Below are 288,358 nucleotides of genomic sequence, written 5' to 3' on the forward strand. Positions count from 1 at the left end.
CCAATTCGGGACTATTCTAGGGCTAGTCTCCCTCTTCGGGCCCGTGCCTGGATATACAAAAAATGTGTATATAATCAGATGGTACAATGATTGTACTTTCATGTAAAGTAGATATGCACCCAAATGCGCACAATAACATACACCACAACATGATTCAATATGTAAGCTCAATGTGGTCTAGATGGTTTAACTCTCAAAGTATTTTCTATTAGTGTAATGCGTATGTGAGAGTGTCAAACAAACAATCTTTGTATCACAAGATATGTTCAATATAATAGTTCACACAAAGGTACTGCTAGATAATATGTATATTTCAATAAACAGGTTTCCTCAATCATATGATGCTCCAATAATGTATATATTTGGTTTGCGAAAGATATTCAATCTTTGTATTCAGCAAAGGATATGTGAGTTGATGAATATTGCAACAAAGATCACTATCACAAACACAGATATCTTTTCACAAATATACCAATATAAATCACACAAGATATTTGAGTGTGTTTTGAAAATGATTTTGCAACCCAAAGACAAATACAAGCTTCCTAAGACATTGCAACACAAGTGCAATACTCAGAAGCTTAAACAAGTTTTCTTAGGATAGGCTTATTATCAAAAGCCCCCCTAAGACTCCTTAGGTTTGGCTCTCATGAAAATCGTGTCAAACAAATACAACCAAGAGAGCAAACCTTCCCAAACACAAACTCAACCCACTTACAAACGATGTAGGCGATAATAGAAGGTAAGCTTGAGTGATTTGAGTAAGAAAATAAGTAGCATAGGGTTTATATTTTTTAGAGAATTCTTCCCTAATCAAGATGGCTAATCACCCTTAATTTTCTCAAATAAACTCATATATATAGACATGGGAGAAAATATGACCGTTGGGGACCTATTAGGTATTATTAGGAAAGTTTAATGATGTTTAAGGCATTTTAACCCTGTTTAAAAAATATTAACTGTAGTAAAAAATCAGGGCAACCCGAGAGGTCTAGTCGACCAGAAATGTTTTGGTCGACCAAGTCTCATATGCTTCGGTTGACCAGGGGACTTTTGAACTGAAGGCTCGGTCGACCAGGAGAGGGCGATTCCTCAATTTTTAGAGGTTCGGTCGACCAGGGCAATTTGAACTGCCTGGTTCGGTCGACCAGATCACTGAGAATTCTCCTGAGGACCCTTTGATCGACCAGGTAGTTGGAGAACAAAAGTGGTCGGTCGACCAGATGGTCAAACTTTTGACCCAAGGAGGTTTCAGTCGTCTAGGGCCTTTTGAACTACCTGGTTCGATGGACCAAGTGGTCAAAAAGTTGACTAAAAAGGGTTTCGGTCAACCAGGGCTTTTTGAAATATTCTAGTTTGGTCAACCAGGTGGTCAAACTTTTGACCCAGGAGGTTTCGGTCGACCAGGGTGTTTTCAACTAACTTGGCTGGTCGACCGAAAGTGCACCATGTGTGCATTTCGGTCCAATTTTGAAGCATACAAACTCTAATGAAGTGCCTAACAGACATATGTGTAAATGTGTGTGTCCTAAGGTCACTTAGGGTCCAATTTGAAGACACCGAAAAAGTCTGGTGTCGGTCGACCGAAGGGTACACCCTAAGGTCTTTCTAAGGTCCTTTCTTATTCATGGTTTGTTTGAGCTTACGTAGGAAATCATACACGTGATGTGTGTGAGCTTATTACAAACCAAATACCTACTTACTATTATAGACCAATATAAATATATTACAATGCTGAATAAAAATTGGTCTTCAAGCTTTTCTTGCTTTGTCTACATCTTGATCTTAACATTCTTAGTTCCTGCACAAAAACTCAAACACTCATTAGATACAATGAGTATTTGTCATAATCAAAACTGGGCATGACTAATAAGGTCAACAAGATTGAATTTGGATTGTTCAAAGTGATAGCTTTATCGTAATCCCAAGACCGGGGGAGGGGGTGAATTGGTATTTCCAAATTTAATGCCCTAGGTCAATCCCCTAACAAAAGTATTACACAACCCTAAGGTCAATCTAGTGTAGATAAATTAAATCAATTTAACTATACAGCGGAAATTAAATTATACAATTAAAATAACCAAGCATGCACGAGAAAGCTACAAAAAAAGACGACACCCAAAAATGTTATCGAGGTTCGGCAAAATGCCTATGTCCCCACCTTGGCTAACAAGCACAAGGATTACCACTATAAAGCTTACTTTACGGGTGGAGCGGCACCTAAACAACCAGGTCAATTAGCACAACGCTGACCTCAACCTTTACAACCAATCCTTATCGCGCTGGATTATTGCCTCATTAGGCCATACCTAGAATACAACAAATTTCTCAAACAAATTTGCGTACAACAAGTATGCTTCTTATCTAAGCAAATCAAGTACCAATCTAATTAATACACCACCGAATGATATGATAAAGTAAGCTTAATAAGGTGTAAGTGTCTACTCTCAAATATTTATGCAAATATTGCAATCAGTGTGTGAGAGTGTAAATGAAAGGATCCTCATGTCAAAATAATATTATTTATCACAATGCAGCAATGAAGATCACAAGCACACCTTAAATATCTCAACAAGTGTTTTTATCAAAATAGAAACCTCAAGAGATATTCAGATTTAATTTATAAAAATGACTTGATCTTTGTGTTCAAGATGATAATATCAATCAAAGGATATTGCTACAAAGACCTTTAGCACATAAGCAAATATCTCAACAAGTGTTTTTCTCAAAATATAAACCTCAAGAGATATTTAGATATTGTTTATAAAAATGATTTGATCTTTGTGTTCAAGATGATAATATCAATCAAAGGATATTCCTACAAAGACATTTAGCACATAAGCAAATATCTCAACAAATATTTTTCTCAAAGTAAACCACAAGAGATATTTGAAAATGATTTGAGAATTAGTTTTAGCAACCAAAATACAATGTGAACTCCTTGAGTTATTGTAATGAAAATGCAACACTCAAAAGCTCAAATGAAGTTTTCCTAAGGAATACTTATCAATGAAGTCTCCTAGGAAGAGCTTAAAGCTTTGCTCTCAAAGAAAATAATATCAATCAACCAAGCAAGAGAGAGCAATAGCTTAATGATAAGAATACTCAAGCACACACTTACAAAGAAATTTTAGTAATAAGAAATAGCAAGAGTGAGTGTAGGAGGCTTTAAAATGAGTATATGAGATTTTTGAATTTTATAGAATTTTTACTAATCAAGATTTCTAATCAATGACTAATCTTTTCAAATGAGGGGGTATATATAGTATTCCCCAAAATTATAACCGTTCAGGATATATTAGTCTTTTTAGAAAAAGTTTAACTGAGGTTAATAATTTGTTAAAGGTGTTTTAACCTCGGTAAATATCGCCAACCCGAGAGCACCGGTCGACCGAACTTAAGGCTCGGTTGACTAAGTAACATAGTTCCGTCGATCACTGAAAAATTGAACTTAGAGTTCGATCAACCGTATTGAGGGTCTTAAAGGTGATTTTCCAATTTTGCGTTGTTTGGTCGACTAGGTGAAATTTGTACTCAATGGTTCGGTTGACCATGGCATTGAGATTTCCCACATGGGGGTTCAGTCGACTAGGTCGTTGCCCATATATTTCTGGTCGGTCAATCGAGGGGTCAAACCATTGACCCGGTGGGAGTTCGATTGACCAAGCTGCATGAACTTGGCAAGGTTCGGTCAACCGTGCTATTGTCATAACGTTGACCTTTGACTGGTTCGGTTGACCAAATGCTTTTATACATTCCGGTTTGGTTGACTGAACATGCATTTTTAATGCATTTCAGTTCTAATGCCCTTATACATTAACCCTATTCATATAAGCACATTTGTTTATGCATGCATGTGGGTCCTAAGGTCATTCTAGGTCTTTTGGAGTTTACCTATCATATCATGCATGTAATACATTTGATTATTACAGACCATTTTTCTCCTAATTACTATTATAAACCCACATTACATAAAATAAATTTAAAATACAACACAAATATGGTCTTCAGGGTCTTCAAGTTCTACTTCATGTGCCATCATTTTGATTTTTCAATTATATACCTGCACATATCCTTAGATAGTCGTCAAATATAACAAGTATTTGTCATTATCAAAATCGGGTGTGACCTATAAGGTCAACATTCTCCCCCTTTTTGATGATGACAAATACACCATGCAAAAACTGGGTATAGCCTTAGAAGGCTCCCCCTAACAATATGCATTATGTAAAAGTTTGTCAATGCAAATAATTTTTTTTAAGTGCAACCCAATTTTTGCCTCTTATCCATCTCCCCCTTTTGGCAACAGTAAAAAGGGTTATGAAAGTAATAGCCTTAGGCAATGGGTCATTAGTATATAAGATAAGTTTGGGAATTTTAAAAATTTTGGCAGCATGCCATTTGAACATAGGACATTTCCTAAAAAAAGTCTTGTATAAAAATAACCTATTTTGAGTTTTTAAGATCTAACAGTTTATCTATAACTACTCAACTCAAACAATTCCAGTATGATCAGTACATAAAACATAAATACAATCATCATCATGGAGTAGATATGAGAATTGTGCATTGCAAAACATAACAAATTTCATAAAGTACAAGTCAATGAAAAATACCAATTGTTATATTTATTGTTAAACTTTGAAATTATTAGAAAGCTCTCCCTAATTTTATGCAAACTATGAAATATCTAGGAAGCATCTCTACTATGCATGAGACCTAGTTCACGTCTAATTTGAATGAACCTATCATCTGGAAGTGATTTAGTGAAAATGTCCGCCCACTACTCACTAGTGCATACAAAATCAAGAGCCACATCCCCTTTCTGCACATGATCGTGAAGGAAATGATGTCTAATCTCAATGTGTTTAGTTCAAGAATGTGAGATAGGGTTCTTTGAAATATTGATTGCACTAGTATTATCACATTTAATCGGTACTATATCATAGTGCAACCCAAAATCCATAAGTTGTTGTTTCATATAAAGAGTTTGAGGACAAAAACTTCCAGCCATAATATATTATGCTTCAGCTGTGGATAAGGCAATTGAGTTTTGTTTCTTAGAGAACCAAGAAACGAGAAATTGTTATGAATAGTGAAAAGTGTCACTAGTGCTCTTCCTATCAACCTTACTATCGGCAAAGTCAGTATCAGTATAACTAACAATCTCAAAAGTTGTATGCTTAGAATACCATAATACTAACTCTACAGTTCCAACTAGATACCTAAGGATTCGTTTAACTGCTAATAGATGAGATTCCTTAAGAGCAGCCTGAAACCTAGCACACATGCACACACTAAACATAATATCAGGTCGACTAGTAGTAAGATATAGGAGACTCCCAATCATGCCATGATATAATTTTACATCAATAGAGATTCCTTGTTCATCTTTATCAAGCTTAGTGGAAGAACTCATAGGAGTACCAAGAATTTTACCGTCTTCCATGTTAAATTTCTTTAACAAATCCCTAATATATTTGGATTGACATATAAAAGTTCCATATTTAGTTTGTTTAATTTGCAGCCCTAAAAAGAAACTAAGCTCACCCATCATGCTCATTTCAAATTCTCTTTGCATGCATTTGGAAAACTCATTACACAACTCATCATTGGTTGCTCCAAAAATGATATCGTCAACATAAATTTGAACTAGGAGCATATCATCATTTTTTGATTTGATGAAAAGTGTAGTGTCAATCTTACCACGGGTAAACCCATTTTCTAGCAGAAAAACCTAAGTCTCTCATACCAAGCTCTTGGAGCTTGTTTCAATCCATACAAGGCCTTAGACAACTGGTATACATGATCTAGATATTTATGATTTTCAAAACCGGGTGGTTGTTCTACATACACTTCCTCATTAATATAACCATTTAGAAAAGTGCTTTTAACATCAATTTTGAAATAATTTAAAGTTTTTAAAAGCGGCATAAGCAAGTAACATACGAATGACTTCCATCTTAGCAACAGGAGCATAGGTTTCATCAAAATCAATTCCCTTTTCCTAATTATAACCCTGGGCAACTAGTCTAGTCTTATTCCTAGTTACTACCCGATTATCATCTTTCTTATTTCTATATACCCATTTGGTTCCTATAATTGTACGATCATTAGGCCTAGGAACTAGGGTCCACACTTTGCTTCTTTAAAATTGATTGAGTTCTTCTTACATGGATATCACCCAAAACTCATCCTCTATTGCTTCTTTAATATTTTCAAGTTTTTCTTGGGATAAGAAAGTAGAATGTCTCACTAGGTTCTTCAAAGAAGATCTTGTGGCTACACCACAGAAAGGTTCACCTATGATTTGATCTATAGGATGTTTCCTAATGAATTTCCAATCCCTAGGCAACTCCTAAATTTCATTGTCATTGTTATTATATTAAAATGATTTATCATTAATTTCTAAATTTTCACTTGTGTTGTTTTCAATGGATAACTTGTCTAAGCATTTTCTAATGTCAATGTCATCTTCATCATCTTTCTTAGAAAATGGATTAGATTCATTAAATACAACATGAATAGATTCAATGACTATTTAAGTTCTTTTATTGAAAACTCTATATGCTTTACTATTAAGAGAATAATCTAGGAAAATTCCTTTATTAGACTTATAATCAAATTTTCCTAGATGTTCATTATCCCTAAGCACAAATAATTTACAACCAAAAACATAAAAGTATGAAATATTAGGTCTATGGTTGTTCCACAATTCATAAGGGATTTTATTAAGTGAAGGTCTAATCAACACCCTATTCATGATATAACATGCAGTACTTATGACCTTAGCCCAAAAATATTTAGGTAGCTTATGTTCATTCAGCATAGTTCTACCCATTTCTTGTAATGACCTATTTTTTATTTCTTCCACACCATTTTGTTGAGGGGTCCTAGGTGCAGAAAAGTTATGTGATATATCCTATAGGTCACAATAATTTTCTATCACATCATTTTTAAATTTAGTGTCTCTATCACTTCTTATGTAAGTTATCTTATAGCTTTTTTCATTTTAAATTCTTCTACAAAGCTTAGTAAATTGTTCACATGATTCATTTTTATGTGAGAGAAATAGCACCCATGTGAACCTAGAATAGTCATCAACAATGACAAAAACATATGATTTTCCACCAAGACTTTGCACTGAATTAGGACCAAACAAATCTAAGTGAAGCATTTCAAGTGGTCTAGAGGTAGAAATAAATTTCTTTTTCTTAAAACTAGATTTTGTTTGCTTACCCATTTGATATGCATCACAGATTTTATCTTTCACAAATGGTGTCTTAGGCAATCCTTTCACTAAATCTTTTCTTACTAATTTTGACTACAAGTCCATGTTAGCGTGTCCTAAGCGCCTATGCCGTAGCCAACTAGCTTCATTTATTGTAGAAAAATAGGTTACTTGTTGTGAAGCTAAATTTTCAAAAATAGTAGTGTAAACATTTTCATGACGATCTGCAGTGAAAAGAATTTTATGATCTGATTTATTTTCAACTATGCATTTATCATTTTCAAATGAAACCTTATATCCTTTATGACACAATTGACTTATGCTCAATAAATTATGCTTCAAGCCATCAACTAATAGAACATTATTAATAACCAAGGAAGGATCCTACCAACCTTACCTATGCCAATCATGCGTCCCTTTGCATTGTCGCCAAAAATGACATACCCTCCATCCTTGGGAATGATTGACGCAAATTTTGTCTTGTTGTTGGTCATGTGTCGTGAGCACCCGCTATCCAGGTTCCACTTGTCCTTGGAGGAGGAGGATCTCAAGCACACTTGCAAGATCGACTAAGTGACTGACAATGGTCCCCAAATTATGTTGGGTCCTCGGGGGTTAGTGACTGGATCACCCTTAACTACCCACACCTTTCTAATTTTCACATGCTTATTCCTAAGTGGACAACCAAACTGAATATGGCCAATTTGTTTGCATTTAAAATATTTCATTCTACATTTAGGATCTTTAGGTGGGATTTGAGATTTTGATTCACGTGTGAAGTATCCCAAGTAAAGATTAGGTTGTTTAACATTTTCAATACCATTAAAACCTAGACCCTTTTTACTTAGAGAATTTCTTTGGACACCAAGTAGTTTTTCAAAATTGCGTTGGCCCTCAGTGAATTCAAAAAACAATTTTGGAGCTATCCTCCAATTTTCTCTCAAGCTCAACAATAGTCACATATTTTTCTTTCAAAATCGAAGCATGAGAGGTTTTTGCAATTCCAAACAATTTTGACCAATTTTCCCATTTCTTTTTCAAATCATCATTTTCTATGGTCATTATATTCAATAGTTTAGATATACGAATATATAATTCTCTAAACGTAGGCATGCAATAAGAAACACTATCATCATCAGAAGAGTAGTATGAAGATAAAGAACATGAAGATGATACCTCATCGTCTCGTGCCATTAGGCACACATTAGCGACCTCAAAGTCGCTCCCATCAATGTCAGAATCGTTGCTGTTCTGTTTATCCCATGAAGTGCTAGCCTTTATAGCTTTCTTCTTTTTCCTAACTTCATTTTTCAGCAGGGGACAGTCTAACTTGATATGCATGATTTTATTGCAGTTATAGTATGTAGGAGCATTTGACTTCTCCTTTATTTTACTTAACTCTCCCTTATCAGATGCAGGCTTCCTATATCTTTTGTATGGCTTTCTATTCTTCCTGAAGAATCTGCTAAATTTTCTAGTTAACATGACCATATCATCCTCAGAATCAAATTCGCTGCATTCACTAGATGTATTAGTTGAAGTTTTCAATGCAGTCATTTTCTTTACTCTATTACGTTCATTATGTCTCTTATTTATAGCTAGTTTATAGGTGATCGGTGAACCTATCAATTTATCTAATGTCATGGCCTTAAGGTCTCTACCCTCTAAAATAGCCATACCCTTTGCTTCCCAAACAAGAGGCAAACCTCTAAGGATTTTCCTGATCATATCATATATAGGATAGGTCTTTCCTAATGCATGCAGTGAGTTTATAATGTGTGTGAATCTAGTGTACATGCTCTGAATGGACTCACCTACATTAATCTTAAAAGCCTCATATTCACTAGTCAACATATCTATCTTGCTATCTTTAACATCCCTAGTACCTTCATATGTGACTTCTAATTTATCCAAAATTTCTTTTGCAGTAGAACATGCCATTACTCCATTAAACTCATTCACATCAAGATCACAATACAAGTTATTCATAGTTGTGGCATTTAAGCTAACAACTTTCATATCATCATCATTATATTCTTCCTTTTTTTTTGGAACTTTGGTCTCACCCTCTGTTTTCATGGGAACATAATTTCCCTTAGAGAAAATCCTCCACACCTTCTAATCTATATTTTGAAGGTAGATGTGCATCCTCTGTTTCCAGAATGTGTAATTAACACTACAGAAAATCGGAGGTCATGTGGAAGATAGTTTCTCAAGGAAAGGGGTCACGGTGCTATGAGTCATCTAAGTTCTTTTACAAATGAACCATTAAGTCTATGCAACCTAGCTCTGATACCAATTGTTAGATTTACCATAATCCCAAGAGGGGAGGGGGGTGAATTGGTATTTTCAAATTTAATGCCCTAGGTTAATCCCCTAATAGCACTATTACACAACCCTAAGGTCAATTTAGTGCAGATAAGTTAAATCAATTTAACTATACAATGGAAATTAAATTGCACAATTAAATTAACCAAGCATGCACACGAAAGCTATAAAGAAAGATGACGCCCAGAAATGCTATCAAGGTTCGAAAAAATGCCTATGTCCCCGCCTTAGCTAACAAGCACAAGGATTACAATTATAAGACTCACTTTACGGGTGGAGCGGCACCTAAAGAACCAGGTCAATTAGCACAGGACTGACCTCAACCTTTACAACCAATTCTTACCTGGTTGGATTATCGCCCCCTCAGGCCACATCTGGAATACAATAAATTTCTCAAAGAAATTTGCGTACAACAAGTATGCTTCTTATCTAAGCAGATTATGTACCAATCTAATCAATACATCACCGAATGATATGATAAAGTAAGTCCAATGTGGTCTAAGTGTCTACTCTCAAATATTTATGCAAATATTGCAATCAGTGCGTGAGTGTAAATGATAGGATTTTTGTGTCAAAATAATATTCTTAATCACAATGCATCAATGAAGATCACAAGCACACCTTAAATATCTCAACAAGAGTTTTTCTCAAAATATAAACCTCAAGAGATATTCAGATTTAGTTTATAAAAATGATTTTATCTTTGTGTTCAAGATGATAATATAAATCAAAGGATATTGCTACAAATACCTTTAGCACATAAGCAAATATCTCAACTGTAGCGACCCAGAAAATAATGGTATATAAATAATAAAAAGAGAGAGAAATGGAATCAGTAACAGAAGGAGGCAGTAGACTTCATCGATGAATATCGGGATTCATCGGCGAATGTCTTTAGGATCTCATTGACAAGGTCCCGTTTCGTTGACGAGAAAATACCGAGAGACGGATTTGGGCTACTTTGAATTTCATCAACGAAGGGTAGGGTTCATCGACGAATTTACTGAAGAACTCATCGACGAGGTGACGTGTCTCATCGACAAATTTGGCCCTATAAATAGTGAAAAATTAGATTTTTATCACAACTCAGTGTCTCTCTCTTTCTCTCTCTCCTATGGACTCTCTCCCTTCTCTCTTCGATTTCTGCCCCGCTGGTCACCGGATCGACGATCTGAAGCCACCACGACACTCCTAGCAAAGTTCTCTGCAAGTCTACTAGAGTGGATCATTGGTGAAACGAAGTTGGAATTCATTCCAAATCTAGGGTAAGGTCTTTTATTCAGTTTTTGGCTTCTTGGCAGTTTTAGAAAATGATGTAGGCCAAGAAATATTGATGTTTTGTTCTGGGATTTATGGTTTTCAGGGTATTGAGTGGAGGACCCTGTAGGTGTTGGACCCGTTATAATAGGGGATTTTTAGTAGAAAACAGGTAAGGGAAATATGCTATGCTAGGTTATATGAATATGTTTTCAGTATGAAATTATTAATGTTCCACCAAAGTATTGTTTATAGCAGAGATTTATACAGTTTATCAAATATGATTAATATATTTTAAAATTATTGTGGCTTGAGAATATAGATATAGTATAGAAACATGCTTTACAGTATTTTCAGAGATGTGTTTTACAGAATATATAGATAGTGAATGTATTTTACAGTAATTACAGAATACCATGATTATACAGTTGATATAGATATAGTTTACAGTACCATGACATATAGTTTTACAGTTTATTACAGAAACACAGTTGATATAGATATAGTTTTCTACAACGTCATGGTTTATACAGTTATTATAGAATCATGGTAAAATAGATAGTTGTGTATATAGAGACGTATTATATAGTATCAGACACTGTCGGACCATACAGTTTACAGAGTACGGTACCGTAGCTATATACAATTTATAGAGTGCAACCACTTATTCAGATAATACGTGATATAAAGGTCGATGGCATAGAGCCCACGAGTGGACAGGCTCCCCATCAGATATGGGTTGAGGAGGGCTGATCAGACTATGGAGTATAGTGATTTATTCCTGGTTGGCTAGCCAGTGTAAATCACGCCTACGAGTCGCACAACCCTGTCATGAGGGGTTAAATCATGACACGCAGTTATCCACAGGGAAGTTTACAGTTATTATTATGTTTATAGCTTTATAGAAATAGAAAAGATATACATATACTAGCAGTATTTTGAATAAAAACCTAAAGTGCAGAAATGTCAAGCAACAGGTAAAAGATGAAGATTATATTTCTAGTATTATGCTTTACAGATTTAGTGATACATGACTATATAGTAATAGATTTTCTCAGTGTTGTAGCTCAATTGCCACACACTAGTAATAGCATATTTTGTCTTACTGAGCGTTGGCTCATCCCAATGTTGAATCATTTTTCAAGTGATCCAGGTAGGCAAGCAGACCAGGCTAGCAGATAGAGGGGCTTCAGTATTGCCCTATCAGAGAGAGAGTGAGTATATTTTGGGAATATGTTTGTATACCCCTCACCGGTTGAGGATATTGGGGGAATAGTGATATGTGTATATTTTGGGAAACATGTTAGCACTCTGGTATTGTATTGTATATAATTATATATGGATATGTTTATTTGATTTCCGCTTCTTTTTGCTAAGGTTAATGATTGGGTTCAATCCAGTATAGTATCAAAGCATGTTAAATATCATAGTTAAAAAAAAAAAAAGAACCCAATTAAATAGCAGGTCGTTACATCAACAAGTGTTTTTCTCAAAATATAAACCTCAAGAGATATTCAGATTTAGTTTATAAAAATGATTTGATCTTTGTGTTCAAGATGATAATATCAATCAAAGGATATTACTACAAAGACCTTCAACACATAAGCAAATATCTCAACAAATATTTTTCTCAAAGTAAACCACAAGAGATATTTGAAAATGATTTGAGAAGTATTTTTAGAAACCAAAATACAATGTGAACTCCTTGAGTCATTGCAATGAAAATGCAGCTCTTAAAAGCTCAAATGAAGTTTTTATAAGGAAGACTTATCAATAAAGTCTCCTAGGAAAAGCTTAAAACTTTGCTCTCAAAGAAAATTATCTCAATCAACCAAGCAAGAGAGAGCAATAGCTTAATGATAAGAACACTCAAGCACACACTTACAAAGATATTTTAGCAATAAGAAATAGTAAGAGTGAGTGTAGGAGGCTTCAAAATGAGTATATGAGATTTTTGAATTTTAGAAAATTTTTGCTAATCAAGATTGCTAATCAATGACTAATCTTTTCAAATGAGGGGGTATATATAGAGTTCCTTAAAATTATAACCATTCAGGACATATTAGTCTTTTTAAAAAAAGTTTAACTATGGTCAATAATTTTTAAAGGTGTTTTAACCTTGGTAAATATCGCCAATCTGAGAGCACTGTTCGACTGAACTTAAGGCTTGGTTGACCAAGTAACATAGTTCGGTCGACCGTATTGAGGTTCTTAAAGGTGATTTTCCAATTTCGTGCGGTTTGGTCCACCAGGTGAAATTTGTACTCAATGGTTCGGTTGATCGTGGCATTAAGATTTATGACGTGGGGGGTCAGTCGACTAGGACGTTTCCCATATATTTCTGGTCAGTCGACCGAGGGGTCAAACTATTGACTCAGTGGGAGTTCGATCAACCAAGCTGCATGAACTTGGCAAGGTTTGGTCAACCGTGCTATGGTCAAAACATTGACCTCTGACTAGTTCGGTCAAACAAATGCTTTTATACATTCCGATTTGGTCGACTAAACATGCATTTTTAATGCATTTTGGTTCTAATCCCCTTATACATATAAGAACATTTGTTTATGCATGCATGTGGGTCCTAAGGTCATTCTAGGTCTTTTTGAGCTTACCTATCATATGATGCATGTAATGCATTTGATTATTATGGACCATTTTTCTCCTAGTTACTATTACAGGCCCACATTACATAAAATGAATTTAAAATACAACACAAATATGGTCTTCAGGGGCTTCAAACTCTACTTCATGTGCCATCATTTTGATTTTCCAATTATATACCTGCACATATCCTTAGATAGCCGTCAAATATAACAAGTATTTGTCATTATCAAAACCGGGTGTGACCTATAAGGTCAACACAAAGGATTGTTGACTAAACTTGTAAGGATTGTTGATCAATATTATCATGTTTATGTGATTGCTGAAAATCAATTTGCTGGGTTAATACTTAAACTAAGGAATTTGTGAAACAAAGTTATAAGAAATTTTAAAAATCCAATTCATCCCCCCCTTGGGGGTATGCCTAAATTCTCATCTATCAACCTTCACAAGCACATTTTCCATAACTCCCCTCAGTCTCTTGATTGACCTATTGGCTAACTACAGCATGAGTGTAGTTGCCTTTACCTCTCTTAGTCCAAGTAACTTATAAAGCAAGTATGGTAACAAATTCACACTATTGCCCAAGTCCAGCAAGGCTCTAGCAATCCAGGATTCACCAATCATGATGAAAATTATAGGAGAACCCAAATCTCTATACTTTGGAGGAGTCTCACGTTGAATGATTGCATTGACTTGTTCCGTTAAAAAGGCTTTCTTCTTCATATTCAATTATTTCTTCACTATATATATTTCTTTCAGAAACTTGGCATAAGAAGGAGTTTGTTGAATGGTCTCCAGTAGTGGAATATTAATTTTTACTTATTTGAACACCTCCAAAATCTCTTTTTGCTACTTACTATTGGTAGTCAACAATAATATCTGGGGGTATGGTGCTGCAGGGTCATACTCCTTCCTTAAATCCTCAATTTTTTAACATAAAGGCTCAATCTCTTTTTGTTGATCCCCACCTTGGTCAACATGTGCTTTAGGTGCCTCACATTCATCCTCTTAAGGCTTCCGAACATTGATCAGTCTTAGAATCATTTTTAGCTGATGGCCTTAGGACACCCTACTCAATTTGCTTACCACTCTTAAGTGTGATAACAACTTTCACTGGTTTAACATCTTCATTCTTAACTGAATGCACCTGTGACTTCTTGTACACTTGTGAGTTGGGTTTAGCTTGAGCTAGAAATTTACCCTTTTGCAAAGTGTTCAGAGTGGTCATCATTTTACTAAGTGTGCCTTTTATTTCACTGATAGCCTGAGAATTATGAGTGTTAGTTGCATTTTTGGCTTGCCATAAATTGCTGAAAATTGGCAGCCATCTGAGCAATTATATCATGCAGTGATTTTTTTGGAGGTTGAAAAAGCTACTGATATTGAGCCATGGGAAATTGCTAAAAATTACTCCAAGGAGTTACATTTGGCTAACTTGATTGTCCTTGATCATTTCTACATGAAAAATTAGGGTGATTCTGCTATGTTGGCGTATAAGTATTTAACATTGGTAGATTTTGAGGTCGATCCACCTAACTTACATTATGAGGTTGCTCTATACCATTCTCTTGATACATCGGCAAAACGGGACATTCCAAAGTTTTATGACTTGTATTAGCACATAGAGCACACACTTCCCTAGCTTTATTTACTTCCTTCACTTTTTTCAACTCCATAACATCCAACCTTCTAGTGATAGCAGCTAGATGTGCCTGAACATCAATGTAATCTTTAAGTTCATATCTCGTCCATCAATTATTGCTCTCAATGGTTGAGGAACAATTTGTTTCTTGTCAACTCTTGTAATCCACTGCTCGTTATTGAAGAAATCTCTAGTACACATTGTATGAACAAATTAATTCGATTTAGGGGTCAAAGTAGTGTAGAAATAATTCACCAATTGCTATGACTTGAACCCATGATGAGGAAATATACTTACAAGATTTTTAAATCTTTCTCAGCTTGCATGAAAGGTCTCATCAGCTCTCTGCATGAATTGACTGATTTTTTCCTATAAATATTAAGTTCTTTGTAACGAAAAAAACTTGTGCAGAAACGTTTTTTGCATGTTAGGCCAGCTAGCAATAGAATTTGGCCTAATAGAATTAAACCACATCTTAGGCTTGTCTTTCAACTAAAAAGGAAAAATATGTAATCTAATCAACTCATTAGTGACAACCCTATTCATGAATGTAGAGCAAGCAAGTTCAAAATAAGTTAAGTGCTGATATGGAATTTCAGATTCCATTCCATAAAATTGAGGTATCACAGACATCATACCATGCTTGATATTAAAATTCTGTCCATTATCAGTCAATATGATACAAGATGGTTGTGTGGTTCGTGTGGGCTGTAAGTAGTCCTTAAGTGTCCTAGGAGCTTGTTCAACTATGATATCAATAGAAAAAGGATTTTCTCCATTGGTCTTAGAACCAAAATTAAGGCTAGAATCCAATTCAATACTCGACACACTACTACATGGACTATGATTAACGTGATACAACTTATTTGTGTCATCCCTAGCCCATGACATCAAACATAAGTGCCAAAAATATAAAATGATTCAAAACAATTAAGGTAGAATAAAGTGCAATAACAAAAAAATAAAGAAAATAATAATGAAAACAAGTAGGCGAACAATATAAAGATGAGTCACAAGGCAAGAATATCATACCCACAATGAGTGCAACATGAAATCAAACACATAAATCTAAAGAAAGGAATCAAAAGAAAAGATAATTAAAAATTTGAATTAAGCTAACCATACCTCGGTGATGGCGCCAAAAACTTGATTCAATCTTTAAAAGTTTAGAGAATGACTCTCAAGTATAAGAGTTTCACCAAGTAATATTAGGGGAGCCACTAAGTCATTTCCTCAAGGAACGGTTTGCTTGAATCCCAAATTTAACTACTACAAAAAATAAAAGGTAGTTATTGAAATTAGGATAGCTTCTCAAGAGGGGGGGGGGTTGAATTGGATTTTTAAAAATATATTAATTTTGATACTTTGTTTTTCAACAATCACAATAAGTAAATACAAAATCAATTCAACCACAACCAATCAACAAGATAATCAAAATCTTGATCTTTGTATCAATAGCCTTATAATAAAATGTAAAGCACGCTCAATTTATGTAAGCCATGTGTTTATTACAAACTCACAATTCTTCTTAGTGTTTAGTTTTAAACAAACTTTCAGATTAATAAGGTTAGGATGATCAACCAACGTAGTGCCTTTCGGTTTCCGTAATCAATGTTGATCAAGCCAAAACAAATTATCCTCCGGTCTATTTAACAATCATACACTAAGAATTAACAATTTAAAGCATACACGCAGGTTGTAAGGATTGCTGAAAAATAAAGAGTAAGGAAGAAAAGAGAGACACAAGGTTTTACGAGGTTCAACTTATACCCAGCCTACGTCCTCGCCTTTGGCAAACCACCAAAGGATTCATTAGCTTAGTTTCGTTAACAGGTGGAACAATACCGATTACAATCACTCCTTCCACTAGGCTAGAGCCTACCTCTCCAAATGATATTCCCTCATTTGGTCCAACGATTCTCATCTATAAGCAAGAACCAAGATGAAGAAGAGTTTGTGTACAAGAAGATACTCTCACGGCAGAGTAGGTTAGTACAACATTCAGCACAAGTATACTTCAAAGTAAATCAAATATAAAAGGATTGAAGCTCAATACTGATTTTAGATCATCAAATATCTTCCAAATATTGAAAGATTCAGACTTTGAAGGCTTTACTTTGAAGTTTGTACTAGCAGTAACTCAGTAGTTGAAGATGGATGAACACAAGAGAATTTGAGAGCTTTTTAGAGAACTTTGATTGCTGGAAATTTCTTGGTGTATAAAATCTTTGAAGTTTGTGGCTATTTATAGAAGTTTAAGAGTAATTCCTTGTCCCCCCAAGTTTACTTGAAGTAATCCCCAAGTTTTTCAAAATAGTAGTGCCAAAAAAAATAAAAAATAAAAAATCTTCCCGTTGGAAGTTTTTAAGCCAACTTTCGAGTGGCAGTCGCCTGTCATAGAAGAAACTTACAACACAAAATATTGACAGTCGCCTATCATAACCTAGGCAGTCGCCTAGCATGACCACTTAGGCGCCTGGCTAAGTTTAGGAAGTCGCCTAGAATCCTACTGCCTCTTTAAAAATTCTTCATTTAATTGGGGTAGCCGCCTGCCACATGAAGGCAATTGCTTGGCCCTTCTGTTTTAAAAAAAGCTTTTCTTTTAAAAACTCTTCTTTTCTTTGATTTGAAAAACACACTTTAGGGTTTTTCTAAAAATATATTTCTAAGATTCTTTTGATTTTATGAGAGCTTCAATTCAGTTTATATTTGAAATTAACTTGAAGTACTTACATACAAATATTCTTAAAACTTTATTCCTTTGATCTTCAAGTAAGTCCTTGTTCTTCTATCATTTTTGAGTTTCTGATATTTTCTTTGAGATTTCATCAAGTTATCTTTAATCCTCGTGCTCTTCAAGATCTTTTTTGATCCATAAACTTTATCATCCTTTTGAGTTTTGTCACTACCTTTAAGCTTTGCCTTTTTCCTGAAAAACTTTCACTTAAACCATATTTAAACACATCATGATTTGTTATCGTCAAAATAAGAATTGTAAGCCTTGTTAGGCCAACAATCTTGCCCTTTTTGATGATGACAAATCGAGAGCAAAAATAATAAGAGATAATACTCATGGCTCCCCCTTTTAACAAGCATGATATATTTCAACAAGCATGATATATTCATAGTCATATATGTAATGAATTCATGTTACTTGTAAAACGATCATACCCATATATATCCATTCATACAAGATAATCCATACATATTCATAGTTTTACAAACCATAGCATATTAACATTTTTCATTTTTGCACTCCCTTATCTCAAACATCTCCCCTTTTGGACATTAATAAAAAAGGAGAAGAGAGTAATACAAAAAAAAAAAAAAAAACATAGTGAAGTGCTGCAATACATATTACTGATAGACTTTACAAACAGAAAAAACATTCTATCCAGTGAAGCACTAATACATAAAAGTGGTAAATAGCACATAGATAAAACACATCAATCGGAGGCTTCCATAGACCCACTTGTATCTTCTTCTTCTTCTTGTTCACCAGATTTTTTAGTAGATTCATCATCACTCGATGGAGCAGAGCTGATATCCATAGGAAATTTTCCTTTAAAAGAGTTAGCCAAATGTTTTTCAATCTTGTCAACATGCTAAACAAGGCTGGAACAATGAGTTTCCATAGTAGAAACCTTCTCCCTTTGTGTACCAAGTCCAGAATGCATTCCGTCACTGAAGGTCATATAGTGATTAAAAAATGGAACGAACGAAGAAGGAGTTTCTGGATTAAGCTGCACTGAAGGAGCTGGCATGGAAGGCTGAGGAGGTGGTGCAGATGAGATGTGACAATGTCCCTTGTGAAACCACCGTTGAGGAGAGTTCTTATATCCCATACGCTTAAAAATAGTTTCATAAAAGATATTGTAATGAGTTTTTCTAGTGAAGTTAAATGATGGTGTAAGAACATTAAAATGAGCAAATACCATATTTAACATCCCTGCATATGGTAGAATGACATGAGGGGAATCAACTTTCATAATAATCCATTTGATAAGTAAACTCGGAAGATCCAACTTTATTCCTTTAAGAATACACCATATAAAAAAACAAACTAAGAATGAAATATGATCATGAGAACTGGAACGTGGTAGGATATTATACGTAATAAGTTTGTATAGGATTAAAGCTTGGAGATTGAGCTGTTTGTAAAGAGGTGGATGCCCAAAGGAGATAGGTGTATCAGTTATAACAAGGGGTAAAAATTCCTCTAGAGTAAATCCTTGGAACATTATCCATTGTTTCTCAACAATGTGAACCTCAAAATCTCCTGGCATGACTCGAAGAATTTTCCCAAAGATATGGGAGTAAGATGAATATTTTGCCCAAGAAGATTTTTTTTTATCCCATTTTCAAACCGTTCCATATTTGCATAGAAAATCCGAACCACGTTTGGATAGTATCCTTTTGCTTGATATGTAATAAACCGATCCGGCCCAATTTCCTTAAAAAGTTCCATAATTTCAAGAAAATCTGAATTGAAGAATGTAACATCAAGGACTTTACTTAGAATGGGTTCAACTGAAGCAATTTGATTCCTATAGAGTTGCTTAGCATGTGGAGTTACTAACCATTTCTCTACTTCATCATTGTTGATCCTTGTTGAAGAGGAAGAACCCTTGTTACCAGTCGATTTTATCAGTGGCATGTTTGTATTGAAGAGGAAAGTTGATAAACCCTAGGTTATATTCGTGATTTGATGTGGAGGAAAGGTTTGATGCTCAGTTTCAGGCTGATTTGGAAGAGGAGTTTGTGTGAAAAAGAGTAGGAAAGAGGATTTTTGGAGAGAGAGAAGAAGGAGCAGGCGCCTAAAGGAAGTTAAAAAGACATAAAATAGGGTTTTAAACCCTACCCTCTGTGAGGCAATCGCCTGCTAGGATGAGGTAGGTGCCTGTCAATAAAGAAACTTGAAAGTCAGTAGCCTGGTAGCTGCCTGCCAAGCAGAAAAATTTTTAGTTTGCTTCCCGAATATGCATCATTCCCAATTCTCTTATAATGAATATGAATCGCTCTTCGGAGAGTGGTTCTGTGAATATATCTACTAATTGGTCATTTGTATTAACAAATTCTAGCATTATGTCTTCGTTTTGCACATAATCTCTCAAGAAGTGATGTCTTATGTCAATATGTTTTGTCCTTGAGTGAGATACCAGATTTTTTGAAATATTTATGGCACTTGTGTTGTCATATTTTATTGGAATAGTTTGATATTGAATTTTAAAATCTTTTAGTTGTTGTTTGATATACAATGTTTGGACACAGCAACTCTAGCTGCTATGTATTCTGCTTCTAATGTGGATAATACTACAGAGTTTTTTTTCTTTGAATAACATGAGACTAAAGAGTGTCCTAGAAAATGACACGTTCCACTTTTGCTTTTTCTATCTATCTTGCATCCAGCAAAGTCTACATCGGAATAGCTTATCATTTCAAATTCAGTTCCCTTTGGATACCATAAACCTAGTTCAAGTGTGCCTAGTAGATATCGAAGGATTCTTTTGACCTGTTGATTGGTGTGATTCCTTAGGAGCTGATTGGAACCTAGAACATATGCATATGCTAAACATAATATCCGGTGTACTTGCTGTTAAGTAAAGTAAATTTCCTATCATGCCTCGGTAATGCTTAGTATCCATTTGTTTCCCTTTTTCATCCTTGTCAAGACTAGTTGAAGTGCTCATAGGTGTTCCTATAGGTTTACTTTCTTCCATATCAAACTTCTTTAACATGTCTTTAATATTTTAGTTTGATTTATGAAAGTTCCATTTTTTGCTTGTTTGATTTGTAATCCTAGAAAGTAATTTAACTCTCCCATCATGCTCATCTCAAACTCTTTTTGCATAGACTTAGCAAATTCATTACACAAATCCTCATGAGTTGCTCCAAAAATATAATATCATCAACATAAATTTGTACTATAAGCGTGTCTTTGTTTTTGGCTTTTATAAATAAAGTACTATTTATCTTTCCTCTTGAAAAATTGTTTGGAATTAAGAACTTGCTTAGCCTTTCATACCAAGCTCTAGGTGCTTGTTTCAATCCATATAAAGCTTTAATTAACTTAAATACATGATCTGGATTTTTTGAATTTTGAAAACCAAGAGGTTGTTTTACATATACTTCTTCATTTATATATCCATTTAAGAAAACACCTTTTACATCCATTTGGTATAATTTGAAGTCTTTATAGGCTGCATAAGCTAAGAGCATCCTAATTGCTTCCATTCTTGCTACGAGGGCAAAGGTTTCATCATAATCGATACCTTCTTCTTGATTATAACGTTGTGCTACTAACCTAACTTTATTTCTTATAACTATCCCATGTTCATCCTTTTTATTTCTAAACACCCATTTAGTTCCTATGATTGATTTGTCTTTGGGTTTAGGTATAAGTTCCCACACTTGATTTCTTTCAAATTGATTTAATTCCTCTTGCATAGCTATAATCCAAGAGTCATCTTTTAAGGCTTTTTCAATATTCTTGGGTTCATCTTGAGATAAAAAGGCATAATGGTTGTAAATATTTTTCAATGAGGCTCGAGTGGTTGTTCCTTTTGAAGTTTCTCCAAGTATTTGTTCTTTTGGATGACTTTTAGCATATTTCTATTCTTTAGGTAGTTCTAGATTTTCTACAACGTTTTTATTTGAGGTTTCATTATTATTTTCTTCTTTTATTTCAAGATCTTCTTCTTTTTATGAAATATCTTCTTTTTCATCATTCTTAATTTTATTTTCATAATTGTTTGAATCATCAAATGTTATGTGTATTGATTCAATGATAATAAGAGTTCTTCTATTATAAACCCTATAGGCTTTACTATTTGTAGAGTAGCCTAAAAAGATACCTTCATCGAATTTGCATCAAACTTTCCTAAATCATCTTTAGTGTTACAGATAAAGCATTTGCATCCAAATACATGAAAGTAAGAGATATTAGGTTTTCTTCCTTTCCATAGTTCATATGGTGTTTTGTCTATACTTGATCTTATAGATACCCTATTTACAATATAGCATGCTGTATTTACAACTTCAGTTCAAAAGTATTTAGGTAGATTATTTTCGTTTATCATTGTTCTTGCCATTTCTTGTAGGGTTCTATTTTTTCTTTCTACAACTCCATTTTGTTGTGGAGTTCTAGGTGCTGAGAAATTATGATTTATTCCATATTCATTACAAAATTTATCAACCTCTTTGTTTCTAAACTCCCTACCTTGATCACTTCTAAAACTTGTTACATTATAGCCCTTTTCATTTTGTAATTTCTTACATAAGGTGATTAGCATGTCACAAGCTTCATCTTTATTTGTTAGGAATAATACCCAAGTGAATCTTGAATAATCATCCACTATTACAAAAGCATATTGTTTTCCTCCTAGGCTTAAGTTTCTAGTTGGACCAAATAAGTCTAGGTGTAATAGTTCTAGGGGTCTTTTAGTAGATATATACTTTTTCTTTTTAAAGCTTGTTTTAACTTGCTTTCCCTTTTGGAATGCGTCATACATATTGTCTTTTATGAATTTGGTATTTGGTAATCCTTTTACAAAAATTTTCTTTGATAATTTGGATAATAATCCTTGCTAGCATGTCCTAACTTTCTATGCCATAGCCAACTTATTTCATTCATGGCTGCCAAACAAGTTACATTTTTATTTAATAGATTCTCAAGGTTTATACAATAAACATTATTTATCCTAAGAGCTATAAACAAGATTTTATTTTCTTTGGGATTCTGAATAAGACATTTTTCTTTCTTAAAGGTTATTTCAAACCCTTTGTCACTCAATTGGCTAATGCTTAAAAGATTGTGTTTTAAACCTTCTACTAATAATACATTATCAATAGTAATAGAAGATTCTTTACCTATTCTCCTAATGCAAATAATCTTACCTTTGGCATTATTGCCGAAGGTGACATATCCTCCGTTTTTTTGTTTTAGAGAGAAAAACTTGGTCTTATCACTAGTCATGTGTCTTGAACACCCGCTATCCAAGTACCACTTGTCCGTTGATGATGTTGTCTTAAAACATACCTATAATGTAGGATTCATTGTGTTAGTCTTTGGAACACAAATCCTTTTAACTTTCTTTGTTTTGTTGTTAGTTCCATTATTAACTTTCCATTCTCCTTGTATTTTAACGTACTTCCTTTTTAGTGGGCAATCAAACATTACGTGACCTTTAGTCTTGCACATATAGCAAGTAGTGTATTCATGTTTGTTGTTTGAGGAAGTGCTAGTATAGTACTTGGCTTCCTTGACAAAGTATCCCATGTATAATTTATTATTATTTTTGTTTGTTTTACCATTATAACCTATTCCTTCTTTATTCCCATGTAGCCTTTGCTGTCCAAACATTTTTTTCAAAATTATTTTTACCTTTTGTAAAATTATATATAATTTTTTCTTTGTCTTCCACTAGTTTCTTTAGTTCATTTATTTCTAGATCCTTTCTATTCAAGTTTTCTTTATGAGTTTTGCCTAATTTTTGAGTTACTTTACTTACTTCTTCCTCTAACTTCTCAATACAAGAATCTTTTTCTTTTTCAATGGTTTTGAATGATTCAAGTTGCTTCAATAGTTCTTTATTTTGATCCTTCAGGGTTATATTTCTTTGGAAAATTTTTATGAATCTTTTATGTAAGGAAAATAATTCAGCTTGTAATTCTTTGTATGAGGGCATACTATCACATGACTCATCACAAGATTCATTGCAAGATTCTGTTGAAGAGTTGTATGAATTTACCTCTTCATCATTTGCCATGAAGTATACATTTGTCATCTCTTGTCAACTTGATTCGTTTTCCGTTTCGCTGGAGCTTGAGTCATCCTAAGTAGCCTTCATAGCTTCCTTCTTTTTCTTCTTATCTTTCTTGAGCAATGGGCAGTCTGGTTTGATATGTCCTAGTTTCTTACAATGATAGCATATAGGAGGTTCACTTTTACTTTTATTTTCTTTTCTACTTGATTCTCCTTTTTCAGTTTTCCTTTTGTTGAACTTCTTAGGAAATATTTTATTCCTTTTATAAAACTTTCCTAGTCTCTTAGTGATGAATGCTAATTCATCTTGATCTAAGTCACTTGTTTCACTTTCTTCTTCACTTGAGTTATGGCTTGATGCTTTTAGTGCAATAGATTTCTTATGCTTTGGTTCAAGATTTCTTTCTTTTAGATTCATTTCATAGGTAAGGAGTGAACCTATGAGTTCATTTAAGGACGTGGTCTTAAGGTTTTTCTTCCTTCGGTAATTGTTGTAGCCTTAGGTTTCCATATGGAGGGAAGACCTCTCAAAATTTTCCTAATCATTTCATAGGTGGTATAAGTTTTTCCTAAGGCACTTAAGGAAATAATTATGTGGATGAATCTTGTGTACATACTTGATATAGATTCATCTGAATTCATCTTGAATGCTTCATATTCACTTGTTAACATGTTTATCCTATTGTCCCTAACATCAATAGTTCCTTCATATGTAACTTCTAATTTATCCCATATTTCTTTAGTTGTTTTAAAAGCCATGACCCTATTAAATTCGTTAGCGTCTAAAGCACAATACAGAGCATTTATAGCACTCGAGTTTATTTGAAACATTTTATAATCTGAATCGATCATATCCTTTTTCTCTCTTGAAATATGTTTTACATCTACTATCTTGGTGGGAATAAGGTCTCTATCCATAACTACTTCCTATGCTTTCCAATCCATGTGTTGGAGGTAGATTTGCATTCTCTTTTTCCAAAAGGTATAGTTGTGTCCACAAAAGATTGGTGGACGAGTTGAGGATTGGCCCTCTCCAAAAGGAGCTACTCCTATTTTAGCCATTTAGATCTTTTTATAGCTTCTTATTAGGAATTTGCTATAACTAGGCTCTGATACCAATTGAAATTAGGATAGCTTCTCAAGGAGGGGGGGAGGGGTGAATTGGATTTTTAAAAATATATTAATTTTAATACTTTGTTTTTCAACAATCACAATAAGTAAATACAAAATCAATTCAACTACAACCAATCAACAAGATAACCAAAATCTTGATCTTTGTATCAATAGCCCTGTGATAAATTGTAAAGCATGCCGAATTTATGTAAGCCCTGTATTTATTCCAAACTCACAATTCTTCTTAGTGTTTAGTTTTTAAACAAACTTTCAGATTAATGAGGTTAGGATGATCAACCAACGTAGTCCCTTTTGGTTTCTAAAATCAATGCTGATCAAGCCAAAACAAATCATCCTCCGGTCTATTTAACAACCATACCCTCAGAATTAACAATTTAAAGCATACACGTTGGTTGTAAGGATTGCTGAAAAATAAAGAGTAAGGAAGAAAAGAGAGACACAAGGTTTTACGAGGTTTGGCTTATACCCAGCCTACGTCCTCACCTTTGGCAAACCACCAAAGGATTCACTAGTTCAGTTCCGTTGACGGATGGAGCAATACCGATTACAATCACTCCTTCCACTAGGCTAGAGCCTGCCTCTCCAAACAATATCTCTCGTTTGGTCCAACAATTCTATAACCTTGAATCGTTTATGAACAAGAACCAAGATGAAGAAGAGTTTGTATACAAGAAAATATTCTCACAGCAGAGTAGGTTAGTACAACATTCAGCACAAGTATGCTTCAAAGTAAATCAAATATAAAAGGATTGAAGCTCAATACTGATTTTAGATCACCAAATATCTTCCAAATATTGAAAGATTCAAACTTTGAAAGCTTTACTTCAATGTTTGTACTGGTAGTAACTCAGTAGTTGAAGATGAATGAACACAAAAGAATTTGAGAGCTTTTTAGAGAACTTTGATTGTTGGAAATTTCTTGGTGTATAAAATCTTTGAAGTTTGGGGCTATTTATAGAAGTTTAAGAGTAATTCCTTGTCCCCCAAGTTTCCTTGAAGTAATCCCCAAGTTTTTCAAAATAGTAGTGCAAAAAAAAAAACATTTAAAAAATCTTCTCATTGGAAGTTTTTAAGCCAACGTTCGAGTGACAATCGCCTGCCACGACCTGACAGTTGCCTGTCATAGAAGAAACTTATAACACAGAACACTGGCAGTCATCTGCTAGAACCCAGGCATTCACCTGGCATGACCACCCAGGCGCCTGGCTATGTTCAGGAAGTCGCCTGGCACCCTACTGCCTCTTTGAAAATTCTTCATTTAATTTGGGCAGTTGCCTGGCCCTTCTGTTTAATTTTTTTTTTTTTTTTAAACCCTTCTTTTCTTTGATTTGAAAAACACACTTTAGGGTTTTTATAAAAATATATTTCTAAGATTCTTTTGATTTTATGAGAAATTGAATTCAATTTATATTTAAAATTAACTTGAAGTACTTACATACAAATATTCTTAAAACTTTATTCCTTTGATCTTCAAGCAAGTCATTGTTCTTCTATCATCTTTGAGTTTCTAATCTTTTCTTTGAGCTTTCATCATGTTATCTTTAATCCTCATGCTCTTCAAGATATTTTTTGATCCATAAACTTTATCATCCTTTTGAACTTTGTTACTACCTTTAAGTTTTGCCTTTTTCTTGAAAAACTTTCACTTAAATCATATTAAACACATCATGATTTGTCATCATCAAAATAAGACTTGTAAGCCTTGTTAGGCCAACAATTATATCTAATTACTATTTACAATACCATTCACAATGAAAATGGGCTCTTGGGCATAACCAAAAAATGGTTTGTTCTTCTTTTGTGTGAAGTGGTAAAATGAATACTAAGTAAGCTAAAGAAAATTTAAATGTAGGCATTTATTGAGCTCAATTCAAAATTGGAAAACAGATATGTAACAAATTAGAATATATGCTCTAATGCACCTTGGCACTAACATTACTCTTTTCCATAAATTGGAAGAGTTTGCGGATGTGTGTTGAATGAATTGCGGTTATCTTTGCTCAAGGAGCTAAACCATGATCATCAACATCTTCTAATCCAACTATTCCCAACAATAAACAAAAAATCATAATGATTATGCTCTAAGGGGCATTTTTTTAAACACCTTGTGCATAACTTGTGACCAAGCTAGTTTCCATTCTCTTGTGATTCAAAACCGCCCAACAATATTACTCGGGGTAGAATTTGCAATAAAGAACAAGTGCAAAAGAATAAAAACAAAAGGTCTTGAACAATTTTCAGCAGAATCCACAATCATAAATCTAAAGATAACACAAAGAACTGTAGGAATCTAAGCTATCAAAGTAACATTGGAAAATATAACAGAACACAAAGTGGGTTCGGATTCAGCGAGCATTTCTTTACTTTCGAACCCAAAACAAAACCAAAAATGGAAGGATGGAGATGCAAGGAAGCTTTGGGCACTACTATTCGGTTGGGAGCAGTCTATGAACAAGTGGCTCGGGTGCAGCTGACTACGAACAAGAAGATCAGATGCTTCTGTCTACAAACAAGAAGAGGGCTCGGGCGCTACTGTTCTTTGGTTCCGAACCCAAAATAGAAGCAAAATGGAAGATCGAAGATACAAGAAGGGCTTGGGTGCTGAGAGTTAGGCTGGGAGCAGTTTGCGAACAACAAAGGCCCCCAATTCTGCTCCTCCCATTTCCTTTTCTCATCTTAGCTGATATTCCCTCCGACCATTTAGGCACATGCTTCCCTGATTTTCTTTTCTCCCCCCCAGTTGAGATTGCCTCCAGCCGTTTAGGGCATATCAGCAGTTGATCTCCAATTTCCTTGAAATCTTCTAAGGAACTGCTACTAGCTGTACTTGGATAGCTGCTTTTAGGGACTTGAAGTAATTTTTTGTGCCACTTTAATGTGAAGAGAAAAATGAAATGGTAAAACTATATTTTTTGAAAATAAGTTAAAATGATACTGTCAATAAGCATTAAACTGTGTTTCAAGATCACACAAGAGCAAAGATTTTTATAACTAGTTCAAGCTCCAAGAGAATATACAATAAAGTAAAAACACAGTTGTTTCTTAAAACCAAAATTTAAACATGCTTTTTCTCTTCACAACCTAATTTAATCAATTACTACTAGTGAGCAAAACTTTGATTGATGTGAATTAACGTGCAAAATGATTGCAATATTATAGCTCCATCAAGGTCTTATAAAAGAGTTTGTGTTGCTAGTTCTTCTATTTTTTGTTGTTTGAGTACATTAATTATTTTGTGGATTACTTTTTGTTTTCCACTCCTTTTGTGTTGATTTTAGTGGACTTCTAAACACAATAATCACAAATTGTACACGAGTTTTATACCCAAACTCCTACCTACTAAGATTAGGAAATGGATGAAGTCGTGAGCCCTCCATGAGGCTTTGTCCTTTACATAGGTCTTATTAAAAAAATCCCTTACTCACATTGAAACCTTTTTGCTTAAAGCCTATAATGGATAAGGATTGGGGGCTTTGCTAGCTAATGTTAGCAACTGTAAAGGCAGCCTAAGAACCTTTAGAACTTTAAGATAGAGCTTGTACTTTGCACTAGTATCCTTATATCCATCTTACCATAGGATAAAAACTTTAAAGTGACCTTGTGCATCATCTAACCCTATCTTGCTAGGACACTAGGAGCTACCTAATGTTTGCTAACTCTTGAGCTTGTTACAATTTGAGGTCATATGTTGACTTAACTGGATGAGTCACATAGTAGATTTAGTAATGAAACCCTTATTTTCAGTTTCATAAAGTAAAAGTAGTGTAATCCTTATGGGATAAAGCCCTCAGATAGACCACAAATTCAAGGACTCAAATGATAATGCAACCTCTTAAGGGAAACAATTCCCTTTTTTGTAGTTTTGGTTGTTGGATGTGAATATCTATACTAATTATGATTTTGATTCTTATATATTCTCAATGTTTTTTTCCTCTTATTTTTAGGCCAGATTCCATGCTCAATGAAGGATCAATCAATTGCAAGTAATCCCACTGTTACTCAATCCAAGAAAACGAAGAATACACATGAAGTGTAGTAGGGTGGGGGATCTTCTAATAAGAGGATTGAGGCCTCAGAAAAGACCATGGATAATTTCTTAACATTGGTGAAAGGAAAAGCCATACAAGACCATACTTCCTTGGCCTCAATAGAAAATCAATAGGAGATCTACCTTTAAATCTCCCTACACCTTAGCAATCAACTAAAGAAGACTAGATATGAGACACATTTTCAGTAAATGACCAAATGACCTTCCTTGACGGGCAACTAAGGTTAATTTATGGCATCTAAGACTATGGGAGAAGTGAACTTGAAGAATTTTGCTTATTTATAGATTTGGATATGATGACCAAATTCAAGTTGCTAGAATTTGACAAATTTAGTGGGATTGGGTGCTTGAAGACACATGTGTAGATGTACACAAGAAAGATGATGATGCATGAGAAGAGCCATAAGTTGGTAATCTATGTCCTCTATGAAAGACTCTCCATTCATACATATCCCTAGACAAGAGTAAGGTACAAAGGTGGAGGTATTAGGTAGATGCCTTTCTAAAGAAACACTGGTTCAATGCGGATATAGCTCCTAACCAAGCTCAACTATTAAATATAGAAAAGAAGAAAATAAAAAATTTCCAAGAGTATGATCAACATTTGAGACCAATTACAGTTTAGGTGCAACCTTCTCTCTTAAATAAGAATATGGTAGAAACCTTTATTGAGACTCTATAGGGAATTTAATTTAATAGATTTGTGGGACATAGCATATCCAACTTTGCAAACATAGTGGCTGTTGGGGGAAAAAAGTAGAAAATGGTTTGAAATTTGGAAAGATGGTGGATTACATGGTAGCACAATGGGAACAAGCTATGAATAAAAAATGTCCTCTCTTAGAAATGAAATTAAAGAAGGGGGATTCAATATGATAACACAAAAAGTAGGAATTCAAGGACAGAGCCTTGAGCAATAAGCCTTTACCTAGCTAATCTACCTGTAGTATGCTTATTCAGTCCCACCATATCCTCCACTTATGTACCAACCACATCCTTCCACTCCTTATCCGTTAGTAAAAAAAATCAAGGATCAATTTGATTTTGCTAGTGATTACGCGTTGAAACTGCGTAATTGGACGTCTTAACCTGGGCTTTACGGCTTATATTTTTAATTAAATGTCCAATTATGTCTAATATTTTAACAAAGTGTCGAATTTAGTATTCTTGAGTTTCATTGCACAATTTATGAATTTTTGGTAATTTTTTGTCACAGGAAAAGTCTCGGGAGCCAATACCGACACCTATTCGTATTTTGTACATAACTTTTCTATCCGAGCTCCGATCAAGACGATTCAAATTTTTGGAGAAACAAGAAAGGATTATCTACAACTTTAATCTTTTGAGTTTTGTGAGAAACAGGCTCCAGGAAGGTCAAAAGAGACTGTGTTCGTGAAGAACAAAAACTAAAAATATATAAATATATATGTATATATTTGTGTTGATGTGACTCGGCCATGCATGGCTGGGTCGGGTTGGAGTAGCCGGGTCTAGATTTTTTTTTTTTTTTCCCCTTCAAATTCTCCTCTTCTTTTTTGTATTGGGGGGGCTTCTGCTCACTCTCTTCTCTTCCCCTCTTCTCCCTTACCTTTCTTCCTTCTGTTTTGTTTTTTCTTCCCAGCCAACCGGTCGTGAGCTAGCGGCTATGACTCCCCAGCTGCCACTCTCCAGCCCATCCTCCAGATTCCCCTCTGTTCCACACCAGAAAGCCGCCCGAGCACCCAGCCCCTGCAGCAACACCAACCCTAGCCTCTCCCCTTCCCTGCTGCACAGCTTCGGCCACCACAACAGAAGCACCCGAGCTCCACAACACCATCTGCAGCAGCCGTGGTAGCCAACTCCAACACAGGCAACCCTGTTCTAGTAGACAAACAGCCGTCCCCTTGGCCAACCAGCCATACAGCAGCTGCCACTCCAACCTCCATGGCCTCCTCCAGCTGTTCCTTCCCTACTCTCTCTCTCTTTTATTCTTTACTCTTTCTTTTATTATTACTAATTAAACAGTTAAATATTCTTAACTTTTTGTTTGAGTTTATTGGAATTTTTAGATTTCGAATATTATTTAGGGTGTTTTATTATTATTGAAGTTTAATTGTTTTTTTTATATTCTCTTTCGGTTAAATATTTTTCCATAGATTAGTTTAATGTTCCAAGTTATTTAATTAATTTAGTTAGGGTCAGTTTCGTCAAAGTTCATATTTTTCAGTTTTGTTAAAGTTCGTATTTTTATTTTTCGGTATCATTCAAAGTTTAGATTTTTGATGTGTTTGCATTTTTGTTCGAGTTCTTGGTTTGAATTATTGATCCATATTAAAGGTTTGATTTTTTTAGTGTGAGTGTGTGTGTTTGATTGAGTTTCCATTGCATGTTTTAATTCCTTATTTGTAGTTGCCATCTTTAATAATGCGTGTTTAGGTATTTCCTTAAGTAGACTAGGATTTCCATACTTGTTTTTTTTATTGCAAGCATGAGTGGCTAAGTTCGGTAACTCGGGGTGTGGGTCGATGTCGTTTGCATTCCATGGTTTATTAGTTATCCTATGATATCATTGTTAAACTTTTATTTGGTTAAAACCAAAAATTTAAGGTATCGTTGATAAATCGCTAGCTCTTATTTCTTGTTTTGTTGTTGACGTTAGGCACATCAAAACCTTGATTTAATTTAAGATTTTCATCAACTAATTTACACGACATTCGGTTGATGCTTAATGAGAGTTTATATTTTCTTCCGTTTGGATGTGGCAAACTTACTCAAGCTTAGTAATAAAATTTCATTTTATTAATGCCTTGATTGGATTAACAAGAAGAGGAGTAAGGCCTAGGGAATTAGTAAATGATGGAAGCAAGCAGACTTTGACCCGTAACCCGAGTGTTTGGTAAAACTGTTTCAGTTAATCTGTTTAGTTTTGGTTGCGTTATTAGTTTTACATTTTTGGAAAATTGATAAAATTTTAGTTTCATTTTGATAGTTTACTCAAGTTTCTCTCTCTTTGTTTACTGTTTTTAAAATCATAAAAGACCAAAAATATTTTCAACTCACATTTTACAGCAACAGGATTTCACTAAACTTTCGCAAATACTTTGATACTCAGTGGCCCCTGTGGAATACGATCCTGGACTCATCCTTGATACAACTTAACACTTCTTCACTTGGAAGCACAACTCAGAACGAGTCAGCTAGTCTTACCAAACCCACCAAACCAATTAGAGAATTTAAGACCTTACCTCTCTTATTGGCGGGGTTATGTTGAGAACTAGTTACTAAATGCATAATTGTTCTTGTCCCTCCAAAGCTTGGTTCTCCCATAAAGGGAAACAATTCTAATGCAAATTTTGCATTCCATATGAATTTCCCTAGACATGCCACTAATAATCGCACCATACTAAAGCATAAGATACAAGATATTAATTGATGCTAACATGTTGAGGCTCCAAATAGGTAAGGAGGGAGAAAATTTGAATGTTAAGATTAGTTTGCAACCAAATAATGAGGGTTCTTCTGTGAATAATATAGAGATTGCATAGTTATATCAATGATGAAAGTTTTATACAATTACCTTTACTGTGTTGCACCTTTATTGTTGTCATAATTGCCCAATTTCTTCCTTGATCTTTGAAGAAAACTGTGATTTTTCAACTATGAACTATTTTATCACTAGTGGCTTAGCTTGTGGTTCTCGGCGAATTTTTTTTTTTTAATAAGTAAGCATTTGTATTTCTTTTTACAATTGAATGAGTTGGATGTTTTTCCTTCTCATTTGAATACAAGAATGCCTTTATTATTATTTGTTTGCTTATCTTGTGGAATTGTACCCTATGGTTATTCTTTTTGTTGACATATATTTCTTTTCCATGGTCCTCTTTTTTGTATGATTGTCACTCATCACCTAGTGAGATAACATTGATTGCAATAATAGAACCTCAAACCACCCATGGAGGGCTGAAAGAATTTGAATTTCTAGAAAAGCTATTCGACATATATGGTTGGAGAAGAAAATGGTGTCTCATTAATGGCACACCCTAAGATTTCAAGAATTAGATAGACGGTATTTTCATAAGATGACTTTATAAAGCCATTTTTAGTATACAGTAAGTAAAAAATTCATGCATGGGCGTCTAAATTTTATTAGACAAATTATTGGATCTTATTGCTTAAAAAATGTAAATCTATGATGGATGATCATGTTTGGAAACTAAATTATCCTACATAAACCTCCTTAAAATCTGGCATCCTTTGCTGGCTAATCGAGCCTTTGTGATAATAGTTTCAGTGTTATGTTGAGATTATATTGTTACTTTTTACTTGTAGTCCAAATCATGACTAGGAAGGATGAGGTCCATGATGATAAAAGGCCATTTTTCATCTGTCCTTACATTGAAACATCCTATTGCTTGCCCTTTTTAAGCTTAAAATATTCCTTTAAGAAAACCTACCCAACATTGGGGCATTTTTTATTCAAAAGTTCTCCAACACTAGGGCAGTTTGTTAGCTTGATGACGAAAAAGGAAATCAGAAAAAAAAAAAAATGAAAAAAGGAGAGTGACAAAAAAAAGGCTATAAGAAGAATTGACCAAAAGCAAAAGAATAATAAAAGGTCAAAAATAAAATATAGGAGAAAATAGGCCAAATGATAAAAGTTGAGAAAGTGAAAGAAAAAATGATCCTTGACCATTTGAGTATCCCCAAAATATATTTTGAGCTCATGACACCTTTTTTTTGGGGTTCTACCCCGACCCCCAGCCTCATTATAACTAGATACAAAGTCCTCTTAGATTGGATTCATCATCTTTTCCTAGTTAAATTCAAAACAAACAACATCAAGATTTGATCCCATACCGGATATGTAGGCAATGTGGTACTTAACAACAGGTCTAGTCCAAACCATAAGCATCTAGGAGCATTGGAGCACATGAACATTGGTGAGTTTTAAGCTTATCATTTCATCACTTTTAAGAGTTTTGCAACTCGTGGGCACATTTCGTCCGATTAAAATTCCATCCGTCTATAGATTTATGTTTTTCTATAGTAGATTTATTATGCTTATTATAGGATCAAGTTTTGGAATCAAATCTATGTATAGACCATTGTGTATGCATGAGTCAACAACAACAACAACAACACCAATCAAGCCTTAAGTCCAGGTGGGGTCGGCTATATGAATCCTTTTCCGCCAATTTATGTGATCATGTACCATTTATTTTGATAGATTCAAGGATATTAAATCTTTACTTACTATCTCCTTCCAAGTCATTTTAGGTCTACCCTTACTCCTCCTACTGCCCCCTACAGTAAATAACTTACTCTTCCTCACTTGCATATCATGTGGCCTACGTTGCAAGTGTCCATGCCATCCAAATCATACCTCCCTTATATTATCTTCTATAGGAGCTACACCTAACTTACCACAAATATGTTCATTCCTTAATTTATCTTTCAATGTTATACTACTCATCCATCCAAGCATTCTCATCTCGACAAATTTTACTTTTTTGGATATTTTGTTTCTTCGTCGCCCAACATTCTGATCCACATAGTATAGTTGATCTTATAGTTGTCCTGTAAAACTTCCCTTTCTATTTTAAGGATAATCTATGATCACAAAGCACACTTGAAGTATTTCTTTATTTTACCCAACCTTCTTTAACTCTATGCATTACATCATATTCAATTTCTCCTTTAGTTTGCTTAATAGATCCAAGGTATCAAAATCTACAAGTGCTATTTATTTCTTCATCATCAAGTTTAACTTTGTCTCCAATATTCCTCCTACCATTACTAAAAATAACATTTCATATATTCTATCTTATTTCTACTTATTTTAAAGCCTCTAGATTCTAAAGTTTCTCTACCTAATTCTAACTTAGCCTTTACTCCGCCCCTAGTTTCATCAATCAATAAAATATCATTTGCAAACAACATATACCATAGATCCTCCTTTTAAATACTCTTAGTCAGTTGATCCATCACTAAAGCAAAAAGATAAGGGCTCAAAGCTGATCCTTGATGTACACGTATGGTGATTGGAAATTCTCTAGTTTTTTCATCTATAGTACTGACACTAGTCATTACTACATTGTATATATCCTTAATGATATCAATATACCTACTACATACACCTTTTCCTTTTTTTTTTTTTCCTTCTAAAACCCACCATAGAACATCCCTAAGTATCCTATCATATGCTTTCTCTGGGTCAATAAATACCATATGCAAGTCCCTCTACTTTTCTCTAAACTTTTTCATTAATCTTTTTTAAGATATATAGCTTATGTGGTATATCTCTTAAAGATAAAACCAAACTGATTTTCTGAGACCGCAGTTTCTAACCTTAATCTTTGTTCAACTACCCTTTCCCATAATTTCATCGTATGACTCATAAGTTTAATTCCATGATAGTTATTAGTTACAATTTTGAATATCTCTTTTATTTTTGTATATAGGTATTAAAGTGTTTTTCTTCCATTCATTTGGCCATTTCTTAGTTTTTATAATTGAATTAAATAAATTAGTTAACCATATAATTTTGTTATCACCTAATCATTTCCAAACTTCAATTGGGATGTTATTCTGTCCTATAGCTTTCCCATTTTTCATCTTTTTCAATGCAAACTTAACTTCGTTAACTCTAATTTTGTGAATAAATCTCTTATATTTTTTAGTTTTTTCCTCATTTTACAATTCTAAATTTAAGCCTTCTATTTGGTTTTCATTAAACAACTTACTAAAATAACTTGATCATTTTTCTTTAATGTCTTTGTCCTTAACCAAGACAATATCATCCTCACTTTTTATAGATTTTGCATTTCCTAAGTCCTTACTCTTCATTTCTCTAACTTTAGCAAGTTTAAATATATCTCTTTCCCCTTCTTTTGTATTTAATCTATCATACAAACTATTAAATAATTTGTGTTTAGCTTCACTAATGGCCTTTTTTGCATCTTTTCTAGCCTCTTTATGGCTTTTTGTACATCTTTATCCCACCACCAACTTTCTTTGCTATTCGAGAATCTTCCCCTTGATTCACCTAAAATCTCTTTTACTATCTTTTTAATAAAGCTAACTAATCTACTCCAAAGAGTATTTGTATCTATCCCATCCTCTATAGTCCAATCTCCATCTTTGATTATTTTATCTTTAAATTTTATTATATTTTCTCCTTTTAGGTTCCACCACCTAGTTCTCTTACAGTAGTTTATTTTATCATTTTTCTCCCATTTTTTAATACATATATCTAACACTAAGACTATGTTTTGTGGTTAGACTTTCACCTAGAATAACTTCACAATCCTTACATGATAAACAATCTACTCTCCTAATTAAAAAAAATCTATTTGACTTCTATTTTATCCACCTTTAAAGGTTATTAAGTGTTATTCTCTCTTCTTAAAGCAAGTATTTATTATACTAAAATCACGACATAGCAAAGTCTAAGATCATCTCTCCAGACTCATTTTTGTCTCCATATCCATATCCTCTATGTATCCTCACTTAACTTCTATTATCCCTTCCAACGTGTCCTTTTAGATCTCCTCCTATAAATATTTTCTCAGTCATTGGTATGCCTTGTATAATACTGTCCATATCTTTCCAAATTTATCTCTTAAGATTTTATACTAAGCAGACTTGAGGAGCATAAGTACTAATGATATTTATTATCTCTTGTCCTAATACCATATCGATTTTTATAATTCTATCCCCTAGTCTGTTTACATCAACAACGCTACCTTTTAAGTTTTTGCCTATAATAATTTTTAGTCCATTTTTATGTATTTTTTTTTCAGTGTACTTAATTTTATATCATGATTTATCAGTTTCTTTAGCTTTCTCCTCCACCCACTTAGTTTCTTAAAGGAAAATTATATTAATTCTTCTTCTAATCATTGTGTTCACAATTTCTATAATTTTCCTCGTAAGTGTCCCTATATACCAAGTTGCTAATCTAATCCTAATTTCCTAAACTAACTTCTTTACCTGCCCATGTCCAGAATGATACAAGAACCCTCAAATATTTTGTTGACCTTATAGGTCACACTCGGTTTTGATAATGACAAATACTCAAGTATTTGATGGCTTTTAAGTGTATGTGCAGGTTCATTTTAGCAAATCAGGTAATAGCACATGAAAGCATGAAGATCCTGAAGATTAGTTTCAAGTTGTAAATTCATTTTATGTAATATGGGTCTGTAATAGTAAGTAGGACATAAGGTTAGTAATAATTACCTGCATGTCATGCATATAGTGAGCTCAGTAAGACCCTAGTAAGACCTTAGGACCCAACACTCATGCAAAAATATCATTCATAATCAGGTGTGTTAAAAGGAATTGAATTGAACATGATAAGCATAAAATGAGTGAGTTCGGACGATCGAACCACTGGAGTTCAAAACTCCTCGGGCGCTCGAACTGCTGAAAAGTCAGCAGTTTGACTTGAGGTTTGGGCTACCGAACCAAGAATGAACGCATGGTCCTTGGGTGACCGAACCCTTAAGGGACTTCGCACCAACTTGGGCTGCCGATCTTCATAGTTCAAATCAGGCCTCGGGCAACCGAACTTGTTAGTTCGGTTAATCGAACATAGCACCGGGCACCCGAATCGTGCGCCAATGTTTTTGACTTTGGTTCAGCCAACCAAATCCAAACTTGGGCACCCAAACTATTTGAAATAATTTTTTTAGCTAAGTTTGTTTGAGTGACCGAACTTATGTTCAGCCACCCGAATCTTCATGAGTTACTTAAGTTTTAGCGAGGTTAAAAAGCCTAAAGCTAGGTTAATTTTTTTAAAACATTTTTAACCTTTTTCTAATAATACCCTATAGGTCCTAAACAATTATATTTTTACCTTGGTCTATGAATATGAGTTCATTTGTGTGGATTAAGAGTGATTAGAAAAATCATTAAGTGAAATATCCCCCTTACTTTCAAAAGCTCATATTGCCCAAATACTCTCAAAAATCATTCCCTTGATACATCCTAATATTGTGAGAGCTTATTGAGTGTACTTGTGATTACTAGATATTACTAATACTCCCACTATTCTTGTTTGATTGTTTGAGTTATTCTTGGGGAGTTTTAGTTAAGTTTATCCCACAAATTTCACTATTATAAATCTTGTGTTGGGATAAACTAACAAGCTTTAGGATATTTGCATTGTTATTGCAAGTGTCATATAGCTTTGTTTTTGTTGTGCAAAAATATTTCTTACAAGCTAAAACATTTGTAAACTACTCTTGCAAATATTTCATTGAAGTAAATTTTTTGAGTTAGTTTGAGTATTTGATTTGCATCTTTGAAACCTTGATTTGTTATTGAGATTTATATAATTTGTTTCAAAGATATAACTTGTTTAGAACATTCTTTAACATTCTGGTGATAATATCTTGTTGAGTGTTGTTTGCACAAATATTCACATCACCGAGCTTACATATTTTGTACTGTTGATGTGCTTGTGATTGATTACGTTTGGTACACATCTGCTTTACTGAGAAGCATAGTCATTATACCTTGTCATATTGTGAAAATACTGTTGTATTCTAAGCGTGGCCTGAGGGGGCAGTAATCCAGCCCGATAAGGATTGTTTGTAAAGGTTGAGGTCAGCCCTGTGCTAATTGACCTGATTGTTTAGGTGCCACTCCACTCGTCAAGTGAGCCTTATAGTGGTAATCTTTGTGCTTGTTAGCCAAGGTGGGGATATAGGCAGTTTGTTGAACCTCAATAACATTTCTGGGTGTCATCTCTTATTTACTGCTTTCTAGTGCATGCTTGGTTAAATTTATTGTGCAATTTAATTTTCCCTGCATATTTAAATTGATTTAATTTATCTGCATTAGATTGACCATTAGATTGTTTAATACTGTTGTTAGGGGATTAACCTATGGCATGAATTTTTGAAAATACCAATTCACACCCCCTCTTGGGTTCACAGTAAAGCTAACATATTTGACACTGTACTCGGGCGCTGACACAATGTGTCGCTTCAGGGCGACGACCTAGCGAACCCTCGCTCACTTTTCTCTATACCTGGGTGGTACAACTGCAACGCATCACTCGTAGGGCATGCCTTAGTAAATATTTGGTAAGGATTCATATCATAGTGACCCAACAATAATTTTATGCTGGTTGTCAGCTTCCCAACACAACCCTCCTACTTTACTTAGGTTTGAGACTAGGTGTGTGTGAAAAAAAATTAGGACATTAATGCATCACACATGGAATTGCATGCATGAGTCAACTCTTGGTGATAAAAAAAAAAAATGGTGCTGAGAGGGAATATAGTCATTCAAGAAGAAAAAAGAAGACAAAAAGAATAAAAAAAGAAAAAAGAAAAAGTGAGGGCAACAACTTGCACCATAAAATTGGTGCTTTTTTATTTTAAGGTTGATAAAATCAACTCAAGCATACCAGAGATTCTTCATATTGAAACAACTTCAGTTGAGGATCGACAATACAAATATTGGGCCATTTTGTTTTTTCATGTATATCTAGCTTAAAAAGCATGGTAGTGATCTCTGACTACTTTCACTCCTTACTATAGGATTGAGAAAAGGTGATTGGTATTCATATAATGGTATAACAAGGGAAATTGGTTTGAGTTATGATTCATACTAAGGTTCCACTAAACACTCACAGTCTAGCACAACATGAGGCCTCTGCATTTCATGACCATGGGTATTTCTAGAGTTAAAACAATGACTGATGACTTTCTTGGGTAAGTATTACACTTCTCTATTTTAAGAATTATTGTTCTAACACTTGCACTAGACATCATTGTTATTTTGATAGGGATAATTCAGTTCAAGATTATAAATATTTAAGGTATATTCCTCTTACCTTATTGTAGAAGTTAATTTGGAGTTATCAAATCTCTGAGGTCTATTCATCTTTCTTGTAAGAATAAATTCGTTGGAGGTCATTAATCCTTGAGTTTTATACTCTTATCTTGCAAAACTTAGTTTAAATTCACGAAGGTCCTTCTTTCTTTTAGAAGTAAGTCAATTTGTGGTTATCAAATCCTTGAGGTTAATCCTCTTATATTTTGAATAAAAAAGTCGATTTGGAGTGATTTTATCTCTAAAGGCTATTATATTTCTTTTAATGATAAGTTAGCTCAAGGCCATCACCCTTTAGGTCTATATCCCACCTTTCAAGTAGACAAGCCAATTCGAGGTTATTAAACCTTTAAGGTCTTTCCCCTTTCCCCTCAAGTGCAAAATTCAGTCCAAGGTAATCCAATCTTTGAGGTCTATTATCCATTTTTTTTGTTGGTAAGTTAGTTCAAGGTCGTCAAACCCTTGAGGTCTATCTTCTTACCTTTCCTTTCAAGTGGCCAATATAATATAAGGTTGTCAAACTTGGAGGTATACCTTTTACATTTCAGATAGGAAAGTTAGTTTGAGGTCATAAAACCCTTGAAGGTCCATTTTCTTATATTTCCAATGGACAAGTTAATTTGAGGTCACCAAACCTTTAAGGTCTAGCATTCTTACCTTTTCAAATAGATAAGTTAGTTTGAGGTGATTAAACCCTTGATGTCTACCTTCTTACTTTTTAAGTGGATATTCTAGTTTGAGGTCTTTGAAACTTTTTAGGTTTGTCATCTTTCATTGGTTAAGTTAGTTCGAGTTATCTAATCCCTAGGGTCTGTCATTTTTCTTTCATTGAACAAGTCATTTCAGGGTCTTCAAACCTCTAACATCCATACTATTTTCTTTCAAAGTTCAAGTTATTTAGGAGTCATCTAATCTCCAAGGTCTATCTTCTTTTCTTTCTAAAACAAGTTAATTTTGGGTCATTAAATCCATGGGGATCATCCTTATACTTCATAGAAACTTGGTGTCATTGCTTCTTAGTTTGACAGTTTTGGGTTCCTAGTCTAGGAGGGCAATTCAATCATCCTCCCCTCTTTGGTTCTAATAAAAATGGACATCTCTATCTTTTCCTAATGCATTTAATAAAAGACATTAGCCAAAAAGGGAAAGTTGTTGATGCCTGTTTTTGATTGAGTCTTTTTTTAACTTGTTAAAACTGCAAATCTTGTTTTTAATTCCATAATTGAGCAAGTTAAAGACATTAATTAACATTTATCATTGTTTTTGTTGGTCTTTTTTTAGTAAGGATAGGGTTTGGGTTTCCAAACACCTCTAGAGAACAAGGAATTGATTTTCCTTACCCTTAATGGCACTTTAGCTAGCAAATGGGAAGTTTTAGTCAAACCATAACTCTTTTATTACAAATAAGAGGCTTAAGGAGAGGCTTTGGGGGTTGAGAGAGGGGGGGGGGGGGGAGCCAACATTGGAAGCATATGGAAGGCCAAAAGAGGAGTTTACGGTGAAGCTTGAAGGGGCTTACACATTCACACAAGGGAGAAAAGCTTCGAAAACATATGTTCCCAAGAGTGGAGAAAAGAAGAAAAAAATGAGGAAAGGGGATAATCAAAGTTAAACCACCATGCAAGGTACGATTTTCGTACTCCTTTTTCATTACTTGCTTTGATTACTTCTACCATGGATTAGCATGTATTTGTGATAAAAGTGAGTTTTTGAAATAAAAAGCGTACAACATGCTTGCATCCTTTGAATATATCATGATTACCTTGGGTATTTTCATGTTTTCTCATTCTTGCTGTCACGGTCCGCCTCTTTTCACACCGTTGTGAAGGGTCGTGCGGCACTAGCTAAAGCACTCTTGCTTAACTTGCCAGCCTATCATTTACCAACAGTCATCCACAAAGTACTTTCATTAACATTCATTCAGATAGTAGCGGAAATAATAATCAATTCATGAAAGTCGTGGCAACCAAGTAGTAAACATTGAAGCAAACGTAATTCATTAACAAATCCTCCGTTGACATGTTATACTTAGCGAGGGAGGCAAGTAGGCTAAGCACGTTGACAATTGGTAGTGAGTTTTACAATGACTGATGAACACTCACCCTCCCCTAAAGAGGTTTTTATGTAATTATCATCCTGGCATTAGGAAACATCAAAGTGACTGAGGAGTCATACTGCCTTATTTGGCTTACATAGACTCTACTAGTAGAAAATAACCCTACACTAGTATTTACATGATGGAAACCCATCCAAAGCACATGAGATAAGCATTCATAGGCAAGCATAATGCCTTGAACAAGCTTAGTTCGTGACATTCTCCCCCACTTATGCGGTCGACGGCCTCGTAGACTTTTGGCGATAGGTACACTTCAACTTTGTCCACGAATGGCTTCAAATCTTCCACTGAAATCCAGCTAATTTCTTTGTAATTAAGGCATTTCCACTCCACTAGGAACTTCTTCCGCTTCTTCCTTGAGGATATGAACTTTCTGTCTGCAAGGATCTCTTCAACATCATGTCTGTCAAGTTGCACTGTCTTCAACTCTGCGCTGTTTGATTGACTTCTGCTTAGGCCATTAGTGTTGGCATTGAATGGCTTAAGGCGGTTGACATGAAATTGCGGTCTTCTCTCCTGATCTGCCCAATTCTTGTTCTGCTTAGAAGCTTTCTCCAGATAGGCTTGGGCAAACTCTACATTCTGTCTCCCTTCACTGGTGAAGATGTAAGCCCTAGGACTCTTTCGTCTGTACGGCTCGCCCACTGTGTGAGGTAATAGCGGCAGCTAGCCTGTAACAAGCTCAAAAGGGCTCTTGTTGGTTGTTGAGCGCCTCTGGGCGTTGCCATAGAATGGAGCCACACCAAGTAGTTGCATGCCATTCTTCTAGTTGTCGTTGACAAAATGGCACAAGTACTTATCTAGCAGCTCTCTGAATCTCTTCATCTATCCGTATGTCTGTCGGTGAGAACTCGAAGAGATGTCAATATGTGACCTGAATATCTGGAAAAACTCTGTCAAGAAGTTGTCAGTGAACATTAAATCTTGGTCACAAATAATAGCTTGGGGAACACCTCAATGTTTCACAACAATCACAAGGAACAATTGTGTCATCTCCTTTGCCGAACAGTACTTTGGTGCAGCCATGAAAGTACCATACTTCTTCCGCTCCCCTTTATCTTGTTGGCAAGTGAGACAAGTTTTGGTATAATCAACCACATCATCCCATGTGTGCAGCCAATAATACCTCCCCAGTAGTCCTGTTATTGGAGTCATTCTCCGCGAATACCCCTCAACGAACTTTCTGCAGTATCTAGTAAGGCCAAGAAAGGAATACAACTCCTTCACTGTCATGGGGATCTTCCATTCTTGAATCATCCTTACCTTCTCCACACCCCTCCGGATACGACCTAGTTCAACCACTTGACCAAGGAGTTTGTTGCTCCGCTGAGCGAAAGAGAAATTCTCCTTCTCCAAATCCAGATTGTTTCCCCTCAGCTTGTCGAACACCTTCCATAAATGCTCTTCATGTTTCCTCTGAAACGACATCGATGCTCCCAACGGCGTTTTGAAAGGGCGAACACATCCCGCTTCCACTTCATCAAACTGTTTCCCCAACTCTACTATCTCAAGAGGCGCAATCCAACATGGGCCTTTAGCAGGTGGTTTCACTCCTGATAACAACTCGATCTCTTGCTCCACAGTCCGTCATGAAGGCAAATTTTGAGGCAGCTTATCCGGCAACACCTCCTTATCCTCATCCAACACCGCTTGGATGGTCGTAGGCTCCAACTCTTGGCCTACTTCTTTGTCTAGCACCACCATGACTAGACGTGTCTGCTCACCCTTACCTAATCCTTCATTGAGTTGTACGGCTGAAAGGGACTTCTCGTCGTCTCCTTTCGTTGCAACGACTTGCACCATGCAAGAGTGATCTCCCATCAGACATAGGGAACCAGCCAAAGGCATCAGCACTGCTCTCGTCCCCATTAGGAGCTCCATTCCTAGAATGACTGGATAGTCATCCAATGGCACCGCTGTGAAATTCGCATGACCTTCCCACTGTCCAAGCTTTATAGCCACTTGCTTGGCTACTCCCAGAGTAGGCTGGGCTATAGAGTTAACTGCTTTCATGCATCCTGTATCCTTCACTAAGGATAAGTTGAGTCTCCTTGCTTCCAACTGCGAAACAAAATTATAAGTAGCTCCCGTATCCACCATAGCGCGAGTACTCTTCCCATTTATCCTCAAGTCCACAAACATTAACCCTTTTGCTCGTGTAACTTTCGGTGTTTTTGCCTGCTTTTCCAATGCGTTCACCAGCCGCATTGAACCCACCCTTGGGGCATCATCCTCTTCCCTATCGTCTTCCACTGCTTGTTCTACAATGGAAACCTGCAAGGCATTAAGTGATGCTTTGTGAGGATATTCAAAAACTTTATGAGGACCTCGACTTAAGAAACACTCAATTTTACTCTTCCCCTTTCCATTGGGTGTGTTGAATCCTTGAGACGACGAAACTTCCTCTGAGGTTGATGATTTAGAGTCGGCTCCCCCACTCTTGGGTTTGCCATTCTTAAAAGACTTTCCACTGTTTCCCTCTCCGCCAAACCGTTTGGACAAAGCGGTTTCATCACCAGCGTAGTCTGTCAAGCGTTCTGCAGCCGCTCGTGCAGTTGACAAGTCTTGAACCCTTTGTCTATGAAGTTCAGTTCTTGCCCACGGTTTCATCCCCTCAAGAAAATAGAACAACTTGTCCTTCTCTGACATATCCCGAATATCCAACATTAAAGTAGAAAATTGTTTCACATATTCGTTGATTGACCCCGTCTGCTTGAGATCTCTCAGTTTTCTCCTTGCATTATACTCAACGTTCTTAGGAAAGAATTGGGCCTTAAGCTCTCTCCTCAAGTCTGCCCAACCATCAATTACACAGTTTCCATTTTCAATTTCTCTGTACTTGGTACGCCACCACAGTTTGGCATCACCAACCAAGTACATGGTCGCAGTATCCTCCTTTGCCTGTTCTGAGGCCATCCTCACAATGCGAAAGTACTGCTCCACATCAAACAAGAAGTTCTCTAACTCCTTGGCATCTCGGGCACCCCCATACGTCCTGGGTTCTGAAACCTTGGTTTTGCTAACTCCCAGAGTGTTGGAGTTCCCCATAGCAAGAACCATCACATTCATCTTTGCATCCAGATCTACCATTCGGGCTTGCAAAGTTTCCACAGTGTGGCGAAGTCCTCTGACATGTTGCCTATTAAACCTGCTTGACGTTTTTGTGATCCCATCACTTCATCAACAAGTTCTCTTATCTGGGCCACCTCCGCGGCCATAGTGTTGGTTGTTTCCTCAACTTGTGCTTCGAGCACGCTGATCCTCTCAGCATTGTTTGGTGTCATGGTCACTTATCAAAGCTTCCCAAATCTAACAACGAAGGCAATCAAATTCACGTAGCAACTTAACCTTGGGCTCTCACCAAGTGTCACCGACTTGGCTCTGATACCAAATGTCACGGTCCGCCCCTTTTCACACTGTTGTGAAGGGCCGTGCAGCACTAGCTAAAGCACTCTCGCTTAACTAGCTAGCCTATCATTTACCAATATTCATCCACAAAGCACTTTCATTAACATTCATTCAGATAGCAGCGGAAATAATAATAAATTCATGAAATCCGTGGCAACTAAGCAGTAAACATTGAAGCAAACGTAATTCATTAACAAATCCTCTGTTAACATGTTGTACTTAGCGAGGGAGGCAAGTAGGCTAAGCACGTTGACAATTGCTAGTGAGTTTTACAATGACTGATGAACACTCACCCTCCCGTAAAGAGGTTTTTATGTAATTATTATCCTGGCACTAGGATTTACATGATGGAAACCCATCCAAAGCATACGAGATAAGCAGTCACAGGCAAGCATAATGCCCTAAACAAGCTTAGCTCGTGACACTTGCTCATGTTAGTTTGATAGTACTTGCTCCATGTTATCTAGTGCCAACATTTTATTTGATAAAAATGAATCTCTGAAAAAAATAAGAGTGCATCTTTTCTCTTTAAATAATAGGTTTGCATGCTTGTAGTAGTGTAGGAGATTACCTATGGCTTGTTTAATTTGAACACTAGGATTGAGGCTAATTAATTTCATTTTTAGGTTGTAAAAGTTGCTGCGATCTAGTGTAGAAGGATTCAAAACGAGCGCAACAAGCATAGAGAGCAGGGAGTTAGAAATAAAGGTGGAGAGAGAGAGAGAGAGAGAAAAAAGTATTAAATCAAGTTTTTCTTAACAAAAAAAAAGACGGGGCCGGAGTTCTGGGAACTCTGGTAAGGCTGGTGGTCTAGAAGAAAGGGGAAAGTGGCCAAGGATGACTTGGGTGGAGACCATGGCTACCATGAAAGCATGAGCTAAAAAAAAGGAATAAGAAAAAAAAATTAAGGAAAAGAAAGGGGTAGCTCGCCAATGGCCTAAGGCTGTCGGAGTGTGACAAGGCTGGTTAGGTCTTCACCGACGTGAAGCGGTGAACAAGGGATAGCGCAGGACCACTGCTGCAGGCTCAGCAGCATGGCGACTAGGGTTTTGTGGCGTAACACTGTGAGGAAGATGCGCCCCCTCATGTTTTTTAAGTTCATGGTGAACTGGCCGGCCTTTTATTCTGAACGGTCGACTGGTATAAATGTTATTTTATTTTATTATTTCTTTGTTTTAAATGGTTTTACAATAAAATAAAAATCATGAAAATTAGTAAAAACAAAAAAATGTTTATTTATTTGGGATTTCATTTAACTATTTTTTATTTTTATTTTATATTATTAGTTATTACTTAGGGTAAGTGTTATTATTATTGCCACTATTATCATCATCATCATCATCATCATCATTATTATTATTATTATTATTATTATTTATTAATACCCAAGTTTTTAATAAGTTATTTTAATTTTTTAAATTTTATTAATTAGTAGTTTTTAATTTCACGTATTTACAAAAAATGCTAAACAAATATTTAAGAAAATGTAAATAAACCACTAAAAATTCCAAAAAAAATATAATTTTTTTTTAAAATTTTTGAAATATATGAGAGTTTTAGATTTTTATTTGAATAAAAAGAAAATCCTTTCTTCTTACCCCACTTTACCTAGATTTCATGAATGTATATGTACTTTGCTTGCAATTTTATCTTGTGACATACGATATTCACTTTGGCTGTAAATTGGAGGTTTAACTGTTTTATTAGTATTATCATAGAAGTTACGGCATCTTTATGTTACCCTTTATGATTTCACCTTGACTTGTGATGACAAGAGAATCTCATCATATGCCATTTTTCTCTGTTCCCTCCCCAAGTATAGTGGAAGTGTTCCTCCTTAAGCCTTATGGACGAATGGAAGCAGGTGTTTACACCAATGAGATTGAAGAATGAGGGGCAAACATGGAATTTATTCTTTATTTTTAAAACCTTAATTATCCAAAATGACCTAACAAAATTTATTCAAATTCATTTTTTTCTTGGATAATGATGACACCTGAGTTGTCTTTTTCAAAACTTTTTGTTTTCAAAGATTCTCATTTAAAAAATTTTCCTTTTTTTTTGTGGATTTTAAATCAAATCAAATAATATCGTTCAGATCATATTTCTTTTTAGTTTGACTACAAATTAAATATTTCCATTACTTTATTCCAAAACAGTCATTTTTCAAATTCAGCCATTTTAGATCCATCGATTTCAATCAAATCAAGTCTTATCTCTCTCTTTCTATATATATATATATATATATATATATATATATGTATGTATGTATGTATGTATGTATGTTTTTCAATTTATATATATATATATATATGTATATATATATATATGTATGTATGTATGTATGTACGTATGTTTTTCAATTTAGGGTTTCCTAAGGCTATCCCTTTTCCAATAAGAGTATATTGAAGTTTCTTATCTTATTGTGTGGACTCTTAGGCAATGATCTTTCATTGGAGGACCAAAAACAGGATTCTTTCTTCCTTATTTTTCTTTTTGTTTAACACACACACACACACACACACACACACACACACATTTAGTGGCAACTATTCCTAGAATGAGTTTCAATAAGAGTGATGGTTGATTGATTTTCCTTAGAATGGTCGATTAATCACCTTGTTTATGCACAAGTATACTCTTAAACCCATTTTTATGATTTTTTAGATTTATTGGGTTTTTTCTTATTTTTTCCCCCTTAAAAGAAAATAAGATGGTGACTCCTCTTTCCAATCATGCGTATCTCATTAGTTAGAGTCTTTTATTTTGTTATGTTATCTTGTTTGATGATTGGCATGCAACTCCCCTTTGTCAGCACTCCCAAATAGAATTGGGTGTCAACACCATCACAATGTTGTAGTGTCTTTAACTAAATTAATTGTTAATATACTATTATAACTCGGTATGACATTGTCTTGCTGTCTAAGCTTGCTAAAACTTAGTCAATTATTTGATTATTTGGGGGAGCTATTTGAGATGCATATGTTTAGAAATCGAATGTTACAAAATATGTTGTTGATCTAATGGTTCTAAGGCAATAAGATTATGTGCGAAGGTTCACTATAAAGTCTATGTATATCCTAGACTTGAGCCTTGATGTTAGGATGGTGTGCATCTTAACCAAGATTGGAAATTAAAAATTAACATATCACTCTCCAAAGTCAACATAAAAAGAATTTATGATCCAATAGTTTGGGTTGATAAATATCTTTAGGCCCCATAGAGACAAATCCCAACAAGAGCTATACAAGACATGACGACAACATGATGAGAAAGATAAGTTAAAAGATCAAGCCTTGATATCTAGGTTAAAAAAGAGGAGAAGTAAAGACTCAAAGGAACACTTAGATGAGTATGCTCTCTATCTTTGCCAAGTTAAATATTAATTTTGAAATAGATTAAGAGTGATGATCAGGTTCAATGATCAAGGAAAATAGCGACATCTAAAGTCAAAAGTTATTGGCAAGTTATTGTTACCATTGTGATTTACCTTTCTCGATAAATTAATTATTTAGATAAATGTGCAGTAATTGCATTTACAATGCTTATTTATTATTAATTAATATGGTGTTAAGGATAAAGTGTGAAAAATGGTGTAGAAGGATTTAGAACTTGTTAGGTTGGGGAGCTAGAGGGAGCATAGCATAAAAAGTGGAGGAGAAGAAAGAGAAATAAAGCAAACTGAATAAGCCATATCTAGTCTTCTATTGCCTCCTCCTTGTAATCCTTATTAACTTAAGCATTGGAGGATTTTCTTTTATTTTTTAGACGCAATCTCTAGTCATCTCATTTCCTTATCTTTTTTGGAAGATCTAATCTAGAGAGGCCCAGTATTGACCACCGTAATAAAAGTGTTCTTTTGTCTTGGCAAGCCCTCCCAACAAGAGAAGCAAGCATTCTTGGTACCTTTTTGGCATGTCTTCTCACATGGTGACAGTTGTAGACTATGCAAGACTACATGAAGTTACTAGCAGAAAATATGCATGTACTACTAGAGCATGAATTTCTTGATTAGGGTAGAAGTGGCTTGTAGTCTACAAGGTCACAAGCTTACAAAGGAAGAAAGCAACTGAGACACAAAGGAGCTTGGTCTTCTTAGGCAACATAGAAGTATAAAGGCAGATAAGCAATCCATATAAGAATAAAAATGAATGTAGATCAATGAATGTAATGGGATGTTGAAAGAGAGAGAGACGAAAAAAGAAGAAGGAACAAACCAATACAAAATTGAAGAAGAAGATGGAAGAAACTACTTCCTCGAAGGAGATACTAGACAAAACACTACATACAAGATTTCAGTTTCTGATTATATAATCTTATAACTATACTCTAGACCTTATATACCTCTCTAAAACCTTTCGAGCTCATTTAATGGTGTCCCACAAGGCATCGAACACCATCATATACTGAGCCTTCATAGTGACCCTAATAAAATATGCTCAACCATGGTACTTAAGCTTGAAATTAGGGTTAGTCTCTACTTACAAAGAATTCAATATCTAGTTTATGAAGCATTTTGTAAGTAAGAAGACATTATTGAGACTCATAAAAATATTCCAAAATCATAGTGAGTCCTTTAGGGAATACCTTAAGAACTTCAATCTTTTAGGCATAGAAATTGTTGGATTTGGAGCAGGGGGTAGCAATAGTTACACTTATGTACAAACTAACCTACTCCAAGTTCAACTCTACACTCTTGAAGAAGTTGTTGGAGACTTTGACAAAGTCACTAAAGAAGAAAGAAGGATATTATAATAGAGAGGAGGTCGAGCATGCATTTATAAGATATCAAACAAGGAAAAGACAAGAAAATGAAGGAAAGAGCTAGAGATGACCAAAAGCTAACCAAGAAGAAGAAGAAGTGAAAAGACAACAAATAGTTATGTAGAGGTCATTGAGTTTTGGAGAAACTTTTTTAACATTTCATCTCCTTAATACATATTGGGGATGGATCCTTATGCAAATTCAAAATAATTCAAAGATACACTACCCTTGCTCAGTAAGGCTAACAATGCAGAGGGATGCTCAAATAAATATTGCTAGTTTTGCCAATGCTATGGGCATGACAAATGGGACTATTAGTTTTTGATGAGCATAATTGAGCTCCTCATTTTGTGCAGACCATGAGACTAAATCAAGACAAAGAATGGGTGGAAAACCAAGTAGTTGGGGTTATCCACATGATTTTTGGAGATCTTAGTCTAGGGGTTTAGATGGGAAGACTTCGGTTTAGAATTTGTTAAACCTAATGTATAGAAAGAAGTTCACGAAAAAACTAGCCAACCCTATAATCTACTTCTTAAACAAGGACCTCAGAGGTTCGTAGTAACCCTATGATAATGTCCTAGTGGTCATGCAAACCATAAACAACTATGAGGTAAAGAGAGTTATCATTATTGAAATTTTTCGCATATATGCTATCTTAGTTAACATTCTTGAATATGAAAGTCATGGATCACTTCAAGCTTGTGAAAACACCTTTAATAAGCTTTATAGGAGAAATGATCCAACCCTAGGGTACAATTTATCTTCTAGTTTCCATAGAGATCAAATCTTACAAGGTCACAATGGTGGACAGTTTAGTTGCCATGACCTCATAACTTATGGTATAATCTTTTGAAGACCTTGTTTGAACCATATAAAGAATGTGACCTCTACCTATCATTTGATGATGAAGTTCCTAATTGCAAACGAGGAGGGGTAACTCTAAGGAGACTAGGCCATGGTGCATTTATGTTATTTCATGACCATAAAGGAAAAAACAACTCAAGAGGAGAACATATTATTTAAGGTTGTTGTAATATGCGGTTTATATGTTGAGTGGAATGCATGTACAAAGATAAAACACAATAGAAAATTGTAAAGCTGGTTTGCAAAAGGAAACTGATGAAAGTTTTTTTAAATCATCAATGGTTTTGTCCAGGTGCAGAGAAATAGTCGATGAATTTCTTCTATTACATTGACTGTTTAGTCTCAGCTTCAAACTGTCAACGGTATGTCTAAAATCGTGATGGTTTTGCTCGATTACTCAACGTTGACTTTCAAATTTTGAATTGAGTGGTTGTATAGGTTGGGTTTCAAGGGTAAAACCTCTGAAAGGGTTATATATACATGTTGTATATTGTAATCCATATGTCTTTTGATAGAAGATAGTGAAAAATAACTACTATTTGCTCCTGATGATGTAGGCATTGCCAAACCACATAATTCTTCGTATCATTATTTTACCGTTTTCATATAATTTGCGTGATTATGTTTTTCAATATATTTTGTTGTTGGTTGCTACGTTGTAAGATCGTTTGTTTCCATTGTGCATTCATTTGCAAATAAATTGGTGTAGACACCCTAATTTTTACCATGTTGTTTCAAAGGCCCTAAGTCAAAATCTAGATGGTTGGGATTGTGTTGATTGATTAACTGTTCCTAAGTTCCTGAGTTGATAGATTGCAATGGGTTTACTTGACCATGTTCATAATTGTTCCCAACCATTGAATTCATGAAAATTTAAATGGGTTTAGGAATGATTAAAAATCATTGGTGTTGCTAAAATCAATTGGTCAATTAAACTCTTTAAATTCTTTTGTTCCATACATAAGAAAGAGCTTGGATGTGCATGAAAAGATATATTTTATTAAAGGAGGGGCACGTGCCCATGGTGTTGAAGTACAGAGGGATGTCACAAAATGCAGTGCAAAAACATATAGCAAAAGATACAAAAAAAAAAAAAAAAAGTGCACATATAGGAAATTACAACTTAAAAATTACACAAAAATAAAAATACAAAGAAAATGCAGCAATACAAAGGAAATACTGAAAGAAATATAGGGAAACAGAAATTCAAGATGAAATCCTCAGTCGCTAGCTCGAATAGCTCGAAGCATCCTCAAAGTCTCCTATTCCCAAAAAAGGAAAATCAACAAGTTAGTTATTAAATTAAATTTAGAAAAAATAAAAAGATAAAAAAATACATGAGCTCAGAGAATTGTAGAACGGCCAAATATTATCTGCCTGGGAATAAAGGAGCAGGTTCTTGAAATGGATTTTCCCGCTGGAACAGATTGAGTGCCAAAATGCACTGCCTAGACTCCCTATAAATAGGGAGTCTTGCACAGACTTGAAGGGGGAGGGGCAATTAGATAGATAAAGGGCTCACATAGAGAGGATAGAGAAATTAGCAATGAGAAATCGGGAGAAAAAAAGGCAGAGCATTAGAGAGGAAAAGGGGGAAGAAGGAGCATTATAGAGAAATCAGCAGAGCAAAAGTTAGGAGAGAGAGCATTAGAGAGAAATTGGGGGAGAGGAAAGATAGAGAATTTAGAAATCGGAGGGGGAAAATATGAGAAATCAAAAGGTAGGATAGGAGGAGAGAAGAGTAATTAGCAAAGTAGAAGAACATAGCAATTTAGCACAGAGAGTAGTCAAAGCAATTAGCACAAAGAGCAGTCAGAGAAATTAGCGCAAACAGACAAAAGTAGAGAAGGCGCTTCATAGTACCCTCTCATCCAAAACCCAGAAGCAGAGCTCAAAAGTTCATCCTGAACAGAAACCCACAAACCTATTGAAAACAAAGGTGTAGTCCCAAGAGGGGGGGTGAATTGGGTTTTAAAATTTTTCTTTTAAATCTTTTTAGGAATTCTTAACTTATTGTTGATTTTTCAAACTTTCAAAAAAAAAACTTATTTCTTCATTTAATCCATAGCCACACAAACATTCATTCATTCAAGTAATCAATCAACCAAACCAATAAACCACAATTTGAAAGCAAACAACCAAACCAAGATTAAAATATACAGCACTTTGGGTAATGTAAGAACTTAAGATGGTTGTTTGTTTATATAAGCCCTATGGATATAAATTTGAACCAAGCCCTATGGTGAATGATAATTTATGCTTGCTAATATAAAGCCCCATACTAATGGATTTGCTTCTTCAATATGATGTGCAATATAAAATCCAATAGTACTCTTTCCAAAAGCCTAGACTTTAAATAAACTTTTAGTTAAAGAGTCTTTGGGGTGTTGACCAAACAACGTACTCCCTTGTGGTTTCGACAAAGTATTGATCAACCAACGTACTCCCTTTACATTTCCACTAGCCCAAAAACAATTTATACTTCAGTTTACATAATTTCCAAACTTTCTAGTATAAATGATTAAGAATTTAAATCATCCATGCAATTTATATGTGCTGAAAATAAAGAGTAAGGGAAAGAGATAGTGAGATTGGGATTTTTACAAGGTTCGGCTTATGCCTAGCCTATGTCCTTGCATTTGTAAAATCACCAAAGTATTCACTAAAATCGGTTCCTTTGTCAGGTGGAACAACACCATTTACACACACCTTCAGTAGGCCAGAGCCCGCCTCTCCAAACGATGTACCCTCGTTCGATCACTCCGTCAATTAGGCTAGAGCCCGCCTCTCTAAGCAATATCCCCACGCTTAGCCAATGATCCAAATAACCTTGAACTATCTATATCTACAAGATACAAATCAAATAGACATACAAAGAATGCTCTCAAATAGAGCTGATTAGTACAACGATTTAGCACTAGAATATACTTCAAACTAAATAACAATATGGAATATAACTTGAAGTTCAAGGGAGTATATTACCGATTAATTCTTTCAATGATTGAAATATTTAGAATTCATGGCACAAGATTGGTGATTGAATGTTAGCAATACTGAGTTGAATTCATGCACAGGATATGAGCAAGAAAGCCTTTCAAAGATGAGAGCAATTGAGAGAGTTTTAAAGCTAAATTTGATTCTTGGTTATTCAATGATCTTGAGGCTTATTTATAGACTTAAAAAAGTATGTAACTTGATCCCCAAGTGACTTGGAGTATTCCCCAAGTTTTCACAAAGTTTGAGCCCCAAGCTATCTCATTTAAAAAATTTATCCGTTATAAAAATTTAAAAACTTCCGCGTGATAGTCGATTGTCCCTTTTTGGACAGTCGCTTGTCTAGTTAATTTAAAGGGGCAGTAGGGTGTCAGTCGCCTAACTAAACACATACAGATGCCTCAAATTTCACTGGAAGTCGCCTATAAGAACATGGACAGGCGACTGTCAAGCTGTCAACTTCAAGAACCCTTTAGTCTTTTGGTCATAACTTTTTCTGTGCAGCTTCAAATTTAACGAGCTTGGTGTCAAACAAAAGCTAAGAGAAAATCCCAAAGCTTGCATGTTGAACAAATTTTAAAATAAGGAGGTTTTGATAGATAAAAATGCACCTCAATGCGGATTTATAAAAATTAGCAGCATTTGGAAAATCCTCTTTTTGGTTCTTTTTATTCCAAAAATGATTCTAACCTTTTTAAAACAATTTTTATTCCAATTATGTTAAAAGGTATCTAGGTCGAAGAAATTAACCTAAGAATTTCATGCATCCATATTGAAATTATTTAAAGTACTTACATGAAATTTTCTATAAACTCTTTCAAATTTTCAATTTTTGAATTCCTTGAGATCTTTATACTTGCTTCATCTCTCTTTGAGCTTTCATCAAGTTCTCTTTAATCCTCATGCTCTCATGATCTTCAAGCTTTTTCTTTGAATCTATTTTTGAATCCATGCTTTAAGCTTTATATTGATCATCCTTCTTTGAAATATAAGCTTTCATGAATTCTTTAACCTTGCATTCATCATTGAGTCCTGAAAAGACATCACTAAACAAAGCATGTTAAGTTCTACTTGTTTGTAAGCATCAAAATAGGATGTTTAAGCCTTGTAAGACTAACAATCTCCCCCTTTTTGATGATGACAAACAAAAAACAAAAATTGGAGTGAGCCTTAAAAAGACTCCCCCTTTCAATAAGCATCATCTTAACAATATTCGCAAGATCAATATTAATTTCAAAACTCTTTTACAATAATGGTCATCACTTCATTTTACAATCGTGCTCATCACTTTATTCAAGTTCAAGTTTATCAATCAATATCAAGTACTTCTGCTCCTTTGATATATATTATGTTCATGCTCAATTTTTGTAATATTATGCTCAATTTTTGATTAAAACTTCTCTCCCTCTTGACATCAATCAAAAAGAGAAAAATGATTAAGTTCAAATAAAATCATATTCTGAGCATATCATCAAACAAGCATATCAAACATATGTACATACTCAATTTATTATTTTTCAATATAGCATGTGTAGTGTGTTTTAATAGTCATGTATATTAGTTGTAACATCTTTACTAACAACTTTTTCCCCCTTTGACATTATTCAAGATACCAATTGTTGATTTTATGATACCAATTAAAAATTTAATCCATGATATCAATTTAAAATTTTATTAATTCATGATACCAATTGATTAATAGGGAAAACGATCATAATATAATCAATAAGTCATAACACTCCCCCTAAATTCAATACATTCAGTTTTGTTACCAATTTTGCTTCTTTTTCTTCTTCTTTTTTCATCCCATGTTTCGAAACATTGATTCACATCATGTATCAAATATCAATATCATGCTAATATCATCAACATCATTCCATGCTCATAGATATAATCATACTTGTCATGCTAAAAAAAGAATTGAACTTTTAGATTGTAATACCAAGTGAGCTTTTAAATTTTCATATCAATTAAAATATTCATGGATACCAAAGTACTTTATAGATACTAAAGCCATTATCACATTATGCATAGCTCATGGATACCAATATAACTATTATATCTTTCATAGCTTGTCAATATAAAGAGTAGTAAGTTTTTCCACGTGATTCATCAATAGCATGCATGGTCAAGAATTAATCTCATATCAAAATTCATGCTTAAGCTCAATAATCTCATGCTCAAATTTTCAACATAGTGAGTCATAAATTTTCAAGATAAGTCAAGTTAAGTTATACACATGTAGCATATATCATATCATATAGTCATGTAAGCATGTAACATATAGGCTTTCATTCTCAAATATCTTTTTCTTAATCAAGGTACTTATGTAATAAGTCTAATTTGATATTTTCTTAATATTTTCTTAAGTTAAGCCTTGTAAAAAAATCATCTTATGATTTTGACCAACAATATTATTTGTGTTTGTTATAATAAGCTCTTAAACTCATCTTTAAGTTTTTCTATTTTAACTAGTTCATTTGTTGATCATGAATTAAGTTACTTTCTCAATTTTAAAGGGGAATGACTTAATCCATGGAGTTTTTCATTTATGAACTAGTCTTTCATCTTGGTACCCATACTTTCTTGGGTCTGGTTTGTTTAATAAAGGATGCTTCCTTAATTTTCCTTACTTGTTTAGTTTTCACACCCTTTCTCTTAAATGGACATTCAAACTTTATATGTCCCTTTTTCTTACATTGATAGCACATGGTGTTAGTGTAGGCATTAGAAGATGTGCTAGCATAATCTTTGGATGCTTTTGAAAAATAACCCATGTAAAGATTCTTTTTCTTTTTATTTTCAACCCCATTAAATTCAATGCGTTCTTTGTCTAAGGTCATCCTTTGTGAGCCTATCATTTTGTTAAAGTTTTCCTTTCCTTTTGTGAAGTTGTAAATGATCTTTTCTTTATCTTTAATTTCATTTTTGAGATCATTTATCTCAATATCTTTCTTGTCATCAACCTTTTTTTAGTAATTTCTCTAATTCTTGAGATAGGTTTCTAATTTTATCCTCTAATTCAGAAATATATATGTCTTTCTCATATTCCATGGAGGATGGGGATTGAAGGTCTTCTATCATCTTTTCATTCTTAATTTCTAATTTCTTGGTTTTCAAGTCTTTTTCTTTTTTAGCAAGATTTTTAGCTTCTAATTCTTCTATTGCAGCATCATACTTATTTTCTATTTTCTTGAGTTTTGAATCTTTATCATTTTTAGCATATTTACTTGATTCTACCTCTTTCCTTATTCCATCGATCTTGTTTTTCAATGATGTGTTTTGTTTAGTTACTTTGATTAGCATCTTATGTACTTTGAATAAATCATTTTGTAATTCTTCATAAGATAACATACACTCATCATTGGATTCATTTGATGAATCACTACAAGAATTATTTAAGGATTTGGATGAGGAGCTTTCCTCATCGTCCCAAGCCATAAAGCAAGCATAAGCAACCTCTTGGTCACTTGATTCACATTCCGAACTACTTGTACTATCCCAAGTAGTAGCTTTCATGGCCTTTTTCTTTTTCTTCTTAGACTCTTTCTTTAGTAATGGACATTCAGTTTTATATGTCCAACTTTGTTGCAATTATAGCATGTAGGATTTTTATTTTTGGATTTATTTTTGCTAATTTCTTCTTCTTCTGATTCGGAATCTTGGTTTCTTCTTTTGAATTTTTTTTTCCTTCTAAGTATTTTTGCAAGTTTCTTAGATATGAAGGCTAGTTTATCTTCATCCATTTCTTCTTCACTACTAGAGTTTTCTTTTGAGACTTTGAAGGCTATTGATTCTTGGGCTTTGGTTTTTCCACTCCTTTCATTCATTGTCATTTCATATATGAGGAGAGAACCTATAAGTTTATCTAAAGAAGTATTTTTCAAATTTCTTCCTTCGGTTATTACAGTAGCTTTTGATTCCCATATAGGTAGCAGCTCTCTACAAATTTTTCTAATCATCTCATAGGTAGTGTAGGTTTTTCCTAATCCATTTAGGGAATTTATTATGTGAGTGAACCTAGTGTACATATTAGTTATGGATTCATCCGGGTTCATCCTAAAAGCTTTATATTCACTTGTAAGCATATCAATCTTATTATCCCTAACATCTATAGTGCCTTCGTAAGTGACTTCTATCTTGTCCCATATTTCCTTAGCCGTTTTGTAAGTCATTACTCTATTAAATTCATTAGCCTAAAGCACAATATAAAGCATTCATGGCACTAGAATTAACTTGCAGCATCTTATGATCTAAGTTTGTCATATCAATTTTCTCCCTAAGAACTTGTTTTCCGTCTACTAGTTTGAAGGGAAATAGGTCACCATCTGTGACAACCTCCCAAGCTTTTCAATTAATAGTTTGAAGATATATTCTCATACGATGTTCCTAAAAATTATAGTTCAAACCACAAAAGATGGGTGGCCAGGTTCAGGATTGACCCTCTCCGAAGGGAGCTACTCCTATGTGTGTCATTAGATCTTTCTATAACTACTTGTTAGCATTTGTTATAACCCCGCTCTAATACCAATTGAAAACAAAGGTGTAGTCCCAAGAGGGGGGTGAATTGGGTTTTAAAAATTTTCTTTTAAATCTTTTTAGGAATTCTTAACTTATTGTTGATTCTTCAAACTTTCAGCAAAAACTTATTTCTTTATTTAATCCACAACCACACAAACATTCAGTCATTCAAGTAATTAATCAACCAAACCAATCAACCATAATTGGAAAGCAAACAACCAAACCTAGATTAAAATATACAACACTTTGGGTAATGTAAGAACTTAAGATGGTTGTTTGTTTATATAAGCCCTATGGATATAAATTTGAACCAAGCCTTGTAGTGAATGATAATTTATGCTTGCTGATATAAAGCGCCGTATTAATGAATTTGCTTTTCAATATGATGTGCAATATAAAATCCAACACTCTTTTCAAAAGCTTAGACTTTAAATAAACTTTTATTTAAAGAGTTTTTTTTAAACTTTTATTTAAAGAGTCTTTGGGGTGTTGACCAAACAACATAATCCCCTGTGGTTTCCGCAAAGTATTGGACAACCAACGTACTCTTTTTCGGTTTCTGCAAGCCCAAAAACAATTTATACTTCAGTTTACTTAATTTCCAAACTTCATAGTATAAATGATTAAGAATTTAAATCATCCACGCAATTTATTTGTGTTAAAAATAAAGAGTAAGGGAAAGAGAGAGTGAGATCGGGATTCACTAAAATCGGTTCCTCGCCTTTGGAAAATCACCAAAGGATTCACTAAAATCGGTTCCTTTTCCGGGCACAACAACACCATTTACACACACTCCTTCAGTAGGCTAAAGCCCGCCTCTCCAAATGATGTACCCTCATTCGGTCACTCCTTCAATTAGGTTAGAGCCCTCCTCTCTAAGTGATATCCCCACGCTTGGACAAGGATCCAAATAACCTTGAATGATTTGTATCTACAAGATACAAATCAAATAGATGTACAAACAATGCTCTCAAATAGAGTTTATTAGTACAACAATTCAGCACTATAATATACTTCAAAGTAAATAATAATATGGAATATAGGTTGAAGCTCAAGGGAGTATATCACCAATTTCTTTCAATGATTGAAAGATTTAGAATATGTGGCACAAGATTGGTGATTGAATGTCAGCAATACTCAGTTGAATTCATGCACAAGATATGAGCAAGAGAGCCTTTCAATGATGAGAGCAATTAAGAGAGTTTTAAAATTGAATTTGATTCTTGGTTCTTAATTCAATGATCTTAAGGCTTATTTATAGACTTGAAAAAGTATGTAACTTGATCCCCAAGTGACTTGGAGTATTCCCCAAGTTTGCACAAAGTTTGAGCCCCAAGCTATCTCATTTAAAAAATTTATCTATTATAAAATTTAAAAACTTCCGTGTGATAATTGATTGTCCCTTTTTGGGCAGTCGCCTGTCTAGTTAATTTAAAGGGGAAGTACGGTGTCAGTCGTCGGACTAAACACGGATAGACGCCTCAAATTTCACTGGAAGTCGCCTGTAAGAACATGGACAGGCGACTATCAAGCTATCAACTTTGAGCACCCTTCAGTCTTTTGATCATAATGTTTTCTATGTAACTCCAAATTTGACTAGCTTGGTATCAAAAGAAAGCTAAGAGAAAATCCCACAACTTTTATGTTGAACAAAATGTTAAAATAAGGCGGTTTTGATAGATAAAAATGCACCTCAATGTGGATGTACAAAAATTAACAGCATTTGGAAAAACCTTTTTTTGGTGCTTTTCATTCCAAAAATGATTCTAACATTTTTTAAACAATTTTTGACCTTATGAAAATATTTTCCAATTATGTTAAATGTATTGAGGTCCAAGAAATTAACCTAAGAGTTTCATGCATCCATATTGAAATTATTTGAAGTACTCATGTGAAATTTCCTATAAACTTTTTCAAATTTTAAATTCTTGAATTCCTTGAGGTATTTATACTTGCTTCATCTCTCATTGAGCCTTCATCAAGTTCTATTTAATCCTCATGCGCTCATGATTTTCAAGCTTTATCTTTGAATCTATTTTTGAATCCATGCTTTAAGCTTCATATTGATCATCCTTCTTTGAAATATAAGATTTCATGAATTCTCTAACCTTGCATTCATCATTGAGTCTTGAAAAGACATCACTAAACAAAGCATGTTAAGTTCTACTTGTTTGTTAGCATCAAACTAGGATGTTTAAGCCTTGTAAGGCCAACACCTACCCACAGAAGAAGAAGGACAGAGGAGTGGATGATTACAAGTAAATCCAACTCCCCTTCCCTATTCTAATTGACGAAATATTGAACTGTGGAGAAATTATGAATGCAGGTATCAACATCAAAGCTTCAAGTTTGCACTTAAACGTAAACTGAACCCCAAGCATCCCAAACCAACTCCTTGAACCTGAGTTGAAAGCAGGAACCCGAACCCAAACTTGGGCTCGAATCCCTTGACTCGAACCCAAACTTGGGTTTGAACCACTGAGACCGAACCGAACCGAACCGAACCGAAAGCCTAAACCCCTGTCTGCTTTAAAAAAAACAACCCATACCCATTTATTTTAAAACCTAGCCCACCAACCCCTCTCTTAAGCCCAAGACCCACTTTCAATTTTCAAACTGGGCCTGGATCTTTTTTTTTTAAATAATAATTAAAAAAAATAAAGCCCAACATTCATTTGAAAAAAATAGCTTAGGCCCACTTTGTTTTTTCTTAAAAAGGGCCACAGGTCCCTACCTTTTTTTTTTTTTTTTTTTTAACAACCAACCCAAGCCCATTTTTAAAATGTAACTCAAGCCCATCTTTGAAAACCAACCCAAGCCCATCTTTAAAAACCAACCCATGCCCATTTTCAAAATCCAACTCGAGCCCATTTTTTTTTTTTTTTAAAAAAAACTTGAGCTCATTTTTAAAATCCAACCCATTCCCATCTTTAAAAAACAATGTGAGCCCATCTTTAAAAAACCAACCCATGCCCATTTCATTTTAGAATCAAGCCCATCCCTTGTAAAAATGACCAAACTAAGCCCAATTCAAAACCTTATTCCAAACCATTTTTAGAAAGCAAACTCTGAGCCCACTCGGACCAAACCGAGTCCACACAGCCTCCCATGGGTTGACTCGTGAGAGTCAACCCAATACCAACTCACTGGGTTAAGACGTGTTAACTCGTCTTCAACCCGAAACCCTAACCCTAATAGATATGAACACTAGCCTTCCGAAACCCTAGATTCAAAGCAATATAAAGCTCATATGCAACAATGGAATACATCGACAAATCACATGCACAAAAGAAGAAGAAGAAGAAGAAGAAGAAGAAGAAGAAGAAGAAGAAGAGAGGTGGTAGGGAGAAATACTCATTCATTGTTGTCTTCAAGAGTTAAGTGGACCCTCGCCTGTGAGCTTTGCGTTGAGCTTCACCATCCGAATACCCTCTGGCGTCTTAGGGTTTGCCTTTGAGGGGGTGAACAAAGCCGGGGCTACAACCTTTCAAAAACTGAGAGGAAGAACTCATAGGGATATTAGGTCTGTCTAGCCTTTGAGGTTCTTAGAGAAAAGGAAAGAGAGATTCTGAGAGAAAAGAGGGATTTCGGGAGAAAGTTTTAGAGAGAGGTTGATGAGGTCAGAGAATGATTTAGGGTTCAAGTCTTTCGAAGATCATAGAGAGAGAACTAAGGCTTTCAGGGGGGTTACTCAAGAGCTTGAGAAGAGATATTTTCAGAGGAAAAGAGAGTGAGAAGTCAGGGTTCCTAGAAGCTAAGAGCTCGCAAGGGAAGTTGAGAGAGGGGTGATTAGGGTTTTAGTGTTCGTTCGGAGAAAGAGAGAATGAGCCTCTGAGAGAGAGATAGAGTTGGGGCTTCGTGTAAAGCTTTTGAGAGGTTGAAGCAATGAAGAAGACAAAGAGTGAGAGGGAGTGTCAGGGAGTTTAAGAGAGGATATAGAAAGTGAGTTGTAGAAACCCTAGGGTTTCATTTGCAAAAAAGGAAAAGAGAGGAAAAGGAAGAGAGAAGAAAGAGGACAGAGCTTCAAGAGCTGAGAGAGACAAAATAAATAGAAACATAAATTTTTGGTTTTCGTATTCTTGACTTCAGGACCACAATGAGGCGACACATGGCTCACTCTCCTCCACTTCCTTTGAGCCCTATGCCGCTCTCCTATTCGTCGTCTGATTTGTGTTTTTTGGAGACGGTTTTGATCAAGCCACATCACGGGTCTGAGTGCACACTCTAATCCTAGCTGTCTGATCCACATCTCCCCATGACAGCCAAGATCGAACCACGTCACCAATCCACACCCATATGCGCTCATTCATACGACCACCAACACATGGCACACTCAGCCTCCACACCTTCTCATTAAGCATGGCCCCCTCATGGTGGTCTGATCAATACTTTTACACAATGGACAAGATGTGGCCACATGGACAATCTAGGTCGCATGGAACATACCCATTCAGCCATCAACACGTGGCGTGGTCTTGAACTAGTTGACCCCTTTGACCCGAACTGATTCCCACAAACCGGTGGACTCATTAAACTGACCTTGAACAGTTTTTTTTTTTTTCTCTTTTATATATTCTTTTTATTATGTTACTTATTTACAAACAAACTAAAGAAAAATTACAAAAAATTTAGAAAAACTAGAGGAAAATTATAAAAATATTTTTGACTTGGTTCTCTTTATTTTCCTTAATTATTTTTTCATAGTATGTTATTTAACTATCTAAAAATTTTGGAAAATATGGAAAAACTACAAAAAAAAAAAAAAAAATTCATAAAAATTATGGAGAAATTAGAAAAATATTTTTAAGGTCAAAAATTTGTTTTTGCAAACTTTTCATCCTGAATGAGTTCAAAAAACTGCCAGGAACTTCAAAAAATATATATCATTTAATACTTAAAAAAATCCTATAAAATTTCAAAAAATCTGGGAGTTTATTTTTGTAAATATTTTCTCGATTTTCATTCCCTTTGACTTCAAAAAAAGGGTGCAGGCTTTTTAAGCCTTACGTGCCTTAGTTCTAAGGAAATATTTATATTGTACATTATGTAAATACTTGTGTGATCTATTTATTCACATGTACATTTTGTAATTTTTTAAATGGGAGTAAAACAAAAGGCTATTGAATTAAATTAGTAAGAATCGTTCTTAGAACGGGTGTGTAGGGGGTGCTAATACCTTCTCCTCGTATAAACGAACTCCCGATCCCGATCATGATAACGCAGACCTATTCTACCCTTCATTGGGGCGTAATCACGTGTTCTAACCCCACTCAAAAACGTTAGTGGCAGCTCCATCACACCATTTTTTCTGAAAATTCAAAATCATTTTTATTTCGCCCACCCCGGGGCACCCTCACTTCGCGAGGACATCGCAACAGCTTGGCGACTCCGCTGGAGACTTTAAGAGTCGAGCTAGTAATTAATTGTTAATTATCCTAAATTCAAATTTAATAACCCTTTAATTACTCCCTTCCATGTTGTTAATGTTGCATACTTGTGAATATTTGAATGCTTTTTTGTACATGTTGTGAATAGTATAATATGATTGCTTGTATGATTGCTTGCATTTCAAATGTTGTATTATATTTGGATATTGCATATGGGGAATATAGGAGCAAGCCAAACTTAAATTCAGACACTTTCACAAGCCTTCTACCCAGGCTTCACTCTTTAGGAACAGAAAGGAGCATAGTACTGTTAGCCCTCATGAGATGTTGTCTTTGGGGGTACGCGAACCACTCCGCTTAACTTGAACTCTATCCAAGCCCATTTGGCAAGGATAGGGGACATTTTGGGACCCTTTTATTAATAGGGATTAGAGCCTATCAACACATACTTGTCCACAGGAGTCCATCCCTAGGATAAAGCCTCGAGAAAATCCTATAAAGTAGGTGCATCTACCTTGGGTTAGGATAGGATCCTCATTTTTCTCCACGTGATTTAATCCAGTCCTTTGTATATATGTTTTTGCAATATGTTGTGACATACATTCTACATCCGTAGTAGACATCCATATCACTTGGCAAAGATTTTGGAAAAACCCAATTTATGCATGAAAGACTTAAATTTTATCTCCCAAGATACCCTTGCAAAGGGAAAATGGATCAGTCCAAAGATCATTAGTTGATGAGGTTTCTCCTAGAATTCTAGCCAAATGGTTATTTAGGTTGCATTTTATTTCATGCATTTATGCATAATTTCATGCTTAGCCATGCATGAGAATTCATCTCTAATGGGTTAGTAATCGCATTCCAATTGCCTGTAAAGCCCATACGCCAAGGTGGTAGAAGCAAGGTCCGAGATTCCAACATTGAGCAAAGAAAAAACAATCTATCCACATCCTTTTAATTCCAGAAAAAAGTTAGAATCATGTGGTAGTAGTTAGAAAGCCGCATAAGATTTCTTGAGCAAAGTCATGAGAATATCCGGCAAGATGTTTAGGAGGTTAAGGATCAAATGGATAAGTTACTGGAGATGGCCACCTCTTCAAGCAAAACTACGTAATCTCCAAAACATGCAGTTGAAAGCGAACCTTTGTTTCAACCACGATCTACACTTGTTAATGAGCATCTATCATCACAACTAGTGAAGCTGTTAGCTGGCCTAGCCCCAAGCTTGCACACATTTATCCTGAAGACTCAAAACCTGGGATTCCAACCAAAAAGAAATGTCCAAGCACCGTCAGTCATCAATCTTGGTATCCAAGAAGGGGAAATAGCTGAAGAAATGAATAAAGAACAAACCCCTAGTTCATAAATGAATCATGAAAATGAAATAGGGGAAAAACAGTTGCAAGCTATGGGGGAAGCAAACATGTTTGATTCGGTGGATGCTTTTAATCCTTGTTTAGTGCCAAATTTGATTGTACCCCTGAAAATCAACATCCTGAATTTTGAGAAGTTTGGTGGGTTTGAATGTATGTTAGCTTATTTAGGGATGTACTTCCAGAAGATGGCTGCACATTACGACAATGATAATATGCTCATCCACTATTTCCAATATAGTTTAACTAGGGAAGCTCTAAGATGGTGTAGTCGAGTAAATATTCACACATGGAAGGATTTAGATCGTGTTTTAATTACTCAGTATAGATGTGATATAGCTCCAGACAAGTGGACTTTACACAATATGGAGAAGAAGACGAGCGAATACCCTTATCAAGGGAAAAATATGACAACACAGAGTTATCATATAGTTGAAAATGGAAGAGCAATTTATCCATTTGACAACTTTTTCAAAGATCCATGTGCTGACCACGTTATCACCAGGAAGTAGGTTAAAGAAGTAGTCAATATGAGAAATGTGAAGTATACAGGGTCAGAACAAAGCTCTTCAAAATGGGTCAACAAAAATAAAAACAAAGAAGCCTAGATGATTTAGTGACATTATTATCAGGGAGGCTGGCATCAGGGGCCTAGAAGCAATTTTTTTTAACGTGATAGCAGGTGTGGGCACAAGGCCCTAGATTATTTTTTTCAGGTCTATGTTTGCCCAGCCGAATGTGGCACATGATAGAGGTGTCCAAAGGAATGGAAAAAAGATATACTCTATTGCAATGTTGTATTTAGAGCTATTCCCCCAATTGATAGAAAGAAACCTCATCTTGACCATCCCTGAACTCATCGTATGACATCCCTTGTAGAGACCTAGGAAATAATGACCATTTAATAATTAAGAGAGAGGAAAATAGGTGGAAGGAAAAAGGAAATTCAAAAAGGGAATTAAGTAGGATTCGTCGACAAACCCTCTTGTCTCGTCAACGAAGTCTTTATTGGGTTCGTTGTGCACCACGTGTCTCATCGAAAGAAAAATACCGAGAAGGGTTATATCAAAGCCTGAAGTTCATCGACGAAGGTTATGAGTTTGTCGACGAACTCCCTTCCCCACTCATCAACAAAGTGACATGTCTCGTTAATGAGGCCACACTCTATAAATATACCAAATTTGGGTTTTTAACAAGAATTCACATGCAAACCCCCCCTCTCTCTCTCTCTCTAGAATTCATCCCTCTCACATTCTCTCTAGAATTCTGGCTTTGATTCTTGGCAGTATGATGATTGAAAGTCGCCGCATTACTCCTGAGAAGATTCTCTACAATACTACCAGATCAGAATTTTGATTTGGAGTGTTTGGGCACCATCCCAAAATATGGGTAAGTTAGTTATTTTAAGTTTTATAAGTTATTGCATATTTCTAGAATGAAGAGAATGTGTTGGATGGTGTTATACTAGCATATGTTGATTTTCTAGGAAATGTGAATTTCAAGGTGTTGAGTTAGGAACATACACATGAGTAGGTTTGTTAGATTTATGGGCTTCTCAATAAGCCAAGTAATGGGATAAATTAAGTCAACATTTTTCATGAAATTATTTATTAATAAATAACATTTATTTTCAGAAATTATATATATATATATATATATATAAGTGTTTGAAAATACTGTTGTTAAACAATAAAATAGAATTAATACATTTTTATCAGAAAATATTATTTCAGATAAGATTTTATGTTTAAAGTATTATTCATATTTGTGTGGCATGAGTATGAATTTTCATGAAAACTAGGTTATATCATAATAATATGATTTTTCCATAATAAGCATGTTATGATAGTTTTTAGAAAAACCATGAAAACAATACTTAAACTATGGTTTAGAATATTTTGTTGAGCAGTGCAGAAAATTTATATTCAATATGTTATGATATGGCCAGCGTAGATGCCATGATTTATACGTTATGATATGACCAGCACAGATGTCGTGATTTATATGCTATGATATGGCCAATGTAGATGTCGTGATTTACAATCGGCGTAAATGCTGTAATTATGTATATTATGTCAAAATCCATGAAAATATGATCGTTTCAGATATTACTCAGAAATACAAAACAACTATGTATCAGTAATATGAAATATAATACATGTTATCAAAACCAGGATGACATAGTTTAGTCTTTCAGAGCACGGTATCGTGCTATACGTATAAGTTCAAGTTTATGTTAGTGCTACCACACATCTCAGATAGAGTGTGGGAGATGGCAGTCGATGTGGCTTCAATGTAGTGCAGGTGTTCCCTTAGTTTTCCGGAACAGGTGGGACAAGTCCATCGTACTTACAAACTTACGTTTGACTTGGCGTGGTCGTCCAGCCATTGCTAAGTCTCGCCTTCGGGCTGCACAACTCTGTCATGTGGGGGTTAAGACATGCCATCAGCTAGCTATCAATCTTAAGTATTATTTCAGTATTGTACAGTTATAGATGATTTTTTACATGAATATAGAAATTAGTACGATATTTATTACAATATTTATGATGATATAATGAATCATGTTTTGCTCAGAGTTTATACAACCAGTTTATATCATATATGCATATTATATATAGTTCATGTTTAAGCACAATAATACTCATGATTGCCGTAAACTGATATTATTTTATCTCCCTTACTGAGAGGTGTTTCACTCCAGCATTACAAACATTTCATGAAATCTCGATAGAATGGTGGATAGAGCTCCGCAGCAGTAGAGGTTGACCGAACTACCCTGTTAGTAGGGTAAGTAGTTGTACTAGGATCAACTTGGTTTTTGGGGTTATGACCCTAGGGTACCTTTTTGGTCCTTTTGTCGATGTTTGTATATATATATATATATATATATATATATATATATATATATATATATATATATATATACATATGACATATTTAGTAGGTTTCTGGTATTGTGACCGTTGTTGTATGACATGAATGTAATTTATGTTTTTCGCTGTTTAGGTATGAGAGATGCAAGATAGGTATATCCTCGGCACCCATGAGTCCGAGTTGATTATGATCATATTAGTTTAGTATAATATCAGAGTTATTATGAATGTTGTTATATAGGGAAAAAATATATGGTAAAATAGGCAAGTCGTTACATCCCCTTCCGCAATGGTACGACCCATATGCTCGATCCGCATATCACGCTAATTTCCCTTGCCACACCATTGACTACTGCTAGGTGTTTAAACACAAAGTACAATCATTGAAAAATGCTAAATGGTTGGAATTTGACAACAAAGAGCTCGAGATACATGGTAATTCGTTGCCTAATCACAACAGGGGCATGGTTAATGCCATTAGATTGGAAGATTGACTAGAATTCAATTAGAGAAAATGGCGAAAAATGGGTCATGTGCTAAGAGGGAAGCTTCCATGAGTCCCTTTTGTTTTAATCATTTTGAAGTTGAATGAAATAAAAATGCATCTCAATCTCATCCCATCACATCTTTCTCAGATTGTCACCCTTTTATAAATTTTTTTTTTCTTTTGTGCAAGTAATATAGGGAATAATTTTTCCAGTACAAAGGAATTTATTCAATGGGGCATATATATATATATATATATATATATATATATATATATATATATATATAGAAGGAGGGATGGGAAAGCCTCCAAGCTAAAGTTTACTAAGGACCCCACTACAAGATATTGTCAAGGAGCCTTTTTGATAATGAAGAATTTTTATTTTTTTTAATAGAAATGACTTATCAAGTTTTACATTTGCTCGATGAAATTGATGAACAATGTCTCTTGTATTTGTTATCTACACTTTGATTGGTGTCTTAAAAGTAGGATGACTATATTCTAATCAAATGAAGGGTAACCATCTTTGGTTGACTAGTTTCCTATAGAAAACTAAACATTGATGTACCATTTGCCAACCCATTTGATCATGAATGTTAAACTAGTTTTTTCTTAAAAGTCAGCTCACCTGAAATTTAAACTGGGTTTGGGTCTCCTAGTGTTTGACAAGTCATTTGAGGCAATGGTTACTACCAAAAGGACGACAGACCATTTTTCTACTACCAAGAAAAAAATTAAAAGAAAAAACCCCCTTGCTAGCCTTGTTAACGTTGAAACATTCAATTCTTGATTCAACCATCAAAGGATCACACCCCACATTGGGGCAGTTTCGAAAAAAAAAAAAAAAGATTAGTCCCAATTGAAGTCCCAATGAAAATGATGCTCAAAGTTCGTTCATAAAAGGAAAAGCAAAAAGCACAACAAAATAAGAAGAAAAAGAAAATGAAAAGAAGAAAGGGACATGCTTCAAATGTGATCCTTGACCAACGACTACCCTTTATAAGTTCAACAACATTTTAGCCTTATTGTGCCCTTTTCTTCTCTGACCTGTACCCCCAGTATGCATTACGGTCCAAATGAAAGTCCTAACTAGATTGGTACATTGTTGTCACTAATGATTTTTTGACTCAATGTTAAGTTAGAACTACGTAATGACTTGATCCTGAAAAAGGTACATAGGCAACTTGTTAGAATAACAAGTTTGGTCAATATCTAGCAAATGCTTTGCGACTAATTGGGGTAGAGAAGGTCATTTGGGGAAGGGGTTTTTTAGCCTTAGTTTCCTTGTTCTTGTTGAAACCTAACTCCTTAAGCATACATTTCTTCCCGTGTCTGAAAGTCCACCCTGAGATTGGAATATTGATCAGACTATTTAATGAGACACTAGTTCTAACTTAAGATAGAAAGCTTGAAATAAGCAAGAAAGAATCTCTGAGTGGTGATGTAGTGGAGGAATTATGGTAAGAATGTTGATATAAAAGAAAAAATAAAAATGAAAAAGGAGGGTTTGCCCATTGATGCGATTCTCTGAGCTAGTAGCAAAGCTATAAAGTATTGGTAAAGTTGTTTCCTATTAAACAAGTATAGAAAGACAAGTAAAAGCAAGCAACTTTGAGCATTCCAATCATAATATTAAGTTGTCTGATAGCATATTTACTTAAATTTCTATCCAAAGAAGGTCATTTTTGTGAAAATGCAAGTAGGATAGGACCAGTCACAAATGAGTTTACTGAGGCAAATGTCAAGTTGAGTTTCAGGGGAATAGATTAAGAGGCATTCATGCCAACTTGGAACTCAAAATATGGCCAAGACTAGAGTTTGGTTTGTTGATTACAGGCATGCTGGAGAAAGAAAAGTTTTCACATCATCATGCACTTCATGCATTACATAAAAAAGAAAAGAAAACATGTAGACATATCCTTATGCCATACAGCGTGCATACATGTCATGCACGTTATACATATCCCTGCAGTCAGCATACATGCACGTCATACATATCCTCGCATTCCAACATGCATACATATAGCAACATGCATACATAACATAGCATCATTTTGTCATACTTGTCTTATTGTATATGCTTTCTCATCCTCGTCCAGATAAGTCCATATACTGGGGCACTGACCTAGTTTGCGTTCTCTACTCTAAAATTGGGTCACTGACCTAGGTCCAAATCGAGTTATCTATTATAAAACTGGAGAACTAACCTAGGCCCAATTTGCACTATCTACTATGAAACTGGGGCACTGACCTAGACCCAAATTGACTCATTTAATATGAAACAGGGGCACTGACCCAAGTCTAAATCAAGTCAACTACTCTGAAGTTGGGGCACTGACCCATCTCCAAATTATGTATGCCACCTTAAAACTGGGGCATCAATCTTCAAGTTCAAATATTAAGAATGTCAACTATGAAATAGGGGCACTCGCCTTCAGATTCCAAATTGTGCTACCTACTAGGACATTAGTTTACCCCCATCCTAATTATCCATCAACCCTTCGTGGGTCTTTTCATGTCAACCCTTTGCGAGTCCTGCTCAAAATCACCCCTTCGTGGATCCCTTCAAAATCAACCCTGCATAGGTCATATTCAAGTCAACCCTTTGTAGGTTCCTTCAAAATAACCCCTCCGTGGGTCCAGTCAAAATCAACCACCCAATTAGAAATGTTTTGGCTATCTTGGAGGCATGTGGTTTGTTTCCAAATCCAAGTAGTCATATTCCAATTAGAAATGCTCTAGCTATCTTAGAGGCATATGACTTTGTTCCCAAACCCAAGTAGTCATCTTCCATTTAGAAATGCTCCGACTATCTTGGAGGCATGTGGTTTTTTTCCCAAATCCGAGGAGTCATCTTCCCAATCAAAAAATACTCTGGCCATCTTTGAGGCATGTGGCTTTATTCCCAAATTCAAGTGATCATATTCCCAATCAGAAAATACTCTGGCCATCTTGGAGGTATGTAGCTTTGTTCCCAAATCTGAGTGGTCATCTTCACTTTAGAAAATGCTCTGGCTATCTTGGAGGCATGTGGTTTTGTTCCCAAATCTGAGTAGTTGCCTTCCAAATAGAAATACTCTGGCTATCTTGGAGGCATGTGGCTTTGTTACTAAATCCGAGTAGTCACCTTCCAATTAGAAATACTCTGGCTATCTTGGAGGCATATGGCTTTGTTCCCGAATGCGAGTAGTCATCTTCCAATTAAAAATGTTCTGGCTATCTAGGAGGCATATGGCTTTGTTCCCAAATTTGAGTAGTCGTCTTCCAATCAAAAAATCTCTGTCTATCTTGGAGGCATGTGGCTTTGTTCCTAAATCCAAGTAGTTAACTTCCAATTAGAAATGCTCCAGCTATCTTGGAGGCATATGGCTTTATTCCCAAATCCGAGTAGTCATCTTCCCAATCTAAAAATACGTCGGCTATCTTGGAGGCATGGGGCTATGTTCCCAAATCCAAGTAGTCATCTTCTAATTAGAAATACTCTGGCTATCTTGGAGGCATATGGCTTTGTTCCCAAATCTAATTTTTCATCTTCCAATTAAAAATGCTTTGGCTATCTTGGAGGCACATGGCTTTGTTCCCAAATCCGAATAGTCATCTTCCCAATTAGGAAATACTTATGCTATCTTGGAGGCATGTGGCTTTGTTCCCAAATTCGAGTTGTCATCTTCCAATTAGAAATGATTTGAATATCTTCGAGGCATGCGGCTTTGTTCCTAAATCAGAGCAGTCATCTTCCCAATTAGAAAACGCTCTGGCTATCTTGGGGGCACGTGGCTTTGTTCCCAAATCCGAATAGTCATCTTCCCAATCAGGAAATACTTCAGCTATCTAGGAGGCATGTGGCTTTGTTCCAAAATCCGAGTAGTCATCATCCAATTAGAAATGCTCCAGCTATATTGGAGGCATGTGGTTGTGTTCTTAAATCTGAGTAGTTATTAGAAGTGCTTCAGCTATCTTGGAGGCATGTGGCTTTGTTCCCAAATCCAAGTAGTCATCTTTCAATTAGAAATGCTCTGGCTATCTTGGAGGCATATGGCTTTGTTCCCAAATATGAGTAGTCATCTTCCCAATCAGAAAATACTCTAGCTATCTTGGAGGCATGTGGTTTTATTCCCAAATCCAAGTAGTTATCTTGCAATCAGTAAATACTTTTGCTATCTTGGACGCATGGGGCGTTGTTCCCAAATATGAGTAATCATCTTCCAATTACAAATGCTTCGGCTATCTTGGAGGCATGTGGCTTTGTTCCCAAATTCGAGTAGTCATATTCCAATTAGAAAATGCTCTGGCTATCTTGGAAACATGTGGCTTTGTTCCCAAATTCGAATAGTCAGCTTCCCGTTAGAAATTCTACGGCTATCTTGGAGGCGTGTGGTTTTGTTCCAAAATCTGAGTAGTCATCTTCCAATTAGAAAATGCACTGGCTATGTTGGAGGCATGTGGTTTTGTTCCCAAATTCAATTAGTCATCTTCACATTATAAAATTTTTTATCTTGGAGGCATATGGCTTTGTTCCCAAATCCGAGTTAGTCAACTGAGCAATCATCTTCAAACCTTTGGGTTTTTTTCGGGTTAACCCATCATAGGTCTGTTATCCTCAACCCTTTGTGGGTCCCTACTAACCACTAACTTCTTCTAACCACTAATGGCCCAAGAGACTTACTGAAATAAGGTGTTCCATCCCAATGACCAAAATTCTAGCCATTTCAAAGCATATGCTCTAATCTGGTAAAAATAGGCGTCTTTTATCTTTATAGTCATATTGCTACAAAATAACAGAGGAATAACCTCCACTGTCATTTTCAAGCAACAATGACTACAAAGAGGGGTAGCTATAGACATCCTAATTTTTACCAGGTTGTTTTAGAGGCCCTAAGTCAAAATTTTGAAAGTTGGGATTGTGCTAATTGATTAACTGTTCCTAAGTTCCTGAGTTGATAGATTGCAATGGGTTTACTTGACCATGTTCATAATTGTTCCCAACCATTCATTTCATGAAAATTTAAATGGGTTTAGGAATCATTAAAAATCATTGGTATGTTAAAATGAGTTGGTCAATTAAAATTTTTAAATCCTTTTGTTCCATACATGAGAGGGAGCTTGGACGTGCATGAAAAGATATATTTTATTAAAAAATAGGCACATGCCCATGGTAGTATAAAGGGATGTTGCAAAATGTAGTGCAAATACATATAGTGGAAGATACAAAAAATGTGCACATACAGGAAATTACAACTAAAAAAACAGGAAAATAAAAATACAAAGAAAATGCAACAAAAAATGCAACAATACAAAGGAAATACTGAAAAAAATATAGGGAAAAAGAAAATCAAGATCCAATCCTCGATCACCAGCTGGAATAGCTCGAAGCATCCTTGAAGTCTCCTATTCACAAAAAAGGATATTCAACATTCATAAAAAATAAATAAATAAAAAAAGACATGTGCGCAAAGAATTGCAGAATGGCAAAATACTCATTGCCCGAGAATAAAGGAGCTAGTTGTTGGAATGGATTTTCCCACTAGAATTGATTACGTGCCAAAATGCACTGCCTAGACTCCCTATGAATAGGGAGTCTCACACAGACCTAAAGGGAGGGCAATTAGAAAGAGAAAAGGCTCACATAGAGAGGATAGAGAAATTAGCAGAGAGAAACCGGGAGAAAAGAGGGTAGAGCATTAGAGAGGAAAATGGAGAAGAAGGAGCATTTTAAAGAAATCTGCAAAGCAAAAGTTAGGAGAGTGAGCATTAGAGAGAAATTGGGGGAGAGGAAAGATAGAGAAATTAGCAATCAAAGGGGGAAAATATGAGAAATCAGAAGGTATAAAAGGAGGAGAGAAGAGCAATTAGCAAAGCAAAAGGACAGAGCAATTTAGCACAGAGAGTAGTCAGTGCAATTAGCACAGAGAGCAGTCAGAGTAATTAGCACAGACAGATAGAAACTGGGAAGGTGCTCCATAGTGCCCTTTGATCTAGAACCCAGAAATAGAGCTCAGAAGTTCATTTTGAATAGAAACCCACAGACCTACCCATAGGAGAAGAAGATTGGAGGAGTGGAAGATTGCAGGTAAATCCGACTCCCCTTCCCTATTCTAATTCAGAAATATTGAACTGTGGAGAAATTATGAATGCATGAATGCATGTATCCACATCTAAGCTTCAAGGTTGCACTTGAACTTGAACTGAATGCTGAGCATCCCAAACCAACTCCCTGATCCTGAGTTGAAAGTAGGAACCCAAACTTGAACTTGGACTTTAATCCCCTAATCCAAACTCGAACTTGGGTTCGAACAAATAAGATAGAACAGAATTGAACTAGAAGTCCAAGCCCCACTCTATTGTAAAAAAAAAAAAAAAAAAATCCCATACCCATTTATTTGAAAACCTGGCCAACCAACCTCTCTCTTAAACCTAAGGCCCACTTTCAATTTTCAAACCAAGTCTGAGATTGTATTTTTTAAAAAAAAAAAATACAAAGCCCAAAATTCATTTGAAAAAAATAGCCCAGCCCACTTCGGTTTTTCTTTAAAAAGGCCCCAAGCCCTTACCTTTTTTTAACAACCAACCCAAGCCCATTTTTAAAATCTAACCCAAGCCCATCTTTAAAAATCAACCCTAGCCCATTTTTAAACACCAACCCAAGCCCAATTTAAAAATCCATTATGAGCCTATTTTTAAAATAAAAAATAAAAAAAAAAACAACCCAAGCTCTTTTTTAAAATCCAACCCAAGCCCATCCTTAAAAAACAATAGAATCAAGCCCATCCCTTGTAAAACTGACGAAAAGCCCACAAAAAAAATTTTAACCAAGCCGAGTTCAAAACCTAATTCCAAAAAAATTTTAGAAAGCAAACTCTGAGCCCACTAAGCCCATTTAGCCCACTCGAACCAAATCGAGTCATGAGTAAACCCGAAACCAACTCACCGGGTTAACACGAGTTAACTCATCTTCAACCCAAAACCATAACCCCAACAAATTTGAACCCTAACCTTCCGAAACCCTAGATTCAAACCAGTATAGACCTCATATGCAACAATGGAATACACAGACAAATCATACACACACACACACACACACACAAAATAAGAAGTGGTAAGGAGAAATATTCATCTGTCGTTGTCTTCAAGAGTTAAGTGGGCCCCCACCCTTGAGCTTTGCATTGAGCCTCACCATCTGGATACACTCTGGCATCTCAAGGTTCACCTTTGAGGAGGCAAACGAAGCCGAGGATGCAACCTTTTGAAAAATAAGAGGAAGAACTCAAAGGGAGATCATGTATGTCTGGTCTTTAAGGTTCTCAGAGAAAAGGAAAGAGAGATTCTATGAGAAATAAGGGATTTTGGGAGAAAGTTTTAGAGAGAGGTTGAGGTAAGAGAGTGATTTAAGGTTCAGATCTTTCGAAGATCAGAGAGAGAGAGAGAGAGAGAGAGAGAGAGAGAGAGAGAGAGAACTAAGGCTTTTATGGGGTTACTCGAGAGCATAAGAAGAGAGATTTTCAAAGGAAGAGAGAGTGAGAAGTCAGGGTTCCTTGAAGCCAAGATCTCGCAAGGGACACTGAGAGAGGGGTGATTAGGGTTTGTTTAAAAAAAAAAGAGAAGGAGACTCTGTGTGTGTGTGTGTGTGTGTTTGTGTGTGTGTGTGTGTGTGTGAGAGAGAGAGAGAGAGAGAGAGAGAGAGAGAGAGAGAGAGAGAAAGAGTTGGGGCTTCGAGTGAAGCTTCTGATAGGTTGAAGCACCTAAGAAGACAAAGAGTGAGAGGGAGTGTCGGGGATTTTGAGAGAGATGACAGAAATTGAGTTGCAAAAACCCTAGGGTTTCAATTATAGAGAGGGAAGAGAAAATAGAGGGAAGAAATAAGAAAGAGGAGAGAGAGAGATAGAGAGAGAGACAAACTGAACAAAAATAAAAATTTTGGGTTTTTGTATTCTTGACTTTAAGAGCACTAGGAGGTGACACGTGGCTTGCTCTCCTCCACTCCCTTTGAGCCCTACGCAGCCTTCCTATTCACTGTTTGATCTATGTTTTCTGGAGACGGTCTTGATCAAGCCACGTCATGAGTTTGAGTGCACCCTAATCCTAGCCGTCTGATTTGTGTCTCCTCACAACGGCCAAGATCAAACCACGTCACCAATCCATGCCCGTATATGCTCATCCATACGACCACCGACACATGGCACACTCAACCTCCACACCTTCTCGTTGAGCATGGCCCCCTCATGGCCATCCGATTAGCACTTTTACACAACGGACGAGATATGGACATGTGGATAATCCAGGTCGCGTGGAACCGAACCATTCGGTAATCAACATATGGTGTGGCCTTGAACTGGTTGACCTTGGACCAGTTGACACCTATGGTCCGAATCGGTTCCCACAAACCGGTGGACTCATTGAACTGGTCTTGAACCATTTTTTTTTATTATTTCCTTTATTTATTCTTTTTATTATGTTACTTATTTACTTACAAATTAATAAAAAAATTGCAAAAAATTTAGAAAAATCAAATCAAAATTATAAAAATATTTTTGACTTGGTTCTCTTTATTTTCCTCAATTATTTTTTTCATGGTATGTTATTTAATTGTTTAAAAATTCAGGAAAATATGGGAAAATGACAAAAAAGTTCAAAAAATTTAGAGAAAGATTAGTAAAATATTTTTGAGGTCAAAAGTTTGTTTTTTTGCAAACGTTTCACACAAATTTTCCACGGGGATGTCGCAACAATTGGTATCACAACATTAGGTTATAATGGTTGTTGACTTTTTGAGTTCGATTACTATTTTGATACTAACAAAGCACAAGTGTAGAGACCTAAAAATATAATAAATGAAAATGATAAAGGAAAAATCGAAAAGGGAAAGGAAAGAGAAAGAAAAAGAAGGGGAAAATAAATTTGAAAAGGTGCATTAGTAGGGACTCATCGACGAACCCATGGTCTTCATTGATGAACATCCTTCTAGGTCTCATTGATGAAGTACATGTGTCTCGCCAACGAGAAGATACCGGGAGTAGATATTTTCAGGTCATTAAGGGTTCGTCAATGAACCCACTATCATGATCGACGAATGTCCTTCTATGGATCGACGACGAGTCTATTCTTCATCAATGAATGCCCTTCTGTGGTTCGTCGACAAGCACACGTGTCTCATCGGCGAAGCCACATGGCCAGCAGTCTATGTATGTGTGTGTGTGTGTGTGTGTGTGTGTGTGTGTGTGTGAGTGTGTTAAAAATCATATTTTTTATCGAGAAACTCTTCTCTCTTCTCTCTCTCTCTCTCTAGGTTCAGCTAGCCCACCTTCTCTCTTCGATTCCAACTCCGTTTTAGCCTGTTTTGATGACCAAGAACCACTATGGTGATCTAGGGGTGATTATCTGCAAGTTGACTAGAGTGGATTGTTGATTTGGAGTCCTTGGTCACCATCCCAAAATCAGGCTAAGTGAGTTGTTTTAGGGTTTAAATGATTATTTGGGATTTGTGGACCTAGGAAATGTGTTAAATGATAAATATTTTGGGGTTGAGTTAATTAAATCGGAAAAAATGTAATTTCAGGGTTTTGAGCTTCAAATGCTATGGGGCATGGATTTAGGGTTGTCAGCAAGCTTCTCTGTAAGCCAGGTAAGGAGATAGACTAAGTCGGATATTTTCAAAAAAATTATTATTGAATATATAGTATCTAATTTAGAAATTGATATATAGATGATTAGTATAGTTTTTGGGAATACTGATGTTGAACTGAGAAAACCCTAGAAACAGATCTAATAATATTTTTTTAACAAAATATACTTTTTCCAAACAGATAGCATGATATATAGTAGCACTTACTCGTGTGGCATGTATATTTTACAGCATTAATAATTTGTTAGAATATTTTATGATTCCATAGAACAAGCATGATTTGATAACAGTTTATTTAAGAAAAACTATAAACAGTACAGAAATTATATTTTCAATATATTATGATATTCAGTCGGCGCAGATGTCGTCATTTTTCAGTCGGCTCAGATGCCGTGATATTTCAGTTGGCCTAGATGCCGTAATATTTTAGCAAGCGCAGATGCCGTGAACAAATTTATATGAATATAACAGTTTAATCAAAAATATTATTATGTCAAATTTTACACAGAATCATGAGATAGTATATATAGTATTTATGGAATTTACTATATGATAGTAGAATCTTGATGGCTCAGTTTAGTTTCATAGCACGGTATCGTAACTATCAGTTTAGGTAGTGCTACCACACTCTCAGATAGAGTGTGGGAGTTGGATAGTTGATTGAGCCTAGAGTAGAGTAGTGTGTGTTGACCTTATAGGTCACACCCAATTTTGATAATGACAAATGCTTAGGTATTTGATGGTTGTCAAGTGTATATGCAGGCCTACATGAGCATCTCAAGGAATGACACTTGAAGCAATATGAAGACCCTGAAGATTTTAATTTGTATTGCAAATTCAATTATTGTAATATGGGTATGTAATAGTAACCTAGGATATGGTCTATATTTTCTTACCTGCATATCATACATATAGGATATATGGTAAGCTTAGTAAGACCATAGTATGACTCTAGGTCCCAACACTCACACATATGTCATACAAAATACAAGGGTGTTGAAAATATGCTTAAATTGAATATTATTAGGGAAATTGAGAGAGCTCGAGTGACCGAACCCCAGGAGTTCAAAACTCCTTAGGTGCTCGAACCGTTGAGAAGTCAACAGTTGACGTAAGCTCTTGGGCGACTGAACATATTTGTGCACACTGTCCACGGGCACCTGAACCCTTCGAAAGGGACATTCCACCAACTCAGGCGACCAAGCTATTTAGTTCAAATTGAGTCCTGGGCGACCGAATACACGAGTTCGGGCTATCGAACATATGACCGGGCACCCGAATTTTTGAACAGAGGCTACTGACTTTTGTTTGGGTTTTTGAAGCATGACACGGGGGACCGAACCTATTTAAATAACTTTTATTACTATGTTTATTCGGGCGACCGAACCACAGTTTAGCCACCCAAACCTCAGCCGGTTAAAATTAATTTAACCACGATAAAAATGAGTTAAGTTGGGTTACGTATGTTTAAACTATTTTAAACTTTTTTAATAATTCCTAACAAGTCCCAAACGGTTATATTTTTTACCTTGCCTATATATATAGGCTCATTTGTGAGAATTAGTAAGAATTAGCAATTTAATTAGCCAAAAAATCCTCTCTTTTCAAAATACACTCTTTGTCCAAATGCTCTCAAATCTTCACTTCCTTGATATATTTTGAGATTGTAAGAGCATATTTATAGTGCTTGTGATTGCTACACCTTGCTAGAAACTCCCATTTGATTGATTGATTGTGATATTATTTTGGGGCAGTTTAGTTTAAGTTTATCCCACTGATTTTGATATTAAAAATCTTGTGTTGGGATAAACTAAGTAAGGTTAGGATATTTGCATTGTTATTGCAAGTGTCCAATAGCTTTGATTTTTGTGTGCAAAGATTGTTCAACAAGCAAAATATTTTCAAACTAGTATTGTGCTTATTTCATTGAGGAAAATCTTCTTGAACTAGTTTGATTATCTAATTCATATCTTTGGAATATTGATTTGCTACTAAACTGTGCTTCGCTTAAATTCCAAGATATTGCTTGTATTGAACACTCTTGAGCATCTCACTGATTATACCATATCGAGTGTTGATAGCACAACTATTTGCATCATTGAGCTTACACTATATCCATATTTTGATGTGTATGTGACTACACATATTAGGTACATATCTGCTTTATATGAAAGCATAATCATTGTACAATTTGATTGAAAGAATACTGCTGTATTTCTAGGCGTGGCTTGACGGGGCGGTAATCCAACCCGGTAAGGATTGTGTAAAGGTTGAGGTCAACCCTGTGCTAATTGACTTGGTTGTTTAGGTGCTACTCCACCCATTTAAGTGAGCATTATAGTGGTAATCCTTGTGCTTATTAACCAAGGCGGGGACGTAGGCAATTTGCTGAACCTCGATAAAATTTCTGCATATTACTTCTCTTTATTGCTTTCTGGTGCATGCTTAGTTAATTAAATTGCGTTATTTAATTTCTGGTACATATTACAATTGATTTACTTTACTCGCACTAGATTGACTTTAGGGTTGTGAATATACTGCTGTTAGGATACTGACCTAGGGCATTAATTTTAAAAATACCAATTCACCCCTCCCTCTTGGGATCAAGGTAAACCTAATAGCGTGCCCCCCTAGATGTCCGGACCAGGTTGGGCATGCCAATCGTACTTACAGACTTATCAGTTTTGGCTTAGCATGGTAGGCTATCCATTGCTAAGTCCCGCCTACGGGCCACACAACCTAATCATGTGGGGTTAATACATGACATCAGCTACCTATCCATCTAGGGTATGATTTCAATATTATACAAATATAGCAGATGATTTATATGTATACAGTAATCTAGTATGACATAGTATGTTATATGAAAATAAGATTTCAGATATAATAAATGATTTATATGTATATAGAAATCTAGTATGACACGGTATGTTATATGGTAATATGATTTATTCAGATTTATATAGAATAGTTTTACCTAGTTTTTTAAATGCAGTTAAATTATGTATAAATTTTCCTTAGTTATTAGATACCATTTAACATGTATGATATATGTTATAATACAAAATAGTCATGTTGCCACACACCAATATTAGTCCATCTCCCTTACTAAGAAGTGTCTCGTCTTAGCAATACAAAAATTTCAGGAAACCTAGACAGACGAATAGAGCGAGCTCCGATTAGGATGGATTTTTGGGGTCTGACCCTAGGATAATTATTGTCCTTTTTGGGATGTATATGTGTATTTTTTGTTATAGTAAAACTCATGTATTGTACATAAGGTTAAGGATATTTTGATTTCCATTGGATAGTTGTCATGTATGAATAAATAGGTGTATCCTTGGTTCCCTTGGGGTCCGGGTTGATTTTGTTTATGCTTTACGGTATCAAAGTTATTATTATTATTATTATTATTATTATTATTATTATTATTATTATTATCATTATTATTATATTATGTTGGAAAAACATATATATATATATATATATATATATATAGTAGTATTTTGGGGTCATTACAGTTTGGTATCAGAGCCTAGGTTGCTAGGTTCTGTAGACTTTAGTGTACAGCGGAAACTATAGCAAAGTATAAGAATAGATTTTGAAGATGATAGGGAATGGGTAGATCAAGATTTTAGTAAGTCAATATTGGAAAATTAAAATGAGAATTTAGGGTTTTATTCTGTAGTCTAGAAGTAGGATTTCCGTAGTGGTTTCTGTGACTTTCTTGGGGTGACAATTTCAGGAAAGCTATAGTAAATTATTCCCGAGTTGTGTTTCTAAATTGCAAAACTGAATCTTAAATTGAGAAAGAGGACGTCAAGTTAATTGATGATATGAGATTATAGTTAAATAAATATATTAGTTATGCTACGAAGATAGGGCCCTTAGATTATGTTTATTTTCTTTTCAAGATGGACCCTGGGGGTACCAGTGCTCATGTTAGTGGTAATGATGGTGCATGGCCCTCTAGTATGGGTGGTAGTGATTCAGACGCATTCCTGAGCAGTGCAACTCAACAGTTTATGGCTGAAATTGCACGGAGCTCTAGGGAGCAGGGAGGCCCATCAACAGGTCAAGGATGCACTACAGAGCAGTTCACCAAAATGAAGCCTCCAACTTTTTCAAGGGGTACGAACCTGATTACAGTAGAGAACTGGATACAGGAAATGGAAAAGACACAGACTGTACTACACTGCACCAATGAGCAAAGAGTATTATATGCCACCTTCTGACTGACAGAGGAGGCTGAGCGATGGTGGTTGGCTATGAGAATTCTGAAGGAGTAGAGACCGATACCTATAGCTATGACCTAGAGTCGATTTAAGGAGTTGTTCTTTAATCTATAATTTCCCTACCACCACTAAAGAAGCAAAAGTGGAGGAGTTCTTGAACCTGACCTAGGGACATTTGACAATCCAGCAGTATGCAGAAAAATTTATTGAACTACCCCGTTTTGCCCCGTACATTGTTCCTGATAAGGCAAAGAAGGCAAGAAAATTTGGGAGAGACTTGAGGTAAGAAATTTATGAACATGTGATAGTTTTAAAGGTGTAGGATTTCTCAAAGTTGGTAGACAAAGCTACCATAGCAGAGGTGAGCGGGTAGAGGGGTGCTGAGGTGTAGAGCTAGAGAAAGAGATCCACACCTCCTGGATTTCAAGTGGGTTCTAGCCGGGGCTTATGGAGGAGAGATGGATATAGTAGAGGATAGAGGCAGGAGACAGGGAGCCGTGAGTTTCAAGGCGAGCAAAAACATCCAGTTTTTCCTATATATGGTAAGAGACACATGGGAGAGTGCTAAGCAGGGAAAAATGTCTACTACCGGCGTGGTAGACCAGGTCCTTTGGCATGAGATTGTCTTGCGTAGCATGCACTGCTCTCGCTCCCAGACCATTTCAGGGAAACATCTAGGCGCCCCTGAGGAGACTAGCAGAGAAATACTGCGTAGGTGTGGGTCTATGTATGATACCAGGAGATGTTAAGGCTGCTAGCTATGTGTTGACAAGTACATTTAATACACTTTTAATTAAAGTTGTTGTTTTATTTGATTGAGGGCCCATACACTCATTTGTGTCTGTGGGGTACGTCAAGTTATGTGGGGTAGAAACATAGATGTTAGTCACCGAATTAGCAGTAGCTACACTGATAAGATTAGTAGTGAGGCATCGAAAGGTAATTAGAGGCTATCGAGTAGATATTCATAGGAAACTATTACCAGCTGATCTAATAGTGTTAGATATGCATGGATTTGATATGATTTTGGGAATGGATAGATTAGTTGCGAATTATGCTAGCATCAATTGTCATAAAAAAAGGTGATATTCAGAACTCTTGGGGAGAAGGTGTTCAGATTTATGGGGTCACGCGTGTGTTCCTCACCACAATTAGTGTCAGCTATTCAAGCAAGGAGGCTACTCCTAGATGGATGTCAGGGGTAAATAGCCTGCGTAAAGGAAGTGATAGAGAACGAATTGAAGCCTACTGATATTCCAATGGTGAAGGAATTTTCAGATGTTTTTCCAAAAGGAACTACTTGGATTTCCTCCTGACCGTGAGATTGACTTTGCTATTGATTTACTTTTTGGGATAGCACCAATTTCTAAAGCCTCCTACATAATGGCTCCAGCAAAGTTGAGAGGGTTAAAAGATCAGTCGCATGAATTGTTAGATAAAGGTTTTATAAGACCTAGTGTATCTCCCCGGGGAGCGCTAGTTTTGTTTGTGAAGAAGAAAGATGGGACTATGAGGATGTGTATAGACTAAGAAGAAATAAATAAAGTAACAGTTAAGAATAAGTATCCTTTTCCCCGTATAGATGGCTTGTTCAATCAACTCCAGGGTACACAGGTTTATTCTAAGATTGATTTATGATCTGGGTAGCATCAAGTAAAGGCTAAGGCTAAGGCCACTATGAGTTTTTGGTCATGCCATTCAGATAGATGAATGCTCCTGTAGTATTTACGGATCTGATGAACAGATTCTTTCATCAATACTTGGACCAGTTCGTAGTGGTTTTCATAGATGATATACTGGTCTATTCGAGGAGTTTCGAGGAGCATGAGATGCATTTAAGGTTGGTACTCCAGATGCTCACAAAAAGGAGACTGTATGCTTAATTTAAGAAGTCTGAATTCTGGTTAGAGAAAGTTGCTTTTCTTGGGCATGTAGTATCCAAGGATGGAATCTCAGTAGATTCCAGTAAGATAGAGGTAGTGGTGAATTGGGTAAGACCAAGAAATGTTTAGTAGATCAGAAACTTCATGGGACTGGCAGGATATTATTGTCGATTTGTAGAGGACTTCTCTAGGCTATCAGGGCCTCTCACACGACTAACCAAAAAGAATGCTAAGTTTGAATGGAATGATGATTATGAGCAAAGCTTCCAAGAATTGAAGCAGTGGCTCGTCACTACACTAGTATTGACTATTCCATTAGTAAATGATGAATTTATAATCTACAGTGATGCATCTTTGAAGGGATTTGGATGTGTTCTAATGCATTTAGGGGAGAGTTGTAGCATATGCCTCCCAACAGTTGAAAGAATATCAAAAGAATTATCGTACACACGATTTATAGTTGGCCATAGTGGTGTACACATTTGAAATCTGGAGGCATTATGTGTATGGTGGGAGGTGCTGATCATAAAAGTTTAAAGTACTTCTTCACATAGAAGGATTTGAATATGAGACAGAGGAGACGGCTTAAGCTGATTAAAGACTACGATTGTACCATTAGTTACCACCCATGGAAGGCTCATGTGGTAGTTGATGCGTTGAGTCGTAAATCAGGGACCACATCTATATCAGCGATAGTAATTGCACATTAGATCAGAATGGATTTGGAAAACTTGGGGTGAAGCTTATAGAGAGTAATCATCAAGCGTTCATTGCTAATCTGGTGGTGCAACCCACATTGCTGGAAAGGATTAATGTAGTAACCAGAGAAAAAAATTAAAATTAAGATTAATTATTGATTAATTAATTAATTATTAAATTAATTAAATAAATATAAAGGAATAGTGTGTAGAAAAAATTGAAATAAAGATATATGTTAAGTTATATATGTACATATATATATATATATATATGTACATATATATATATATATATGTAAAGTTATTATATATGTGCAAAATGGATTTCAATTCCTTCAACTTCTGAAAGAATTCTCTGTGCCTCTCAATTTCTCTTAGGCTCTCTCATGTCATTCTCTCTCTCCTCCATTTCTTCTTCCCTCTTTCCTCAATTTCTCGACAAATATTCTGCCGATTGAAAATTGGAGAATACCATTGGGCTCTATTCTCTACCACTGACATTTCTACCAGAGTGGATTTGTTGTAGATGCGACGTAGGCATATCTTCTAGGGTAAGGCAAATTCTCACTCTTACATCAATCTTTCTTAAATTTTTAGTCAAATTGACGATTAGGAACCACCACAGGATTCCTAAACAATTCTCTACAAATTTAGCGGAGCAAAATTTTGGTTAATGGTTTTGAGTCATAGCTCCAAAATCAGGGTAAGGTTGTATTTTTGGGTTTTAATGATTATTTGAGGGAAATAAGTTAAGGAATGTTAGTAAGAAGTGTTACAGAATTGAGATGATTGCTTTGGAATTTTTGGATACAGGGGATTTTGCACGAACGCCATAAGAGCAGTGTAGGGTCCCTACAAGTTTATTTTTGAGGGTTAGGTAATTGGGAATAAAATTATATCAATACTTTATTAAGTTGAATTTATTATTTACATGTATATGAAATCTAGTATCTATTTATATGATTTTTAGAACAACCTGAGTATTGGAAAATGATAATTTTCTTTAAGGTTTATATTTGGGATAATTGCATATGATATTAAAACTATATAGCATGAGAACAATTTTTCCTAATAAATTGAATATGAATTACTCTGGTATTTGGGCATACATATAGGGATGTTTGAATAATTATGGCATGATGAATGAATTGTTATGTTTGAATTCCTATGTGGAAAAGTATGATGATGTTGGATTCTTGTGTGGAAATGCATTGTGATATTGGATTCCTATGTGGAAATGCATTAATGCGTCTGTGTGAATTACCTAGTGTGGTTATTCATATGCATCATAATAGAAAGTTGGCATGAGGAGGTTATTATATTACCTAGATATAAATCATGATATGACATTGGTAGATCGAGGAGTTCGTCATATTATCATTTATATGGGGTAGGACATTGGAAGGTCGAAGGAACTTGTTCTACTAATGTACTATGGGTAGGTCATGGGAATTGGATACTGGTGAATAGTGGTGCCTATATGGGCCACATGTTGCGTAAGCCAGAGTGGTGCCTGTGTGGGCCATGCTATATCTTGTGTGGATGATGGCGCTTGTGTGAACCATGTTATGTATCTTGTGTGGATGGTGGTGCCTGTGTGGGCCATGTTATGTTCCCTGCGTGGATAGTGGTGCCTGTGTGGGCCACGTACTAATATGTATGTAGTTGCTCTGTATGGGCCACGTACTGAGGACATTAAAAGACAAAGTATGAGATGCATGATTCTTGTGTGGATGTATTGTGTGCATGTGAATTTAATTATAGCATAATAATAATGGTATAGCATATTGTGAATGCATGTGTGTGCATGTAATGAGGTAAACATACCGCCGAGGACTTGTTGAGAAAAGCGAGTGCTCTAATAAATAGTTTCTTGGTATTAGTGCAAAGGGATGTTACTTGTATGGGCGGGTAATCATCTCGATCCTTGGAAACCTTCACCTTTAAAAATAAAAATAAAGATGTGTATACTGGCGGTGAGTTAATTCTTTGCTTGAGAGCTTACTGAGTAAGGTGAGTGCTCTGGTAGGTATCTTTTAGGCACTAGAGTAGAGGAAAGCTACTTGTATGGACGGGTAATCTTCCCTATCCTCGGGGACTTTCACCTGCATAAAAATTATGTACTTGCGCATATTAGATGTGTGTATGATATCAGATGCCAGTGATGTTATTAATGATGCGTTTTCTCAGCTGTTATTGATATTATATAGGAAACAATTTATTTTGATATATATATATATATATTAAAACTCATTTGCCGCATACTGTTATAATTTACTTCCACCCTTACTGAGAAGTGTCTTACCTTAGTGGATCATCAACTTTTTAGGTTCTTCTATAGATCGGGCTTGAAGGCCTAGGTTGGGACTGTTTTGGCAATTTTCTTTTTGGGGTATTGTGAGATACTAGTGTGTATATATATATATATACAGATATATTTGTGCAAGGTTATGTTTTAAATGCTGGTTGTAAATACGGATATCTAGATGTTGTAGTGTTCATTTTTTGGGATGTTATATAGAACTCTGGAATTTATTTGAGGTCATTTATTTATTTCTCGCTATGTGTATGTTAATTATGGTATTAGAGATGGAGGATTGAATAGCATGGCACTCGGGTCCCACCTGGCAGGTTTGGGGCATCACAATTAAAGCTACTCAGGTAAAAGATGTGGAGTAAATGAAGATTGTGGATAAGGTGCATAGTCAAGGAGCAAAGTTTAGTATTTCAGATGATGGAGCTTTGAGGTTTCGTACCAAACTTTGTGTGCCTACATATGCTGATATTGAACAAATCATTTTGGAAAAGGCGCACTGTTCCCTATATACAATACATCCAAGAAGTACGAAAATGTATAGGGATTGGAGATTATCCTTTTGATGGAGCAATATGAAAAGAGAGATTGCTGAATATGTAGGGCTGTGTTTGATATGCCATCAGGTGAAGACTGAGCATCAGATACTTGCAGGGCCATTGCAACCATTTCACATTCTCGAATGGAAGTGGGAACATATTACTATGCATTTCGTATTGGGGTTACCACCAGCACAGCATAGACATGATGCCATCTAGGTAGTCGCTGATAGACTACTGAAGACTTCCCATTTTCTTCCCACTAGAGTAAATTACTCCATGGGTAGATTAGCAGAGCTTTATGTACAAGAAATAGTCAGACTGCATAGAGTGCTTGTGTCCATCGTTTCTGATCGAGATAAATGTTTCACGTCTCAATTTCAAAAAAGCTTATAGAGAGTTTTGGGGTCCTAGTTGGCTTTTAGCATGGCTTTTCATCCTCAGACCGATGAAAAAACTGAGAGAACCATTCAAATATTGGAGGATATGTTACGTGCTTGTGTGTTAGATTTTAGAGGTAGCAGGATTCAATACCTACCATTAGTGGATTTTTCTTACAACAACAGCTACCAGGCCAGTATTGGGATGGCCCCATATGAGGCATTGTATGGATGGAAGTGTTAATCTTCATTATATTGGGATGAAATTGGAGAGAAGCAAATAATGGGGCTGAAGATGGTACAACGGGCTTCTGAGAAAATTAAGCTTATCTAGGAGAGAATTAAGACAACTCAAAGCCGACAGAAAGCCTATGTAGATATCCATTAACACATGCTAGAATTGGAATTGAGTGATAATTTGTTCTTAAAGATTGTGCCGATGAAAGGAGTAATATGATTCAGGAAGAAGGGTAAGCTTAGCCCAAGGTTAATTGGGCCATTTGAGATATTGGAAAGAGTTGACCCAGTTGCCTACAGGTTAGCGTTACCCCTAGGGCTATCCAGAATCCACGATGTATTTCATATGTCCATGTTGAAGAAATACATCCCAGATTTATCCCACATAATAAGTTATGAAACATTGGAGATCGGTGAGACCTTATCTTATGAAAAAATACCAGTTAGATCTTAGATTATAAAGAGTAGGAATTACGTACCAAGAAAATCCCACTAGTGAAAGTGCTCTGGAGAAATCATGTAGTTAAGGAAGCTTCATGGGAATTAAAGGAGGAAATACGTCATAAGTACCCGCATCTGTTTTAGTGGGATTCAGCATCAGCCAGAGGAAGGAAATGTCCAGGTAAGAAATCATGTAAATAGGTAGGATTTTGTGCAGGTTAATCAAGTGTATGTAATAGTTTTCTATTTTGATTGGTTTTGGGAGAGTTTTGTTTGGTTATTGTAATCTCCTAGGACCGCAAATGTAACCAAGGTATTCCTCTGCCATAAGTGAGGGTAATTAATAAAATTACAATGAGTTTTTCCTTAGAAAGTGATACATGTGAGAAATAGCAAATTTCGAGGACGAAATTTTTATAAAGAGGGGAGGATGTAGAGACCCAGAAATATAATAAATGAAAATGATAAATGAAAAATGGAAAGGGTGAAGGAAAGATAAAGAAAAAGAAGGGGAAAATAAATTTAAAAAGGGGCATCAGCAAAGACTCGTCAACGAATCCATGGTCTTCGTTGACGAACGTCCTTCTAGGTTTCGTCGATGAAGTACACATGTCTCGTCATCGAGAAGATACCGACAATAGAAATTTTCATGCCATTAAGGGTTCATCGATGAACCAACTATCTTGGTGGACGAATGTACTTCTATGGATCGTCGACGAACTTATTCTTCATCAACAAACGCCCTTCTATGGTTCATCAACGAGTACACGTGTCTCATCGACGAAGCCACATGGCTAGTAGTCTATATATATGTTAAAAATCAGATTTTTCAATGAGAAACTCTTCTCTCTTCTCTCTTCTCTCTCTCTCTCTCTCTCTCTCTCTCTCTCTCTCTCTCTCTCTCTCTCTCTCTCTCTCTCTGCCTCTCTCTTTAGGTTCAACCAGCACACCTTCTCTCTTCGATTCCGGCTTCATTTTAGCTCCTTCTAACGATTAGGAACCACCATGATGATCTAGGGGCAATTCTCTGCAAGTTAGCCAAAGTAGATTATTGATTTGGAGTCCTTGAGCACCATCCCAAAATTAGGGTAAGTGAGTTATTTTAGGGTTTAAACGATTATTTGGGATTTGTGGACTAGGAAATGTGTTAAATGATAAATATTTTGGGGGTTAAGTTGATTGAACTAAGGAAAATGTAATTTCAGGGTTTTGAACTTCGAACACCATGGGGCGTGGATTTAGGGTTGTCAGCAAGTTTCTCAGTAAGCCAAGTAAGGCGATAGACTAGGTCAAATATTTTCAAAAAATTTATTATTGAATACATAGTATCTCATTTAGAAATTTATATATAGATGATTAGTATAGTTTTTGGGAATACTAATGTTGAACTGAGAAAATCCTATAAATAGATCTAATAATATTTCTCAACAAAATATGCTTTTTCAAGACAGAAAGCATGATATATATATATATATATAGTAGCACTCGCTCGAGTCGCATAAGTATATATTTTACAGCATTAATAACTTGTCAAAATATTTTATGATTCCACAAAACAAGCATGATTTGATAACAATTTATTTATATAAAAATTATAAACAATATAGAAATTATATTTTCAGTATATTATGATATTCAACTCGCAGAGATGTTGTGATTATTCAGTTGGCACAAATGCCGTGATTATTCAACTGACGTAGATGTCGTGATTATTTAGCTAGCCCAGATGCCGTGATATTTCAGTTGGCCCAGATGCCATAATACTTTAGCCAATGCAGATGCTGTGAACAGATTTATATGAATATAACAATTTAATCAGAAATATTATTATGTTGAATTTTACATAGAATCATGAACCAATATATGCAGTAATTATGGAATTTACTATATGATAGCAGAACTCAGATGGCTTAGTTTAGTTTCAGAGCACAGTACCATAGCTATCAGTTCATGTAGTGCTGCCACACATCTCAGATAGAGTGCGGGAGTTGGATAGTCGATTGAGCCCAGAGTAGAGTAGTGTGGCCCCCTGGAAGTCCATACTAGGCTGGGCAAGCCAATCGTACTTATAGACTTGTTAGTTTTGGCTTAGCATGGTAGGCCAACCATTGCTAGGTTCCGCCTATGGGCCACACAACCTAGTCATGTGGGGTTAATACATGACATCAGCTACCTATCCATCTAGGATATGATTTCAATATTATACAGATATAGAAGATGATTTATATGTATATAGAAATCTAGTATGACATAGTATGTTATATGGAAATATGATTTATTCAGATTTACACAGAATAGTTTTACCTGGTTTATTAAATGCAGTTAAATTATGTACATATTTTCCTTTCTTATCAGATACAATTTAACATGTACGGTAAATGTTATAATACTAAATATTGATATTAGTCTATCTCCCTTACTGAGAGGTGTCTCACCCCAGCAATACAAAAATTTCAAGAAACCTAGACAGATGAGCGGAGCAAGCTTTGAGATAGAGAAGGCTATTAGTACTACCTTGGCTGAAGGGTATGTAGTTGGTTTGAGATCAGGATGGATTTTTGGGGTTTGACCCTAAGATAATTACAGTCATTTTTGGGATGTATATGTGTATTTTTAGCTATAGTAAAACTCTACTATTGTACATAAAGTTAATGATATTTTAATTTCCACTACATAGTTGTCATGTCTGAATAAATAGGTGTATCCCCAGTTCCCTTGGGGTCTGGGTTGATTTTGTTTATGCTTTACGGTATCAGAGTTATTATTATTATTATTATTATTATTATTATTATTATTATTATTATTATATGGGAAAAACAATATATATATATATATATATATATATATATATTGGGGTTGTTACAACAAGTATCTTATGTGTGTACTTAGCATGTGAACAAGGTTATAATTTAGATCAGACGTGAGGGAAAAGGAAAAATAGAAGCCCGAGGGACTTAAAGAACATATCGTCCGGTGTATTCCATGAAGATTTAAAGAGAAAAGAAGAGAAGATATGTTTTATTTAATTTGTAATGCATTTAGAATTTGTTTATAATAATGCATGTTTTGCATGATATGATGCTAAGCTCAAATTGATGACCATAGACAGACCATAGGGAACCTAATCTTTCATGAAAATTATTTTTTTAAAATTCTTAAATCATATAAAGGTTTTTAAAATATTTTTAAATCAAATTTGGGCTAAAATTTTTTTTTACAAAGAGCCCGACCAACTGGCCACTTGCAGCCTTTAATAGCCCCAGCCAATCAACCCTTTCTTTTAGGCAGTTTATAAAGTGTTGACCCTATGGGTAATACCCTATTTTGATTATGACAAATACTCAGGTATTTGATGATTGCCAAGTTGATGTGCAGGTTTATCTTGGCAGTATCCTATGATGGCACTTGGAGACCCGGAGGAAAACGAAGACTCTAAAGACCCTTGATATAATTGATTTGTTGTAATTTATATTCGGGTCTGTAATATTTAAGAAGGAAAGGTCTGTAATAGTAAATAGGTCTTTGGTTTGAAATAAGCTCACACACATCACATGCATGATAATGCGTAAGCTCAAACAAACCATGAATGACAATGGACCTTAGAATGACCTTAGGGTGTGTCGACCGACACCGAACTTTTTTGGTGTATTCAAAATTGGATTCAAGTGACCTTAGGACACACACATGTACACATATGATTGTTAGGCACTTGAATAGGGCTTGTTTGTTTCAAAATGGGACTGAAATGCACACATGATGCACTTTCGGTCGACCAGCCAAGCCAGTTCATTTTGGCCTGGTCGACCGAAACCGGTCCGGGTCAACTGTTGACCAAGGCCCTGGTCGACCGAGCCCCTACAATTCATTTGACCTCGGTCAACCAAACCATCCCTGGGTCAACGGTTTGACCAAGGCCCAGTTGATCGAACTTCATAGTTCATTTCTTGTCGATTGACCGAACCATCTGGGAGTCAACATTTTGACCTCCTGATCTACCGACCACTTTTGTACTCCAACTACCTGGTCGACTGGAGGGTCCTCGGGAGAATTCCCAGTGGTATGGTCAACCGAGCCCTTCAGTTCAAAAAGGCCCGGTCAACCGAACCTCGGAGTTTGGAAAAATTGTCTAGCCCAGTTGACCGACCATTTAGTTCATTTTTCCCTTGGTCGACCGAACCTAGGAAAACTGCCCTTGACACATATATACGGTCGACCGACCATTCAGTTCAAGAGTTCCCTGGTCAATCGAGCCGTTTGAGTCCTAGTCGACCGAACCATTTCTGGTCGATCGGACCTCTCGGGTTGCCCTGATTTTTTACCGCAGTTAACAATTTTTAAACAGGGTTAAAATGTAAACGTCATTAAACTTTTCTAATAATACCCTAAAGGTCCCCAACGGTCTTATTTCCTTCCATGGCTATATATATGTGTTCATTTGCAAAGATTAAGCGGGATTAGCCACTTTGATTAGGGAAAATTCTCTGAAATATCAAAACCCTATAATACTAATTTCCAAGCTCCACACACTCAATCTTACCTTCCCGTATTGTCTACATCATTTGTAAGTTGATTTTTGAGTATTTATATTGATTGGTTTGCTCTCCTATCTTTGGATTGTTTGACTTATTTTTTGAGAGCTAAACCTTAAGTATTCTTAGGGTACTTTATTAATAAGTCTCTCCTAAGAAGACTTATATAGAACTTCTGAGTATTGCATATTCATTGCAATGTATTAAGAAGTTTGTATTTGTATTTTGGTTGCAAAAACATTCTTAAATATCTACTATGTTTTTATCTTGAAAATATTTGATGAGATATTTGCTTATGTGATAAAGTCTTTGTTGCAATACTCGTTAACTCATATATCCTTTTCTGAATACAAAGATTGAATATCTTTTTGCAAATTAAACTTATACATTGCTAGAGCTTCATATACATATATATATATTGAGAAAACTTGTTGATTGAAATATATGAAGTTTGGATAATATCTTTGTTTGAACACTTAGATCGAACATCCTGTGATACAAAGATCATTTAGGTTTGCACTCTCACGCACTCATTACAATGATAGTAAATCTATTTGAGAGTTGACATCTTAGACCACATTGAGCTTACATATTATATCATATTGTGGTGTATGTGATATTGCGCGTATCTGGGTACAGATCTGCTTTACTTGAAAGCTTATTCATTGTACCATTTGATTGTATTTTAAATACTGTTGTATTTCCAGGCACGGGTCTGAAGAGGGAGACTAGCCCTGGAATAGTCCCGGATTGGCTTAGACCCGGTTAGGAAAGCTAGGTGCGTCGTCCTGTTAAGGCGTGTAGGTTGAAGTCAGCCCTTATAATTGACCTGGTGTAGGTTGAGGTCAGCCCTGTGTTAATTTGACCTGGTTGTAAACGGTGCCGCTCCACCGTTAAGTGAGTTATTAGTGGAATCCTCTAGCTTGCGAGCTTGAGGCGAGGACGTAGGCATAGTTGGCCGAACCCCGATAACATATCTTGTGTTCACTTACATTTCCACACTTTATATTTACAGCACATGTATGTTATGGGTGAATGATGCATATGACTTAATTGCCACATAATATTTATCTACGCATTTGGAAATTGCATAAACAAGCCCTAGGTTGTGCATATACTGTTGTAGGATAGATTAACTTAGGAGAAAAAGTTTTAAATTCCAATTCACCCCCCCCCCTCTTGGGAATACACCAATTCTAACATAAAGGCTTAGTCGACTGGCCTTAAAAGAACTAGAGAAGCCCAACCGATTGACCTTTGTATTTTGCTAAGTTTTTTAAAGCTCGACCAACTGGCTATTTTAGGCTTAGAAAGCCTCAACCAACTTGACAAATAAACTAGCAAACCAATCTATGAGCCCAGTCGACCGAACCACTGAAGACTTGGAAAATTGCCTAAGGTCGATCAACCAAGACCTTTCCCAATCGATCGAACCTCTCGAGTTAGCCAATTTTTCAGCACAAAAATGCCATTACTTTTTTATTAAACAAATTTAATAATTCCCTCCATGTCCCAAACGGTCATATTTTTTAGTAGCTTTTGATTATCTTCAAAATCCTCTTAAAATTTTTGGGTTTTATTCTTACACATACAAGAAACCATACTCTCTTTCTCTCATTCCTTTGAAGAATCCTTTTGAAAGATAGCATTGATTTTTACTCAGCTCCTTCATTTGCAAATACTATTGCTCTTGGGGATAGTTGAAGTAGCATTCATTTGGGAATTTACTTTCATATCAAAAGCGTTTACTCTTACTTTAATCCTTTATTTTGAAAATCATATGTAGAGATTAAAGTTTGAGTTTCTCCACATATTTTTCTTGATAAATATTTTTGGAGATACCTTATATACCTTGTGAATCTTTTTGCACATCCATTGCAAGATGCAAAATCTCATATTGTTTTTATTACAAAAATACTTTTGAGCAAAAACCCTAGCTTCTCCTATTTTGATTTTGAAAATCATTTTTGGAGAAAATCTTTGCGTGAGTCAAAAGAACCTTGTGTTGGTGTATATGTGTGCATTGCCCACCTCACACAAGTTAATTGGCACACTTACCTGACGTATGGTTCAGATGAGATCGAAGCGATAAACTACAATGGTACTACAAAGATAGAAGACATTCCCCTCTGAGACAAGGGGTTTCGAGGGCAGCACCCCCAGTGGGGAGTGTAGGAGGCAACACCCCCTGAGATGGTGTGGCCTGTCTAGTGTGAACGGTGGGCATGGTATGTCAAAGACGGCCACTAATGTCAAAACGGCCACTAATGTCAAAGTCGACCACTAATGTCAAAGTCGGCCATGGTAGGTGAGCTACCACCACCTACCATGGTAGCCGAACCACCCATGTGCTTCTTCCATGAATCAGAGGCTATAAATAAGACCCCCCCCCATTGGAGTAACACACGCATCTTAACTGCAAGATTGTGTCCTCTTTTGTTTTTTTATTTGTTGTCCTTTCGCCATTGAGGCCCATTTAGTGAGTGCATGGTTGGACAGATTGTTGTAATAAAACTTTGTGTTATCTCTTCAATCGTTTCTTCAAAATAGATCTTGGTGTTTTTATTCTACATGGTATTAGAGTTGAAGGCTACTAAGAAGAAACAACTATAATTGTTGAGACATTGCAATGGCAGGAACTTCATCTTCCTCTACTACATCTCCACCAGCACTTTGGATATGTCCACCAGCATTCATAGAAGGAAAGTTAGACGGCACAAACTACACTTTATGGAAGTTCAAGATGAGTGCTATTATGGATTCATATGGGCAACTTGATACAACTCAAGGTATAGATCCAGAATCGATCGGCACACCTGATCCCACCAATCCTAAGGTAATCATCCCTTCAGATGGTGCCCTTGTCAAAGCATGGAAAAGGTGGAATGCAGATGCACTTTGTGTTATTGTCACAAGTGTATCTGATTTTGTACTTACATTGATGAAGCATACATCCAAGGTTGTAGATGCTTGGAATGGTTTGAAGAATCAATATGAAACAAGGAACTAGACACGCATTCAGAACTTGGAGAATCAACTTGCTACAAAAAAGCTACGTGACGGAGAATTGGCAGAAGTATTAATCACTAGAATCAAAAATCTTGGTGATCAAATGGCAGAAATGGGCATAGCAAAGACCAGTGAGGAGTTAGCTTGAAGATGTATTCAAGTGCTGCCATCAAAATGTGACAGTCTGGTAACTGCTCTTAACACCCAGATTAGAACTCCTGCACTAACCTTTGAGGAATTCTATGCATTACTGCTAGAGGAGGAGATGAGGTTGAGAACCAAAGAAAATGAAAGTAGTAGTGTTTTCTGTAATAACCCAAGAAAATTTCTCATGACTTCGTCGATAAGGTTACAAAAGGGTCTCGTCGACGAGGTTATGTTTTGTTGACAAAAAGATACCAAGAGGTTGCTTTCTAAGCTCTGAATTTTGTCGATGAGAAGATGGATTTCATCGACGAACCTCCTTCTAGGCCTCGTCAACGAGATGACGTGTCTCGTCAATGAAGGCCACAGTATAAATAGTGCTAAACTCAGTATTTACGCTGGAAAATCGACTGAAACCCTCTCTCTTCTCTCTCTACGGTCTCTCCCTTATCTCTCTTCGAGTTTGGCCTCATTAATTATTGGATTGATGATCTGAGGCTACGATGACGCTCCTGGGAAAGTTCTCCTTAAGTCTACCGGAGAGGATCGTCGGTGGGATGAAGTTGGATTTCATCCCAGATTCAGGGTAAGGTCTTTTTGTCAAAGTTTGGTTTCCCAACAGTTGTAGGAAATGTAGTACATAAGGAAATAATGATATTTTGTTCTAAGATTTATGGTTTTTAGGGGATTGAGTGGAGAACCCTGCGTGTGTAAGACCCATCACAATATAGGATTCTAGCAGGAATCAGATAAGGGAAATATGCTATGTTAGGTAAATTTTAGAATAATTTTTAGTATAAAATATATATTTTACCAGACTATAATTCAAAGCATAATTTTATACAGTTTATCAGTATGTTTTAAATTATCGTGTGGCATGAGAATATGGATACAATACATAATTATGTTTTGCAGTGTTTATAAAGAAGCATGTTTTACAGTATTTTCAAGATTATGTTTTACAGAATGCATAGACAAGAAAGATGCTTTACAGTATACCATGATTATACATTTTTACAGAACTATGACATACATATTTATAGTTATTTCAGAAGTACAGTTGATATAGATACAACTTATTTCAGTGTCATGATTAACACAGTTATTATAGAATCATCGTAAAACAGATAGTTATATACAGAAACATATTATATAGTATCAGACCCTGATGGACCATTACAGATACAGTTTATAGAGCACGGTACCGTAGCTATATACAGTTCAGAGTGCAACCACGTATTCAGATAATATGTGGTAGATAAGTCGATCGTGCCTAGTTGTGGACAAACTCCCCATCAGATATGGGTTGAGAAGGGCCAATCTAACTGACGGAGTATAGTGATTTATCCTGGTAGACAAGCCAGTGATAGATCCCACCTATGGGCTGCACAACCCTGCCATGAGGGTTAAATTATGACATACAACTATCCATCCAGGGAAGTTTTTCAGTTATTATTATGTATATACGGATTTACAAAAATAGAGGATATACATATGAATATTATAAGTATTATGAGTAAAAACCTAAAATATAGATATGTTAAGCAACATGGATATAGGTGGTGGTTTTATTATTTGTACCATATTTTTCAGATTTAGTTATACAAGATTATATAGAATCAGAATTTTATAGAATTTTAACTCATTTGTCACACACTAGCAATAACATATTTTGTCTTACTGAGCGTTGCCTCATTCCATTAAATTGACATTTTTTAGGTGATCCAGTTAGGCGAGTAGACCAGGCTCGCAAGTAGAGGGGCTACAGTGCTGCCTTGTCAGTAGGGTAAGTCTTTTGGGGAGGAGAGTATTTTTTTGTGTAGCCCTTATTCAGTTGTATGTGTGTACCTTGGGAATGATCTAGTACTCTAGTGTTGTATCTAAAATATATGGTTGTGGATATATATCTAAAATATATGGTTGTGGATATATATATATATATATATATATATATATTCAGCTTCTCGTTGCATAGGTTGTCGGCTATGCTTGAATTGGCAGGTATTAGAGCAGAGTAGGTTTCAATATGGATGAAAAAATATATAATTAAATTATTATTGTTTAAATTAGCAGGTTGTTACATTTTCACCATGCAGATCAAAGGCAAGGACAATAATGTTGAAAAGAAGAAGGTAAAGAACAAGAAGAAGTTTTTTGGTACGTGCTACTACTGCAACAAAAAAGGGGCATGCAGCCAAGGATTGCAGAAAATGAATCCACGTTGAAAAGAATGGCATGTTGAAGCCTATGTGGAATGTCAAATAGGTAGAAAATTGTACTAAACCAGAATTAGATCTTTTCATGGTTATAGAAGAAATGTGCTCAACTGCTCAAATAGTACTAGGAGATTGCTCATGGGTACCTAATAGTAGAGCTTCTCGACACATAACCAGAAAAACTACTGGTATGGTTCCCTTAAGCCTCTATATGAACCTATGAATGTGATTATCAGAAATAATGCAAAGTGTCCACTAGAGGGCACTAGATCCATTTCCTTAAAAACCACGAATGGCTAAGGTAAACCTCTTTCAGATGTCCTTTATGTTCCTCAAATTAAGAGGAATTTTTCATCTATAGCTGCTATCACTGATTGTGACTATGAAGTACAATTTATGAAAACAAAAGCTGAGATCATTGATAGCAATGGTAGCATTGTGGGCGAAGGTATTCGAAAGGATAACCTGTGTGAGTTTGTGGCACTTGCTGCAACAACTAAAGATACAACAAGAAGACTTTGGCATGAAAGGTTTGGACTCATGTCCTATGCAGTTTTGAAGGAGATGTAGAGAAAGGAAATGGTGGTTGATATTCCTATAATAGTTGATACTGCAGAGCCTTGTAAAGCTTGCATGCTAGGCAAGAAACATCGTATGTCATTTCCACAAGAGAGCAACAACTAATCAAAGTTTCCTCTAGAGCTAGTACATGCAGATCTCTGTGGTAAAATGACTACTGCACTAGGAGGATCTTTCTATTTTATGATGTTAGTTGATAATTATAGTAGAAAGATGTGGGCATACTTTCTTCGTGACAAGGCTGAGGCTTTTGTAAAATTTAAAGTGTGGCATAAACTTGTTGAAAATAAGACAAGTCTGCAGCTAAAGAAACTTTGAAGAGATCAAGGAGGCGAGTTCATATTAAGGGAGTTCAACAATTATTGCAGTGCATTTCACATCAAGCACCAATTGTCGGCACCAAAAACTCCACAATAGAATGGCATTGTGGAATGGCAAAATTACACTGTGATGGAGATGGCTAGAGCAATGATGATGGCACAAGTCCTTCCAAAATTGTTTTAGGAAAAAGTTGTTAATACAACTATGTATATCCTCAACTGATGCTTCACTAAAGCTTTGGGGAACAAAACACCTCATGAGGCTTACTCTGGTAAGAAACCCTCCATTTATCATCTTAGAACATTTGGTCGCAGATGTTTTGTGCATGTTCCAAATGATAGTTGAAGGAAGTTAGATGATAAGAGTCGCAAGTGCATCTTCTTGGGATACAGTACAAAATCGAAGGCATATCATTATGTATGATGTAGAAGCAAAGAAGATCATCACAAGCCGAGATGTGGTATTTGATGACGGACCACACTCAGTGGGAGATAGAGATCAACCCACTTTATCATCAACTGATAAAGTAAGCCACCATGTGCCTCACTCAGAGCAGCAGATTGAGGTGAATGATGAAGAAATTCAAAACCAGTTTGTTGTACTAGTAGCACCTATTCAGAAGCCACACCCTAGGTGGGTACAATAGCTCTTCGATAAAGGCAATCCAGAACCTGTGAATCAAAGTTCATAACCCGATGGACCTTGAAGGTTGAAGAGAATATAGGAACAACAACGATCAGCAAAACACTTGGTAAATATGGCCTTAATGGCTGATATAATCACTATAGTTAAGGAACCAAGTAGCCTAGATGAAGCGCCAGCTGATTCGAAATGGAGAACGACTATGGAAGCTAAATGTTAAAGTATCATGAAAAATGATACATGGGAGATTGTGAATCGTCCCCCCTTATAAGAAGGTAATCAGCACAAAGTGGATATGCAAGGTAAAATATAAAGCTGATCGTACTTTAAAGAAGTACAAAACACACCTTGTTGCACAAGGATTTTCTCAGGTGGAAGGTTTTGATGTTACTAAAACCTTTGCACTAATAGCTTGCATGGAAACAATCCATCTGGTTTTGGCTACTACTGCACATAGAAGCTAGGTGCTATTTCAAATGGACGTGACGTCTGCATTCTTCAATGGTTATCTTAAAGAGGAGGTTTATGTGATGCAACCACCTAGATTTGAATTTCCAAATTCAGAAAACAAAATGTGCAGGTTGAAGAAAGCCTTGTATGGGCTGAAACAAGCCTCCAGAGCTTGGTACTAGAGGATTGATTATTTCTTCACCAATTATGGATTTTATAGAAGTACCTTTTATGCAAATTTATATGAATTGAAGGAGAATGAGATGTATGTAGTAATTGTACTATATGTAGATGATCTTATGCTTACAAGTGACCACAAGGATAAGATCAACAACATCCATGAAGGCTTATGCTCAAAATTCAAGATGACAGACTTAGGCCTACTCCACTTCTTCTTAAGCATCGAAGTGTGGCAGCATCCAATAGAAATCTTTATTTCTCAGCAATGATATGCTCAAGCGTTGTTGAAGGCATTTGGGATGGCAGAATGCACTCTAATGGTTACTCCAATGGAAGTAAACATTAAGCTTTCCATTGAAGATCCCTCTTTACTTGTTGATACAAAGAGGTACAGAAGCCTATTTGGGAGTTTTGTGCACCTATGCAACACAAGGCCGAATATCAGTTTTGCAGTTGGTATTCTGAGTAGATTTGTAAATAAATCATGAAAAATTCACTGGAAGGCTAGAATGAGGGTCCTCAAGAATATAAAAGGGACTCCTCATTTTGGCATCTCTTATACATTAGGGAACTCCCTAATTGGATATTGTGACTCTGATTAGGCATGAGATATTGATTCCAGAAAGTCATTTCTGGATATTGTTTTCTCTTTGGGAATGGAATTATCTTGTGGACAAGCAAGAAGCAGCCAACAGTGTCGCTATCATCCATAGGATCTGACTATAAGTCAGCTTGTCTCTCCTTATGTGAAGCTATCTGGATAAGAAGACTTCTTACAAATATTGAGATAACGATAAATGCTACAACACTGATTCATTGTGACAATCAAAGTAGTATAGCTATTAGTAAGAACCCAATGTTCCATGCAAGAACCAAGCACATTGAGATTGAGTATCACTGCATACGAGAACTTATTGAGGATGAGGTTGTTAAGATGGAGTATTGCTCAATAGAAGATAATCGTGCAGATATCTTCACGAAAGAATTAGGTAGTTTTGACTTAAAAAAGCATCAGGATGCTTTTGGCATTGGTTCAAGAGCATAGGTGGACTTGAGAGGGGGGGAGGGTGTTGGTGTATATGTGTGCAATGCCCACCTCCCACGAGTTAATTGGAAAACTTACCTGACATATAGTTCAGATGAGGTCGAAGGGATAGACTCCAATGGTACTATGAAGACAAAAGACGTTCCTCTCTGAGACACGGGGGTCTAGGAGCAGCACCCCCAGTGGGGAGATATGGGGGCAACGCCCCCTGAGATGGTATAGGCTATCCAATGTAAACAGTGGGCACTGTATGTCAAAGACAACCACTAATGTCAAAGTTGGCCATGGTAGGTGAGCTACCATCACCTACCATGGTAGGTGAGCCACCTATGTGCCTCTTCCAAGAACCAGAGGCTATAAATAAGACCCCCCCCCCGGCCACCGGAGCAACACACACATCTCGACTGCAAGATTGTGTCCTCTTTTGTTTTTCTCTTTGTTGTCCTTTCACCATTGAAGCTCATTTAGTGAGTGCATGGCTGGAAAAATTGTTGTAATTCAATTGTTGTAATAAAACTTTGTGTTATCTCTTCAATCGTTTTTTCAAAACAAATCTTGGTGTTGTTATTCTACACCTTGAGCATATATTCATCTATATATCTTTGCTTGAAAGGTCTCTTATATTTTGTTTTTGAGAAAATTATTTCGAAAGAAAAACCCTAGGTACTTCTACATTTTTATTGAAAAATATTTTGGAGAAATATTGATTAGGGTTAAATCTTTGAAGTATTAATCATATATATTTTATTTAAAGATTGCAAAAGTTTTTGATTGAGAAAATTACCACATTATACTGAGCTTTTATTTTATATCATTAGAGAGTGCATATAGTGCTTCAATTTATACATCTTTTCTTATTTCAGAGGCATCTTATTTGTTCACAATTTTTCACATTTGTGAATCAGTTTGGCTCATCCCGGTAAGTGAGCTACTGAGACTCTGCCCTGTAAGGAGAACTAGTTTGGTTCAACCTGGTTACTTGAGCTAGGAGGGCACCATCCTAGAAGGTTTAATTAGCTTGGTTCTACTCGGTAAGTGAGCTAGGGACACTCCACCCTGTAAGGAGAAAAGGTTTGGCTTCACTCGATAACTAAGTTAGGGAGACTTCGCCCTTTAGGGAGAATCGGTTTGGCTTCACCCAGTTAAGTGAGCTGGGGAGACTCCGCCCTGTAAGAAGATTTGTAAATGGCATTGCTCTGCCCGATTAAATGAGCAAAGTAGTGGAACCCTTGAGTGGTTGGCCCAAGGTGGGGACGTAAGCAAGATTGGTCGAACCTCGATAACAATAACTATGTCATTCTCTTATTCCCTACACTATTTACTTTACACACTTGTATGCTAATAGTTGATTTGTTGTGAATGCTATATTTGTTTTAAATATATGCATACCTGATTATTTAAGGAGTTGAGATTGCTTAGAAACACCCTAGGTTGTGTAATACTGGATGCAGTTTAAAATTGAACACACCTAACCTAGGAAGAATTTTCTTAATACCAATTCACCCCCCCCCTCTTGGGAATATACCATTATTGTCATACACCATTCCTGTCAATTGGTATCAAAGCATCATTGCAAAAAGTTTAACTGCTTATGTTAAGGATTGCAATGGCTCAAACTAGTGTATCCCCATTCAGTGAGGGACAATCTTGTTCTAGGCCTCCTATATTGTGTGGTGAAATTTTGGAAACTTAAAATGAGCATCTTTATAAAATCAATAGACTGGAGGGCTTGGAAAATAATTGTTAAAGGAAGTTGTGTGCAAATAAATGAACATAATTTGATCAATTCAAATGCCATGGATATATTATACTGTGATTTCGAGTCTAATATTTTTTATGAGATATGGTCTATTCTAGTGCTAAGGAAATATAGGAAGAGCTCAAAAAGAAATATGGAGAGACCCACAAGAAAGAGTCTACCACTTTGGAAGCTCCATGCTCAAATGACCAGGTAGTGGCAAATCATGGGCAAGTAGCATTAACAAACAAAGAGGTATATGTTTCTTACTCTACCTCTATTGACGATTTTTGTGTTGAATGCTATTATATATTATATGTTGAATCATAGGTTAAATTTAGTGATATTATTGCTAATGATGCATGCATCAATTTATTTGACTGTTGTAACAATAAATATTATGATGAATCATGCCTTGAATTCAATGATGAAAGCATGGTCTCTGACGAAAAACTAGAAAATGGTTTATTGAAAATGCATAAGTTTTTAGTTAGGATGTCTAAGAAGAAAGCAATCTTGAAGAATGAAATAAAAGGTGGGCAATACAATTAGAAAATCTAAGAGAATATCATGCCACCTTAGAAAAGAAAAAAATTGTGAAGGTTTTGAAAATCATTTTCTTACAAAGAAAAACTAAAAATTACTCTGGATTTATTTTCAAATCCACAAGCGAAAAAGATAACTCTGATAAACCCTTAAGAGTTAAAAAGAAAAATATTTTCAAAAAGGGTTCATGTTTAGTTTATCAAACCTATAGTCATGGCTCGTTGAGTAAAAATGGAACAAATAAGCAAATTCTTTCACATGCACATAAAGCTTGCTTATATTATAAAACAAAAGGGTACATGTGGTTTAATTGCCTATTTAGAAGTGCTAGAGGCTTGGGTAAAAGGATAATATGGGTGATCATGAAAGCAAACCCCTATGAACCCCCTATGAACCAACGGAAGAATGGATCCCCACCAGAATTACATAATTGATTAATCCTTCCTTAGTTCTTAGGTCTAGGGATAGTGATGACTAAAAGCCCATGGAAGTGGTGTGTGCTTAAAATGAAAAATCTTAGTATACGCATTCATTACATTTTTATTATCCTAAGAATCTTAGAGAAAATCAAGCCAATATATATATATATATATATAAAATAAAAATATCCAATCTAATAATTTAATGCATATATCATAACAATTGGTTAAAACATGAAAATATTAGCTATAGCATGCTACCTTTGAACTGGAAAGGAATGAGTCCATCTCTACTTAAATGGGACGTAAGTCTCCACACTATTCATATCATTCCTTGGAATTGTTCAAACTAAAAGGTTGAGAGCATAACTAGCTAAAATATCTAGAACCTTAAAGCTATGAGATAAATAACACAAATCATCATTTCTTGTATGATATCTCAAAAGCATGCTTGAGTAAAATCTACTTCTAAATGGAGAGAGGTATTTTTACCTGGTAAATAATTCTTAATGCTTAACTCATGCTTAAATATGAAAATCTAAAGTTAAGCATCTTTTACCCATTGCATCGAAATAAGCTTTGGGAATCCATCTCATACTAAATATTATTTATCCCTAAACTCATTTTCAAAGAGCATTGTTCAAATAAAGTTCATATAGTACTCCTAACTACTCTTTGCCCAATCTATAAGGACATATTCATCAGCGCGAAAATATATTGAATATCGTCTTGCTTCTCCTAAATAGTCTTCTGAACTCATTAGTTATTTATCTTTTAAGAGTATTTATCCAAACTCCCTTCATAATCTCTCTAATTAACATTGGATCAATTAGAGCTCTTGAATATGTTGAATGACTAAAATGGTTGCACTAGGTTTCTATCTTGAGGAAGGTACAAATATCTAAGAAACCTATGCACGAACAATTAAAATTGAAGGTCATTCAAAGTTGAGCCTCTCACATATTGAGATTCATAAGAAAAGAGGCAAAATAGGCTTAGTACACCTAATAAGATATTCATTGTGACTTTTTTGGTCCTTTAAGCCTATACATGCAAAGCCAAGTCTAAATCATTAAAAATTTAAGAGCACTTGGCTAAGGACGTGAAGAATGAGAAGAAGATAAAGGCATAAGGTGGTAATATATTGACTGCATAATTGAGGGGGAGCATTTTTATTTCATAGCTATATTAATTTCATGCTCTTATGACCACAATTTATGCCCATATGCCTTTATGAGTACAACACTACAACTTGCTATCCACTATTGTTTATTTTTTACATTTTCTAAATGGGTAGTCTATATTCTGATATATAGCTTGAACTGTTTTTGGCCTTACTGAATATACTATTATTGCATGCTTAATCTGGAATGCCAACTGTATGACTAATGCGGTATTGTGAAATGCATGCTGATATTTGATGATAGGAGTGCATGCTAATTGAACTAAATGCCACCTGCATGGCTGATGTAGTGACTTGTGAATCGCATATTGTACGCATACTAGGCTATTTGGCGCATGTTTTAGTGATATGTAGGTTTGGGAAATGTTTCATTTACAGATGGCATGCTGCCAAAATTTTGTTAGACTTTTCCTAAAATAATCAAAGTCTATGTGATAAAATGATTATCATATAATGCGTACAAAATATTTTTTTTGAAAGGATAAGTGAACTATAAATGAAAATTGGAACTTCATCCTTAAACTACATTTGTATGTGTATAAACAGGGGAGCTAAACTCTACCCTTAAAGAATAGGATCTAATTTAAAAAACTTGAAGACTTATATGCATCACACATGCTTTGCTTTTTGAATATTGAGGCTCTTCTGAAAACCTTGAACATCATATCCAGTGTTAATGGATTTATGTTTAGATTTGGATTGATCTCGGTTATGTGCTATCTATCATGCCTTAATATCTATGTTATGATGCATTTGCGGTCTATAGGACGGTTATACTAGTCTAATGATGAAAATGCTTTGATAGATATCTAGTATAATTATTTTAAAAGATTTAAAATGATTGCTTATACTGCTTGGCATATTTAATGCTTATACTACTCTCTGTGGCATGTGCATTTAAGTATGATGAAATTGTTGAAAATTTTAAATTAAGAATATATTGTTTAACCACAATTACTCTAGTTTCACCCTAAGATCTTGTTTTTGAATTTCAAATTCTTTCTTGGATTTATATGGATTGATTTTTATGGTCAAAATATGAATTGTTTTGTGCTTAAATGTTCACTAGAAAAACTTATGCTTGCTTGATCTCTTTGTTAAGGTTTATTTTTCAACAAGCATAGTCCCCAGTACTTTTTGATAATATCAAAAGAGGAAATAATTTTTAAAATTGTTTTATGGCAAGAAATTTTTAACTAAAATTCTTTTCTCTTGTCTCAAAAGATTCATGACATTAGTTCTTATTTTTATAAAATTCAAATGCTTGTCATGAAGTTTAAATTTTCATTGCTTTATTTTTCAAAAGGGCATTGCATACCTAGTTCATTGATCATATGTATATGAAATGCATGCGAACCTATTAAGACCGATCTTATGCTCAAACCTATACTTGCTATCATATGTTGTATGTTTTGAACTCAATTTTTTTACGGGTCTTATGAAATGTTTTAATTGTAATGGCTTGTGGATATTTCTGGTCTTACCATGTTTATCATGTCATTTTTTACCTTAAATGATGAGTTATACTCTTTTGTGTGCAAAAAAAAAAAAAAAAAAAAGCCAAGCATTTTTAAGCAGCTATAAGACTAATTGGTATGCCCAGTTTTTAAGTCAAAATTTTTAAAAGGGGAGTTCTCTTTTAAGCTAAGATTTTTTAATGCCCAAATAGTTTTACACTTAGATTAGCCCTTTTGCTGATGCCAAAAGGGGCAGAGATGTTTAAGCAAAATAATGTTTATCTTTTATACTCCATGCATTTTTAATCTTAAATGAGCTACTACTATCTGTGCTTAAAAGCCAAAACTAAATGCATGATAAATTTAAAATGTATTCTTTCTTGATATGTCTAAGCTATACTACTTATCTTTTTAGTAATGCATATTGTTACGGGGAGCCTTTTTGGGCTAAACCCATTTTGCTCATATGTGTTTATCATCATAAAAAAGGGGGATATTGTTGACTTTTTGAGTCTGATCCCTGTTTTGATATTGACAAAACTTAAGTATCTTATGTGTGTACTTAGCATGTGAGCAGGGTTATAATTTAGATCACACATAACACATAATGGAAAAGAAAAAATGGAAGCCTGAAGGACTTAAAGAACATATTGTTCAATGTATTGCATGAAGATTTAAAGAGTAAAGAAGAGAAGACATGTTTTATTTAATTTTTAATGCATTTAGAATTTGTTTGTAATAATGCATGTGTTGCATGATATGATGCTAAGCTCAAAATGATGACCAAAGACAGACATTAGGGAACCCAATATTTCATGAAAAATCATTTTCTAAAAATGCTTAAATCTTATAAAGGTTTTTAAAATATTTTTAAATAAAATTTGGGCTAAAATTCATTTTTACAAAAACCCTGGCCGATTGGCCATTTGCAAGCTTTAACAACCCCGACTGGCTAACCCTTGCTTTTGGGTATTTTATAAAGGCCTAGTTGATCGGCCCTAAAAGAATTAGAGAAGCCTAGCTAACTGACCTTTGTATTTGACCAAGTTTTTTGAAGCTTGGTCGATTGCTATTTTAGGCTTAGAAAGCCCTAGCCGACTGGACTAATAAGCCAGCAGACCGGTCCATAAGCCCGGCCAACCGAACCACTGAAGACTTGGAAAATCGCATAAGGCCAACTCGGGACCTTCCCCAGTCGACCAAACCTTTTAGGTTGGCCAATTTTTCAGTGCAAAAATGCCATTTATTTTTTTAAAAAAATTTAATAATTCCTTTTTGTGTTCCAAATGGTCATATTTTTTTATAAGTCTATATATAGCCCATTCATAAGCTTAATTAGTAGCTTTTGATTATCTTGAAACTCCTCTCAAAAATTTTTGGGCTTTATTCTTACACATACAAGCAAGCAAGCATGCTCTCTTTCTCTCATTCCTTTGAAAAATCCTATTGAAAGTGAGCATTCATTTTTACTCACCTCCTTTATTTGAAAATACTATTGCTCTTGAGGGTTGTTGAAGTAGCATTCATTTGGGAATTTATTTTCATATCAAAAGCATTTACTCTCACTTTCATCCTTTATTTTGAAAATCATTTGTAGAGAGTAAAGTTTGAGTTTCTCCTCATATTTTTTCTCGATAAATATTTTTGGAGAAACCTTATATAGCTTATGAATCGTTTTTCACATCAATTGTAAGATTCAAAAGCTCACATTGTTTTTATTGCAAAAATAATTTTACACAAAATCCCTAGCTTCTCCTATTTTTATTTTAAAAATCATTTTTGGAGAAAATCTTTGGGTGATTCAAGACAATCTTGAGCGTATATTCATTTGTATATCTTTTCTTAAAAGGCCTCTCATATATTGTTTTTAAGAAAAAAAATTTGAAAGAAAAACCTTAGGTACTTCTACATTTTTATTGAAAAATATTTTGAAGAAATATTTATTAGGGTTATATCTTCAAAGTATTCATCATATACATTTTATTCAAAGATTGCAAAAGTTTTTGATTGAGAAAATTACCATATTCTACTGAGCTTTAACTTCATATCATTTGAGAGTGCATATAGTGCTTCAATTTCTACATCTTTGCTTATTTCATAAGCATCTTATTTGTATGCAATTTTTCACATCTGTGAATCGGTTATGCTCAGCCCCTTAAGTGAACTAGGGAGACTCTACCCTGTAAGGAGAACTAGTTTGGGTCAGCCCGGTCAATTAAGCTAGGAGGGCACCATCTTGTAAGGTGTAGTCAGTTTGGCTCTACCTAGTAAGTGAGCTAGGAAGACTCACCTTGTAAGGAGAAAAGGTTTGGCTTCACTCAGTAAGTAAGCTAGGAAGACTTCGCACTGTAAAGAGAATCAGTTTGTCTCTACTCGGTTAAATGAGCTAGGGAGATACCGCCCCATAAGGAGATTTGTAAATAGCATTGTTCCACTCAGTTAAGTGAGCAAAGTAGTGTAATCCTTGGGTTGTTGGCCCAAGGCAAAGACGTAGGCAGGACTAGTCGAACCTCGATAACAATAACTGTGTCATTCTCTTATTTGCTTTGCTATTTATTTTCTGCACTTTTATACTAATAGTTGATTTGTTGTGAATTCTATATTTGTTTTAAATATTTGCATACTTGATTATTTAGGGATTTGACATTGCTTAGAAAGACCCTAGGTTGTGTAACACTAGCTACAATTTAAAATTGAACACACCTAACCTAGGAAGAATTTCCTAATACCCAATTCACCCTCTCTTGGGAATACACCACAACTGTCATACACCATTCCTGTCAATGGCTTTAGGAATTTCTTCTACAAAGTTTGATATTGTTTAGTTATATGGAATGGGAAACTTCTTACTATGGTAGAGAAGGTTAAGGATCTGTTAGTGTAGTAAGGTACGATGAAGGCATTATATGGAGGTCAACCGAAAGGCATAGATGAAACAAAGTTGGAAGAAGTTTGAAGTGAAGGATGTGGCAACTATCAGGTTTTTTTCTAGCCAATGACGTGTTGTATCACATCATGGATGAGGCATCTCTTGCGGCTAATTGGCTGAAACTTGAAAGCTGGTACATGTCTAAGTCTTTAATAAACAAGTTGTTTCTTAAGAAGAAGTTGTATTGGCTTAAGATGGCGGAGGGTTTGGATTTGAATCAACACATCAATGTTTTCAATAAAATTATAAGTGATTTGATGTGGCCTAATGTGAAGTTTGAGGAAGAAGAAAAAATGTTGATGCTATTGAATTCCCTATGTGCGTCTCATACACATGAAAATTTGGTTACGACTCTAACATGGGGAAAATAAACCTTGAATTTGGAAGAGGTAACAAGCACTCTGCTGGGTTTTCATCAAAGAAAAAGGGCAAGCGATGAGATTTCACAAGGTGAAGGGCTTATGGTAAAGTGTAACCAGGAACGTAGCAGAAGCAAGTTCTAGAACAGATCAAGTAGTAGTAAGTCTCGATCGCAGTCCAAGAAGAAGAAGGACATACGGTGTTTTAAGTGTAGGAGAAAAGGGCACATAAAATCGGAGTGTCTGGAAAGGAAGAAGGGGAATGCAAAAAATCAAGTCTGGAAGTGGGATAATGAAGTTGCCTAAAGGCGTTCTAACGGTGATGAAGGGGTAGAAGTTAGTGGGAAATATCTATGCACTATTGGATACTACAGCTATAGGTGGAGCTACAAATGTAGATTCTAAATTAGATAATACTATTTTGTGGTAGATACGGTTAGGGAATATAGGTGAGCATGGGATGAATGAACTTTATAAAAGGAATCTTTTGAAGGGTATCAAAATATACAGGCTGAATTTCTATAAGTATTGTGTTCTTGGGAAACAGAATTGGGTGCAGCTCAAAATAACCACTCACTAGATGGAGGGTATTCTTGAATACATTCATTCAGATGTTTGAGGGTCGGTAAGATTAGCAACACAAGGTGGAAATATGTACTTCATGAATTTTATCGATGACTACTCACGGAAGGTCTAGGTGTACTTCATGTAGCACAAGTCAGAGACATTTGTCAGGTCTAAACTTTGGAAAGCCGCAATGGAAAACCAAACTAAGAAGAGAAATAAATGCCTCAAGTCAGACATTGGAACTAAGTATGCTAATTTTAGGTTCATAGAGTTTTGCGAGCAGCATGGCATAAGGAGATATTTCACAGTACAACGGACACCACAACAGAATCGTGTGGCACAAAGGATGAATCGAAATCTAACTGAAAGAGTTCGGTGTCTTAGGCTAAATGCAGGGTTGGAAAAGAAAATTTGGGCCGAGGTAGTGAGTGTGGTCTCTTATTTGGTTAACAGATCACTAAGGGAATCACTAGAGGGGAAAGTTATAGAGGAGGTATGGACAGGTAATGCGGTAGACTACCCTAGTTTGAGAGTATTTGGTTGTGCAACCTATGTGCAAATTTATAGTGAGAAGAGATCAAAACATGATGCAAAGTCTAGACATTGCATTTTTAGGGGTATTAGAAAAGTGTGAAAGGGTTCAAGTTGTGAGATCCATTGGCAAACAAGGTGGTGATCTTACTGATGTGATTTTTTATGAGAAAGCCATGGTGAAGCGTACTTAGGAGGAAGATGAAAAGGAACAGGTGCTAAAACACTGGAGTAGAGATAAGCACATGGTGTAGGTGGAGTTAGAGACTCAGGGCAATGAGAACAGTGTTCTAAATGTAGGGAGTTTTAACCAGCTCGGGAAACCAGGAGGATCATAGTATTGTTATATGACTCACTCAAAAAATGAGCAACTCAAAAACTATCCCAAGTTTAGGAGTTCTATCGTGTAATATTAAGCCCAAGGGCTAGATCGTCTCCTCAGGGAATGCGTTTTAATTTCAAATTTTACATTGCCCAATCGAAAAATAAAAGTATACTGAACTCAGTTCAGATTCGGGATTTTTTAGAATTTTGGGGACTTAAACAAAAACTTAAATTAAAGTCCTAAAACTAGCATGCACGGAATTAAATAACAATAAAGGAAACCCTAGGCTACTCAAGGAAATACCAAAGCATATTAACTAAGAATGGAAACTTTAAACATGGAATTAAAATTACGCTATGGAAACTTAATCGGATTTAACACACATACACAAAAAATTGGATCTTTAACCAAAATAATAGCTCAAACCACAATCACAATTTAAACACGAAAAAAACAAAAATTTAACACATAAACGATAACAAAAAAAATAATGGAAACACAAGAAATCAAACTAGACTTAATTAAAAATAAATAAATTAAAACTCCCACTAATTAAAACTAAACACTTGACAATGCCCAACTTAAAAAGAAATTTCAAATAACATTAAAAAAACTAAACTTTATTTAGTAATTAAAGACTAAACAAAAATAAATAAAAGTGAGAGAGAGAGAGAGAGAGAGAAAAAGAAAACAAAACAGAGCATGGCTCGGTTGTTGGTTAGGAGGATCTCCAGTTGTGATCTGTTGCAAGGGCGCTACTGCTGGTTTGCTGTGTTGAGCTCTCGGCCTGCTATTGCTAGAGACTGGCCAAGAAGCCTGCTGCAGCTGCTGTGGCTGGAAGGCTTCTTGCACTAGAACAAGGGGCTGCTGAGGTGAACCCGCAGGTTGTAGGCAGCGGGGACTTGGCAGCAGATTGCTGCTATGTTCGGGTCTGGTGTAGCTGTTGCAGCAGAGAGTTGCTGTCGGTGTCATGCAGGAGCTGCTGGAACAGGGGCAGGTTGCAGTGGGATTTAAGGAAGAAAAGTAGGGAAAGATTGGGGAAGAGAATAGGGAAGAATAATAAGAGAAAACAAAGACAGAACCAAGGAAAAACAAGAAGAGAAAGGGGAAGAAGATAAGGGAAAAGTAGGGAAGAAAAGAGCAAAGCAGAAATTGAAATAAAATAAAACAAAGAAGAAGAAGAAGAAGAAGAAGAAGAAGAAGAAGAAGAAGAAGAAGAAGAAGAACAGAGGAGCATGAGAGGAGAGGCTGCGCTGGAGGAGGGGTTTAAAAAGAGAGAAAAAAAAAGAAGCCCTACCTAGGTTAGCCAACCCGACCCGGCTATGCATGGCCGGGTCACATCAACTATTCATTCAAGTATGTATTTTTTTAATTTTTTTAATTTTATTTGTTCTCTGTTCATTTCAAATTCTGCTATTCTGAAGCCTGTATCTCATAAAACTCAAAACACAAAAGTTGTAGATGATCCTTTCCTCGTTCTCCAGAAATTTGAATCGTTTCAATCGGAGTTCAGACGAAAAGTTATGCACAAAATACGAACAGGTGTCGGTTTTGATTCCCGGGAATTTTCCTGCGACAAAAAATTACCAAAACTTCATAAATAGTGCAATAAAGTTCAAGAATGATGATTTTGGCATTTTATTAAAATATTGGATAATTTTGGTCATTTAATTAAAAATATAAACCGTAAAGGTCGGGTTAAACGTCCAATTACACAGTTTCGGTGCGTAATCACACCCCCCAACTAACGTTTTGCTAGTCTCGAACAAATGACGTGAATGAGTTTTAGGGCGGTGTCTAGAACTACATACTCTAGTAATCATGAAATCAATGCACATGCGATATAACTAAACCACTTTACATACAAGAACATAACTGAATTTCACACAAGCTCGTTCATATTCAATGCACACGACTCCTAAGCACATCACTCATGCAAGTTTCATTGTTTATATGTGATTTGAGAGTAGTATAGTCACATGAAGTTAATCAGTGGCACATTCAGAGTTAATGCAATCATATAAGTTCGAGTATAAACAGGTAAACTCCCGAGGTGCGTGTGATGTGTGTGACTCAGTACACCTAGGACGCTAGTGGACACCTACAGAACGGTCCCTTTGACTCGGCCTAACTGGTATACCCTCAAGAACACTCAAAGAAAATGGGTTCACTCATCATATGTGAGGAGGAGTGTTGCGATCAAACATCCCACATATTAAAAGGAACAACGCTAAGTATATGGAGTGGACTAGCTTGGAAAGGATCTAGCCTATCTATGAGGTGTCGGGTCCTTCACCCTAGCATCTTCTCACTTACTCACCATATCCAACTGAGACCACCCTAGATCAACTCATTCACAAACTTGTCGTGAATACATCTGAGGCATTAATCAGTTGAAGAATCTTTATACGCGAAAAATATGTGTCGTCCTTGACTTTTTGTGATATGTATTTGGGTTGGCATTGACATTTCATTTCATGTGCATATGTATTGCTTATTCTTTATTTTGCTCATTCTTCATTTTCTGACTTTTCTTGATCAATAAGGACAATATTAACACTTCTTTTGTAATCTTCATACCATCAATGGGAATTGAGCTCGAATAGAAGTTCATGAATTAAGTCTATCTCTAGGGGTGGCTCAGCCTTCACATCTTGAGTAGGCTACAAGACCTAGGTTTCTATCTCCCCACTAGGTGTCACCTCTAGGCTAGCAAATCAAAAACAAAGACTAGTGTACGAGGAATCATCCAGAAAAAGAGAATTAAGTTCTATGAACTCTGATTTGATATTAACGCTCAAAAGGACGATAAATAACTCAAGGATATATCACAAGGTGTCATAGTCGCCACGGATGTTCTCTCAATGCTCACAGGAAACCCTAAGTGCAATGAATCATGTGAATGTGTTTATTCAGCCTCGTGAGATGCCGTGTAAATACAGGAAATTATATAGTCAAATTAACATAAATGTACTACCAATCGATTCTTCATGGAGTCATAAGATCATATAAAGAGAAAACTATGCATGATTGACTCAAGTGTGTCATTCTTAAGTTATACGCAAGTATGTGAAAGGTATGAGTCAGTGTTAAGCATGACATAGTGCAATGTAATCCTTCAGTACTCCTCCTTTCTTTCTCTCTTTCTTTTTGAATTTTTTTTTTTTTGTTTTTTGTTTGTTGTTTTTTTTTTTTTTTTTTTTGTTTTTTTTAACTCTTTTTTTTTTAATTAAAAACTTGCTATGTGTACGTGCACAGTGTTACATGCGAATGTTCACCCCCCCCAACTAAAGTGGAACATTGTCCTCAATGTGAAAGCGCAGGGGAAATAAAATTGTGCACTGTAAACAACTAATGGAAAAGTACTACTAACTAATGTAACAAGAAAGAAAAGGGAAAAACACAACTAAAACAAATAAACGAAAAAAATAAAAATAAAAATAAAAATAAAAATAAAACATTAGCATAGAAAGATCAGAGGACTCCCCTTCTGCAAGACCTCTTTGTCGACATTGAATGGGGTCATGAAAGGCTTTAGGCGCTGTCCATTGACTATGAAACGGGTGCCACTTGTCGGATTTATAATCTCTACTGCACCATGAGAATGAACTTTTTCAACAATATATGGACCACCCCATCGGGATTTCAATTTCCCAGGAAACACATGTAGTCGGGAGTCATAGAGTAGCACTTGTTGAGAAGGAAAAAGTTGTTTTTCTTTGATGTTCCTATCATGTAGCAACTTCATCCACTCCTTAGCCAAATGAGCATTATCATAAGCGTCCCTTCGAGATTCTTCAAGCTCGCATACCTGCAATTTTCTTAAACCTATGGCATCATCAAGTGAAAGGTTAATCTATTTGATAGCCCATAACGCACGATGCTGAATTTCAACAGGTAAATGACACGCCTTACCATATACTAACCTGTAGGGAGACATCCCTAAGTTTGTCTTGAAAGCTGTTCGGTAGGCCCAAAGTGCGTCAACAAGTTTTTCTGACCAGTCCTTACGGTTAGGACGCACAGTTTTTTCAAGTATCGTTTTGATCCCTCTATTGGCCAATTTAGCTTGACCATTGGTCTGAGGGTGGTAAGGGGCAAACACTTTGTGGGTTACACCATATTTTTGCATGAGTTTTTCAAAAGGATTGTTACAGAAATGGGACCCTCCATCACTAATAATTGCCCTGGGCATGCCAAAGTGTGCAAATAACTCTTTGAGAAAACGTATGACAACCTTGTGGTCATTGGTTCGACAAGGTATTGCCTCCACCCATTTAGAAACATAGTCCACAGCGACCAAGATGTAAGAATGCCCAAAAGAAATGGGAAAAGGTCCCATAAAATCAATACCCCAACAATCAAAAATCTCAAGAGTCAATATGGGGGACATAGGCATTTCATTCTTGGCAGTAATTTTTCTAAATTTTTGACAGGCCTCACATGCTTTACAAAAATTTTCAACATGTTTAAACATGGTGGGCCAGTAGAGTCCACTTTGTAATATTTTTGAAACAGTTTTCTTAGCAACAAAATGGCCTCCACATATCCCACCATGGCAAAAATGCATCACAAAATTAAATTCATCATCTGGAACACATCTACGCACTAATTGGTCAGAACAATATTTGAACAGGTATGGATTATCAAAATAATAATGCCTTACCTCAGCTAGGAACTTACGCTTGTCTTGGGTGAACCAATGGTCTGGCATCCGGTCGGTGACGAGATAATTCACAATGTCGGCGAACCATGGAGCGCATGACACAGCAAAGAGACGTTCATCAAAAAATTCGTCATTCAAGGGAGGGGACACGAGTACCTCGGGTAGCTACAACCGAGAAAGATGATCAGCTACAACGTTTTCCACACCCTTTTTATCACGTATGGTGATATCGAATTCCTGGAGGAGTAGAATCCACCTAATCAATCTGGGTTTGGCGTCCTTCTTTGCTAATAAATATTTCAAAGCAGAGTGGTTAGTAAAAATAATGACAGGTGCACCAATGACATAAGAATGAAATTTTTCTAAAGCAAAAACAACAGCTAGCAATTCCTTCTCAGTGGTAGTATAATTTCTCTGAGCATCATTCAAAGTTCGACTGGCATAATAAATAACCGATGGCTTGTTATCAATTCGTTGACCTAGAACAGCACTAAGAGCGTAGTCACTAGCGTCGGTCATGATCTCAAACGGCAAGTCCCACCGAGGAGGTTGCATGATAGGCACAATAGTCAAATGTCGCTTTAGCGTTTCAAAGGCCTGTTAACAATCATCAGTCCACACAAATTCAGTTTCATTTTGCAACAAGGTACATAATGGTTTAGCAATACTACTGAAACCCTCAATAAAACGTCTATAGAACCCGACATGACCAAGGAAGGAGCAAATATCCCGGACTATCTTTGGGATAGGTAACTGAGAAATCAGCTCTACCTTGGCCCTGTCAACTTCTATACCACGCTCAGAAACCAAATGTCCAAGTACTAAACCACTACGTACCATAAATTGACATTTTTCCCAGTTTAGAAGTAAATTCTTTTCCTCACATCTTTTCAAAATCGCAATTAAATGTGTCAAACAATGATCAAAAGACTTACCGAACACAGAAAAGTCATCCATAAAAATTTCGCACATATCATCTAACATATCAGAGAAAATACTCATCATACAGCGTTGGAAAGTAGCAGGGGCATTGCATAAACCGAATGGCATTCTGCGGAAAGCAAAGGTACCAAAGGGACAAGTGAAGGTAGTCTTCTCTTGATCCTTAGATGCTAGGGCAATTTGATGGTAACCAGAAAATCCATCCAAGAAACAATAAAAAGAATTACCAGCTACTTTCTCTAATATCTGATCTAGGAAAGGTAACGGGAAATGATCTTTTCGGCTGACCGAATTCAATTTACGATAATCAATACACATTCTCGAACCCGTTACTTTCCTAGATGGGATCAATTCTCCATTAGCATTTTCAATGACAGTCAAACTAGATTTTTTTGGAACTACCTGTGTGGGGCTTACCCATTTGCTGTCGGAGATTAGATAGATGATATCTGTAGCTAATAATTTCAGCACTTCGTTTTTTACTACCTTTTTCATAGCTGGATTCAGCCTCCTTTGTGCATCTCGAACTGGTTTAGCGTCTCCTTCAAGGAAGATGTTGTGAGTGCAAATGGAAGGGTCGATACCCTTGATGTCAGCAATATTCCATCCAATTGCTCCTCGATGCTCTCAAAGTACCTGCAATAATTTAGTTTCCTGTTCATGAGTAAGGTGTGAAGAAATTACCACAGGGAATGTGCCGTCTACTGGACCCAAGAAGGCATATTTCAACTCGCCAGGCAATGGTTTCAACTCAAGGGTTGGAATTTCTTATGCGAACGACTTTAGAATTTCTGGTAGGTCAATGGCCTCAAATGTAGGCTTACGCCAACTACTTGTATAACTCGCATCAAACATATGAGGACCACTATCTGGGATCTGCTCCTCTGATTCTAGTAATAATTCATCAATCCCTTCAAACTGCGCAAAAGAGTCATTTTCAAGTGCGGCATCGACATCGAGTACCGACAGTAGCTCTGAAGTGTCTAAGTCATCTATCCATCGACTGCATGAGTATCTGCGTCATCACACCCACTTGACATCCTATGAGCATTAAAAACATTCATTTCTAGTGTCATGTTCCCAAATGTGAGCTTCAGGATTCCGCTCCGACAGTTAATTAGGGCGTTTGAAGTAGCAAGGAATGGTCGCCCCAAAATGACAGGAGCCTGATAAATGGTGGAAACAGGCTGCTGCATATCCAAAACAACGAAATCCACGGGATAATAAAATTTTTGTTAACCTGAACCAAAACATCCTCAACAATACCTCGTGGAGCCTTTACAGATCCGTCTGCCAACTGTAGCATCATAGTAGTTCTCTTCAATTCACCTAAACCCAGCTGGTCATATAATGAAGACGGAAGCAGATTCACACTACTCCCTAGGTCAAGTAGAGCCCTCCCAATACGAGATTCACCAATCATGATGGGTATTGTGGGGGAGCCAGGATCTCTAAGTTTCTGTGGAATCTGACTAAGAATCAATGCATTGACCAGCTCAGTTAAGAAAGCCTTTTTCTTCACGTTCAGTTTCCTTTTTACGGTGCATAGGTCTTTCAGAAATTTTGCATATGCAGGGATCTGCTGTATGGCATCTAAAAGTGGAATATTGATTTTTACCTGCTTGAATATCTCTTGAATCTCTGTATGATACTTGTTCTTTTGTCTAGATGTCAAACGCTGTAGATGTCAAACGCCGAGGGTATGGTACCATAGGTTGGTATTCCTTAACTGGCTCATCCTCTTTATTATCTGACTTTATTAAACTTTAGCTGGCCTCGTCTGATTTTTCTTTTCCTTTATCTGTCTCATTTGTCACCTCAGGTGTCATCTCTTTTCCCCGGCAACGGCGCCAAAAACTTGACTCACTCGAAAAATGAGCAGCTCGAAAGCTATCCCAAGTATAGGAGTTCTATCGTGTAATATTAAGCCCAAGGGTTAGATCATCTCCTCAAGGAATGCGTTTTAATTTCAAATTTTACGTTCGCCCAATCGAAAAATAAAAGTATACTGAACTCAGTTTAGATTCGGGATTTTTTAGAATTTTGGAGACTTAAACAAAAACTTAAATTAAAGTCCTAAAACTAGCATGCACGGAATTAAATAACAATAAAGGAAACCCTAGGCTACTCAAGGAAATACCAAAGCACAATAACTAATAATGGAAACTTTAAACATGGAATTAAAATTACGCTATGGAAACTTAATCGGATTTAACACACATACACTAAAAATTGGATCTTTAACCAAAATAATAGCTCAAACCACAATCACAATTTAAACACGAAACAAACAAAAATTTAACACATAAACGATAACAAAAAAAATAATGGAAACACAAGAAATCAAACTAGACTTAATTAAAAAAAAACTAAATTAAAACTCCCACTAATTAAAACTAAACACTTGACAATGCCCAACTTAAAAAGAAATTTCAAATAACATTAAAAAAAACTAAACTTTATTTAGTAATTAAAGACTAAACAAAAATAAATAAAAGAGAGAGAGAGAGAGAGAGAAAAAGAAAACAAAACAGAGCATGGCTCGGTTGTTGGTTAGTGGCTATTTCAGGACGGGGAACTTCCTTTCCACTTCGCAAAGTAATAACTGCTTTTTCTGAGTCAAACGTATCCCCTGAAACATTGTGCACTGACTGTTGTAGCTGTCTATATACCTGGGGATTAGGTTGAGGCTGTGCAGGGAATTTTCCTTTTTCCAGGGTATTAAGCTGTGTACTCATCTTGCTTACGGCATCTTTCAATTCTCCATTGATCGTAACTTGCATTTGCATGAATTGTTGAAGCATGGTTGCCACCTGTGCTACACTATCATCTGAAGCTTTCTTTACTGGAATGGGGACTAACGGTGGTTGGAATCCTGGTGGTGCGTAGCTCCGAGAAAACTGTTGCGGTTGATACTGTGGTTAAGGAGCTACGACTGGATTGTATGTCGGTTGCGGAGGCGGTGCATATAATTGAGGTGCCTACTGATATCGTGAAGATGATGGACCAGGCTTATCATTTCTCCATTGGAGGTTTGGATGATTCCGCCACCCCGGGTTGTAAGTGTTTGAGAGCGGCTGATTCTGCGTCTTGTTAACCCAATTTACCGATGACACCTGATCAGATTTGCTCTCTTGCAACACAGGTAAGAATTGACAATCCTGAGGTCTGTGGTCTGAAGTCTCACAAATCGTGCAAATCTCAGCTTTCGACTTTTCGGATTCCATGACTTCTAATTTTTTAGATAACGCAGCTACAAGGGCCTGTAAGCTAGTGTCCTCTTTAACCTCATATCTGCCCCCGCCACTGATTGCTCGGATAGGTTGGGCAGCTATCGGCACCCGTTCAGGTCGTGCGTTCCACTGTTGGGCACTCTCAGTGAGATAGTCTAAAAATGATAAGCCCTCGTTTGGTTCCTTACGGAAGAACATCCCATTGCACATAGACTGGACAAATTGTTTGCACACAAGGGTTAAAGCAGTAAAAAAATAATTCACTAACCTCCACAATTCGAAACCATGGTGCGGGCATATGTTTATCAGGTCCTTGAATCTCTCCCAACATGCCTGGAATGTCTCGCCATCTTTTTGCATGAACTGACTGATCTGCTCTTGCAGGTACTGAGTTCTCTGAAGAGGAAAAAACTTATGTAAGAACTCACGCTACATTTCAACCCAGCTTGTAATAGAGTTAGGGCGCAAAGAATTAAACCAGATTTTTTCCCTGTCTTTCAAAGAAAAGGGAAACAAACGCAGTTTAATGTATTCATCAGTCCCAGCCCTATTAATGAAAGTGGTGCAAACCATCTCAAAGTATGTCAAGTGTTGGTACGAACTCTCAGAGTCCATCCCGTGAAATTGGGGAATCACAGATAACATGCCATGCTTAAGAGTGAAATTCGGGGCATCCTGGGGCAACACAATGCATGAAGGTGTAGATGTGCGAGCAGGCTGTAGAAAATCTTCAAGTGTACGTGGTGCATGTGCGTCATAGCTTCTTCAAAATAATTGTCAAACAGATTATTCAGTTCAAATTCAGAATCACTCGTAGGACTAACAGGTGAACAGTCAAACTCAGTGCTATGTGTATCCCTACTAGTGCTAGGTGAAAGTCTACACAATCGATTCGAATTATCTTGAACCCAGGGCATCAAACGTCACAATCGCCAATAGAAATCCACTAACACAGCAGCAGATAAAATTTTTTTTTTTTTTTCAATTTTTCAATTTTCAATTTTTTTTTCATTTTTTTTATTTAATAAAAGAAAAGCAAAAAATAAGTGGGAAAACACAAAATTCGAAATTAAAACTGGCAATTCCCCGGCAACAGCGCCAAAAACTTGACTCACTCGAAAAGTGAGTAGCTCGAAAGCTATCCCAAGTATAGGAGTTCTATCGTGTAATATTAAGCCCAAGGGCTACATCGTCTCCTCAGGGAATGCGTTTTAATTTCAAATTTTACGTTCGCCCAATCGAAAAATAAAAGTATACTGAACTCAGTTCAGATTCGGGATTATTTAGAATTTTGGGGACTTAAACAAAAACTTAAATTAAAGTCCTAAAACTAGCATGCATGGAATTAAATAACAATAAAGGAAACCCTAGGCTACTCAAGGAAATACCAAAGCATATTAACTAAGAATGGAAACTTTAAACATGGAATTAAAATTACGGTATGGAAACTTAATCGGATTTAACACACATACACTAAAAATTGGATCTTTAACCAAAATAATAGCTCAAACCACAATCACAATTTAAACACGAAACAAACAAAAATTTAACACATAAACGATAACAAAAAAAATAATGGAAACACAAGAAATCAAACTAGACTTAATTAAAAAAAAACTAAATTAAAACTCCCACTAATTAAAACTAAACACTTGACAATGGCCAACTTAAAAAGAAATTTCAAATAACATTAAAAAAAAACTAAACTTTATTTAGTAATTAAAGACTAAAAAAAATAAATAAAAGTGAGAGAGAGAGAGAGAAAAAGAAAACAAAACAGAGCATAGCTCGGTTGTTGGTTAGGAGGATCTCCGGTTGTGATCTGTTGCAAGGGCGCTGCTGCTGGTATGCTGTGTTGAGCTCTCGGCCTGCTATTGCTGGAGACTGGCCAAGAAGCCTGCTGCAGTTGCTGTAGCTGGAAGGCTTCTTGCACTAGAACAGGGGGCTGCTGATGTGAACCCGCATGTTGCAGGCAGCGGGGACTTGGCAGCAGATTGCTACTGCTGTGTTCGGGTCTGGTGTAGCTGTTGCAGCAGAGAGTTGCTGTCGGTGTCGTGCAGTAGCTACTGGAACAGGGGCAGGTTGCAGTGGGATTTAAGGAAGAAAAGTAGGGAAAGATTGGGGAAGAGAATAGGGAAGAATAATAAGAGAAAACAAAGACAGAACCAAGGAAAAACAAGAAGAGAAAGGGGAAGAAGAGAAGGGAAAAGTAGGGAAGAAAAGAGCAAAGCAGAAATTGAAATAAAATAAAACAAAGAAGAAGAAGAAGAAGAAGAAGAACAGAGGAGAGTGAGAGGAGAGGCTGCGCTGGAGGAGGGGTTTAAAAAGAGAAAAAAAAAAAAGAAGCCCTACCCTAGTTAGCCAACCTGACCCGGCTATGCATGGCTGGGTCACATCAACTATTCATTCAAGTATGTATTTTTTTAATTTTTTTCATTTTATTTGTTTTCTGTTCATTGCAAATTCTGCTCTTCTAGAGCCCGTATCTCACAAAACTCAAAACAAAACGTTGTAGATGATCCTTTCCTCTTTCTCAAGAAATTTGAATCGTCTCAATTGGAGCTCGGACGGAAAAGTTATACACAAAATACGAACAGGTATCGGTTTTGATTCCCGGGAATTTTCCTGCGACAAAAAATTACCAAAACTTCATAAATAGTGCAATAAAGTTCAAGAATGATGATTTCGGAATTTTATTAAAATATTGGATAATTTTGGTCATTTAATTGAAAATATAAACCGTAAAGGTCGGATTAAACGTCCAATTACGCAGTTTCGGTGCGTAATCATTATACATATACCTAAACGCACTATCATGCCACCACCTAGGTATGTATTTGATGATATGGTGTCTTATGCTCTCATTACCAGTAGCAAAGATCCAACTACTTTTAAAGAGGCGGTGCACAACAGGAGAAAAGTAGATGGATGTGTATTATAGTGAAGAAGATGGAATCATTGCATAAGAACCAGATGTGGGAATTGATAGAGCTTTCAAAAGGGAAGGGGGTGAGTATGATTACTATGTCTATATGGAGAGTCTTAAGGATGGTTCTCTCATTTTCTATTGCTTATGTTGATGACATGCTAATTGCTGCGAAGGATATGACTAAGGTAAATCAGTTGAAGACTCTGTTGAGTAAAGAGTTTGAAATGAGATATTTGGGTGTAGCCAAGAAGAATATTAGGATGGAGATTCATAAGGACAGTGTTGCATGGATATTGTGACTATCTTAATGTAGCTACATGGAGAAGGTTTTGGATAGGTTTAGCATGGTTAATGCAAAATCAACAAGCACACCGTTAACGAATCATTTTAAATTGTCTACCACTCAATGCCCAAGGACGGATGATGATATATGTGACATGTCAAAGGTCCCCTATGCTAGTGCAGTGGGGTATTTAATGTATGCTATGGTATGTACAAGACCAGACCTAGCATAAGTTGTCAGTGTGGTAAGTTTCTTTCAAAATTCGGGTAGATAGCATTAGGATGCCATCAAGTAGATTTTCATATACTTATGGGGTACTTCTCACTATGACATTATGTTCAGCAAACATAGAGTGATCCGTCAGTTATGGGATATGTTGATGCAAATTATACAGGAGATCTAGATAACAAGAGGTCTATAATAGGGTATGTGTTCACCCTTGTGGGAGCTCCTATTTATTAGAGGTCCATGGTATAATCTCTAGTTACGTCATCAAAAACTGAGTTGGAGTATATGGTAGCCTCCGAATCTACCAAGGAAGTATTGTGGCTTACAAGTTTAGACAAGGAGCTGGGTATGCAGCAAGGTGGAGTTCAGCTGTGTTGTGACAGTCAGAGTGCCATATATTTGGCAAAGAATCAAGTGTATCATGCGAAAACCAAACATATTGATGAGAGGTTCCACAAGATCCTAGAGTTGGTTTCTTCAAGTGAACTTGTGCTTGAGAAAGTTCACACCTCTGAAAATGCAGCAGATGTATTGATGAAGCTTGTTACCATGGATAAGTTCAAGCATTGCTTGGACTTGCTTAATGTCTTTAGTTGCTAGATGGGAGGCGGTCACAACCTATTGGCCCAAGTGGAGCAACGGGTTATGTTTCAGTTTTTTTTTCTCTTAAGGGGTGTACATTCACCAAGGTGAAGATTGTTGTAATATGTAGCTAACATGTTGAGTGGAACACATGTTCAAAGAAAAAACATAGTAGAAAATAATAAATCTGGATTTTAGGAGGAAATCGGCGACAATTTTCCAAAACCGTCGATGGTCTTGTCCAAGCGCAGAGAAATAGTCTACGTACTTCTTATGTTAGATCGAATGTTTGGTCTCGACTTCAAAACGTCGATGGTATGTCTAAAACTGTTGACGGTTTTGCTTGGTTACTAAACACTAGTTTTCAAATACTGAATTGGAAAGTTTTATAGGTTGGGTTTTGGGGGGGGGGGGTGGAACTCCAGGACAGTTATATATACATGTTGTATGTTGTAATCCATACGTCTATTAATAGAAGACGGTGAAAAATCACTGTCGTTTGCTCTCGTGGATATAGGCATTGCTGAACAACTAATTGTGTTTTTCTATATATTTCATTGTTGGTTACTACGTTGTAAGATCATTTTTTACACTGGATATTAATTTGCACAACAAAGGTCTAATACATTTTTCCTTTGAGCAAAGAGTTCTTTAGTGCTATGAGTTCTTACATTGTAGAGAATTTTCTTGTGTTGTATTTTTTTTTATGTTATTTGTAACTAGAGTCTCCACTCAAGTTTAGGATAGGTACTCCTATTAGTCTTTAGCATGAATTGTTTGTCACTTTCCAACCCTGCTAGGTTTCTAGTGAGGTTTGGACATGTTGTCTAAGTTCTTTTTAGCACAACTTGATTGAAAATTTTCTAGTCAAGTGGATCATGTACCCAAAGGATTGTATGGACAAGTTGTCTAAATTTCTTTTTATCATAAAGTGATTGTACCATTAATCAATAGTGAATTCACAAGTGACTACTTGAGGAGTGGATGTACATCATAGCTGATCAAACCACTATAATTCTCTAGTGTTCTTGCTTATGTGATTTGGCTCTTACTTTTTTTTGCCTATATAGTTTCCCTATATCATCTTACTATCATAGTTGAAGGAAAAAAATTTTGGTAAAATATTGTCACCTAATTCATCCCACTCTTAGGCACCTATTCACTACACCAACAAAAACAATAGCTAAGCTCAAAGGCTCAATAAAACATCTTAACAAGCTTATTCTTGCTAATTCCATAAAAAGTGATATTGGTTGCTACATACCACAAGTCAAAAGATTTTCTAGCGTCAATGTTGCTAATTCCATAAGAAGTAATATTGGCTGCTACATACCAAAAGTTAAAAGATTTTTTAAATTCTGTTGGTAAGTTGTTGAGCCCTTTGTGGCCTATTTGTCCTTGGTATTTGCCCATGGTCTTATTGTTTTTCTTTATTATCTTCAAATATACTAACAAACTATAACTTGGATCAACCTTAACTGAACACAATTCCATATTTTCATTTTTAGAAACCATTTTTGTTGACTTTTTGAGTTTGATCCTTGTTTTGATACTAACAAAACACAAGTTTTTTATACGTGTACTTAGCACATGAACATGTTTATATTTTAGCTCACATAAAAGGACAAGGGAAATGGAAGCCATAAGGGACTTAAAAACCACCTCATTTTGACGTATTCCATTAACGATTGAAGAGCAAAGAAGAAAGAAGACACATTTATTTTAGCTGTAATTGCATTTAGTTTAAGAATGTCTATAATAATGCATGCTCTGCATGATGTGGTCAAATGCTTAGAATGACTATAGAAAGACCTTAGGGACCAACACTTCTAAAAACCTTTTTCATAAAAATTAAAATCATACAAAGTTTTTGGAATAGCTTTATGGTCAAAATCAGGGAAAAAACATAGGTGTTCAAATACCGTGGTCAATCAACCCTTAGTAGTTCAAACTAACTCAGTCGACCGACCATGCCTTTGGCCAGAAGTCAAAGTTTGACAAAACTCAGTCGACCAACCATTTTTTCAATTAAGTTTCCATAGTTAACTGACCTTAGAACTTGGCCAATTTGCATTCCTCAGCCGACTGGCATTTTTAGAACAAAAAGGCTCTAGTTGACCGAAATTATTCACTCGACCAACTAGCTCTTGAGGCCAGCCAACTGAACCTATGAAAGGTGGAAAATCGCTCGAGGTCAGTTGCCTGATGATTTCCTCAGTCGATCGAGCCCCTAAAAACTTTGAATTTTGTTTAGCCGACCGACGAAGGCGTCAGTCGACCAACCCTCTCAGGTTTGGCTATTTTTCAGCACTTAAAACGCATTTAATTTTTAGTTAAACAAATTTAAAATACCCTCCATGTCCCCAAACGGTCATAATTTCAGAAAATCTATAAATACCCCTTATAACCCTATTTTTAACAAATGCTTAGATTATAAATCCTCCCAAAATATTTTGTGCTAAACTTCTACTCTCTTTCGCATATTACTTTGAAAAATTCTTTTGGAAAGGGAGCACTAATTTTTTTTTTATTATTTCTTCTTTAGAAAATTCATTGCTTTAGAAGATTGTTGAAGAATCTTTTCTTTTGGGTATATTTCTTAGCATTTGAAAACATTTGCTCTCACTCATATTTTATCTTTGAAAATCATTTCTTGAGAGTAAGCATATAGTTTCTCCCACATATTTTCTTGATAAATATTTTTAGGGGAACTTCATATAACTTGTGGATTTTTGAACGTCTATTGCAAGATTCAAAAGCTCATATAGTATTTATTTCAAAAACATTTTTGAGCATAAATCCTAGCTTCTTCAAACACTTTTCATTGCAAAATTTTTGTTGGAGAAAATATTAGTGACATTTCAATATTTGAAGTTCTTATTGCATATTTCACCTCACATTAAAGATCATTCTTGCAAAAATCATTTGAAAGCAAAACCCTAGGTTCTCCTATACTATTCATGGAAAAATATTTTGGAGAAATATTTATTAGGGTTTGAATCTTTGAGTATTTATCATAAACATTTTGTTCAAAGATTGTAAAAATCTTATTGAGAAAAATACTCATACTCTACTAAGCTTAAACCCATATCATAAGAGATTGCATTTAAGAGCGTTAAATTTGTACACATCCACTTATTTGAGAAGCACTTTATTTGTACAAAAAATTTTATTATCTTTGTATTCCGGGCATGGCCTAAAGAAGAGTACACCGTCTTGTAAGGTATACTAGTGTTGACTCTATGAATTTGATTCCATTTTTATTATGAAAAAACCAATGTTTCTCACATGTGCACTGAACTTATTGAATAGGTTCATCCTTAGCATGCACTGATGGTAGGTCAAGGAAGCCATATAGAGTATGAGGATCAAGCTTCATTTATGGCAACTGAAGAATCGAAAGAATGAAGACCTATTTGCTATTGTATTTGCATTCATTTTTTAGTCTATAATATAATATGGTTTGTAATAACTACATCACATGTATGATAGGACTAAATGCTCAAAGACCATAGATTGACCTTAGAGATTTCGGTCAACCGACACCAGATTTTTGGGACTAAGTAAAAAGTCCTTAGATAGATGCAAGGTCCTTGCACTTACACTTAGGATAGAACCCATTATGGAACTTATTTAATTAAAACAAGTCTTAAGGTGTTAAGTTATTAGGGTTTTGGGTGACCAAACCTTGGTGTTCAAAACCCCTTGGTCAATCGAACCGTTGAATGGTCAAAAAGTTGAACTGAATTTGGGTGACCGAACTCAAATGACTTAAGTGTCCATGATTGATAGAACTCGTACCCTATCCTTTACCAATAACTCGGGCGCCCGAACTTCACGTTCAAAATACCATCGAGCAATCAAATGTGCAAGTTCAGTAGACCGAACTTGAGACTAGACAACCGAACCTCTGACAGATTGGAAAATCACCTTGGTCAGTAGATCGAATCCTTAATCAGGCACCTCAACTTCAAAAATCACTTTTTCTTTTGTATCTGTTCAGGTGACCGAATCTATCGCTCAATCAATCAAAACTCTCAGGTTCGCTTAAATTTTACCACAGTTAATTAGGGTTAAACTGGGTTAACTTTTTTAAACTCATTTAAAACAAATTTAATTATTCCCTATGTATACCCAGAGGTTATAGTTTAGGCCTTCTCTATATATATGGGTTCATTTGCTCATATTAGCAATTAATTAACACCTTGATTAACAAAAATACTCTGTATCTTTTAGAGAGCTATTTCCAAATACAAAGCCTAAACCCTCATATACTACTATTCTTTTGATAAATCATTCCTTCCGAGAGTTCTTTGAGTGTCTATACATTGTTATATTTGCTAGGAAACTCTTATTGTGTTTTATGTTTGATTTTCGGATTGAGAGTTGAGCATAAGGTTTTCCCCCCGATTTTAACCTTTGTAGAAAATTAGTCTTTGCATCATTGTTGCAAGACTCATCAAGCTTGTGTGTTTTTGATTGTGTAAAATATCTTTCACAAGCTTTCTGATTTTTTTAATATCTCTTGATATTTTTGAGATATTTTGAATACTCTAGTTGGAATTCCTTGAAACTTGTGGTGATTGATTAATATTGATACTTTGTTTCAAAGATTGTTTGATAAATACGCTCTAGAACTTTATTGTATATTTACATCATATTGAGTGTTAGCACACTTCATTTGTACTGAGCATAATTATTATCATTTGTGAGTGCATATTTATCTAGACTATAATGTAGTACATATATGCATGTGTAGAAGCACTTTAATTGTACACAAATTTCCATATCTGATTGTATTCTAGGCGTAGGCTTGAAGAGAGAGACTTGCCATGTGAAAAGTCCCAGATTGGCTTTGATCCAGTTAGGAAAGTTAGGTGCACCATCCTGGTAAGGTGTTGTATACAGTGCCACTGCACCCGTGAAGTGAGCCTTAGTTGAATCCTTGTACTTGTGAGCCAAGGCAGGGACGTAAAAAGTATTGGCCGAACCCCGATGTCATATTCGGTGTCACTTTTACATTTCCTGCATTATATTCTACTTTATGCTTGATTTGATTTCTTTGCTGAATATACTGCATGTCTAGTTGACACGGTATTATATATGGTTGAGAAATACTAAAATTGTGGTGCATGTACTAAAAATTGCTTAATATTCATATATGTAATTTCATATATACTTAGACTACCCCTAGGTTGAGTAATACTGCTGCTAAATTAGTTGAACCTAGGAGGAAATGTTTTAATCTCCAATTCACCCCCCTCTTGGGATTGCACCAAAGTCAACAACTCGTCACTTAGACTTAAACGTTATTTTGTAAAAGATCATGATGGCTCATGTTGGTGCATCCCCATCTTGTGAGGGAAGGTTAGTTACGAACCTTCTTGTGTTTTGCAGTGAAAATTTCGCCAGATGGAAATTTAGAATGACTATATTTGTTAGCTATGAATTGGAGGTTCTGGAACGTCATTGCCTAGGGAGATAGTATACCAATAAAATTCATTGATTGTGTTGATGTTCCTAAGTTTGAAATTAAGCTGAATAATAATGATAAGAACTTAATGCAAATAAATTTTGACGCCATGAACACCTTATTGCATGCTTTAGATTCTAACATTCGCTGTAAAATTATGGCATGTAATAGTGCTAAAGAGATATGGGAGGAACTTGAAAAGAAATATGGAGCAACTAAGCAAGAAAAGGTTATCACTCCGTGTGACTCAAGCTCAAATGATCTTGAAGGAGAAAAACGGTACTTCATAGCTTTAACTGACGATGAGGTAAATTCGTCGCCCTCTACTTTATCAAATAATCCTAGTAATGATTCATGTGATAATTTTAATGATGCATCTGATACTGAAAGATGTGATAGATTTGGTAGTGAAAGCATGCCTACTTATGAAGAATTGAAAGTTGAATATGTTAGAATTCATAAGTCACTTGTTAAAGCTAACAAAAGATATATTGTTTTGAAAAACAAGAATGAGGCATCATTGAAAGAACTTGAAAAAAAAATTCTTGCGGAAAAAGAAAATGATTTGAAAATCAAAAGGTTAGTAAACAAGAAGGAAATGTTGGAAAAAGAGCTGAATGTCTTAAAATCTCAAATCTCCCATGATAATAAAAAGGATTGTCTTATTTTAGAACTTGAGTGTAAAGCAAACACAATGTCTAAAGAATTCATAAAACTACAAAGTGTTTGCAAGGGTTTAAAAGGTCTAAAAATTCCAGACTTAGAAAGAAAAATTGAGGATCAAACTAAGATCATCCATACTTTTTCCAGGGGCAAAGAAAACTTTGACAAGCTCTTAGGATCATAAAAGATGACCTTAGACAAAGAAGGTATAGGGTTTAATGGAATTGAAAATAGGAAAAGGAAGAACCTATACATGGGGTACTTTGTAAAAGAATCTAAACATTATGCTAGTACCTCTTCCAGTTCGTATACTTACATCACATGCGTCTTGTGTAAAAAGAATGGGCACAGAAAATTTGATTGCCCATTTAAAAGGAAATGTGTGAAACCCAAATAGGTCTAGAGAGTCAAAGTACCACCTAGTCCTAACCCATCAAGATTCAAAGATAGAAAAATGGTATGAGTTGTAAAGAAAGGAAACTCTTTAGAATTTAAGGAGGAGCGAGTTCCAATTGGAGTTTCATAAATTCTTTGCTTAGGTTCTAGGTTTTGGGGGAGTGTAGTTTATTGGCCTACGAAGTGGTCCATCCCTAAATCTCAAATCTTGGCATAATCATTCTACCTTGGTGAACTAAGAGCATTTGAGAATCAACCCAATCTGCAAATCCAAGTATATTTTCAATCTAAACTTAATGCATATATTCATTGATTGAAATATAAATTATTGGCTGCTTGAATAAAAATCCACTTCCAAATGGACTTGGCATGTTTGCATAGAATTTAATTTTAAGTGCTTAACTCATACTTGAATATGAAACTCTATCATTAAGCACACTTTGTCCATTGCGTATGACTGGGTTTTAGGAAATAAATAATATATTAAGCATCATCTAATCCTAAACTCATCTTGGAGCCTCAAAATCCTAGTAAAATTTTTGTCATCTCACTAGGCTTAAGTGCTATTGATCATAACTACTTATTCATTTGGCACTTATTAATAGACATGCCTTCTGAAATCAAAATTAGATGCATTCACTAAAGAATTCAAGTTTTATTGTCAAATCAAGATATTTTCTTTGAACTTTAAAAATAAAAATCCTCTAATTTTAGTCCATCTCCCCCATAATAAATCTTTACCATACCACGATTGCATGAGATAAAGATCCATCCTCTCATTAGTTCGCATCCTTGCTCCAAAATTGTGATCATATCTAAAGGATACATTCCAATCACCAAAGAGCATCGGTTACTAGTTATTCATATCTTCCACAATGCTCTTTGCTAGAATAAGTTAGGACATATTCTTTACAGTTCTTATCTTGTACAATGTCCTACTACTACCAAAATACTCTTCCGAACATAATAGAGATTCAAACATTAAGAGTATTTATTTTAATTTGCTTCACTTGCTCTCAAACTTTATATAAGATAATTTAGAGCTTCATCCTTATGAATTAAGTTGAAGGGCTAAATTGGTTGCCTAGGTCCTTATCTTTATGAATGCATATATCTCAAGGTGACCTATGCATATGTATTTAATATCGAAAACCATTCCAGTTGGTGCCTCTCACGCATCGAAAATCATAAAAAGGCAGAAGTAGGCGTATGACCCTGTAAAAATATGTCATTATGACTTTTTTGGTCCTCTAAGTTGAATGCATGTAAAGCAAGACTCAAAACACTAAAAAATTCAGAAGATCCTTGGCTAAGACATTTAGAGATGAAAAAGTCATAAAATGATTAAGTGCATAACTCGAGGGGAGCAATTCTTTTTCATAACTATTTATAGTTTATGCTCTCATGATCATAGTTTATATGCCATAAGGAATAACAACATTGTATTGAACTCAAATCTATCCTCTCCTCTCTACTATTTATGTTCTTTAATGGATAGATTATATTTTATGAATTGTTGATTACTACCTCTCTGCATGCTGGTAGTACATTTTAGGTTGTTACATGATTTATATAAATATTCTATTGAGAACAACTAGCTATCAGGTACAAGTTTTATGGGAAATGTTTGATTTACATACGGCATATTGCCGAAATTTCGATAGGAATTTTTCCAAAATAAAACCTTGTGCTAAAGATGATTATGATAAAATTAATGTTAAAATATTTTTGAAAGGATGAGCGAAAACTAATTAAAAATTAAATTTCATTCTTGCATAATCATCGAGAACATTTAGAGGAGTTAAGCTCCATCCCTAGAGAAATGACATAAAAGAACTTATATGCATCATCTTCAACATTATATCTAGTACTTAAAGCTTGATAATCTGATATGGAATGTTCTTGGTTTTTAAGCATTATATTATGCATTGATATCACTTCTCCTGATGCATGTATGATTTTTTGGGATAACTATACCGGTTGAAATTATTTTTTAAATGTTTCAATCAATATCCAATATAGGTCGTAAGAGACTTATACTACTAAGCATAATGAAATGAATCTTGATTTGTATAAGCAACTCGTTTCATCTAAGCCATATCCTCAAATTATTAAGGGGAGCAACTCAACTTAAAATTCACTGGCTTCGAAATTCCTTAACAATTCTAGCACTTTCATTCATGTTCTTAATGTATATATTGAGATATTTGCTTCATATTGATCATGAATGTTGGATGTATTTGAATCATGGCATGCATTGTTTTGGACTATACTGAATATCTTGCATGCATTGATAATAAGCTATTATTGTAATCACTTAGGTCGTTGATTTATTTTTGGGAATTGCTCTATTTTCAAACGGCATGCTGCTGAAATTTCAAAATTTTCCCAAAACTGAATCTTATATCTGAATGTCTTTTGTTTACTTTCCTACCATAGCCCCTTCCTGTAGATGTCAAAAAGGGGGAGAAGTGTCTAATGCAAAATTGGGAAAGTTAAATGCACATCAGTTTATATTTTCACTTCATACTATTTGAGCTTCATTGGCAACTAAGAATTGAATGCATAATTTGTGTTAGTTGGTCTTCATTTGTCATATGCCTACACCTCAAATTTAAACTTTGTACATAAACTTAGGGGGAATCTATTTGGCCTTGCCCACTTTTGCAAATTTCTTTTGTCATCATCAAAAAAGGGGAGAATGTTGACTCTATGAGTCCGATCCCATTTTGATTATGAAAAAACCAATGTTTCTCACCTGTGCACTGAGCTTCTTGAATAGGTTCATCCTTAGCATGCACTAATAGTAGGAACTCAAAGGGGCTATATGGACTATGAAGATCAAGCTTCATTTCTGGAAAATAAAGAATCGAAAGAATGAAGACCTATTTGCTATTGTATTTGCATTCATTTTTTGGTCTATAATATAATATGGTCTGTAACAACTGCATCACATACATGATAGGACTAAATGCTCAAAGACCATAGATTGACCTTAGGGATTTTGGTCGACCGACACTAGATTTTTTGGCCTAAGTAAAAAGTCCTTAAATAGACCCTAGGTCCTTGCACTTGCACTTAGGATAATCCCCATTATCACATACACTATAAGGAGAACTTATTAAAATAAAATAGGACTTAAGGTGTTAAGTTATTAGGGTTTCGGGTGATCGAACCTTGGTGTTCAAAACACCTCCGTCGATCAAATCGTTGAATGGTCAAAAGGTTGACCTGACTTCAGGCGACAAAATTCAAATGACTTGAGTGACCATAGTCGACCGAACTCGTACCCTGTCCTTTTCCAATAACTCGCGCGATCGAACTTCACGTTCAAAATACCCCCGGTTGACCGAATGTGCAAGTTCAGTAGACTGAACTTGAGACCAAGCGACCGAACCTCGGATAGATTGGAAAATCGCCTTCGTCAGTAGATCGAATCCTTGATCAGGCACCCAAACTTCAAAAATCACTTTTCCTATTGTATCTATTCAGGCGACCAAACCTATGGCTTGGTCAACTAAAACTCTCAGGTTGGCTTAAATTTTATCGTGGTTAATTGGGGTTAAACTGGGTTAATTTTCTTAAAATCATTTAAAACAAATTTAATTATTCCCTATGTATCCCCAAAGGTTATAATTTAGGCCTTCTCTATATATATGAGTTCATTTGCTCAAATTAGCAATTAATTAGCACCTTGATTAGCAAAAATACTCTTTGTATTTTTGAGAGAGTTATTTTCAAATACAAAGCCTATACCCTCATATACTACTATTATTTTGATAAATCATTCCTTCTGAGAGTTCTTTGAGTGGTTATACATTGTTATCTTTGCTAGGAAACTCTCATTATGTTGTATGTTTGATTTTTGAATTGAAATTTGAGCATAAGGTTCTCCCCCCCCCCTTTGATTTTTACTAATAAATCTTTATGTGGGAAAACTTTTGTAAAGAGTGAGTCTTTGTATCATTGTTGCAAGACTCATCAAGCTTGTGTGTTTTTGATTGTGTAAAATCTTTTTCACAAGTTTACTGATTTTTCAAATATATTTTGAGTAAATATTTTGAGAAAATCATTTCTGAGATATTTTGAATACTCTAGTTGGCACTCTTTGAAACTTGTGGTGATTGATTAATATTGACACTTTGTTTCAAAGATTGTTTGATAAATACACTTTAGGACTTGATTGTATATTTACATCAGATTGAGTGTTAGCAACTTCATTCGCACTGAGCATAATTACTATCATCTGTGAGTGCGTATTTATTTGGACTATATTGTAGTGTGTATATATATATATATGCTTTTCTAGAAGCACTTTAATTGTTTGCAAACTTTCATATCTGATTGTATTCCAGGCATGAGCCTAAAGAGGGAGACTTGTCCTATGAAAATTCCCAGATTGACTTTGACTCGGTTAGGAAAGCTAGATGCACCATCCTAATAAGGTGTTGTATACGGTACCACTCCACTTATGAAGTGAGCCTTAGTGGAATCCTTGTGCTTGTGAGCTAAGGCAGGGACGTAGGCAATATAGGCCGAACCCCAATATCATATTCGATGTCACTTTTACATTTCCTGCATTATATTTTGCTTTATACTTGATTTAATTTCCCTTTCTAAATATACTGCATGTCTGGTTGACATGGTATTGTATTTGGTTGATAAATATTGAAATTGTGGTGCATGTACTAAAAATTGTTTAATATATCAAATCTACAATTTCATACATGCCTAAATTACCCCTAGGTTGAGTAATAATGTTGCTAGATTAGTTGAACCTAGGAGGAAAATTTTTAATCTCCAATTCAACCCCCCCCTTGGGATTGCACCAAAGTTAACAACTAGTTTGGCTCAACCTGGTGAATTGTGATGAGGTGACTCCGCCTCGTAGGGAGAACTGTTTGTGGCTTAGCCCCGTAATTGAGTTGAGGTGACTCCGTCTCATAAGAAGAACCAATTGTGGCTCAGCCCTATAATTGAGTTCAGGAGACTCTGCCTCGTGAGGCGTATCATAAATGGTATCACTCCACCCGATTAGGTTAGCAAATAGTGGAATCCTTTAGCTAAGTCTTAAGCCGAAGACGTAGGAAGTATTGGCTGAACCTCGATAAAAAAAAAAGTGTCATTCTCTTTCCCTATACTCTTGTTTAAATTCCTTTACTTAAATTTCCACACATGTATGTTTGATTATTTATTGTATTGATTATTCTACATACATGCTTTAAACATTTATGGGATATTGAGATTGCTTAGAAAGACCCCAAGTTGTGTAATACTATTTGTGGTCTAGAATTAGGACATAATTGACCTAGGAATCTTTAAATACCCAATTCATCACCCTTCTTAGGAATACACCATTCACATCAATTTCTATCAAAGCCTCATTACAAAAAGCTTAAACGTGTTTTGCTAAAGATCGCAATGGTTCAATTTGGTGTATTTCCATTCGGTGAGGGACAACCATATGTTAGGCCGAGAGTATTTTATGGTGTTGATTACACCTTGTGGAAACATAGAATTAGCATATTTATAAAATCAATGGATTGGAGGGCCTAACAGATGATTGCTAAAGGAAGTCGTGCGCAAATCAGTGAAAATGATTTTAAATTGATTAATTATAATGCCATGGATATATTATAATGTGCTTTAGAGTCTAATATTTTTCAAAAGATCATGGCCTGTTGTAGTGCATAGGAAATCTGGATAGAGCTCGAAAAGAAATATGGTGAGACCCAGGAGAAAGAGACCTCCACTCTAAAAGCTCCAAGCTCAAACGATCAAGTAGTGGCAAATCATGGGCAAGTAGTGTCACGCCCTGACCCAGGAATAGGCCCCAGGGTGTGAATTAGTAACTTAACCTGTCCTTGTATCATACAACGTCCATGATACTACACAAGATAAGGGTCCGACCCTGTAAAGTTCACGTATACCCTGTCCATCATCACATACACAACATATATGCAGCGGAAAATTCAACCTAATACATTTATAAAACCATACTAGAGTCTATACAAAATAGGATCTAGTTCCCCAAAATACACACATACCTCGAGTGTATACATAACCCAAAATGAAAACTCGGCCAAGGATTAGTACTTAGACGAGTACTTCTATACAGCTAACCAACCACCAAGCTCCTAAAATGTAGGACACTAGTGTCAGCTACTCGAAGGACCTGAAAAATATTTGTATGATAAGGGTGAGATACCTTTCAGTAAGGGAGAAATAGGTTATATCGGTGTGTGGATACATGAGTGATATTTCAACAGCAAACATACGTTTCAAAATACCAGCATTTTCACAAATAAAGTTCCAGTATACATATGATACAAAGCAATACTATAACGCCTCGAACCCTTAAACTCGGTCTGGTGCGTTATACCTGATAAAATCCTGATAATTCATAAATAAACACATACACAACAAAAAACATAACTATGATCCTCAATCATAATAATAAATGCCAGAGTTTACTATTTATATCCATACACCAATAATTCACCATTTATCCACCTGCATTTGCATATTTATACATATCTCCAAAACATAACCTACACTTCCAGTATTCACAACCATTCATTATCCAGAAGACTTAAAACATAAAACATAAAACATAACTTATATACACATCCCAAAATATATCATCAAATTGTTTATACCCTTTTCTCTTTCTACAAACCAAAAATGCTATATCCAACTCGAAGTCTCTAAGCTCGATCTCGTAGAGGTCCTGAAAAAGATAAATTTGTATTAGGGTGAGACACATCTCAATAAGGGAACAAACAATATATTAAAACAGCATGTGGCCAACGTAATATTTATAAATAACATATTAATATCATTTGCAAACCATTAACATAATTTTGAAATCATTTTTTGAACCTAATCATACACATGCAAAGTATTTACCCACAAGACTACCCAAGGATAGGGGTGATTACCCACCCATACAAGTAGCACCCCTCTGCTCTGATACATTAGGCAACCCAAAGGTCACAACTGAAGCATACTAGGGAACTAACCTTACTCAGTAAGCCCTCAAGTGATAGATTAATATCGTACTCACACAGTTCATAAAGAAGTTTACTAGCGAAGGCCCCCGAGAATAGGGAAATCTACCCGCCCATACAAATAGTTTTCCTCTACCCTAAAGCGTTATGTAGCCTACTGCAACATCTGATACTACTAGCACACTCGCCTTTCTTAGCAAGCCCTCAAGCGAAGAGTTTGTCCCGCCCAAACATAACATGTTCTACTAGCATAGATACTGATAATACCCTAATACATTATTTCGTCTATCGTTATTCAACCATCCATATCTGTTCATGTTCATAACTTTAGCATTTCATAACGTTTCAATTTAAGTAGCCTTTCATATTTTACATCATTCACATTTCATATTTCATAACCATTTCATTCATATTTCCATTTCATTTCATTTTTATTTCATTCATTCATACTACAGCTCCTTTTAGTCATATATCAGTTAGTCCACATAGATATGCGCTAAATCTACTAACATAACTCTTTTTAGCTTTCATTAATTAGTCTATAGCTCCTTTCAGCTATAATTGCATACATGGTTGCATTATCAAACACAAGCAACATAATCCTTATAACATTTCATTATCAATGCATTTCTTATATAGTCTGCATCTCATACATATAACATATATTTACACTGCATTACCATCCACTCACGCCACAACTTTTCGGTAAAATTCATACTTTGCCTATAAAATAAGTCATCCAACATTTAACGTTTTTACACTGAAAACATACCTTCATTTATTACATAATTATCCTGAAAATATTTTCCACTTTCATCAGTTCATTTTCACATATACATAGCTAAATAAGCAGCCCCAAGCTCAGAAGACATAATTTACATGGTTGGCATTTTATACCCACATGAAAACATATATACATTTATATATAACATAGTCCATTTTAATTTAATTCATGAAAACCTGATTTAATATATAAATTTCCCCTTACCTGAATCCTTGAGCTACACCAACGGGTATCCCAAACTAATGCTTGTGATGCTCACCTAGACCCTGATTTAAAAACCCCAATTTAATTAAATAAACTCCCCTAAAAAACTACTATTTCCGCATTTTCTCAACTTATAAACCTTAAATAGACTTTTAAAAACCCAAAACTAAGAATCCAAACCCTTACCTCAACTTAGGAGCGTTTCCCAAACAACCCAATTTAGAAAACTAATTTGCTAGATGTCTAGAGAATCTTCCCTAGAACACTGTAGCGATCTCTGATTGTCAATTCGGGCTGAACCCAGATTGGAAAGCTAGAAAGAAGGCAGAGGAACTTTTAAAGAGAGAAATAAACAAAGGAAAATAAGTTTCCTTCTTATGGAAACTTCCCCAAACCTTCTTATACTCAACTTTGCCATGTCGACTCATCGATGAGAAGACAAGACTCGGTGACGAACCACAGAGAATACTCATCGACAAGGCCGTGAGCTTGTCGATGAGTTTCAGAATATCTCAAACCCTTTTAGTTAATCCTTGTCGACGATACATGAACACTTGGTGACGAGGCTCACAAGATCTCTCGTCGAAGAGAAAATCCTGCTCGTCAACGAGCATCTACTTGTACCCTTTTACAATTTCTTTTTTCTTTATTCTATTTCCCTTTTTCCTTTTATTATCGTTCCTATTATTTTAAATTGTTAAATTTTTTGCGTCGTTACAAATACGATCTGGTGTCGCCAGACCCTGCGACCTAATCCGAACTCCCTGGTGCTAGTTCACACCCTTCGGCAAAAGCCGAACTCCTTGGTGGTATTTCACACCCTTTAGCAAAATTCGGTGCCCCCAGTAACCTACCATAGCATAAGCCCCCACAGTGTTGAACTGGTGCAGATCTAGTGTTCTCACACCTTTGGTAAAAACCGGTCAGTCTAGTGGTATTGCACACTCTTCGGTAAAAGCCAGACATCAAATCCTATGGTCTTATTCTGACTTGGTTCAATATCTCAAGCTACGATGTTTTAATCTAGCTCACTTTGATATATCCCCTACAGTATTATCTTGACTCGACATTTTCACAAAGCCTAGAACATTTTGGAACCCACATTCCTATGCATCATTTCAAATACATACAGCCTACGGTAGTTAACCGACACACTTTTCCACAAAATACATCATTCAAATTCATTATCTCATTCCACAGTTATTTAGGTAAACACACAATCACATATCAAGTATTTCAGAAATACAATTTAAAACAATCAAAGGTATGGTCATCTTTATATCACAGTTTATACCAATATAATGTTTTCCAATAGAAATGAAGATGATACTTGAAACCCCCAATTTTCCCAAAAACTGTAAACCAAAAATCTCGTAATTTTACCCTATAGATTTTTTCAAATAAGTAATCAAAACATCCATAGAATCATAAACTACAGTTTTACCGATTCAGATTACAAAAACAACTGATATAAACAGAAACCCCTTACCTTTCCTCGAAAACCAAAACACGAACTAAATTAGTCCAAACAATGACACGGGACCCCCAAAACCTAAAAATCGAAGAACAATACTTCAATGTATTCACAACTACTACAGATCTACCAAACTAGAAACAAAATTGGACCTTTACCTCAATTTTGGGATAAAACCAGGAAATCCTCAAAAACGAAATTCCGATCAGCTATAAACATAGTGATTCTCCTCCTAATCCAGGTGGTAACATTGGATTATTGATTCAGGTAATAGATGGCCCAAAACCCTAAAGAGAGAATAAGAGGGTGGTTCGAGTTCTATAGAGAGAGAGAGAGAGAGAGAGGATTTTAGTTTACTTAGCAATGAAGAAATGAATAGATATTTATAACCCCTTTGACTCGGCTAGACTCATCGACGAGATGGCGTCCTCATCGATGAGCATAAGAAGGGAGTTTGTCGACGACAGAGTTGCCTCGTCAATGAGCCTAAGATTTCAAAATTTCCAAAAGTCCCTCGGAATCCTCTCATCAACAAACCTCTAAATTTCGTCGCCGAGCTATAGAAGGGACTTCATTGATGAGAGAAGGAGCCTTGTCGACGAGCCCTGCTAACTTTCCCTTTTTAAATTCCATTCTCCTTTTCTTATTTATTTAATTCACATTTCTTAGGGTGGGTTCTTACAACCTCCCCTACTTACATAAATTTTGTCTTTGAAATTTGTAATCTCTCATTAGATAATTCATCCCGTACCAAAACGTATACCCGACTCTAGAAAGAACCGGCGGCCACTCACATAGCCACCCCATCCCAAATATATAACATACCCTCACTTATGGCGGAGGAATATCGTGGTTATATATATAGTGTCTCGGGAGTTCACAATATCAAATAATCCTCCTAGAGACTAACCACACATTAATACTCTAAAAAGATATATCAAATACTTGCCTAAACCGTACCTGTAAACATTATCCTCATAACAAATGTTGATATTTCTAGCATATTTCCATCTCCAATTCCCAAGAAGTCTCCTCAGCTGCGTGATTCTGCCACAATGCTTTCTCTAACAATATCTCCTTGGTACACAGCTTCTAAACTTTTTGGTCCAGAATCTGCATGGGTATCTCCTCATACACCAAAGCATCCCCAATCTCTAGGGATTTGTAACTAATCACATGCGATGGATCCGAAACATACCTTCTCAACATGGATATGTGGAATACATCATGGATCCGAGAGAGTGCTGAAGGTAGTGCAATCCTGTTGGCTATTGAACCCACTCATTCAAGTACCTCGAATGGTCTAATATACCTCAGGCTCAGCTTGATCTTCTTCCTAAATCTCATCACTCCTTTCGTCCGAGTGATTCTTAGAAATATCTTACCCCTTACCTCGAATTTCAACTCATGACGACGAACATCCGTGTAACTCTTCTGCTGACTCTGAGCTGATTTAATTTTATCCCTAATCAACCTAACCTTCTCAAAAGCCTGTTGTACAAGTTCGAGACCCAATATTTTCCATTCACCCATCTCATCCCAATACAGAGGAGACTAACACCTCCAACCATACAATGCCTCAAACAGTGTCATACCAATACTAGCTTGGAAGCTATTATTATAGGAAAATTCCACTAACTGTAGAAACTGAATCCAACTACTTCCAAAATCTAACACGCAAGCCCGTAACATATCCTCCAAGATCTGTATCGTCCTCTCTGACTGTCCATCAATCTAAGGGCAGAACATTGTACTGAAAGTAAGCTTCGTTCTCAGTGCTCCCTATAAGCTCTTCCAGAATCAAGAAGTGAATCTCGGGTCTCGATCTGAAATAATGAACACCAGTACCCTATGCATTCTAACTATCTCATGCACGTATAGATCTGCTAGCCTACTCAAGGAGTAGCTAACCTTCATTGGTACAAAGTGAGCAGATTTAGTCAACTTGTCAACGATCACCCAGATTGCATTCTACCAATGAACTTCTAATGGTAACTTGGTGACGAAGTCCATGGATATATGCTCCCATTTCCACTTTAGGATGCTCAATGGCTGCAACAATCATGCCAGCCTCTGATGTTCAGCATTTACCTGCTGACACGTCAAACATTGCTCCATAAATCGAGCAATCTCCCTTTTCATGCCACTCTACCAGAAAGATTCACGTAGATCTCGATACATCTTCGTGCTACCCGGATGTACCATATACAAGGAATGATGCGCCTCCTCCAAGATCATCCTCCTTATCCCCTCGTCATTTGGAACACACAGTCTATTTCCAAAACTCAATAGACCTCCCTCGGAGATGTTAAAATCTGCAGCCAACCCCTGCTGCACCTTCTCCACGACCTCGACTAACTCCTCATCATTAGCCTACACAGCTTTAATCCTCTCTAGTAATGTCAGTTGGATCACCAAACTTGCAATGAAAACATGATGATTTCCGTCCACCAATTCCATGCCAAGGCTTTACAGATCTCATTTGATATAACGTTGAGCTATCACTATTGATATTTTTGCATGCTTTGACTTCTAACTCAACGCATTAGCTACCACATTAGCTTTCCCTAGATGATAGCTAATGGAGCAATCTTAGTCCTTGATCAGCTCCATACACCTTCTCTACCTCATGTTCAACTCCTTCTACATGAAAAATTATTTGAGGCTCTTGTCGTCCATGAAGATCGCACACTATTCACCGTATAAGTAGTGTCTCCAAATATTCAACACATATAATACTACCACCAACCTAGATCATGTGTGGGGTAATTCTTATCATACTCCTTGAGTTTTTGGGAAGCATAAGCAATTACTTTCCCCTATTGCATCAACACACATCTTTAACCCTTCAATGATGCGTCACTATAAATCACAAAACCACCATCCCCAGATGGGATGGTTAGAATTGGAGCAGTGACCAGTTGATGTTTCAACTCTTGGAAACTCTGTTTGCACTCATTGGTCAAATCAAATCTTACACCCTTCATCGTTAACCATGTCAAATGGCTAGAAAAACTAGAGAATCCCTCCACGAACCGTCAGTAGTACCTAGCCAGTGCTAGGAAACTCCAAACATCCTACATGCTCTTCGATTTCACCTAATCAACCATTGCTTCTATCTTACCTAGCTCAACTGAGATACCACCTTCCGACACAACATAGCCAAGAAATGCAACCTGCTTCAACTAGAACTCACATTTCTTTAACTTGGCATACAACTTCTTTTCCCGTAGTACCTAAAGTACCAACCTCAAATGGTTTTCGTGCTCTTCTGAAATCTTAGAAATATTCCAGAATATCATCGATGAATAACACTACGAACTGATCCAGGTACTCATGGACAACCCTATTTATTAAGTCCATAAATACCACCAAAACGTTAGTCAACCCAAATGGCATGACAAGAAACTCGTAGTAACCGTATCTGGTTCGAAAAGAAGTCTTCGTAACATCCTCAGTCCTAACTCTCACCTGATGATACCCTGACCAAAGATCAATCTTCAAAAAGACTTGCGTTCCCTGCAGTTGGTCAAACAGACTATCTATATGAGGCAACAGGTATCGGTTCTTCACTGTTACCTTGTTCATCTTATGGTAATCAATACACATTCTCATTAATCTATCCTTTTTCTTCACAAACAATACTAGAAGATAACCAATCCATCCTTAGTATAACATCAAACCCCTACATGTCGTATACTACCAGATTCACTGGTAGCGACCTTCCCTGAACTACCACTGAGTAGTTCTCTAACATCTTCTTACAAATCAACACACTCCCAGATGATGTAGCCATAGACAACCCCCTATCCATCACTTGGATTTTAGCCCCACACAATTTCACAAAATTTGTAGATATAAAGGAGTGGGTTGCTCCTGAATTGAATAAAACAACAGTTTTATTTAAAAGCAATAACATGGTACCTGTCTCCACATTGCAAGCGTGTTTTGCATCCGTTGGAGTAAGCGAGTACATTCTTGCCTGAGCAGTGTTTCCCCAAAGCACCTGGTTCTGTCCTTGGTTATGACTCAGTGCAGTCGTACCAGTTGTCGGTGTAGGATAGTTTCTGGATACATGGCCCAGTTCACCACAATAGTAACAGTTACCCATGAATGGCTGGCACTCCCCATTATGCCACTTATGACACTTGGCACAATGCACATGATATGGGTCCCCCTATGGACCCTGTCGTTCCATATTCTGGCGATTTCTTAAACCATAGTTCCTCTTCTTCTGCCGACCCTGTATAGAACCAGTCTGAGAACTAGAAAGTACCGGCCTCTTTTTCTAATCCTATGCCACCACATCCTCCTAGAGACCACCTCAAGAACGATGGCTTTCTCCACCACAACTAAAAACTCCCGAATCTGCAGAATTCCCACCAGCCTATGGATGTCCTTCCTCAGGCCCTTCTCAAACCTTTGAGCCTTTTCATACTTATTCGAGATCATACATGACGCAAAGCGATATAGCTCAATGTATCTAGCTACGTAACTCTGTACTGTTAGGGTCCTCCTGAGCCAAACTCAAGAATTCGTCTGCCTTTGCATCACAGACAGAAGCTGGGAAGTATCTCTCAAAGAACACCTCTTTGAAGCAACCCCACATCATCCCAAGTGAATCGACTCTCTACTCCTTAAGCAGACTCATAGCCACCCACCACCTCTTAGCTTCTCATGCCAGCTGAAACGTAGCATAGAGAACTTTCTACTCATCGGTGCAATGCAGAACTTTCAGTATATTTTCTGTCTTTTGTACCCAGTTCTTTGCCACAATCGAGTCGGATCCTCTAGTAAACGTTAGAGGATGCATACGGGTGAACTTCTTAATGGTGCAACCCACAGTCGTAGGTGGACGCTCTCGTCCCCTATCACTTCACCCGATCTCTCTCATAATATGTCTAGTCGAACCCTAAGGCCCGAAAGGTGACCCTTCACTCACAATCCCCAATGAACTACTATCCCAATTACTATCTTTGGGCTCCATATTGAAAATAGTATAGGAATAGATTAGCAGTCCTATATCATAGCATAGTTAACACAATCATTGTAGAATAATCATTTTAAACTCTAGTGTCTCAGGCCTTATCCTACCCTACCGTACAAACACAAAACCATCAATGGTTTGCCGTGATTTTACTAAAATAGTCATTCTAGGAAAAACACAAAACACCACCAATGAATCCTTGTCTTGCTACAAGACAACCCTAACCTACTCTACCCATTCACTACATTCTATACTCTAGTATGTTCACAAAATCATGCCTAACCAAGTCTATAGGACCTAACAACCTGGTTAGCTCTAATACCAAGTTGTCATACCCCGAATCCGGGAACGGGCCTCTGGGTGTGAATTAGTAACCTAACTTGTCCCTGTATCATACAACATCCATGATACTATACAAGATAAGGGTCCGAGCTCGTAGGGTTCACGCCTACCCTATCCATCATCACATACACAATATATACGCAGTCGAAAATTCAACCTAATACATTTATAAAACCATACCAGAGTATAAAAAATAGGATCTAGTTCCCCAAAATACACACATACCCCAGGTGTCTACATAACCCAAAATGACAACTCGGACAAGGATCAATACTTACACAAGTACTTCTATATAGCTAACCAACCACCACGCTCTAGAAATGTGGGACACTAGTGTGGGTTACTCGAAGGACCTTAACAATATTTGTATGATAGGGGTGAGACACCTCTCAGTAAGGGAGAAACAGGTCATAACATTGTGTGGATACATGAGTGATATTTCAACAGCAAACATACATTTCACAATACTAGTATTTTCACAAATACAATTCCAGTATACATACGATACAAAGCAATACAATTTGGTGTTGTCACACCCTTCAACCTAAGCTAGACTGTCTGGTGGTATTTCGCACCCTTCGACAAAAGTCGATGCCCCCGGTAACCTGGCATAGCATAAGCCCCCACAGTGTTGAACTACTGCAAATATGGTGTTCTCACACCCTTCGGTAAAAACCGGCCGGTCTAGTGGTATTGTGCACTCTTCAGCAAAAGTTGGACATCAAAGCCTACATTTTTATTCTGACTTGGTTCAATATCTCAGCCTACGGCGTTTTAATCCTGCTTGCTTTGATATTCCCCCTACTGTATTATCCAGACTCGACATTTTCAAAAAACCTGGAACATTTTGGAACTCACGTTCCTATAGATCATTTCAAATACACACAGCCTATGGTAGTTAATCGGCACGCTTTTCCCCAAAATACATCATTCAAATTCATTATCTCATTCCACACTTATTTGGGTAAACGCAAAATCACATATCAAGTATTTCAGAAATACAATTTAAACAATCAAAGGTATGATCATCTCTATATCACAATTTATACCAATATAAAGTTTTCCAACAGAAATGGAAATAATACCCGAAACCCCCAATTTTCCTAAAAATTGTAAATCAAAAATCCTGTAATTTCACCCGATAGATTTTTTCAAATAAGAAACCAAAACATCCATAGAATTGTAAACTACAGTTCTACCGATTTAGATTACAAAAATAACTGATATAAACAAAAACCCTTTACCTTTCCCCGAAAATCAAAACACGAACTAAATCGATCTAAACAATGACACAGGACCCCCAAAACCTAAAAATTGAAAAACAATACTTTAATATATTCACAACTACTACAAATCTACCGAACTAGAAATAAAATCGAACTCGTACCACGATTTTGGGATAAAACCCAAAAATCCTCAAAATGAAATCCCGATCTGCTATAAACATAAAGATTCTACTCCTTATCCACATGGTAACGTCAGATCGTTGATTCGGGTAACAGATGACCCAAAACCTTAGAAAGAGAGAGAGAGAGAGAGAGAGAGAGAGAGAGAGAGAGAGAGAGAGAGAGAGAGGGAGAGGATTTTAGTTTACTTAGCAATGAAGAAATTAATAGATATTTATAACCCCTTTTACCCAGCTAGACTCTTCGATGAGACGGAGTCCTCGTCGACAAGCATAAGAAGGGAGTTGCCTCATCAAGGAGCCTGAGATTTTAGAATTTCCAAAAATCGCTCGACATCCTCTCATCAACGAACCTCTGAATTTCATTACCAAGCTGTAGAAGGGACTTTGTCGATAAGAGAATGAGCCTCATCGATGAGCATGCTAAGTTTCCCTTTTTAAATTCCCTTCTCCTTTTCTTATTCATTTAATTCACATTTCTCGGGTCGGGTTCTTACAAGTAGCATTAACTGACAAAGAGGTATATGATTTTCACTCCACCTCAATTGATGATTTTTATGTAAAATGTTGTGATGTATTATGCACTAAATCATCTATTGAATATCATGATAGTTATGTTAATGATGCACATGGTGATTCTCGTGAAAAATATTGCGACATATCTTGTGATGAATCATCTATTAAATCTTATGATATCCTTTATAAAAATTCATGCAGTGATTCATGTGATAATTGTTGTGAAAATCTTTGAGCTGAATCATGTAATGAATTCAAGATGCAAGCATGCCTCCTCACTATAAACTAGAAAATACTTCAGTTAAAATACATAAATTTGTAGTTAGGATGTCCAAGCATAAAACCTTCTTGAAAAATGAAAACAAAAGGTTGGAAAAACAATCAAAAGATCAAAAAGAGTATCATGCCATCCTAGAAAAGAAAAAGCTTGTGAAGGATTCAAACATTATTGACTTTTTGAGTCAGATCTCTAGTTTTGATTATGATAAATTGCATATTACTAATGTGTGTGCCTAGTATGTAAACATGTCATTAATTTAGTGCACACACATGAGAAAGGATTGATGGAAACCTGAAAGTCTTAAAGATCATACTTTTGGCATATTCAATGAGAAAATGAAGTGCAAAAGAAGAAGACCTGCTTATGCTTCATCTGTAAATGCATTTATTATATTTGGGTCTATAATAATTTATATTGGTCTGTATTAATCTCTGCATGTTATGTATGTAGGTAATTGTAAACTCAAAATGACTGTAAATTAACCATAGGGAACTGAATGTCATTAGGGCACCCTTCGGTCGACCGACACCAAATTTTTTTGGTGTCCTAAAAGACCTTAGAAAGCCTTTAGGTCCATGCACAAGCACATTAAATAGTCCCCATAATCACTTGCACTATCAGGGGATTGAATTGAAATAAATTGGACCTAATAGGAGATTCTGAGAGAGGTCAGGCGATCAAAACCTTTGTGTTCAAAACACATCAGCCGCCATAACCTTGGACAAGTCAACATGTTGACTTGGATTTGGGCGGCTGACTATATTTGACTGCACCATCAATGAGCGACCGAACCACTGAGGTGACCATTCTCACCAACTTAGCCAACCGATCCTCACGTTCATTTTACCCTCGGGTGACCGAACACTTAAGTTTGGTAAACCAAAGTATAGACCGGGTAATCGAAATGCAGAAAAAATGTTTTTCTCCTTGGGTCGGCCAACCGAGCACTAATTCGGGCACCCGAACCTTCAAAAGTCGCTTTTTTGACTAAGTCTATTCGGGCAACCAAACCAAGGTTCAGCCACTCGAAAACTCTCGGGTTGCTTATTTTTTTACCGAGATTAAAAAGGCTTAAACAGGGTTAAAATTTCTAAATTGGTTTTAAACAATTTTAATAATACCCTACATGTCCTAAACGGTCATATTTTGCCCAACTTCTATGTATAGAGCCTCATTTGTGTGGATTTGCAAGAAATTAAGAAAATCATTAGTTCAAAATCCTCTTAAACTCAAAATCCTATTTTTCCTATAATACTTCCAAACACTCTCATACCTTCATTCCTTTGATCAATCTTAACTTTGTGAGAGTTCTTGCTTGTGTTATTACTTAGTATAAATTGCTGAATACTCTCATTATTCTTGTTTGATTGATTGATTTATTTTGGGGAGTTAAGTAAGGTTTATCCCACAAATTTTATTTTATAAATCTAGTGTTGGGAAAAACCTAGTAGCTTGAGGATCTTTGCATTTTCATTGCAAGATTCCTATAGCTATCATTTTTTTGTGTACAAAGGTTTTTACAAGCTATAATTTTTTAAACAACTCTTGTGCCTATTTTACTAAGGAAAATATTTTTTGAGGTGGTTTGAATATTTGATTAGCATCTTTGAAACCCTAATCTATTATTGAGATTTGTTGTATTTTTTTTCAAAGAAATAGCTTGTTAGAGCACTGTTGAGCATATTTGTGATTATACCTTGTTAAGTGTTTGCTTGCACAAAATCACATCACCGAACATATAATTTCCTATATAGTTGATGTGCATGTGATTGATTACATTTGGTACAACTCCTCTTTATTGAGAAGTATAATCACTGTACCAGTTATATGGTGAAAAATATTGTTGTATTCTAGGCGTAGCCTGAGGGAGTAGTAATCCTGCTCGGTAAGGATTGTTTGTAAAGATTGAGGTCAGCTCTGTGCTAATTGACCTAGTTGTTTAGGTGCCGCTCCACCCGTTAAGTGAGCTTATAGTGTAATCCTTGTGCGAGTGTGCCAAGGCGGGGACGTAGGCAAGATTGGTCCAACCTCGATATCATATTCGGTGTCACTTTTACATTTCCTGCATTATATTCTATTTTGTGCTTGATTTAATTTCCCTACTGAGTATACTGCATATCTGATCGACAATAAATTGTATCTAGTTGAGAAATACTGAAATTGTGGTGCATGTACTATAAATTGTTTAATATATCGTATCTACATTTTCATATAAACTTGGACTACTCTTAGGTTGCATTATATTGTTGCTGGATTAGCTTAACCTAGGAGGAAATTTTTTAAATCTCCAATTCACCCCTCCCCCTCTTGGGATTGCACTAAAGCTAACAAACATCAATAGCTTAGAAAGAAAAATTGAAGATTATTCTAAAATGTTTTTCAAATTCGTATATGAAAACGATAACTCGAATAAACCCCTAGGAACAAAAAGAAATAAGTCTTTCAAAAATGGTTCATGTTATAAGTCCCATAGTCATTTTTATGCCTCCCCAAGAAAAAATCACAAAAAAAAATAAGGTTATTAGTGAAGGATCAAAACCATCACTAATAATCACAAAACCGTCCCTAATAGTATTAGTGACTAATTTATAAGTATTAGTGACGATTTTAAAATAGTTGTTATATCTACCGTTACTAATAATTATTAGTGATGAATTTTGAAACCGTCACTAAAAATATAGTATTAGTAATTGATTATAACCATCACTAAAACCCTAATACTGTCACTATAAATTCTACATTAGTTCGGTTCAAATCGTCACTAATAGTAGGTTATTAGTAACAAATTTCAAAATCATCACTAATAGTATAGTATTAGTGAAGGATTCAAAACCATCACTAATGCTTACATTATTAGTGACGGTTCTTAAAAACCATCACTAATACCAACTTTTAGTGACGAAATTGAATTATTCACTAATACTTTTGTCACTAAAAACTAGTTTTTTTTTTTTTTTGTAGTGAATAAAATATATAAGCAAAATCCTTCACCTGGACATAAGTTTGCTTATATTATAAAAGTAAAGGACACGTCTGGTTTACTTGTCTATGTAGAAGTGCTAGAGGCATGAATAAAAAGATGGCATGGATTGTCATGAAAGCTAACCCATTAGGACCAAAGGAAGATCGAATTCCAATAAGAATTATATAAATGTCTAAATTCTTCCTTAGATTGTAGGTTTAATTATTTAAATTAAAAAGGGGTATTGATGACTAAAGGCTTGGGAAGTGGTATGTGCTTAAAATGAAAAATCTTAGTATATGCTTTCACTATACACCTCTTGTGTAACGACCTACCTATTTTTCCATATATATTTTTTTTCCACATAATAATCCTGCGAAGCTATCATAGTCATGATCAACCTGGACCCATGGGTGTCAGGGATATATTTGTCATACAACTCTGATACATAAGTAGCAGAAAACATAAAATTACATACATGCCATAAAACATCATAAACTATACCAGAGATCTACTATATCTGTCATACATATATATACAGTCATCCACAAAAAGACTTAAAAAGTATCCTAGGGTCATAATCATAAAAACCCATTTGACCTTATCTCACCTACTTACCCTTCTGACAAGGTAGTTCAACACACTCCTACCGCTGTGGAGCTTTATCTGCCCTTCTACCTGGATTCCCTGAAATGTTTAGATGGTTGGGGTGAGACACCTCTTAGTAAGGGAGATAAACTAATATCACTGTGTGACAACATGAGTATTGTTCATATTATACATATAAACAGTACATAATTCATCACTGGTATAAACAGTCGTACCATATCTAAATAAAACATGATTTATCATAACATAGCCTAATATACTAAATTTCTATACTTGGAAAATCATATTATATAACCATATCATACTTGAATTATTACTTGGTATAGATAGATAGTTAGCTATCGTCATGTCTTACCCCCCACATGATAGGGTTGTGCAGCCCAAAGGTAGGACCTAGCAATGGCTGGCCGACCATGCTAAGTCAATATCAGTTACAGTGTAAGTATGATGGGTCTGTTCCACTTATGTTAGACTACCAAAGGAACTACGACACTCCCACAAAGCCACATCGACTGCCATCTCCCACACTCTATATAAGATGTGTAGTAGCACTAACATAAACGTAAACATAAACATACAACTACAGTACCATGCTTCATAAAACTAAACTAAGCTATTCAGGTTCTAATAACATATAATACATTACATATTAAAACATAGTTGTTTCATATTTCAGAGTAATATTCAACATAAACATATTTCATGATTTCTTACGTATCATATATAATCACGTAAAAATCATGGCATTTACGCCGACATAATTCATAACGTAAAAATCATGATATTTACGTCGGCATAATTCATAACGTAATAAACGTACATTCTTGCACTATTTAACATAATCTTAAAAATATGGTTTCTGTACTATTTTTAGGGTTTTCCTAAAAACTGCTATAACATGCTTATCTTGGAAAAATCATAATATTTCAAAATGACATAATTTTCATGAAAATATTATACTCATGCCACAAAAATTTAAGTAGCCTCATAAACTCATAATTTGTTCGGAAATCACATTTTCTTATAAAATGTGTTAAAATCATTTCTCTATTCCACATCAATATTCCCAAATATAATTCTATAACGTACATATTTTCCTTAAAATAAATGCTGCATAATAATAAATAATTTCATGAAAAGGCTGACTTAATTTATCCTCTTACCTGACATACTGAGAAGCCCACAAAATATTCCAAACCTACACCTGTGTGTTTGTTAGCTTTACTGCAATCCCAAAAGGGGGGTCAATTGATATTTTCAAATTTTATCCCCTCGGTCGATCCACTAACAACAGTATTACGCAAACCTAAGGTCAATCTAATGCAGATAAAGTAAATCAATATAAATAAATAGTAGAAATTAAACAGCACAATTAATTTAGCTAAGCATGCACAATAAAGTAGTAAATAGAAATGACACCCAGAAATGTTATTGGGGTTTTAGCAAACCGCCTACGTCCCCGCCTTGACTAACAAGTACAAGGATTACCACTATAAGCTTATTTAATGGGTGCAGCGGCACCTAAACAACTAGATCAATTAGCACAAGACTGACCTCAACCTTTACAACCAATCCTTATAGGGCTAGATTATCGCCCCCTCAAGCCACGCCTAGAATACAATAGATTTCTCAATAAAATTTGTGTACAACAAATATGCTTCTCAACTAAGTAGATTATGTACCAATATAATCAATACACTACCGAATGATATCATAAGATAAGTTCAGTGTAGCCTTAGTGTCTACTCTCAAAGATTAATGCAAATATTGCAATCAGTACATGAGAGTGTAAGTGATAGGATCTTTGTGTCAAAATAATAATCTCAATCACAAAGCAGTAACAAAGATCACAAGCACACTTCAAATATCTCAACAAATGTTTTTCTCGAAATAAACCACAAGAGATATTCAAAAATGATTTGTAAAAAATTATTAGCAATCAAAACACAATGTAAACTCCTTGAGTATTGTAATGACAATGCAAAACCCAAAAGCTCAATGAAGTATTCCTAGGGAAGACTCGTTAATAAAGTCTCCTAGGGAAACTTGAAGCTTTGCTCTCTAATAAAATAATCTCAATCAATGAGAACAAAAGAGAGCTTAAACCTAATAAGAAGAACACCTATGCACACTTACAAAATGATTTTTGCAATAAGAGTGAGTAAGAATGAGTGTACAATGCTTAAAAATAGGAGTAGAAATTCAAAATTTTAGAGGACTTTTTCCAAATAAATTTGCTAATCATTGACTAATTTTTGCAAATGAGGGGGTATATATAGAATTCCCCAAAATTATAACTGTTCAGGACATATTAGTCATTTTAGAAAAATTTTAAATGAGATTAATAAAATTTAACCATGTTTTAACCTCGATAATTCTCGTCAACCCGAGAGCACTGATCGATCAAACTTAAGGTTCGGTTGACTGAGTGGCTGGGTTCGGTCGACCGAGAGAATTTTGAACTAGGAAGATGGTCGATTGTACTTAAGTAGTTCAAAGGCGATTTTCCAAATCCACATTGTTTGGTCGACTGAGTCAATTTGAACAAGGTGGTTCAGTCGACCAGGCGATTTGAAATTCCCACGTGGGGGTTCGATAAACCAGCGCATTGCCTATATAATCTTAATTGGTCAGCCGAGCGGTCAACTTGTTGACTCGGTGGGAGTTTGATCGATTGAATATGCCAATTTTGGTATTTTTGGTCCTTTTCTCTTTAAAATGTTGTCTCTATTCATATGATGATTAACTTAATTTAATAGGGCACTCATTTATGCATGCGTGGGAGACCTAAGGTCGGTCTAGGTCTTTTTGAGCTTATCTATCCTACCATGCAGGTAAAGCATTAATTATTACAAACCCTTGAACTTAAATTATTGCAAACCCAAATGAGAAATGAATTGAAATACAACATAATATAGTCTTTAGGGTCTTCAAGCTCTACTTCATGTGCCATCAATTTGATTTGCTAATTATATACCTGCACATAAACTAGATAGTCCTCAAATACTTGAGTATTTGTCATTATCAAAATCAGTTGTGACCTATAAGGTCAACATTCTCTCCCTTTTTTATGATGACAAATAAACCATGCAAAAAGTGGGTATAGCCTTAAAAGGCTCCCCTTGACAATATGCATAATGTAACAAAAAAAAAAAAAAAATCAAGGTAGATAATTTTTCAAGTACTAAGTACTACTACCCAATTTTTTGTCTCTCATCTCTATCTCCCCCTTTTGGCAACAACAAAAAGGGCTATAAAATAAATAGCTATAGGCATTGGGTATGATTCATTAATACACAAGATAAGTTTGGAAAATTTTTAAAATTTCAATAGCATGCCATTTGAAAATAGGACATTTTCCCAAAAATATCTATATAAAAATGACCTGTTTTGAGTTTTAAGATTAACAACTTCTTAACCCAAACAGTTCTAGTATCATCAAGATGTAAAACATAAACGCAATCATCATCATGCAATAGATATGAGAATTATGCATTGAAAAATACAAGTAAATTCATAAAGTCTAAACCAATGAAAGATACCAATAGTTATATCAATTGTTGGACTTAAGATTTGTTAGAAAGCTCCCCCTAAGTTGATGCACTCTATCAAATATCTAGGAAGCATCTCTACTATGCATGAGACCTAGTTCACATCTAATTTGTATGAACCTATCTTCTGGAAGTGATTTAGTGAAAATGTCAGCCCATTTTTCATTTGTGCACACAAACTCAAATGCCATATCACCTTTCTACACATGGTCACAAAGGAAATGATTTCTAATCTCAATGTGTTTAGTTCGTGAATGTGAGATAGGGTTCTTAGAGATATTTATTGCACTAGTATTATCACATTTAATCGGTACGGTATCGTAGTGCAATCCAAAATCCATAAGTTGTTGTTTCATATAAAGAGTTTGAGCACAACAACTTCCAACCGCAATATATTCTACTTCGGCTATGGATACGGAAACCGAGTTTTGTTTCTTGGAGATCTAAGAAATAAGAGATTGTCCTATATAGTGACAAGTGTCTCTAGTGCTCTTCCTATCAACCTTACTACCAGCAAAGTCAGCATCAGTCTAATTAACAATCTCAAAAGTCGTATAATTAGGATACCATAATCCTAACTCTATGGTTCCAACTAGATACCTAAGGATTCGTTTTACTGCCAATATGTGAGATTCCTTAGGAGCGGCCTGAAACCTAGCACACACACACACACTAAACATAATATCAAGCCTACTAGTTGTAAGATATAGAAGACTTCCAATCATGCCACAATACAATTTCACATCAATGGGGATTCCTTGCTCATATTTATCAAGTTTGATGGAAGAACTCATAGGATTACCAAGAATTTTTCTATCTTCCATATTAAATTTCTTTAGCAAGTCCCTGACATATTTAGATTGGCATATGAAAGTTCCATACTTGGCTTGTTTAATTTGTAGCCTTAGAAAGAAACTAAGTTCACCCATCATGCTCATTTCTAATTCACTTTGCATGCATTTTGCAAACTCATTACACAACTCATTATTAGTTGCTTCAAAAATGATATCATCAGCATAAATTTGAACTAGCATCATATCATCATTTTTGAATTTGATGAAGAGTGTAGTGTCAATCTTACCGTGGGTAAACCCATTTTCTAGTAGAAAACCACTAAGCCTCTCATACCACTAGAGCTTGCTTTAATCCATACGAGGCTTTAGACAACCGGTTTACATGATCTGGATATTTATGATTTTCAAAATCAAGTGGTTGTTCTACATACACTTTTTCATTAACATAGCCATTAAGAAAAGCTTTTTTAACATCCATTTGAAATAATTTAAAGTTTTTAAAAGTCGGCATAAGCGAGTAGCATATGAATGGCTTCCATCCTTGCAATAGGAGCATATGTTTCATCAAAATCAATTCCCTCTTCCTGATTATAACCCTGGGCAACTAGTCTAGCCTTATTCCTAGTTACTAGCTGATTCTTATCTTTCTTATTTTTATATACCCATTTGGTTCTTTTAATTGTATGATCATTAGGCCTAGGAACTAGGGTTCACACTTTGCTTCTTTCAAATTGATTAAGTTCTTCTTGCATGGACATCACCTAAGACTCGTCCTCTATTGTTTCTTTAATATTTTTAGGTTCTTCTTGGGATAAGAAAGCAGAATGACTCACTAGGTTTTTCAAGGAAGATCTTGTGGCTACACCATGGGAAGGTTCACCTATGATTTGATCTATAAGATGATTTCTAATGAATTCTCAATCCCTAGGCAACTTTTGAATTTCATTGTCATTGTTATTATCTTTAGATGATTTATCATTAATTTCTGGATTCTCACTTGCATTGTTTTCAATAGATAACTTATCTAAGCATTTTATAATGTCAATGACATCTTCATCATTTTTTTGAAAAAACAGATTAGATTCATCAAATACAATATGAATAGATTCAATGATAGTTAAGGTTCTTTTATTAAAAACTCTATATGCTTTACTATTAAAAGAATAACTTAGGAAAATGCCTTCATCATATTTAGAATCAAATTTTCCTAGATGCTCATTATCCCTAACCACAAAGCATTTATAACCAAAAACATGAAAATAGGAAATATTAGGTTTATGGTTGTTCCACAATTCATAAGGGGTTTTATTTAGTGAAGGTCTAATCAACACCCTATTCATGACATAACATGCAGTATTTATGGCCTCAGCCCAAAAATATTTAGGTAGTTTATGCTCATTCAACATGGTCCTACCCATTTCTTACAATGACCTATTCTTTCTTTCTACCACATCATTTTGTTGAGGGGTCCTAGGTGTAGAAACATTGTGTGATATACCCTCTAGGTTACAATAATCTTCTTTGCCTTCATTTTTAAATTCGGTGGCTCTATCACTTCTTATGTGAGTTATCTTATAGCTTTTTTCATTTTGAATTCCCTTGCAAAGCTTAGTAAATTGTTCACATGATTCATTTTTATGTGAGCGAAATAGCACCCATGTGAACCTAGAATAGTCATCAACAATGACAAAAGCATATGATTTTCCACCAAGACTTTGCATAGAATTAGGACCAAACAAATCCAGGTGAAGCATTTCAAGTGGTCTAGTGGTAGATATAAATTTCTTTTTCTTAAAGTTTGATCTTGTTTGCTTACCCATTTGACATGTATCACAGATTTTATCTTTCACAAATGGTGGTTGAGGCAAGCCTTTCACTAAATCTTTTCTTACTAGTTTTGACAACAAGTCCATGCTAGCATGTTCTAAGCGCCTATGCCATAACCAACTAGTTTCATTTATTGCAGAAAAACAAGTTACTTGTTGTGAAGCTAAATTATCAAAAGTAGTAGTATATACATTTTCATGGCGATCTACAGTGAAAAGAATTTTATGATTTGATTTGCTTTCAACTATGCATTTATCATTTTTAAATGAAACCTTATAGCCTTTATCACACAATTGACTAATGCTCAATAAATTATGCTTCAAGTTATCAACTAATAAAACATTATCAATGATCAGAGAAGGATCCTTATCGACCTTACCTATGTCGATGATGCGTCCCTTTGCATTGTCGCGAAACGTTACGTACCCTCCATCTTTGGGAGTGATTGGAGCAAATTTTGCCTTATCGCCAATCATGTGCCATAAGCACCCGCTATACAGGTACCACCTGTCCTTGGAGGAGGCGATCTCAAACACACCTGCAAGATAGACTAAGTAACTGACACTGGTCCCCAAATTAGGTTGGGTCCATGGGGGTTAGTGACTAGATCACCCTTAACTACCCACACCTTTCTAATTTTTACATGTCTATTTTTAAGTGGGCAATCAAAATGAATATGACCGATTTGCTTGCATTTGAAACATTTCATTCTACACTTAGGATCTTTAGGTGAGATTTGAGATTTTGATTCACATGTGAAATGTCCCAAGTAAAGATTAGGTCATCTAACATTCTCAATGCCATTAAAACCAAGACTCCCTTTACTAAGAGAATTTATTTAAGCTCCAAGTAGTTTTTCAAAATTGCGTTGGCCCTCGGTGAATTTAAAAACAATTTTGGAACTATCCTTCAATTTTCTTTCAAGCTCATCAATTTTCAAATCCTTTTCTTTAAGAATCGAAGCATAAGAATTTTTTGCCATTTCAAATAATTTTGACTAATTCTCGCATTTCTATTTCAAAACATTATTCTCCTTGGTCATTTTATTCAACAATTTAGACACACGAGTATATTCAATTTGCAATTCTCTAAAAGTAGGCATGCTATCAGATTCACAATCATCAGAAGAATAATATGAAGATAAAGAGCAAGAAGATGATACCTCATCATAATGTGCCATCAAGCACAAATTAGCAACCTCTGAGTCGCTGTGGTCTGAGTATGAGTCACTGCTACTTAGTTTATCCCATGAAGTGCCTGCTTTCATGGCTTTCTTCTTTTTCCTAGCATCCTTTTTCACTGGTGAGCAATTTGGTTTGATATGCCCAACCTTGTTGCAGTTATAGCACGTAAGAGCGTTTGACTTTTCCTTTCTTTTACTCGAATGTCCCTTATCAGATGTAGACTCCCTATATCTTTTGTATGGCTTTCTATTCTTTCTAAAGAATCTGCTAAATTTTCTAGTTAACATGGCCATATCATACTCAAAATCAAGTTTGCTGCATTCACTAGATGTATTAATGGAAGTTTTCAATGAAGACATCTTCTTCACCCTATTATGTTCATTTAGTCTCTCATTTATAGCTAGTTCATAGGTTTTCAGTGAACCTATCAATTCATCTAATGGCATGGCCTTAAGGTCTCTACCCTCAGAAATGGTCATAGCCTTAGCTTCCCAAATAAGAGGCAAACCTCTAAAGATCTTCCTAATCATCTCATATGTAAGATAGGTCTTACCTAATGCATGCAGTGAGTTTATAATGTGTGTGAATCTAGTGTACATACTCTAAATGGACTCACCTACATTCATCCTAAAAGCCTCATATTTACTAGTCAGCATATGTATCCTACTATCTTTTACATCCCTAGTGTCTTCATATGTGACTTCTAATTTATCCCAGATTTCTTTCACAGTAGCACATGTCATTACTCTATGAAACTCATTCACATCAAGACCACAAAACAAATTATTCATAGCAGTGGCATTCAAACTAACAGCTTTCACATCATCATCATTATATTCTTTCTCAATTTTAAGAACTGTAGTCTTTCCCTCTGTTTTCATAGGAACATAATTTCCCCTAGAGACAATCCTCCAAACCTTCCAATCTATATTTTGAAGGTAGATCTGCATCTTTTGTTTCCATAAGGTGTAATTAACACCACTGAAAACCTGAGGTCGTGTGAAAGATGGTCCCTCAGGGAAAGAGGTCACGGTGCTACAAGCCGTCCTTGATCTTTTGCAAAATAACTATTAAGTTTATGCTATGTGACTCGGATACCAACTGTTAGCTTTACCACAATCCCAAGAGGGGGGTGAATTGGTATTTTCAAATTTTATCCCTTAGGTCAATCCACTAACAACAGTATTACGCAAGCCTAAGGTTAATCTAGTGCAGATAAAGTAAATCAATATAAATAGATAGTGAAAATTAAACTGCACAATTAATTTAGCTAAGCATGCACAATAAAGTAGTAAATAAAGATGACACCTAGAAATGTTATTAGGGTTCGGCAAACTACCTACGTCCCTGACTTGGCTAACAAGCACAAGGATTACCACTATAAGCTCATCTAATGGGTGCAGCGGCACCTAAACAACCAAGTCAATTAGAACAAGGCTGACCTTAACCTTTACAACCAATCCTTACTGGGCTGGATTACCACCCCCTCAGGCCACGCCTGGAATACAATAGATTTCTTAATAAAATTTGCATATAACAAATATGCTTCTCAACTAAGTAGATTATGTACCAATATAATCAATACACTACCTAATGATATGATAAGATAAGCTAAGTGTAGCCTTAGTGTCTACTCTCAAAGATTAATGCAAATATTGCAATCAGTACGTGAGAGTGTAAGTGATAGGATCTTTGTGTCAAAATAATAATCTCAATTATAGAGCAGTTACAAAGATCACAAACACACTTCAAATATCTCAAAAAATGTTTTTCTCAAAATAAACCACAAGTGATATTCAAAAATGATTTGGAAAAAATTATTAGCAATCAAAACACAATGTGAACTCCTTAGGTATTGCAATGACAATGCAAAACCCAAAAGCTCAATGAAGTATTCCTAAGGAAGACTTATTAAAAAAGTCTCCAAGGGAAACTTGAAGCTTTGCTCTCTAATAAAATAATCTCAATCAATAAGAACAAGAGAGAGTTTAAGCCTAATGAGAAGAACACCCAAGCATACTTACAAAATGATTTTTGCAATAAGAGTGAGTAAGAATAAGTGTAGGATGCTTAAAAATAGGAGTAGAAATTTTTGAATTTTAGAGGATTTTTGCTAAATGAGTTTGCTAATCATTGACTAATTTTTGCAAATGAGGGGGTATATATAGAATTCCCCAAAATTATAACTGTTCAAGACATATTAGTCATTTTAAAAAAATTTTAAATGAGATTAATAAAATTTAACCATGTTTTAACCTCGATAATTCTTGCCAACATGAGAGCACTGGTTGACCGAACTTAAGGTTTGGTTGACCGAGTGGTTAGGTTTGGTTGATGGGGAGAATTTTGAACTAGGAAGATGGTCGACTGTACTTAAGGGGTTCAAAGGCGATTTTCCAAATCTAGGTGGTTCGATTGACCGAGTCAATTTGAACTATGTGGTTTAGTTGATCGGGCAGTTGGAAATTCCCATGTGGGGGTTCCGTCGACTAGGGCATTCCCTATATAATCTTGGTCAGTGAACCGAGCGGTAAACTTATTGACCCAATGGGAGTTCGGTCGACCGAACATGCCAATTTTGGCATTTTAGATCCTTTTCTCTTTAAAATGTTGTCCCTATTCATATGATGATTGACTTAATTTTAATAGGGCACTCATTTATGCATGCATGGGGGACCTAAGGTTATTTTAGGTCTTTTTGAGCTTATCTATCCAACCATCCAGGTAAAGCATTAATTATTACAGACCCTTGAACTTAAATTATTACAAACCCAAATGAGAAATGAATTGAAATACAACATAATATAGTCTTCAGGGTCTTCAAGTTCTACTTCATGTGCCATCAATTTGATTTGCTAATGATATACCTGCACATAAACAAGATAGCCATAAAATACTTGATAATTGGTCATTATCAAAACCAAGTTTGACCTATGTGGTCAACAGTGTTCCCTAGCTTAACACCCTGAAATTACATTTTCCTCAACAAAACTTTAGTATTATTCTACCTCAAGCATTTTTCATAGTTGAGAAACACCAAATACCTTATAAAACTCAAAATAATCATCTTACTCAGATTTTGGGATGGTGCCCAAGTTTACCTAACCAACGAACCACTCCAGCAGATTTAAAGAGAATCTTCCTAGGAGTAGTGTGGCAGCTTTTGATCGTCGAACCGGCGAAGCACGAAGCCAGAAACTTAGAGAGAAGGAGGGAAAAACATTTTAGAGAGAGAGAGAGAGAGAGAGAGACAGAGAAAGATAAAACCTTGCATGAAATTCCTTCGCTAAAACTTGAGTTTGACATATTTATAAAACACGGATTCATCGATGCGACATGTCACCTTGTCAACGAGTCCATGAAGGGAGCTCATTGACAAACACTTACTTTGATGAGTTTCAGGCCTTGAAATCAGCCCTCTTGGTAATGTCTCATCGATGAGACACACATCTACGTCAATGAGCCCAAAAAGCCTGTTCGTTGACGAGCACTCTGTTCTCGTCAACGAGACCCTGCTGAAACCCTTTTTTGAAAAACCCTTTTCCCTCCTTTCTTTTATTTACTTAATTTCTATAATTCTTCAGGTCTCTACAATTTTTATACTAAGAATCTTAGAAAATCAAGCCAATATGAAAATTCAAGTCACATATCCAATCTAATCATTTAATGCATATATCATAACAATTGGTTAAAACATTAAAATATTGGCTATAACATGCTACCTTTGAACTGGAAAGGAATGAGTCTTTTTCTACTTGAATGAGATGTCATCCTCCACACTATTCATATCATTCCTTGAAATGTTCAAAGTAAAGGTTAAGGGCTTAACTAGTTATAATATCTAGAACTTTATAAGTCTGAGATGAATAACTTAAATTATCATATCTTGAATCATATCTCAGAAGCATGCGCTAGGAAACCCACTTCCAAATGGACAAGGCATTTTTACCTGGTAAATAATTCTTCATGCTTAACTTATTGAAAATCTAAAGTTAAGCATTTTTTGCCCATTGCATAGAGTTGCGCATTAGGGATCCTTCTTATTCTATATATCGTTTGACTCTAATCTCATTGATCAAAATTCAGTCATCACTTTAGTCATAAGCACTAATGATAATAAATCTTTAATATTCTATTAGTGCTTATTTGAAGTCATCCTTCCATAATCAAAATTAAATACATCCACTAAGGGATTCGAGTTTCTCTTCTAGTTAAATAAAGAACATTCCCTTTATGCTTTAATTGTAACACATCCCTAATTTTTTATTCATCTTCTCCATAGGAAATCTTTACCAAACCATGAACACATTTCGTAAAGATTTTATCCATTCCTTGGTTTGTATCCTTACTCAATATTGTGATCATATTTAAAGGATACCCTCCAATTATGAAAGAGCAGAAATCACCAAGGAGCAATGCTAAAAAATTCATACTCCTAAATGCTCTTTGCCAAAACAATTAGGACATATTCACCAGCACGAAAATATTTTAAACATTGTCTTTCTCCAAAATTCTCTTCTGAATTTTATAATGATTTATCTTTTAGGAGTATTAATCCAAACTCTTGTCAGAAGCTCTCAAATTAACATCAAATCATTTAGAGCTTCATCTTCTTAGAATAAGTTAAATGGCTAAAATAATTGCATTAGGTTTCTATTAAAGATAAAGATACATAGTTCTAGTTCAAAGAGACCTATGCACGAACAGTTAAATTTGAAAGCCATTCAAAATTGAGCCTCTCACGTATTGAAATTCATAAGAAAAGAGGCAAAAATAGGCTTATGACCTTGAAAAAAATTGTTTATGACTTTTTGGTCCTCTATGCCAAAGCATCAAAAGCCAAGCTTAAATCACTGAAAACTTAAGGCACTTGGCTAAGTAATTAAAATATGAAAAAGGCATATAATTGTGATGAGTGATAGTGCATAACTCAGGGGGAGCATTTCACTTTCATGACTATGCAAATTAAATGCTCTCGTAATTATATGTTTGTGCTTATATGTCTTATGTGAACAACATTGCAGGTTACTATCTAAAATTTATTAAATGAATAAATTTCTTTGATGGATGATTTATATTTTATATGATTTGTTATTTGAATTACTGGATTGCATGCTATTCGTATGGAATGCCAACTGCATGGCTGATGCAGTATTGCGAATGCATGTTGGTAGTTGATTTTAGGAATGCATGTTTGTATTGAATGCCACTTGCATGGCTGATGCAGTATTGTGAATCCCATGCTGGTAATTGATTCTAAAAGTGCATGCTATTTATATGGAACACCATCTGCAAACCTGTTACAAAACTTTGTGAATTGCATGCTGATAGTGAACTAGGTCATTGCATGCTTAAAATGAATTATTTGCTGAAAACAACCAGGTCTTAGCACATGACTATTTGGGAAAATGTTCTATTTACAAACGGCATGCTGCCGAAATTTCGTTAGATTTTTCCCAAAATATTCAAAGTCCATAAACCAAGCACTAAGATGATCATGATAAAATTTTTTGAAAGGATGAGTGAATGTTAAATGAAAATATGATCTTCATCCTAAATTGATAATGCATGCATAAGAAAATATATAAGGGAGCTGAGCTCCATCCCTATAAAAAGAGCATAAAGGACTTGTATGCATCTGTTTAGCTTTTTGAATATTGAGGCTCTTCTGAAACCACTGAACATCATATCCGGCTCTTAAAGCTTTATGAACATATATGGATTGTTCCTGGTTATGAACATTATTGTATGCCTTAATATGTATTTCTTGATGCATTTGTGACTTATAGGGACGATTGTACTGATCAGAATATAGTTGATAAATAATCAATATGGTTGGTTTAAAAGATTAAAAATGATTGCTTATACTACTTGGCATACATAGTGAAATTAGCCTTTGGCTAGTATAAGAAGTTCATCTTATCTAAGCTTGGATTCAAATCTAAAGGGGGAGAGGTTGCAAAATTTTATTTCTTATGTTCATCCAACTTTGGCTAAGACTTAAGTCTTGCTGTGGGATATGTGTTTCAAAGCATAGTGACTTTTGTTTTGCCTACAGTAAATTTCAATTCATAGCATCTAAGCAAGTATTCAATTTCATAGGGGGAGCTCCTGAAATAAAATTTCTATCTTGTTGTACTTACTCATTTTTATGCTTAGATCTCTAATGAACATATTGTGGCATATGCATTAAAGCGTTGATGATTTTATTGAAAATGTTAAACTGAAATATATTGGTTGCCATAATCTTTAAATTTGCCATATAATCCTTGTTTTAATTATCTGATATATTCTTTTGGATCTATGTGGTTGATTTTTTTGGTCATATTATGAGTTGCTATTAAATGCTTAACCAAAAAAATATTGCTTGCTTGAGTCTTGTATTAAAGTTTTTTTTTGGCAAGCATCATCCCTAGTACTTTTTTGAAAACGTCAAAGAGGGAATTTGTTTTCTTTTAATGTTTTACGGCAAGAATATTTTCTATAACCAACATTTCTCCTTCTCTTGCCTCAAACTTAAAGATTTCATAACATATTATATTTTATAAAATTTAAATGCTTGTCATGAAGTTTAAATTTATTTTATTTTTTTAAAATGGGCATTAAATGTTTGGTTCATTGATCATATATAGAAATGCATGTTAACTAGTTAAACCGGTCTTATGATCAAACCTACACTTGCTATCATATGACGTATGTTTTAAACTCAAATATTTTATGAGTCTTATGTAGTGTTTAAATTGAAATGGTTTGAAGATATCTCTGGTCTGACCATGTTTAACATGTCTTTTTTAATCTTTTAATGACCAGTTAAAATGTTTTTGTGTGCAAAATACTATGCCCTATTTTTTATATCAAAAAGGGAGAGTTCTCTTTTAAGATAATATTTCTTTTAAATGCCCAAATTATTTTTACATTTAACTTAGTCATTTTGCTAATGCCAACAATGGGAGAGTTTTATGAGCAAAATGATAAATGACTTTATGCCAAAAAGGGGAAATCTTTGATAAGGGGAGAATTATTATTATTATTTTGAAAGGGGAAAATCTTTTAAGGCAAATAATTTTTTAATAGGGTAAATATCTGATCTTTAATGTGCTTTAATGCTAAAACTAAATGCATAGTTATTAGGAATGTCTTCTGTCTTTCGATATGCATGAGCTGCACTACTTATCTTTTAAGTTATGCATGTTGTTAGGGGGAGCCTTTTTAGGCTTAACTCATTTTGCTCTTATGTGTTTGTCATCATAAAAAATTGGAAGATTGTTGACCTTTTGAGTATGATCTCTATTTTGATGCTAATAAAACACAAGTTTATTATGTGTGTACTTAGCATGTGAACATGTTTATATTTCGGCTCACACAAAAGGACAGGGGAAATGGAAGCCATAAGGGACTTAAAGACCACCTCATTTTAGCATATTCCATTGAAGATTGAACAGCAAAGAAGAAAGAATACATATTTATTTCAATTGTAATTGCATTTAGTTTAGAAATGTCTATAATAATGCATGCTCTGCATGATGTGGTTAAATGCTCAGAATGATTGCAGACAAACCTTAGGAACCAACACTTCTAAAAACCTTTTTCATAAAAATTAAAATCATACAAAGGTGTTGGAATAGCTTTAGGGCTAAAATCAAGGCAAAACTTAGGTGTTCAAAGACCTCAGTCGACCGACCTTTACTAGTTCAAACTAGCTCAGTTGACTGACCATGTCTTCAGCCAGAAGTCAAAGTTTGACAAAGCTTAGTCAACTGACTATTTTTTCAATTTAGTTTCCACAGTCAACCGACCTTAGAACTTGGCCAATTTTCACTCCTTAGCTGACTGGAATTTTTAAAACAAAATCGCTCCAGTCGACTGACATTGTTCACTTGGTTGACTAGCTTTTGAGGCCAACCGATTGAACCTACAAAGGGTGGAAAATCGCCCGAGGTCAGCTGCCCAGGGATTCCCTCAGTCGACTGAGCCCCTAAGAAATTTGAATTTTGACTTAGGTCAACCAATTGACGATGGCGTCAGTTGACCAACGCTCTCGGGTTTGGCTATTTTTTAGCGCTAAAAATGAGATTAATTTTTAATTAAATAAATTTAAAATACCCTTCGTGTCCCCGAACGGTCATAATTTTAGAAAATCTATAAATACCCCTCATAACCCTATTTTTAACCATTGCTTAGATTATAAATCCTCCCAAAATATTTTGTGCTAAAATTCTACTCTCTTCCTCATATTTCTTTGAAAAATTATTTTGGAAAGGGAGCATTAAATTTGTTTTTTTTGTTTTTTTTGTTTTTACTTTCTTCTTTAGCAAATTCATCGCTCTAGAAGATTGTTGAAGAATCTTTTTTTTTTTTTGGCCATATTTCTTAGCATTTGAAAACACTTACTCTCATTCATACTTTATCTTTGAAAATCAATTCTTGAGAGTAAGCATATAGTTTCTCCCATATATTTTCTTAATAAATATTTTTATGGGAACTCCATAAAGCTTGTGGATCTTTGCACATCTATTGCAAGATTCAAAAGCTTATATAGTATTTATTTCAAAAATATTTTTGAGCATAAATCCTAACTTCTCCAAACACTTTTCATTGCTAAATCTTTGTTGGAGAAAATATTAGTGACATTTAGATCTTTGAAGTTCTATTGCATATTTCATCTCACATCAAAGATCATTTTTTGCAAAAAATCATTTGAAAGCAAAACCCTAGGTTCTCCTATATTTTTCATGGAAAAATATTTTGGAGAAATATTTATTAGGGTTTGAATCTTTGAGTATTTATCATATACATTTTATTCGAAGATTACAAAAATCATGTTGAGGAAAATATTCATACTCTACTAAGCTTAAACTCATATCATAAGAGAGTGCATTTTAAAGCTTTAAATTTGTGCACATTTGCTTATTTGAGAAGCACTTTGATACGAACCAACAAGCACCGATTGCACAGGATGATCTACACATGCCAAGTGGATCCATCACAAAAGCTAGAGCCAAGAAGGTCAAGGAGGCTATATTAGGACTAATTGAGAAGTTGCTTGAGCAAGAGTCAATGAGGGCCATGGAAACTAAAGAAAAGAACTTTCTTGAAGAGCCTAAGATGGTAAATTGTCTAAAGAGGTGTGAAGCTGGAACCTTAAGCCAATAAGGGCTATTTGGGAAATTTTTATGGGCTAAATAGTGTGCCAATTGTGTCAATTAAGCATGACATGTGACTTGCACATGTTTCTTTAAATGACATGGCACATGGCATGTGATTTGCACATATTTCACTAAATGGCATAGCATGCTTAAGGTTATGTGGGGCTATTTTATTGGCCAGATTGATGTCATGGCCTATTTTTAGTGGCTGAATTGATGTCATAGGTTTCTTTTATGTTCTATAAGTAGCCAACTCTCTGTTGTATTAAAAAGGAATATTTTTTTGGTTGAATACAATTCCAAGTGAGGTTTATTTCTCTTCAAGTTCTTTATTGAACTTTCACTGAACTTATCAAAGGTGCTACCTTTGTGGCGTTCATCCATTAATTTGATATTCTTGGTTTGTGCTTCACGTCAAGCAATAGGTTAAGGATCCACTACCATGTCGAATCTTATTTTGGGTTTGGGGTTTTGATAAATCTAATTTAGGGTCTCCGGATGTTCATTCTTGGGGTTCCACATCATTTGGTATCAGAGCTTTGGTTTAAATCAGGTTCTATCTATCTTATTTTTCTTGTTTGCTTTTAAAAATTCTTTTATCTTATAATCATTTATCCTTATTTCATATTCTTCTATCATCCGATCTACCTATCTTGTTTTCTTGTTTCCTAAATTTTCCATCTCTTCTTAATATCATCCATAATCAAGATTGAATCTTTTGTGGCTGCAAATTGCAAGAAACATAGCAACGCCGATTAGAGCACTTTAAAAATAAAAATAAAAAAAATCCATTTTGTGCATTTAAAAAAAAAAAGAAATAGAAAAGACAGTATTTTGCATTCAAAAAAAAAAAAAAAGAGGAGGCAGTAGCTTGAAGGTTTGTGCAATTTTTGGTTGCACTTAACTTGGATTCTCCTTAGGCTTTACCTTAGTCCATTCAAAAATCTATTTGATTTATTATTTTGATTTGTGTTTGAATATATCCTTGGTTGAGCTGGTTATTTTGTTCCATTGAATTTCTTCTTATTTCGTTTGTGTCATTATTGTTTTCTTGACTTCTTTTTGTCTTTCCTTCATCATTTTGTGTCCTGATTTAGTTGTTCAATTGTTATTTTCATTGATATCTTGTTTTTAATTCATTGATTCAATTGTTGTGTTTGGTTGAACTATTGGTTTGTTTGGGATTAGTTCAATAAAGAACTAAAAGAGAAATCCTGAGTGGTAAGTGGCACGAGTGTGTGAGTGTATCAGAGGGAAAAAGCCAAAAAAAAATTGTGTCAAAACACGAACGTTGAGTATCATTGTTTGGATGGTAAACACGTAAGGAAATGAGTGAGGAATTTTTTTCTCTTTAATATCCTTTTTGTAGGTTTGAAATCATAAGTACAAAGGCAATTGGCGCTAAAACTTCCAGAAAAGGTAGCGAGAATAAGAGCCCTCCACAAGACTCATTTTTCACCCTGCAAGCCATTCAACAGCAGTTTGAAAGACTCAATAAAATTTTTGGGAAGTTTAGAGATAGATTGGATAGACAAAATGTTGCAATTGATGGACTGAGAAAAGAGCAATCCAATGAAAGGTGGCGAAGGCCACATACTCCTCCGATTGTTGAATTTGAACATGATATAGGTAGTAATGAAGCAAGTGATGATGAACATGACGGTATGGATGGATTTGCTTATCGAGGTGCTAGGCAAGAGCGGCAACCTCGATGGAATCCAAGGGGTCGAGATAACATCGATAGAAACATTGGAAGCATCAAAATGAAGATCCTTCCTTTACAAGGGAAAAATAACCCGAATGTATACCTTGAATGGGAGAGGAAGGTTTAGCTCATTTTTGAGTGTCATAACTACTCCGAAGAAAAGAAGGTGAAATTGGCATCTGTGGAGTTCACTGACTATGCACTAGTATGGTGGATCAAATTCTTCTCATTAGGCATAGAAGCATGGAAAGGTCTATTGAGACGTGGGCAAAAATGAAGGCGGTGATGAGGAAGCGATTTGTACCAAACCACTACTACCGAGACTTACACCAACGTATTCAAAGCCTTACCCAAGGTACCAAAAGTGTAGAGGACTACCACAAGGAGATGGAGATGGCTATGATTTGGGCAAATATTGAGGAAGATAGAGAAGCTACAACGGATTCTTATGTGGGTTGAACTGGGAAATTGCTAACATAGTGGAGCTGCAGCACTATGTGGAGTTAGAGGACATGGTGCATTCGACAATGAAGGTAGAGATGCAACTCAAACACAAGGGTGGAAACAAGCATGCTACAACAACTTCGGCTTCCCATTCCACATGGAAACCGAATTGGGGCAAATCAAAATAAGAAAAGGTTGTTTCCAAATCCAAGGGAGAGATGGAGAAAGGCAAAGACAAAGTTGGCAACCATAAAAAAGGTAAAACTTCTTCTCAACCTAGTAGGTACAGAAATACCAAGTGTTTTAGGTGTTTGGGGACTAGCCATATTGCATCACAATGCCCAAATAAAAGAGCAATGATTATGAGAGATTATGGTACTATTGAGACTGATGATGAAGAGAGTGATCATGAGTCCTTGCCTTCACTAGAAGAGTCTAGTGATGGTGAGTATGCTATCTATAGCGAGGCATTAGTAACTAGGAGAGCTTTAAACATGCATGTAGTCAAAGATGAAAATGACAAGTAGCGTGAGAATATATTTCATACTCGATGTTACATCCATGATAAGATGTGTAGCACGATCATCAATAGAGGGAGCTGCACTAATGTCGCTAGTACCATATTAGTAGAGAAGTTGGGGTTGCAATGCATAAAACATCCTAGGCCTTACAAACTTCAATGGTTGAATGGGTATAGGGAGGTTAGGGTGAATAAGCAAGTGTTGGTTGTATTTTCAATTGGAAAATATTTTGATGAGATTCTATGTGATGTGGTCCCTATGCATGCTAGTCACATCTTATTGGGCAGGCTATGGCAATATAATCGACGCGTCACTCATGATGGGTTCAAGAATAGGTATTCCTTTATAAAAATGGGAGGAGTGTGACCCTTGTACCATTGACTCCTAAGCAAGTGTATGAAGATCAAGTGAGATTAAAAAGAGCAAATGGTGAGAAAAAAAAAATGCTAAGAATAAAGCAAAAGGAGAGGCAAAGAGCATATAAAAAAAAAAAAAAAAAAAGAGGAGAGAAAATGAGGGCAAGAGAGGAGCTGGAATTAGAAAAAAAAAAAGTGGTAAAAATGAGGGGAAAACAGCGAGAGAGGAAAAATTGAGCTTGTATGCAAAATAAAAAGAGTGTAATAAAGCTTTTTATGCACAAAACCTCTAGTTGTACTCATGTACAAGGAGGCATATTTGAGTACTAACAAACTCACCTCTTCCTTGTCTAGTGTTATTGTTTCTTTGCATCAGGAATACAAGGATGTATTTCCTATAGACGTGTCCAATGGTTTGCCACTGATTAGAGGAGTTGAGCATTAGATTGACTTCATCCCCGAGGCTACGATTCCCAACCATCCAGCCTATAGGAGCATCCCTGAGGAGACAAAGGAATTTCAAAGACAAGTTGAAAAGCTGCTAGCCAAGGGGCATGTGAAGGAGAGCATGAGTTCATGTGCAATACATGTGCTATTGGTACTGAAGAAAGATGGATCATGGAGGATGTGCGTGGACTATAGAGCCATTAATAAAATCATTGTAAAGTATCGCTATCCTATCCCTAGACTAGATGACATGTTAGATGAACTGCATAACTCTTGCATCTTTTCTAAAATTAATTTAAAAAGTGGCTACCATCAAATAAGTATGAAACCGGGTGATGAATGGAAAACTACATTTAAGACAAAGTACGGTTTGTATGAATGGATGGTTATGCCATTTGGTCTCACCAATGCACCTAGTACTTTCATGCGCTTGGTGAATCATGTGTTGCGTGCATTTATAGGCAGATTTGTTGTTGTCTACTTTGACAACATCCTAGTGTACAACAAGAATCTTGATGATCACTTGGATCATTTGAAAAGTGTATTGGATGTTCTTAAAAGAGAAAATTTGTTTGCTAACCTAGAGAAATGTTTTTTTTTTCCTGGAAAAGGTTATTTTCTTAGGTTATATGCTGAGTGCTAAAGGCATAGAAGTGGATGAGGAAAAGGTGGAAACAATAAAAGATTGGCCAACACCTAAATTTGTGACTGATGTACGTAGTTTTCATGGGTTGGCTAGTTTTCATAGGTGGTTTTGTGAGATTTTAGCACCATTGCTGCACCTTTAATTGAAGTGATAAAAAAAAATGTGGGGTTTAAATGGGGTAATGCACAGGAACATGCTTTTAAAATGCTTAAAGATAGTGAAATTATCCTCCAGTCTATTTAACAACCATACACTCAGAATTAATAATTTAAAGCATACGCGTAGGTTGTAAGTATTGCTGAAAAATAAAGAGTAAGGAAGAAGAGAGACACAAGATTTTACGAGGTTCGGCTTATACCCAGCCTATGCCCTCGCGTTTGGCAAACCACCAAAGGATTCACTAATTCAGTTCTGTTGATGGCTGGAACAATACCGATTACAATCACTCCTTCCGTTAAGCCAGGGCCTGCCTCTCCAAATGAAATTCCTTCATTTGGTCCAACAATTCTACAGCCATGAATTGTCTATAAACAAGAACCAAGATAGAGAAGAGTTTGTGTACAAGAAAACACTCTCATAGTAGAGTAGGTTAGTACAACATTCAGCACATTAATACTTCAAAGTAATTCAAATATAAAAGAATTTGAAGCTCAATACTCAATTTAAATCACCAAATATCTTCCAAGTATTGAAAGATTTGGACTTTGAAGACTTTACTTTGAAGTTTGTATCAACAATAACTTAGTAGTTGAAGATGGATGAACACGAGAATTTGAGAGCTTTTTAGAGAACTTTGATTGCTAGAAATTTCTTGGTATTAAAATCTTTGAAGTTTGGGGCTATTTATAGATGTTTAAAAGTAATTCCTTACCCCCAAAGTTTCCTTAAATTAGTTTCCAAGTTTTTCAAAATAATAGTGTCCAAAAACTTCATTTAAAAAATTTTCCCGTTGAGAGTTTTTAAGCCAATGTTCGAGTGGCAGTCGCCTGTCATAGAACAAACTCACAATACAGAACAATGGAAGTCGCCTGCCAAAACCAAGGTAGACGCCTGGCATGACCACCCAAGCACCTGCCTTTGTTCAGGCAATCACCTGGCATGCTACTGTCTCTTTGAAAAATTCATCATTTAATTTGGCAGTCGCCTGCCACAAGAAGACAGTCGCCTAGCCCTTTTGTTTTTGAAAAACTTTTATTTTTCAAAAACCTTTCTTTTCTTTGATTTGAAAAAAAATCTTTAAAGTTTTCTTAAAATTGTATTTCTGAGTTTCTTTTGATTTTATGAGATCTTCAAATCAGTATATACTTGAAATTAACTTGAAGTACTTACATTCAAACATCCTTAAAATTTCAATCCTTTGATCTTCAAGTAAGTTCTTGTTCTTCCATCATCTTTGAGTTTCTAATCTTTTCTTTGAGCTTTCATCAAGTTATCTTTAATCCTCATGCTCTTCAAGATCTCTTTTTAATCCATAAGCTTTATCATCCTTTTGAGCTTTGTCACTACCTTTAAGCTTTGCCTTTTTCCTAAAAAACTTTCACTTGAACCACATTAAACACATCATGATTTGTTATCATCAAAATAACAATTGTAAGCCTTTTTAGGCCAACAATCTCCCCCTTTTTGATGATGACAAATCAAGAGCAAAAGTAATAAGAGATAATACTCATGGCTCCCCCTTTCAACAAGCATGATATATCCATAGTCGTAGTCACATAAGTAATGAATTTTTGGTACTTGCAAAATGATCCATACAATGTGGTACTCACAAAATGATCCATACAATGATTCATACAAGATCCATACAAGATAATACAATCCATACATATTCATAGAACAAACCATATCCATACAAGATAATACAATCCATACATATTCATAGTCTTACAAATCATAGCATATTAGTATTTTTCATTTTTGCACTCCCTTCTCTCAAACATCTCCCCCTTTTGACATCAATCAAAAAGGAGAGAAGAATAAAAAAATATATAGTGAAGTGCTGCAATACATAGTACTTATAAATCAAACATAAAGAACATACTATTCGGTAAAGTACTAATACATAGACAAAAGTTTTTTTAAATAGCTCATAGATGTGTTTCATAGATGAAACACATCAATTGGAGGCTTCCATAGATCCACTTTCTTCTTCTTCTTCTTCTTCTTCTTCACCAGATTCATCATCACTTGATGGAGCAGAGCTGATATCCATTGGAGATTTGCCTTTAGAGGAGCTAGCCAAATGTTGTTCAATCTTGTCAACTCGCTAAACAAGGCTTGAACAATGAGTTTCTACAGTAGAAACCTTCTCCTTTAGAGTACCAAGTCCATATTGCATTCCATCACTGAAGGTCATATAGTGATTAAAAATGGAACGAACCAAGAAGGAGTTTCTGGGTCAAGTTGAACTCAAGATGCTAGTATGGAAGACTGAGGTGGTGGTGCAGATGATACGTGAAGATGTCCCTTATGAAACCACCCTTGAGGAGAATTCTTATATCCCATACGCTTAAGAATTGTATCAGAAAAGATATCGTAATGGGTTTTTCTAGTGAAGTTAAATGATGGTGTAAGAACATTGAAATGAGCAAATACCATATTTAACATCCCAGCATATGGTAGAATGACACAAGGGGCATCAACTTTCATAATAATCCACTTGATAAGTAAACTTAGAACATCCAACTTTTTCACTTTAAGAATACACCACATTACAAAACAATCTAAGAATGAAATATGATCATGAGAACCAGAACGTGGTAGGATATTGTATGTAATAAGTTTGTGCAGGATTAGAGCTTGTAGATTGAGCTATTTGTAAAGAGGTGGATGCCCAAAGTTGATAGGTGTATCAGTTATGACTAGAGGTAAAAATTCTTCTGGAGTGAATCCTTGGGACATAATCCATTCTTTCTCAACAATGTTGACCTCAAAATCTCCTGGCTTGACTCGAAGAATTTTTCCCAAAGATATGGGAGTAAGATGAATATTTTTCCCTAGAAGATTTGTCTTAATCCCATTTTCACCCCTTTCCATATTTGCATAGAAAATCCAAACCACATTTGGATAGTATCATTTTTCTTGATAAGTAATAAACCGTTCCCACCCAATTTCCTTGAAAAGTTCCATAATTTCAAGAAAATCTGAATTGAAGAATGTAGCATCAAGAACTTTACCTGGAATGGGTTCGGCTGAGGCGATTTGGTTTCTATAGAGTTGCTTAGCATGTGGAGTTACTAACCATTTCTCCACTTCATCATTGTTGAATCTTGTCGAAGATGAAGAACCCTTGTTACCAGTTGATTTTATCTATGGCATGTTTGTATGGAAGAGAAGAGCTGATAAACCCTAGGTTATACTCACGATTTGGTGTGGAGGGTAGATTTGATGCTCGATTTTAGACTAATTTGGAAGAAGATTTTGTGTTGAAAAGAACAGGAAAGAAGAATTTTAGAGAGAGAGAAGAAGGAGCAGTCGCCTTAAGGAAGTTAAAATGACATAAAACAGCGTTTTAAACCCTACCAGCCACGCGGCAGTCTCCTACTAGAATAAGGCAGGTGCCTATTAATGAACAATTTGAAAAGTCAGTAGCCTGGCAGTTGCCTACCAAGCAAAAAAAATTTAGTTTACTTCTTGAATATGCATCATACCCAATTTTCTTCTAATAAATATGAATCGCTCTTCAAATAGATGTTTTGTAAATATATCTGCTTATTGGTCATTTGTATTTACAAATTCTAGCGTTATGTCTTTGTTTTACACATGATCTCTCAAGAAGTGATGTCTTATGTCAATATGTTTTGTTCTTGAGTGAGATACCGGATTTTTTGAAATATTTATGGCACTTGTGTTGTCACACTTTATTGGAATAGTGTGATATTGAATTTTAAAATCTTTTAGTTGTTGTTTCATATACAATGTTTGGGCACAACAACTCCCTACAGCTATGTATTCTGCTTCTACTATGGATAGAGCTACAGAGTTTTGTTTCTTTGAAGACCATGAGACTAAAGAGTATCCTAGAAAATGACATGTTCCGCTTGTGCTTTTTCTATCTATCTTGCATCTAGCAAAGTCTGCATCAGAATAGCTTATCATTTCAAATTAAGTTTCCTTTGGATACCATAAAGCTAGTTCAAGTATGCCTAGTAGATATCTAAGGATTGTTTTAACCGTTGTTTTATGTGATTCCTTAGGAGCTGATTGGAACCTAGCACACATACATACGCTAAAAATAATATCCAGGTCTACTTGCTGTTAAGTAAAGTAAGCTTCCTATCATACCTCGATAATGCTTAGTATCTACTTGTTTCCCTTTTTCATCCTTGTCAAGACTAGTTGAAGTACTCATGGGAATTCCTATAGGTTTATTTTCTTCCATATCAAACTTCTTTAACATGTCTCTAATATATTTAGTTTGATTTATGAAAGTTCCATTTTTTGCTTGTTTGATTTGTAATCCTAAAAAGTAATTTAACTCTCTCATCATGCTCATCTCAAACTATTTTTGCATAGACTTAATCCTCATGAGTTGCTCCAAAAATAATATCATCAACATAAATTTGTACTATAAGCATGTCTTTGTTTTTTGTTTTTATAAATAAAGTACTATCTATCTTTCCTCTTGAAAAATTGTTTTGAATTAGAAACTTGCTTAGCCTTTCATACCAAGCTCTAGGAGCTTGTTTCAATCCATATAGAGCTTTAGTTAACTTAAATACATGATCTGGATTTTTAAAAATTTTCAAAATCTGGAGGTCGTTTCACATATACTTCTTCATTTATATATCCATTTAAGAAAACACTTTTTACATCCATTTGGTATAATTTGAAGTCCTTGTAGGCTGCATAAGTTAAGAGCATCCTAATTGCTTCCATTCTTGCTACGGGGGCAAAGGTTTCATCGTAATCGATACCTTCTTCTTGATTATAACCTTGTGCTACTAGCCTAACTTTATTTCTTACAACCACTCCATTTTCATCCTTTTTATTTCTAAACACCCATTTAGTTCCTATGATTGATTTGTCTTTGGGTTTAGGTATAAGTTCCCACACTTGACTTCTTTCAAGTTGATTTAGTTCCTCTTACATAGCTATAATCTAAGAGTCATCTTTTAAAGCTTTTTCAATATTTTTGGGTTCATCTTGAGATAAAAGGGCATAATGGTTGCAAATATTTTTTAATGAGGCTCGAGTGGTTATTCCTTTTGAATTTTCTCCAAGTATTTGTTCTTTTGGATGACTTTTAGAATATTTCCATTCTTTAGGTAGTTCTATACTTTCTACAATGTTTTCATTTGAAGTCTCATAATTATTTTCTTCCTTTATTTCAAGATCTTCTTCTTTTATCTTCTTTTTCATCATTCTTAATTTTATTTTCATAAATGTTTGATTCATCAAATGTTATGTGTATTGATTCAATGATAGTAAGAGTTCTCCTATTATAAACCCTATAAGCTTTGCTATTTGTAGAGTAACCTTAAAAGATACCTTCATCAAATTTTGCATCAAACTTTCCTAAATCATCTTTAGTGTTAAGGATGAAACATTTGCATCCAAATACATGAAAGTAAGAGATATTAGGTTTTCTTCCTTTCCATAGTTCATATGGTGTTTTATCTATACTTGATCTTATAAATACCCTATTTATAAAATAACATGCTGTGTTCACAGCTTCAGCTCAAAAGTATTTAGGTAGATTATTTTTGTTTATCATTGTTCTTGCCATTTCTTGTAGGGTTCTATTTTTTCTTTTTACAACTCCATTTTGTTGTGGAGTTCTAGATGCAAAGAAATAATGGTTTATTCCATATTCATTACAGAATTTATCAACCTCTTTATTTCCAAACTCCCTACCTTGATCACTTCTAAAACTTGTTACATTAATACCCTTTTCATTTTGTAATTTCTTACATAAGATGATTAGCATGTCACAAGCTTCATCTTTATTTGTTAAGAATAATACCCAAGTGAATCTTGAATAATCATCTACTATTACAAAAGCATAATGTTTTCCTCCTAAGCTTAAGGTTCTAGTTGGGCCGAATAAGTCTAGGTGTAATAGTTCTAGGGGTCTTTTAGTAGATATATACTTTTTCTTTTTAAAACTTGTTTTAACTTGCTTTCCCTTTTAGCATGCTTCACACATCTTGTCTTTGATGAGTTTGGTATTTGGTAATCCTTTTACAAGATTTTTCTTTGATAATTTGGATAATAAGTCCATGCTAGCATGTCCTAACTTCCTATGTCATAGCCAACTTATTTCATTCATGGTTGCCAAACAAGTTACGTTTTGATTTGTTAGATTCTCAAGATTTATACAATAAACATTATTTATCCTAAGATCTATAAACAAGATTTTATTTTCTTTAGGATTCTGAATAACACATTTTTCTTTCTTAAAGGTTATTTCAAGCCCTCTGTCACTCAATTGGCTAATGCTTAAGAGATTGTGTTTTAATCCTTCTACTAATAATACATTGTCAATATTAATGGATGGTTCTTTACCTATTCTCTCGATGCCAATGATCTTACCTTTGGCATTATCGACGAAGGTGACATATCCTTCATCCTTTTGTTTTAGAGAGGAAAACTTGGTCTTATCGCCAGTCATTTGTCTTGAACACCCGTTGTCCAAGTACCACTTGTCCGTTGATGATGTTGTCCTAAAACATACCTACAATGGAGGATTCATTGTGTTAGTCTTTGGTACCCAAATCCTTTTAACTTTCTTTGTTTTGTTGTTAGTTTCATTATTAACTTTCCATTCTCCTTGTATTTTAACATACTTCCTTTTTAGTGGGCAATCAAACATTACATGACCTTTGGTCTTGCACATATAGCAAGCAGTGTGTTCATGTTTGTTGTGTAAGGAAGTGCTAGCATAGTGCTTGGCTTCCTTTACAAAATATCCCATGTATAATTTCTTATTCTTTTTGTTTGTTTTACCATTGTAACCTATTCCTTCTTTATTCCCATGTAGCCTTTGCTGTCCAATTATTTTTTTCAAAATTATCTTTACCTTTTGTAAAATTATATATAATTTTTTCTTTGTCTTCCACTAATTTCTTTAGTTCATTTATTTCTAGATCCTTTCTATTCAAGTTTTCTTTATGAGTTTTGCCTAATTCTTGAGTTACTTTACTTACTTCTTCCTCTAACTTCTCAATACAAGAATCTTTTTCTTTTTCAATGGTTTTGAATGATTCAAGTTGCTTCAATAGTTCTTTATTTTGATCCTTCAAGGTTATATTTCTTTGGAAAATTTTTATGAATCTTTTATGTAAGGAAAATAATTCAGCTTGTAATTCTTTGTATGAGGGCATACTATCACATGACTCGTCACAAGATTCATTGCAAGATTCTGTTGAAGAGTTGTACGAATTTACCTCTTCATCATTTGCCATGAAGTATACGTTTGTCATCTCTTGTCCACTTGATTCATTTTCCGTTTCGCTAGAGCTTGAGTCATCCCAAGTAGCCTTCATAGCTTCCTTCTTTTTCTTCTTATCTTTCTTGAGCAATGGGCAGTCTGGTTTGATATGTCCTGGTTTCTTACAGTGATAGCATATAGGAGGTTCACCTTTACTTTTATTTTCTTTTCTACTTGATTCTCCTTTTTCAGTTTGCCTTTTGTTGAACTTCTTAGGAAATATTTTATTCCTTTTATAAAACTTTCCTAGTCTCTTAGTGATGAATGTTAATTCATCTTGACATAAGTCACTTCTTTCACTTTCTTCTTCACTTGAGCTGTGGCTTTAGAGCAATCGATTTATTGTGCTTTGGTTTAGGATTTCTTTCTTTTAGAGTCATTTCACAGGTAAGGAGTGAACCTATGAGTTCATCTAGGAAGGTGGTCTTAAGGTTTCTTCCTTCGGTAATTGTTGTAGCCTTTGGTTCCCATATGGAGGGAAGGCCTCTCAAAATTTTCCTAATCATTTCGTAGGTGGTATAAGTTTTTCCTAAGGCACTTAAGGAATTAATTATGTTGGTGAATCTTGTGTACATACTTGATATGGATTCATCTGAATTCATCTCGAGAGCTTCATATTTGCTTGTTAACATGTCTATCCTATTGTCCCTAACATCAATAGTTCCTTTATATGTAACTTCTAATTTGTCCCATATTTCTTTAACTATTTTACAAGTCATGACCCTATTAAATTCGTTAGCATCTAAAGCACAATACAAAACATTTATAGCACTTGAGTTTATTTGAAGCATCTTGTAATCTGAATCGTTCATGTCCTTTTTTTCTATTGGAATATGTTTTCCATCTATTATCTTGGTGGGAATAAGGTCTCCATCCATAACTACTTCCCATGCTTTCCAATCCATGTGTTGGAGGTAGATTTGCATTCTCTTTTTTCCAAAAGGTGTAGTTGTGTCCACAAAAGAGTAGTGGACGAATTGAGGATTGGACCTCTCCAAAAGGAGCTATTCCTATGTTAGCCATGTAGATCTTTTTTATAGCTTCTTGTTAGGAATTTGCTATAACTAGGCTCTGATACCAATTGAAATTAGGATAGATTTCGAAGAGGGGGGGTGAATTGGAATTTTAAAATTATTTCAAGCTCAATTCTTTGTTTATATATCAACAATCACAACAAATAAATTTACAAAACAATTCAACCACAACCAATCAACAAGACAATCAAAATCTTGATCTTAATATCAATAGCAATGTACTAAATTGTAAAGCATGCTAAATTTATGTAAGCCCATGTTTATTCCAAACTCACAATTCTTCTTTGTGTTTAGCTTTTAAACAAACTTTTAGATTAATAAGTTTAGGATGATCAACAAATGTAGTCCTTTTCAGTTTCCACAATCAATGCTGATCAAGCCAAAACAAATTATCCTCAGCTCTATTTAACAACCATACACTCAGAATTAATAATTTAAAGCATATGCGCAGGTTGTAAGTATTACTGAAAAATAAAAAGTAAGGAAGAAGATAGACACAAGATTTTATGAGGTTCGACTTATACCTAACCTACGTCCTCGCCTTTGGAAAACCACCAAAGGATTCACTAATTCAGTTCCGTTGACGGGTGGAACAATATCGAATACAATCACTCCTTCCGTTAGGCTAGAGCCTGCCTCTCCAAATAAATCATTTGGTCTAACGATTCTACAGCCTTGAATCGTCTATAAACAAGAACCAAGATAGAGAAGAGTTTGTGTACAAGAAAACACTCTCACAGTAGAGTAGGTTAGTGCAACATTCAACACAAAAAAACTTCAAAGTAATTCAAATATAAAAGAATTTGAAGCTCAATGCTCAATTTAAATCACCAAATATCTTCCAAGTATTGAAATATTTGGACTTTGAAGGCTTTACTTTGAAGTTTGTATCAACAATAACTTAGTAGTTGAAGATGGATGAACACAAAAGAATTTGAGAGCTTTTTAGAGAGCTTTGATTGCTGGAAATTTCTTGGTGTTTTTGAAGTTTGGGGCTATTTATAGATGTTTAAAAGTAATTCCTTACCCCCAAAGTTTCCTTGAAGTAGTTTTTAAGTTTTTCAAAATAATAATGTCCAAAAACTTCATTTAAAAAATTTTCCCATTGAGAGTTTTTAAGCCAATGTTCGAGTGGCAGTCGATTGCCACGACTTGGCAGTCACCTGTCATAGAACAAACTCACAACACAGAACATTGGTAGTCGCCTGGCATGACCACCTAGGTGCCTGGCTATGTTCAGGCAGTCACCTGGCATTTACTGTCTCTTTGAAAAAATTTTCATTTAATTTGGCAGTCGCCTCCCACAAGAAGACAATCGCCTGACCCTTCTATTTTTCAAAAACTTTTCTTTTTCAAAAACCTTTCTTTTCTTCAATTTGAAAAAAAATTCTTTAGAGTTTTCTTAAAAATATATTTCTAATTTTTCTTTTGATTATATGAGAGCTTCAAATCAGTTTATACTTGAAATTAACTTGAAGTACTTACATTCAAACATCCTTAAAATTTTAATCCTTTGATCTTCAAGTAAGTTCTTGTTCTTCCATCATCTTTGAGTTTCTGATCTTTTCTTTGAGCTTTCATCAAGTTATCTTTAATCCTCATTCTCTTCAAGATCTCTTTTTAATCTATAAGTTTTGTCATCCTTTTGAGCTTTGTCACTACCTTTAAGCTTTGCCTTTTTCCTGAAAAACTTTCATTTGAACCACATTAAACACATCATGATTTGTTATCATCAAAATAAGAATTGTAAGCCTTATTAGGCCAACAAATAGGTTATGTTCTGCTCAATTGTTGCTTTTACGTAATTTCACTAAAACTTTTGAGATTGAATGTGATGCCTCTGGGATTGGTATTGGAGCTGTTTTGATGCAAGATAAGCGTCCCATTGCATATTTTAGTGCAAAACTCAATGAGGCAGCATTGAACTACTCCACATATGATAAAGAACTGTATGCCTTGGTGAGAGCATTTGAGACATGGCAACACTATTTGTGGCCTAAAGAATTCATGATCCACTCTAATCATGAATCATTAAAGAATTTGAAGGGCAAGGTAAGCTAAATTGTCGCCATGCCAAATGGGTAGAGTTCATCGAAACCTTCTCATATGTCATTTAGTACAAGTAGGGGAAAGAGAATGTCATGGCTAATGCGCTTTCCCGCAGGTATGCCTTAATTACTACACTTAGCACTAAGTTATTAGGTTTTGAGTACATAAATGATTTATATGCTAAAGATTCTGATTTTGCTAATGTGTATGAGGCATGTGATTAAGTTGTATTTCATAAATTCAATAGGAATGCTGGATATTTGTTTAGGGAGAATAGACTTTGTGTGCCTAACTGCTCCTTAAGAGAATTGCTTGTGCAAGAGTCACATAGCGGGTGTTTGATAGGACATTTTAGGGTACAGAAGTCTTTAGATATTCTGCATGAATACTTCTTTTGGCCACATATGCGTAGAGATGTAGAGAGAGTGTGTTCCAGATGCATTTCATGTAAACAAGCTAAGTCTAAGGTCTTACCTCATGGCCTTTATACTACTTTGCCTGTACCTAGTGAAACTTGGGTAAACATTTCAATGGATTTCCTATTAGGTTTTCCTAGGTCCAAAGGGAGTATGGATTCTATATTTATGGTGGTTGATAGATTTTCTAAAATGGCACATTTTATTCCTTGCCATAAAACTAATGACGCCACAAATATAGCCAATTTATTTTTTAGGGACATTGTGCAATTGCATGGCATTCCTAGGACAATTGTGAGTGATAGGGATGTTAAATTCCTTAGCTACTTTTGGAAGGTTTTGTGGGGAAAGTTAGGAACTAAGCTATTTTTTTCTACTACTTGTCATCCTCAAATCGATGGCCAAACCAAAGTAGTTAATCAGAATTTAGCTACCTTATTGCGTGCAGTCATTCAAGGGAATTTAAAATCATTGGAAGAATGCATACCACTTGTTGAGTTTTCTTAAAATAGAACTGTGTATGCTTCTACTAATTTTTATCCATTTCAAATTGTTTATGGTTTTAATCCTTTGACTCCATTGGATTTGATGCCGCTACCTGTGAATGAGATAACTAGCTTAGACAAACGACACAAGGCTGACTTGGTGAAGAGGATCCATGAACAAGCATGGAAGCACATCGAAAAGAAGAACTGACAATATTTATCTCGAGCTAATAAGGGGCGCAAGTTTGTTACTTTTGAACCGGGAGATTGGGTATGGGTGCATATGAGAAAATAAAGGTTTCCTACTAAAAGGAAAACAAAGTTACACCCGAGGGGTGATGGACCTTTTCAAGTGCTAGAAAAGATCGACGACAATGCATACAAGTTAGATCTACCGGGTGAATATAAGGTCAATTCAACTTTCAACGTTTATGATTTATACCCTTTTGACGTAGGTGAGGATTTGAGGACGAATCCTTTTGAGGAGAAGGAGGAATGATATGAACCAACAAGCTTCGATTGCACAAGATGATCTGTACATGCCAAGCAGACCCATCACAAAAGCTAGAGCCAAGAAGGTCAAGGAGGCTCCGCAAGGACTAATTGAGAAGTTGCTTGAGCAAGAATCAATGAGGGCCATGGACACCAAAGAAAAGGACTTTCTTGAAGAGCCTAAGATGGTAAATTGTCTAAAGATGTGTGAAGCTGGAACCTTAAGCCAATAAGAGTTGTTTAGGGAATTTTTATGGGCTAAATAGTGGGAATTGTGTCAATGAAGCATGGCATATGACTTGCACAAGTTTCATTAAATGACATGGCACATGACATGTGATTTGCACATGTTTTATTAAATGACATGGCATGCTTAAGGTTATGTGGAGCTATTTTATTGGCCAGGTTGATGTCATAACCTATTTTTATTGGCCGAATTGATGTCATAGGTTTCTTTTATGTTCTATAAGTAGACAACTCTTTGTTGTATTAAAAAGGAATATTTTTTTGGCTGAACACAATTCCAAGTAAAGTTTATTTCTCTTCTTCATTGAACTTTCACCGAACTTATCCAAGGTGTTACCTTTGTGGCATTCATCCATTAATTTGATATTCTTGGTTTATTCTTCATGTCAAACAATAGGTCAAGGATCCACTACCATGTCGAATCTTATTTTGAGTTTGGGATTTTGATAAATCTGATTTGGGGTCTCCGGATGTTCATTCTTGGGGTTGTGCATCACACTTTATTTATATACAAAATTTTATTATCTTTGTATTCTAGGCGTGGCCTGAAAAGGAATACACCATCCTGTAAGGTGTACCATTTTGGCTCAGCCTAGTGAATTGAACTAAGGTGACTCCGCCTCGTAAGGAGAACTGGTTGTGACTCAACCTCGTAATTGAGCTAAGGTGACTACGCCTCGTAAGGAGAACTGGTTGTGACTTAACCCCGTAATTAAGCTAAGGAGACTATGTTTCATAAAGAGTATTGTAAACGGCGTTTCTTCGCCCAATTAAGTGAGCAAATAGTGGAATCCTTGAGCTGAGACTTGCGGCGGGGATGTAGGCAGTATTGGCCAAACCTCGATAAAAAATATTGTATCATTCTCTTTCCCTATACTCTTGTTTTAATTCATGTACTTTAATTTCCACACATACATGTTTGATCATTTATTGTATTGATTGTTTTACTTACATGCTTTAAACATTTATGGGATATTGAGATTGCTTAGAAAGACCTTAGGTTGTATAATATTGTTCGTGGTCCAGAATTAGGACATAATTGACCTAGGAATTTTTAAATACCCAATTCAGCCCCCCTTTTAGGAATACACCATTCACACTAATATCAAAAACACCTGACTAAACGCGTTTTTAAGTGAAAAAAAATATGTGCATGATAAATTTCTTGTTTTATATTCAAAAACAAAAATGCAAAGACTTGTTTTTGAATCCTTAACCGAATGGGCCTTAGAGACCTAGGTTAGGCCTAGGGTGCATAATGAGAAGTGCTAGCCCTTTGCTGAATCCATACCTATTCTTATTCCTTTTAAGATTGAACTTAAGACATCAAACACGAAAGTTTCAAATTTTAACCATTAAAATGTCTCCCAAAAAATAAAAATTGGCAACTAACTTCCTTACTAAACTACAAACAATCAATCAAAGTAGTTCCTAAATCTTTGGTGGAAAGGAAATAGACATGTAGAGCATGGCAATATTCTGTATAATGGTTTTTTTTTTTTTTTAAAGACTACGCACCGGGTATCCACATGTCCATTTTACAGTCCACGTGACTAATCCTGCGCCCCTTGAAGTTGACTCCACAACTCCAAAGGGAAGGTAAATTCAGGAGTTCAGGGGCGGAAATGAGTTCAGGAGGGTTTGAACACCTAACCTCCTAAGAGGCACTCCCGCAGCCCACACTACCACCTGAACCACACCCTGGGGGTTGTATAATGGTGTTTTGATAGTACGTTTTGAGGCACACTAAATATATATACAAAATTATATATATCTGTGTGTGCGCATATGTATATGTTCAATAGGAAACATAATTTACTAATACGAACCCAGAAAATGAGAGGTCGTTTTTCTTTTATATAGGTCCATTATGAGCTTGTGGAGTCCCGTACACCACGAAAGAAAGGTAGACCACCTCATATACTATTGCATATTTATTTCCACTTCTTTTTAAGATTAAAATCAATATTCAATACTCTTCAACATAAAAGTAAGTCTCAATTAAATTCTAATGTTGACCAAAGACATTAGTTATGCAGTAATATTTAAATTTCATGTGATCTATAAACTGCATTCAAAAGACTTTCCATTTTATTTTAATTTTTTAATATTTGCGGGTGTCTGCCGTACACCATGTGATTGGGTGCCTTACACTTTTGTTAAAGATGTAAACCAAGAATCCCAACACATGGGCTGTTCAAGCAGATTTCACGGAAGAGACACAGTGCGCAAAGCGGCATTAATATTCAATACTCTATCTAACTTGCACATCCAATCAATGCTTCAAGTGTTGCAAATTAATGGAAGCTCTTCGTTAAGAATCTTTCATTCAATCCCACATGAAATGACACCAAGAATTAAATATACAATCAAATAAATGCCACCCTAAGTATTAAATATACAATGCTAATTTCAAGGGGATTTACTTTTTATATGGCATTCTCTATTCACTTCTTAGGTAGTGTTGATTTTTTTTTTTTTTTGGGTTATTATTTACATTTCTCGATTTTCTTTTTTTGTTTTTCCCCTTGAGGGGGAGTCTTAGACTTTGTCAAGGATGTGTCTCTTCTCCTGATTATACATTCTTATCCTATCTCGTAAATGTTCAATTCAAAAGTCTTTAATAAAGTAACTTTCATTGCAATTTGGATTTGGATGAATTGTTTTTTGAAACCTTGAAACTTTTAGGACAAAATTGAGTTGGAGGAAAAATTAGTGATGACCCACATGCCCATGTTGTTGAAAATTAAACTTGACTAGAGTCATCGACGACTGCACTAACCAGCCAAGTTTAATTTTCAACATCCCCCTGAAAAAAATCTTAGATACTTCAGTACATTCTTAATTCATATACCATGACAAATAGGTGAGCTGGTAGCAACATGTTGAAAATTAAACTTAACTGGTTGGTGCAGCTATCGAGGTCTCCAGTCAAGTTTAATTTTCAACATATGTTAGATGTTTTTCTAAGATTTCTATTATTAGAAAAAACTTAAGGGTTATTTAGTTAAGGAAAACAATTTTCATTTTACATTTTAGTATTTTCAAATATTTACCAAAAAAAAAAAAGTTAATTAAAATTTCACTTTTACACATATAAAAATAATTAATAATAAAAGTTTTGTCACTGTTTGCTAGTGGAAATGATTTTATTTTTCGTTTTAGTTGTTTGAATAGCTACAACAATGCCATCTTATTTGTTAACAATGGATGGATTATGACTCATTATGTTACAAAATTGTGTTCAGTTTCTTACAACTAGCATATCTAAATCCAAACCCTAAAATCTACTATCCCAAATATTGGCCTGCATAATTTTTGAACGATTCAAAAATAATTTATTTTTAAAAATTATTTTGAAATCAAAAAATAAAAAATGAAAACTGTTTTGCCCAATTAAACAGTTTATTTTTCAACTTTTTAATACGAATCTTGAAAAACTAAAAAAATAAGCTAAAGTTTTTATAATTCTTCGGAAAAACTAAAAAGAAAAAATGAAAAATATTTTCACAACAAAATGGACCTTTAAAAGCATAGCCATTACTCTTGAGGTTTTCCATTTTTGTGCGAAATCATTACCAATTATAGCAATGTCCCTTGATTGTGGGATTGTTATGATATATTTTCCAAGTGAGGATTTTTTTTTGGAAGAATTGAGCTCATATATTAAAACACGAGACTAGGCAAAAAAAACTTAACAAGATACATCAAATCATTAAACTTTTACAAAATAAATGAAACCAAATTAAAGAAAATCAAACCCTTAATAGCCTTTACAATCCAACCTCACATCCTCTATAACAACTTCAAAAATGAAAGAATTTCTGGCTCATCAAGAGTATTAGATTGCAACTAACCAAGCCATCTTGCAGATAATTGCTTTCTTAGATCAATCCATAGCATTTAGCCTAACCATGTTTTCATTCGAGTTCATAAAAAAACATTGTGGGGTAAGCTTTTAATTACTATTTGATAAATCTACTTTAGCATACTACAATAAAAAATAGATAGTTTCTTGTCTCAACTAAGTTGCCACGAATTTTGCACTTCCCCAAGCTAGAACTGTTGGAATGTCAAGCTTGAAGAAAGGAAAAAGAAATCTGAGTCGTCCATTTCATTTTAGATCTAATGGCTGCTGTATTTATCCATTTTTTTTATTATAGGGGCATGGATGTAATTGCCTTTTATTAATTGTAAATAGATATACAATTAGCAAGGGGCGGGAGTGTTTTAATACTTCTTTGCAGCTTCAACAACGCAGAACCGAGAGAGGGTCTTCTTCTTGCCCATTCAGTGAGACAGTCGTGAGAGATCCCTTCCCAGCCGAGTGAGAGCGCCTCCAGCAAGAGTTCTTTCAACCGCGCAGGAGAGCGAGGGGCGCACCAGAGAGAAGGAGTCGGCAGGCGGAGGTTCAGAATTGGGGAGATCTCCAGCCTCCAGCGGAGGTGCACACACGGGTAAAGGAAGGTAATGCACAGATCTATTTGTTGGGAGGGTTTCTTTTAAGGAAATTAGGGAGAAGGATAGGAAGAAGCCTAGGGTTCTTCGTAGGTGCAAAGAGGGGCTTTCTTGGGTTGTTCTTGAACTGATTTCCAGAGGAGATTGGTAAGACAAGAAAGGGTAAATCTGTTGTACTTGTATTTATTTCCATCGATTTAACATATTGTGTCCGAATGTGAGTTTCTGTCGTGGATGCAGGCCATTTTTTGGGCCAAACCATGTAAATGTGTTCTTGTGGATTGTGTGATTGGCATGTTTATGTTTTTTTCTAGATTTATTGAGGCTTTGTTGAATTTTATTTGGTGAATAAAATATTTTTCTTAATCAGGCTTAGCACACACGCACACATTGAAATAAACAGGTTTTCGTTTAGGTGTGATTGTGGTTGATGCTTAGGTAAAATCAAATTCTTATGAACAATTTATATTTGATTAAAATCTAAAAATTAGAATTAGCAATCAGCTTAATTACACACAACAAGTGGTATCAGAGCCTGGCTATGTGATGGGGACTGCTAGATTTGAAATAGAAAAATTCACCAGAAAAAATGACTTTGGTTTATGGAGGATTAAGATGCGTACCGTCTTGGTACAACAGGGGCTTGAGAAGGCTCTTCTTGGAGAAAAGAAGGGGGCTTCCACTTCAGAAGAGGGGAAACCAAGTTTACCCTCCACCGACAAAGTGAAGCGTGAAATCCTCCAAAAGGCACATAGTGCCATTATCTTGTCTTTAGGAGACAAAGTGCGTAGGGAAGTTGCCAATGAGGATATGGTAGCTGGAGTTTGGTCAAAACTAGAAAGTTTGTACATGACAAAATCCCTAGAAAATAGATTCCATAAGAAGACTAGACTCTACATCTTTAGAATGACCCCTAGAACATCTATTGATGAACATTTACATGAATTTAATAAAATTCTTTTGGATCTTGCTAATATTAATATTAGAATAGATTAAGAAGACCAGGCAATTCTTTTATTGAGTTCTCTTGATTCCACATATGAAAATATTAAAAAAACTATGATGTATGGGAGAGAGAGGCTAACTTTAGAAGATGTGCAAGCCGTTTTGCACTCTAAGGAATTGCACACTAAGTTTGAGTCTAAATCAAGGTCAGGGGAAGGGTTAAATGTGAGAGGTAGATCTGAAAAAAGGGACAAGAAAGGAAAAGGCAAGAGATCTAGATAAAAATCTAAAAGCAAAGCACTAAAGTGTTTTGCTTGTCACAAGGAAGGATATTTTAAGAGGGATTTCCCTGAAAGGAAAAAGGTTGCCAATGCCACCACCTCTAAATCAAAGGGTAAGGCAGTTGTAGTTTTAGATGGGTATGATAGTGCGGAAGTGTTGAACATCTCTGAGAAAGATTTGGGAAAAGAATGGATATTAGATTCAGGATGTTCCTTCCAAATGTGTCCATTGAAAAACTAGTTTGAGTCCTTTACATGCTTAGAAGGAGGTCATGTTATCCTAGGAAACAATAAGTCATGTAAAATATAGGGTATTGGGACTGTGAGACTTCTAATGCATGATGGGATTGAAAGAGTGCTAAGAGATGTGAGGTTTCTCTTGGTAGCTTAGATAAGACAGGGTACACATTTAAGTCTAAAGGAGGTAACCTAAGAGTATGTAGAGGTTCTCTGGTAGTGATGAAAGGGGTGCTAAAGAATGGGTTGTACACCTTGGTAGGAAAAGCAGTGATTGGTAAGGCTTCACCTATCAATCACAGGGTAGAAAATTAGGTTTCCTTGTGGCATAAGAGACTAGGACATGTTAGCCAACATGGCCTAAAGGAGCTAAAGAAACAGGGGCTGCTTGGGGATAGGAAACTTGAGGAATTGTCATTCTGTGAGGAGTGTGTCTTGGGTAAGTCTACTAGGGTTAGTTTTAAGATGTCCACTCACACCACAAACAAACTCCTGATTACATACATTCAAACTTGTGGGGGCCTGCTACGGTTAGTTCTCATGGTGGTTCTAGGTATTTTCTATCAATTATAGATGACTTTTCTAGGAAAGTATGGGTTTATATTCTAAAACATAAAAGTGATAATTTTGAAAAGTTTAAAGAATGGAAAACCTTAGTTGAAACTCAAGTTAGCAGAAAATTTAAAACACTGAGAACAAACAATGGATTAGAATACTTGTCAAATGAATTTTCTGAATTTTGTAAAACTAAGGGCATAGCTAGACATAGGACTATTAGGGATACTCCCCAACAGAATGGATTAGTTGAAAGGATGAATAGGACTATTTTGGAAAGGGTAAGATGCATGTTAGCCACTTCAGGTCTGCGCAAGACCTTTTGGGCAAAGGCGGTGACCACTGTTGTATACCTTATTAATAGGTGTCCTTCCACAGCTCTAAATTTTAAAACCCCTCAAGAAATCTAGTTGGGTAAGCCTGCTTATTATTAGGGTTTAAAAGTTTTTGGGTGCGTAGCCTATGCCCATATTAGAACTGATAAATTAGAACCTAGGGCTATTAAATGCATTTTTTTGGGATACCCAGAGAGGGTTAAAGGCTATAAGCTATGTGTTGTAGAACCTGGAAAACAAAAATGTATTATTAGTACGGATGTAGTTTTTAATAAAACTAAAATGGGGGGAAAACCAAAAAATTTAGATGAAAGTGTTAGGCACTCCGATACTAGTGACCTGCAGCTTGAGGTGGAGCAACCCTCCACTTCTCATAGCCATTTAGAAACAAATACTGCAGATTTTGAGGAGCAAAACTCAGAAACAGAAACCTCTGAATTAAGTAAAACCTACCTTCTAGCACGGGATAGGGAGAGGAGGGTCATCAGACCTCCTCAAAGGTATGGTGAAGCTAATATGACAGCTTTTGCTCTTTCTATTTCTGAAACAGAAATTGAGGTGGAGCTTAAGACTTTTAGAAAGGTCATGGATAGTAAAGAGGCTAAAAAATGGATTCTTGCTATGCAAGAAGAAATGAAGTCTCTAAACAAGAATAAGACATTGGTGATGGTACCTAGACCGGAAAAACAGAAACTTATAGGATCCAAGTGGATCTTTAAGAGGAAAGAGGGAATCCTTGGAGTTGAACCACCTAGGTATAAAGCTAGGTTAGTGGTTAAGGGATTTACACAAAGGGAAGGGGTAGAATATAATGAAATATTTTCCCCTTTTATGAGGCATAGTTCAATTAGAATTCTATTATCTTTTGTTGTTGTACATGACTTGCATTTGGAACAACTTGATGTTAAAACTGCTTTCTTGTATGGTACTTTAGAAGAAATAGTTTATATGCAACCTTTTGAGGGTTTTGATATAGAAATGAATAAAAATCATGTATGTTTATTAAAGAAATATTTATACAATGGTATAAACGATTTGATTCTTACATGATTCAAAATGATTTCTGTAGAAGCAATTATGATGGTTGTGTCTATTTTAAATCATGTGATAAATGTCATATATATTTGCTATTATATGTTGGTGACATGTTCGTTGCTTGTGGAGACTTGGATATATTAAATCAAGTTAAGTGCATGCTTAAATCTGAATTTGAAATGAAAGACTTAGGACCTGTTAAAAGAATACTTGATATGGAAATAACTAGAGAAAGGAATAAAAAGCTTCTCTACTTGTCTCAAAAGTCTTATATTTCAAAGGTGTTAAAAAGATTTGGAATGAGTCATGTTAAATCTACTTCTATTCCTGTTGCATAGCATGTTAAATTGTCTAGAAATAGTGTCCTAAAACTGAAAATGAGTCACTATTTATGAATAGAATACCTTATGCTAGTATGGTTGGTAGTGTAATGTATGGTATGGTATGTTCTAAACCTGATCTATCTTATGTTGTAAGTCAAGTGAGTAGATTTATGAGCAAACCTAGAATACCACATCGGCATGCTTTGAAACAAATTTTTCAATACTTGTCTGAAACAAAATAGTAAGGATTAATATTTTGAAAAAGGGATATATATTGTGAAATAGGGTTAAAAGGATATGTAGATTCTTACTGTGCTGGAAATCTAGATACTAGGAAGTCTTTGTCTGGTATGGTCTTTTCTTTTTTAGGTAGTGCTATTAGTTGGAAATCAAAAATGCAGTCGGTGGTAGCCTTGTCTACCATGGAGGCTGAATATATTGTCATGACGTAAGCCTTTAAGGAGGCTATATGGATAAAAGGACTGTGCCTAGAGTTAAGAATGTATAGTGGAACCGTTATAATTTATTGACAATCAAAGCACTATTCATTTGGCTAGGAATCATGTTTATCATGATAGGTCCAAACATATAGATGTTAGGTTGCATTTTGTGAGGGATATTATTTCCAGTGGTGAAATAGAAGTAAGAAAAATTCCAATAGAGGATAATCCTTCTGATATGATGACTAAAGTAGTACCTAAATTCAAGTTTGAACATTGTTCATACTTGGTTAACTTTGGAAGTTGCTAGTGTTTGTTTTGCAGGAACCGCCAAAGGAGATGCTAAGGAAGTGCAAGGGTCACAAGCTTGCCAAGGTGGAGAATTGTTGGAATGTCAAGCTTGAAGAAAGGAAAAAGAAATTCGGGTTGTCCATTTCATTTTAGATCCAATGGTTGCTATATTTATCCATTTTAATTATTATGGGGGCATGGATGTAATTTCCTTTTATTAATTGTAAATAGATATACAATCAATAGGGGGCGGGAGGGGGGGGGGGGGTTTAATACTTCATTGCAGCTTCAGCAGCGCAGAACCGAGAGAGTGTCTTCTTCTTGCCCATTCAGTGAGACAGTCATAAGAGATTCCTTCCCAGCCGAAAGAGAGCACTTGCAGCGAGAGTTCTTTCAACCGCGCGGGAGAGCGAGGGGAGCACGGGAGAGAAGGAGCCGAAGGGAGGAGGTTTGGCATTGGGGAGATCTCCAGCCTCCAGCGGAGGTGCGCGCGTGGGTAAGGGAAGGTAATGCATAGATCTATTTCTTGGGAGGGTTTCTTTTAGGGAAATTAGAGAGAAGGATAGGAAGAAGCCTAGGGTTCTTTGTAGGTGCGAAGTGGGGCTTTCTTGGGTTGTTCTTGAGCTGATTTCCAGAGGAGATTGGTAAGCCAAGAAAGGGTAAATCTATGTGTACTTGTATTTATTTCCATCGATTTAATATATCGTCTCTGAAGGTGAGTTTCTGCCATGGATGCAGGCCAATTTTTGGGCCAAACCACGTAAATGTGTTCTTGTGGATTGTGTGATTGGCATGTTTATGTTTTTTTCTGGATTTATTGAGACTTTGCTAAATTTTATTTGGTAAATAAAATATTTTTCTTGATCAGGCTTAGCACAAACGCACACATTGAAATAAACAGGTTTTCGTTTAGGTGTGACTGTGGTTGATGCTTAGGTAAAATCAAATTCTTATGAACAATTTATATTTGATTAAAATCTAAAAATTAGAATTAGTAATCAGCTTAATTACACACAACAAGAACTTTATCCAAGCGCTTAATCTATTCAACATTGCCAATCAAGCTACAAAAGAATGCTTTAGTATACTAAATTTATTTCAGATAAATTTAGACTAGGGAATGAAATTCTTCTTTTCTTGATTAGAATTTAGAAAGACAGTCAAAGAATCCTTAAAGTCTTTTACTTTACTTGATAATCTTTTAGGCCAAAACCAAAAGTTATTGTTGGTGATTTCTTCAACTTTTGAATTAGGATTCCTAATTTAATCAAAAAATGACGTCCATAGTTTTGCAAGGATTGTTATTCTTTGAGTCTATTTATTATTATTATTTTATTAATGAAGAAAAAAAAATTATGACAACACATTTGCTTACGCTTCTTTTTTTTCATTTTATGTTAGTTTTAAGCTATTTCCATAAAACTAAGAAATAAAATTTATTGTTTTTAATTATTTTGTCAACCTGCTATCATAATAATATACTTTTAAATTAAAAATAAGACTAAAATGATAATGTGAATATTAAATATAATTAAAATAAAAAAATGATGATAAAGTTTCTTTAAACTTGAAGAAAATAATAAATTAATAACTCATTCAAATTTTTTAAACTACTTTCTAAATTTTCATGTACAATAAGATTGTTCTTGCGGCACTAAAAAAGTGATTTTTGAAATATAATAAGCAAAATAATATAATAATTTATATCTTTACTGAGCATTTTTTTTGTCAAAATTTTAATCTCATTTATCATTAACCCTCGATTTCAATTAATGGACTTTTATCCCAATTATCATTTAACCCTTGATTTCAATCAAGGATTTCAAATCTCAATCATCATTAATCCTTAATTCAAGTTAATGTATTTTCATATCAATCACCCTTAATCCTTGAACTCAATCAATGGATGTCAAATCCTAATCACCATAATCCCCTCCAATCAATGGATTTTCATATCAATAATTTGATCCCTGCTTTTCTCTCCCTATTGTGTGGACTCTTGGACGATGATATTTCATTGAATGATAGAAAAAAGAATTATTTCTTCATTTTGTAGTTCTTAGGTTTTTCCTTTGTTTTCCTTTAAAAAAAAGTAGCGACTCTACTTTTACAATAATTTGTGTCCTGTAAATAAAGTCTTTGTTTTCCTTTAGGTTTTCTTATTTGGGGGATCTCCATGCAATTCTCATTCATTGACACCCCTCAGACAGAGTTCGGTGTCGACATCTGACCATGAGGGGAAAGTAATTATTGCATCCTCGTACTCCTACTAGTGATACACCCAAAGATCCCTATATTGGTATATAAGTTCTACATATGGCATCCACAGGGCTTTCCACACTACACCTTCTTTAACCAAGCCCTAAAATCTATCCTCCCATACTTCCTTATCAACTTAGAACATTGATTTTGTGGTAATAAATTTTGAAATTGAAGAACATTGAGGCAAGTATGATTTGACAAACTTGCCTTCTAAGAGAACAATGCTGCTTTGGAGCTATACGTATAACAAGGGAAGACAACATTCGAATTGTCCTTTTCATCACGTTTGGCAATAATCAAGTGACCTAAAAGTTTCTAAAAGGATATTCAGCATGAGGTTAACATTATATCTAACTTGAGCAAAGAGAGATATTAACCCTTCATCTATATGCTCCCATGCTTTGAGAAATATCAATGTGCCATATACTACGAGAGCTATGGTTTTAATACATACATCATCCTTTTCGATGCTTCTCATGACTTCCTTCAATAACAAACTATTAATGCCCATTTTGTTTAAGCAGATTTTCCTCTAAGGAGCTGAGGGTAGTCAAAACCCCACTGTTCTCTTTAGTGTTTCTTTGGCCTTTCTACTTTATTTTTGGCATCTTCAAGTGCATAGGTTGATTTGGGATAGTCTAAAATGGTAAAGTGGGATTTGACAATGATTTTGACCTCTAACATGCAAATCGAGGTAAGACCCGTATCTTTCTGAGATTTTTTTTTTTTACTCTCTTTTGGTTAATTCTGACAGCACTAGGTGATTTAGGGTAGTCCAAAATGGTACAAAGAGGTCCAACAATGATTTCTATCTTGGGCATGTAAATCAAGGACAAACATGTATCATTATGGGCTTCTCTACTCTCCTTCTACCAATTCTAATTGCACTAAGTTTTTCAAAGTAGTTTAAAATGATAAGAAGAGATATGTCTGTGATTTTGACCTTGAGCATGCAAATTAAGGCAAAATTCATACCATTCCAAGATTGTTTGCTCTTCTTCTTGCAATTTTAATAGTATTAAGTGATTTAGAGTTGTCTAAAATGGTAAAAAAATGTTTAAAAATGATTTTGACCTCGGACATGCAAATCGAGGAAAAATCCTTCTCATTTTTTTACCTTTCAACTTTCCTTCTGCCAATTCTAACTGTACTAGGTGATATAAAGAAGTCTAAAATGGTAAGAAAAAAATCAAACATTGATTTTGACATTGGGCACACAAACTAAGGCAAAATTCTTGTCATTTTGAGCTTTTATACTCTTCTTCAACCAATTATGATTGCACTAGGTGATTCAAAGCAATATGAAATGGTAGGAAGAGATTTGATAGTGATTTACCTCAAGCATACAAATTAAGGAAAAATCTCTATCAATTTAGGTTGCTTTGTTCTCCTTTTGCCATTTTTGATTGCACCAAGTGATTCAAAGCAATATATAATGGTAAATAGAGGTATAATTCTCTTAAGAAAAAAAATAGAGGTGGAAGGCCCCATTTGTTTTAGCTTTCCAACTCTTCTTTTCTACCAAATCTAATTGCACCAAGAAATCTACAACACTTAAAAATTGTAAGGATGGGTCAAACTTTAATTTTGGCTTTTGCACAAAAATTAAGACAAATTCTAGCTTTTCTATAGTTTTCATATTTTTTGGACAATTCTAGAATTTTTGGTCATTTTTATGGACCATGCACACCTTTTTCTTTATTTTAATAAAATAAATTTTATTTTATAATATAAGATATTAATATTAAATTATTAAAAAATAAAAAGTTTTGAAAAAATATTTTTCAAAAAATAAACATAAAAATTAATTTAGGATTGGCACATGGTCGCACGCAAGCATGGAGGGCTACGGGCATGCACATAGGGCCTTTGAAACAACATTGTTTTGATTTTTGAAAAAGGCTAGCTCATAATGCATGCGCTGACAAGTGGCGCCCATGCACAAGTGCATGCACACATGCATCTACCACTTACATTGAACAATGTCATTTTGGGTCATTCTAAAATAAAAAAAATAAAAAAAAAGGGGAGCAAAAAGACACCATTTTGGGGTTGCCTCCACCTCCCTTTTCTTCTTCTTCCTCGTGTTCTGGGTAGGGGACCTCGGAGCCACCATTTTTTATCAGTTCCCCCCTCGATTTTTCGTCTCCTCTCTCCCCTTCCACCTTTGCCTACTCCATCACCTCCCTACACTCCCCCTATGCTCCCTAGTCCATCAATATCCCCCAAATCCCACTAGTCATCCTTTCTCTATCACCTCCCTACCACCTCCAGCGACTAAACCAGCCACCCCCCTTTTCTCTTTCTTCTTTTATTTTCTTTATTTTCTTTCTTTTCTTCTTTCATTTCTTTGTCGTCCCCTCCCCTCCTTCTCTCTATTCAAAGCCCAAGAGCACTCTCTCTTTTTTCGAAGGGGTCTCTCTCTTGTGTCTTCTTCTCCCACTCCTTCTTTTTCTTGGCCTCTCTCCACCTCCTTCATTCTTTCTTTCTTCCCCTTTCCTCTTATTTCTTCTCATCTCCTCTACATCATAGCTCGAAGGGCCTCTCTCTCTCTCTCTCTCTCTCTCTCTCTCTCTCTCTCTCTCTCTCTCTCTCTCTCTCTCTCTCTCTCTCTTTTCTCTCTCTTTCTCTCTCTCTCTCTCTCTCTCTCTCTCTCTCTCTCTCTACCCCTATTTATACTTTGTGAGTGTGTGTGTGTGTGTGTGTTCTGTGTACTTGGGTGTGTGTGCGAGTGTGTAGCATGCATATGTTGTTATGCCCTGTTTTCTTTTTTCAACCAATTACCTCTGATACCATAATAATAATAATAATAATAATAATAATAATAATTAAGTCGACCAGGTCCCAAAATGGGGTACCGGGAGTACATCTGTCCACACACATACTTTATCTATGTAATGGAAAACATAAAATGTTTAAACTTTATTTACAATACCAGAGTACTACATGTCTCCAAAATATACACATAATTCTAAAAATAAGTCAACCACTGTTTCAAGGTTTATACACCCATAATCGTGTTTTTTTTTTTTCAAAATAACCCACATACCCTGCACTATAGGGCGACGTATCCTTTATCTCAGAGCTCGCTCTACTTTAAGTTTTGAATTTCTTGAAATATTTAAGATCTATGGGGTGAGACACCTCTCAGTAAGAGGGAATGAATTATTATCAGTGTGTGGTAATGAGTTTCAGTGTATCATATCATGTTTATAAAAATATTAATTTAACTGAGGTATCGTAGGAATCTGTACTTATATCCATAACATATATGTATACTTGTAACCATATACTTTTTTTCAAAAATATAATCAAGCTCAATAAATATTTCAGTATATAGAGTATCATATATGTCAAAGTACTATCATATGAGTGTATCGCGTCTGTAATGAGGAGACCCATCCATCTCATCGTCATGTAATAGCCCCACATGGCTGGGTTGTGGTCCGAAGGCGGGACTTAACGCTGGCTGGTCTACCATGTAACGCCTAGTCTTTAGAACCATTTTTTTATTTATATTGAAATATTATTACTCTAACAATACTCTGATACCATTATACATAGTCAAAGTCAACCCAGACCCATAGGTACCGAGAATTTACCTGTTTATACATACATATTACCTAAGCAACGGAACCAAAATACACTTTACATATATACAATAACAAGAGTTTCACTATTTCTACATATAAACGTATAAACACTAAAATCCATCATATCCCCGACACATATACTTACCCTGCTACTGGGTTAAACCAATGAGCTCCTCAGTCACGGAGCTTGCTCCACTCATCTGTTGGGATTTTTTGAAATATTTATAATGTTAGGGTGAGACACCTCTCACTAAGGGAAATAGACTAATACTAGTGTGTGGCAACATGAGTTTGTCATATTATACACATATACTGCAAATAATTTAATTGTAGTATAGCTTATGTTGTAGCTGATAATACACGAAAAATCTGTGTTTATAAACATAATCATAATGAATTTACTTTACATTGAAATCATCTGATAAATCTGTATATTACTAAAATTATACCTTGGATGTCTGTGTATCATGACGCCACCCTTCATGATCTGGGTTGTGTGGTCTAAAGGCCGGACCTAACTTGGCTAGCCTACCAGGTTAAGTCAAACACAACATACTATACATGATTGCCCCTCCAACCTGGCTTGCCCATCCTACTACATCGTACACTTCACGGGTCAGTAACACAGTGGGTATCCTACTACACCGCCTACACTATTGGGCAAATTGCCCATCGACCCACACTTCCTGCATAGTGTGGTTGCACTGTCAGCTATACCCAATCTGGTCCACCCAACCTACTACACCATCAAAAACTATTGGGGTCGGCACTCAGTGGGTATACCTACTACACCGATCTGACTAGCTAGCTACGGTACCGTGCTCTTAACGTTAGTAACCATCGAAGTTCTGATACTATATAATACATTTCATATAATATATATATTTCTGTTCATAAATAACATTTTCATATTTTTGAAATAAAATCTAGCTTTTATGTAACTCTGAATAAAACCGTTATTTTATAATTTCTGAATCATATCATCATAATAAAACTAATCTCGACATCTACACCAGTTGTTATATCTCAGCATCTGCACCAGCTAACATATCTCGGCATCTGTGCCAGTTATCATATCATAATATGCTGGAAAATATCTTAATTTCTATACTGTTCATTAACTTTAAAACTATTGTCACATTATGCTTATTCTGTAAAAATGTAAAACATTCTGACATATTACAAATCTGCACTAAAATCATTTATAGTCATGCCACACAAGTGAGTATTACTATATCGTATTATTTGTCCTGAAAATAACATATTTTACTAACGAAATAATATTAAATATGAAATCATGTTTTATTTAGTTCAACACTAGTATTTTCCCAAAATAATTAATTCATAAATAAATTCCTGAAATTAAATACTGTATATTCAATAAATAAATTTTAAAAAATAATTGACTTAATCTATTCCCTTACCTGGTTTCCTGAACTATGCCTGCAGGGATCCCGAAATTATACCCACGGCGCTTACCCGAACCCTAAATTCAATAACCCTAGTTCAATCAATTTAATTTCAAATAAAATACTATTTTAAAATTTCATAGGTCCCTAAACTCCAATAAACAATTAAACTCCAAAAAATAACCAATTTTCTTAATTCCCTAAATCCCACTCCTGCTTTGGAGTGGTGCTTAGGGCTCCCAAATTGAAAATTTGCTCCGGCCAAAATGACGACGATCGAGATTAAGATCCTGTGATGGTGCTCGATCATCGATTTATCTGAAGATTTAAGTAGAAATTAAGAAAAGAGAGGGAGTATACATTTCCCCAAGAGTGGTGCCCACACCGCTCCTACGATAAATCCGCTGTGGTAGAAATGTCAGTGGCGGAGAATGGAGCCTAGTGGCATTTTTCGATTTTCAATCGGCTGAATATTTGCCAAGAAATTTAAAAGAGTGGGAGAGGAGATGAGAGGAGAGACGCTGGAAGAGAGAGATGTGAGGGACGCGTAGGGGGGCTTTGTCTAATTGAAATTCTCAATTCAATTCTGTTACGAAGCTAGAAGCTTCCTGATGTTATATATATATATATAATTTATTTATTTATTTATTTATTTATTTATTTATTTTTTTGAAATCACTACATTCTCCTGTAATAATAGTTTTTTTTTTTTGGGCGTTACATTCTCATTTCCTTATAAAAATTTCGTCATCAAAATTTGTTGAATATAACGCCAAAAATCATCCATAAAATTAATATGAATTGATCTAAGTATGGTTGAATAATTTGATTCATCCTATCCATGAAAATACAAAGTGCATAGGTAACCCCAATTGGTAACACCAGAAACTTATAGTGATCTTACTGTGTCCTCAATTGTATCTTTGAGATATGTAATTCCCAAATCTTAGTTAGTGATAATTTAATTGCAAATCAATCTTAAAAAATTTTGGGATTTACCAATTAATCAAATAATCGACCAATCCTTGAAAGTCGATACCAATTCTTAATGTATCGTGATTCAACTTCCAATGATTAATGCATAGCCTCAAGGTCCCCATATGTTTCTTAGTAAATAACACAGGTGCAACCTATGATGATATACTATGTCGAACAAATTCCCTGTCAAGGAAATCTTATAGTTGCACCCTAGGTTGCCTTAGTTCAATTAGTGTCATTCTATATGAAGCAGTTAACATAGGCTCCATTCCTAACACCAAATCAATATTAAATTCAATCTCTTGGAGGTAACCCCGATAAATCGTCTGGGAAGAATATCTAAAAATTCATCACCTGAGGTTAAAGAAGTTTGGATTTCATTAACTTGTATATTTCTTTCATTGTTGTTACAACCCCGGACATGTGCCCAAATTATGTCCTTTCACAAGCACTCAAGATGTCAAATATGAGAGCTTATTAGTTAGAAAGAAAACCCTCACTCCATTTGGATTTCTAAATACTATTTTCTTTCAAAAACTAACAACTAGGTGTATGATCAATAGGTAACCACCAATGGTTAGCCTCATCTTTAAATGAAGAACTTGCAATAATGACTCATACTCATCAAGGACCATACCTTCTGGGAAATCTCAGCCCATAATGTGTAATCATTTACTCGTTAGATCAATTGTATGAAAGCACTTCAAAACTCTCACCATAACTTTGTAATTCGTTTGAGTAAGAATTATATGAGCTTCTAAACATTTCTTGGAATTCTAATCATACATTTCCTTTTCAATGTCAAACTAATACACAGGCTTACACTTTTAAATTAGGGTAAAGTATCATTTTCCTACCAAATTTGGTTCCTAGATTTTTTTTTTTTTTTCCTTTCTTGCTTCAAACAGTTTTAAGATTCCACTTCCAACCTATGTTGGCAAACGTTGAATATCAAAATATAGTTGAAAAATTTCCTTAATGAAATACATGGACTACAATTATGGCAAGTCTAAGTCTTGGTATATTAACTCAAGCCAACCCTGATCTTGCTCTAATGGCTAGACAAATATGCAATAAACATGTGTCTCAGGTTTTGGTACAGAATACAATACTAATGAAGTTGTTCAGTTAGTTATGATCAGAGATCGGACATTGTCTGACAGCATAAATCTTATGTGAAATGGACCAAGAAGGAAAGGGTGACATTTATTTGTACTAAAGAGTTGCTAATGGTAGAAGGATTAGATTCTAAAGATGGCTTCAAAAGCTGTAACCAACTGAAGATAACCACAGAAAAATTTCACATGAAGTTGTACACAAGTTAAATCCCAACTGAGTCAATGCTTAAATGGTTAAATTGGTGTCCTATTACCAAGTAGGATTCGCACAAGATAGAGCAAAAAAATAAAACTTCAGGTCCTAGCATACATGGTTTTCCTTCTGGATAGCAAATTGTTTAAGATCCGAGTATCATTATGATTTTTCTTCTAGGTAAGTTGATAAAGATGATTCTGTTAGGTGTTATTTGATTCACAGGATCCTTCGAAAGACTTGGCAACATGATGCCCATGACATCTTGTTCCCGTGGTTGGTTTCAGGTCATGGTGATGACCCCACTTCCCAGGGAATAAAGAATTTCCATAGAACATAGGAGTCCAATTGTTGCCCACTTAGTATCTTACATTCTTATGGGCATCTTAATTTTAGGATTACACTATTCCCACTATTTTGGCTGACTTATGGAAACATGGAAATATGTAATCGATGCACATTCTCATGGACCCATCTTCCTTCCTCACAAATAATACCGGAACTCCCTAGGCTACACGCTGGCCGAATAAATTCCTTATCCAACAGTTCCTGCAACTGTTCCTTCAACTCTTTTAGTGTTGCCGGTGCCATTCCATACAACGCTTTAGAAATTGGTGTTGTCTCTAGAACTAGATCAATAACAAATTCTACCTCATGATCTGGAGGAAGTCCTGACAAATCCTCAGGGAATACACCAATAAAATCCCTCACTACTAGAATATCCTCAATTTCCCTTTCCGATACTTCCTTCGTACAAGTCAAATATCCATGGAAACCCTTTAACAACAACCTCCTCACCTAAATGACAAATAACAACTATGGTGGGGTGCGCACCCATGACCCCACAAATCTATACCCCTATCCTTTTGAAGGTCTAAACACTACCTCTTTTTAATAATAGTCTATATTGGCATGGTTAGCAGCTAGCCAGTTTATTCTCAGAATTACCTCGAACCCATGCATATCTAAAATTACCAAATTACCTGGTAAAGAGCTCCCCTTAATACAAACTGGACAGTTCGTAAGTACCTTCCAATGCAACACTACTGCCTTAGTCGACATAGGCATTGACAAACTGATATCCAACGGCTAAGTTAGCATCCCACAAAATTTAACAAATTCCCGGGCAATAAAAGAATAAGTCGCCTTTGAATCAAACAAGGCAGCAACTTATATGACAGAATTGAAAAAGTACCTGTCACGACATCTCCTGCCACCTCAGCATCTCCTGGTGTCAGCGCATAGACTCGTACTAGGCCAGTATTCCTCTACTATTCACCTCGAACTACCTGGAACCTCCTCGATATGGTCCAGGATTAGGCGAAAAAACTAATGGTGCTCGGCAATCTCTTGCCATGTGGCCAAGCTAACGGCATCGACAACATACCATCTCTCTGACTCGGCACTCTCCCGAGTGTCTCCTATAGCATATGGAACAAAGAGAGGCATCGGTCTATCCTGTATCGTTTGACCTCCCATCCCCTGTCTCTGACCTCCTCTACTATCCTGCCTCCTCTATGGCACCCAGCTAGACCCTGCCCAAAAATCTGGAGGCGCAGGCCTCTTCCTCTAACTCTGTGTCGCAACACCTCTCTATACGCCACTCTCAATCACTGTGTCTCTATCAACTATCTCCGAAAGAGTCTGGGCCCAAAATCTTATAACCTATTCATAAAATCCTTGACTCAGGCCCTCCCCAAACTTCCTCGCCTTCTTCCTTATCTGGCACTAAGTGCCAGGCAAATCGGAATAGCTCGATAAATCTAACTGCATATTATTGTACCGTCATATGCCCTTGCGTCAAATGCAAAACTCTGCTGCCTTCACATTTCTAATAGTAGAAGGGATGTATCGCTCGAAGAACAACTCCTTGAAGCGGATCCAGGTCACCGCTACAAGATCCGGTCTCTGCTCCTCTACCAGTCTTGCTGATCTCCACCAGAATTTTGCTTCCCCAGTCAACTTGAACGTTGCAAATAGCACTTCCTGCTCATCTGTTCATGAAATTACTGCCAACATGTCCTTGATATCTTGGACCCAATTCTCAACCACGAGTGGGTTAGCCTCCCTCCAAAAAATGACGGGGCTTCATGCGTGTGAACTTCCCAATCGTGTAGCTCCGCTCCCGTAAACTCCTAGCCATCTTTGCCATCACCTGCTAGGTGACCCTACATTGCACTACATCGAGGTCTCCACCACCTATACTGGAAAGCCCTACTCCATCACCTCTAACATTGGTGTTATTGTTCCCAGGGTCCATCCTGCTAAAGGAACAACCAGTATCAGAACTTGATTACTATCACGCAACCAATACAATCATCATACTATAACTCAAAAAATATTCTTCTATAACCATTCATCTTATCATCCTCAATTCCAATTTAGAATTCAGTCCTACCACTCGGAAACAAGACCTAACGATAGTTTACTATGGTTTTCTTGAGATCGTCACCCCAGGAAAATCACAGAAACAACCACGGAACTTCTGCCTTTAGGCCGCAAGATAGAACCTAAATTCCAATCTCATCCTCTAAAAATAACTGACTTATATTACAATCTCATTCCTATACTCTAGTATTGTATTTCGTTGTATACTAGAGTCTATAGAACCTAGCAACCTAGGCTCTGATACCAAAATATAACACCCTAACTTTAGAACCATTTTTTTTCTTTATATTAAAATATTATTACTCTGATAATACTTTGATACCATAGTACAAAGTCAAAGTCAACCCGAACTCATAAGTACTGGGAATTTACTTGTTTATACATACATATTACCTAAGCAAGGGAGCCAAAATACACTTTACATATATCCAACAACCAGAGTTTCACTATTTCAACATATAAACGTATAAACCCTAAAATTCATCATGTCCCTGACTCATCTACTTACCCTACTACTGGGCAAAACCAACGAACTCCTTAGTCACGGAGCTCGCTCCACTCGTCTATCGAGATTTCCTGAAATATTTGTAATGCTAGGGCGAGACACCTCTCAATAAGGGAAATAGACTAATACTAGTGTGTGACAACATTAGTTTATCATATTATACACATATACTACAAATAATTTAATTGTAGTATAACTTATGTTGTAGTTGATAATACACGGAAAATCTATGTTTATAAACATAATCATAATGAATTAATATAATATTGAAATCATCTGCTAAATATGTATATTACTGAAAGTATACCCTAGATGTCTGTGTCTCATGACACCACCCCTCATGATTTGGGTTATGTGGCTCGAAAGCTGGACCTAACCTAGCTGGCCTACCAGGTTAAGTCAAACATAATATAATAAGCATGATTGCCCACCCAACCCGGCCTGCCCATCCTACTACACCGTACACTTCACGGGTCAATAACACAGTGGGTATCCTACTACACCACCTACACTTCCGGGCTAATCAGCCACAAACCCACACTTCCTGAATAGTGTGGTTGCACTATCGGCTATACCCAATCTAGTTCACCCAACCTACTACACCATCAAAACTACTGGGATCGACACTCAGTGGATATACCTACTACACCGATCTGACTAGCTAGCTACAGTACCATGCTCTTAATGTAAGTAACCATCCAGGTTCTGATACTATATAATACATTTCACATAATATATCTTTTCTGTTCATAAATAACATTTTCATATTCTTGATCACATTATGCTTATTTCGTAAAAATATAAAACATTATGACATATTACAAATCTGCAGTAAAATCATTTACACTCACGCCACACAAGTAAGTATTACTATATCATATTATCTGTCTTGAAAATAACATATTTTACTGACGAAATAATATTAAATATGAAATCATGTTTTACTTAGTTCAACATCGGTATTTTCCCAAACTAATTAATTCATAAATAAATTCCCAAAATTAAATAATGTATATTCAATAAATAAATTTCTAAAAATAACTAACTTAATCTATTTCCTTACCTAATTTCGTGAACTACGCCTGCAGGGATCCCGAAATTATACCTGTGGTGCTCACTTGAACCCTGAATTCAATAAAACTAGTTCAATAAATTTAATCTAAAATAAAATACTATTTTAAAATTTCCTAGGTCCCTAAACTCTAATAAACAATTAAACTCCCAAAAATAATCAATTTTCTTAATTCCCTAAATCCCACTCTTGCTTTGGAGTGGTGCCCATGTTGGAATTGGTGTATTCCCAAGAGAGGGATGAATTGGGTATTTAAACTTCCTTCTAGGTTTAGTCTAAAATTCACAACCAGTATTACACAAACCTAGGGTCTTTCTATAAATTCATAGACCCAATCAAAATTAAACTTTAAGTTTACTTAATTCCCAAATATACGCAGTATATATGATTTTCAATTTAAACCATCCACGCAATTTAAATATGTACTGAAAATAAAGAGTAGGGAAAGAAAGAGTGAGACCGAAATACGTCCTCACCTTTGGCAAACCACCAAAGGATCCACTAAACCTGTTCCTTTAACGGGTGGAACAAACCTTTACAACACTCCTTGATTAAGGCTAGAGCCCACCTTCTCCAAATGATGTCCCCTTGTTCGGTCACTCCTTAATTAGGTTAGAGCTCGCCTCTCTAAGCAATATCCCCTTGCTTAGCCAATGATCCAAACAAACCTTGGAATTGTCAATCTACAAGATACAAATCAAATATTTGTGTACAAAAAATTTTCTTCTAAAAGAGCTTATTAGTACAACAATTCAAAACTATAATATACTTCAAAGTAAATAACAATATGGAAATTAACTTGAAGCTCAATGAAGTATATCACCGATTGATTCTTTCAATGATTGAAAGATTTAGAATTTATAGCATAATTTCGGTGAAATAAGATCAGTTAAAACTCAGTTGAATTCGTGCACAATATGGGAGCTTAAGAGCAAGAAAGAGCCTTAAGAATTTGAGAGGAATTGAGAGAGATTTTGAATTTTTGCTGAATTTGAATTCTTAGTTCATTGATTCAATGATCTTTGAGGCTTATTTATAGTCTTGAAAAGGTATGTAACTTGATCCCCAAGTGACTTGGAGTATTCCCCAAGTTTTCACAAATTTTGAGCCCCAAGCAACCTTATAAAAACTAAATTGAAAAGCTCAAACTGTATCTGTTATTCCAACACCCCGCGCCGTTTTCATGTGCTGTCTGAATGGGCCGTCTTGTCACATGCAGGCCCCCAGATTTAATCAACATTAACACAGCTCAGCACTAACCTCCTCTTCACGTGCATGCTTAGATGGCTTCTTTCTGCATGCACATGACCTAATGGCCTTCCCTTGAATGCACACGACTTCACTTCAAGCCCATGCACACACGCCTCTTCAATTTTACACTTCCTTCTTTTCTTCTTTAGATTAAGTGCATGGCCCGAGACCCTATGTGGCCGTCCCAAAAGCCTTCAGCGCATGGGCCTTCTCATGTGCATGGCCCATGCACGTACTCTCATTTAATCTCACGACCCAACAACTTTCTTTCTCGTGCGTGGCTCTCTTACATTTTGAAGCTTAGCCCACTCAACGCTCATGGCTTCTTGTCCTTATGCATGGCACCCGGCTCATTCACACACGCACTGTAACGACCCAAAAATTTTTCTATATATTATTTATTTTTTTATTTATTTTATATATATATACGATAAATCTGCTCTAATACCAACCTGTATCACCCTGTGTAATACTCCATACACAATCTCTGTATAAAATACATTATAGTATCATGTGATACCCAAAGTCGCACCAAGTACAACAATCCTCAAACATATCATACTACTCAGCGGAAGCATCTATATATATACATCAAACTACAATATTAGAGTTCTAATCATCATCATAGTTTTACATAAACCTAGAAAATAACCATCTATAATCCATTTCAAAGATACAAAAATCACTTTCTTATACACCATGGTGTCTCCACTACTTAATCCTAAACAATACTTTCAAACTCTGCACTGGAGAGTTCTAAGCTTGGTTACCTGGGTTTCCCGAAATGATAGAAATTATAGGAGTGATACACCTCTCAGTAAGGCGGAATAGATTATTATCAATGTGTGGCAGATGAGTTTTACTGAATCATAAGTATATCCTGTAAATAATTAACTGTAATTGATAAACCATGTAATACTGTACTAACACAATATATTTGAAAAATGCTTACTTTCTTTTCAAAATATGCTCTAGCTTAATAAATTTCTTTGTTTACATAAATCTGCACATAAAATTGTACTTACACACACACACACACACACATATACGTACATACATACATATATATACATATATATATATATATGTATATATTTTAGAATACATATTTCCTTCTCAAAACAAGCTTCGGCTTAATAAATAGTCGTTTTTGTATAAATCTACATATGGGTATTTTACATAATACAACAAATCACATCATTTCAATTCTCAACACATTCTTACTTTCCATACTGAGCATACCTCCAGAACGGTATCAGTAGGAACTTTTCAACACAATTTTCATACTGAACATACCTTCCCAATAGCATCAGTAGGAACTTCACAACACAATTTCCATACTAAGCATACCTCCCCAATGACATCAGTAGGAACTTTACAACAAATTATCCATACTGAGCATACCTCCCCAATGGCATTAGTAGGAACTTCACAACATATTATCCATACTCAGCATACCTCCCCAATGGCATCAGTAGGAACTTCACAACAAACTATCCGTACTGAGCATACCTCCCCAACGGCATAAGTAGGAACTTCACAACATACTATCCATACCGAGCATACCTCCTTAACGGCATCAGTAGGAACTTTATATTTCTCAGCACAGAATTATTAAAGTCATTTTCACAAACAAGAACAAAACCTATAATACTATAAATCTTTATAAAATCACTAAAATACTATAACTTTGTATAAAATACCATCATACTATAGTTCTATATAGAAGGTTATTATTCTGTAATTCTGTATCAAATGTTGTACTGTAGTTCTATATAGAATGCTATAATACTGTATAAAATTTGTACTATAGTTCTATATAGAACATTGCAATAGTGTATAAAATCATACCTCTTTATATATATATATATATATATATATATTTTACCATAGAAATTGACAAATTTTATTATACATAACTTTCAAACTCATGTCACATAGATTGAGTGATAACTTATACTATAATAATATTCTACTGAAAATAGTAGTATAACCATCTGTACGGTTTTACTCAAACTCAATAACCCAATTTCTCAAACATACATATATTATTCGAAAATCACATATTATAATTTAATCAGTAAAATTTCTAAAAATGTCTGACATAATTTATTCCCCTTACCTGTTTCCTAGAAATGTGCCCGCAGGGATCCCAAAACTGTGCCTACGATGCTCGTACAAAACATGTATCCATATATCCCAACTCAATTAGCTCAACCCCATAATATTTACCATTTTAATACTCTTAAGCCCATACTCTTCCAATAACTAATTAAACTTGAAAAACATCTTCCTTACCCCAATTTTGGAGTGGCGCCTGGAAAGCCAAAACAGTGAAATCACTCCGGTTAAACTGCGGAAGAACGTCTTCGGGATTCTGAAATGTCGTTTATCCTTCAATTCAGGTTGAAATCGGGCCAAAAATCAAAAAGAGAGAGAGGGAGTATTGCAGCCTAGAAAGAGAGAGAAGGGTTTAAAATTTTTTTCCAAGAAAATGAACTTTGTGGCTATTTATAAATGGCTGTCCCCACACAAAATTGTCAATGGTTTGGTTTTTAACCAAACCCATTTTCACTATTTTATCATTTCCTGGCCACGGTAACTCAAAACTGTTGACAATTTTCTGAGCTCCACCAAAACAGTCGATGGTTTGGCCTATGCCAAACCAAATTTCCTTTTTCTATATTATTTTTATTATTACTATTTTTTGGGTTTCTACATTCTCCCCTCCTTATAAAAAATTTCGTCCTCAAAATTTGTTGATCAATACTTATACCAACAGAATATTCCTTAGTACACAATTCTTAGGAATATCTTATCCCAATATAGTGGAGATTGATTCCTTCGACCATACAATGCTTCATATGGCGCCATCGATTCCTTCGACCATACAATGCTTCATATGGCGCCATCCCAATACTGGCCTAGTAGCTATTGTTATAGGCAAACTCTACTAATGGCAGGTACTGAATTTAGTTTTCCCTGAAATCCAACACTCAAGCCCGCAACATATTTTCTAGTATCTGGATTATTCTCTCTGTCTGTCCATCAGTCTAGGGGGTGAAATACTGGCGCTAACCCCATTACAAAATCCATGATGATATGCTCCCATCACGCTTCTACTACACCAATCTGATGCTCAGCTTTCCCCTACTGATATATTAAACACTATTCTACATATCGAGCAATTTATTTCTTTATATTATTCCATTAGAGAAAATCTCACAAATCCCAATACATTTTGGTGCTTCCTAGATGCACTAAATAAAGAGAATGATATGCCTTATCTAGAATGGTTCTTTTAATCTTAGTGGCATTAGGTACACACAGTCTAGTACAAAACCTCAAGACCCCATCTGAAATATTAAAATCTATCCCCAATCCACCCTGCACTTTTCCCATAATCTTACTAGCTCTGTATCTTTCATCCAAGCAGTCTTAATCCTTCCCAGTAGTGCTTGGTTGAATGACCAGATTAGCAATGAATGTTTCGTGATTTTTTCCCCCAATTTCACACCAAACATTCTAAATCCATTCTAATCTGATATTGATCTACTACTACTGATACTGATGTGTTCCCTAACTTCTGACTCAATGCATTGGCTACCACATTAGTCTTCCCTAGGTGGTTATTGATGATACAGTCGTAATCCTTTATCAATTCCAACCATCTCCTCTACCTCATATTTAACTCCTTCTACGTGAAGAAATTTTTCAAACTTTTATGATCTGTAAATATTTCACATTTTCCACCATACAAATAATGCCTCTAGATTTTCAATGCATACACCATTACAGTCAATTCTAAATCATGCGTAGGGTAGTTCTTTTCATACTCCTTAAGTTGTAGAGAAGTGTATGCCATAACTTTACCCTGTTATATCATAACACACCCCAACCATTTCTGAGATGCGTCACTATAGATCACGAAACCATCATTTCCTAATGGAATGGTCAAAACTAGAGCAGTGACGAGTTGTTGTTTCAGTTCCTGGAAACTCTATTCGCAATCATCGGTTCACTCGAACTTCACATTTTTCCTCGTTAATCATATTAGAGGACCCGATAGTTTAGAAAATTCTTCCACAAACCGTCGGTAGTACCCTACCAAACCCAAGAAACTTCAGATCTCCTAAACATTCCTCAATCTCACCCAAACCACTATCACCTCTATCCTACTAGGGTCTAAAGAAACACCATCCCTGGATATGATATGTCCAAGGAATGCAACCTTCTCCAGCCAAAATTCACATTTCCTGAATTTAGCATAAAGTTTCATCTCTCTTAGTACCTGAAATACCAACCTCATATGATTTCCATGCTCCTCAGGACTCTTCGAATAAACTACAATATCATCAATATGGGGTAGCAAGTATTTATTCTTAATCATCACTTTATTTATTTCCCAATGGTCGGTGCACATCCTTATTGACTTGTCTTTCTTTTTCACAAAAAGTATTGGTGCTTCCTAAATATACAATCATAATTTACCTTCGCTTTCACATCATACTCTATATAAGATAATATATTTGTATAAGCAAATACACATTTATGCGTAGAAGAACTGCCTTGGATGGATTAACAAACAACGTCATGAATTAACCCCACATGATCCGAGTTGTGCGGCTCGAAGGCGGGCTAGCCATGGTTGGCCTAACCAGATTAAGTCAACTGTATTTGTATCTGTAACTATATCTATATATGTAACTATGAGTACGATTTTCCTACCCAACTAGTTCGGACTCCAGGGAGTAACTTTACACTTAAATGGATAATCTCTAAGTACTTTTCTACATAAATATAAATGAATGAATTTTTCCACAATTAAATAAGACTATTGTTTAGTTCAAAAATATAAAATGTTACCTATCACCAACATTTTTTGCCTCTCCTGGAGTAAGGGAATAAACACATACCTAGGCGGTATTCCTCTATTGGTTGCCTCGAGGTGCCTAATTGTTTCCTCGGTATTGATTTAGTGGGGGTGCATTGTTCAACAGCCTTGATATTCTCGTGCGATGTGGCCGGATCTACCGCATTGATCACAAGAATGTGTTCCTCTCCGGCTTTTTCCCAGATGCATCTTGTTATATGTAGGACTAAAAGGGTATGATGGGTTACCTGGAAATTCCCACTTTTCCATCTCCTATCTCCGATCCCTATTGTTACCATGCCCCCACCCTAGACCCTGACTTGTACTTGCATGAAAACTAGAAGGTATGGGCCTCTTTCTCTGATTCTATATTCCTGCACTTCTCTGCAAACTCGTCTCTATCACTGTGGCTTTATCCACTAATTCTGAGAAGGTATGGACCTAGAATTCCACTACTTGCTCATAAATACCCTGTAGCGACCTCAATTTTCTTAACATAAAATGCAACATAATAATGGAAAAGTCAACCCGACCCCGTGGGTAACGGAGACACCTGTCAATCACAGTGGAAACCTAAGCAGCGGTAAAATAAAATCTCAATCATTCAACCATGAAATATAATACCAGAGTTATTTACATTCACAAAATACTATATTTATTTACAATTTTCCAAAAAAGTCAAAATAACACTAGGATCGTACAACAAAAATCTCCTGATCCTAGTTCAATGCTTACCCTTCTAGTAGGGAAGCTAAACCCACTTAATGGCAGCCCTGACCCTCCGGTCCCTCTGGGTTTCCTGAAAATCATTTAATATTCGGGGGTGAGACACTTCTCAGTAAGGGAAAATAAATTAAATATAACTGTGTGGTAATATGAATATTTAAGGCATTTATATGTATACAGTACATTTCATAACTTTGTAAACATTCATCATATCATACTGGATAATCATATAATTTCATATTTTTTAATAAATCATAACATACATAAAACATTTGCTAAAATTGTAATACTGAAAATATACCTAGGATGAATAGCTAGTTGATGTCATGTATTACCTCCCATGACGGGTTGTGCAGCCCAAAGGCTAGACCCGACAATGGCTGGCCGACCACTGCCAAGTCAAATATGTCTGTAAGTACGATGAGCCCGCCACACCCTGGTCCGGACTGCCAGGTGGATGTCCACACTCTACTGAAAGCCACATCGACTATCCATCTCCCATCCCCTTGTGGGATGGTTAGCACTAATCTGAATGTAGATATCTGATCTACATATAGCTACGGTACCAAGCTCTTGAACTGAACTAAACTAACATCCAAGTTTTGATAACATATAGTACATGGTAATATAGCATCTTTCATAATTTCATAAGTATGACCTCGTGCCGAAATCATACACAAATACGGCCTCGTGTCGTTATCATAAATACGGCCTCGTGCCGATAACATAAATACAACCTCATGCCGATAGCATAAATACGGCCTCGTGCCAATAACATAAATACATGGCCTCGCTCCAGAATCATTTCAGGTATATACATTCTAAAAATAAATCATTTATCATATATTCATCAAATTCATCACAACATAACTCATATTTTCATAATACCTGAAAACATGCTTTGCTCGTAAAATCTTTCATAGCATAATACATTTCACATAAAATAATATTCATGCCACACATGTGCTGTTAAAAGTCATACTTCATATTCTAAATTCGTGATTCTTTGGCATCTCCTACATACATATACATTTTAATCATCATAGCAGTATTTTCCCAATCGTACATTTCATTCATAATAAACAAATATAGCATATGCTTTTCTAAAAATAGATTTACTTATAATTAATAATAATTTGCATGGAAAATAACTGCTTTAGTTTATTCCCTTACCTGGCTATTAAGAAAGCCCCTAAAATATCCTAACCTGACCCCCGTAGGATTTCCTATTCAATACCCTGAAACTGAAAATTCCCAGTATTAAACCTCAGTATTTTCATGCGTACATCATTTCCTATAACTATCGCAAGACCAAATTCGGCTTAAAAAGCCTTACCTCAATTCAGGGATGATTTCCAACTTTGTTTTCCCAACGATCCACTCCGGCAAACTCATAGAGAACTTCACCAGGAGTGTCGTGGTGACTTCGGATTGTTGATCCAACGTATATTTGGCCCAAAAATGATGAGAGAGAGAGAGAGAGAGAGAGAGAGAGGGCCGAAGGGGAAAGAGAGAGGGCAAAGATTGCTTAAGAATGAAGATAAAAATTGGATTTTATACATATATATATATATATATATATATATATAGGGCCAGATTCATTGACGAGACACGTTCGTTAAATTCGATGAGGAGACCCTGTATTCGTTGACGAAATTCAGAGCAGCCAAAACCCCACTCGGTATTTTCTCGTCGACAAATTTTCTTCTGCACTCATCAACGAACCGCTGTATTCGTCAATGAATCCAGGAAATCTCTTGAAATCATTTTTATCCCCCAAATGCAATGTCGTCGACGAAGTCTATGGCCTCCTTCTGTTTCTGTTTCTGTTTCTATTTCTCTCCCTCTTAATTATTCAAATTCCATTTTATTCGAGTTGTCACATACCCTGTCTCAAGCCTTCCTCAAATATCCTCACCTTCTTCTCCTCATCTGGCACCATGTATAGGGCAAATTGGGATAGCTCTACAAATCTTGTTGCGTACTGCTGAACCATTAGGTGCCCTTGGGTCAAATTAAGAAATTCCGCTGCTTTAGTATTTCTGGTAGTAGAGGGAAGTGTCATTCAAAGAATATTTCATTAAAGTGACTCCCGGTCAAAGATATGGGTATCGGCCTCTACTCCTTTAGTAGCCTCACTGATCTCCACAAGTGTTTAGCCTCCCTTATCATCTTAAAAGTAGAAAATGACACTTTCTGCTCCTCGATGCAAGGGAGAACTACCAATGTCTTCTCAATCTCCTAGACCCAGTTCTCTTCCATGAATGGGTCAGCTCCTCCTAAGAATGATGGAGGATTCATTCGAGTAAACTGCTTGATGGTGCAACACTAGTGAGCTAGTGGGTAGCTTTGTTCCCCTGAATTTCTTCCTATCTCAACCACAACTTGTTGGGCGATACTACGCAATACCGCATCAGAATCATTGTCGCCCATGCTAAAAGGCCCCACATCATTATCACCACCAACGTTTGCATTGCTATTCCTAGGGTCCATGCTTGGAATAAAACAAAATATTATGAGATTCCTAACTTTATAACACAACTAATACATTTATCTAAGTAAAAACCATAAGATATCCTCATACCACCAATCAACTTAACATCCTCATTTCCAAATTTAAGGTTCAGTCTTACCACTCAAAAACAAAACCGATGATAGTTTACCATGGTTTTCCTAAAATCGTCATTCTAGGAAAATCACAAAAACCATCACAGAGTTCCTACCTCTAGGTAGTGAAACAAAACCCTAAATTCTTATCTTAATTTCCAACATTGACTTGCTAAAATCCTAGTCTACCCATTTCCTACCCTCATCAAGATTCATTCCTATACTTTGGTATTGCTATCCACTGCGCACTAAAGTCTATCAAACCAAGCAACCTAGGCTCTAATACTAACTGTAATGACCCGAAAATTTTGCTATATATATAAGATAATTCTACTCTAATACCAATCTGTATCGCCCTATGTAATACTCCATATATAATCTCTATATAAAATACACTATAGTATCATGTGATGCTCAAAGGGGCACTAGGTACAACAATCCTCAAACATATTATATTACTCAACGGAAGCATCTATATATATACATCAAACTACAATATCAGAGTTCTAATCATCATCATAGTTTTACATAAACCCAGAAAATAACCATCTATAATCCATTTCAAAGATACACAAATTACTTTCTTATACACCATGGTGTCTCCACTACTTACCCTAAACAATACTTTCAAACTCTGCTCTGGAGAGTTCTAAGCCTGGTTGCCTAGGTTTCCTAAAATGATAGAAATTATAGGAGTGAGACACCTCTCAGTAAGGCGGAATAGATTATTATCAATGTGTGGCAGATGAGTTTTAGTGTATCATAAGTATATCTAGTAAATAATTAACTATAATTGATAAACCATGTAATATTGTACTCACACATATATATATTTGAAAATACTTACTTTTTTTCAAAACATGCTCTGGCTTAATAAATTTCTTTATTTACATAAATCTGCATATAAAATTGTACTTACACACAAATACATATATTTTAGAATACATATTTCCTTCTCAAAACAAGCTTTGGCTTAATAAATAGTCGTGTTTATATAAATCTACATATAGGTATTTTACATAATACAACAGATCACATCATTTCAATTCTCAACACATTCTTACTTTCCATATTGAGCATACCTCCAAAACGGCATCAGTAGGAACTTCTCAACACAATTTCCATACTGAACTTACCTCCCCAACAGTGTCAGTAGGAACTTTACAACACAATTTCCATACTGAGCATACCTCCCTAACGGCATCAGTAGGTACTTCACAACAAACTATCCATACTGAGCATACCTCCCCAATGGCATTAGTAGGAACTTCACACCCATACTCAGCATACCTCCCCAATGACATCAATAGGAACTTTACAACAAACTATCCATATTGAGCATACCTCCCTAACGACATTAGTAGGAACTTCACAACATACTATCCATACTGAGCATACCTCCCCAACGACATCGGTAGGAATTTCATATTTCTCAACATAGGATTATTAATAGTCATTTTCACAAACAAGAACAAAACATGTCATACTATAAATCTGTATAAAATTACTGAAATACTATAAATCTGTATAAAATATCATTATACTGTAGTTCTATATAAAACGCTATCATTTGGTAATTCTGTAACAAATGTTGTACTGTAGTTCTATATAAAACGTTGTAATACTGTATAAAATATGTACTATAGTGCTATATAGAACGTTGTAATATTATATAAAATCATTCCTCTTTCTATATATATTTTACCATAGAAACTGACAAATTTAATTATACATAACTTTCAAACTCATGCCACATAGATTAAGTGATAACTTATACTATAATAATATTCTACTAAAAATAGTAGTATAACCATCTATACGGTTTTACTCGAACTCAATAACCCAATTTCTCAAACATACATATATCATTTCCAAAGTTCCCATTCTCACAAATCTTTATACTCTGGAAAATGTATATATATTACACAAAAATCACATATTATAATTTAATCAATAAAATTTCTGAAAACGCCTAACATAATCTATTTCCCTTACCTATTTCCTAGAAAGGTGCCTACAGGGATCCCAAAATTGTGCTTGCAGCACTTGCACTAGCCCTGTATGCATATATCCTAACTCAATCAGCTCAACCCCAGAATATTTACCATTTTAATACTCCTAAGCCCGTACTCTTCCAATAACTAATTCAACTTGAAAAATATCTTCCTTACCCCAGTTTTGGGTAGACTACGGAGAATCGTCGCCAGGATTCTGAAATGCTATTTATCCTTCAATTTGGGCTGAAATCGGGCCAAAAATCAAAGAGAGAGAGAGAGAGAGAGAGAGAGAGAGAGAGAGAGAGAAAGAGTACCGCAGCCTAGAGAGAGAAAGAAGGGTTTAAATTTTTTTTCCCCAAAAAAAAATGAACTTTGTGGCTATTTATAGATGGTTGTCCCTGGACAAAACCATCGATGGTTTGGTTATTAATCAAACCCATTTTCACTGTTTTACCCTTACCTGACCGCGGTAACTCAAAACTATCGATGGTTTTCTAAGCTCCACCAAACCATCGACGGTTTGGCCTGTGCCAAACCAAATTTTCTATTTTCTTTATTATTTTATTATTACTATTTTTTCGGGTCTCTACACGCACACAACTCACGTACATAACCTCTCTTCATGCTCACAACCTTGATTTGAACTCCAACTCATGTACACGGCTCACCTTGCATGCATGGCCCGGTTTCTCTCATGCACGACCCATGTACATTTTAATTTCGACTTTAATTTATAAAAATTATCCTACAATAATAAAGACGAATATCTATAAATTTATGGTAAAAATAGGATAATTATCTTAAAATTATCAAACGAGCTCAATGATTAAAACATTAGACATAATTAAGTATTTAATTAAAATGGTAACACTTAATTAATGCATTTAAATACTTAATTATGCAACTTTAACGTGTAATCACTATAGGTAGCCAAAATTTTCAACATTAAGAGATTGCAAATAACAGACCAATTACTGTAAATTGACTTATTTTGGACTTTAGAAGTCAGTGACAATGATCCTTACTAACACAAATATTATCATAAAAACTCTAAATAAGATTTGAGCAAACAGACACAAGGAATAACCTAATCAAAATTTTGAAACATAGCCACAATCCCTAAAGTTATGAGTTGAGAAAAGGTAACGGGTTACTATGTGCAATAAAGCATGAATTCAATGGTGAGGGAAATTGAGGAGGAGAATGGAAAGAAGCAAGATGATATGGCGCAGCACTCTTCCTCGTCAAAGTCTTAAAAGGTTGACCACATGAGGATTTTGCTCATGAATTCCATTAATATTTTGGTTAAAACCAGGAAAAAGAAATGATGAATCATATTTGGAACCAAGAAAAAAGAAATTTGCATAAGTGTCTTAATTTTCACAGGGACAAATAGAAAAAAGGAGATAAATTTTGAAATGACTTACGTATCCACCTTTTCAACTCTTTTTATTATTTCTCTTTTCTCTCTCTAAATATTTCTTGTGACTATATACCTACCCACTATCTTCTAAATAACTACACATTTGTCACATTCATCTATCGCGCCCATAGAATGTGAATATCGTGAATTATTATTCATAAAAAAAAATGTATTCATATTTTCATCTTATCCATCTCATATCACAAAATATATTTAGTCTAACATTGCAAGTCATCAATATTGTATAACAACAATTAATTCATGTGCTAATGGTGCGTCCACCAGCCATTTTCTTACTAATGATTTTATTATGGTTACAATAACTTACTATTTTATATATGTTAAAAAGGAAAACTAAACTTGCAAGTAATTACCCTCAACCAATTGTAACTGAAAAAATAAGAAAAAATAACGAAAAAAAATTGTATGTGTCAATTTATATGTGTGTGTGTGTGTGTGTGTGTGTTGTTGTTGTTGTGGTTGTTGTTATTGTTGTTGTTGTTGTTGTTGTTGTGTGTGTGTGTGTGTGTGTGTGTGTGTGAGAGAGAGAGAGAGAGAGAGAGAGAGAAAGAGAGAGAACATATGTATGCTAAATCATGTGTTATTAGTGTATTCCCTTTAAATTGACTAGCACAATTTGAGAAAAATAAAATGATAAGAGATAGAGACAGAAGGAGAGAGAATAATCATATATTAAGTCATGTACTACACAACTTTTGAGTACATTGACAAGCACAAATTTAGTTTCTTACTCACAAAAGTTGTGAATTATTTATTGGATCCCACTAGGACTATTTGTATTAAGAAATTTTTTTTGAAAAAAGAAAATAAAAATAAGAAGGAGATGTATTTTTTATTTTATTTTCTTTTTATATCAAATAGTATTAAAAATAAATATTATATTTAAATATGATTAAAAAAAATAAGAAAATTGAATGTTAATTATATGTAAAATCAAAATTTACTACAAATTAAGAAAATTGAATGTTAACCAAGAAAAAGAAATGTTAATTAAGAGACTCTCAAAGTGTGTTGTGATATCACTAGCTCTTACGTTTATCATGTATGCTAATGGTGGCACACCGCATACCCATCTCTCTCCCTCAAATGTGTTCTTAGGAGGAATGATAACTTCTTCATGCTCAACTGCATAATTGTTCGATCCACTCACCCCCTTTTCTGCTTCTTCAAAATCCCCCTCCAAATCATCTTCTTCGTCTAACTTAGGGTCACCTTCAATTTCAGGTCACATTGACTCCATTGTGCAAATAACTATTGCTAAAACAAAGTTATAATTAGTAATCACTAAGTCGTAAAATAGCTAGTTTTACTTCTAATTTATCTAAATCGCCTAATACTTTATCTAACCAAATGTAAATATTGCTCACTAACATTATTCTAAAATTATAAACATTAAATAACTATCGCTAAAACTAAGTTATAATCAATATATACTAAGTCATGAAGTCACTATTAAATAGACTACTAATAGTATTAACGATATTTTATGTAACTAAAATCAGCAATTTTAATTGTGTACTTTGAAAACAAATTAAGATATTTAAATTTTTAACTCAACTAATGTAAATATTTTGTCTCATACAACAAAATCATAACTTAGATATTATTTCAATACAAAATAAAAAATTATTTCCCACGTAACTACTAATTTTTCAACTGAAAATATTTTACTAAATAACTAACTAAATCAAATTACTGTTATTCCAAATTTCAATAAATATTAAGTTTTGTTCAAAACAAATACCCCAATAAAAAATTTACAGCAAATATTAACTTCTCTTTGCTTCAAATCAACTTTCTTCCTAAAACATATTCCAAAAAAATCATTTTGAAACCATTTAAAACTATTATTTTTACAATGATATATTATGAAAGCTGAACCGTGAAATTAATGCAAACAACGCCTATTTCACATACATAAATCACAATAACACCTCAATAATAGCACAATAATAAATATTATGATTAAATTACAATAATAACAAACAACTCTTATTTCACATACATAAACCCTAATGTCAAAAAATACATTACCACAAATACACCCTAATCATAAAATACCTCAATAACAATGAAACAAAGGCTAGAAATCAAAGCTCAAATTTCAAATTGCTTGCTTCTAGTATAACACTCAACACAAAATTAGGGATAACTTCAACTTCGAACTGAGAGAGAAGGGCATGTTTTTTTAGTACCTAATTTGAAGATGAAAGGGGATTTTATACTAATGATGCTCCTTCTTCTTAACTAAAATGTTCACTAATAGTGTTCAGTGACCATTGGAGAAGAGTCATTGGATGATAAAGTGAGAAGGCAGCACTAGGGAGGAGAAAAAAGAATGAAGGAGGGAGGAGGGAGAAGGAAGGAAGGATCACACAAAGAAGGAAGGAAAAAAGTGTTGTGATATGGATCAAATAATTAAGATGCACAATGGAATAAATACAACAAGTAAATGAAATACAACAAGAAAAAGAACAACAACAAGATTTACATGGTTCAGCAAAACCTACATCCACAGAAGTAATGGCACACAAATTTCACTATGGAAATCACAAAGTACAAAATACACTTCTCAAATGATCACTCTCCTATTCAATACGTGCCCAGAATGACATATATAACACTCTCTCGAAGGCTTCCTTCCGATTACCCAACCACCCCAACGTTCAAATTCAAAATTCAAAATTCAAAAAACTGCTTACAACCCAGAACTTCTCGTCGATGAGAACAGGGGATTCGTCAATGAGACCAAAAAGAACACTCGTCGATGAATCATTCTACTCATCGATGATCCCATTTTTCTGCTTTCAATATCTTAGAAATTCTAAACTTTTGGGCCTCTCGGGATCTTCTCGTCGACGAGTCCTTGCTGTCTCCTCGTCGACGATCACAGGGCACTCATCGACGAGCCCCTACTGTGTTGCCCCTTCATTTTTTTTATTTATTCTTTGTTTATGAAATCCAAAATATAAGAGCCACACCACAAACAACAATCTCCACCTTGGCGATTATACGCCCCTTAGGACAATCTCAAAAACATGTCTAACTTCTCCACCTTGAATTTGAAATGCTTAGTTGGGTATGTCTCCCTTCTATCACTTGGAGACATGGAGTAAGTCCAAGCAATGCTTGAACTTCTCAGAAGTAACTGATTTCGTCAGAGTATCCGCTTACCTGAACCTTGTGGAACCTTACATCTATGTGCTTAGTTCTAAGATGGTATATATGATTCTTCGCCAAGTAACTCTAACTATATCAACGCAGCACCACTCCATCTTTTTGTAACCTTAGCTCTCTAACTAAACCAGTAAGCCATAAGGCTTCCTTTGCAGCTTCAGAAACTATCATATATTCCGCCACAGTCGTGGATAATGCTACCAAAGATTGTACCATGGATCTCCAACACATCGGTCCTCCTACAAGGGTAAACATATATCCCATAGTAGATCTTCTGTCATCCATATCTCTAGCATAATCAACATCAACAAATCCCATAACTGAAGGACAACCCTGTTGCTTACTGAACATGATGCCATATCCTGATGTACCCGATAAGTATCTAAGTATCCATTTGACGGGTTCCCAATGCTGCCTTTCTAGATTATAAAGAAACTTACTTACCACGCTCACCGCATGATCCAAATCTGGCCTCATACACACTATGGCATACATCAAACTCCCCACAGCACTAGCATAGGGGACCTATGACATATCCTGAATTTCCTCATCCGTACTGGGGAAATCTGCAGTAGACAACTTGAAATGATTCTCTAGAGGTGTACACACCAGGTCTTGCATTAGCCATGCTAAACCTCTCCAACACCTTATGTATATAACTACCCTGAGATAACCATAACCTCCCTACGGTTCTATCATGGTGAATCTCCATCCCAAATATTTTCTTGGCTAAGCCAAGATCCTTCATGTAAAATTCCTTATACAATAGGTCCTTTAACTGATTCACCTCAGTTAAATCCTTAGCAGCTATCAAGTCATTGACATACAATAACAATAAAATAAGAGAACCATCCTCAAGCTTGTTCACATATACGCAATAGTCATAATCACACCTTTTCTAGCCAATCTTGATCATATAAGAATCAAATCGTTTATACCATTGTCTTTGAGACTGTTTTATCCCATAAATAGATTTCTTCAACCTGCAAACAAAATTTTATTTTCCCGATTCAATGAATCCCTCCGGTTGTACCATGCAGATTCGTTCCTCCAAATCGTCATAAAGAGACGCTGTCTTCATGTCCATTTGTTCCAAATGAAGATTATAATGGGCTACCAACCCCAACACAATTCTGATAGAAGTATGTCAGATGATTGGAGAAGAGATCTCATCATAATCCATCCCTTTCTTTTGTGAGTATTCTTTTGCCACCAATCGTGCCTTGAATTTCTCTCATTCCTTTTCTGAAATTGCCTCCTTCTTCCTATATACCCATTTGCAACCTATTAGTCTCTTCCCATCTGGAAGTTCCACCAAATCCCAAGTTTGGTTCTTATGTAGTGATTCCATCTCCTCAATCATCGCACCCATCCACCTATCTTTCTCCTTGCCATGCACTGCCTCTTAAAAAGTAGTTGGATCGTTACAACTAGTAAGGAAAGCATAAGATACTAACTCTTCAAATACATCTCTTGGTGGAGGCCTAATAGTGCATCTAGATCTCCATATAGGAATATCGTCGCCTTGCTGGTTTCCCGAGCTAGAACTCCCTCTAACCATAGAACCATGATCATTTTTGTTGCCCTGAGCTTCCAACTCCACCTGCACAACATGTTCATCACTGCCCCAGCTTTCTGGCTCTTGTTTCTGTTCATCATACTCTTGAGTACGCTTCATCATAGCCTTTTCATCAAAGACTACATCCTTGTTGATCACCACCTCTTTTTCCATTGGGTCCCATAGATTGTACCCCTTCACACCCTCTGGATATCCCAAAAATATGCAACGATGAGACTTAGACCTCTCCTCACTAGATATGTGAACATACGCTGGACACCCGAATACCTTCAATCCGGAGTAGTCTACTATATTTCCCACCCAAACCTTTTCTTCCACTCTACCCTCTAGAGATGCCCTTGGAGATCGGTTTATTAGAAAACAAGTTATACTCACTGCCTTGGCCCAGAAGTTCTTCAGTAGCCCTGTTCATTCGGTTCAATAAGAGTCTGGATCATCCATTCTGCCACACCATTTTGCTAAGGTGTCCGGTGAACTGTAAAGTGTCTCTTGATGCCCTGCTCTGCACAAAACTCCATAAATTGAGAATCAACATACTTGGTCCCATTATTCGACTTTAAGTATTTGATTCTCCTCCCTGTTAGGTTTTCCACTTCAACCTTCCAAATCTTAAACTTGGAAAACATACTTGATTTGTGACGCATGAAGTAAACCCAGACCTTCCATGAGTAATCATCAAGGAAACTCACATAATACACATGCCCACCCTTTGATGCAACTCTAACCATACCAAAAACATCTGAATGCACATAATCAACAATACTCTTTGTCTTGTGTTTAGCTTATCTGAACTTTGCCTTGTTCTATTTTCCAAGAACACAAATTCTGCAAAATTCCAGTTGACATGATTTCAAGCCCATCAAAAGTTTCCTTTTGTGTAGTCCTTTCATATCGTGTTCCTCCATATTCCCAAGGTGCATATGCCACAAGACGGTCTCATCTGATTCAGCATCTATGGCTGTAGCTCCACCTACAATGGTAGTTCCCTATAATGCGTAGATATTCCCATCCAGTTTCTAATCTTTCATTACAATCAGATTACCTTTCCATATCGTCATAATTCCACCTTTGGACTTGTTATTAAAGCCATTAAAATCCAAGGTACCGAGTGATATCAAACTCTTCCTCAACTCTGGTATATGTCTTACATTACACAACGTTCTTACAGCACCATCAAACATTTTTATCTTTACATTTCCTATGCCAATGATCTTGCAAGAAGCATCATTACTCATAAGAACTGATCCAAAATTCACTAACCTATAAGTGTTGAACCACTCCTTGTTCGGAGTCCTATGATAAGAACATACTGAGTCAAGTATCCAAGAGTCCATTAGATTATTCGACCCCTCTGAAACTGATAGAACATCACCATCACTACACATTGAACCTCCTTCTTGAACAACATTCATAGATTTTGAAGTACCCTCATGTTTCTCAAAATTTCCCTTATTCCAATCCGAACACTCCAGTTTCACATGCCCCTTTTTACCACATTTATAACACCGGATTTCTTTCTTCTTCTTGGATTGATTTTGGGATTTCTGACTTGATCCATGTTTGGATTTTTCCTTGCCTTACTCGTTATTACCTTTTACCACCAGTCCTTATCTTTCATCACATATCTTCATTCTTTGATGAAAATTTAGTAAAGCACTTGTTACCTCTTCTAGATCAAGAGTTTCTTTTCCCCACGTAAGAGTTGCCACAATATTTTGATAGGTATGATTCAAGGGTGAAGAGTTTAACAATATCAAAGCTTTGTCATCCTCATCAAACTTGACATCAACTCCCATCAAATCACTAATAATTTGATTAAAAGCATTAATGTGTTGATCTAAGTTTGATCCTTCAACCATCTTAAGCCAATACAAATGTTTCTTAAGAAAAAGTTTATTTTTAAGAGATTTGGACATGTATCGGCTCTCTAACTTTCACCATATAGCCACTGGAGAATCCTCCTCCATCACTTGATAGAGTACTTCATCGACCAAACACAAGCGTATTGTAAAAGCGGCCTTTGCTTTCAAATCTACCCATGTTGCCTCAACCATTCCTTCTGGTTGAGTATCAAGTAGATCCTTAGCCATTCCTTGTTGCACAAGAATATCCTTCACTCTCCTCCGCCATAAACCAAAGATTCCGGTTCCATCAAATTTGATGATGTCAAATCTTGCAGAAGATGATCTCGATGCCATAACAACTATCGCTCTAATACCAATTTGTTGTGATATGGATCGAATAATTAAGATGCAAAGTGAATAAATACAACAAGTAAATGAAACACAACCAGAACAAGAACAAAAACAAGATTTACATGGTTCGGCAAAGCCTACATCCACGAAAGCAATGGCACACAAATTTCACTATGGAAATCACAAAGTACACAATACACTTCTCAAATGATCACTCTCCTACTCCATACATGCCTAGAATGACATACATAACACTCTCTCGGAGGTATCCCTCCAATTACCCAACCACCCCAATGTTCAAATTCAAAATTCAAAAAACTGCTCGTAGCCCAGAACTTCTCGTTGATGAGAATAGGGAATTCATCGATGAGACCAAGAAGAACACTTGTCGACGAATCATTCCACTCATCAACAATCCCATTTTTTTGCTCTCGGTATCTCAAAGAATTTGAACTTTTGGGTCTCTCAGGATCTTCTTGTCAATGAACACAGGACACTCGTCGACAAGTCCTTGCTATCTCCTCATCGACGATCACAGGGCACTCATCGACGAGTCCCTGCTATACTGCCCCTTCATGTTTTTCATTCTTCTTTGTTTATGAAATCCAAAGTATAAGAGCCACACCACAAACAACAAAAAGAGAGTGGGAAGTAGGGAAGAAGAAGAAACCAACTTTCCATAAGTCAGTTTGTGTACATAGAATCAACATATGGAAAGTCAATTTCCCTTGCCATCAATGCAACACAACACTAATTTTGTTAAAATGATAGGACAGATGGTTAGTGATTGTTCAATACTATGACCAAGAAACAACTTATGATAAGTCGGTTAGGTTTAATTTTTTATTTATTCCCTCAACCATTGTACACTTGTGTTTATTGTATTTAAAAATAATTTTCTTTTCTTTTGTAAAAAACTCACCTTCCTCTCTCCCATTGCAACTCCACAAGAGACCTATATATATATGTTTGTTCCCCATCTCCCCCCTCTCTCCCCATGCATATTGTATATTTGAAGTTTCATTTCTTTGTAATACATATCTTGCATGCATTTCTATAATGCAAATGTTATATATACATGTTTGTTCCCCACCTCCCCTCTCCCTTCCCATGCATATTGTCTATTTGAAGTTTCATTTCTTTGTAATATATATCTTGCATGCATTTGTATATTTCTAATGTTTGAGAGAAACACCTACAAGTTTCATCAAAAATTTGATACCCATTCATCGTGGAATCTCTTGTTACCATTTGAATACCAATAAGAGAGAGATACTATTTGATACGAGTTTCACAGTATTTTAGTGAGTTCAAACATTAATATGACATTCTATATTTGTAAGTTTCAAATCGTATGTAAAGAATTGTAAAGGACCAAAGAATTATAGTAATTAAATCGTAAAAGAAAAAGAGAAGGAAAGGAAAATTCCAAAAAGGACTCATAGGGTCTCGTCAATGAATATAGGGATTTCTTCGATGAGTATCCTTCTAGGAATCATCAACATGGACACGTGTCTCGTCGACGAGAATTTATCGAGAGAAGTGGTTTCGCAGATCCTGAAGTTTGTCGACGAGGGATTCGTGTTCGGCGACGAACTCTTTTTTTGGACTCATCGACGAGGTGACATGTCTCGGTGATGATTCAGGTTTATAAGTAAGCCTAAATTGAATTTTTTAGTGAGAAATTGCATAGGAAATTCCCTCTCTCTCAAAAAACCAACCCTCTCCCCTTCTCCATACGATTTCGGCTTTGTTTATCACCGATTCGATGATCAGAAGCCACCACGCTACTCCTAGGAAGATTCTCTTCAAGTCTGTGGAGTAGATCGTTGGTTATGTCAATTTGGGCACAATCCCAAATTTTGGGTAACTTGAATAATTGGGTATTTTCAGTTGTATCAGGCTTATTTGAGTTTAGATTTTAAGTTATATAGGAATATGTTGGTGTTTTGTGGAATAAAATTTGGATGTTATGATTTTAGGACTAGGGTGTTTTTAGGACCCTGCAGGCATGGGTTAAGAATCCAGTGAATAGTTTCAGGAGTCCAGGTAAATTATAATTTAGAAAATTTACAAGTATGTAGGTTTGGAGAAATATAGTTGATTTATTGGAAATATGCATATATGTATTATTTTAGGATTTTGGGGATAGTACATCGTCAGCGTGAGGATTAAGTTGGAGGCGAGCCTAATAGCCAGTTAGGTAAGGAAAATATGTTATGTTAGGAAATTCAGAAATATTATTAGTAAATTAGTATTTGTTTATTATAATATCGGGTATAAATTTTACAGTTTTACAGATTTCAGAACATGGGTTTTAGTAATTGTGTGGCTTGAGTAGATATTTGATTAGTACAGAATTTGTATAATTTTTTAGAATATCGTGATTTACAGTGTATACATATAGACAAATATATATATTTTCCAGACAGTTATTTACATACATTGTACAGACAAGTATTTTACAGTAATTATATAATGTTATGTTTTTCAAAACCATAACACTCAGACAATACAGATTATTCAGTCGGATATTACAGTTATTACAGTTAGATATTATAGTATTTTTCAAATCAGATTTATAGTGTTATGGTTATTTTGGAATCATGATGAAAACAGTAGGATATCTATAAAAATAGTATATACAGTATTAGACCCTGATGAATCAAGTTATGTTCAGTTAGCAGAACATGGTACCATTGTTATTTTCATATCAGAGTGCAACCACATATCTCAAATAGTAGCAGATTCCGTCAACCGTGCCTATGGAGAGATTGCAGTCTCCCCAGTATTTTGGGTTGAGAAGGCCGGTTTGACGAGGTAGTAACCAGTTTCGTGCCTAGAAGAGGACACAGTTTGGTCGGGCTGAGGATTGGTAGAGTTACAATTGACTTACCTGGTGGGCCAACCGGGATTAAGTCCTGCCTACGGGCCACACAACTCTATCATGAGGGGTTAAATCATGACGCACAATTTTCTAAGATAAAAATCTCAGTTATATATATGTATACATATTTACATAATATCAACAATAAAGTATGATACTAGAAGTATGAAAAAGTAGAAAACTCAGATATTACAACTATACTTTAAACTATGATAATTGCAAGTTATACCGTATATTGAGTTATCAGCTTTTACAGCTCCAGATATTGTCCTTATAATATTTATGAAACTCAGTTGCTACACACTAGTATAGTATATTTCCTCTTACTAAGCGTTGTCTCATCCCAGTGGTTTAACATTTTTCAGGTGATCCATTTAGGTGAGCAAATCAAGCTCATAGATAGAGAGATCTTTTGTACTGCCCTATTTTAAATGGTAAGTGTGTTCAGGGGAATATATTTTTGAAGTAGATGAAACCGAGGTGATGTGTAAATATGTATATATAGTTTGGAAGCACTGAATTTTGGTATTGTGAATATGGATGTATGACTTTATGTTTTTCGCTGCATAGGCATGTCGATTTATGTATAGGGATACCTCAGTGCCATCTGGGCCTTGAGATGTTATAATAGGTATTACAAGGGTATCAGAGTAAATAAATAAATAATGGTGTAACATTTGGGTGGTTACAGTTTGATATTAGAGCCTAGGTTGCTAGGTTCTATAGACTCTAAAGTATAGCAGAAAATAATACCAAAATATTGGAATGGAATCTTAAGAAGAGTGGAACAGGATGATAGTGAGTTAAGCTCGGGAAATAGGATGAGAATTTAGGATTCTGTTCTGCGGTTTGGAGGTAGGGTTTTGAGGTGGTTTCTGTGATTTTCCTGGGCTGACGATTCCAGAAAAACCATAGTAAACTATTGACGATTTCTATTTCCATATGGTAGGGTCAGAACTTAAATTAGTGATAAGAGAAAAGGGGTATTTTAGTTAGTATAGTACTGTAAGGTTCAGATTCTCAGAATAATTTGGTAATATTGCAGGATGGACTCGGGAGGTAGTAGCGCTCACGCTAGTGGCGACGACGGAGTAGGGCCTTCTGGTGCGGGAGGTGAGGATTCAGATGCAATGTAGGGCCTTCTGGTGCAGGAGGTGAGGATTCATATGCAATGTTATGTAGTGTGGCTCAACAGGTCATGGCTAAGATTGTCCAAAGCTCCAGAGAGCAGGGAGGTCCATCTACAGGTTAGGGGTGTACGATAAAAAAAATTTATCAAGATGAACCCACCAGCATTTTCAAGAGCGGCTGATCCTGCAGTTGTGGAGAAATAGATGTAGTAGATAGAGAAGATTTTGATGGTGCTTCGCTGCACCGATGAGTAGAGGGTTCTCTATGCCACATATAAGCTGACAGGGAGGCCAAAAGATAGTGGATGTCTACTAGATTACTGGAGGAGCAGAGATTAATTCCAGTGTCAATGACCTGGGCCTGATTTAGGGACATATTCTTTGATAGATACTATCCTGCCTCAGTCAAAGAGGCTAGAGTACAAGAGTTCTGAGCTTGTCCTAGGGATCCATGACAATCCAGTAGTAGGTAGCGAGATTCATCGAGTTGTCGCGTTTATGCCCCTTATATTGTTCCAAATGAAGCTAAAAAGGCCAAGATGTTTAAGAGGAATTTGAAATGAAATATTTATAGATAGGTGGTAGTACTGAGGATACATGATTTCTCAGAGCTGGTTGATAGGGCTATAATAGCAGAGGAGGGTTTGCCAATAGAGACTGAGATATAAAGCCAGAAGAAAAAGGCCGCACCTTTTAGTTTTCAGGTGGGTTCCAGCCGGGGCCCTTGGGGAAGAGGTAGATCCAGTGGGGGTCTGAGCCAGATGACAAAGTACAGTGGATTTCAGAGTGGGTAGTCTTATCCCACCTACCTCAGATATGGACGAAGACATCCAGGTGAGTGCTGATTGGGGGAGAATGTCTGCTACTGTTGTGAGAGGCCCGACCATATGGCTCAATCATGTCAGGTACCACCGATTTATGCACCAGCTCCCAGACCGAATCAGGGTGGTTATCAGGTGCCTTGTAGAGGCTAGCAGAGGAATACGGTGCCGGCGAGGGTCTATGCATTGACACCAAAAGACACCGAGACTACTGGAGACGTTGTTACAGGTACACTTTCTATATCATCATATAAAGTTATTATTTTGTTTGACACATGTGTCACCCATTCCTTTATTGGCAGGGTATGTTAAAGTAACTGGGGTAGAGGCACAGTTATTAGACGTTGAACTTTCTCAAGTCATGCCGACAGGGTCTATGGTGAGGTGTAAGAAGGTACTTCGGAACTTTCCATTAAGCATTTAGGAGAAAGTACTACCAGCTGATCTTGTGGTACTAGATATGCAGGGGTTTGATGTAATAATGGGTATGGATTGGCTAGTGGCAAATCATGCCAGCATAGATTGCTATAAAAAAGAAGTGACTTTCAAACCTCTGGGTGAGCAAAAATACAAATTTGTGGGTTCGCATGTGTGTGCCTCGCCACAGCTAGTGTCAGTTATTTAGGTGAGGAGACTGCTACAGGGTGGTTGCCAGGGATATGTTGCCTACATAAAGGAATTTCCAAAAGAAGAACTAAAACAGGCTAATATTTCAATAGTTAGAGAATTTTTAGATGTTTATTCTAGAAGAATTGCCGAGCTTACCACCAGACCGAGAGATTGAATTTATCGTGGATCTACTACCAGCGTCGGCACCGATATCTAAAGTACCATGTCGTATGGCTCTAGTTGAATTGAAGGAATTAAAAGATCAGTTGCAGGAGTTATTGGATAAAGGATTTATCAGGCCTAGTATATCATCGTGGGGGGCCCCAATCCTATTTGTGAAAAACAAAGATGGGACCATGAGATTGTGCAGAGATTATAGGGAAATAAATAAATTGATGGTCAAGAATAGATATCCTCTTCCTAGGATTGACGACTTATTTGATTAGCTCTAGGGGATCCAAGTCTACTATAAAATTGACCTGCGGTCAGGTTATCATCGGGTGAAAGTTAGAGCAGATGATATTTCAAAAACAACATTCCGAACCAGATATGGACATTACGAATTTTTGGTGATGCCATTTGGGTTGACTAATGCACCATCAGTATTTATACATTTAATGAATCAAGTGTTCCATCACTACCTGGACCAGTTTGTTGTGGTTTTCATTAATGATATATTGGTTTACTCGAGAAGTTTTGAGGAGCACGAGCATCATCTGAGACTGGTGTTGCAAAAATTGAGAGAAAGGAAGTTGTACGCAAAATTCAAGAAATGTGAATTCTAGTTAAGGCCAGTTACCTTCCTCGGGCATGTGATCTTCGAGGACAGTATATCGGTTGACTTGAGTAAGATAGAGGCGGTGGTGAGTTGGGAAAGGCCAGGAAATGTCCAGGAGGTCAAGAGTTTTCTTGGTTTGGCAGGCTACTGCCCACACTTCGTAAATGGTTTCTCCAGATTATCGAGTCCACTAACATGACTCACGAGGAAAAATGTGAAGTTTGATTGGACCAATGATTGTGAGCAAAGCTTCCAAGAGTTAAAGCAGCGATTGGTTTCAGCACCGGTACCGATTATTCCAATAGGGGAGGATGGATTTGTGATATACAGTGATGTATCTTTGAAGGGTCTTGGATGTATGTTAATGCAGCATGGAAGAGTCATTGCCTGCGCATCTAGACAGCTTAAAGAATATGAGAAAAACTATCATGTGTGTGATTTAGAATTAGCTGCAGTGGTTTATGCTTTAAAAATCTAGAGGCATTATCTATATGGTGGGAAATGCAAAATATTCATGGACCACAAAAGCTTAAAGTATTTCTTTACCCAGAAAGAGCTGAATGTGAGGCAAAAAAGGTGACTAGAACTCATTAAAGATTATGACTGCACTATTAATTATCACTTAGGGAAATCGAATGTGGTAGCAAATGCTCTGAGTAGTAAATCAATGGGACCAGCACTGGAAGTTATGGAGCTTCAGCATCCAATCTTTGATGGATCTGGAGAGACTTGGTGTAGAGTTGGTAAAGAGTAATCCTCAGGCATTTATTATCAGTCTGGTTGTGCATTCTATGCTATATGAAAAGATTAAAGTTGCTTAGGGAGATGACGCTTAATTAGCAGAGGTAATAGTCAGAGTACACAATAGTCAGGGAGAGGAGCTCAGTATCTCTGATGACGGAGCTTTGACATTTCACACTAGATTGTGTGTGCTTGTAGATGATGATATTAGGAGAACGATTCTAGAGGAGGCTCGCGGATTTCTATACACGGTTCATCCTGGAAGTACTAAAATGTATAGGGATTTGCGAGAGTATTTCTGGTGGAGAGGCATGAAGAGGGAGATTGCCGAATTTGAGCAGCAATGTTTGACGTGTTAGCAGGTTAAGGCTGAGCACCAGACCGGCAAGGCAGTTATAGCCACTTTTTATCCCAAAGTGGAAGTGGGATCACATATCCATGGACTTCGTCATTAGGCTACTGCCACTACTGCAAGGTCTGATTGCCATCTAGGTAGTTGTTGATCGACTAATGAAGACAACTTATTTTCTACCTATTAAAGTTAGCTACCCTATGAACAAATTGGCAGAGATTTACATTTAGAAGATTGTTCGACCCCATGGAGAACAAGTGTCTATAGTCTCAAACCGTGATCCACGCTTTACATCACGGTTTTGAAAGAGCTTGCAGGAGGCTTTGGGGTCTCAGTTAGCATTCAGCAATGTTTTCATCCTCAGACGGATGGTCAGATAGAGAGAATGATTCAAATACTTGAGGATATGTTGCGAGCATGTGTATTGTACTTTGGGGGTGGCTGGACCCAATATTTGCCACTGGTTGAATTTTCCTACAATAACAGCTATCAGACCAGCATCGGCATAACACCTTACGAGGTACTTTATGGTAGGAGGTGTTATTCTCCTTTATACTAGGATGAGTTAGGTGAGAGGTGAATTTTGGGGCTAGAAATAGTGTAGTAGACGTATGATAAAGTTTGACTTATTCGAGATAGAATCAGTGCAGCACAGAGTTGACAGAAAAGTTACGTAGATACTCACCACTAGAAATTGAAATTTAAAGTAGGTGACCATATGTTTCTGAAAATAGAACCACTGAAGGGTGTCATGAGGTTTGATAAGTGTTGGCTTTGGTGTATTCCCAAGAGGGGGGGGTGAATTGGAATTTTCAAATTTGTCACCTAGGTTAAATAAAATACCCGTATAAAGCAACCTAAGGTTGGTCAATATAATTCCAAATGCGCGGGTGTATAAGATATGAAGAAATTTAAATCAAGCGCATCATTCACACAATAACATATGCGTGCATTAAATATAGAGTGTGGAAATGTAAATAAACACATGATATGTTATCGGGGTTCGGCCAACTGTGCCTACGTCCCCGCCTCTAGCTCGCAAGCCCGAGGATTCCACTAAAAGCTCACTTAAGGGTGGAGCGGCACCGATTACAACCAGATCAAATTAACACATTGCTGATCTCAAACTTAACCAAGTCAATTAGCGGGGCTGACCTCAACCTACATGCCTTAACAGGACAATGCACCTAGCTTTCCTAACCAAGTCAAAGCCAAAATGGCACTATTCTAGGGCTAGTCTCCCTTTATCAGACCCGTGCTTGGAAATACAACAAATGTGTATATAATCAAATGGTACAGTGATTGTGCTTTCGTGTAAAGCAAATATGTACCCAAATACGCACAATAACATACACCACAATATGATTCAATATGTAAGCTCAGTGTGGTCTAGATAGTTCAACTCTCAAAGGTATTTTCTATCAGTGTAATGCGTACGTGAGAGTGTCAAACAAGCAATCTTTGTTTTATAATATATTCAGCCAATAAGCACACACAAAGATGTTAGCCATACTTCATATATTTCAATTAACAAGTTTTCCTAACACATATATGTATATGAAGCTTAAGTAGTATAAGGATTTGGTTTGCAAAATGAGATTAATCTTTTGTATTCAACTAAAGATATAAATCAATGAATATAGCAACAAAGATTTTTCTCACACAAACAAATATCTCTTTAAATATTTATCAAGATAAAGCACACTGGATATTTGAAAATGTTTGAAAAGTTTTTGCCATCCAAAAACAAAAAAAAAAAACTTCTCAAGATATTGCAATGACTATGCAATACTCAGAAGTTATATATAAGTCTTCTTATGAGAGACTTATTAACAAAGTCCCCTAAGAACACTTAGGTTTAGCTCCCGTAAAAATCAAATCAATCTAATCAGAATAGGAGAGTAAACCTTCCTAATCAAGCACTCAATCGACTTACAGAGATTGTAGGCACTAATAGAGGGTAAGCATAAGTCAATAAGGCTCAAAAAAATTAGTAGTATAAGTGTTTGGATTTTTCAGAGAATTCTCCCCTAATCAAAGTAGCTAATTCCCACTAATTTTCACAAATGATCTCATATATATAGACATGGGAGAAATTATGACCGTTAGGGACCTTTTGGGTATTATTAGGAAAGTTTAATGACTTTTCAAACATTTTAACCTTATTTAAAAATATTAACTGCGGTAAAAAATTAGGTGCATCCCGAGAGGTCCGGTCGACCAGAAATGTTTCGGTTGACCAGGTCTCATATGGTACGGTCGACCAGGGAGATTTTGAACTAAAGGCTCGGTCGACCAGGAGAAGGTGATTTTTCAAATCTCTGAGGTTCGGTCGACCGGGCCATTTTGAACTGGCTGGTTCAGTCGACCAGACCGTTGGGATTTCTCTTGAGGTCCCTCGGTCGACCAGGTAGTTGGAGTACAAAAAGGGCTCGGTCGACCAGATGGTCAAAATGTTGACCTAGGGAGGTTTCGGTCGACCGGGGGGTTTTGAACTACCTGGTTCAGTCAACCAAGGCCTTGGTCAACTATTAACCCAAGCCTAGTTCGGTCGACTAGGGCAGAATGAATTGCTTGGTTCGGTCAACCGAAAGTGCACCAAGTGTGCATTTCGGTCCCGTTTTAATACACACAAATCCTAATGAAGTGCCTAACAAGCATAGGTGCAAATGTGTGTGTCCTAGGGTCATTTATGTCCAAAATTAAGACACCGAAAAATTCTGGTGTCGATCGATCAAACCGTACGGTCATTTTGCATTATGGTTGGTTTGAGCTTACCTATTAGATCATGCAGGTGATGCATGCAATTATTACAAACATAAGCCCTAATTACTATTACAGACCCTTTGCATATGAATTAAATACAATACAATCAATAAATGGGTCTTCAGCTTTAGTTCCTCTTTGTGCACATCTCGATGTTATGAATTTTAGTTCCTGCACAGAACCTCGAACACCCATTAGATACCATGAGTATTTGTCATAATCAAAACTAGGTGTGACCTATAAGGTCAACAAGAAGAAAAGTAAGTTGAGCCATAGGTTTATTGGCCTATTTGAGATACTTGAGAAGATTGGGTCAGTTGCCTATCGGCTAGCTTTATCACCAGCTTTGTACATAATACATGACGTATTTCATGTTTTCATGTTAAATAAATACGTCTTAGATCCTTCCCATGTCATCAGTTATGTAGAATTAGAATTCAGTGATGCTCTAGCATATGAGGAAGCTCCAGTATAGATCTTAGACAGGAAGGAACAGGAATTATGCAGTAAGAAAATACCACTAGTAAAAGTCCTGTGGAGGAATCACGCGGTGGAAGAAGCCTTTTGGGAACTTAAAGAGGAAATCAGACAGAAATACCCACACCTGTTTAATGGGGTATAGTAGTGATTTGTAAAGTTCAAGTAATGATAGTTTTATTTTGTGTAGTACAGGGTAACGAATGTATAGTTGTATTTTAGACTATAGGATAGATAGTGTTTTAGTTTTGGGAAGATTTCCTTTTATAAGTATATTTGTAATTTCCTAGAACCCTCTCCCCTTCTCTCTACGATTTCAGCTTCGTTTATCGCCAGTTCGACGATTGGAAGCACCATGCTACTCCTGGGAAGATTCTTTTCAAGTATGCTGGAGTAGATCGTTGGTTAGGCCAACTTGGACACCATCCCAAATTTTGGGTAAGTTGAATAATTGGGTATTTTTAGTTGTATCAGGCTTATTTGAGTTTAGATTTTAAGTTATATGGGAATATACTGTTATTTTGTGGAATAAAATTTGGATGTTATGATTTCAAGACTAGGGTGTTTTTGGGACCCTGCAAGCATGAGTTAAGGACCCAGTGAATAGTTTTAGGAGCTCAGGTAAATTATAATACAGAAAATTTACAAGTATGTAGGTTCGAGGAAATATAGTTAATTTATTGGAAATATGCATATATGTATTATTTTAGGATTTTGGGGATAGTACGCCGTGAGCGTGAGGATTAAGTTGGAGGCGAGCCTCCCAGCTAGTTAGGTAAGGAAAATATGCTATGCTAGGAAATTCATAAATATTATTAGTAAATTATAGTATTTGTTTATTAATATATCGGGTATAAATTATACAGTTTTACAGATTTTAGAACATGGGTTTTATTAATGGTGTGGCCTGAGTAGATATTTGATTAGTACAAAATTTATATAGTTTTTTAGAATATCGTGATTTACAGTGTATACATGTAGACAGATATATATATATATATATATATATATATATATATATTCCAGATAGTTATTTACAAATATTATACAGGCAAGTATTTTACAGTAATTACAGAATGTCATGTTTTCCAAAATCATAACACTCAGACATTACAGATTATTCAGTCAGATATTACAGTTATTACAGTTAGATATTATAGCATTTTCAGAACAGATTTATAGTGTTATGGTTATTTTGGAATCATGATGAAAATAGTAGGATATTTATAGAAATAGTATACATAGTATCAGAGCCTGATGAATCAAGTTATGTTTAGTTAGCAAACCACGGTACCGTTGCTATTTTCATATCAGAGTGCAACCACATATCTCAGATAGTATGTGGATTCCGTCAACCGTGCCTATGGAGAGATTGTAGTCTCCCCAATATTCTGGATTGAGGAGACCAGTTTGATGAGGTAGTTACCAGTTCCATGCCTAGGAGAGGATGTAGTTTGGCCGGGATGAGGATTGGTAGAGTTATAGTTGACTTACCTAGTGGGCCAACTGGGATTAAGTCCCGCTTACGGGCCACAGAACCCCGTCATGAGAGGTTAAATCATGACGCATAGTTTTCCAGGATAAACATCTCAGTTATATATATGTATACAGATTTATAGAATATCAACAATATAGTATGATACTAAAAGTATGAAAAAGTAGAAAACTCAGATATTACAATTATACTTTAAACTATGATAATTGCAAGTTATACCGTATATTGAGTTATCAGCTTTTACAGTTCCAGATATTGTCATTATAATATTTATGAAATTCAGTTGCCACACACTAGTAATAGCATATTTCCTCTTACTAAGCGTTGTCTCATTCCAGTGATTTAACATTTTTCAGGTGATCCAGTTAGGCGAGCAGGTCAGGCTCGCAGATAGAGAGATCTTTTGTACTGCCCTATCTTAAAGGGTAAGTGTGTTCAAGGGAATATATTTTTGGAGTAGATGAAACCGGGGTGATGTGTAAATATGTATATAGTGTTTGGAAGCACTGAATTACGGTATTGTGAATATGGATGTATGACTTTATGTTTTCCGCTACATAGGTGTGTCGATTTATGTACGGGGATACCTTAGTGCCATTTGGTACCTGAGATGTTATAGCAGGTATTATAGGGGTATCAGAGTAAATAAATAAATAAATAAATAACATTTGGGTCGTTACAAGAACTGTTCCTTTTATGGCTCCATTTGAAACTCTAAAATTATTAGGAAAATGAAAGGAAAATATTTTAAAAAATCTCTTTTTCATATTTGGTTATCAATGAAAAAAAAATTAAAAAGTATACTAAATTCATTAAATTTTTTTATTTCACACATAATTTTAATATTTGATTTTTCTTGTTTTTTAGTCATATTAAAATAAATTTTTAGTCATTAAATTTTTAATATAGAATGAAAATATAATTAAAAATGACTTTCCTCCTTATTTTTCTTTCTTTTCTTTTTTTTTTCAAATAAAATTATTAATCCAAACGAATTTAAATGTTTTTCAAATAGGAAATAAATTATTTATGTTATTATGCATATATATATATATATTAGAAGAGTCCCTAGTATACATCTTAGGTATTGTATGCTTTAAAATTGATGCAAAACTTTTAATATTGTATAAATCCAATGTATAGTCCTGCTATGCAGTCTTGACACATAATCTACTTAATCTATTCAAGAAATGGTAAATTATGTGCCAAGGATGATGTAAATTAACTATGTACACAAGAATGTAACATGAAATTATATTGCTTTTAATTTGATCTAGATGCTCCAGATGATAAAATGCACATTTTGAGAACATAGGCAAGCAACAAAGTTTGAGTTACCTTTCTGGCCAACTTAATGTCTTTAAGCTTTAAGCACGACTGCATGCAAGGCAAGGTGGGTTGAGCTGTATTTCACAAGGCAAAATAAGCCGAGCCCGTTTGTAATTAAGCTCGGTTCGTTTACTAAGTAAATTGTGAAATTGGGTTTGAAAATCGATTGTTTATGTATTGAATGAGTTTGAACAAATTCTTATTAAACTGAACTTTCCAATTATTCATGAACAACTGGAATCCTTTGTACAAATGTCTTTTAGGTATCCTACTTAAAATTTTAATTAAGAAAAATTCTAGTTTAAGAGAAAGAGATAGGGAGATGCATAAATGAGTGTGTGGGTGTGTGTGTGTGAGAGAGAGAGAGAGAGAGAGAGAGAGGCGGTGAGTTCAAGGCATTGTGAGGATGCATGCATGGGACAAATATATATAATATATATGTATGTGTGTATAGTGTGTGTGTGTATATATATAGCTACTTGATTTAAGAGAGAGCATGCATATATACAAGGAGATTCAATGCATGCATGCATGCATGTACTCATGCACGAGAGAGAGAGAGAGAGAGAGAGAGAGTAGATTTGAAGATAGCAGAGATTGAGTTTTAACTATTCTAGTTGGGTTTGATTTTCAGGCTGTAATTTTTTTAGCAAATCATTAAATAGCTAAAACTCATTTTCCAACTGCCTTATCTAGAAAGTGCTGTCTAAATCGCACAAAGGTTGGGCTGAAGCTGTTTTGTTCCTCGCCTCATACGGCTTTTCAATTATTCATACAAACAATTCTGCGATGTTTCGGGAATCCGGCGCATGGCAAATTAAAGAGGATCATATATACATATTTATCAACTTGCATAAATCATTGGTATTGGCCGCCTGTACTTATTCTATTTCGATTTATGGGAAGCATGGTGAGTGGGCTGTCGCCACTGTTATCCCTTTCTATATATATATATATATATCCCTTAGCCTTTTTAGATATTTATAAAATAAAACCAAAATTCACTTCCTATTTGAACTTTGACTAATTTTATTTTGTTTCATTAAAAAATTAAAACGCCCTTAGCTCCCCCCATAATTTCAAGACAGGAGTCAGCAAACTGCCCTTAACCAAATTAATAAATGAGTAATTATTAACAAGATTCTCATTAATTAATTTCTGGAGGAGCAAACAAGGCCTTAGTTAAAAATGAGGAAAACGAAAAACGTGGGCGAGCAGAGTAGAAGCAGATCAGAAGAGATCAGGCAAATGCCTGACACAATTCCCCTGTTTCTATTCCCCATCTCTTCTTCTCCTTTTTATTATCTTTCTCAAACTTAATATATATAGATATAATATGATTCCTGGGCATGCATGCAAGTGGAGAAATAAAGTTCCAACAAGTTCATGTTGGTGCATGTTGCCTGGATCTCACTCTTTAGCCGCTTTTTTTTTCTTTTCTTTTCTTTTCTTTTCTTTTCCTGAGCAGAAAATCACTTACATTTTAAATATAATGAATACCTTCCAGCAAGTCCATGTTGGTGCATGTTGCCTGGATGTGACTCTTTAGCCGCCTTCTTTTTTTCTTTTCCTGAGAAGAAGAAGAACACTACTTTTTTCTGGCCCTCTTCCATATATAGCACACCACTTTAAGGCGACTCCGACAAGAATATATAATGTCTTTTAAGGGTTTAAGTTAACTGTTATCAGAGTTTAGTTTTTCCTATTTGATGTTAGTAATTGAATGTGTGGAGGAGGATGTGGATTTTGACTCGACTGAATAAAAAGAATGCAAAGCATCTTTTTTTCGTGAAATTTGAAAATTATGAAAAAATTTTAGTGATGGATTACATTACGAAGAAGAAAGATTGTGCCTCGGTCAAATTTGAAGAATACAATGGCTTTTTTTTTTACTTAGAATTTAATGCTTGTTAATGATGAGGGACTCTTGAAAATGAAAATAATTTCAAGCTTGATTTAGAGGCTGGCAAGTTCACAGGCGAAAACTTTGAGCCAAATGAGACCCATTCTTTTGGTCTATTCTTAATCTAGTGTTAATTAGGTGATTCTCTTCTATTCTCCGCTTTTGATCGGTAAAAACATGCTCCGAGTCCAATATGCTAGGGGTATTGCGCGCTTACAAATAATTTGATTAACCATTATTTGACTTAGGAAAACAAAGGTAGCACATTTTTGACAAGCAACATATTTTTAAAAAAGAAAAAGAAGAAGAAAAGTGTAACACTCTTCATTCACTATTGATAAGTGTCACTTAATGGAACAAACTCTCTGAGATTAAAGGTGTATTACCTAGAGGGGGTTGAATTGAGTATTTAAAATTTTCTTGACAAAAACTTCAGTTAAGTATTACCCTTTTAAAATTAATTTGCTACAATCATACAAACACAATAATTCTAATTAGCGACCGTACTATACCAATCGAGAGTACTAAATATACAAGAATGTAAATATAAGATAACAAACCAAATTTAAATTCCAATACTTCAATAGATAAACAAACTTCAGAATCAGATTTTCTTTTCAACAATGAACAATGATAATCTCAAGACACGGCTTTAATAAGTCAATCTAATCTATCTTGCAATATTTTCTTCAATAAGATAATCACTCACACAAGCTTTACCTCAACTATTGTATTTAGAAATTCAGTAATTAAATCTAACCTGAATTTTCAATCCAACAATTACAGCCAATGTAGTTCCTTGATTCAAATACAATCAAAAGCAGTATTCTAGCAGACCCCAATATCTAGCAAGTTCTCAACAATCAAGTAAGCATACACACAATTTATATACTTGTAAGAATGTAAAAAGATTAAGGGAAGAACAGCTGAACACCAGATTTTTTACAAGGTTCAGCCAATAGCCTATGTCCTTGCCATAAGCAACACATTGTGAGGATTTCCTTTCCACTTCATTACCAGGTGAAGCAATCCTCTCTTCGTTTAAGGTGGTGATCCCTCTCTAACGAGAACAACCCTCTCGCTAGGCAATGATTCAATAATCTTGAATCGTCAAAAACAAAAAAAAGGAACAAACTTTGTTCGTACAATGAAATACTCTCAAAAAAGTAGATTTGTACAATGTTAGAATCAATATACTTCAATCTAAAACAATAAAGAAGTTGAAGCTCAGAGTAATATCACTAGGATTCTGATTTAGAATTAATAAAATCAGTAGAACAAATCAAAATCGCATGAATGAATTCAGCAACAGCACAACAGTATTTTCAAAAAGCTTTCAGCAATATATCTTTGAAATTTTGATTCGTATGTGCTTGATGGTTACTTAATTTTCCAAAATATCATGTATATATAGAGCAATAAAGTTTATTACTGTTTTTCCTAAGTTTTCTCTAAGTTTGGAAGTCAAGAAATCAATTTTAGAAACTTTATTAGTGCTGTTTGAAAGTTATAGAACATAGACTTCAGTAGACTAAGGCCCAAGGGTCAGTCGCCTGAGCTTTTTAAATTTAGTGCATTTTGAAAAACAGTGTTAATTTAGCTGACTATACTTTAAGAGGTTAGTCACCTGCACCTGTTCTGTCTATTTAATAACAAAGTCAACAACACACAAGTCGTCTGACGATTAATCATCGATCGCTTGTTCTGTTTTCTACTTCTTTGTTTTTCAAAATTTGGTTTCAAAACTTAACTTTGATCTTGGAAAACTTATGTAAGACTTTATGAAAAATATTTTTCATGTTTTAAAAGCAGGTCTCTAAGTCAATGATATTTCCTAAGAGTTTCATACATCAATATTGAATTTGTGAAGTACTTACATGAGACTTTTATAAGATAAAACTATATAAGCTCTAAGTCTTCATGCTTTAGCGTCCATTTTATGTCCAGCTTCAGCTATCTTCAGTATGCTTTAACTTCATCATTTTTCATGGCTTTAAGTACAACTTTAATTAAGCTTGTCAAATGATAGAACTTTATTTCATGAATATCTTTGAAGCCCTGAAAATTTACTTAAACAACCATGTTAATTACTCTTGATATTTATCATCAAAACGAGATTAAGCCTTGTTAGGACAACACTCTCTTGGACTAAAGTCATAATTGTCTAATCTCAACATTCGCCTAGAGGCCTATACAACAATCACTTAAGCAAAATGCATGATAAGCATCATCTAAGCTAACCTCGCCTGGATATAATACAAATTGTTTAGAGGTAAGACAAATTATTTATAGAAATATAGTCAAAGGTAAAACATTCGTTTTGGAAGATAGAACGCCCCGGAACAAGGTAAACCTAGGGTGACAATCTAGTTAAGGTCTCTAAGTAAGGATTTTCCAAGAAAGGAAGGAGATAATAATTTTTTATAGTCCAAAATTTTGGTCGTGATTTGTGATTGCTCATTTATGAGCATTATAAGTAATTAAATGGAGTAGTCAGGGTGGATATAATTTGTGTCATCTTTGTGCACCTTCTAGGATATGGTAATGTTTGCTTAACTATGACAATCACCAAGACATGTGGCAAATAAGCAAATCATTTACCTCAACGTTACTTTAAGAATTACAATGAGAGGTCACCTAGGCAAGAGATATGATAACTATCGCTTGAACATATGATAGCGAGTTACCCATGCAAAACAAACTTTTCATTGCCAAACCATCTAGGAAATGCAAGTAAGATTGCTCAACCATTTAGAGGCCATTCAGTCATTAAGGCGAGGCAAACATTTTATTACTAAGCCCAAGCTATAGAGATCTCCTAGTCATTAGGGCAAAGGTCATCCAATTATCAAGTGACAAGGCAAACAATCATTAAGCATGACATATGAGAGTCAACTATAATAATTGGATCATTAATGCTTAGAAAAGATCCCAATTTATGACTTGTAATCATAGCTACATTTTGGGCACAATTTTTTATAAATAATAACTCAAGTTTGACTTGGAGAGGATAAAAATATATTATTAGTTTTAATTATGAAGGACACTCAACTCAATTTAACCAATTAACATAATGTCACAGCTAACTATTACTCAGGCCATTACTCCAGTTTATCTCTCTATTTCTATCTTTAATTACATCCACTTCTTTATTGTAAGAACTCGAACTGTGATAAATGGGTTTAAATAAATAAGAGAGGGGTAAAATTGGTATTTGAACAGGCTCCGTCGACGAAGCCAGAGTTCGTTGACGAAGGCCTTGTATCTCTTGTCGATGAAGTTTAGAGGCTCATCGACAAGGAGAAGCCGAGGGGTTTCGAAAAACCAGAGATCCCAGACTCGTCGACGAGGTCTTAGTTTCATCAACGAGAAGACTATAGAGCCTATCTCTCTCTCTCTCTCTCTAGAACTCTCCCTACTCTCTATCTCTCTAGATTTCTTTGATGTTCATCGCGATAATCACAAATTTGAAGTTACCATAAGGATCGTAGAAGAATTCTCTACAAATTCTACGGATCGGAATCCCGTTTCAGAGATTTACGGGTTTCGGCTTAAAATCGAGGTAAGGCTCGGTTTTCTTTTCTAATCTAGTAGTTTAGTAGAGAACAGTCTTGTGAGTATATTATGTACTGTTGATTGTATGTTTTGGAACTCGATTCGCTATTTAGGGGCCTTAGGGTTTGGGATTAACTATTTGGGAAAAGGTAAGGGGAATTGTGTTTATATCGGTTATTTTTGAAATCGGACTAGGTAGAACTATGGTTCATGGTCTTGTGTGTGTTTTGGCTACTCATTTAGGGGGATCTAATGGGAGAAACTATGAGTTTTTCATGATTACAATTTTGGGAAAAAGGGGTGACGGGCTGCATCCCTGGTTTTGTTGAAACCGAATGTATATGTTGATTTATACTGTGTTATAGGGATGGTCATGCCTTGACTTGTTTTAAATTGTATGTGTTTGAAAAACCATGATTTTAGATTACCAAATGGGTGTGGTTTGTTTGGTTATATGAGCATGCATGTGTGTGTGATTGGTTGAAATGCTAGTAGGAACGCAGTTCCAAATTGTTCCACGTACTAAGAGTGTCCGACTTTATATCTAAGGGCGTATGAAATCGCTAGCCATAGATTGGAAGAGGTCCAGCTCTATATCCGAGGGCGTGAACCTATTCTGGCAGATCAGGCCGAAGGGTGTCGATCCACTAATTTAGCACTAGTACGATGCCATGGGAGTCGAGGACTAGCCATGTGCCGGTGGTGCCGTGTCCGCAGGTTGGCTATTAGCCAACGCCGTATGTCCCGGGCCTGCTTCGGGCTGATTGGTGTGACGACACTGGGATTGTTGATCATGTGTGTGTGTACTTGTGTGCACTATGTAAAATTAGTACTGGACTGTATTTAACTACGTGTATGTTGAATCATGATAACACTCAAAATGCCACACACCAATATAACATGTGTTCTTCCTTACTGAGAGGTGTCTCACCCCTATTGTATGTACATTTTTATAGGTCCTTCGAGTAATTGGAGCTAGCGTCCTGGTGTAGGGAGCATAGTGGTCGGTGTACTGCGGTTAGCACTTGGTAAGTGTTAGGACTGTGTTTTGATGGGTTGCCATTTTGGGATGTGTTGGGCACAAAATTGTACGTTGCATGATAGAACATGTTTTGCTTTTGTATACACTCTAGTATGGTACTGCATATATATATATATATATATATATATATATATATATATATATAGAGACCTTATTCTGCTGCATATATTCTGTTATATTTGGATGTGTTTAGGGTGCCTGGGAACCCCTTGAGGTCAGACACTCATCCTAGTTCTGTATCATGGATGTCTTGTCTGATACAGGAACTGGTTAGTTTACATTTTCACCCCTGGGTCCCATTTCCAGGTTCAGGGCGTGACACTTATATCTACCCCTTTTCCTCTCCCTCTCCTAATCTTTTCTAATCTATTTTTGATGATTTCCCCTATTCTCTTCCCCCTTTCTACACTTCATACAAATTCTACGACTTTTACTATCCCTATGCTTACACCTTTGGTAGGGTTGGCATGCATAACAAGGTTATATCTCCATCTTAATATCATCATCACTTCAAAAGGAGATTTTTTATCAAACAAACTTTTATACATGAATTAGCCTAAAATTTAATGACTTAAAATTTATGTCAAGTTGATGCTCACTTTTATATTAACAAGACCCTTTCCATTAATCTCAATATAAAAAGGCACAAACTGCCAAAATAAAGAAAGCGCTAATCCAATAAATATCCAAAATATATGATCGTGAATGTGGACTTGAGCCCATTGGTTCATCTCTTGGTTTTCCATTGAGAAGCTGGGCTTAGAAGTCTTTGAAGGAGGATTTTCCCTTAATTTTAGTAAGAGTTGGGTTAATGGTTATTTGGGTAGGGGTAAAAGGGGGCTGGGGGCCAGTTTGTTGTGTGGGTTTTTGTAGAGACCCGAAGAATTATAGCAATTAAAAGAGGAAGGGAGAAAACGATAAGAAAAGAAAAAGGAAAGAAATTCCAAAAGGAAATCTTCAGGGTTTCGTCAACGAGAACCCTATGCTCATCAATGAACTGCCTTCTTAAGCTCGTCGACAATGACATGTGTCTCCTCGATGAGAAATTACTGAGAGGGGTGATTTCAGGACATTTAAGCTCGTTGACGAACCTGTAACCTTCGTCAACAAACTCTGTTCTTGGACTCATTGACGAGGAGTCATGACTCGTCGACGAGGCCATGTGGACAGCGGCCAATAAATAGCTGAGAATCAGGATTTTGCGAAAGAAAATTCATTTTTCTCTCTTTCTCTCTCTAGAAAATGGCAGTTCTACCTTCTCTCTAAGATTTCGGCCCCGATTTTGGTCGGTTTGACAATCAAGAACCACCACGGTACTCGTGGGAGAATTCTCTACGACTTTGCCAGAGTAGAATTTCAGTTTGGAGTTTTGGGGCAGCATCCCAAAACCAGAGTAAGTTGAGTATTTTGGAGTTCAATGATTTATTTGGATTATTAGGAACCTAAGAAGTGTTTTATGAAAATTATTTTGGGGTTTTGTTGAATATTGTGGGAAATGAGTTGAATGATTTGGTAAAAATGTTATTTTTAGGCTTTTGAGTTGGGAACCAAGGAGCGGCAGAGCTAGGGTATTAGAGAGCATCTCAGTAAATCAGGTAAGGGGAATAAATTATAGCAGTCTTTTTATGGAAATTATGGGTTGAGAAATATGTGAAAATGGTGTAAGATATTTTACCTGAAATTTATTTATGATATAAATATCAGATGAAATTTGTGTGGCATATGAATTATATTGTGAAATGTTTAAACTGGGTTAGATGAATTACCCTGTGAAATATGTGATAACGAAATGTGTTATGATATGAGAATTGAATTATGGGAAAATGATGAAAGTGAAATATGCACGGAATGTATTTTCTGATACAATGAGGAAAGGTGAAATATGAAAATGTGTTTTGATAAAGAATGTGTAATTTTGAAATGAGATGTGTATATGATAGTATGAGATGAGATGAATTGTGAATTGAGAAAATATCATTGAAATGATGAAAATACTGCAATGTTAATTCTGCCATATGAAAATGAGAAAATGTGAATATGAGAAATATGATCATGAGAAATGTGAATATGTGAAATGTAAGTATTGAAATGGAAAATTCTGTAATACTAATATTGAAATATGAATATGAGAAATGTGAATATGTGAAATATGATTATGGGAAATGCGAATGTGTGAAATGTGAATATTGCACTATTAATTCTGCAATATGAATACTAAATTGTGAGAAGTGAAATGTGAAATTTCAAAAGGGGAATACAGACATTTGATTGATGAAATGCCAATACCACATAATGATTGCTGGTATGTGGCAGTGAAAACCCTGATGGATGGATAAGGAAACCCTAACAATGGGTTGTGATATTAAGAACACAGTATCGTTTCTAGTAGAGTTAGTGCAACTATACAGGCTCATGGAGCATGTAGCGTGACAGTAGATTGAGCCATTTAGTAGAATTGTTGTGCCCCCTGAGTCTAGATCAGGGCTTTGGCTGGCCATTCGTACTACAAACATGAGATATACGATGACATTTGACCTAACCGGGTCGGCCAACAGCGGTTAGGTCCAGCCCTCGGGCCGCACAACCCTATACATAGGGGGAAGCATGACGTGGAGCGAGATCCTCTGGGTAGCCATGAGTACAGACACAGATATATCAGTATGGTGACACTCATGAGCTAGATATGGAAATGGAAATGAAGTAAGAATGGAAATAAAAACGAAAGTGGAAACGAGAATGAAAATGAAAAATGAAAAGCGTGCGTTAATAAATAATTAAAGCAAGGTAAAACACATCACCTGAGGGCTTACTGAGTAAGGTGAGTGCTCTGATAAGTATCAGTTGTAGCTAAACCCGAGTTAATCAGATTAGGTTACAAACGAAATCAGGGCAAAGGGAAGTTGCTTGTATGGGCGGGTAAGCTTCCCTATTCTAAGGAACTTTGCTGATAAATTTGGGTTTAGTGAATGGTTTTGAAAATGAAAGTAAAAGCTTTTGAAAGCTTATATTGTATATCTATATGATAGTAAATGTGAAATGGTATATTTTCTTAAAGGATACTAATATTAATATGCTTAAATGTTATGATATAATGAATCTTATATTGCCACACACTGTAAATAATTTATTCTGTCTTACTGAGATGTGTCCCACCCAATCATTTAAATATTTCAGGAAACCAAGATAGACCCGGTGATAGAACTCCGAGATAGTGGGAAGCAAATACCCTAAATAGTCGGGGTGAGTATTTAAGCTAGGGAGGTTTGATTCCGCTAGATTTTCGGTGTATGACTTGTATATATGGATGGTAGTACTCTAGTATGTGTATTCGTTGTGGTATGTATGTTATAGGTTTGAAATGACTTCCGCTATTAGGATTGTGAATGGATATGATTGTATACCTGGTACCCCACTTCTGGGTCGAGTTATGTATTATGGTATCAGTGGTTGACATGGCCAATGTGTGGTTTATAAATAAAAAAATGGTATGAAAAATTAGAGCATCATAGTTTGGTGTCAGAGCCTAGGTTTGCTAGGTTCTGCAAACTTTAGTAAATAGCGAAATACAATACGAGAGTATAGGAATGGATATTGATAAGATATGGGTAAGTTGTTGTTAGAGGATGAGTTTAAAATTTAGGGTTTTGTCTTGCGACTTGGAAGCAGGAGTTTCGTAGTTTTTTTTGTTTTTTTCCTAGGGTGACGGCTTTTGGAAAACCATAGATACTATCGTCGGATCGTGTTTCTAAGTGGTAGGATTGAATCTTATATGGGGATAGAGAGATGTGTATAGCCAAATGTTTTGTGAATTTTGGAATGCTAGGTGTGATAGTGAGTTATGATGATAGAGTTCTAAAATTGTTTTATATCCTTTGCAGGATGGATCTAGGGAGTAGTAGTGCATAGGCTAGAGGTGATGATGCAAGGCCTTCCAATACAAGCAAAGGAGACCCAGACGTTGTACTATGTAGTATCACTCAGCATGTGATGGTTGAGATGGTTAGAAGTTCAAGGGAGCGAAGCTGCACAATTGAGCAGTTCACGCGGATGAGACCCACGTCATTTTCTGGAGGAGCTGACCCACTCATGGCTGAGAATTGGGTCCAGGACATAAAGGATATGCTGGTAGTTTTTCCATGTACAGATGAGCAGAGAGTATTTTTTTGCGACATTTAAGCTGAGAGGGGAGATGAAACATTGGTGGAGATCAATGAGACTATTGGAGGAGCAAAGATCGTACCCGGTAGCGGTAATGTGGAGCCGTTTTAGGGAGATGCTTTTCGAGAGGTACTTTCCTGCTACTCTTTGGAGTGCAAAAGCGGTGGAGTTTCTGCATCTAACGTAGGGATCAATGATAGTACACCAGTATGCGGTGAGATTTATTAAGCTATCTCGGTTTGCTCCGTATTTAGTACCTGATGAGAAGAATAAGGTGAGGAAATTCGAGGACGGACTGAGGCAGAATCTTTTTTAGCAGGTTATAGGTTTTCAAGCTCAGAAATTTGCAGAAGTAGTAGACAGAGCTGCGGTGATTGAGAGTGGCCTTCAGAGAGGCATCGCAGCACAGAGTCAGGGGAAGAGACCTGCATCTTTAGATGTTCAGGCAGGGTCCAATCAAGGGCCATGGAGGAGGTAGGAAAGCAGAGGTGTACACAGATAGATAGTGAGAGATCGAGCTTTACAGGGCGGTCAGATGCCCCCTCCTTGTCATATATGTTATAGGAGACACCTAGGAGAATACTGGGTCTGGGAGGTGATATGTTATCAATGCCGTCAACCTGGGAATATGGCGAGGGATTGACGTGCACCACGAGTTGTCATGCCTATTCTAGACAATATCAAGGAGGTCATCAGGCACGTCAAGGCGGATAGTAGAGGAATATTGCCCCAGCTCGAGTCTACGTGCTGACACTAAGAGATGCAGAGGCAACAGGAGATGTAATGAAAGGTACTGTTTTAATTCTGTCATTTACGACTACTGCTTTATTTGATTTAGGGGCGACGCATTCTTTTATCGCCCGGGAGTTTGTTAAATTTTATGGGTTAGAAACACAGTAGTTGGGTGTCAGTTTGTCAGTGGCTATGCCAACAAGGGCTGTGGGGATATGTGGTAAAGTACTTAGTAACTATCCAGTGTGCATACATAGGAGATCTTTATTAGCTGATTTGGTATTCTTGAATATACATGGATTTAAGGTGATATTGGGTATGGAGTAGCTAGCTACTCACTATGCCAGTATAGATTGTCATCAGAGGGGGGTAGTATTCAGACCTCTAGGGGGACAGAAGTACAGGTTTGTGGGATCTTGTGTGTGTACCCCACCATAGTTATTATCTACCATTCAGGCGAGGTTCTTGCTACTAAAAAGTTGTCAGGGTTAGCGGTTTCGGAAGGTGAGTTGAGGATAAAGGATATCCTAGTAGTGAGGGATTTTCCTAATGTTTTTCCTAAGGATTTTCTGGGACTACCTCCTGATCGTGAGGTAGAGTTTTCTATTGAGCTAGTGTCGAGGACAGCGCCTATTTCGAAAGCGCCATACAGAATGGCATCGGCAAAATTAAAGGAATTGAAGGAAAAATTACAGGAACTATTGGATAGGGGATTTATTTAGCCCAACGTGTCGCCCTGGGGAGCGCCGGTATTATTTGTGAAAAAGAAAGATGGGTCGATGAGAATGTGCATCGACTACCATGAAATTAATAAAGTGACTATCAAGAATAAATACCCGCTTCCCCGCATCGATGAATTGTTTGATCAGTTATAGGAGACACAAGTTTTCTCAAAGATTGATTTATGGTATGGGTATCATTAGATAAAAGTCAGAGCAAAGGATGTTTCTAAGACGACATTCAGAACTCGGTATGTCCACTACAAATTCTTGGGTATGCCATTTGGACTAAAAAATGCTCTTGCAATGTTTATGGATTTAATGATTCGGGTATTCCACCAGTATTTAGATCAGTTTGTAGTAGTATTCATAGATGATATACTGGTGTATTCAAAAAATCCAGAGGAGCATGAGGAACATTTGAGGATAGTACTTCAGGTACTAAAGGAAAGGAAACTGTTAGCGAATTCAAATAGTGCGAGTTCTGGCTGGATCAGGTTACCGTCCTTGGACATGTGATATTCAGGTGTGGTATATCAGTGGATCCAAGTAAGATTGAGGCGGTAGTAGATTGGGTGCGGCCGAAGAATGTGCAGGAAATTAGAAGTTTTCTGGAATTGGTTGGATACTACCGCAAGTTTGTTGATGGTTTTTTGAAATTTTTGGGTTCATTGACTAGATTGACCAAGAAAGGGGTGAAATTTGAGTGGTCTAATGAGTGTGAGTAGAGTTTCCAGGAGCTGAAGCAGCGACTCATCATTGCGTTGGTATTGATGATTCGTTCAGGTGAAGAGGGTTTCGTGATTTAGAGTGATGCATCGCATAAAGGGCTCAATTGTGCTCTAATGCAGAATAGGAGAGTTATAGCATGCGTCTCACGACAGTTGAAAGAATATGAGAAGAATTACCCTACCCACTATCTAGAGCTAGCAGCGGCAGTGTACGCACTAAAAATTTGGAGACATTATCTTTGTGGGGGTAGGTGTGAGATTTTTACTGATCACAAAAGCTTGAAATACTTTTTCACACAGAAATAATTGAACGTGAGGCAAAGGAGGTGGTTGAAGATGATAAAAGATTACGACTGCACCATCAGTTACCACCTAAGAAAGGCTAATGTGGTGGTTGATGCCTTGAGCCGGAAATCGGTGGGTGCCTCAATACTTGCAGTGGAAATCCAGCATTCGAATTAGATGGATCTAGGGAGACTGGGGATAGAACTGGTAGAGGGTGATCATTAGGCATTTATTACCAACCTGGTGTTGCAACTAACTATACAAGAAAGAATTAAAGCAGCACAGAGGAGTGATGAAGAGCTGGTAGAGCTGATAGAGAAAGTACAGGATGAACTAGAGGAAGATTTCAGTATCTCAGATGATGGGGTCTTGAGGTTTCGTACCAGGTTATGTGTGTATGCCGATCTTGAGATTAAGAAAGTGATTTTGGAGGAAGCGCACCGATCCTTGTATACGGTTCATCTTGGTAGCACTAAAATGTACAAGGATCTTTGGGATTCCTTTTGGTGGAGCGGAATGAAAATAGAGATTGTCAAATTTGTAGCATAGTGTTTGACATGCGAGCAGGTGAAAACTGAGCATCAGAGACCGATAGGGACATTGCAGCCGTTGTATATTCCTGAGTGGAAATGGGAGCATATAGCGATGGATTTTGTCGCTAGGTTACCGCCAACGCTGCATGGAAAGGACGCCATCTGGGCAGTGGTGGATCGACTTACGAAGACAACCCATTTTCTACCTATCAGGGTTAACTACTCCTTAACCGGTTGGCAGAGTTATATATTCAACAGATAGTGAGAATGCATGGCGTGCCTGTGTCCATAGTTTCAGATCAAGACCCATGGTTCATATCCCGTTTCTGGAGGAGTTTGCAAGAGGACATGGGTTCTCACTTGTCGTTCAACATTGCATTCCATCCTCAAACGAAGAGGATGATACAGATATTGGAGGATATGCTACGTGCATATATGCTGGACTTTGGATGCAGTTGGTTACGGTTTATACCGTTAGTCGAGTTTGCGTATAATAACAGCTATCAGATCAGTATTGGAATGGCACCATTTGAGGCATTATATGGAAGGAGGTGTCATTTCCCGTTATATTGGGATGATATTGGAGAAAGATAGATATTGGGGCCAGAGCTGATACAGAAAACTCAGGATAAAGTTAGACTTATCAAAGATATAATCAGTGCAGTGCAGAACCGGCAGAAAATTTATGCTGATACTCGCCAGCGAGAGTTGTAGTTTGACATAGGGGATCATGTGTTCTTAAAAGTGGCACCGTTGAAAGGTGTTATAAGATTCAAGAGGAAGGGTAAGCTGAGCCCTAGGTATACTGGGTTATTTGAGATTTTGGAGAGAGTGGGTCTAGTTGCTTACAGGTTGGTTCTACCACCTGCTTTGTCTAGAATCCATGATGTATTTCACGTTTCAATGTTAAGGAAATACATCCCAAACCCCTTCCATGTGATCAAATATAAGGCACTGGAGCTTAGTGATACCTTGTCTTTTGAAGAAGCGCTAATGCAGATTTTAGATTGGAAAGAACAGAAGCTGTGTAGGAAAAGCATACCATTGGAAAAAGTTCTATGGCATAACCATGCAGTAGAGGAAGCTTCTTGGGAATTAGAGGAGCAGATGCGCCAAAGATACCTGCACCTATTCAGTGGGAACTAGGGTTAAGGTATGTAATTTGATTTGTATAGTATAGATAGTATTTTGGTTTTAATGGTTTTGGGGAGAATTTTATTTCAATAGTCGTAATCTCCTAGAAACCCTTTGTAACCACGGTATTCCTCTACCATAAGTGAGGATAAGCAATAAAATAAGTAGCCAATTTTCCTCAGTGGATGGTGTATAGTACAAATAGTAAATTTTGATGACGAAATTTTTATAAGAAGGGGAGAATATAAAGACCTGAAGAATTATTGCAATATAAAGAGGAAATGAGAAAAGGATAAGAAAAATAAGAAGTAAATAAATTCTAAAAAGGAATCTTCAGGGCTTCGTCGACAAGAGCCATGTGCTCATCAACGAACTGCCTTCTTAAACCCGTCGACGATGATATGTGTCTCAACGATGAGAAGTTACCAAGAGAGGCGATTTCTAGACATTCAGGATCGTCGACGAGCATGTAACCTTTGTTAACGAACTCCCTTCTTGGACTCGTCAATGAGAATTCGTGGCTCATCGACAAGAACACATGGACAGCAGCCTATAATTAGCTGAGAACTGAGATTTTGTGAGAGAAAATTCATTTTTCTCTCTTTCTCTCTCTAGAAAAGTAGCTCTACCTTCTCCCTAGGATTTCAGCCCCATTTTTGGCCAATTTGACGATCAGGAATCGCCACGGTGCTCATGGGAGAATTCTCTACGACTTTGCCCGAAAAGAATTTCAATTTGGAGTTTGGGGCAGCATCCTAAAAGAAGGGTAAGTTGAGTACTTTGGAATTTAATGATTTATTTGAATTATTAGGAACCTAGGAAGTGTTTTATGAAAAAAAATTTGGGGTTTTTTGAATATTGTGGGAAATGAATTGAATGATTTGGTAAAAATGTGATTTTTAGGCTTTTGAGTTGAGAACGCCAAGGAGCGGAAGAGCTAGGGTATTAATGAGCATCTCAGTAAGTCAGGTAAGGGAAATAAATTATAGCAGTCTTTTTATGAAAATTATGAGTTGAGAAATATGTGAAAATGGTGTAAGATATTTTCCCTAAAATTTATTTATGATATAAATATCAGATGAAATTTGTGTGGCATATGAATTATATTGTGAAATGTTTAAACTGGGTTATATGAATTACCCTGTGAAATATGTGATAATGAAATGTGTTATGATATGAAAATTGAACTGTGGGAAAATAATGAAAGTGAAATATGCAAGGAATTTATTTTTTGAGGAAATGAGGAAAGGTGAAATATGAAAATGTGTTTTGAGAAATATTGTGTAATTGTGAAATGAGATATATATATGATAGTATGAGATGAGATGAATCATGAATTGAGAAAATATCATTGAAATGATGAAAATATTGCAATGTTAATTCTGCAATATGAAAATAAGAAAATGTGAATATGAGAAATATGATCATGAGAAATGTGAATATGTGAAATGTAAGTATTGAAATGCAAAATTCTGCAATACTGATATTGGAATATGAATATTAGAAATGTGAATATGTGAAATTTGAATATTGCACTGTTAATTCTTCAATATGAATACTAAATTGTGAGAAATGAAATGTGAAATTTCGAAAGGGGAATATAGACATATGATTGATGAAATGCCAATACCACATAATGATTGCTGGTATGTGGCAGTGAAAACCCTAATGGATGGATAAGGAAACCCTAACGATGAGTTGTGATATTAAGAGCACGATACCGTTGCTAGTGGAGTTGGTGCAACCACACGGGCTCATGGAGCGTGCGGCGTGAAAGTAGACTAATCTGTTTAATAGAGTTGTTGTGCCCCCTAAGTCCAAATGAGGACTTTGGCATGCCAGTTGTACTATAGACATGAGATATACGATGAAATTTGACCTAACCGAGACAGCCAACTGCAGTTAGGTCCAGCCTTCGGGCTGCACAACCCTATTCGTGGGGGAAGCATGACGTGGAGCGAGATCCTCAAGGTAGCCATGAGTACGGACACGAATACATCAGTATGGTGACACTCATGAGCTAGATATGGAAATGGAAATTAAATAAGAATGGAAATGAAAATGAAAGTGGAAACGAGAATGAAAATGAGAAATGAATAGCGTGTGTTAATAAATAATTAAAGCAGGGTAAAACACACCGCCTAAGGGCTTACTAAGTAAGGTGAGTGCTCTGATAAGTATCAGTTGTAGTTGAACCCAAGTTAATCAAGTTAGGTTGCAAATGAAATCAGAACAGAGGGAAGCTGCTTTTATGGGTGGGTAAGCTTCCCTATTCTCAGGAACTTCGCTGGTAAATTTGAGTTACAGTGAATGGTTTTGAAAATGAATGTAAAAGCTTTTGAAAGCTTATATTGTATATTTATATGATAATAAATGTGAAATGGTATATTTTCTCAGAGGATACTAATATTGATATGCTTAAATGTTATGATATAATGAATCTCATATTGTCACACACTGTAGATAATTTATTTCGTCTTACTGAGATGTGTCTCACTTAATCATTTAAATATTTCAAGAAACTGAGATAGACCCAGTGATAGAGCTCCGAGATAGTGGGAAGCAGATACTCTGAGTAGTCGGGGTGAGTATTTTGAGATAGGGAGGTTTGATTCCCCTAGAGTTTCTATGTATGACTTGTATATATGGATGGTAGTACTCTAGTATGTGTATTCGTTGTGGTATGTATGTTATAGGTTTGAAATGACTTCTGCTGTTAGGATTGTGAATGGATATGTTTGTACACTCAGTACCCCACTTGTGGGTTGGGTTATGTATTATGGTATCAGTGGTTGATGTGGCCAATGTGTGGTTTATAAATAATAAAAAACGGTATGAAAAATCAGGGCATCATAGTTTCCCTATAAGACCCTTGGGTAGGAAAGTTTAGACTTATAATACACACACACACACAATTATCCATAATAGTGGGTAATATAAGTGTAACACTACTGATATTTTAATTACATTAAGTTTATGATTGGAGGACTAATTAAGATGTTGGTGCCACTTGCAAATCAGTTGTTGGTTTTTAGTGTTTTTTTTAGTGATTCCATGGATTGATTGGTCGATTTTTGCATGTTGTGTTACTTGAATATCTTTTTCTTTTTTTTTGTTTTGAGTTTGTGTTTTTTGGATCTAGGATTTTCCTTTGTCAATTGTGTGATGATTGATTGGAATTTTTCTCATGTTTTAATGATGCAATAACACGCATGTGATTTGACACTTTTAGCCAAGTTTCTTTTCCCTATTCAAGTGCATATAGAATATTTGTTAAGATGTCAAAGTGATGCATTGGCAAAAATTTTTAGTTTTAGCATCTACAATCATTTATTGTTATAATTTGTTTTGTGATTCATAACAAGTTCATGCATAATTATTTCACATGAAACAAAATATTGTGAATTGAGAACCTAACTATTGTTAGCAATGCACGAGAGTCGTTGATGGGTGATCTCCCCTCAATCAATTCCATTCATGAAGACACTTCATTTAGGAACCTAAACCCGAAAAATAAAGGAAAATGAATATAAAAGAGAGAAATAAAAGAAAATAAAAGAAAAAGAAGGAATTGGGAAGTTAGTGCCAAAACCGGAGACGATTTTCCAGGCTGGAGGAAAATCGACCATGGTTTTGGGTCAACTGGGCTAGTCAACCACAAAATCGGCGACATTTTTGTGGGAACAGGGGAAATCGCCGCCGGTTTTCTCCTAGGTTGCTCATCTATAAATAGAAGTGAGCTTCTTTTTTTTTAAGAAACTCCAAAAACCCTCTTTTGGAGCTCTACTAAGGTTTCAATATTTCTTCATGAAAGGGTTCCTACAGGCCCCCTAGTGCTCCAGGATCAGTCTCTCTTCTTCTGGCTCGCCAAATCTCGTAGTTTCACCAATTCGAAAAGCTAGGTTTTTGGTTTTTTCATCTATTACAGATTCTATTTCAAATATAGGTAAGGTAATTATGTTAATGCAGCGTTTTTATGATTTTGAATTGATAGAAATGTTTATGGAGTAGTTATATTTATGTTTTCACTTGAGACTTCTAAAACTAACCGTTCAAAAGTCTTGTTTTTCAAACCTAGGATATACAGTATTCTATTTTAAGTATAAATGAACCGTGGGAAGACTAGTTTTATATTTTTAAACTGTAAATGTTGTGTTTTCATGGTTGCCTACGGGCTATGTTTTAGTTATGGAAAATTGTGTGGTAGGTGAATACTATTTTGAGAGTTATGGTAATATTGGAAATGAGATTTTTTTTATGTAATACTGAATTGTTGCGAAACATACTAGAACTGTTTGAGAAATTCAGGAATTTATAAGATGGCTGCAAGGGCTGAGTTTTACTAGACAGCTAAGGGCCGGAGTTTTACTCAGTGGCTGAGCGCTGAGTTGTAATAGAGGGCTGAGGTCCAAGTTTGTAGTAAATAGTGTAAGGCCGAGTTTTATAAAATGACATGTTGTATATGAAATGAGTTTTAACGTACAGTTTTAATTACTTAAATTACGTGATATGCTCTAGGAACCCTGAGGACTAGTTGTTATGAGCACGGTACCATAGCTAGAGAGAGTTTCACCATTTGACCGTGTGCGCCCACACTATACTGCGAGAGTCGTGTTGGGTGGTCTTAGCCGATTGACCCAGATAAAGGTGTTAACTTCCCTGGAAGTACGTACCAGGAAGTGGGAAGGCAATCAGACCCGCAAGTGAGTTGCGGAAGCCTGCAGACGTAGTTACCAAGGAGTGACTTGGTTTGGGTTGATCCCCCAGGTTTTAGTCTGGCCTTCAGGCAGCACAACCCTGACCACAGGGGTTTATGCATGGCATATAGTTCCACGGGAGTCTTTTATGCATATGAGTATATTTATGTAAATAATGTAATGATTTTCAGTACTGTTTTATACTATAAGAAGTGAGCAACGAGTATATATATTATCTTCAGTATAAGAGAGAGAGAGAGAGAGAGAGAGAGAGAGAGAAAGAGAGAGATGTATAATTTTGTATACACTGAAACACATGTTGTCCACACACTGTTATTAACATAATCTTCCTTACTGAGAGGTGTCTCACCCTGTGTACAACATATCTTTTCAGGGAATCACATAGATCGAGTTTAGCAAAACCAGGGGGTGGAGACTAGTATAGTTTTTTTTGTGAGTTTCTGCAAGAAATCATATGTGAGATGTTTTTGTTGTACGCCTCAAGGCTTGTATTATGGTCGTATGGACCAAGTTAGTTGACTTTTTAGTTTGAGATGTAGTATAAGAATGGAAAGACCTTGATGTACATTGATATTTAGACTCTAGGAATAAACTGTGGAGAATGTTTCATTTATCCCACTGCATATTTTATATTATGATATGGTATCAGGTACATAGACGTCACTAAAGTAGCACCTCGGGGCCATGAGGAGTTCGGGGCGTTACATTTCAGCAAATCCCTCAATCAATTCCATTCGTGAAGACACTTCAGAAAATCCCTCACCAAATAAAGAAGAATTCAATTCGCATAAAGATGACGCTCCTAATCAATATACAGATTCGAAGGAAACCGTCAATGGATTCATCAAATCATCGACGGTTTCAGACAGTATACAATCCCAAATTTATTAGGGCAAATTGTAGATGATTTTTCCTTTATCCTCAACTTTACATTTAAGGTTACTTATTTCTAAGTCCTTCTTACTTTCACCATTCACTTGTAATTTTACTAAATCTTGAGACATCTCATTTACTTTCTTCATAAGATCATCAATATGTGAGTCTTTTTTTCTTTTTCAGCATGTATTGAGGTTTCTAGTTGGTTTTTTAGCTTTTCATTTTGTTCTTTCAAGGCTATGTTTCTTTTAGTTACTTTTATGAACCTATTATGCAAGGCAAATAGTTCATCTTGAATTTCTTTATATGAAGGCATGCTATCACACGAATCACTACAAGATTCATCACTAGATCCTTCAAATGAACTAGTGTAGGAGTTTACCTCAGCATCTCTCACCATGAAGTATATATTTGCCACTTCTTGATCACTTGATTCATCCTCTGATTCACTTGAGCTTGTATCATCCCATGTAACTTTCATTGCCTTCTTCTTCTTCTTCTTCTCTTTCTTTAGCAGTGGACAATCTGGTTTAATATGCCTAACTTTCTTACAATTATAGCAAGTAGGGGGTTCATTTTTAGTTTCCTTTTAACTTGTTTCCCCTTTGTCAGATTTGGAACCTTTAAACTTTCGAGGGAACTTCTTATTCTTTTTGAAAAACTTTCCAAGTCTTTTAGTGATGAAGGTTATATCATCATCATTTAATTCATTGTCTTCTTCATCTTCACTAGAGCTTTCTTTAGTAGCTTTAAAGTTCTTGTTCTTGTTATTTTCATAATTTCTTTCGTTTATAGCCATCTTACATGTGAGGATCGAACCTATCAATTCATCTAAAGAAGTATTTTTCAAGTTTCGTCCTTCTGTTATAGCAGTGGCCTTAGGTTCCCATATTGGAGGAAGTCCTCTAAGGATTTTTCGAATCATCTCATAGGTTGAGTAGTTTTTCCCTAAAGCATTTATGGAATTTACTATATGGGTGAACCTAGTGTACATACTAGTAATAGTTCCATCTGGATTCATCCTAAAGGCCTCATACTCACTTGTGAGCATGTCAATTCTACTATCTCTAATATCAATCGTTCCTTCATAGGTTACCTCTAATTTATCTCATATTTCTTTGGCTGATTTACATGTCATGACCCTATTGAATTCATTTACATCAAGAGCACAATATAATGCATTCACAGCACTTGAATTTACTTGCAACATCTTATGGTCATTGTCAGTCATCTCTTTTTCCTCTTTAGGTATTTCTTTACAATCACAATTTTGGTGGGGACAAGGTCACCTTGTGTGACAACTTTCCATGTTTTCCAATCCACAGTTTGTTAGTAAATTCTCATTCTTTGTTTCCAAAAGGTGTAGTTTACACCACAGAAAATAGGTGGTCTAGATGAGGATTAACCTTCAGCAAAGCGAGACACACCTAGGTGTGCCATATAGATCTTTGTGTAGCTTCTAATTTAAGATTTACTACAACCCTTCTCTAATACCAATTGAAAAATAAGGTGTCCTCCCAAGAGGGGGGTGAATTGGGATTTTTTTTTTTTAATTATTTACAAATTCTTTTTAATAAGTTCCTTTAGTTAGTTTTGAATCCTAGCTTTTCTTTTCAGCTATCACACACGAACACAATGATTAAGAAATCCTTTGAACTTTAACCAATCTCAATTACACAAGTATAATTGGTTTTCAATGACCAAAACTCAATCCAATCAATAAGATAAGTTTGATTTCACAATGAAATAGAAATTTCAGCAAGCTTTCAAAATTCATATTTTGATATTAAATAAGTTACTTGTGCTTAAATCTATTAATGTACTTTGATATTTATCAACGCACTTTCGTAATTATCAAATTCAAATTAATTTCCAGCAATTAACTAAGCATCCGCACAATTTATAAATGCAGAAACTTAAAAAGAGTAGGGTAAGGAGAGTGACACCATATTTTTACAAGGTTCGGTCCAAGACCTATGTCTTTGCCCCAAGCAAACTGCTGTGAGGATTTTCCTTTTCAAAATTTTTATTAGGCCAAAGTTATAACCTCTCTGTTGGCCTAACTAGGCTTTTCAATCTTATTTTGATGATAACAAAATAAAAGATGTTTTAACATGTGTTGTTAAGTGGCTTTATTTCAGGTATAAGTAAAAAGACACTCATGGTTAATCATGGAAGTAAGCTGGAAATCAAAGTCAATCAAGTGAAAGCTTTTCAGTATATTGAAGCAATGAACAACAAATGAAGAGTTTAAAGCTAAGCAAGATTTGAAGTAAAAGACTGAATCTCAAGAGACTGGAAGACTTAGTTATTAAGGAGATCATGCTTAGAGGAATGTTTGTAAATACTTCAAATTCATTACTATTTAGATATGTGAAGCTTTTTAGGATAAGAAGACTTAAAAACCATTTCTTCTAAAACCCTTGAAAATGATTTTAAAAGAGTGGTACTTGAGCTTTTCAAAATGAACTAGAGTTTAAAAATAAAAAATGAAAAAAAGGACTTGTCAGCCAATTGATCATTTTTGAACTGGGAACAGTCAGCTGACTAACTCTCTGGTCGATCCAGCCTACTGATTATTTTGAACATAGTTGAGTCAGCCGAATAACAATTTATTAGAATTAATTTTTTGACAGACAGAATATTGTCAGCTGTCTGTCCAGCCGACTGACTAGTACAAAAATGACCCAGTTAGGTGAGTCAGCCAACTAACTCTACGGAGATTTTGAATTTCGAACTATACGGGAAGTTTTTCAAAATTAATTCTATGATTTAATATCTTTCAAACAGTTACCTAATTACTCCATGTCAACTTGTTAAATGAGGAAACTTTTCTTTAAGAAGTCTATAAATACCTCGAAAATATACGCTCAAGCAATACACGATTTCTACGCTAAAATTCTCCGAAAGCTCATACTTGCTTACACTCTTGCTGGGGGAAACTCTACCAAATTGCAGGTTGATTAAAAAACTTTGCTTCTGATTTGCAACTAAAATTTCTATATCAGTAAGGAAAAACAATTGGTGACTTCTAACCTTGAGTTTCATATTTTCTATTTAGTTTTGGTTTCGAAGTACGATTAGTGATTTAACTTGTACAACTTGCTTTGTGTTTGAGAGTGTTTTTGTACGTAGATATTCGTTCCTTTCTACTAGATCTTTGATAGTTCTTTTTTAGTTGGATCGTTGCACCAAGCATAGGTTGTTGTTTTAAGAGGTTTCTCTTCCTGAAAAAGAGGTTAGTTATTGTAAAGGTTTTTTGTTCCACCTAGAAGGAACAAGGTATAGTGGAATGCTTAGGTGGTTAACCTAAGGCGAGGATGTAGGCTAGGGTAATCCGAACCTCGTAAAAACATTATGTCACTCTCTTCTCTTATTCTCTTTTAAATTCTAACAACAATATAAATTGCGTGGATGTGTTAATCTTACAAACAACCTTGGATATTAAATAAACCTAAGATTAAAATTGATTGGGTTTATCATCATTGATTGCGGAAACCGAAAGGGAGTGCTCTGGTTAATCAACTCCTAAATTCTTTTAACTAAGGGTTTATTTAAAATTTGAGTTTTTGAAAAGAGTGATTAGACGTTATTTTAATTTTCAGTTCAAAGTCCAACTACAAGACTTGCACATTCATATACAAGGCTGCTAATAATTAAGCTGAATACTACAAAGCATACATTAATTGATTACTTGTATTGTGTTTGATTGGTTTGAATAGTTGATTATTTGGTTGTTTATGTTGTGGATGTGGATTGAATAGAATACATAAGTTTTTCATGTGGATTGCCCAATCAACAAGAAAATAAGAAGTCTTTAAAAAGAATTGTAAAAGGTTAAGATTTCAAAAAGGGACTTAAAAGAAAAATTTTAAATAACCCAATTCACCCCCCCCCCCCCCTCCTTTTGGGACTACATCTTTGGTTTCAATTGGTATAAGAGCCCGGTTATAATAAATCTTAACAAGTAGCTATATAAATATCTAGATGGCACAAATAAGAGTAGATCCCTTTGGTGAAGGTCAATCCTCAACTAGACCACCCAATTTTTTGTGGACTCAATTACGCCTTTTGGAAACAACGAATGAGAATCTACCTTCAAACAATGGATTGGAAGGCATGGAATGTTGTCACAAATGGTAATCCTATCCCTACTAAACTAGTGGATGGAAAAGAAGCACCTAAAGAAGAAAAAGAACTAATCGAATCAGATTACAAAATGCTACAAATTAACTCAAGTGCAATAAACGCCCTATATTGTGCACTTTATGTGAATAAATTCAATAGAGTAATGACGTGTAAAATAGCAAATGGAATTTGGGAAAAATTAGAAGTAACCTACGAAGGCACAATAGATGTTAGAGATAGATGATAGAATTGAAATGTTGACTAGTGAGTACGAAGCTTTTAGGATGAATACCGATGAAACCATCACAAGCATGCATACTAGGTTCACGCACATCATAAACTCACTAAGTGCCTTAGGAAAACATATTCCACCCATGAGATGATTCACAAAAATTCCAAGAGCACTTCTGTGATGACCCGAATAATAATAGTATTTAAATAATAAAAAGGAAGAGAAATAGAAACAGTAACAGAAGGAGGAAGTCGACTTCGTCGACGACATTGCACTTTGGAAGGAATAACCGAGGGGAATCATCAGGGCTTTACAGATGAATACAGGGGATTTGTCGATGAGGGTTTAAGAGAATTCATCAACGAAGATTGAATTTCTTCGATGAAGAAATACCGAGAGAGGTTTTGAGCCAACTGAATTTTATCGACGAGGACTGAAATTCGTCGACGAAATTATTGAAGGATTCGTCAACGAATGATGTGGCTTATCGACAAATCTAGTTCTATAAATATAGAAAAATCCATATTTTAACTTCTTAACTAAGCTAACTCTCTCCTCTCCCTCTCTCTCTCTCTCTCTCTCTCTCTCTCTCTCCCTTTCGGTTCTCCCTATCTCTCTCTTCGTTTTTGGGATGGATTTACACCGGTTCAATGATCTGAAGTCACCACGACACTCCTAGGAAAGCTCTCTCCAAATCTACCAAAGCGGATCGTTGGTGAAAGCAAGTTGGAAATCATCCCTAAGTTGAGATAAGGCTTTTTAAGCCAAATTTGATATTATGACAGTTATAGATGTATGCATGAGAATACTGAAGTTTAATACTAAGAGTTTTCAGTTTCAGGGTAATGATCATGAAATCCTACGAGGGTTAGACCAAGATATTTTAGGGGCTTTCTCAGTAACCAGGTAAGAGAATAAGCTAAAGTAGTCATTTTCATGTAAATTGTTATTATTTATGGGAAAAGTTATTTTCTGAAAAGCATGTATTATATCTATAGATTACAAAGGAAATGTACATTTGAGAAAAATACTACTATTATGTTAAAATGTATTTATATGTATGAGGTGCCAGGAATTATGATTTTAGAAAACAATGTATGATTTTATACAGCAAATGTGTGGCATGAATATTATTTTACATGAAAGAATATCATGATATGACAAATATACGAATGGAATACATTTTGAGAAATTAGGAAAGAGTACAATACATTACAATGTTGAAATACATGGTAAATGATTTATTTTCAGAATGATGTGTATGATATGTTCGGTGCAAGGCCATAATATATGAAATGTTTGGCGCAAGGCCGTAATTTATGAAATGTTTGGCGTAAGGCCGTAATTTACGAAATGTTCGGTGCAAGGCCGTAATTTATGAAATGTTCGATGCAAGGCCGTGATTTATGAAAGATTTGGCGCAAGGCCATATTTATGCAATTATGAAAGATGCTATAATATTACGTATTATATGTTATCAGAATCCGGATGTTAGTTTAGTTCAGTTTCAGGAGCTCGGTACCGTAGCTATATAGATCAGATATCTATGTTCAGACTTGTGCTAACCTCCCCACAAAGGGGTGGGAGATGGATAGTCAGTGTGGCTTTCAATGTAGAGTTGTAGACGTCCACCTGGCAGTCCGAACCAGGGTGTGGCAGGCCCATCGTACTTACAGACATATTTGACTCGACAGTGGTCGACCAACCATTGTCGGGTCCAACCTTCGGGCTGCACAACCCGTCATGGGGGGTAATACATGACATTAGCTACCTATTCATCCTAAGTATTTTTTCAGTATTATCAGTTATAATAAATGTTTTATGTACGATATGATTTATTAGTAAGTATGAAAATATATGATTATTCAGTATGTTATGATAAATGTCTACAGATATATGAAATGTATTGTATATGTTTAATTGCATTAAATGTTCATGTTGTCACACAGCTGTATTTAGTTTATTTTCCCTTACTAAGAAGTGTCTCACCCCCAACATTAATTAACTTTTCAGGAGACCCTAAGTGACCGGCGAATCGTGGCCGCTATTGAGCTTATTAAGTTATCCTACTAAAAGGGTAAGATTTTGTACTAGAGTCAAAATTATTTTGTGTTTAATTCTAGAGTTATTTTGATGTTTTGGAGAATGTAAATAAGTACAGTATTATGATGTTGTAGTAAACTCTGGTATTTTGTTTTGTGGTGGTTGTTTGAGATTTTATATTTACTGCTGCTTAGGTTTTCGTTGTGATTGACAAAGTGTCCCCGCTACCCACGAGTTCGGGTTGACCATTTATTTATTATGTTTCAATTTATATTAAGGAAATTGAGGTCATTACAACTTCCACCTATTTGGGAACCAAAAGCCACAGCCATAGCAAAAGGTAAAAACCTCAAGACAACTTCATTAGATTAACTCATAGGATCACTTCTAACCTATGAAATGGCTTTGAAAGAAAGAAGCACTGAAAACAAAAATAAGAAGTTTATAGCTCTAAAAGCCTCGAAAGAACATTCAAGTGAAGAAGATAATGAATCCAATGAATTAGAAGATGAAGAATTAGCTTTCATAACTAAGAGACTTGGAAAATTCTTCAAAAGAAACAAGAAATTCACTAGAAAATTTAAAGGATCAAAAACGAAAAAAGGTGAAAATAGAAAAAAGGAATACAAGAGCAAAAATGAACCACCCACCTGTTATCACTATAAAAAGACCGGACACATCAAGCTAGACTACCCACAACTCAAGAAGGAAAAGAGGAAAAGGAAGCCTGCAATGAAAGCAACTTGGGATGACACAAGTTCGAGTGAATCGGAGAGTGAATCCAATGAACAAGAAGAAGCAAACATGTGTTTCAAGGCACACAATGAAGAGGTAAACTCTTACTACTTCTTTTCAGTAGATTCGTGTAATGAATCATGTAATAAATCATGTGAAAGTATGCCTTCTTATAAAAAACTTCAAGCTGAATTATTCTCTCTTCATAATAAATTCATTAAGGTTTCAAAAAGGAACATAAGCTTGAAACAACAAATTGAAACACTTATAAATCAACTTGAATCTTCTAAAATTGTTGAAGAAGAAAAAGACCTAAAAATTGATGAGCTTGAGAAGAAAGTAAATGACATGTCTCGGAAATTAGCTAAGTCTCAAGTGAATGAAGATGGCAAGAGAGAGCTAGAAATAATTGATCTCAAAAACTCAATTCAAGACAAGGAAAAGATTATTTACAACTTCACTATGGGTAAAGTAAACTTTGAAAAAATGATAGGACAACAAAGGATGGCTAACAATAGAGAAAGAATTGGTTACAATGGAACACCAACCAAAAGAAAGAAACAATTGTTAATGGGGTATTTTGTAAAGCAATCTAAACAGTATGCAAGTACTTCATCCACAAACATTTATGAGCATACTACTTGCTACATGTGTAAAAATAAAGGACATATATTGTTTAATTGTCCACTCAAGAAAAAGTACATCAACGTGAAAAATGAATGGAAGATAAACACAAAAACTATACAAGACTTAAAGAGAGTTAAGAAAGTTTTAGGTCCACTTCGTCTAAAGAAAAATGGTACTTGGATAGTGGATGTTCAAGACATATGATGAGAGATAAATCAAAGTTCACTTCTCTCACTCAAAAGGATGGAGGATATGTAACCTTCGATGACAATGCAAAAGGCAAGATCATCGAAATTAGTAAAATAAGTAAAGACTTTTCAGTCACTATTGATGATGTCTTGTTAGTAGATGGTCTAAAGCATAGTCTATTAAGCATTAGTCAACTTAGCGACAAAGCATTTGAAATAATGTTTAAGAAAGACAAATGCATAATACAGAATTCTAAGGATCATAAGACACTATTCACTGCACATAGAATGAATAATGCGTATTGCATAAACCTTGATAGCATGATCTCTCAAGATATAACTTGCTTAGCTGCCATGAGTGAAAATAGTTGGCTTTGGCATTGAAGATTAGGACATGTCAGCATGGATCTCATATCTAAACTGTCCAAAAAGAATTTAATTAAGGGCTTGCCTAATACCAAGTTTATCAAAGATAAAATTTGTGATGCCTGTCAACTAGGAAAACAAATCAAGACAAGCTTCAAAAGGAAGGAACATATATCAACTAATAGACCCCTAGAACTCATACACTTAGACTTGTTTGGTCCTACTAAATTCAAAGCTTAGGAGAAAAATAATACGCCTTCGTAATTGTTGACGATTACTCTAGATATACATGGGTATTGTTTTTAGCTAACAAAGATGAAGCTTATAATTTGTTAATCACTCTATGCAAGAAGCTTCAAAATGAGAAAGGGTACAATGTTTCAAACCTAAGAAGTTAATAAGGAAAAGAATTTAAGAATCAAGACATTGAAAAGTTTTGCAATGATCATAGTATAAGTCACAACTTTTCAGCACCTAGAACCCCACAACAAAATGGAGTTGTGGAGAGGAAAAATATAACTCTTCAAGAAATGGCAAGAACTATGTTTAATGAAAATAACGCCGAAACTATAAATACAGCTTGCTATGTAATTAATAGGGTTTCTATTAGATCAAGTCAAAACAAGACACCTTATGAATTATGGAAAGGAAGAAGGCCTAACATAACTTACTTTCATGTTTTTGGGTGTAAGTGTTTTGTACTCAATAACAAAGATAACTTAGGAAAATATGATGCTAAATCGGATGAAGGAATTTTCCTAGGATACTCTACAAATAGTAAGTCCTATAGGATCTATAACAAAAGAACACTCGCCATCATTGAATCAATTTACGTAAACTTTGATGAATCAAACCCTTTTTCAAGAGAATTCAAAAATGAAGAAAAGGATGATATTTTCAAAAAGGAAGATGAGGTAGAAACAAGGAAGAAAAGGAAGTAAATGAACAAACCCCAAAAGATGAACCTATAGAAAATCCTAAATTACCAAGAGAATCGAAGTATATAAAAGATCACCCTCAAGATCAAATTATAGGTGAACCATCTAGAGGTGTAACTACTAGATCTTCTTTAAAGAATCTATGTAATCACTATACATTCCTATCTCAAGATGAACCTAAAAATGTTGAAGAGACCCTTAAAGATGACTCTTGGATAATTTCTATGAAAAAAGAATTAAACCAATTTGAAAGATGTAAAGTATGGCAATTAGTACCCAAACCTGAAAATCATTCGATCATAGCAACCAAATGGGTATTTAGAAATAAAAAGGATGAGAATGGTATAGTCATTAGAAACAAATTTAGACTTGTAGCTAAAGGGTTTAACCAAGAAGAAGGGATAGACTATGATGAATCATTTGCCCCTGTAGCTAGAATGGAAGCTATAAGAATGTTGTTAGCTTATGCTTCCTACAAAGAATTTAAGTTATATCAAATGGATGTCAAAAGTGCATTCTTAAATGGGTATATTAATGAAGAGGTATATGTTGACCAACCCCCTGGTTTTGAAAATTTAGAAAATCCTAATCATGTATTTAGACTAACTAAGGCTTTATATGGATTAAAGCAAGCTCCTAGGGCTTGGTAAGAAAGACTTAGTAGACTTTTAATTGAGAATGGGTTTTCAAGAGGAAAAATTGATAGTACCTTGTTCATTAAAACCAATAAAGATGATATACTCCTAATTCAAATCTATATAGATGATATAATATTTGGTGCTACTAATGAATATCTATGTAAAGAATTTACAAAATGTATGCAAGAAGAATTTGAAATAAGCATGATGAGGGAGTTAAACTATTTTCTTGAATTACAAATTAAACAAGCCAAGCATGGGACTTTCTTAAGTCAATCAAAATACATAAGAGAAATGATACAAAATTCAGTATGGAAAATAGTAAACCCTTAGGAACAACTATGAGTACCTCCATCAGCCTAGAAAAAGATGAAAAGAGAAAATCTATAGACACAAAGTATTATAGAGGTATGATTGGAAGTCTACTATATTTAACAACCAGTAGACCTGACATAATGTTTAGTGTGTGTATGTGTGCACGTTTTCAATCAGCACCTAAAGAATCACACCAAATAATTGTTAAGAGAATCTTAAGATATTTAATAGGCACCATGGACTTAGTACTATGGTATCCTAAGGACACCAAATTTGAAATGATTAGTTCTTCAGATGTGGACTATGCAGGGTGTAAGATAGATAGAAAGAGTACAAGTGGCACATGCCACTTCCTAGGAAGCTCATTAATTTCTTGGTTCTCTAAGAGACAAAACTCTGTGGCTTTGTCAACTGTTGAGGCTGAATATGTAGTAGCCGGGAGTTGTTGTGCACAAACACTGTACATGATATAGCAATTAAGAGGTTTCAATTTGAAATACACAACTATACCAATTAAGTGTGATAACACGAGTGTAATAAATATAACTAAAAATCTCATTTCATACTCAAGAACCAAGCATATTGACATAAGACATCACTTTCTAAGAGATCATGTTCAAAAAGAAGACATCATTCTTGAGTTTATCAATACAAATGATCAATGGGCGGATATCTTTACTAAACCTCTCTTAGAAGATAGATTCATAACCATTAGAAGAGAACTTGGTCTATTACATAGTAGAGAAACTGAGTGAAAGGACAAAATTTAAAGAAATACTTATAGTCAGCCGACTAACCAAAGGCCCAGCCGACTGACTGAATTATTCTCCCTGGACTAGAGAGCAGTCAGCCAACTAGCCCTGAGGTCAGCCAATTGATTGACGGAAAAACCCTAGGCTCGTTTATAAAAACCCGAGCCATTCGAGTGGTTAGTCAACTGACCTAGGGTTTGTCTCTTCGTGTGCTTTCACTCTCTTCATTTCCTCGACTTCCTTTCATCCAAAAACACCAAGAATCTCATCTTTCATCTTCCAAATTTTGAAAAATCTCAGCCTTTCCACCTACGATTATCCCTAGAAAACATCCAAAATGCCAAGAACCAAATTAGTTGGCTGCAAGAAACTGTCCACCTCTACTCAAGCCACTGAAGAAGAGCAAAACACTTTGTTTGGTAGCTTTGTTTGTATGATTTATCTCTTTCCCCTTGTTTTTAAGTGATGCCCAAAGGGGAAGAAATCTGAGAAGAGCAAAGATGTAATAAAATGATGAGTTTGTATGCCATAATAGTCATGTTAAGTTTGTATGTCATAATAGTCATGTTAAGTATGTATGCCATATTGAATAGTCACATGCTCAGTATAAATACGCTTGATGTATATCCGTATATCCTTAATCTTATGTTGAGTATGTTACTTGTGTATTGAATATCCTTGATTTTGACTTAGAGCACATTGACATTTTTCACATAATATATGACTCTGATGTCACATGCTTAAAATGTTGAAAAATTAAAATTGATGTCACATGTTAAAATATTGAAAGAATGCTTACTGTAAGGGGGAGCTTTTTTATAGGAACCCTTATCTTTGCTCCTCATTTGTCGTCATCAAAAAGGGGGAGATTGTTGGCCTAACTTAGCTTTTCAATCTTGTTTTGATGATAACAAAATAAAGGATGTTTTAATATGTGTTGTTGAGTGGCTTTATTTCAAGTCTAAGTAAAAGGACACTCATGGTTAATCATGGAAGTAAGCTGGAAATCAAAGTCAATCAAGTGTCAATCAAGTGAAAGCTTCTCAATATATTGAAGTAATGAATGAAAAATGAAGAGCTTAAAGGCTAAGCAGGACTTGAAGTAAAAGACTGAATCTCAAGAGACTGTAAGACTTAGTTATTAAGGAGATCATGCTTAGAAGAATGTTTGTAAGTACTTCAAATTCATTACTGTTTAGATATGTTAAGCTCTTTAGGATTAGAAGACTTAGAAACCATTTCTTCTAAAACCCTTGAAAATGATTTTGAAAGAGTGGTACTTGGGCTTTTCAAAATGAACTAGAGTTTAAAAATCAAAAATGAAAAAGAGGACTAGTCAGCCAACTGACCATTTTTGAACTGGGATCAATCAGCCAACAGACTCTTTGGTCTGTCCAGCTGACTAATTATTTTGAACATAGTTGAGTCAGCCGACTGACAATTTATTAGAATTAATTTTTTGAGAGACAAAATGTTGTCAACCGCCTATCCATCTGACTAACTAGTACAAAAATGACCCAGTTGAGTGAGTCAACCTGTTAGAAGTGGTGTATTCCCAAGAGGGGGGTGAATTGGAATTTTTAAGCTTTTCTCCTAGGTAAAACAAGATGTTAGCAGGATATTACAACCTAGGGTCTTTCTAAGCAATCTCTAATGCACCGATACATATAATATACAGAAATTTAGATTATGCGCAACTTTCACACCAAAACATATACGTGCGGTAAATATAAAGTGCATAAATATAAATAAACACACGATATGTTATCGGGGTTTGGCCAACTGTGCCTATGTCCTCGCCTCTAGCTCGCAAGCTTGAGGATTCCACTAAAAGCTCACTTAAGGGTGGAGTGGCACCAATTACAATCAGGTCAATTAGCACAGGGCTGACCTTAACCTTTACAACCAAGTCAATTAGCGGGGCTGACCTCAACCAACACGCCTTAACAGGATAGCGCACCTAGCTTTCCTAACCGGGTCAAATTCAATCTAGGGCTATTTCAAAAGGCTAGTCTCTCTCTTCAGGCCCGTGCTTAGAAATATAATAGTGTGTTCACAATCAATGAAACGGTACAGTGATTATGCTTTCATGTAAAACATATATGTACCCAGTTAGGCGCAATCACATGCACCACAATATGATTTAATTTGTAAGCTCAGTGTGGTCTAATATTTCACTCCTCAAGTATATTTTCTATCAGTGTAATGAGTGCGTGAGAGTATCAACAAGCAATCTTTGTATCTCAAGATATTCAATCTAAATGCTCAAACAAAGATATTAGCCAAACAATATATATATGTATATTTCAATCAGCAGATTTTCTCAATCGTATGATGCTCAAGTAATGTATATGTTTGGTTTGCAAAAGATATATAATCTTTGTATTCAGAAAATGATATGCAAATAAATATTGCAACAAAGATCTATATTACAAACACAAATATCTTCTCAAAAGTATATCAAAATAAATCACACAAGATATTTGAGTATGTTTTGAAAATGTTTTTGCAACCCAAAGACAAATACAAGCTTCCTAAGATATTACAGCACAAATGCAATAATCATAAGTTTAAGCAAGTCTTCTTAAGATAGGCTTATGAACAAAGCCCCCTAAGAACACTTAGGTTTAGCTCTCGAGAAAATCGTTTCAATCAAACATACAAGGAGAGCAAACCTTTAAGAATAATCACTCAATCAACTTACAAAATACTTTTGCCAATAAGAGAAGGTAAGTATGAGTGGTTAGGGCTTAGAAATAAGTATTACAGATTTTAGGAATTTCAAAGAATCTCTCCTAATCAAAATGGCTAATCCCCTCTCTAATCTTTGCAAATGATAGGTTATTTATAGATGTTGGAAGAGTTATAGCCGTTAGGACATGTAAGGTATTATTAATTTTATTTAAAACCATTTTAATCCTAAATAACCATGTTTAAAAATATTTAACCACGGTAAAAATCAGGGCAACCCGAGAGACTCGGTCGACCAGAACCATTTCGGTCGACCGAAGTTCTTAAGGCTCGGTCGATCGGGCCAAAAATGAACTTCAAGTTCGGTCGATTGGATGAGTATGTCCGAAGGGCGATTTTCCATTTTGCGAGGTTTGGTCGACCGGTAAGATTTGAACTAGATGGTTCGGTCAACCATATCGTTAGGACAACTCCCAAGGACCCTCGGTCGACCAGAGCGTTGGTATACATTTTTCTCTCAGTCGATTAGGAAGTCAAAATGTTGACTTCACAAGGGGCCGGTTGACCGGAGCCATTTGAACTACAAGAGTTCGGTCAACTAGGCTATGGTCAACTGGTTGACCCAAATCGGGTTCGGACGACCGGGGCAAAATGAACTGCCAAGATCGATCGACCGAAAGTGCATAAAGTGTGCATTTCGGTCCTATTTCAATAAACTTTAACCCTATTTAAGTTCCTAATACATGCAAGTGTAATGGTGAGTGTCTTAGGGTCATTTTTAGGTCTTTTTGAAGACACAAAAAAAATCTGGTGTCGGTTGACCGAAGGGTAACCCCTAAGGTCTTTCTAAGGTCATTTTTAGTTATTTTTTGTTTAAGCTTACGTATTAGACCATGCCTGTGACGTGTGTGTACTTATTACAAACCAAAGACCCTAATTTACTATTATAGACCAATTACACAGGAGAAACATATATTACAATCATAAATATAAATTGGTCTTCAAGCTTCATTTACTTTACGTGCATCTTGGTCTTGACGATTGAGGTTCCTGCACAAAATCTCATATACCCGTTAGATATTATGAGTATTTGTTATAATCAAAATCGGGCATGACCTATAAGGTCAACACAGCCGAATAACTCTATGGAGATTTTGAATTTCAAACTATACAGGAAGTTTTTCAAAATTAATTCTACAATTCAATATCTTTTGAAAAGTTACCTGAATACTCCATGTCAACTTGTTAAATGAGGAAATTTTTCTTTAAGAAGTCAATAAATACCTCTCTTGCTCAATGAAAATATTTGCTCAAGCAATGCATGATCTTTATGCTAAAACTCTCCTAAAGCTCATACTTGCTCACACTATTGTTGGGGGAAACTCTACGAAATTACTGGTTGATTAAAAAGCTTTGGTTCTAATTTGCAACTATAATTTCTATATCAATAAGAAAGAACCATTAGTGACTTCTAAACCTTGAATTTCATATTTTCTATTTAGTTTTGGTTTTGAAGTACAATTAGTGATTTAACTTGTACAACTTGCTCTGTGTTTGAGAGTGTTTTTGTACGTAGATATCCGTTCCTTTCTACTAGATCTTTGATGGGTCAAGGTATAGTTGGATCGTTGCACCAAGCATAGGTTGTTTCTTGAGGAGGTTTCTCTTCCTAAAAAAGAGGTTGGTTATTGTAAAGGTTTTTTGTTTCACCCGAAAGGAACAAGGTATAGTGGAATCCTTAGGTGGTTGACCTAAGGCGAGGACGTAGGCTGGGGTAAGCCGAACCTCGTAAAAACACTGTGTCACTCTCTTCTCTTATTCTCTTTTAAATTCCAGCAACAATGTAAATTGTGTGGATGTGTTAATCTTACAAACAACCTTGGATATTAAATAAACCTAAGATTAAAATTGATTGCGTTGATCATCATTGATTGTGGAAACCGAAAGGGAGTACGTTGGTTAATCAACTCCTAAATTCTTTTAACTAAGGATTTATTTAAAATCTGAGTTATTGAAAAGAGTGATTGGATGTTATTTTAATTTTCAGTTCAAAGGCCAACTACAAGACTTGCACATTCATATACAGGGCTCCTAATAATTAAGCTGAATGCTGCAAAGCATACATTAATTGATTACTTGTATTCTGTTTGATTGGTTTGAATAGTTAATTATTTGATTGTTTATGTTGTGGATGTGAATTGAATAGAATACGTAAGTTTTTTATGTGGATTGCACTATCAACAAGAAAATAAGAAGTCTTTAAAAAGAATTGTAAAAGGTTAAGATTTCAAAAAGGGACTTAAAATAAAATTTTTAAATAACCCAATTCACCCCCTCCCCTCTTGGGACTACACCTTTGGTTTCACTCTCTAATAAGAATCTTCTCTATTTAGTACAATGATCCAATCCCTGAACCATCAACAAATCTCCCTAACAAGAATCCCCTCTCGCTAGTCTAACGATTCAACAACCTGAACTTTCAAAAATAACAAGAGACAATTTGTGTACAATGACACTCTCAAAAGAGCTGATTAGTACAATTGAATGTACAATAGAAAATACTTAAATTAAATATCAATATAAGAAGAATTGAAGCTCAGAAATTTATCACTGGGTTCTCTTTTAAATTTTAATTTCTCAGTAAGTGAGCAAAGAACTGTGTGATTTGATTAGCAAGGATTTCAACAAAAAAACTTCAGTAGAGTGTAAGAAGTGAGAGTTTGAAGAGTAAGAACAATATAGCTTGAATGTTATTTGCAATTGATTGGTGTCTGAAATCCTTTGGTTTCCCATGTATTTATAGATGAAAAAATTTTCTATTTTGTGTTCCCCAAGTTGCTTTGAGTATTTCCCAAGTTTTCATAAAGTTTGAGGTCCAAGAAATTAAATTTGGAAACTTTTCTTCGCTGTTTGAATTTGATGGTTACGAAGTACTGTCGACTGCACTATCAGGGTCATTCACCTGTGCTTTTAAAAACCAGCGAAATTTCAAAGTCAGAATGAGGTCAATCGCCTGTACTCATAGGGTCTGTCGACTGAGCCTATTCTATGTTCCTAATTTATTTCAGCATAAAAGTACAGTCACCTAACCAAACTAAGTCAGTCGCCTGAACGTGCAACAACATATGCTTTTTCATTTTTGTTTCTAAAAAACCTTTGTTAACTTTTTTTATACTTGCCATATTGCTTTGAGATTTTTGAAAATATTTTCCGGAGTTTTCAAAATTTTGGTCTTTAAGTCAATATTGAAATCTAAGAGCTTCAATGCATCCATATCAATATTAAATGAAGTACTTACATAAGACTCTTTAAGACTTAAACATTCTAAGCACTAAGTCTCCATGCTTGTCTTTCTTGAGTCTATCTTGTCTTCAAGCTTCAATATGCTTTAAACTTCATCAATTTTTTTATGCTTTAAGCTTCATCAAATTTTTCTATCTTTGAGCCAATGCTTTAATTATATTTTAAGCTTTCATTTAACCACTTGCCTTTGGAGTATAATCTTTTAACAAAGCTTGTGAGCACTTGATCTTGAACTTATATGCTTGATTCCTGAAACATCATCACTTAATCAAAATATGTTAAGTTCCCTTGATTTGTTATCATCAAAATAAGATTTGTAAGCCTTGTTAGGCCAACATGTACTTTATCCATAATTTTTACCAACTTTGCATCATTCTTCTGTGCAACTTTAATTCGTTCTAGTAAGGTAGGTTGAATCACCAAATTAGAATTGGAAGATCGATGATTCCCTTCCACCATTTCCACACCAAATCGTTCCAGATCCATCCTAATTTGATGTTGAACTACCACAGCCGAGACCGCCGCATTCCCTGACGTCCAACTCAACGCATCACCTACCACATTTGTTTCCCTGGATGGTAGTTAATGGTACAATCATAATCTCTTATCGGTTCTAGCCAACTCCTCTATCTCTTATTTAACTCCTTTTGCATGAAGATGTATTTAAGACTTTTATGATCCATATAAATCTCACACCTCTCACTATACAAGTAGTGTCTCCAAACTTTCAGTGCGAAAACCACTGCTACTAATTCCAAATCATGCGTCAGGTAATTCTGCTCATACTCCTTGAGCTTCTGATAAGCGTATGCAATAACCTTTCCTTGTTGCATCAGTACGCACCCAAGCCCTTTCGTAGACACATCGCTATAAATCACAAAACCTCCTTCTCCTTAAGGAATTGTCAGTACTAGAACAGTGATGAGCCATTGCTTTAACTCCTGGAAGCTCTGTTCACATTCATCTACCCACTCATACTTTACATTCTTTCTTGTCAATTTTGTTAATGGACCTAATAATTTAGAAAAACCTTCCACAAATCGATGGTAATATCCTACCAAACCTAAAATGCTCCTGACCTCATGAACATTCTTTGGTCTCACCCAATTTACCACTGCCTCTACCTTACTTGGGTCCACAGAAATACCACCGCTAGATACCATATACCCGAGAAATGCAACTTTTTCTAGCCAGAATTCACATTTCTTAAATTTAGCATACAACCTCCAATCCCTCAACACTTGAAGTACCATCCTCAACTGATTTTCATGCTCTTTGGGACTCCTTGAATAAACCAGAATGTCATCAATGAATACCATCACAAATAGATCCAGATATTCATGAAACACCCTATTCATAAGATCCATATATGCAGCATGGGCATAAGTCAATCCGAATGGCATAACCAAGAATTCATAATGGTTGTACCTAGTTCGGAATGTAGTCTTTGGAACATCCTCTGCCTTAACCTTCACCTGATGGTACCCGAATCGGAGATTAATCTTAGATAAAACTCGTGCTCCCTGGAGTTGATCAAACAAATCATCTATACGGGGAAGTGGATACTTCTTCTTAACGGTCACTTTGTTTATCTCCCAATAATCGATACACATCCTCATCGACCCATCTTTCTTTTTCACGAAAAGCACCAATGCTCCCCAGAGTGACACACTAGGTCTAATGAATCCCTTGTCCAGTAATTCTTGCAACTGTTCTTTAATTCCTTTAATTCAATTGGAGCCATTCTGTAAGGAGTCTTAGAGATTGATGTCGTTCTTGGAAGTAGATCAATGGCAAATTCAACTTCACGGTTAGGAGGCAACCCAAGTAAATCCTCCAGAAATACATCAGGGAAATCCCTCACTATTGGAATATCCTCGAGCTTTACTTCTCCGTCTGGTGCCTCTTTACACAAGTTAGGTATCCTTGACAACCATCCTAGAGTAGCCTTTTTGCCTGCGTAGCTGACAATATTTGGGGCGAGGCATGCACACCCGACCCAACAAATCTGTACTCCTACTCCCCTGGAGGTCTGAACACCACTCCCTTCTTATAACAGTCAATATTGGCATAACTAAAGGCTAGCCAGTCCATCCTAGAATCACGTCAAATCCACATATATCAAAAACCACTAAATTAGCAGGTAGCGTCCTCCCCTGAACACTAATTGGATAGTCTTTAAGAACCTTTCTACACACCACCACGGTCCCCATCGCTGTGACCACCGATAAGTCTGTATCTAACAGCAGAGCTTCTCTCCCATATAATTTGATATACTCCCAAGATATAAATGAGTGTGTTGCCCCTGAATCAAAAATAAAGTAGCTTTATTTGACAAAAATAAAACATTACCTATCACCACGTCACTTGAATTTTCTGTTTCTCCTGGTGTAAAAGAATAGACCCACGCTGGGGCGATGTTCCTTTGGTGGCCGCCTCAGGATACATGACTATCTCCCCGGAATTAACTAATAGGGGGTGCATTGATCGGCAGTGCATGACAGTCTCATGCAATGTGACCGAGCTAACGGCACTGATAACAGATGTTTTTCCCAGCCCGGCATTCCCCTGAATGTCTCCTCCTACACTTAGGACAAGGAGGGTGCAACGGATTACTCTACCCTGCTCGATTCCCTATTTTAGATCTTTGGCCCACATTATTTCTATTTCTTCTCCATGTACTTTAACTCATACCGACTTGAAAACCAAGAGGCACAGGCCTTTTCCTCTGATTAGACATCCCCACACTCCTCTACAAACTAGTTTCTAAGAAATTTTGTACTTGAAAAGCCACTACCTACTTGTAGATTTCCTGTCTCAAGCCTTTCTCAAACCTTCTCTCCTTCCTCGCCTCATCTGGAACCATATATAGGGCAAAGCGGGACAGCTCAACAAACCTAGCTGCATACTATTGTACGGTCAAATGCCCCTGAGTCAAATTCATGAACTCCTCTGCCTTAGCATCCCTGGTGGCAGCGGGGAAGTGTCTATCAAAGAAAATCTCCTTCAAATGGTTCCAAGTCATAGTCGTGGGTTTTGATCTCTACTCCTTAAGCAACTTTATTGATCTCCACTATCGCTTAGCCTCCCCGACCAATTTAAAGGTAGCATACTGAACTTTCTGTTCCTCTGTGCAGCACAGGACTGCTAGCAGCTCCTCCATCTTCTGAACCCAGTTATCTTCCTGAATTAGGTCAGTTCCTCCCACAAAAGTCAAGGGACTCATATGGGTAAAATGTTTGATGGTGCATCTCTGATCTGTAGGTGGGTAATTCTACCCCCTAGAATCCCGCCTAATCTCTACCATAACCTAACGAGCTAAACCTCGCAGCACGGTAGATGTGTCAATATCTTCCTCGCTGGAAGCCCCCAAACTGCTACTTCCCCCGGCATCCACGTTCTTATCTCTGGAGCTCATCCTAAAAAGAATAGGGGAACTAATTTTAGAATCCCAAAGTTGTAACACGAGTAACTAAGAAACTATGAAATACACTATATTCTTATACTAAAACACTTAAACTTTCCTTTATGGACTTTACCTGCACAAATAATCAGTGTAACCTCCAAATTCCCAATTTTAGGTTCAATCTTACCACTCAGAAATAGAACCATTGATGGTATAATTTTCCTAAAATTGTCTCCTCAGGAAAATCACAGAAGACTGTCACGAAATTTTTGCCTCTAGGCTGCGAGACAAAAACCCAAAATTTCACTTTACTAGAATATTCCACTTCACTATGTATCTTCTACCCAATCCACCATACAACTATAGCACAACTATAGCACCCCAAAAAATTCTCATGACATAATAACAATAATAATAAACATAATATTAACGTCATCACATGACATCTCTGATACCATACTGTCATGTCCCCATTTTTTTTTATAATAATCATAAAACATATATTCATTATATTTGAAATATTACATATGTATCCATCCACTACCTGCGAAAGCAAAATAGACCTTCCCAAAACTATACATACTAGAGTACTATCTCACAACCATTTCTATACCATTTTACCAGACAGACCTATAACCCAAAATTACCAAAAATCCTTATATACGCTGATCCATATCAGCACTTACCCTATCTGTAATGTCCACACCCCGACCTTAGGCTCCTAGGCTGACTTTCCTGGTGATACTGAAAAGTAAAATTTTTTATTGGGATGAGACACCTCTCAGTAAGACGAAATAAATTATTATCAGTGTGTGACAAATAAGTTATCATGTAACATTATACATTCCTCAACTAACTTTAAATGAGATAGCATTTATAAACTGTATTCACACCTATATAACTGCATAACACATATATATCATTTCAGTTCATTATTCGGCTCAAAAGCCTCATTCACATAAATCTACACTTCACATAATCCATACATAACTAGTATTCGCTAAAATTGAGGCGGCTCGTGCCACCGTCCCCTAATACAGCCATTCATAACAAGCACTCATTAGGAGGCATTTCGTATCGCCATCCCCCAAATCAGCAAGCCCTTAAACAAAAGTCTTGAGGATCGAGGTGTTTCATCTCATCATCCTCCTTTTCCTTTCTCTATAATTATCGAGGCGTTTCATTTCGCCGTCCCCCTTTGCCTTTCTCTATAATTATCGGGGTGTTTCGTTTCTCCATCCCCCTCTGCCTTTCCTTACTACTTTAACAATATCAGTATTTCCACAATTTCTAATCATTCACGTAATCGTATCAAACTATCAAATCCCTAACTCGATATCAAATGTCATTATCATAACTTGGTATATCAATAATATTTCTATACATAATTACATCTCAGTATAAATCTTCAACTTTGCACATAATCATAACTCAATATCATTTCACATGTCTGCGTAGAATCATATCACAATATAAAATCACATTACAGTAAACAATCACATCTTATCTATATTATATCACACAAGATATTCCAACTAATTTGTTTCTGCAGCTATGCCCTTTTATTCTCATCCCACACATTTTAAATGCTTAAATCATAATCTGATAACTGCCCGAGAAAAATATATTTGTTGAAAACAAGGTTATGATCATCTCCACAATTTTACTTAAACACATAATATACATTTTACATAAAAATGAGATGACTACCCCACTTACTTAGTTTTTCCCAAATACATAAATAATAATCAATTTTCATATGCCTAAATCATTCAAAAAATCATATATGTCATTTATGTACTCGTAATCTTAGTTTTAATTGGTTAAATTAAAAAATAAGTTGACATAATTTATTCCCCTTACATTATCCCTGGAGTGGCTCCTAGGAAACTCAAACTATGAATCCACTCCGATTAATATGTTGAGGATTGAAGGTAGGACCCAAAAATAGTGTTTATTCTTCAATTCTGGTTGTAATTTGGGGAGAAAATGAAGACAGAAAGAGAGAGAAAGCATTTCGCAGCCCTAAAGAGAGAGGAGAGAGAGAATTTTTTTTTTCAAAAAAATATGAGCTTATGCTTACTTATAGGTATGCTGGTACGGCCAAACCGTCGACGGTTTGGTCCTGTACCAAATGAGATTCCCTTTTTTATTATTATTATTATTATTATTTTTCGGGTCTCTACATACAAGGTGACCCAGCACCTCAGGAATGACAATAGTTAGTTTTTATTAGACCTAATTTTTTTATTATCAGGCATTGACTTCATCATATTGTTAACTATTTATGGATACCCCATTTTTGGGACAAAACACTCTAAACCATCAGGGAAAGAACATAAACCACTCTTTCAAGGGCACAATTGAAAATTGTGTGTTTTAAAGCTAGTTCATGCATCAAGTTTCCATATCATCACATTTTGTTTTCTCAAGTGACCTCCACATCAATAGAAATCCCCACAAGGGAACTTCACCTTGGACCACTCTTACCCCTTAAGGCCCGACAAGTCCCTATATATTAAATCTAGTCATAAAGCATTTAACAAACAATATCTGCCAATCAATCAATAAACCTTTTTCAAGTTGGTTAAATCATAAAGCATACAACATTTTCCTCATGTCTTCTTAATTAATATAACATTTGAAAGATAGTCAAGATAGCTTATCTTTGTTATGAAACTTCTAGCCAAGCACTTCTAAAATTTTTCCTTTATAATCACCTTGTTTCTCTCTTTAACAAATGTCTTCTTTTTCTAGTGTATTGGTTTGTAGGTATAATTTATTCCCAAATATTGAGACATAACCTAAGAACCGGTTCTAGGAATTTTCTCCCTATTTTAATTTGCATTGACTTTGAGGAAATTCACAAGCTACTACTTTACATTCCATTCCAACTTGAACATCTGTTGCTTAGATTGGTTTCATCTATAGGGATTTCTTCCAAAGTCTAATCTATTGGTAGGAAATTGCATTTCAAGTGGAGCTTCAGATCCGCACATGGTCTAGTCTCTTTATGCATTGTTTTTTCCCTTCAAGTTAGTGTTATATCATCTCTACGTCATTGCTTAATCTCATTTAAGCTCCACTACCTCATTAGGAGAGAGGAAGGTGTCTTTATAATCATAAAGAAATCCATCCCTTCAAGTTAGTGTTATATCATCTCTACATCATTGCTTGATCTCATTTAAGCTCCACTACCTCATTAGGAGAGAGGAAGGTGTCTTTACAATCATAAAGAAATCCACGACCGTTAAAGCCTTACAAGAACCAATTCCTAGGGAAGTCGGCAAAGCAATTGTTCATCTCTCTACAAAAGCCTATAATGGTCTCCTCACCAACGTCAAGTGATCTAATATGATTTTCATCCAAAGAGATGTCCATGTATAATGTACCTATTAAGATCTAGTTGTCAACCAACATCCTTTTGAACTCGTAGTTTACATTCATGGTTAGGGTAACAAGTAATGCATCATTATATAGCTATTGCAGGACTTTGAGGGCTCAATATGAGATTGATATGATTGGCCCAAATTGGTCTATGTCCAACTTCACCTTTTTTTTATTTGGCCCAAGGTTGAGTGAGTCCTAAAGTGATGCTTTCTAAGCCAATATCAAATATATTCCATTAGGATCGTTATAATGTATTTGCACAATTCTTGTTACAGTGTTCCATGACTTGGTTTCTCTTGGAAAAGATTTACTTTCCTAATATAATTGTAACAATGATCCTTCCTATATGCAAACTCAAATGTGTTCTTTAACTGTCTCTACTCCTTAGCGTCATACTTGTAGTCTTTATCAAAGTAGTTATATCTTTCTAGGTATTCTTTATCTAGTCTTGACCTTATACGATCTAGCCATTAAAACATTGAGTCTTAAAGGTTTGGTCTTTCATGGTAGATTTCTTGTTCCTCTTTCACTTATTTATTTGTCTTAAAGTACCTCATATTCTCCCTAGCCCTTTCTTTCCTCTTCGTGTTCACATGCACTCGATCTCTCTCCATGCTTGTTTGACTTTGAAAGTGTGATTTTGAGCTTTAATCTTTGAGATTTTTTCTATATTGTGATACCCTTCTACTTTTCTTGACAATTCTGGAAAAGATTTCTAAGAGTTTCTTTTAAATTTTGAATTGGAGCTTTGAGGGTTTAGCCTATACATCAATGCAAATGTCCCATGAACTAGGTGTTGAATTGCTAGCTTGAAGGATGAGATTGACTCGGGCTTTAAGCTTGAATATTGCATTCGACATATTTCTTAAGGGTTGTTGCAAAGGCATAAGAGGTAATTGTAGACGATGCTCTATGCAACACCATCAAAGCTCTGAAAGTCTTTAGGTGGCCCATTGACATTTGGAATCCTATAGACAATGGTTTATCCGTTATTTTTAGGATACCTTTTCTTTTAACTTGGCAAATTGTATGCTAGTAGCATTTGTACTATCTCTAGCAACAACTCCATTTGGTCATGCTTGGTTTGCGATTGCTCTTGTGTAAGGAGGACATGTTGTGCTAGGAAATTGAATGGGTAGGAATAGTATTGCATAGCTAAAAGACACCAAGATTTACGTGGAAAACCCCAAATAAATTGAAGGAAAAACAACGGGCAAGGCTAGAAGGAATCCACTATGAAAAAGGAATGATACAACTTCTCTCTAATTACAAGAAGAGAACAATGATACCTCTTTCTTGAATTAGGAGTATACAAATCTCTCTAATTACAATAAGATAAACTAGAAAAATGGAGATGCTTGGGATTATATTTTTTGAATTGCAAACATGCCTTTTTATAGGCATTCGAGCATATTACTGAACTAGTGGAGATGTGGATATGTGCTGAGCTTCAAATGGGTGGTATGGAGCAGCTAGCAACTTCACAGTGAGACGGGCAGCATTTAAACCGCAGGTCTCCACATGGGCATGCAAGACATGGGCATGTAGGAATGAATGACATGGGCATGGGTAGCTCACTACCCTATGCAGCCTACTCCACTTTTATTGAATAAAACAAAAAAGGTTTTACATTTCACATTCTCCCACTTAAAGTCACTTTCAAACATCTTTTCATCCTTTCTAGCCTTGCCAATTCCATGTCACTTACGTTTCTGTTAGGCCATAAGAAGATCTACACCATATGAACTTGTCAGTATTGATTGGTTTTGTCATGACATCTGCTAGGTTGTCTTTGGTGTGAATATTTTGCATGTCCACACTTCCTTCCTCCATAACTTCTCAAATGAAATGATACTATACTCCATTGTGTTTTGTATTGGAATGAAAATTTGGATTCCTTACAATATGCAAGGCACTCTAACTGTCATAATACAAAAGAATCCTCTCTTGCGTGCGCCTGAATTATTTCTTTAACCTTTTAATCCAGATTATCTCCTTGCAAGCCTAAGTAGCTACCATGTATTCGACTTCAGTCGTTGACAGTTCTACAACAGTTTGCAACTTAAATACCTAGCTTACTGCTCCTCCTACAAAAGTAAACATATAACCTATAGTGGATTTTCTTTTTTAAAGATTACTTGTAAAATCTGAATTAACATATCCCCTGACAATGAATTCCAATCCTTCGTAACATAATGCAACATTTGAGGTCCCTTTGATGTATCTTAGGACCCTCTTCACAGCATTCCAGTGCTCTCTACTAGGATTCGCCATGAACCAACTAACCGTACTGATTGCTTGAGCAATATCTGGACTCGTAAAAATTATAGTGTACATTAGGCTTCCCACTGCTGATGCATACGGCACTCAAGAAATTTCCATCCTCTCGGCTTCATTGCTAGGACACATACTTGAGGACAACTTATAATTGATAGGAAGTGGGGTAGAAATTGGCTTACAATCTTGCAAGTTGAAGCGTCGCAAGATTTTCTTCAAATAATTCTTTTGAGAAAGCCAAATCTTCTTTTCTTTTTTGTCTCGGTTATTAAGCATCCCTAAAATCTTGTTTTTTGGTCTCAAATCCTTCATATCAAACTCTCTAGCCAATTATGCTTTATTGGGGCCTACAATCAACATATCATCCACATACAACAGTAAAATAATGAAATCATTATTACCAAACCTCTTATAGTACGTACAATGGTATGAACTGAGTCTGTTGTATCTGAGGTTAATTATGAAGGAATCAAATCTCTTGTACCAACATCTTGGCACCTGCTTTAAGCCATACAAAGATTTGGTTAACCTGCAAACCAAGTTTTCTTTTCCTTTTTCTTCAAAACCATATGGTTGGAGCATGTAAATCTCTTCTTCAAGTTCTCCATGAAGAAAAGCAGTTTTCACATCTAACTGCTGTAGATATAAATCAAACACAGCACACATAGCCAATACAATTCTAAGTTGTAAGTCTAATAACTAGAGAAAATATCTTGTTAGAATCAATGCCTTCTTTTTTAGCATACCCTTTCACCACCAATCTTGCATAAAATCGCTCCACCTGATCGCTGCCATCTCGTTTGATCTTATAGACTCATTTATTTCCAATGGCTTTATGTCCATGTGGTCCCATGTCTTATTTCTATACAAGGCTTCAATTTATTCACACATTGTTGTCATCCACCAAGAAACGTCAAGGCTACTAATAGCCTCATGGAAAGTTGATGGCTCCCATCTTCTGTTAGAATACAATATGCAGTATTGCTTGTCATGACATAATCTAAGTGTCATGATGGTTTCTTTGTCCCGCGTACTGAACATCAAAATTCTGTATCATTAACCTCATTTGGTTCTTGTTCATCATGCTCTAGTGCGGCTTTAGAAGAATCTTTCTTTTCTTCTATCTGAACAATAGTAGTCGTTTCCAAAGTACTGTTGTTTTCTTCATTTTGCAATTCATATTCTGCAAATATCACATCCCTTCTGACTACAACCTTGTAGGCATTGGGATCCCATAGGTGATACCCCTCGATTCCGTCAACATAACCCAAGACTGGGCTGGTTTACCAGTCCAATCTTTCCTAAGTATTATACATTATATATGCAGAACATCCAAATATGTGAAGAGAAGAATACTGGGCTGGCTTACCATTCCACATCTCAATTAGTGTCTTTAAACCAA

The sequence above is a fragment of the Malania oleifera genome, chromosome 12, assembly GCF_029873635.1.
Source record: "Malania oleifera isolate guangnan ecotype guangnan chromosome 12, ASM2987363v1, whole genome shotgun sequence".
Lineage (NCBI taxonomy): Eukaryota > Viridiplantae > Streptophyta > Magnoliopsida > Santalales > Ximeniaceae > Malania > Malania oleifera.